Source organism: Tamandua tetradactyla, chromosome 20, assembly GCF_023851605.1.
Source record: "Tamandua tetradactyla isolate mTamTet1 chromosome 20, mTamTet1.pri, whole genome shotgun sequence".
NCBI classification, from domain to species: Eukaryota; Metazoa; Chordata; class Mammalia; order Pilosa; family Myrmecophagidae; genus Tamandua; species Tamandua tetradactyla.
In genome coordinates, this window is record NC_135346.1 from 29,895,901 (window position 1) to 30,182,766 (window position 286,866).

Consider the following 286,866-nt stretch of genomic DNA (forward strand, 5'->3'; position numbering starts at 1 on the left):
ATACAAGCAAAACCACTGTGAGACATTAGGGCTAGTTTACCCCCCACTCCTATTGAAAAACTCCCTAATAAACTGTTGAAATATGTTTCAAATACATTGACACTTTGGCTTGTCTAAAAATTTTTTTTTTATTCTGATGAAATATACATAACAAAAATCATTTTAAACTCTTCACGTGTCCAATTCTGTGACATAAACTAACTTGACATTGTCTAATTTTCACCATTATCCTTTTCCAAAAACATTTTCTTCGTCCTAAACAGAAACTTATACTCAGTAAGCACCAATTTCCCATTTGCCCTTCCCCCAACCTCTGGCAACCTCTATTCTGCTGTTTATGAATTTTCTTTTTCTAAATATTCCATATAAGAGAGATCATACGGTATTTGTCCTTATGTGTCTGGCTTTTTTCATTCAACCATGATGTCTTCAAGTTCCTCCATGTCATAGAACATATCAGAACTTCATTCCTTTTTATGGCTTGATAATATTCCATCGTACATTGCTCTAGTTTGCTAACTGCCAGAATGCAATATACGAGAAATACAATGGCTTTTAAGAAGAGGAATTTATTAAGTTGCAAATTTACAGTTCTAAGGCCGTGAAATTGTCCAAATTAAAGCAAGTCTATAGAAATATTCAATCTAAAGCATTCAGGGAAAGATGCCTTGGTTCAAGAAGGCCGATAATATTTGGGGTTTCTCTCTCAACTGGAAAGGCACATGGAGAACATGGCATCATCTGCTAGCTTTCTTTCCAGGCATCTTGTTTCATAAAGCTCCCCTGGGGACATTTTCCTTCATCTCCAAAAAGCTCTCTGGTTGTGTGGGATTTCATGGTTCTCGTGGCTTTGTCAATTTCTCACTCTTTCCAAAGTGTTTCTTCTTTTAAAGGACTCCAGTAAACTAATCAAGCCCCACCTGCAATGGGTGGGGTCACATCTCCCTCTAATCAAAGATTAATACCCACAATTGGGCATGTCACATCTCCCTGGAGATAATCTAATCAAGTTTCCAACAGTGCTCAATAAGGACTAAAAGAAATGGCTGCCTCTACAAGATGCATTAGGATTAAAACAGGGCTTTTCTAGGGTACATAATCCTTTCAAACAGGCACATATGTATATATCAAATTTGGTTTATCCATTCCTCTGTTAATGGACACTTGGCTATTGTAAATAATGCTGCTATAAGCACTGGTATACAAATATATGTTTGAGTGCTGTTCTTAGCTCTTTGGGTTATATACCTAAAGTGGAATTGCCAGGTCATATGGTTATTCAATGATTAATATTTGAGGAAACAAACTATTTTCCACAGTGCTATATTATCTTGGGGTCATGAACCACATCAATATATTTCACATATATTGGTGTATGTATAAGGTAAAAACATTGTATGTGTCCTAAAAGGTGTTCTTTCCCCAGTTTTAAAAGAGTAGCCACCTACCCTTACTTCAATATTCCAGTTTCTGGTGCCCTGAGACACCCTCACAGGGGACCAAGCTAGAGGTAAGTACATCTGGTCCCTTTCTGCCACATGACACTGTGTGTCCTAGGGCAGTTAGCTCAGCCTCTCTGATCCACTTGTCTACAGACTGGAGGGCTTAGACCTGCGTGATTCTACACAAGCTCTAACTGGAGTTAGATAGACAAGTATCATGTGTCTTCTCAGTCTTGTTTGTCTACACTCAAAAGTCATACTTCTGGGCAGGCCACGGTGGCTCAGCAGAGTTGTTGCCTCCCATGCCGGCAACCCGGGTTCAATTCCTGGTGCCTGCCCATGCGACAAAAAAAAAGGTCATGCTTCTGTGCTCATGAATTAGGTCTGAACCTTCTGAAAGGTGACAGGGTAAGTAGAGGAAGATAAAGAATCCCACCCTATGGAATCAACCACGAACTCTCACCCTACCACCGCAAGATTCAGAATATAGGTTACTATAATAAACACCTATAAGTGTAAGTTACAAAAAAATACTTTGGGCAGGAGTTAGGTGACCATACAAACCTGGACCGGTGGGGTTGAGTCATGACGCCACACACCTGCTCTTCCGCACATGGGGAAGTATTTCAGGTTGGGGATTCCTACACTTCCACCCTGAGGGTTGTGTGAGGTTAGAAAAGACACAAAGGTCGTTCTGGCCACAGATACTTATTGAGCATTTTGTGCCAGGCACTGTACTAGATATTGGGGTTCCACCTGCGAACCCTCCTGACATCGAGTCTTTCACGGAGCTAAGGGGGGAGAGACGCTAAACAGGTAACAAACGAACGTGTGATAAAGGAGCATAAAAAGAGAAAAGTGGGGAGGTGAGGACCTAAGATAACAGGCTGGGGGAACCTCTAATGTCTCATCCACCAGTCCGGACACCACTTTCTGCAGGTAGGAAAGAAGAGAAGGCAGTGGCGGGAGTGACCTGCTCTTGGCAGCAGGGCTGGCAGAGGAAACCGTCTTCCTGCAAAACCAGTCCTCTCTCCACAGCCCCTCCTGATTATGACTTTACTTCCCTGTCATTATCTAGCCTTTCGTCACCAGCACCGAAGGGGTTAGAGCAGGCTCTCCAGCACCCCTGGTGGGGTCCGTCCTTGTCCCCATCACACTCTAGGGGCCGGAGCCCAGCGGGCAGCCGGGTGGGGCGGGGCCTCCGGGCGCGCCGGCGCGTCCAGCAGGTGGCAGCCGCGAGCGGCCGCGCCCCCCGCGCTGCCAGCCCTGGAGTCCGCATCATGGATGGCGAGCTCTCCTATTTCGCCCTGCTCGCCTTGGAATTCGAGAACCCAGACGAGGACCAGGATTGATGAACCGGTCGCAGGGGCCCGGGCAGGGGCCTCTGGCTCCCGACGCTGGCCGAGAGGTGAGTCCCGGGGCGGGTCGCTGCGCCCGAGGCCGGGCGGGGACGCGCTGCCCCCGCCCTGCCTCCCTGCGGTCCACACCCCCTTTGGGCTCCGGAGCGGAGTGACTGCGATAGTCCGGGGCGCGCAGCAGCAGGCGCGGCCGGCCCCGCTTCTGGCCGGAATTCGGGTCCCCAGGAGCCGGACGACCAGGACGTCCGTGTCCTCCCCGCCTCCTCCTGCTTCCTGCTCTCACCTGCGCCTTATTAATCGACTCGCCTTCAAGGCCAGCGGCTCCAGCCTGGACTGAGAGGGGACGGCGGCGGGAAAGAGAGCACCTGAGGATGCAGAGCTGACGGTGACTTGTCTTTTCGCCCTCAGGTGATGTGTGAGGTGCCAAGAACAGATTTTAAAGGCAGTGGGAGCCTCCGTATTGAATGAAAGACCCAGAGCAGAGGCATCACCATGAACACGAGCAGTAAGTGGATGCCTCCTATCCTTTGCCATGGGAACAGGGGTGGGGGCGGGAGGTGCAGGAGCCTGCGTCGGGGCTGCCTGGGAGGCAGGCAGGAAGCCCGGCATCTGCGTGGACACATGGCCCCCAGACTCCCTTTTGGTGTGTTTTGTCGTTTGCTATAAGAGAAACATCGGTTGAGTTTTTCGTGATAATTTTGCTAATATTTTATGGGCAGTGCCAGTTGCCTCTGCCAGGAAGGCTGCTGTCTCCTCCCAGCAATGCCTGGGAAGGCCTAGGGAGCAATAGTGCTGGCCATTGTCTGACTGTGGGGGGCTCTAAGGAGACCTCCCTACGCACCTCTGGACACCAGGGAGGGCCCTGCTTGCTAAGCTGGAGAGAACACCAAGGCCCTTCAACCAGTTGGCGGGTGTGGGCAGACTGTGGGATGGGAAAGAGCAGTTTGATAAACAAACCATCACGAAGCCACCTTTGGGTCTGGAGATTGTGAAATATTCAGCTCCAGTGAACTCCCAGCCCTGTGGGCCTGGAGTGTTTTCTTCACACACCTATGACTGACTACTCAGCCCTGCTGGCAAATGAGAGAGAAGCGACAAGCCTTTTAGCCAAGGGCTTTAACTTGTCAGAGGCAACTACTGCTTTGCAGAGCCCAGATCAGACGCTAGAGTTGAACCTCAGCTGCTAAAAAAGACATCAGAAATGCAAGGAAGACACTGTTTCTCTATAATATTGTCCCTCTGACCATAGGCACCAGACGGTGGCCTGGACAGTGCCCTGGGAGGGAGATCTGGGTTCAAGCCCCCTCCCCCACTCGCTTGTCAGCTTAGCTTGTGGGGGTCATTCCAGCATCGAGTGGGGGGTGCTGAACGAGAGGACCGCTATAAACATTCACTGCTCTGGGTCTGATCTTTGCCCCCAGTTCCCCCTGTGGATCTCAGATTGCTCCCCTATGAAATGAGAGTGGTTGAATTAGACATATTGGGGGAGGGGCGCCTTAAATATAAGAATCTGCAAGTTTCTTTTTAAAAAGCTGGAGATGAGCATCACGCCCAGGAAAATCAGTACCTTAGGAGGCTCTGTGCATACAACCCATGATTTCCTCACCCTCCCCTCCATTCCAAGGCTAATGGCATAGACAGGAGGAAAATAAATCAAAAGCCACTGACATGGGAATGAAATGTATTTATTTACTATGTATCTGTGTGACTCATCTCTCTGATGTCTCCTTTTGTGTAGTACATTTCTGTGCTAAGCAAGTGAGTGGGGCTGGACTCCTTCTTCCTCTTACAGCCAAAAAGAATTTGCCTATTGAGTTTGACAGTCTGGAATAGTGTTTTGTCTTCAAACCAGGCTCAGGAAAAGAGCAAAATTCTCTAGAACCTATCACCTAGTGGGCCACATTTTTATAACTGCCTACCTTCAGACAAATAAAGATGTACATTGCCTGTCACATCTTACTGTCTCTAAGAAAAAGTGTATTTAGGGGAGTCCTTTCTCACTAAAACAGCAGAAGAGAAAGATGGCTCATCTATTTTTCAGGGAACTAAGAAATAAGGTTAATAGACAACTGACTTGGCCTTTTTCTCTCTTTCTGGAATCCTTAGGAACTCTTTTGCTATTAGTAACACTGGATATTCTTGGAAGAAAGAAAGAGCGTTCTTACTTTTTTTTTTTTAAGAAATGGTAACCAATAGAGCTGAGCACTGCAGGAGACAAGGGCTAGAAAAAATGCCATTCCAGCCTCGCATCCTTTTTCTGAGTAGGCAGAGTGTGTTTATTTTCTAGAAGTAGTGGAGAATAAACAGAGCAGAATGGAATGGGTGGCCCTGGGAGACCCTGAGCTCCCCATTAGTGGAGGTCACACTCAAGAGTTCACTGGGGGGAACAAGTGGGGGATCCTCCAGGGCAGGGCTCTGGGGCTGGACACAATAATGAGCAAGGCTCCTCCCAGCCTTAAGGAGAGAATAGAAACCAGACTTCCCACAAGTGAAGGGGTGACCGGGCCATAAGGTCATAGGGACAGGGCGTGGGCAGGTGGTGCTCGGGGTGACCTGAGCCAGACCACATTGCCCTCTTCCTCGACTTAATCCTCATGCCTGAATTTGTGCAAATCCTTACTTAGATATCGTTGTTGTTGCTGAATGTCCCTATATTAAATATTCACTCTCCACCAGCGCCTGTGTTAAAACTTCACTTGCGTGATCTCATTGAACTCTCACACCCAACCTGTGGCATGGGAATTATTAGTCCTATTTTCTAAGAGAACAGTTTGTAGCTAATGGTCAGTAGCTTGCCCAGGGTCATGCAATTCACTCTTAAATTAGCAAAGTTACTTGGACATGTAGCATATTTCATGGTGCATGCAGTTCCTGATATCTTAATCTGGAGAAGAGGATCAGAGGGCTGTAATGTTGGGGTGGTGTATTAGAGTGGAGATAGGTTGGACTTTGGATTCAGACAGTCTGGGGTTCTGGTCCCCTTTAATTCACTGATTAACTGGGCAGCTTTCACCATGGTTGTGCCATCTGCAGAAGGTGAGCGATGGCCTCAGCCCAGAGTGGAGACAAAATGTAACATTCGGTGTAGCAATGTTGTAGCCACTGCCTTCTGTTGACTTTTGGAACTTTGGCCTCTTGAACATCTCCCCATGTGTAAATCTCCCCATTGTAAATCACAAAGAATACCTCACCGGTGTGGTTTTGAGGATTAAATGAGATAATATATGAAAATGCCTTAAAAACATTTATAATTTACTTTTATTAATTACATTTATAAATTACTTTTATTAATAAAAAGCATGTTTCTTAGATGTCCAAGACGGGAGAATGGTCAGTCAGTGACTCGCCAAGTATGAATTTTAGTTTCATCAGAATCCTTTTCTCTGAAATTTAGCTGAGAATCAGCACACCAAAATGAAACAACATGTGAGAATGAAGTAATTTGGGAGGGAATGGGGTCTCTCTCATCACACACTCATTCATGCGATCATGGATTAAAGCCCCTCTTCCACTGGACAGCAGACTCCATGAGAGCTGTGGTGTGCAGCCCCAAGAAGGACACATTCTGGAATGTTCCTTTATTCTAGTGTGCACCTTGACCTTTTACCTGAACCCACACAGCAAGGATGGGGGTGTATCCAGACTTCAGCCTCTCACACAGTCCCCAGAGCTGCAGGGCACCCCCAACCTAATATGCATATGTTTAGGCAGTAATAAATCTTTGGTTATTCTCTGTCCTTGTCTCCAGTTCCTATGATGACCCAATGAGTTCCCAGGCCATTAAGTCCAGAGCCAGAGGAGACTGAGATGACCCCAGTGAACCAGAATCAATTCTGTGTCCCATACAGAACCAGGTTCTTCACTTGGGTCAGAACCCCCAGGAGTTCCAAGCATCCTCGAGGCTCATGTATGAATGTACTGTTCTGCCTCATTCCGTAGGCTTCCTCCTGCCTTCTAGCCCTTTCCTTGGTCTTCGTTATGGATTCGCATGCTAACAAATTACTTTTTTGAAGTAGACTTTGTTTTGTAAAAGGGAAGATTGAGGAGTCACATAACCCCCCAAAAGCATACTGGGGCAGTAAGATCTGGGCTGTGGGGTATGGATTCCTGAGTTCAAGTTCAAGATATATCATGTACTTTCTCTGTGATCTTAGATAGGATAGATAACTTCTCTGAGCCTGAATTTTATCATGTATAAAATATGAGCAGTAATGCCAATGTGAAGAGTTGCTCTTAGGATTAAGTGAAAAACCTGGGAAACTGCCTGGCATTATAAAAGGGTCTCAGTGAATGGCCTTGAATCTGTAGTTGAGTTGGCCATTCAATAGAGCAAAGTTCTGGAATGATGTCTTAAGAGCCAAACCCATTGATTAAAAATTAGCCTGTTTTGCTAGTATTGCCACCAGCACTGGGTTTTATACATAGGAGAGCCTCAGCTTTCAGGAAGCCTTCGGGAAGATTGTTTACTTGGTATTGAATATATGGCACTGGTTGAAAAGGGCAAGACAGGAAGTGAAGGTTCCAGGAAGAGATAATTGCCCTAGTTCAGAAAAGGTATGAGGGCCAGGTGGTTGTAAGAATAGAAATAAGGGAAAATATACAAGATCCTTTATCTGCATGGCCTAGCACCTGATTGCTTATAGGGCAAAGAAGAAGGGGAGGATTCTATCAGTTAGGGTGCTGGCAGGGAACAGATGAGCAATTTGAGGGGAGTTGTACAGCAGAAGGGAGAGTGCAGAGAAAAAAGGATAAACAAGGGTGGCCCAGTACCAGGAAGCCAGTAAAACATGGCCCCACTACCCAACCCCATCTCTCCTGCCCTCAAAGCCTAAATGGGGCTAAAGAAGGAACCCAGACATCCAGAGGGCTGTGGGGTGAGGGTTGCCTGACAGACCCTGTGGCCCCTGGCTCCACGGAGGCAGTCAACCCATGGCAATACCCCATATAAGGAACCAGGGCAAATAAATATCCTGACTTCCCTCTCCTGCATCCCTCTGATCTCCTCTGCCTAACTCCTCATTGGCCAAATCCTAACAAAACTAGAGGGCAAGTGAGGCGATTGATTGGGCCCATAGTGGTCAGTCTTCAAGGGCACAGTACAGGGTAGAGAAGGCAGCAGAGTAGATCCGGAGGGGCAACCATTGAAGAAATCCAGCACAAGGAGCAAGATGACCTTCCTCTGCTAATCCCATAGCCCACTCATGAACTTTAAGAGTTCTTAAGGAAAGGATCCGTTACAAACATAAACACTGTACAATTCCATCTAAAGAAATTTAAATTTGCAAGACAGAAAAAACCGAGGAGATTATTTTCTTAACAAGGAGAGATTTTTTTTTTAAGCAGTGCTTCCCAACTGAAAGAAGCAGTTGTTGACAAATGATTACTTGAGGCTAAGGGGTTGGGGGGTCGGGGGAAGGCGGTTGGTGGAATAATATAAGGAAAATTTTTTAAACCATCTGAAATGAATATAACACATCTCTCGAATCACGATGTGATTTCAAGAGCACTTGTGTTGCATAAAGGAAATGATATCGATTCTGGGTTCCAACTTCCCTATCTGGCAAAAGCTTTAAATTTAATCTTTCTGAGATAGTATCTGTTGGGATAAGTGGTCAACAACTGGCTAATACCCAACATTAGGCAGGTACCATTGTAAAAGTACAGAAATCAACCACAGACATGCTTGAGCATTTGGTTTTGGAGGCTATTTTGCTATGTAAATTGTTCGCATCTCATTCTTAAGGGCACAAACTGAAGCAAGATTGATGGGATTCAAATCCCAGCCCTGCCTTTTACTAGCTGTGTGTCCTTGGATAAGTCACTTACCATCTCTGTACCTCAGTTCTTCATCTCTAATGATAATCACATGAAGATAATAGTACCTCTCGTAAAGTCGTTATGAAGGATAGGTAAGATAATAGCTGTTACTTAAATTGCTTAAAACAGTACTTGGCACATAGCAAGTGTTTATAAAATGAATAAACATAGTGTTTGTAAAGAAATGATGCCACAAGGAGTAAACTTCCTTGTAGTTTGGTTTCTCTGAATATCAGCCATTGCCCGTGACTAACATAGGATGTTGATAGTTGATTACTAAACCCAAGTCTCACAAAGGTTATCTATCTCATCTTGATGCTTAAACCCTAACTTTGCCATCCTTAACCAGCAGAGGTATAACTCTTCCTGAGATGCTAAAGGAAAGGGTTCACATGTAAATAGACCCCAGATGTGAGGGCCGCAGGTGACAATGTGTGTCTGTGTTCAGAAAACACTCCCCACCCTGCTTTCGGATCATTTCACACAACTGTAACATTTCAGTAGTGTTATCAGAATTTAGCACCGTGGTATTGGTTTTCAGTCCGCGTAGATTCTAGGAATGCCCAGCATGAGAAATAAGTATGGGTTTATTTATTTGTTAAAATATTTGACTGAATGCCAGCTCTGCACTAGGCATGATGCTGGGGGCACAGCAGTAAGCATAACAGATATGATGATCCCGGCCTTCCTAGATGCTATAAGTGGGCAAAATTGGCCAGCTGTAGCCAGGATAATAGGACATGCTTTATTTACTCTACTGTGGGTTTTCAATGAATTTGCAATATTTACCAAAATTGGGAAATCTAGCCTATCTTTAAAAACAAAAACTGGGAGTTCTTGCACTACTGACCCTATTTTCCCCATATGGGATTGCCTGTTTTGGACGGGGCATGTGCTCATCTAGAGTTTGCCATGGTTTCCACCTCTCCCTATTCAATTACGCCAAGACAGCCTAATATTTTCACATGACCTTGCCATTGTAGGCATTTGTGTTTTTAAACCCAGTCTGGTAGATGATCCACATAGCATCAAACACGGGGAAGTGTATCCTCACAGAGATGTGGGAACTGCAGCTACCTGGTAATTATTATGGGAGAAAGTCCTGTTTGGTGTTAGCAATTGATTAACACATGCTTTGAAAATCCTATTGAAGTGAAACCCTGCTACATGTCCTTGTTTCACCCACAAACCCATTCCCAGAAGGGTGATATCATATCCTGTTGGATACAGTTGGGCAAACAGCAGGGCAAACAATGTCCCACCCCCAGTTCCTGGAGGTCACAGTCTTGTTTCCAGGAGAACGCAGCAGTAGGAAGTGGGCCACGGACCAAAGCAGGACAGTCTGGATAACTGATCCCACCTCTGGGGACCTTTTCCAGCCCAAAGAAGGCACCTGGGGTGTCTGCACTGTTCCAGAACTTGTTCTGGCACATAGGACGTGCCTGGTCCAGATGGGGACATCTTGTCCCTATCAGGAAGGTCAGTTTAGATATCCACCCAGGAGTGGATTGCAGAAAGACCACCCCATAAGGCTACTCAAGACTTTTCCTCTGTCGTTACCGCATTCTCCGTCTTGAGAAAGAATGGTGACAAAGACAAATTATTTTCTTTCGTTGAGAGTCGATTTTTCCTCTTTCCTCTGAAAAAAACCAAAGTGTAGCAAATAATTCATACAAAGCAAAGCCTGGCGCATAGTAGGTACTCAAAATATGTTTGGTAAATTGATTCATTAATGAAAAGCCCTCTCTTTTTATTTACTATAAAGATGTCTCTATTAAGCTCTAGATTCATCTTCCTCACCATTCACAGGAGATCCCTACCTGGATATTCCCAAGGCACTTTAAATTCAACGTAATTCTAAGTGTCTTCTCTTAAAAAAACAAAACTGCTTCTACTCTCATGATCCCGGTTGATTGGCAGCTCCTCTGTCTTCCCAGGCATGCAAGTCAGTAATGAGAAAGCTGACTCCTTTGACATTTCCCTTTCCGTCTTTCTCAATACGTCACCACTGCAAGTTATCTCTGCCCCCCGATTGAGGCGTAAACTTCCCCTCCTCAATTGTCATCACTTCCCGATGTCTGTGACCACCAGAAGAATCAGACCAGGGGATGCCAGCCCTGCCAGCTACTGGAGACAAGGTTAGGGCAGGAGGTTAGTTGATCATAAGTTCAGGAGGAGACACCTGAGCTACAGTGATTTCAGGTTGCATGGGCAGGAGGCAGTGGTGATGCCACCCTGAAGATCCCTGATAGGCTGTGTCAGAATCATTGTGTCCAGGAAGGACAGTGATGAACTGAGACCTGCTCAGGGAAGAGTGACCAGAGTGGTGGAAGGACTTGAGACATGATGGAAAGAAGACATTGAAGGAGCAATAGAAAGACACCCGAGTTAGCTCCACACGTTAGTTATGTGTCTGCTCTGAGAGTACGGGTGGCCCCTTGACCATTTTATATGATGCTTTTGGGCTGTGCCCTGCTCCCCAGAAGTCTCCACGCCTCTTTTCTAAGACATGGGTAAGTGTAGGCTCCCCTTCACCGCTCCCGTTGCCGTGACATCACCGCTTGCGTGCCTGTACAACAGCCCCGCCCCGCCTCCTGGCAGAATTCCCCTCTACTGCCTGTATCATTTCCAAAGCCACTTCCTCACATCTGCTTAATTTTTTTGCAAGGCATGGGTCTTTCTCCAGAGGTTGTTATCTCTTGTCCTCACCAGCACCAGCAGAGCCAATGAAACGACTGCCTTACAAGAGTCTAATGACACAGTTGATCTATTTTAAGCACCTGAAACACACTCTACCGAGTGCCAGTCTTCCTGCTGCAAGCGGCTCTCAGCATGCAGGGGCAGCCCGAGGTCTGCTGCTCCTTTTGGAGATCTGCAGAAACAGCCCAGGGATCTGGACTCTGCCCATCCTAGGAAGGTCCAAGGCAATTGTAAAATTAGATATTTTCACAGTCGCTAAGCCAGCATATCTGAGAGGCAGCATGAATTGCTGTGGAAGAATTGACAGTGATGCCAGGATTATGTGGTGCAGGAACCTCAGGTGACCATAAATCCCCCTTTGCAAAGGCAGAGGCAGAGCCTGGGTGCATGACGCATAGGAAGTCGGGATCTAGGAAGCACCATCTAAAGAACAAAGAGAAGCCTCACCTCCATTGGAGATTCCTTAGCCTCAGACCCATTTTTCCTCTTTCTCCTAACTAAGAGATATTATTTTCCAACTATAGCCTACATAAATACAAATGTTTAAATATTTTATATAATCCTTGCAACAATCCTACAGGGGCCTTCCCTGAATTTTGTATCCAAGAAAGGTTCCCCCTTTGTATTAGATTTCACCATCCTTCTTAGAACTTCCCACAATTGGCAATTATTTTAAACATTAGCATGTTTACTTTGTTTCTCTCTCTCACCCCGACCCCCCTCCCTTTTAAGCAGTTTTATTCGCACACCATACAATCCATCCTAAGTGTACAACAGTGGCTTCTGGTATAATCACATTATTATGCATTCACCATCACAATCATTATGAGAACAGTTCCATTTCTTCTGGGAAAAAAAAAATCCCATACCCCGCCCTTATATTCCCCTGTTATTGACATGTATAGCTTTGGTATAGTGCCTTCATTACTATTCATAAAAGAATATTACAATATCGCTGTTAACTATAGACCTTAGTGTGCATTAATTGTGTTTTTCCCATATACTGCCCCATTACTAACTCCATGTAATAGTGACCTACATTTGTTCTAGTTTGTGTGAAAACTTTCTTATATTTATAAAACTAGCCACCATCAATGCCCACTCTAGGTTTCGCCAAGTTACACGGTCCCAGTTTTATCCTCTACCTTTTCTTCTGGTAACATACATAACCCTAGTCTTCCTCTTTCAACAATGCTCACACTCGCAGCTAGGAGAAAAAATGAAAAATCATGAAACTGTAACCCATACCACACTTTATCTGTTCTATAGTTACTTATTAAAATGTACTTGGAAATTTATTGCTTTTTTTGTATATATGTTATATTTCACAATAACAAAGTCCAAAAAAAGCAGTACACTCATCTTTGTTAATTACACTCACAATGTTGTATTACCATCACACAGTATAGTGTTATCCATTTCTGAAGCTTCACAACCAACCTTATTAAGCATTTTGTACTCAAGCATCAATTGCCCAATCTCTGCCCTCTTTATATCTCCTGATAACCTATGCTCTCAAATCTAACTCTCAGAGTTTGCTCATTATAGTTAATTTGTATTAATGAGACCATACGATATTTGCCCTTTTGTTTCTTTCTGGCTTATTTCACTCAACCCAGTGTCCTCAAGGTTCATTCAAATCGTTGCATACATCACAACTTTATTCTTTCCTGCAGCTGCACAGTATTCTGTTGTATGTATACACCACACTTGGCCCATCCACTCATCAGTCAGTGGACACTTGGGTCACCTCCATCCCTTGGGCAGTTGTGAATAATGCCACCACAAATATCTATGTGTAATATCTATTCGTGTCCCAGCTTTCAGTTCTTCCAAGTATGTACCTAGTAATGGGACTGCCGGATCATATGGTGATTTTATACCTAGCTTCCTAAGGAACTGCAAACCGCCCTCCAGAGCACCTGTGCCATTCTACATCCCCACCAACAGTGAATAAGTATACCTCTTTCTCCACATCTTCTCCAGCATTTGTAGTTTTCTGCTTATTTTTCTAAAACCAGTTTTATTTACACACCAAATAGCCATCCTAAGTGTATAATCAGTGGCTCCTGGTATACATGGTTATGCATTCACCGCCACAATCAATATGAGAACATTCTCATTTCTTCTGGGGAAAAAATCCTACACTGCTCTCTTGTATCCTCTTTTTATTGACATTTACCTCTGTCTCACCCCCTTTTAATTGCAAACCACATGATCACTGTTTTGTTCACTGTTGAGTCCTCCAAGCTCATGGTGTTGAGTGGTGACAGCTTTTAATAGTTAACATTTGTTGAGCGTTTTCTATATACAGTCTCTTTGCTTGCATGACCCATTTAAGCCTCACAAAGCCCTATAAGGTAGATACTGTTATCGTCATTTTACAAAGGAAGGAATTGAGGCACAGAAAAGAGTTAATTGCCTAAGATCTCAAATTTAATAAATGATGAAACCTTGAATAAATGTACAAATGAACAATTTTAATGGGTGTTTTAATTTCCTAGCTGCTAAAAACAAATACCATACAGTAGGTTGACTTAAACAATTGGAATTTAATGGCTCATGATCTCTTGAGACTAGGAGAATTCCAAAATCGAGGTCCAAAATCAGAAAATCAGTGCTTTTTGCAGAAGACTTGGCATTCTGGGGCTGGCTGCTGGTGGTCTTGGTTTTTCCATCACATGGCAATGCACATGGCGGCCTCTCCTGGCTTCTTTCTCTGCCTGATTTTCACTCAGGCTATATAGGCTCCAGTAATTCACATTAAAACCCAACCTGATTTCACTGGGCCTTGCTTTAACTGAAGTAACGCCTTGGAGAGATCCTTTTTACAATGGGTCCACACCCACCCAGAGTATAGACCAAGGCCATGTCCAAATTAGGGTGCACCATTCAATCCACCACGACAGGGTACATTTAAATATCCCTCTTTTACATAAAAGGAAAATAAAGTTCAAATATAGAGTCATCTTCCAAGGTGGTGCTGGTATTTGAACCATGTCAAGCTGACTCTACTGCCTCCCTTCATTTCTGCCTGCTACCTCCTTTTCACCACCTTTCCCCTAAGTTACTGTGATGGATATCACATGGGAAGGTATGGATTGGCATGGCTAGCCATGGAATCTCCCTTTGGACGTCCCAACCATATTCACCCATTCACTCAGGCAATAAAGCAAATCCCCACTCTGTGCATGTGCCAGGCGCTGTGGGATCAATGAGGCACAGAGCCTCCAATTGTGGGTTGCCCCCAATGTTACCAAGGGATAGCCATGAGCTCATGTGACTGCAAATAGGGGAGACTGCTTGGGCATGTTGAGAGGAAAGGCAGAGGTGGAAGGGAAGCTCCTTGGGAAGGCTTGAGGAAGATAGCATCCACCCAAAACCTTGAGGGGTAAATAAACTTGGTAGGTGGGGTAGAATGAAAGAAAGGAGCATTCCAGATGGATTTATTCATTCTCTTCTTTCAGTCAAGCATTCTGCAGTACTCCCCGTGCAGTGCCTGAGTCCTGGCTAGGAGCCATGTGGAGGGCAAAATACAAAGAAGCAAAGCATTTTGGAAAATGTCAGGAAGTCCCTTTGGTCTATATCTGTGTCTATGCATATGAGTAAGAGTAGGGAGGCAGTAAGGCAGTACAGCCAGGGGGTTGGTGGTGATCAGATCTTGAAGAGTCTGAAATGCCAGGCTGAAGAGTATTTCTTACAGTCTATGGCTAGTGAAGAGCCAGGAGAGGTTTTGAGCCAAGCAGTGACCTGACTATAGCTGTGCATTATTTAGGAAGATTTCCCTGGCAACACATACCCATGGATCAGAGCCTGCGGTGAAAGGCAGGCTATCCGCAGTGGTCCAGGTGTGAGAGGGTGAGAGGGGAAGGTGAGGGGATATGAAGAGGATGTGCCGGCCGTGGGTCTGCAGCACCGCTGTCTGTCAGATGGGCCTGTTACTTGATTCTGTGTGAACTGATACTTTGAAAACTAGGTTACTGACCAAATCAAGAAGCCTGGTATATTTGATAAGAACTTTGAGCTATGGAATTAGACTGCCTGGGTTCAAATTCCAACTCAGCCACTTAGTAGCTGTGAATTTCTTTACTCACCCACCCACCAGGCTTCAGTTTCCTTTCAAGATGGGAATGATAAGTGAACCATGAGTAAGAGAAAGGATGTAAGATTCTGAGCACAGTGTTATCGGAAAGGAGATGTATTCATTCCACTGAGGTTGCTAAACTGAGGAGATAGACGAGGGTTTGAGGAGACTTCGGGCCATTCTTGTCCAATTTGTAGGAAGAAGCTGTTGAAAGCTAGAGAAAGCCAGAGCTCCAATCATACGTTACAGCCCCTGATTCTAGCCGTACCTGAAACCTGAGCTACTCCCTCCTCAAGACTCCCAGGTATAAGAATGACCTCAACCTAGTTTGAGTTGGATTTCTGTAAATTACCACAACTGAAAATGTTCTAACTAAGGCACTTTTTCTTACTGTTATTCCCATTTAACAGTACTTCTTATGGTTACTCTTATTTATCAAAATTCTAGTCATCTTTGGGTTAAAATACTCTTCCATTCAAGCTAACTCTTATTCACAACTCAAGTGATTTTTATTTCCTCTTCTGAAGTCCCTTTTGGTTACAGGTCATGCTATAGTCAACATGGTTTATTCATTTGCATTTCTTAGTACCTCTTTTAGATTATAAACTCCTCGAGGACAAGAGCTATATCTCAGTAGTGTATAGTGCATTTATTTCTTACCTATGAGCCACAGTCCATGGGGAATCCCTGGAAGTATTGCTGGGGCTTACAAATCCATGTGTCACCAAGGTTTGTTGCATTATGTTCTGTCCAATGCATGTGTTTGAGAGAGGCAAAAAGCTACCATAAAAAATACTTAAATGTAATACCACTATGGAGAGCTTAACTATTTTTTACTTTAACAAGTAGTCCTCAAATGCTCTGGATGGTGATTACATGGGTTTACACATACATAAAATTTTTTGTGCTACATGCTTAATATTTGTGTACTTTACTCTGTGAAAGTTATGCCCCAAGGAAAAGTAAAATTTTACATTCAATAAAAATAAAAGAGTGCTCATGCTTGATAAACCTGGCCATCACTGGTACAATTACAAGATCCCTACCTCATCGGTACACAGAGATTAATTCAGTATTGATCATAGGCCTCAATAAACTAAAAACTAAAAACTGTAACGCTTCTAGAAGAAAGTGTAGAAGAATGCCTTGTGACCTGGAAGTAGATAAAGATTTCTTAGGGCAAAAAAAGCAATAAAAATGGGCCGTAAAAAAGATGCCCAACATCATAATCATCAAGGAAATACAAATTAAAACCACCTCCTCAGACCCACCAAAATAGCTAAAATTTCTCATACATTGCTGGTGGGAATGTAGAATGGTGCAACAACTTTGAAAAGCCATTTGATAGTTTCTTAAAATTAAATATACACCTTCTCTGTGATTCTGAAATTCCATTCCTAGATACTTACCCATGTGAGATGAAAGCATATATTCACAGAAGACTTATGCAAGTATGTTCTTAGCAGCTTAATTTGTAATATCCCAAAGCTGCAAACAACCCAAATGTTCATCTAAAGGTGAACAAATGAACAAAGTGTGCTACATTCACACAATGAGGTACTAATCAGCAATAAAGAGCAGTGAATTATTGATACATGCCACGATAGAGATGAATCTCAAAATCATTATGCTGAGTAAAAGAAGCCAAATACAAAAGAGCACACACTCTCTGAGTCCATTTATTTGAAGCTCAAGAGCAGGCGAAACTAAACTATGTGGACAGAAATCATAACAGGGTTGCCCATGCTTGGGAGGAGGGGTGATGACTGATTGCAGAAGTTTGCAGCAAATTGTCTGGGGTGATGAAATATGTACCCTATCTTGATTGGGAAGTCAGGTTTATTTATTTGCCAAAATCATTATACTGTACACTTACGATCAGTATATTTCATTGTCTGTAAATTGTAGATATATTGAAAGAAAAACGCTTAATTTTTCTCAGCTTGGAAACAGAAGAACATACTCTGAATCTCAGCTCTCTTAACTCTATGACCTCTAAGGCTAGTGTGGTCATCAGTTCAGGGTCCATCCCATCGCCCTTGCCTATCTCAAAGGGTTATTTCGATTATATGAGCACCTGTGAAAGTACTTGGTAAACTTTAAGCACTGTGCATTGCAAGCACCTCATTTGCACCTAATTGTGTGCAGGTCTTTCCCTGGCCCTGAGGTGCCAGCTGCCCTGGCCGCCTTGAATCCACCATGAGCTTTCAAACCTCAGGGGCCTTGCACGTGCTGTTCCCCCACCTGGGTTGTCCTGCCGCTGTTTGGGCTCCCTCTCAGCCTTCCAGCGCAGCTTTGTGTTTTAGGTTCAGATTGCCGGTCCCCACTCCTTATTCATTTACTATATTCCACTTGTGACACTTTGTAACTATCTGCTTATTTGTTTATTTACTTACTGTCTTTCTACCTCACTAAACTGTAAACTGTCAAAGGATAGTAACATCACTGTTTTATTCACCAGTGTTTCCCTAGTGTTTAGCATATAGAAATCATCCAGTAAATAGTGCCGAATAAACAACTGTGTCAACTAACATGGGCTTTAGCGCTGGACTTTGTAATCTGCATGGGCTGCATGGGGACTTTGTGCTTGGAGCCGGATCTTCTCTGGGTCCTGATGGGTGCCAGACGAGTGACCTCTTCTGGGATGACACTAGCGTCACGGTAGTGTGCTCGGTTAAGAAAAGCTTTTTGTTTCGAGGGACTCCAAGAAACCTTAGGACAGCTTGTCCTTAGAAAGACTGGGACACTTTCTATCTGTGACTATGCTTTCTGGTCCCTCTGTTGGGCTGTAACCTGTAGGTTCCACCTGTATCTCCAGGCTGAGAAGAATATGAAGCACAAACACTCATTGTCTACCACCCAGGAGCTGTCGTCCATCTCCAGGGCCCCCACTTACCCCACCTCTACCACAGAGCCATGAGTGGAATGAATGCTTTTGGTCAGGCCCACCTTCTCATCCGGCACAATTCCGACCTCTGGGCCAGTCAGATGCCTCTTAGCCCTAATTCCATCCCTCTCTCTCCCCCTAAAGATCCACCGTCTTCCGTCTTGGGTTTTCTGGATCTGAATGGCATCGCCATCACCGAGACCATTTTTCTCCTTTTGCCAAAGGCCAACTGCAAGACCAGGGCAACTGGGCACTGCCCAGTAGCTAATCTGCCTGCCATAGTTCTCTGTTTTACAGCTGGAATGCATTTGCTGACCAGGATCATTTCAGCTTCTGTGACATCAATCAGTGTTGTGGGGAAATACTCCTTAGCTAGTGGCAAAGTCCACATGAGGGTACTAAAGTAGAGAATGCCCCAGTGAAAATCCAAGGGGCTTTGAAATAGGTGAAAAGTCCAACCTTTGCCCATCACCTATTCCTTCACAGTCAAAATTCTGTTGTTTCACTTGAAATCCGTATCCACAAATAATGTCAATAAGCCTTCTATGTGAGTGGAATGTAAGGCTCCTCTGTCTCATCTGTGACTCTGTCTGTGCCAATGAGTTTGGGCCGCTGGCCCACATGTTAATTATTGTACCAGGATTCCTGGAGTTGACTGGGGACAGAATGCCTCTTTGGCTAAAAGAGAGGTATTCTGGTAGGAATTTTTGTTTTTTTTGAGGCATTAATCTAGCTTAAACAGGCTGATTGAGTGTAAAAGCTTGTGGGCCTCAGTAATGCTTGCTCTTCCTATCTTTGTCTGAACTCCATACTGAACAAGGGCTGGGAAACAAATGCAGTGAATCTTTTGGAGTTTCTTGAGCTTAATATTGGCAATAATCATTTTTTGCAGCCATTAGTGCCAGGAAATGGCATTGATTTTCTGTACGTGTACACACGTGCACAAAAGAAAGCTCACTTAACTAGGAGTCCAAAGGCTTGTGTTAGAGTCTGGGTACATCTGTTCACTGCCCTAAGCCTCAGTTTGCTCATCTGTAAAATAGGCAGAGTGATCCTTGCCTCCCCTGCCTCATACATTTGGTGACAATCAAATGAGAAGTGAATGAGAAAGTCTTTGGTATGCTATCAGGGGCTCTTCCAAGCTAGAGTGATCCTCTGTTTTGCTAGTTATTAAGCAGATGCTTTCTTCTGTTTGCTATTCTTTGAGAGACAAGCCAGCAAGATTTTGATTGTTTTTTTATTACTTTTGGTTGTTGGCTGAGTTTCTTCCAATCATTAAAATTTAATACAACTCTGTATGGACTGAGCACAAGGCAAACCCAGCTTTCTCTGGGTTATAAGTAAATAGGGCAAGGTAAAAAGAGTGTCGATTGTGGGTACTGTGTCTTTGTGTACAAAATCCTGATTTCAAATGTTTCATCCCCCATTGTTAGGCCAGGCATCTGACCATGTGTTTTAATATCCCTTTCAGAAAGCATGGTCTCTATAATTCAATGTTGATAAAAAGAAACACAGGGCAGTGGCCATAGGATAGAGAGTTTGCTTCTCTTTATATCTAGGAGGGTAGTGAGAAATCCAAACCAAAAAGAAAGAACCTTTTCATCATGCCTGTCAGAGCAGATGGCTCATTTTGGCCAACTTGCCCAGAATTTCACCCTTCAGCTCCCTTTACAAGTCCTGAATGAGTGGTGTCCATCACCAGAATTTGTCCATGGCTGGACTGAGAAGAACATCCTGTGTACCTCTCTTCTTACTCTCCCCTCGTTCAATGTGCTCTACAGTTTTCATCTGCTCCTTAGCACCCATGGATATCTAACCTGACAAAGGCAGTGGGGCGTGAGCAGTCAGGATTTCCTTCTGTTGAAAGCCATCTGCGTTGAAATGCGTCTTCTGGCAGGTGTAGCACATTGGAACATGGAGGTTCCTCTGAATCTCCCTGCCTCAAGAGGCAGCAGGATGTCATTGTGGGAAAGAGAAATGGTCAGCATGGCTGTCATCTCCTTCCAGAAGGGAGCAGATCTGAACTGGAGGCCTGGAGGAAGCTACCTGCTACAAGGCCTTGTAGACCAGGGCAAGGATCCCAAGATAAAGGGATCTGGGATAAAGCTTTATCCCAAGATAAAGGAAGCCCTTGAATTATGTTAAATGCAGCTGGGAACAGAGGAAGTTGGGGTTAAGCATCATCAAATTTGCATTTTGAAACCATCACTCTGGCTACTGTGTGGAGAATGAGTGGGGAAGAGGCAGCCAGTTAGGATTCTGTTGTGATTTTCCAGGCAGGAGATGATGGGGCCTGGCTTACAAGGCTGGGGACCCTTCTACACCAGGGCCAGTGCCATAGTTTTCATGTCCTTTATACTATTTAAAATGGCAATTTATTTCAAATTTTCTCTGCTATACTCTGTTTCCTTTATGCTACTCTAGGGAAAAGTGGCCTTTCCCCAGGTATGCTTTACTCACTTTTCCAGACGAGAAGTTGGTCCTTTTGATTTCCAACATACTCTTCTCTTGAACTCCCATAAAAAGTGTTTAGGTGACTTTTAGGATTCCTATTATTTGTCATTGTCTACCCCCACTTTCATCACCACTCCCTCCCCACACACTCATATTCCCAGTAACCACATTATATATAGTAAAAAATGCGTAATCGTGTGATGGGTTTCAGTTGCGTTTTGGTCTTCTACCAAGATGGGGAACTTGGTCGTGCTGTGATTTCTAACACAATGTGGTTTAGCCACAAAAATTTCCTGCTCTGGTTACTGGTGACTTTTTGGAAACAAGTCTGTTGCATTTGCCTTCTTTGTGGCTCAAGAAATACCTGTTGTAGGAAATAGCTGTCAGGCTCATCCTGATCAACAGCTTAACTCTTCATCTCATCCCAAGGGTATGTTAAAATGTTTGTTGTGTACCCACAAGGATACTCCAGAATGTATGAATATGAGTGGCATCGCTTCTCGAGAAATTTGCAATCTGATAGAGAAATAAAACAAACACAGGTACAAACACTCTAAGTCAGTGATTCTCCAGCTGTGGTCCCTGGACCAGCAGCATTAGCATCACCTGGGAACTTATTAGAAATGAAAATTCTCAGCCCCTACCTTAACCTACTGAACCAGAAACTCTCACGGGTGGGACCTAACAATCTGTGCTTTACCAAGACGCCCTGTGATTCTGAGGCATGCTCAAATTTGAGAGCCAATGCTTAGTCATAAGTACATGCCATGAGGTTTTAAAAAAAAGAGAGTTTATATTTGGAGAGCGTTGAGGGGAGAATCAGGAAATATTTCTAGAAGCATGTTGCATATGAGATGGGCCTTGAGGAGTGGGTAGAACCTTGATATTTATATGTAGATGATCGTATTTACTACAGTTGCCATCTGCATGTTTATATATTTCTTTTACAAAAGTAATTAGCAGCCTGGACTCTAACTCTAAAGATCTGCTAGCTGTCCCTTCCTTGCATTTTAACTGGCTCACTAAAAATTGAGGCTTCCACCAACATATGCTCAGTCACAGAAGTGGTAATTTTGATGGGAGGCATTTTGTTGGAGTATGCGTTCCATTCCAAACATAGCTGCTAAACAGAGCTTGAGTCGAAAGCAGAAATCCTACTTCTCTATCCTTGAGACAAAACCAGAGTAAAACGTCCTTGAGTCTCATGGTGGGAAGGGGCCTTAAAGATCGTCTAGTCTAACAGCCCAACCAAATTTTAATCCCCTCCTTTAGACTTTATATTAGTAAATGCTAAAGGGTAGACTACCCTCTACATCAGTTAAACTTAGGTTGCAGGTAACCAAAAGCCAGTTCACACTGACTCCGATTAAACAGGAATCTGTTGTTGCCTCCTGTACGTTTGGAGTCAAGGAAAGGTCCCTCTGGAGTAGCTGTTCCCTCGAGATCTTCTCTGCTGGTTCCTAACGGACTCCAGTCATGTCCACCACACCTCCTGCTATTGTACTTTCTCCCTATTCAGTGTGTCTGGTTAACCTTCTGCCTTTACTTCCCATCTTCATCTATTCTACTCAGTCCACCCTGCTAACTTCACGTCTTGCTTCTGGTGCAGTGGCATCCTGCAGTCATAGAATGAACACTGGATTAGAAGTCCTGGGTCCCACTTCTGGCTCTGCTACTAAATAGCAAAAATATAAGATAAGATGTCCAGACATTTTGAAAATCAATAAGTTCTCGATATAAGGTGTTACTTCTCTCAGACCCTTAGAATCAAAGCAGACTGGCAAAGGCACTGAAGTTCACCTTAACCTAGGTGATCTGGATGGCAAAATGACCCATAGGTATTTGAGAGGGGGACACATAGTATTCTTTTTGATTTTTATTATTTTAACATGTGAGCCAAGATATAAAATCTGGGAGATTTAACATAAAAATCCAGATTTCTGATTTCACTGAGCCCATCCCCCTACATGGCTGGAATCAGCTAATAGCGGCTATTCCTGGGAGATGGGGCCACACTCCTTGGCCACAGTCCCCCACTCCCTTTGCTGTCCCCATACCAAGATATTTATTTGCATGACCTGTGTGCCCCTATTAGCAGTGAGTTTGTGCTCCCCGATTTAATACAATCACTCATCTGATTCCCAAAACCCTCTACTCTCTCTGAGCCTAAGCAATCATGCAGGCTTGGCTAGGAAATATCCACATTTTGGAAGCTCACTACCTAGAGAGGCAACCCATTTCATCTTTGGGCAGCTCTGACCACTGAGAAAGCTTTCCCTGTCTTGTTCATCCTCTTCAGCATCCCCAAAAGGGTAAGTGACTTGCCCCAAGTCTTCTGGTGTATTCATGGGTTAGAAGCTAAAGGTCTCAGAATGACTCACCTAACTAGCATTTTCTTTTAACTCTACCCAATGGACATATGTCCATTCCTACTTTCCTTCTCCACTCACTAACACCCAGTCTGATTTAGGGATGGAGAGAGGATGTCTAAAAAAATTATCCATATCCATTTGACTAAAATATTTGCCTTTACTGAAATACTAAAGAACAAGGGTTGACAATTTTTTTTTCTGTAAAGGACCAGATAGTAAATATTTTAAGCTTTGCATGTCATGGAGGTCTCTGTTGCAACTTACAACTCTGTTAGTGTAGTGCAAAAGCAGGCATCGACAACATGTAAATAAATGGGTAAATATGTGTTCCAGTAATACTTTATTTACAAAGACAGGCAGTGAACCAGATTTGATCTCCAAACCACAATTTGTCAACCTTTGCTATGGAATCATGCAGTAGACCAGCAGGAGGGATGTGTGTCTATGCTGGGTGTCTTGATGCTATCTGTCTTTCAAACGCCCGCTCAGATGAGACTTTCTCAAGTAGTCTGTCCTAATTCCTCTAGAGGAAGTTATCTCTATGACATCAGGATTCCTATGATACAGCTGTAAGTCCCTGAGACACTTTCAGGAGACTGAAAACTCAATACCATTTTTGTAAAACTACTAATAAGTTATTTGCCTTTTCATTCTAATTCTTTCATGAGTGTGGAGTTTTCCAGATGCCTGATGATGTTATCACTCTGATGGCTAATAGAATATGTGCTTGGGCATTCTTGTACTTTAAAAGGTTCTCCGTTTTTATTTAAATATGGTAAATATTAGTAGATATAATAATCTAAACAAAGATTCTTTGGGGTTCCCAGTAATATTTAAGTGTGCAGAGGAATCCTGAGGCCAAAATGTGTCAGAACTACTACCATTGACATATTCTGACTATGCTTTTCTTATGGTGCAAAACACTTCTCATCTTGTAGTATAGCCCCTGTAAGAATGTAATTTTCTTATAGGCAGGAGCTATGCTGATCTTTGTGTTTCCCACAATGTCTTGTACATAGTAGTTTCACTTATTTAACGTAGTTATTGTAAACCTATTATGTGCCACGTATTGTGTTTGGCATTAGAACTAGAGAGGTGAGCTCAGTAAATATTGCCCCTGCCTTCAAGGAGCTTTAAGTCTAATAGGGTAAAAAGAGACTAGACCAATAACCACAAATAATTATGTAAGTGCATACTGAAAAGTTCAATGCAGGAAGGGTTCCCAGGGCTATGAGAACCAATAGCAATAGGGTTTGTACTGCTCAGGGAGTCAGTGAAGGGCTTTAACCTGAGAGATGTAGACAGTCCATCTAGAGCAGGATTTCTCAGCCTCATTACTATTGATATCTTAGACTAGATGGTTCTTTACTGGGAGTGAGGAGAGCTGTCCTGTGCATTGTAGGAGGTTTAGCAGCATCCCTGACCTCTGTCCACTAGATGCCAGAGGCACACACACACACACACACACATTACAGTAATGACAACTAAAAATGTGTCTAGATATTATCAGCAACCCCTGGTGCGAAGGAGTGGGGGAGAGTGCCCCTAGTTGAGAACGAATGATCTAGGAAGGCTGTTGTGGCAGACCAGGTGAGAGGTGTGTGTGTGGCTCGGACAGGGCTGGTGGACTTCCATAGAGAGAAGAGACTGAATGGCAGAGCTGTATATGGGATTTTGTCTATAAAACTTGGTAATGATAGACTATGAGGGTGGGAATGAGAGAACCAAGGCTGGCTAAAGAGTTCAGTCTTGATGGCCTGATTTTGGTTTGGAGAAGTGACACCATCCCAGAGACTTCAAGCTACAAGCATCAGCATATACTGTAGAGTGAAGAAAAGCCTCTTCACCGTTCTCTCTGCCACAAATACAGCCATCTGTGTTGTTCATCTATGGAAGATGGCTCTAAAAACAGGCCAGTATTTCCTAAAAGACATGACAACTTTAGAAAAGAAAAAATCATCTGCCAGGGCTGAATGAATTCAATGTGTGCTTAATCTAGTCTATTAAGATATTATTTCAATGTCAATTGATTTTTTAAAACATTTCTGAAGGGTAGTGAACACATTGGAGAAAATATGCCCCATAATACTCAGAATTTTGGCACATTATCTTATGATGGCACTCTTGATACATCTTAGTATCAAGATTTCTAAAATTCATATCTCAATCCCCAAGATTGTGTGTATCTTCTAGTCATTAATCTAAGGATTTTCAGCTGTTCATGAGCAGAAGACTGTCCAGGGGAGCTTGTTTAAAAATGTAAAGTCTGAAGCGGTGGGTCTGGTATAGGGCCCAGGAATCTGCATTTTAACAACCCAAACCCTTGGCACCCCAAACTGAGGTGATTCTGAAGTAGGTAGTTAGTTGACCACTTTGAGAAACACTCAAGTAATGAAAAGTGCCTTGAAGGAATTTGTTTCAGTTTCACTCCATCACTGAGTTCTGCGGACTGACCGCTCGTCTCACCCCTACTCTGCTTGGATGACTTTGTTCATCTTCAGAGTTGCTCCAAGAAGCTTTCCCTGACTGCTTAGCTGCTCCCATAGCAGAGCACCCTTGATCCCATAGAGTGCTTGCAGGGACAAGTGGCAGGCCCAAACTAAAAGTGGCTTAAATGTTCTAGATATATTTTACATCTCAGAAAATACAGAAAAGGCCAGTTCCAGGGTAGCTACAGACAGAGGCTCAGCGTGATCATCAAGCCCCCAGATTGTTTCTATCTTGGATGGGCTCCCCTCTGAGCTGCAGTTCCACATCACATGTCATCACCAACCTCCCGAAGCAGAGAAAAGCGAAGGAAATGTCCCCTGCACTCCTCCGGTCTCCTTGGTTAGGAGTGTTCACACGTCTTTGCCTAAATCAATCAGTTAATGACCAATTGAGATTACTAGGATCAGTGTTCAACCGTCAAGATTCCATCTCCAAGTTTGGGAAGGGTCACAACTTTTCCTGAAAGATTTGACTGCTCAGGGGAGGGAAACAGAAATGGGTTCCCCCAGGAAGGAGAAGTTCTGTTGGCAGAAGAAAGAAGGAAGGCTGTTGGGGAGGCAAGTATATCTGCCCTAATTCCCTTCTTCCTCTCTCATGACTCTTTTCCTGCCATTTTTCCCTCTGGAATTTGAGCCATAGGAGGGCAGGGACTCTATCACCTTGTTCCTCGTTGTATCCTCAGCATCCCCCATGGAGTCCAGCAGGAAGTGGCCCTGAAATATTTGTTTAACTTAAATTGATAGATTATGATTTAGAGGAAAAACTGATTATTTAGGGATGTAAATTAATTAGATACAAATGACAAAACCCCAACTCAGACGACTCATTAAAAAAACAAATAAAGTGGGGAGTATATAATGTATTTGGCTTGTATAATTGGAAAGTTCAGAAGGAGGGCAGTGACTTCAGATACATAGTCTCAAGTGATCCATTCAAGGATGGGTTCAACCTTTCTATCCTCTCTAATAGGCTTTCTTATCATGGTGAGAAAGGTGGCACTAGAAGCCCAGACAACCACCTTTTGCTTAGCAACCCATGTGGCTCCTCCAAGAGCTCCTGTAGGAAAACCCCAGAAAGGACCAGGTCATTTGCCTGCCATGACATGGAAAGTTGGATTAGGGTATCTGGCTGGCTGGGCTGCTTGCCCACCCTGTGCTAGGACAGGGTTAGCCCCACCCAAACCACATGGAATGGATTCCCCGCAGAAAGAAAGATTCTGTTGCCAAAAGAAGCAGGGAGTAGTGCTGAGCAGGCAAAACAACAGATGTCCTCTACATTTATGGATGAAAAAAAGCTGCTTGCAGGGCATTCTGCATGGGCCAAACAATAACTGAGAACTACTCACTGATCCTCACAGAGAATAAACGTTTTCCACTACTCACTTTGAAACCTTGAATGATGCTTTGTTTCCTAAAGATAAAAAAGCAATTTTTGTCCAGTGAATTTTGGGAGGATCTTTGCTTTTATCAATTCCTTTATCTCCAAGGGAAATGTATTCTTTATCTTTTGATCTTTTTCTTGGTTAATTTACCATGCCTTAAGACTTTTTGTCCCCTATTACAGATACCAAAGACCTTACTAAAAAATATAGAAATGTCATCTTTCCATGGTGTCTTCCCCAATGTTTCTCCCTCCTTTCCTTCCCAACTAGAAATAGTTCATGAAAATCTTTTTATTCCACATCTTGACCTCTTGATTCATTTACCTAGTTCTACCTTAGTTTGTAGCTATTTGTAGATATATTTGGATTGTTCTTCATTTGACAAGTACGAACTGAGTTCCTCCTGGGATCAAGCACTGGGTTTAGCATGGAGATACAAAAAAAAAAAAAAAAAAAAAAAACAATCTCCCCTCCCCATCCTGGGCTATCCTTTGGGGCAGGGTATGTGTTTATTTTATCGTTACATATCCACAATGTTTGGTTTCATTGATTGTTGTTGTTGTCATCACCATTGTTGTTGTTTTAGCAGCTTTTTAAGCATTTGCAAAATACCAAGCAATGTGGTAGGAACTTTACATATGTTACTTCTGATCCTTTCCGAAACCCTAAGAGGTAAATACTGTTATCCCCAGTTTACAGATAGGGAAACTGAGGCTCAGTGACACGATGCAGCTTGCACAATTCCTAGTGCATGGGAGACAGAGCCTGTGTTTGAACCCAGATCTGACAGATCCCATAGCCTAGTCTCTCTCCAGCTCATAGAAACTGCTCCAAAAATGCCCAAAAAGGTAATAAAATTTTGCATCTGTGTTTCTGTGAAGGCTGAGGTTCTGTTCCACCAGCACTCTGTCTGAGCAGAATGTGGATTTGAGTTGCAGTTCTAGGAATGAGGAGAAATTTGTAAGGACCCAGTCCTCCTCCTGACTCCTCCTGGGACCACTGGCAGGTAGCTTCAAGGCTTCGTCACTTTGTCTCTGGCCCAAGTTCCACTATCCCAGATACGTTTCTTTGAAGACATTTAGCCTCAGTTTCTTCATTGACAAAACTGTGAGGCCTGGTGCAGACCAGCACTGCCCAATAAACTTTCCATAATGATGGAAGCATTGTACTTCTACTCTGTCCATGTAGCTGTGGAGAACTTGAAATGTAGCTAGTGTAACTGAGAAACTGAATTTTTAATTTTATTTCATTCAAATTTACATAGCCACACGTGGCTAGTACCATACTGGACAACACAAACCTGGAATAAACTTTAGCATTCTTTTGACCTCTGATCTTATACGTACCTAACAGCAATGTCTTTTAAATTGTATTGCAACCCATTCAGGTATCCTGAAATCAATTTAGCGGGTCTCAGACAGCATTTGTTTTTAATGAAGTGGAGTGAAATAGAAAAGAAAATATTAGTGTAAGCATGCGTACTAAGAATAAGTTTTGCTTAGTGAAGCTTTCATGGATATATGCACTGGGTCATCACATGAAATCAGTTTCTTCCAGCCGCGTGTGGTCAGTGGAGGTTTGGAAGCCACTACCTGCCCCTAAGTAACATCACCAAGTCCTTGAGAGTGACATGCTTCTATAACTCTCCCCTGTCAAGCCTGGGGCTCTGCAAGACCTCCTTTCTGCATGGGGTGTTCTGTTCCTCCAGACCCTACAGGCATGTGGGGAGCGAGTGACTTCTCTCAGGATGGTAATTTAAAATGACTTCGTAGTCATCTGTCTGTCCAGATGCAGAGATGCCAAACTGGTGGCCCACAGGCAGGATCCAACCCACAGACGAGCCCTTTTGACCCTTGAAGTGCTTTTGCATGACAGTAATCTACCAGCGCTGAGTAGCTTCTTGCCACTTTTAGATGGGCATGTCTCTTGAGTTGGGTCCCCATAGACCGATTTTTTTCATTTATACTACTTCCCTGGCCCCTGAAAGCATTGTGTTTTGCAACCCCTGTTTAATATGTGTAGAATACTAAATCTGAATGGAAACTGAGAGCTCACAGAATGCAACCCTTTTACTTTATAGATGGGAAAACAGCAGCCCAGGCACAAAAGCAACCTGCCCGAGGGCTCAGAAAAGGTTCCTGGCAGAGCAAGGACCAGAAGAGCTAACTGTCCCTCAAGGAAGAGCCAGATGTTGTCACAAATAGTAATAGGACAGGGGAGAAAGAAAAGGAAGGAGGGAGAGAGGAACAAGGAGCAGGGAATAGTGAAAAAGCCGTGCTCACAGCCCTGGGGCAGGGAGGGCCTGATGGCAGGTCAGATTTCCATAGTGGGACCTTCTTATGCCCCTTGAGTGTCTCGGGAGCCAGCACTGCGGAGGCCCTGGAGGGGATTCCTGTAGAATTTTGAGCAATGGGACAGGAGCTTTAGACACTAAAGAGAGGGCCTCTGGGAGACCTCTGCCCTCTGAGAATTGAGGCTTCTGGATGGCTCTGGGAATTCCCTGACTTGGCGTGGCCTAGGCCTCACCTGCAGGTGAAGCATTCCTGCTCTGGACCCACGGGACTTTGCCTATGTTACCTGCTGATCCAGGTGTGCCCAGCATGGTGGGGGGAGCTCCCTGGCGGGGATAGTGGGCCCTGTGCTCCTCTCTCTCATCCGGAAAGGCCAGGTGTGGAGTGTGGATGAGTTCCAGGCAGGAGGTGCTCTGGGAGCCCCTGGGGAGGTTGGGGTCACCGTGGGTGGCACCCCACACACCTGCTCACAGCAGCTCTGTTTTCATCTCTCTGGCCTGTAGGCTGGATCACAGCTCTAATGTCTTCAGGCACCTCATGGTGCAGGAGAGAAGCTGGCCAGGGGTAAGGCAGAAGGAAGCGGTGGGATTCATGGCGATCTGGAGGGATTTAAAAACAAGCACCAGGCTGCCCATTTAAAGCATGTCTGGAGCTACCTCCAGTGCAACCCCTAGTCTTGGGGATCTCCCCAAATGACTCCCAGATCATTGCATGTTTGCATTCCATGTATGCTGTGCAAAAGAATCAGTGCAGCCTTGAGGCTGGTTCATCATTTCATTTCAAGAAAGGGATCATAGCTTAAACCGAATCGTTTGGGAACCTCTTGACCACATGTTTTCTCTGTCCTCTCCACTCTGGCACTGACAATCTATGAGGCAAGAGGAGCCCGGCTGACAGCTGATTTTCCTTGGATTTCCCCACAATATTTCAGAGCCTGGTGGTCTGCCAGAGTCTCAGGAAGCAAACATTGTAAAAGTATTAAAACCTCTGGCCAACAGGCCAAGGGACTGAGTCACTCATAACACAAAGACAATTGCTGGCTTCCTGAATTTCCTCTATTTCCAACATGGTTTCCAGGGCCCCAGACGAAACCCAAATAGTGTTGTTCAGATAAGTTGCAGAGATGCTAGAAAGAGTGCCACGGGTCCCCCGTGCATGGCCACTGCAGTCTCCCTGTTGAGGGTGCTTGGGTAGGACCCAAATTGCAGATAAGCCCTGAACAGGAGACAGGTCCCTGCTCTTCCCTCAGGATACTCTGGGCAGAAGGAGTCCCTGTGAGAATGCCCCACGGGAGAGGGGAGAAAGTAGAGAAAGGCACCTCTCCCAGATCCACTGATGCCTGTCTGAATCCTAGCTTTAATGCCTGCATGCGGTGTAACTGGAAGCAAATTAATGAAACCTCTCTGTGCCTCAGATTGCCCCTATAAAATGAGGACCCTAACAGTATCTTTCTCAGAATGGTGTTGTGAGAATTAAGTGAGATGGTACATACGAAGCTTTTAGTACGATGCCTGACATGTAATAATTGCTCAATTAATGTTAGCTATTTTTACAGATTCATCAGTGTCCCTGCCTAGGGGATTTATAAAGGCAACGAGGGAGGGAGGTGGCAGTGACTGAAGAAGCCCACTTCCAAGTGGGAAAAATGCTCAGACCTAGGCATTTTTCCCTTTTCCATCAAATCTTCTCTCCTATCCCTAAGCTATTCTATTACAACTTGGTATATCATATTCTTAAAACCCCATGACCAAGTGTGGCAAGATGATATTCTTGATTTTATTAATGGTGTTTCCCCCAGCTCTTCCTTCTCCGGCACCCTTGCACCCTCCCTCCATTCAGGCAGCAAGGCCTCGGGGCCTGAAAGCAGAGACAAAAGGGGTTGCTTCCTGGCTTTCGAATTTCAAAAGCCTGTAGCCTAAGAAAAACAGGAAAGAATCATTACAAAGTTAAATATTCTGGAGAAAATATAAAATGAGAGGGAGCAGAAAGGACTCCTTTACCCTCAGCTAACAAAAGTGATTCCTGAGCTCAGGGGTGAGGAGGAGAATTTCAGGGAAAGAAATGAGAACACTGACCTATGTGAGTGCTGTGAAAGGGTGCCCTGTGCTCGGGCCTCAGGGCTGAGCTGTGGACACAGCCAGAGTGTAGAGCAAAAGGGAGGAGGGGAATGAGGGGTAGAGACTGGCAGACTGACTGGAACTTAGCTTCTGCTTATCGTAAATTAGGAACTGAGTTGAGTTTAGGAAAGGAACTTCGTTTCCCGTATCCCCCATTTTGTAGACTGCAGTTTGGGCTTCCTCACCGCTGAGTCTCTCTTGTGGCCAAGAGCCTCTTTAGGTCTAACCCAGATCCTCCCCACTCGAGCTGTAGTAGCGTGGCAGCTGGCTCTCAGGCAAGGGGATGCTGTCCTGACACATGTACTGACAGCACATTTCTGAAGAAAGCAGAACTGTGTTGCCAGCTACATGCCAGGAACACGCAACATGCTGATGAGCCTGGCAGAGAGAGGCTATGGAAAAGTTTCTGTTACAGCAGTGGTTTGATGATATCCTCTTGGGGTGACAGGCTGTGTTACTGACCTGCTGACATGGGAAGCTGTGGCCAGGCCAGGGCCATCTGTTGAGGGACTTGGGGGTTCCCAGAGGCCTCTCCCTCTGCCCTGCCGTAGCTGCCAGCACCTGCAGAGCTTGCCTCTCCCGGGGACCTTGCATGCACACCTGTCAGACGTCATCTGCCCATGCCAGGGCAGCTGCTCAGTGCTGACATCGCCTGCCTGCAAGCAGAGCTGCTTCATCGTCTGCCGTAGACGCTGCTGTTCACTCTATACCTGGCAATCTTTGTGTTTAACATCTTTTTAAATATATATTTCCAATCGTCTTGGTAATGGATGATTATCACTCCCTCCCTGGAGGTAGCCCTGTTGGCACTTTTGCATGCTGGGCAGGGTAGCCTTGTGGTGAGAGCACAACCTCTGGTGTCAGAGTTAGATCCTGCCTCTGCCATTTACAAACTGTGTGACCTTGTGCGGGTGACCTCAGCTCTCCAGGCCCGTTTCCTCACCTGTAAAGCAGGGATTATTATGGTATCTCTTCTTGAGTTATGATAACTCAGATTACAGATATAAAATGCTGACCACAGTTCCCTGAATTGGGGTAACCATTCTATAATATTATCTATTTTCCTTCCAGACCTTTTCTTATGCATTTATCCCTCCTATTTTTTCAAGCATGGCTAAGTTCCAAACCTTCTCCTATGCTTCTATATCTTGGAACACTCACTCCCTTCCCCCCACCCCCAATCCCAGCCCAACTGCTCTAACACCAAACTTTGGTATGGCCTCCAGCTTCATGATAACAACCTTTTAGCAATTCCCTTCCCACCTTTCCAGCCTCTGAGTCTCTGTACCACCAAAGCCCACCCTCTAGGTTTGCCCTCACTTCTGTCTTGTTACCCTAGAACAGACACCATCATGTGCTGAAACAAGTGTAATTTGTTGTGTAAGTTTGGGATGAATCCCTTTTCCTCTCAGCTTTCTCATCTATTAAGTGAAACCACTAGACCAGATTCATTCATTCTTTTATTCATTCAAGTACTTCTTGAGCACATATTATATGCCCAGCACTTAGAGGGCAGTGGTTTAAAAGACACAGCCTCTTGTGACAATCCAGTCCCTTTCTGTTGAGCAGTCTGATTCCAGGTGTCATATAATGAGCATAGATGTAATTACACAATCAATGACTTGTGCATCACCCTGAGCGGTTATCAGCAGCAGCTCTCACAGTCTCCCTATCTGAGTTTTCAGAAAACAAATCACTCACTTATTCTAACTAAGCCCACACAACAAACACAGTAAATCATCCCCCTGGAAACAGCAGATGTGCCCAAAATACACCGCCCCAGGATAACATAGATCATAGCCTCTCCTTCCCACAACAGGAAACACCCAATTCACACATTCCTCTGCAGGATATCTCAGAAGCATGTCAGCCACCTACCTCTGCAGCCCACAGAACCCATAAACAAAGAGATCTCTGCAGAGAGGGAAGAAAAAAGAGGTTGCTTGAGGCAGCGACAGGTCTGAAGCCAAGGTTTTTCTATTGTGTTGTGTTTTGTCTTCTCGACAGTTAGCGGGGAGAGTAAACCTTTGAGTAAAGGTAGACTTGCCCAAGTGGGTTTGAGAAATGTTTGAGCCAAGCGCAATAGCAAGCTTTTAGGGGTGATTTCGAAAGAATTCCTGCATTTGGTTGGAGATGGGGACACGTGGCTTCCGAGAACATTTAATATTAATTATTACTTATGTTTTTTGAGCCCAAGTTATGTGCCAAGCAATGTACTTTTATATAATTTAAGTAATTTAGTAGTCACAATGACCTGAGTTATTCCTACTCTAGAGATGGGGAAATTGAGGCCTGGGGGGTTGTACAACTTCTTCGAGATCACATAAGGAGCAAGTAGCTTCCCTGGAATCCAAACCCAAGCCAGCTGACTCCAGAGTTCTTGCTCACCTGCTGTGCCACGTGGGTCTCACCCCTTCCGAGGTAGGGATCCCGTGACACTGTGATCCTCGGGCAGGAAGCAGGATCAGTGCCTCATTCAATTCCAAAGCCAAACCAAAGTTCCTATTGTGAGCTGCCATGTTCTCTCACATGCAGACCCCCTGTAATCTTTCCGTTTCTGTCCTCTGCCTGGGAAATGCCTGCCTCCACCGTGATCCTCCACATTTAGTGAATGCCTGTGAACACACTCGGAGTACTTTGTCTCTAATGAAGCCATGAGGAAACTGAAGTGTGAGCTGCGTTAGCTGGAGAGGGTGGAATGAGTGTGTGTGCCAGATTTCCTGGTCCCTGGGCTATTGCGAGCTTCTTGCTAAACCAGTTGACTCTCTGCTTGATGTTTCACCTTTCAACCAGAAGCTCCATGTTTTTATTACACTTACAGCCAATTAGTCACAGCTGTTATGTTATCTCTAAGTCAGTTATGTCACTCTTTTAATTATACCCCGGCAAAGTATAGGTGCTCCTACCATTTAAAGACTATTTTAAAGACTACTATATTAGAACATGGGAGCGTCTTTTATCTACAAGATCAAATGACCCTCAAGAGAGGAGAAAAAACTGTGCAGGTCCCACATCAGTAAAGAGACCATAACATAGGTCACGTTGTTTATGAGAGGAACCAGGCCATGAGCTGCTTTTAAAAGAGGCGAATAAATCTGATAACATAAAATACAGTCCAGTTTAATGGCAGGAGCAGTTAATGGAGAGAGCAATGTTGAAGGACAGAAAGAAACACAGACGCAGGCATCCAAAGGATCGTTTTTAAATTGGGGGGAATCTTATAAATCATTTTGTTCAGTCTGCTCAGTGAGGATGGACTTGAGGCCAGAAACATTAGCTCACTTGCCCAAGATTATAAAACTTGGTGACATCAGAGAGGGAATTGGAACCCGGGTTTCCCCAGTGCTCTCAGAAAGAAACACACAGACCAAGGGCAGAGTGAGGGAAGACACGCCAGGGGAAAGCACTGGAGGCTGAACTAGTTTCATGCTCTGTTCAACTCACAGTAAGTTGGTCACCCTTCCCTTCCAATATGTTGTAAGCAAGAAATGAGGATTTAAGGGATGGTTTTGATTACTGAGTCGTTATATAGATATTCTTTTTTGTTTTCTGGTATGCTGGAGTAGACAGAGGGGAATACCTGAAATCTCTAAACTGTAATCCAGCTGTCTTGATCTCTGATAATGATGGTATAGCCTTTATCTTCTGCCCCTGTGATTGTAAAAACCTTGTGATTCACCTTCATTTGTACCCAGTTATCCAGTTTTTCAACTTTGGAGTCTTTCTTCACTAAAGACAGCCCCTAATGTTTATTAATGAAGGGTCTTCCGTCAGCCTAGAACTAACCCACCCCAAGTCCAAAGTAATCTTGATAACCGAGACTGGAGCTAACCAGAGTGGGCCCGCCTGACCTGGGCAGTAGCTTAGACTTTAACCTTCAAGTCACCGATACCTCATTCCTCCAAGTTCTTACATTCGTTCTGTGACTAAGCAGGTAATCAGTCGGCGCATGCTCAATAATTAAATCACCTCTAATTACGTCATCTGGGGCCACTGCGCTCATTATCCTAAATCCTGCCCATCTTTTTCTCTAATAAAACTATCAGAATTACTATAGTTCAAGGAGACAGATTTTGGGCCGATAGTCCATCTGTTCTCCTACTACATGCCTAGTAGTAAACTCTTTCTCTCTTTGAAACCTTGGTGTCTCAGGAATTGGTCATTGAGTGCATCAGGCAAAAGAACCCATGGCCTTTGTCCGGTAACATTGTTTTGCTCCAATGATTTTAAACTATCTTTGTAGGATTTGGAAAGAGCCGCTTGCAAATTTTCTTATAGAACTCTGTGAAGATTTGATATGCCTTTCAGACCCTTTATTTTTAATGTCAAAGCAATTGGCCAGCTTATTTTCTGTCTCTCAAAATTATAATGACAGCCATTGTCAACAGATTTTCTTGCTTTTATTCTTGGAGAGATTAGGTTGTTCAGGGTTGCAGTACCTGAAAAAATTAATTTTTAAAAATCTTTTGTTTCTGTATCAAATTAAGGATGGGTGAATGGGTGTGTAATTGACTCCTGATTCAAATGATTTTTTTAAATACAAAACTTTCAGGAATAAAGAGAATAATTTGAGCCTGAAGTGGAATTCCTGAACCAGTTTGTACATGTTATTTTTATATGACTAGGTATCAACCCGGTTTAATTTATTTTTCCTCAGTCACTGTCTGGTGTCCCATTTTTGAAACTGTAAGTCTGCACTATCCAACTTGCTAACCACTAGCCATATTTGGCTATTTAAATTTAAATTAATATTCATCAACATTAAAAATTCAGTTCCTTAGTCACACTGGCCACATTTCAAGTGTCTGATAGCCACACATGTCTCATGACTAATATGTTGGACAGCACAGACATGGAACTTTTCCATCTTCTCAAAAAGTTCTATTGGCCAATGCTGCTTAAGGTCTAGCAACCTGAATCTCACTCAGGGCTCCCTTGTATTGCCCTCAGAGTTCCTGTTGACTGTTTGGATTAGGAAAAGTTTTACTGTGGCTGAAAGTTTGAATCTTGCTCCACTACTGTCCTTTTGTAATCATGGCTTATGTCTGGAAGACCTCATGCCCAGAATGTGTGTATTTCTGCTTATGGAACTACTTACAAACACCACACATATGTGGGGCTCCAGCCATACTCAGCTTCACCAGTACAGCATCCTCATCTTGAAGGGAGGCAGCAGAGTCAGGGCCTGGGAGCTTTATCATCACTTCTGCTCCAGAAAGCCTATTTTTCAATTCATTTCCTCATTTTGATCTTATGCCTTTGTATCTGGATGGTTCAAAGACTAGATTTTGACTGAGGAACGTGCTCACAAATTCATGTCCTCAGAACAATCAAATCAGGGGGAAAATTAAACTGATCTTGGAATTTGATTCTTGAGGAGAAAGGCAGGTTTAATTAGGAAAGGTCGATAAACATTTGTGCAGTAATTCTGGAGGAACTCGCGGGTCTTTTCGAGAGCTCTCACCATTGGTGGCACTGATTATACTATCCATTCTTATTTTATTTTCAGACTTAGCTTTTGTCTCCCTTGGAAGTGGTAGATCACCCACCGTTCGTTTAAACAGGGTCTAATCTTTTTTCTAAAAAATTGGGAGGAGGGGGGACATTGAGTAGAAATCAGAAAAAGAAGAGGAGACAGGCCTAAAGAGAATGTCTGTGGACCATTCTGCAGGATGGAGAAGAATTGCTCTGAGCTGTGGGGATGATGTGATGATGGTCATGATACCAGTGAACATTTCTGAGAATTTAATGCACTTTTGGAAATGCTTTATTTGTATTTTCTCATTGATTCAGTTAATTAATGATTTATTAACTAGCTAACTCAATTTTTATCTTAAATTTAAGACAGAAAAAAAAAAAAGAATTGAATAAGGGCATGAATTCCACAAGAAAAAGGTTATGAAAAGGATATTATTTTCCCACCCAAGGCAGCAAAGTTTTCAGGAGCTGCAGTTTCAGGGCTAAGCACCCCACTCTTTGCCCTACAGAGCACTTGTGATTCAGGATGCCTGTGAGCAGGAGAGAATTGGAAGGCCTGCTTTCCTGTTCCTTATCTTTAAAAGGAATAGGATGAAATCACTTATGGAGATCATAAACCTCTTTGAGAATCTGAAGAAAGCTATAGGCTAATGCACATCTATACCAAATTGTGTATTTCATTAGAGAGAATTATCAGATCCCAATTTATAAGTCAGGATAGTCTACATTATGCTGCAGTGACAATAAACCTTAGAGGTTTATGACACCAAAGTTTTTTTCTGGCTTGTGTTACATGTTCATCTTGAGTTGGCTAGGAGCTGTGCTCTAGTTTTTCTCACTCAGAGAGATCCAGGCTGATAGATCCTGCACCCCGTCCGGGACGTCACTGGTTGCTGGGGTGGGGGGGGGGGGAGGGGTAAGGCAATATGGCGAATCCCATGTTGGTTCTTAGGACTTCCTATTGGAAATGACACACACAGTTTCCATTCACATGTCATTGTCAAGCAAGTCACCATGTGGAAACTTTCATGGGACTGGAAGAAAATATTTGAATTTCAGTGAGTAGACAAAACTACCACCAAACTAGGTTAAGAACCCCTGAACTAGTTGACTTCTAATTTCCTTTGCAGTTCAAAATTTCTGTGAGTCCAACATAAAATATGCTTATTCAGAGTTTAGCCAATAAGTCTACATGCACAAATTATAGATATAAATTTCCTTCCAACGAGGTGATTATCTCTATATCTAGGACAAGAGTGAGCCGTCTCCTAACAGGTTTGGAGCAGAAATTTTTGGACGCTTGCTTTAACTCTGAATGAGATTTAAGGAATTGAATACTTTTTTTTACCCTAGAGCCACTCTGGTCTGCCTACAAGACAGAAGATTTGGTTCTTCTCTTCAACATTTATCTCAACAGTTTATCCACGATATTGGACCAGGCAGTTGCTAATATCCCTTCCAGCCCTCTTGTGACTACTCTTTTCTAGATCTCTTTTTCCTGGGATATACTTTGCTCAGTAATTCTAAAATCCAGTCATCTGGCATTTGGTAATAGTAGGAACCTTCCTAGAAAACCAAGTCTATTGCTAGTCTTTTCCATACTTTCTGCTTTTTTCTTCCAGTTAAGATTATGCTAATATCCTGTGGCAGTTTTTTTTAAGTCTCAGGGTCTTCTGGATGGTAATCTCTTTGTTTTCTCTCTACAGTTCCTTATCAGCAGAATCCTTATAATCCCAGGGGCAGCGCCAATGTCATCCAGTGCTACAGATGTGGAGACACATGCAAAGGGGAAGTGGTTCGCGTCCACAACAACCACTTCCACATCAGATGCTTCACCTGTCAAGGTAAGAGGCCCAATTTGCAAGTCACCTTCCTTAATTCCTGTCCTGGCTCTCACCGCAGTACTTGCCTCGGGGGCTGGAAGAACAGACACAGGCAGTTGAGATAGCTACCAAGGTGTACAGAGACCTTCTTTGAGCCCCTTTTATTAGAATCCTCCTTTAAACAGTATGAAGTGAAGAGCGAGGTTAGAGTGAGGGAAAGAAGGAAGCTTTGGGATAAGTGGGGGTGGCAGCGGGGAAGGGAAGCGTGGTAATCTCAGAGCGGTAGATTTGGACCCAGAGGGAAAAAAAAAACAATCCGAGAAGCCTCCAGGCTTATGCCTGTAAATCAATTTGAGAGTAAATGTAAGCTGTCTTGACTAAAATTCAGCATGGTTGTAAGGTGAGAGAGGAATTGAAGAAAACATTCATAACTGATAAAGGCATCTCTAAAAAAGTATATCTAATGGTTATTTTAATAGATGAAATGTCTATTAAAAGCATTCCTTTTAAGATCAGGAACAAGGTGAGGATGTTCACTCATGACCTCGGTTCACCATTGGCATGGTCTGGAATGAAAGAAATCTGTCATTTTTTTTAGATGATATGATTGTCTGCAGAGAAAACGCAAAAGAATCCGCATATAATTTAACAAATTAATAAGAGAATTAGTTCAGCTAGTACTCAGAAAAGAAAAAAAATCACTGGTTACTTTTAGGTGATGCTAATGATCTAATTATTCTGAAACAATTGAATTTAGCTAAAAAATCAAACATTTAACCTGCCTCTCTTGTACAAACTGTGCTTAAATGTAACCAAAGAGTTGATGAGGGAAAGTTTCTATCTAAAGAAACATTCCACCTAATAAATAAAGAATGGTAGAGCTAGAATGTCTTTATTTTGCAACCCTTAATGATAAATGGGCTATGTCTCTCCCGAATCCCCACCATCATGGAGGTATATAACACTATCAGTGAAGTAGTATTGCCAGAAATTCAGACCTGAATCTCAATTCAGACCTCTAGATATAACTACGAGTTTACGGGAAGCGCAGAAGAGAAGGGAGCATGTTAACAGACACCATGGAGATGCAATCAGCAAAATCAAGAAGGTCAGAAATTTTAGAGGACAAATAGCCCAGTTTCTTCCATAAATAAATTGCAAAGAGAAAAGTAAAAGGGAGTGAGAACTCAGACATTAAAAGAGACCTAAGGGTCGCATCAACCACATTCAATGTATAGACCTTGATAGAGCCTCATTCAAACAAACCAATCACTGATGAAGCAGGGTGGGGGGTGGAGGGTAAGATGGGATAATTGGGGAAATGTGAACACACCAACTAGAAAATACTTTAATAGGCATTCTGTTAATGCTTTTTAGGTTATTGTGGTTAGTTTTGTGGGAGTTTATATTTGTTAATATTTTAGAAATACCAAGATCCAAAACAATTAATGATAGAGTTTGTCAAAATTACCAGAACAGAATAAACATAGAAAAGGAAATTATGTGTCTTATATACCATTAGCAATCAGTTAGAAATTGGAATTTAAACTAATGAAAAAAATTTCAATTTAGGAATAAATCTTATAAAGTTGTATAGGCCCTTATGATAAAAATAAGAAAACTTTAGTGAAAGACAATTAAAAGAGACCTAAATAAATGGAAAGACATATTATATTCTTTGATAGGAGGAAGAATATCAAGAGATGACAGTTCATCCCTAACTGAATTATAGAATCATGGCAATTCTAATGAATTCCATAAGGTTTTCTGTAAAAATTAAGAAATCAACTAAATTTTGTATGCTTCACAAAGGGTCAGGAATAATCAAAGCATTCCTAAAGGACAACACAGCAGGGTCCGGTCATATCTGATAGTGGCATATTATGACTTGCTGTTAAAATAGTGTGGGCTCGGCTTAAGGGTAAATAAACAGCCCAATGGAACTAAATATAGGGCCAGAAACAAGCCCTCACATATGTGGAAATTTGATTTTTTTATGGCTAGATAAGGAAGATTGGACTGCTTAATAAATAGTGCTGAGATAAGTCAGTTCAGGGCAGATCAATGGGTTAGCTATGAAAGGAAACACATAAAACTTTAGAAGACAGTATTGGAAATATCTTGTCAAGATATCAGGGCAGAGAAGAATTTTCTAAACATGACACAGAAAGTTCAAATCATAAAGGAAAAGGTTGATAAATCCAACTACATAAAAACTGAGAACTAAAGTTCATCCAAAAATACCACAAAGGGAGTGAAAAGACAAGCCCTCAAATTGGGAAAAGATATTTGTAATGACAAATAACAGAAAAAGGATTAATTTCCAGATATATAAAGAATTTCTCCAAACTAAAAGAAAATGAGCAAAAGACATCAGCAGACATTTTATAAAAGAGGAAATACAAATGGTCCACAAGCATATAAAAAGATTCTGAACTTCATTAATAATCAGGGAAATGAGATTTAAAACTACAGTAAGACAGCATTTCACACTCACCATGTTGACAAAATATTTCAGATGTTCTGGGTATTGCTGATCACTGGGGACTGCTGGTAGAAATATAAATGGGAAAAACCCTGGAAAACAGGGAGTTATCTCCTCACATGCAAGAATATTCTCCATAATATTTTCATGAAAGCAAAAAGATGCAGGCAGCTCAAACGTCCTTCAACAGTGCACTAAACTGATTGTGATGTATTCAGACAGTGGAATACTGCATAGCAATGAAAATAAATGAACCACAGTTACATGCATCAACATGGATGAATCTCAAAATCTTAATACTAAGAAAATGAATCAAGCACTAAAGAATAATTCCATCAAAATAATGCTCAAAAACTAAATAATGTCTTGAATCAGATATATGCCTAGGTGGTAAAACCACAAAGAAAAGCATGAGAATGGGTAACACACAGTTGAGGATAGTGTGGGAATAGGGTGTCCTTGGGGAGCAGGCGTCTAAGATGCTGGTGTTTTATTTCGTAAGTGGTGTGGTAGGCACATCGGAGTGTATTGTATTGGCCCATGGGAGTGTATTGTATTCTTCTTCTTAAATTGTTCATATATATTTTATATACTTTTCTGTATGTACAATATATTTTACAACTAAAATGCTTTAGATAATGAATAATTAACCCTCAGGGGCTCGTCTAACTCTGATTTTGAAGTTTCATTAAGTTCAGTCTCACCTAAAAAGTTTAAAATCAACAGAATGACAGAATCCTGGACTCTCAGATCTGGATGTGTTCTCAGTTACCACCAAGCTCCCTTATTTTGCAAATGAGGCCACTGGACCCCAGAGAGGTGAAGTAATTTTTCCGAAGTCACACAGCACCAGAGTGGCATAATAGCATAGGGACAAATGACCAGTGGTCCATAAAGCAGTACATTCTGCACTGAAATGTGCTATGGCCGTATGCAAAACCTCTTAGACATTATTTTGACAATGTCTGTTCATTTTGGATTTTCGCAAAGCAGTTCTCACTTTTCATATTCTGTCCCATTGTCAAACCATATGCTCTGCTTTTTGATTCTAGAATAATGACTACCCCAGGTGTATAAATTGCATGTCTCTTCCATACCGCAAACCCTCCCCACGGTCTTTCCTGTTATTTGTGCATCTGGCTCTGCTCAGCCCCCAATGCATCTTTTATGCTGGTCAACCTTGCTTTCAATCCTCTTGTTCTCCTCTGTACATCCAGGAACCCCCCTGAGATCCTTATCAGCCTTTACCTCCGTGTCCGTCCTTTCTACCAAAAACTTCCTCCTACAGCCCGTTGAGGGAAATGGAGGAACTGATTGTTCCAAGTTTTCTTATGACCTCCCGATTTTCTCCACTGGGAAAGATGGCTCTGGAGGTGGAATTGGCAGGGGAAACAAAGAAGAGAAAAGAAGGGAAAAAACAGGAGCTATTTCCAAGGAGGTCATAGGCCCTGACCCAACTAATTCCACAGCTGTAAAGTCAATTGATTCGCCACCTGCACACCCCAGAACAGCGTGTACTCTGGCCTTGCCCACCCTTGAGACCAGGCATTGTTTGATGTGATGAATTTTCATGATGCCTAATGAAGGATGACACCTTCCTCAAACCCCACCTACCCCCCTCCATTCCATGAATCCTCCTTCTCCCCCAGGGTGGCCTTACAGGGCCTCCAGCTCTACCTCACACTAGACAGTTCTTTTTTTCTTCTTTGTGAAAAATAACATGTACCAAAACAACAGTAAATTTCAAAGCACATTGCAACAATTAGTTGTAGAACAGATTTCAGAATTTAGGATGGGTTACAGTTCCACAATTTTAGGTTTTTATTACTAGCTGCTCCAAGACACTGGAGATTAAAAGAAATATCAATATAATGCTTCAGCAGTCATACTCATTTGTTAAATTCTATCTTCTCTGTAGAACTCCACCATTTCCTTTGATCTTTCTCCCACTCTAGGAGTGTTTGAGCCATGCCCATTCTAACTTTTTCATGTTGAAAGGGCCTGTCGATAATATGGGCTAAGGGAATGGAACTACGTGATGTTCTGGAGAGGCAGGCCCCTATGGGATTCAGGATTTATCTGGCCTAGGAACCCATCTGGAGAATGTAGGTTTCTGGAAAGCAATCCTAGCACATGGAACCTTTGTAGAATCTTTGTAAAGCCCTAGGTTTTCATTAGGTTTGGCAGGAATGGTTTTGGTTGGGGTTTGGCAAACCATGATAAATAGCAAGGTCTAGTTGAAGCTTGCATAACAGTAGCCTCCAGAGTAGCCTCTCAAATCTATTTGAACTCTCTCAGCCACTGATACCTTATTTGTTACAATTCTTTTCCCCCTTTTGGTCAGAATGGCACTGTCAATCCCACAGTGCCAGGGCCAGTCTCAATCCCACGTTGCCCCTAGAAGTCATCACACTGGGTTTTAAATGTTCAGGCACATGGTAAGCCCCAAAGGATGCTTTCTTTCTCACTCATAAGATGTCAATTCTAAAAGAAAAGCTCAGGTTGTTTCTAGTGCAGCGTCTTCGTTTCACATATAAGTAATGAAAGACCCCAAAGAAGTGAGGTCAGAGATCATTGTCACCTGAGAGACAGAGGCAGTGATGAACCAAGAGCCCAGGGAGTCTGACTCCCAGACACTGTGGCCCCCGCTGTCCTGCACTATTTCCCATCAGGCTTTGACCTCTGGAGCCACCCTCCTCCTCACCCAGCCTGGCCCTTTAATCCTGCCTCTGGCCTGCAAAGGAAAACAAGGTACTTGCTAAATATCTTTGGCATTCATCCGTAAGTCCCTTCTATTTTAAACCAGACTACTTTTCCAAAGCAACTTTCCCTGTTAAAGGTGAGGTGAAGTGGTCTACACAGGGGTAATATCAGCCCGGCACAGGTTCACTCCTCAGAATTGCAAGCTTGGAAACTCCATCACTTTGATTCCCGCTCCCCCCCATTGATACCCTTGAGAATGCTGACTTCTGCTAACCAAGTCCTCAGGAAACCCATGTATAAAACCAGGGTGCCTGTTTATTAATGTACCCAGCAAAATCCACATCTCTATTGGACTAGTTCACGTTGGTCCGACCAACACCTTCTCTCCCAGAGGCAATCCACGTGGAAGGTCAAACTATCCCACAGCTGCTTGGTGATTACAGACTCAGAACAAGGGGAACTGGTCATAATGACGTAAATGGATTCTCCAGCTCCTTCCCTTTGATTGCTGACCACCCTCTTCCTGGCTGACCCATCCTTGCTGTAACATTACCCGCACCCTAGCCCTACCACCACGCAAATATAACTTGCAGCCTCCTCTCTCTGTCCTTTAGCTCTTTCAGTTCCTTCAAAGCTCAACTCAGATGCACTTCCTCCAAGAAGCCTCCCATAATCCCTCCCTCTGACAGTGCTCTCTCCTTGCACACTCGCAGCACTTGCTGCCTGCACTACCCCTGCACGCTGTAGCCCATTATGTGTGGTGCTTTTCTATATGTATTTCTCTTCAAATTCATTGTTAGCTCCTTGGAGGTCAGGGGTTGTGCTTTATCTATCTTGGTGGGAACAGGCCTACCCTTTATGGTATGCTGAGGGCAGAGTGTGAACTTTAAATCTTCCATCCCATTGCCATCCTTAGTTGTCTATAGTTTGGGATTTGAAGGTTGTGCTCCCCACACTTCTCTGCACCCAACAGAGAGTTATGCACATAGGAAGTGCTGAGGAAACTCTCTACTGAATGATTCTTTTATCATATTTATGATAATACCAGCTATATATCATTGCATGAGCCATGCGGCCTTAAACTTTTCATCCGTGACTGAGAGGATTGAACATCATCGGAGGTTCTTGGGTGTAGCAGAGTGGATTAAAATGTAGATGCCTGGGCTCTACCCCCAGAGATGCCCCCAGGCAGCTACATCTTTACAAGTTCCCAGATGCATTTGATGTGCATACTTAGGGGACTGCTCCCCCAAAGGCCAGTGAAGTCTGATGTGCTCTGGCCACTCATGATACAATCGGATACCAGCCTTGCCCCCCACAGGCCTTCGTGCTTGCAGGCCCTTCCTGGACTCAACCTGCCCTTGCCTCCTTGTTTCCCCAAGTGTGTGGCTGTGGCCTGGCCCAGTCGGGCTTCTTCTTCAAGAACCAAGAGTACATCTGCACCCAGGACTACCAGCAGCTCTATGGCACGCGCTGCGACAGCTGCCGGGATTTCATCACAGGCGAAGTCATCTCCGCCCTGGGCCGCACCTACCACCCCAAGTGCTTTGTGTGCAGCCTTTGCAGGTGAGCTGGAGGGGGGTAGCACCAGGGTCCCTCTATGGGGAGGGGAAAGACTTGACCTCTTCCCAGGTAGTTCTGGGGTCATAGGGCTTTATGTCGGACACTGGGATTCCTAGAGTCTCAAGGATGAAAGGATCTGACCATGGCCAGATTTCAAACCTTTTAACAGCTGTATCTTTTTTTTTCTTCAAATGTGAGCTAATGTAGAACACCAGTTTGTCCCATGACGAAAGCAAGGTAAGGCTCCAAGCCCCACACTCAGCCTCCCATTTCCTATTGAGAGGCCCCCAGAAGCCCTGGTCTCTCGAAATTCAGATTAGAGACTGCAAATCTGGCCCAGCCTTCTGCATCCTCACCCACACGCAGCACAGGGATGCCTGTGTATGGTCTTCCTGCATCACCCTGAGGCCACTCTTGCTGGCAGGTGACCTTACCAAGTCATCCCTGCTTTATAAGCCTCAGCTTCCTCGTCGGTTAAATGGGGCTCAAAGCCATTCTACTCTCTTTGGGTTTTCATGAAAATAAATGGGATGTATGCAAAGACCTTAGCTCAGTGACTGGTAATAAATGTGTCTGCTTTTATTATTCTTTTTGTTATCATTACCAATAATTGCCTAGCCTCTGTCAGGATAACTCCTGGGATGGAGACCTCACAGCCACCAGCCCCCTCAGACATCCCATTCACTTGTTAATTTAGAAAACCATACACTGAGGGTCCTCTGTACACCAGGCACTATGTGAAAGAGATGGAAAAATGAAGTAAACCTCAGCCTTGCCTACAAGTATGTTAAATTTAATGGACAGCTCTGATAAAGTCATGAGTAAAGCATGGAGATTAGAGTATATACGCATTTTTAATGCTTTTTTTAATTGTATAATATAACATTTCTACAAAGCAAAGAAAGAAAAAAGCAATAGTTTTCAAAGCACTCTTTAACAAGTAGTTTCAGGACAAATTCCAGAGTTTGTCATGGGCTACCACGCCATCAGCTCAGATTTTTCCTTCTAGCTGCTCCAGAACATAGGAGACTAGGAGAAATAAATGTTTTGTTATCATCACAATTGACTATTTTTTTCTTTTTTGGGAAAAACAACATATATATAAAAAGGCAATACATTTCAAGGCACAGCACAACAATTAATTATAGAATAGATTTTAGAGTTTGGTGTGGCTTACAATTCCACAATTTTAGGTTTTTACTTCGAGCTGCTCTAAGAGAGTATATATGTATTTTTAATGGGGAAAGGAATTTATGGATTAATTATTCTCCCCTATGAGATAACCACCTGGTTGCCAGTTGAGAGTAACTAACCAGAGCATCTGAATGAGACTGTGATGACACCATGTGCAAGAAAATATAATCGCCCAGTGGAATTCATTTATTCATCCACTTTTAAAATGTACCACACCAACGCAAGGTAATAATAATAGTGTGGTATATGGGAATCCTACATTTTATGCACGATTGTTCTGTAAACCCACAACTTCTCTAATAAGGAAAAAAAAGAAGAAGAAACCCTGGATGCAGGACCCTGGAATCCCAGACCCGTATGTTAGCACAGTTAGGGGCTCCAGTGGCGTAAAATGAAGTAGTGTCAAGCTCCAGGGAGATGAGGTGACTCACCAAGGTCACACCATGTCTTTTTACCGTGGGTTAGTGTCTGGGCCCCCAAGAGAGCATGGCTCCCCTGACTCCTACCCCAGCGCTAATGTCACAAGGATCCCAAATGGCATGAGCAAGAGCTGCTGAATGATGGGGCAACAGAGCTTAGTGTACAGCTTATTGTTTTGTTGGGGGGGGGGGGTATTAGCTTGAGTCCCCTGTGCACAAATGCGGAAGAGGAGATGAAGAGTTTGATTTGAGGAATTAGGGGCTTCTTTCTGGGAAGGAGGATTTTGAGAAATCCTAAATGGTAAAAGGAAGAAATATTGGGAAATATGCAATTTGAGGGAGTTTTCCTTGACATAAGGGGATGGTCAAATAAGTATGAAAAAGTCCTTTCATACAGAAGGACTCTTCATTTTACAGATAGGAAAACCTAATCTCAGATATGTGATATTTTGCCCAGTGTTAAAATCATGTAAATGACCCAACAGGCCCTCCAGGTCCAACCTCCTGGCTCCTAATCCCTAGTGGATTGATCGGCCTTGTGCTTTGACCAGCACATGAATTTACCTGCTGCTCTAGGAGCAAGCTGTGAAGGTTACCAAAGTGCTCTGAGCCCATGTACAGAATCCCTCAGAAGAGGAGATGTTGAGTTTCTCCCTCTTCTGTCTTCCCTCTTGCAGGAAGCCTTTCCCCATTGGAGACAAGGTGACCTTCAGTGGCAAAGAGTGTGTGTGTCAAACGTGCTCCCAGTCTATGACCAGCAGTAAGCCCATCAAGATCCGTGGACCAAGCCGTGAGTCCTCCCCACTGGGCACCCCCATACTGGCATTGTTAACTGCTCCTGCAGGGAGCCAGGGAGGTTCCCACCCTGGAGGACCCCTGAAGCATATGGCGTAGACTCAGAGAGCCAGTCTCCCTAAGCACAGATGCAGGGGAAGCGAGCTGCTGACTCTGAGGAATGACCTGAGCCAAATAGCAGCCAGATGGGTGGGACTTTTCAGAATGAAGCTGGCTCCTGATCTCATCTTACCCCCTGATCCAGGTCCCCAGGGGCACCTCCACAGAGCTGATCAAGTGTTTAACCACCAGGGGTTCTCAGTGTTTGCAAAAGCCACTGAAAAAGAATTTGCAGACATATCTTACAAAAGGGAAAGTAGGAGGAGCTGTGGGAGCAAACCACACGAATCATGCTACAAGGATCAAAGCACAGGATCATCCTTCTTAGAGTTTGTTCCAAGGGCCTTTCCATCAGCTTTAGTGGGGAACTTAGAAAAAGGCAGGCTTCTAGGTCCATCTTAAACCAGTAGGGGTAGAAATCTGCATTTTTAATAAGCTTCCTGGGTGATTCGGTCTCCTAAGATTGAAAGCCACTGACTAGGGATGAGGGGACCTACACCAGGCCACGATAAATGCTACATTTTAATACCACATCCCAGATGTAGGGAGAAACTGAGGATTAAGAGTAACCCTCAGAACAGCCATTCTAATTTGCGAAATGTCCATTCCACTCAAGTGTATCTCAAAGACATATTTAAACCACTGTTCCTAGGTGCCCTTCTCAGGCCTTTGGCTGCAAATGTCCACACACAGAGACTGGCTCCTGGGTCTCCATAAACCATGCTGGGCCTCAGTGTACTCTCATGTCATATGACACTCTTGTTGGGCTTGTCTGCAGAATCAATGAAAACCCATTAGCCTCCTATGCTGCACCGCTCAGTGGGGAGGGGGAGCACTGCCGGGAAGGGGAGCCTGTCAGCCATGGTAGCAGAGTCAGCATGCTGGGGCCGCATTCCGCCATAGGAGTAAAGCCGAGAACCCCGAGTCAGCAGGGATAGGCTCCCAGGGGCTCCATTAGAGTCCATCCAGCCTTGGTGGGCTATGGAGAAAGACAGTGAGAAGGCTCCCTCCCTCACCCTTCCATTCAATCAAATCAGAGGTGCTCTTAGAATCTGCAGAGCCTTCCTAGAGTGTCCTTGGTAATGCTCAAGATAGTTGGCTGCTTTGAGCAGATTTCCATCTCAAGGTGGCTGAGCACACACACTGTTATCCTTCATAACTCCTTGAAAACATCATCCAGAATGACAGAAAGGCTGAGATGCTGGGATGCTGGACCATGGCCCTGTGGCTGATGCTGCTGAGTAGCCCAGAGACCAGCAGGGCCATGTATGAGGCAGTAGAGAGAGGCAAACTGGGGGGCTGGAGACTGCCAACTTATTGCATGATGCATGAAGCCTTCCTGAGACTCAGTTTACCCAACTGTAAAAGAATGTCTCCCCCTTATCCTCCAGGTAGGGGTATCATGGTAAGCAAATGTGTTGGTATGCAGAATCAAGCTAACATGGGTTGTAGTGTATAAAACGCTCTGTGAATAGAAAGTGGCAGGTGATATTGACTTCAAGATTTAGTATAGGAAGCTCACCAAAGAAGGATTGAGGATATGATCCTGTATCCATTTTTATTTCTCTCAGCTTATGTTACTTGATTGTATGCATTGAGTGTCTCTGACAGGTGGGAGATTTCCTCACATGAGTCTGAGAGTCATGTGTTAGCATAGCTCCAAGGAGAGGATCCTAAATATCTCTACCATAGTTTTGTATATTAAGAGGTAGAAGAAGGTGAGGAAAAGTGGAGAAACTGAGTAAAAAAGGAGCAAATGAACATTTTCCAAGAGGAATGTGCAGCATTGTGGCTCATCTTATTACTCACAAATAAAGACATCAGTGTGCAAGGCTGAAATGTTTTCTCCCCAAAGATGGTCACTGTTTATGCAGCAAATGTAAGGTAGCCTCCTGACTAGAGGAGATGTTGAAAGGTCTACTGAGTTCCCAAGGATTAGAGAGACCCAAAACCAGACACCAGAGATTGCTAAGAATGTAACATCGAAAAGAATAAAAAAAAAAACAAAAAAAATGGACTTGGTGTTTTAAGCTACATGACAGTGATATTCCATCTCTGGAGGGTGAACAAAGATATTCTGGAAAAGCAGGATTGGTATCTACTCAATGGGAGCCAAGAAGAATACCCAGAACTGTCTACAGCAGGAAGGATAAATGTTTCCTCCTGTCCCTCACTGAGAAGAATCAGCAGCAGTAGCATCACCATCACTGCTTCCCACACACACCATTACCACCACTAACACTGTCACCACCACCATCGCTGCTTCCCCCACCACCACCATCACACCACCATCACCACCACCACCACCGTCACCACCACCATCGCTGCTTCCCCCGCCACCACCACCATCACTGCTTCCCCCGCCACCGCCATCACACCACCATCATCACCACCACCACCGTCACCACCATCACCACCGCCACCACCACCACCACCATCACCACCACCACTACCACCATCGCTTCTTCCCCCGCCACCGCCATCACACCACCACCACACCACCATCACCACCACCACCATTGCCACCACCACTACCACCATCACTTCTTCCCCCGCCACCGCCATCACACCACCATCACCACCGCCACCGCCACTACCACCACCACCATCACCACCACCACTACCACCATTGCTTCTTCCCCCGCTACTGCCACCACACCACCACCACCACCACCATTGCCATCGCCACCGCCACCATCACCACCACCACCGCCGCCGTCACCACCATCACTGCTTCCCCGCCACTGCCACCGCACCACCATCACCACCACCACCATTGCCATTGCCGCCGCCACCACCATCACCACCACCACCACCACCGCCGTCACCATCACCACCACCATCACTGCTTCCCCACCACACCACCACCACCACACCACTACCATATCATCACCACCACCACCACATCATCACCACTTCCCCCACCACTGTCGCCATTGCTAACATTGACTGGCTGTTACTATTGCCAGACACTGCATAAATATTCTAAACATGATATTTCATTTAATCATTATAACAGTTCTAGAGGGGAGGTTACTCTTATCTGTCTTCTATAGAAGAGGAAACAGGCCCAAAGAGCATAAATGCCTTGCCAGAATCACACAAATAAGCATTAGATCTTAGATTTGAGCCCAGGCAGTCTGGAACCTGTTCCCTAGATGCCCTACACCAGACACATGACTTGCTAATTGGGAGGGGTCCTATCTTCCTGGATGCCTTGCCTAAAACAAGGTGGAGAGCTTGCCATACCTTATAAAACCTACCAGTTTCTACTCATTTTTGCTGATCTGAGTGGAATGAATAACACAGACAAGGAAAACTAAAAATGCCTGTTTGGAGTCTTTAAGACCTCAGTATTAGACAGAGGGATTGGGAAGGAACAGGTGGTGGTGTCATACTTTCTGCCAACTAAAGGTTGTAATTATGGCATGCAAAGGAACATATGAGGAATGGACAGCTGACTATGCAGAGACCAATTCAAGGCAGGGTGAGCCCTGGGATGAGGTATCTGAGGTTCCATTGCTGGTGAAGAAAAAAAGGAAGAAGAAGCAAAACGTCCTGACAATTACAAAACAAGCACAATGGAGGACCACTAACATAACATGAAAAGGAAAACCATGAGAAGAAGGTGCTCCAGAATTCTCAGGAGGAATCAGCAGAACTTCCCAATAGCAGTAGTTTCACTTCTAGCCTCAGAACAGAGATCGGACAGTGCACAGGTGGTGGGATAAAAACACAAGAATGTGAAATAATCATAACAAACTCTTATTGGGTACATACCTACCAAGCACTATGGTAAGCACTTACAGCCCTAATTTCAAATTAATCTTCACACCAACATTGTAAGGAAGACACTAATGACTGTCCCCGTGGCATAGATGAGAAAGGGAGGGAGCTGAGGCTCTCACTTCCATGGCCTGACCTCAGTCCAGCCCCCAACTACCATACTAGGCTATCTCCTGGATTCTACAACAAGATGCTAAATTTATCTCAGATGTATCATTGGCACTTAGAGGGCTGGGACTCATTATTGGAATATGGCCACAAAAGGGTACAGCTTATTCAAATAAATTTTATTGAAGGGGAGGAAAATTGTGTTGTTGGCCAATCACATGTCTGACTCCATGGAGCCCACAGGGGAATCTGATCAGTTGATGACCACAGAAGCAAGAAAAAGTGAAATCTAAGGAATGAAGGAGAAGAAAGAAACTATAGTTCTCTTTAAATATTTGAAAGAGCTGTCATGTGAGAAAAGAGGGTAGATTATTCTTGGTTGTATAAAAATAGGGGGAAGTAGCAAGGTGTCAGACCTCAGCTCCCTATGAAGAAGACATTCATAACAGTCACACCTGCCTAAAGGCAGAGTGGATATTCTCAGGAGGGGGAAAGCTGCCCACCGCTGGAGGAGATTAGCAGAGGATGGGTGCCCGCCTGTCCATTCCTGTGTTGGGTGAGAGGGTTTGCTCAAATGCTCTGTGAACTCTGAGCACCTATGGAATTATTAAACCTGCTAGCAAGGCCCACAGCGATGCATGTTCTGTATTTGTGGCCTAGAAAGCCCTTGGGTTCTTACACTGAGCTTGAGCAAGTCACAGCAGACACTTGCCTTTGTATAAAAGGGGGGTGCACTACACCACTAGGAGGTGGGTACCACTGCTGTCCTCATTTCACACATGAGGAAACAAAATCAGAGAGAAAGTAAATGAGTTCCCAAGGTCGCAGAGTTCCTGCTTTGTTCAGCTCCACAGGCCCTGGCACAGAGAGGGTGAAGGCAGGACCCAGGGACCCCAGTGCCCAGGCTCTTAGTCATACATCGCTCACTGCTCCAAGCCCCCCACCCCAGCTGCAGTCTCCTGACCCTCTTTGCTGTTCCATTTCTTCCCATCCTAATCCACAGTCCTCACCTGGCCCACCCTTCCCGGACCACCTCTCAAATGCCACTTCCTCCAGGAAGCTCTTCCTGATGCCTGGAGCTGGGCTTTTTATCACTTTTGTTTCTCAGCTTTTTATTACACTGACACCTACCTTCTACTGCTAGAGTTCCTGAGGTCACAATGCATGGTCCTGAATCACCTCTGCTTCCCTCACCACCCTGAGCACAGGCTGCACCTAGTAACCAAAGAAATTAGAACAGTAAATACTTATAAAAGTAAATGAAGGGAAAGCAAACAACCAAAAAATGGGTGGGGTGGGGGAGGCAGCCAGACCTATCTAAACTATTCCATTCTGAAGCCCATACTTATTAGGAGTGAAGAGTAAGTTATCCTAGGAGAAAGAAGAAAGAGAAATAAATAGATTCCAAATCTCTTTATTCTCCCAGCTCTCAACTGAAGGCCTGGGGCTTGAAGCATTTTGCAACCAGAGAGCTCTTCCTGCACCCAGCTTATGCCAAGGGCTGTTAGAGAGGCAGGGTAACATTGGAGCTGACTCGCAGCAACACTTCATCAGGGGCCCAGACCCTCCGCACAGCCTGCTGGACATACCACCCTCCCCAGACATGAGGATACATCCATCTTCTCTCCCGGGCCTGGCTCCCAGCTGGATGGAAGGCTGTCTGGCCAGATTCTCCCAACTTTTTATGCAGTTTCGTTTCTCCTCACTGCTCTGAAGTATGTGTCCATCCTGTGGCGCCGTGGGGAGGTTTGTCCTCTGGTGAACTTTGCCCAGTAACTCCTTCCTCCTCCACAGCGGGCCATCCGGTCAGCCAGGCCTGAATTCCCAGCATCTCCCAAGTACCTTGGACACTGGCTCCACTTCCTGCCCCTCCCCCCACACACACATTGAGCAACAAGCCGCCCCGTCCTGTCGGCCTCGTTCCAGGGTGACGGTGTCGGAGAGTGGAGGCACCTTTCAGTTTGGGACACTCTCAACAGCCTCTTTAATCCTTGCCACTTGGGAAGGTGAATGTTTGGTGTATGAGCACACTGGGGCTAGGGTGGGCCCGGTGAGTTCCATTCTGTGCCAGGGCACCGAGAGGCTCATTCGTTCGTACTCATTCTGCAAATATGCATCGAGTCATTACCACGCACCAAGTACCTTACTAGGTAAGGGAATAGATTTGCCATGCATGTGAATCAGCTGGAGATTTAAAATTCACTGACTCCAGTGCAGAGCAATTTGAACCCTCATACACATTGATTCGGGGAATGTGAAATGGTACAGCTGCTGTGGGAACAGTTTGGCAGTTCCTCAAAAATGTCAACATAGAATTACCATATGACCCAGTGAGTCCACTTCTGGGTATAGACCCAAAAGGATTGGACAGGGACACAAACAGATACTTACACACCAGTGTTCAGAGCACCATTATTCGCAATAACACAAAGATGGAAGCAGCCAAGTAGCCATCAATAGATGAGTAGATAAACAAAATGTGCATATACATACAAAGGACTAATATTCAGCTGTAAAAAGGAATGAAGTTCTGACACACACTACAACTACAACATGGATGAATCTTGAAGACATCATGCTGTGTGAATTATGCCAGACACAGAAGGACACAAACAATAAAATTCCGTTTATATGAAATCTCTATAATAATCAAATTCATAGAGACAAAAATTAGATTAGAGGTTACCAGGGGCTCAGGGCACAAGAAATGGGGAGTTACTGCTTAATGGGTTTTAATTGCTGTTTGGTACAATGAAAAAGTCTTGGTAGTAGATGGCGGTGATAGCAAAACACTGTAGATGTAATTAATGCCTCTGAATTATATACTTAAAAATGGTTAATATGGCAAGTTTTATATATATATATGTTACCACAATAAATTTTTTTTAATTCAGTATATCCAGGGTGGGTTCTGCAGCTCTGCACATCTGCAAGCTCCCAGGTGAGGCCCGTGGTACCCAACCCAAGCAGTTTGAGGATGGGTCAGGGCCAGTGCAAGGTGGAGCTGCTTTGGGTGGACAGTGGTCAGGATGACAAGTGGGGAGCTTTTCACAGCAACACTGGAGGGTCTTTTTCTCCTTTACACTGAGAGTCTTCGTCAAGAGGCCAAGGTCTGCAGTAGCCCCGTCTCTCTCCTGGCAGAGCCACTGGGAAGGTGCCAGTGCCAGGGTGGGAGCGGAGGGGGAAGGCTAGTGTTCAGGGAGGCGTGTCCTTCATGTGGCCGTGGAACGATGGCCAATGGTCAAAAGGGCCCAGGATGGTCTGCTCAGCGGTCTCCTCTTATCTTTACAGATTGTGCTGGGTGCAAGGAGGAGATCAAGCACGGCCAGTCGCTCCTGGCACTGGACAAACAGTGGCATGTCAGCTGCTTCAAATGCCAGACCTGCAGCGTCATCCTCACAGGGGAATACATCAGCAAGTGGGTCTCCGCCCCGCCCCCCACCCTCCCTGCCCCGACTCCCAGGCCTCTGCAGGCTATAGGGTCAGTGCTGTTGGCCCTTGCCTGCACCTCCAGCTTTATCTCCTTTCATTTTCTGTTTGGCCACAAAACGGCATTTTTCCCACAGCGCAGCCCTTCCCGGCTGGCTCCTCTGTCTGAATGTTCTCCTCATCCTTCACATGCTGCTCCTTCTCTTCCTTCCAGTCTGGGTTTCCATGCCGTCCCCTCAGAGAGGACCCGAAGGCACCTCTCACTGCCTCCAAGCCCCCCATTACTGGCCCTGGGAGTGCCTGTTTCCATCTACAGCTTGCACCATGTGGAATCATGTATTATTCCATATTCACTTTAATAATGACACTAATACTAGCCATCATTTACTGAGCTTTTAGTATGTGCCAGAAATTTACTAACTGCTTTGTATACATTCTTACAGCCAACCCACACAGCTACTCCATGAGGTGTTTAGCCCCATTTTAAAGCTGTGAAGACTGAGGCTTGGGAGAGGAAGGGAAAGTAACAAGCCCCAGTGATTGTGTTTAATGGCTGTCTCTGCAAGGGCAAGAACTTTCATTTACTCCCTGCTGTATCCCTGCCCTTGGCACATGCCTGTCCCGCAGTCAATAACAGAGTTGTTGAATGAATGTAATTGAGAATTGAGAAGAAAAGGGCTCATAAAGTTATCAGAAGAGAGCCCTTCCCCACCCGCACAGAGATCTGCGAGCTGCAGCTCTGGACAAGTCCCCTCACTGGCTCTAGTGACCACATTCATGTGCTCGAATACCTAAAATAAGTTATTGTCATGGACCCTCATAGCTTCGACCCTTTATGACGCAGACACTTCCCAGGTACCAGTCCCTGGTCTGATGCTAAGATATAGCAAACATGTAAATGTGCATCATGCCTTATTTCTTCTGTCAAGAAACTCAGTCTCATAAGAGAGATAAGCCATATACATAAAAGAATTGCAACACAGGGAGATATGTGATAGGGAGCTCAAGAGACATTTTATTCTTTAATACTTTTTCAAGCATGATGGGAAAACCCAGCTCAAACTCATTTAAAAGCAAAAATGGGACTATAATGACTTATAGAAAAAGGGACGGCCAGAGGCACAGGGGCTTCAGGTGTTTCTGAATCCAGGGGCTTACCGATGCCGACCACACTTCAAAAATCTCTCCCTCTCCCCCTGTCTCTCCCTCTCCCCCTGTCTCTCCCTCTCCCTCTGTCTCTCCCTCTTCTTCCCTGTCTCTCTGTCTACCTCCGTCTCTGTCACTCCTTTTGTTAGGTTCACTCCCAGGCAGCTCCTCTCCCAGTGGTAGGGAAGATGATCACCAGCAGCTCTAAGCTTTCCATTCTATCAGTTCAGCAAGCCTAGCAGAGAGAGAGGCCTTTTTCCCAAAAGTGCCAGCAGAAGTCCCACAGCTGCCTCTGATTTGGCACATGCCCAATTCCTGACCACTCAGTGGCCAGGAAGATCTGAACTCGAGAGCAGCCCGTTGTGAACCACAGTAACTGCAGACGGGAGAGTGGTTTCCCCAAGGAAAATCAGGTGAAATACTGTTATAGGCAGGTGACCAGACAGATATGAGTGAAGGGCTGTGAATATTAAGAGAAGGGAGGGATCACTTCTAACTTGCAGGAAGTAGAATCTAGACTCTGAGAGCTTCATGGAAAGTGGTGGCATTCGAACCGGACCTTGAAAACAAGGGTAAGATTTGAAAATGCAAAGAAGGAATGCTTCTAGGTGAAATACTCAGCTTGGACAAAGGCAAGGACACTGGCAAATGTTGAACACATCCATCCTGTTTGCTGGAGCTCAGGTGTGTGCACAAGTGAAGCAGGGCTGAGGCTACGGAGGTGAGCTGAGGTCAGATCACGGAGCATGTTGAATGTCAAGATAGCGGAAGTTGTCATTCCCCTCTGAGCCTGCCAAGTAAGGAGTGCCCTTAGTGAATCCCCAGCCAAGATTTTGTTGAGTCTGTGAGCCTAGGTCAGAATTCTCATGGGAAGAATTTGCTCAGAGATTCTTTCAAGGAGGTTCGGCCCAGATTGCCCACCACACCTTGGGTCTCTGGACCCCAAGTCTGGACATATGGTTGACTCTCAGAATCAGAGCCCACCTGCCTTCTGGGGCTGAGACCCCCAACTTACCCTCCGCCTGCCTCTCCCCTTTTCCTTTTGATATGTGGGAGTCTGGTGTAGGCTGTCCCAGATCTCTCTCTGCCCTGGACAGTCAGAGTGGGATCCAGCAGCAAGGACCCGGGCAGCGGAAGAACCTGCAGGGAAGCAGCAGAGGGAGAAAAGAGAGACAGGGAAACCTGAGGGAAGGTGGAGTAAAACAGGGGGATGATGCAGGCATCTCTCTCCTCATCCTTCAGCCAGCAGCGTGGCAGGTGCTAAAGGCACTGGAGTCAGACACCCAACTGGGTAGCCCCATCTGCTTGACCTGGGCAAGGGATTCTACTTCTCTGAGTCTCAGTTTCCTCATTTGCAAAAGTGGAGATAATAAGATGTCCTACGCTGTAGGATTGCATAAAGGCTAAGAGATCTTTGCTTCACATTTTAGTAACTTCTAAATGTTTTGTCACCTGCTTCCTTCCAATTTTCCCAAGACCTCCCCAACCCATGGGTCCAAATGAGCTTGTGTTGGCATTTACACTCAAATTTTGCTGAGTCCTTACCACCTCCTGACACATGACTTCATCCCCCTACAAAGGTGACCCTCCCACACCCACAAATTGAGAACCTGGGGTGGGGCAGGCCGAGGGATAGAGGGAGAAGATTGTCTCCTGGGCAAGCCTCACTTCCAAATCTTTGTCAGCATCAGTCCCCACTGCAGCTTCTCCTCCAGGAACCCCCTGCCCTGCTGCCCAGGAGGGGTACTCAGCAATCCCCATAGGCAAAAACCTCAAGATGGAAAGTGGGCGAGGCTGGGCTCCCCGATTTTCCCAGCTCCGTCCACGTTGGCCCCAGAGCTGAGCACCAGTGCTCCTCCTCGAAGACCCCTCGGCAAGGGGTCTAGCTGCCATTGCCTGAGGACTCAGTACAGGACAGGCATTGTGCTAAACCCTGTGGTATCCTGGACCCATCTTCTTCAGTCCTCACAACCACAGGGGTGTGAAATCAGACCGCCTGGATGGAATCCCAGCTCTGAGACTTCCTAAACTTTGTGTCCTGGGGCAAGTTACTCAGTAGCTCTAAGCTTGGGCTTTCTTATCTCTCCAGGGGAAATAATAGTAGTTCCAACCTCATAGGGCTGCCACAGGATTAAATGAAATTATATAAAAGACAAGCAAAGAACCAGCACACAGTATGTCATAAATATTAGCAGCTGTTAGTAGTGGCGATAGCGTGAGAATAATTATGAACGACAACCCTGTCTCTCTGTGAGAAGTTATAAGCTCTGATGAAAATGGCACACGTAAGAGGTGGTCAGGGGAGGCTTTCTATTTTCTGATGATGAGAAAATGGTTCTCTCACTACAGGCAAAAAATTTGATCAAAGACGGAACCCGTATGGATGCACAAAAAAATTAACCACATTGATTAGCTCCTGGAAGGCAGGGACTGGCAGGAGGATGAAGGCATTCCCCCTTTGTGCCTTTGGAATACAGTGCATATGCAAGTATTATCTCTTCTAGGTAAAATACAACTCGGAGAGTTAAAAAGAGCCTTTTGGGGTAAGAGGAAGAGAATGGTATGAGAACTTGAGAGGGATAAAGAGGAGAGTTGAGAAGAGAGCCCTGCTGCCAGCACTCTGGACAATGTATGCTTGGGGAGCTTGTTAAGATGAGAATTGGGAATCCCAGGAATTCCTGGATCCTGTAGGTCTGAGGTATGTCTGGGGAGTCTGCATTTTTAATGAGCTCCCCAAGTGCTTCTAATCTCGGCTCAGTCACCTCTGGCTGCAGGTCCTGGAACCACCACATGACACCTCATTGACTCCCGTAACTCCTTCTTCCTGTGTGTGTTTCCTTGTGTAGGGACGGTGTTCCATACTGCGAAGCCGACTACCACTCCCAGTTTGGCATTAAGTGCGAGACTTGTGACCGGTACATCAGCGGCAGGGTCTTAGAGGTGAGTGGTAAATAACTACAAACGTGCTTGGGCAGAATGGCCTGCCACCCTGGAAAAGGTCATTGATGAGAAAGGAAAGTCACCCCGTACCCCCTCTTCCATAACCTCCGCCTTGCCTTGCTTCCTCTACTCCAGTGTGGCTTGTTGCATGACCTTGAGCAGGTGACCTTGCCTTTCCAGCCACCCCCAAAATAAGAAAGTGGGCAAAACTATTCCCAGTGCAAAAAATGCTGTGCTAGGATAATCAATTGCTTCTTTGGATCTGGACTCAGATTTATGATTTTCTCCCCGGCCCTGCCTGAGAATGGAAGCCATTTTTATTTTTTAAGCATTTTGTTATGTGCTCATTTAGGAGCCAGCTTGTCTAGCAGCTTGCTCCCTAAGTCCTTCCTTGGCTGGTCTGTCACCATGGCAACAGCTCGCCTCAGCCTGCGGATGCACAGCTCACCCTGCCAGTGAAAGACAACCTGCAGCACCCTTGCTGAGACCCTGCCTGAGGCCCCTGCTCCCAGCCTTCCTGGCCTGCTTTCTCACACCCTGTGGTCCTAGGAAGCCATCTTCCTACACTGTGGGACCTCCCATCTGGAAGAATTGGAAACATGAGAGAGTTTAGTGGGAAGAAAAGATAATAGCCTCAGCCTAGGAACAATTGGGTTCTAATATTAGTCTAGTGCTAACTCACACCCACTTTGGGGTGAGTATCTCTGCCTCTCTAGGCCTTGGTTTTCTCATCTGACAGTGGCTGAGGACGGCAGACAGGGTCAGCTATTACAGGCAGTGTCACTGATTCTGCCAAATCTGGCCTCTTGGAAGTGGTTACCTGGAATGCTGTGTTGAAAAGAATTCTGCAGTCATATTTGGGCTTGACACAAGAGAGAGTAACAGTCGGGAAAGGACTCCCTGAGGAGATGGCATTGCTGCTGAAGCCTGAGGACAAGGAGGAAGCCATCGTGTGACCGACTGAGGCAGGAATGGGCTATAACCCTTCAGGGGACAAAGAAAAAGGCTTATGTGGCTGAATTATACAAACCGGGATGCAAGGAACAGGGAAAAGAGGCAGGTGGAGTGTATCATAAAGGGCATTTCATATAGGACTTCGTAGACCAAGTATATTGTGTTTAGGAGGGTTGGGTTTTATATTGAGTGCAGTGGAATAGCCATCAGAGAGTTGTAAACCCAAGAGCATCATGGTAAGATTATATGTATGTTTTAAAAAGATCACTCCAACTGCTGTGTAGAGAACTGACTTAGGGAGCCAGAGAGAAAAGGATAAACAAATGGATGGCGTAGATAAAGTATTAAGTATATCCAGGGAGCAGTAAGGAGTGTGAGATAAAGGATGCGGCATAAAACAGGAGCTCAGGAAAGGTTGTTGGACCCAGGTTTCTGAGGCATGAATACCAGGGTGAGGTGTCTGCTTAATTCACTGGGAATGGGGAGTTGTGGAGGCACTGAGGAGAGTGATCTGATTAGAGCTACACCTGACAGAGTACACTGGGATGAGGTATAAAGGCTAAATTTGAAGGGAAAAAACTGAAAGGAAGAGGTCAGCGAGGAGGCCACTGCATGACCCAGACAGGAAGGACTCAAGACGTAAAGTAGCAGTGGAAAGGCCAACATTAGGGAAGTAGAATTCCTACAGCTTTGCAATGGTGGGGCACCTTGTAGATGTGGGGATTGAAGAAGAGGCCAAAAGTTGCATCCAAGAGGTCAAAAATTGTATCCTATCATCAAGCCTGGAAGATAGGAATTCTCCTGTTGCTGTCCCCAGAACTGGAGATGGCAGGAAAAGAAGCTGCTTTGGGCAATAACATGATGTCCCTTTGGGACAAGTTGGAATTAAAATTCTTAGATGATTTCAAGAAGACAGTTGGAAATGTAGACCAGAACTCAGGAACAACTCCAGCCAGGAGAGGCCAATTTCACCAACACTAGGATTCAAGTGAAGTCAGCACCATGGGAGCTATTAGGATTTCCAAAGTCTAGGGGGGCCGAAGCCAGTCTTGGAGAGTGACTGCTCCCAGGTGGCAGAAGTAGAGGAGCAGTCAGGGACAGAGGAGAAGAGCTAGGGGTCAGCGAAAGGACAGAGTTTTTGAAAAGGTGGTGAGGTCTGTAGGAGTAGGTGAAATTCTGCAGAGCCGTTAAGGACTGTGCAAGCTGAGAAACGCTGTTGGGTATGAGGACAGGTCACCTTTAAGAGGATAGTTTGTTAGGTCTTTGCAGGATTGTGGTGGAGAGGCATCCAGATTGTAGTGGGATAAAGAGTGGCAGGATGGGAGAACATAAAAGCAGACTTTTCTTTTGAGAAGGAAAACCCTTCAATTGCATACAGAACTACAGACAGGAAGTAACTCCGGCATTTCCAAGCTGCTTTGAAATTATGTCCACAGTGGCTGCCTTTTCCCCACATGTTACTGTTGCTTAGATTTGTGGTAACCTGTTCCTCTTGGGCAGCTGTTGTGACTGCGTTTCGATTGATTCCATCTGTATAAAGCTCCATTAGCATCTTGGACTTATTGATTTTTTTTTTCCTTAGAGCTGGAAGAGACTTTTAGCGACCAACTAGTTCAACTTTTTCATTCTACAGATGAGAAAAGTGAGCCCTAAGGCATGTGGTGTCCCCAAGGTCACACACAGTAGCTCTTTCCTGTGCCCCACACTGATGCCCACAGCCCTCAGCCCTCAGGGGTCTTTTGGGGTCGCTGATATCATGAGAAAACATGGGCTGGAGTGAAACAGACTTGGATTCAAATTGTACCATTTCTAACCATGAAACCTTAAGCAAGTTACTTTTCTAAATCTTAGAGGCTTTTTCTGTCAATGGAGAATAATGGATGTGTTAGGACTTTGGGGCTGCAAATGTAGAAACTCTACGCAGAATGATTTTACCCAAAAAGGAAATTAATCAGTTCCATAATAAAAAGCCCAAGAGTAGTTCTGGCTTCAGGCATAACTGGATCCAGTGCTCAAACAACATTATTTGGGAGCTCTGGCCATCTTAGCTCCATCTTCTTCTATGCTGGCTTCATTTTCGGGCAGGCTGTCTTTTGTGATGGGGAGCCAACACCAGTCACTCTAGGCTACACCCTGTGTACCAGCATCCCCAAGGGAAAGAGAATTTCTCTTTTCTAAAAGCTCAGCAAGCCCCCTGGGACTGATGCTCACTGAACAACCTCAGGCTTGCCCCTGAACCGATAGGCGTGACCTTAGAGTTGAAATACATGCTTGTTGCTGGGGTCAGCCCAACTTTAGCCAAATGGACAGATCTGTGGAGGGGTAATTCCACCAAGGGAAAGTTTGGTGCTGTTTGGAAGAAGGGGGAAAGGATGATGGCAGGGCAAAAACAAGTAGTTGTTTGGTTTTATTTTTCAGCAGTTTCATTGAGGTACCTTCACATACCATAAAATCCACCCAGTGAATAATCAGTGGTTCACGGTACCCCAAGTAGTTGTCTGTACCACCCATGGCCAGGGCTGCTGAGATGGGTACACAGCCTCTCCTGGCTGGCGTGGGGTGGTGACTGTGATATTTAGGAAGAAGCTTCTTTTGCCAAGGCACTGTTGCCACCCTGGAACACAGGTCTATAATTGAAATGATAAAAAGACACAAAGTAGGAAGAGGCTACTAATTAAACCGATTATGCTTGTCACGGTACAAGAGAATCAGTCCCACGATATCCCAGCTTGGGAAAATAGCAGGTTTCTTCCAAAGTTTGAACATAGTTTTCTTTGATGATGACAAGAACATTTTCTCATTGGTAAGAGCCATGAAAATAACCAAGAATGAGGAAAATGAACTTAGGAGGGTTTTTTTTCCCTTTTGTAAAAATATGCTGATTTTTCAGAATAGATCAAGTATCTCCAGAATGGGGAAGCCCATTTCTAATCTCACCCCCTTCCCTTTAAAAATATGTTTGAAACTGGGCCATTTTATTTTGCAATTATAATCTTTGAACTAGATGGGATACATTTGCATCATGCCAAACGATAACTTGGGGGGGGTCCTTTAACAGCCCCCCCAATTTCCATCCATTGTCCCCAAGCAGCCCCCTCCCCCCACCAAAGAAAAACTATCTGCCCTGACAGGTAAAATACACCTTCAAAACAAGCCCACTGCCCTACCTTCCAGCCCTTTGGCTGCACCACGCCCTCCCGTGGACATTCCAGAGTCACCCTCTTGGCTGACATTTTAGTGTCAGAACTTACCAAAGCAGAGGATTGTCAGCATGCAAATGAGAGCTGAGCCTAGTGGCTGGCCTTCAGAGGTCATGGCTCCTGTTCCCAGAATGACGTCAAGGCAAAGCCTTCTCTGATGCTGCGCCCTCACCCAACCCCTATAAAAAGATTTGCAGTGGGAGAACATTTCCATGATTAGTTTAAATAATGGTGGGGAAGGCAAGTGGGAATAGGGAAGGGGATTTACCAAAGCTGGACTGGGGTGAGGTGGGGGCAAGAGCAGGAGGCTCCAAAGTACAACAGTGAAGTGCTGGCCTGGGGGCCAGAGGCCCCCCAACCCCTCCTGGTTTTGCCTCTGACCAGTTACTTGACTACTGAGTCCTAAAAAATCTGTCCTTCACGTGCCACTCTCACAAGTTTTACCATGTTTGTGAACCTTACATACTCGTTCTTACCAAGTGCTTTAAATTGTCATTAAGTTGGTTCATTTATATGTGAGAAAACTTATTATGACATGATGGGAAAACTAATATCATTTGCCATTTTACAGGTGACCAAAAAATAAATATTATTCATGGTGATGGCAGCACAACATTGCGAACATAATTAGCAGCACTGAAATACACATCTGAGTGTGGTTAAAAGGGGAAATGTTAGATACTATGTATGGTAATAATATATAATGTCTAATGATAATTCTAATATATTAGAATGTAATTTTTTAAAAGTCCATGGAACACATTGAACCTTAAGTTAAACCATGGAGTATAGTTAATAGTACAATTATGAAAATGTGCTTTCATCAATTGTAACAAATAATCTACATCAATGCAAGGTGTTAATACCAGAGTGGTGTGTGGGAATCTAGTATTTTATGCATGATTATTCTGTAAACCTACAGCTTCAACAGATAGGTAGGTAGGTAGGTAGGTAGATAGATAGGTAGATAGATAGATAGATAGATAGATAGATAGATAGATAGATAGATAGATAGATAGATAGATAGATAGATAGATAGATAGATAGATAATCATTCTAGCTAGATTCTGTGGATAGATAATCATTCTAGCTAGATTCTGTGGCTTGTGGAAGCTCCAAACTTCATGCCTGTTCTCATTCTTAAAAAGGTTGGCTGGTAAATTTGGAATAGATGTTAAAGACACACTGATACACACTTGCACTTGCTCCTTCTAAAATCAGAAGAATTGAAAGAAGATTGAAAAGGGATAATTTTTTCATGCATCCGATATTGTTTAATATCAGCTCATTGTACCATTTAAAATCATCTCTTGTACCACTAGAAGTATGTGTCCCGCACTTGGGAAATGCTAGGATATCCCAAAAACAAGACTGTTTACTCATCTGAATATGAGGAGGTGGGACCGAAAGTCTCTGAAGGGTGCTTCCCACTCTAACTCCTTGGGGTTCATAAGCAGGCCGCCTCGCTGTCATTCCCCAGCTCCTGGGTTTGGAGCCTGTCAGGGTAGAAGTGCAGGTGTCCAAGGAAACCCACTGAAGTGCTGTCAGGGACCCACAGTGTGGAATCACCAAGCTACCTGGTGGACTGTGGACTTTCGGATGCTTCTGACCCCTCTGGGTAGCCTCTCAACAGAACATAAGAACATAGAGATGCCAACAACACTGAAATACCAAGGAAATTTTCAAATCTAGCCTGCCCCACTGGGCAGCAGCCCCAGCTCTGACCTCCTTCTTCACCCTTTTGTTTCCACAGGCAGGAGGGAAGCACTACCACCCAACCTGTGCAAGATGTGTGCGCTGCCACCAGATGTTCACAGAAGGGGAGGAGATGTACCTCACAGGTATGCATATCTGACCTATCTGCTCATAACTGGAAAGAAGATATAACCTCCTTCCATTTCAGAGTTATCTTTTGTTTTTGGCTTGTCCTCAAAATCGCAATTAATTCACTTCTCTCTGGGTGGCTCTGGAAAGTTGCTGGAGTGGCTAATACAAAATGACATGTGATCTGCCTCCCGTCCCTGGACACCACCCACCGGCTGCTGGGCTGGCTTGTTTCCCTGACAGTCTTGTGGGCAGACTCCCCTGGCTCTGCCTGGGATGGGAGGTTGAGCCACACAAGGATGAGTGGTCAGAGAACCTCAGAGGGATGCCACTTCCCCACCGTCTCTCCCACCCCTGCTCCCCATGTCTCAGAACATCATGCCAGGTCTTTTCAGGGATCCTCAGGATATATAAATAGAATTGGAAGGATACAAAGAGTCCCAAAGAAGCAAACCTGGGCTGCTTTCCTTCCACTACAGGGAAACAGACCTCTTGCCCCAGAAGTGTTGCAACAGGGCAAGCCTAATTATCCTCCAGGCTCTGCCCAGCCCATTATCCCAGGAAATCATGGTGGTCTTGGCACTGCCCTGTGCAGAGGTCTTCAGGGCCCCTCCCTGCCCACCAGCTTAGGTCCAAACATTTCAGCCTCACATTGGAGATCCTCCTACTGACATCTCAAACTACCTTTCTAGCCTTGAACATATTGAAGACTTAAGCCACCAAAGCCAACTTTCAATCATTTATTCATCTATTCAGCAACTATCTCTTGAGCACCTACTATGTGGAGGCTCTGGGCCAGGGATTTATGGTGAGCTCCATGTACAGTCCTGCCCACATTGGCCTGCTGTCCAGTGGGGGAAGATGGATGTTCAATAATTTGCAAGTAAATTGCAACCATGAAAAGTTTTATGAAGCATGGAGCTGTGAGAGTACAAAATGGGGTGGGGGGGTGGAGTGGGGTAATCAAGAATGCTACCTGAGGGAGGGCCAGGAGCTGGACTTCAAAAGATGAGTGGGCTTTAACTGGGCAAAGAGAGGAGGACTAGAATGTGCTAGGCTGAGGAAATAGAAGCTGTGGAGGCACTGAGGTAGGCGAGGAAATGACATGGCTGGGGTGCGACAGAGGTGAGAGATGAGGCTGGAGGCAGGAAGGAGCGGGCCAGGCAGGGTCTCATGGCAGGTTGGGGTTCAGGCCTTCAAGTGAATTCACAGCCTTTTCTGACTCCAACTGTTGCTGTTCACTTGCATACGTCTTGGAACACTCCTTTGGAAATCCTACCATTCTCCACCCGGTTCATCCACTACCCACCTTCAAAAACCCTCTATTCCCCAGCCCCACTCATGACTTAATGCACTGCCCGCTCCCTGATTCCCACAGCCCTTTGTCTGTACCTGGTCCTCCCAGCTGGTATTAGAAACGTTGGTCCTGCCCCAGTGCTTCAGCTCTTACACTGGCCCCACGCAGACTCATTCTCCAAGCGATATCATTGGCTGAATCGCTATGATTGGCAATGTTCAAATAGCCTTTTCGGGGAGGACAAGGGGCTCTTTCTCGAGGTTTCCCCAGAAGGCCAGGGGGCAGTTACAGGGAGTGTGGCTTCCTAGCAAACTCATCTTAACCACAAACGCCTACAGCCATGAGTTCCATCAAGATGTAATGAGTCCCTATTGCTAGAGCAGGGTTTCTCAGCCTCAGCGCTTGGGGTATTTTGACCCAGATAATTCTGTGGTAGGGGTCAGGGAGGGACACTGTCCTGTGCATTGTAGGATGTTATCATTCTCTCTGGCCACTCCCCACTAACATGCCAATAACATCGCCCCTCCCATTGTGACAACCAAAAATGTCTCCAGATGTTGACAGATGTCCCCTGGGGACAAAATCATCCTGGTTGAGAATGGCTTACCTAGAGCTATTCGACAGAAACTTGTACCATCTACTAGGAGTGTGGTAGGAGGGATTCTTCCTATGTTGGATTGGACTAGGTGACCATTTCTAAGATGCTGCGGTTCTGTGACTACAGATGTCAGAGGTGGAAGGCTCCAAGAAGACACTCTGACCTGTAGGATAACAACTGTCATTGCACAGATGGGAAAACAGAGGCCCAAAGAGAGAGGAAGAGATTTTCTTGAGAACCGGAGTGTGCAGGAACAGAATGGGGCTTGGCCTTCTCTCTCCCACTCCCGGCCTTTCTCCCCCTTAGCCTCCTGGTACCCAGTCCCCCTCCCCATGACCTGTAATCCCTCAGTGCCTGGGTCCCCAGGAGACTCCTGCTCCAGGGCCCTGTATATGCTGGGAGGCCCACCTGAGTCTCAGCAAACTGCATGGCGACTTCATGAAACCGAACCACTATGGAAATCTGGACTTCAGGCTTAGTTTGAAAATTTATCACATAAAATTTGTCTCCCTTTTCCCTGGTGAAACTATCTCTGATTCCGAAACTGCCCTCATGTTCACATCCCTGCCTGTGCAGCATAGAATAACCAACATCTTTACCTTCCTGCCTGAATTCTCATCCTAATCTGACCCCATTTGGTGCTTTGGCCCAGACTGGGATAGAATCCTAGTTCGACTGCTTACTAATTTTCTGACCGTGAATTTTCTGACCCTTAACTCTCTGAACCTTGGTAACCTAGTCTGTAAAACAGGCTAATAACAGGCCCTGTAATATATAGGTGTAGTAAATTCCTGACCCATGGTAAGCTCTCAGTTCATTTAGTCAATGAGTATCTGTTGAGCCTCTGTGTGCCTGGTGTTGTACTAGCAATTGGATATGTAACAGCAGGCAAGCAGAAGGTTCCTGCCCTCATGGAGCTTGCATCCTGACATATTATCTTCTAAACCCTGCTTCCGACCAGATCCTACTCAGATGCCCAAAGAGTTAAGCAGTAAAGTAAAGCAAACAGACTTTGTGATCACCCAAGAGAATACACCATCAAGCGTAAGGCAGAAAAGCCTATAGGAGTGGGAGATATTCTTGGTGATGAAGAAGGGCTTGTCACCCTCCTCATTAATTATCCCCATCCCTATCCTCCTGGCTTCTGGGAGAGTGGGAGTAATTGCAGAGTACTTAAGGACCTGCCTTGAGAGATGCTGAGTGACTCTTGAGTGAGGGGGACCAGGCTATCTGACGCTTGGGTTGTGCTGACTCGGGTTGTGGGTGTCCTAGGATTGGCAGCCACTAGGAATTCTGCTACTGCAGAGAACTGGGACTGTGATTGCCTCGGACATCCTTTCCAGGCGAAGGCACCAAAACTCTCAATGGCAGCACCTAAAAATGGCAAGAAAACCCTCCTCCCAGGAAAAACTGGAATGGAGAAAGCCAGGTCTCCTAGGTTTAAGTGTTGGCTCTTCCTCTAATGGGCTGTGACCTGGGGAAATGACTTCCTACTCTGGGTCCCTTCCTTTCCCTGTAAAGTGTGAATAATAATACTATCTTTCATTCATTAATTCAGATTGAGGTCATGCTGTATGCCAAGCACTTTATTATGAGCTGAGCAGAGATGAACGCGGCATGCTCCCCTGCCCTGGTGGAGTGAGAAGGAGACTAATGTTAATCAAATGGGCATGCACGCCGTCAGTGACAAGCTGCGATAGGTGCTGTGAAGGGAAAGCTCAGGAACCATGGGAGTGTGTGTCGAGGCCCCTGATCCAGTCTGGGAGGCCAGGGAAGGTGTTCCTGAAGAAGGAATTTTTCAAGCCAAGATCTTGAAAATGAGTAGGATATGAGAGGGTGAAGGAGAAAGAGAAAACTGTGGAGGCAGAGAAAATACCAGACACAAAGGCCCATGGTGGGAAGAAGAATTGTATGATGGAGAAACTGAGGCAGGCCCCCATAGCTAGAGCATGTAGAATGAGTGCACACCTAAGGTTCCCAGGTGTAGTAAGAAAGGAATGAAAGTAATGTGATGAGTACCCCAGGAAGCCACCTGTACCAGAGAGTACTAGAAAGCCTGCGAAGCTTAGAACCCCAGTCTTACCAGCTCGGTAGCTAGGCAGCATAGTGCTGGCAAATGGTCCTTCAGAGATGCTTTTGGTCAGTTAGTTTGTGTTTTAATTGCTGTGTGATGGCTTTCTGGTGGCTCTAATTGGAAGAAGTCTGGCATCTGTCTGGATGAGAACTGCTGGGGGCCCCAGGAGACAAAAGCAAGTTTTCCTTTCTTTGTTTTAAATTCTGTGTGCATTCAGTCTTTTAACTGTTTTGTAAAGATGCCACATCTCTAATCTGTTTGTTGCCCAAACGTTTCATTTAGGCTTCACAAGGAAATCAGGTCACTGACTTTGTGCAGCAAAATAGTAGTCAAATTTCTGCAAGGTCAGGACAGAGCTTAGACTGACATCACAAGGGTTACAGTTGCTGGACCTGGTTTTTCTAAACCCAGAATGTGGTTAGATAGATTAGATAGATTTTGCTCTTGTTCTTAATGTACCTGTACCCAGGAAAAGGAAGAGGAAATGTTCTCTTTCTCTCCTTCTGTCTACACCAAATAATCCCTTACTCCAAGGACCTAAGGCAAAGAACATTTTTAAATCGGTCTCTCTTATCATTTGTATATTTAACTAAAGCCTCCAGACAGGGAATCATTGATGAAATTCTGGGACAAACCCTCCTCAGCTAAGGAAAGCATTGTAACAAACTGTAGGTCCTGCCAAGAATAAGAATAAGATGCCATCAGCTGGTATTTGTTGAACACTTATTATGTGCCAAGCACTGTACTAAGACTTTTATATGCAATAACCCATTTTATCCTCATGACAGGTCCTGTGGGCAGAAAACTATTAATAGCCCCATTTTAGAGAACAAAAAAGAAAGTTGAGAGAGGTTACGTCCTTTGACCGAGGTTAGCTAGCCTGTCTTGCTGGAGCTTGTTAAGGCAGTTTTCTTATGTCTATTACCAGAATTCTTAACCTGCAGCTCCTTGTAGCCCTTCTGAATTCTATGACTCTCCTGATATTGTTTGCCAAATTTTGCATGTGCTGTGCTTCTCTAAGGAGAGGGTCCATAGCTTTCATCAGATTTTCAGAAGTGTCCATGATCCAAGATAAAGTGAAGAGCCTTACATGGTGATAATGCAATTCAGAAATGGAGCCTTAAAAGGCTGCTTTAATAATTATACCAACCCTTCTCTTGTCCACCGAATCTATTTTGGATCACTTTTTTTTTTTTTAGATCAGATGATCTTTCTGCCACAGCTGGAGATGCCATTGATATTTAGCTAAAGCCTCATTTTCTTCTGACAAGTACCTCATAAGAGGAGCACTGAGCTAATAGATGTTCAGGAGAGGTGCTTCCCGTCATTAGGGGTTGCTGAGTGGCAGCCCTCAGTGATAATCTACGCAGCTCATCAAACCACACTTTAAAAGGCACTGAAGTAGTATTGCCTGCTATAATTTAGTGGTTTAGCATTATTATTTTAAATTGTATCTCTCTACTGACAGCTTACGTTGGAGGAGTTTATGCTTCAAAACTGTAAATCTCATGTTTCCCCAATTCTGCTACATAATTTTAGATTCTTCAAACATATCCTGTTACTGTGCTAAATTGGTATTTCCTGAAGTCTGACTCTACTATGCATATTTCATTTTAAATAGAGTATATTTTAATTTTTGATGAGTTGCGCTTTTTTTAGAGCTTTAGGGTTACCAGATATCTTGAAACATATAGAAAATATTGTATTATAGCAGACTAAGGTTTGTATTTCCAATGTCTGTTTCCAGCTCGTTCCTCTTAGGTCACCTCAAATCCAAGATGATATGGCATTTTCTCTCCAGTTATGTGTCACATCTCAGTCATCCTGCAATCTGCCCATGTTGGTCCAAATTAGCACCAGAGTAGCAGTTTCCCTGGTTGCTTCCTCTATTTTCTCAGAAACAAAATTGCCTGCCAGGCAAGTCAAGAACTTGTCAGATCCTCAGGTTTTTGCTCAATGAAATGTTGTATTAATCTGGACGTTTTAGGTGTCAGAAACCAACTCAAACTACATTAAGCAAAAGGGGGAATTGATCAGCTACCAGAACTCAGAATCATCTAGAAGCAACACAGACAGATTGAAGGGGCCACAGGTGTCAGCAGTTCCCCTGTTTCTTCTTGTTTGGTTCCATGCGATCCCGCCCAGATTGGCTGTCTCCACATGGTAAGAAGGATGGCATGGCCAGCCCTCCCAGCATCTGTACAGAGGCAGCGTCCCCTGCTAGAGTCTGCAGAGGAGAACTGGGGAGCCTCAGTCAAGCCTGGCTTTGGTCACGTGACCACACCCAGGCGAAAGTAGCAGATGGCCTCAGACAGGGGCGCAAGACACCCAAGCCTCCTAAACCCCACTTCCCCTGGGCTGTCATGAGAATTAAGTGAGATCATGAATGCAAGGACTTAGCACAGAGCCTGGTCCTGCTGCTGCCAGTCTGTCCTTATTTTAAACACTCAGGATAGGAATGTGGCTTCATCATGGGAGAGGAGGGAAATCGTTAACATTGTATATGAAACTCTCTACAATAAAAAATACTTTTCAACTTTGTCAAAAAAAAAAAAAAAAAAACACTCAGTAATGTGGCTATGGCCATTCCCCACAATGCAGTAAACTCAGTGAATGCAATTAGTGACACTTCTATTATCTTTATCGTTACTAACAACACTTCGCATAGGGCCCTCTACACGTGCCCAATAAATGTTATTTATCATTTTTTTAATATTATTTTTATAAAGAGTGTAGCATAAGGCCTGTTGTAGTTTGCAAGCTGCCAGAATGTGATATACCAGAAATGGAATGGCTTTTTAAAGGGAGGATTTATTAAGTTGTTAGTTTACAGTTCTAAGGCCGTGAAAATGTCCAAATGAAAGCAAGGCTGTAGACATGTCCAAGTTAAGGCATCCAGGGAAAGATACCTTGGTTCAAGAAAGCCAGTGACGTTCAAGGTTTCTCTCAGCTGGAAGGGCACGTGGGAAGTGTGCTAGCTTTCTCTCCAGGCTTCTTGTTTCATGAAGCATTCCCAGGGGGTCATTTTCCTTCTTCTCCAAAGGTCTCTGGCTATGTAGGCTCTGTAGCTTTTTCCAAAACCGTTCCCTCTTAAAAGGCTCCAGTAAACAACCCCACCTTGAATGGGTGGAGACACATCTCCATGAAAACCATCTAATCAAAACTTACTGCCCACAAATGGGTATGTCACATCTCCATCGATAATCAAAAAGCTCCCACCCAGCAATACTGAATGAGGATTAAAAGACATGGTTTTGCTGGGGTGCACTGCAGATTCAGACCAGCACAAGACCTGACACAGACACCACTCTATAAATCATAGTGATAATAATGACAGAAAGAATAAGAATGCTGACTGCCTGGCACATACTAAGCACTCAATGAATTTTAACTACTGCCTGATTATCAGCAATTAGGCAGTGTCAGTGAGCAACTGGGCCCCTCAGTATTGCTGTTGCCCTTTCCTCATCCTGCCCAGTACTCTCCATGGCACCTGGCTTTGGGGTAACCCAGCACTTTCCTCCCTCGCCCTCCTTATTAAGCTTCCAGCCCACTGCATCATGCCAGCTCCGGGAAAACTGGTCTTCCCTACTTCTGCCAAGGCGCCCTTGTCCCTGGCCCAATCCCAGCCTCCCGCGGGGCACACTGGCCACCAGGCTGGGCTTCTGTCAGTGACTCCACCTGACGGCCAGCCCTTTATGCGCTACCTCCCCCGCACTCCGAGGAGAGGGGGAATAAATGCCACCCACCCTCCCCAGTCTCTCCACTCCTCCTTCCCCCTTGGCTAACAGGTTAAGTTTAGGAGGGAAGGGGAGCTCATAGTAATGAGGGCAAAGACAAATCACACTTAACATAGTGCTTCTTTAAGGATACCGTTCTATGTGCTGTACCTATAGCAACTCATCAATCCTCACCACAAACTTAGGAAGCAGGTGCTGTTAGCACCCCCATTTTACAGATGGGGGAGCCAGGCACAGAGGTATAATGACTTGCAGGAGGCAGTGCAGCTGGGAAGAGATAGCCAGGATTCAAACCCCTGAAGGGGGTCACGATGCGTAATGCATCAAGAGGGACTGATACGTGTCAAAGGCGTATTAATGCCCCAGATAATAATAATAAAGATATTACTTTCGTGATTACACGGCAGATTCAGCAGCCGTGATCCCGCTCACTCTTCTCCCTCCTGCTGAGTTGAAACCCTCAGTAACAAATGAAGAGCAGAAGGGATCCACCTGCTGGGGGGAGTGGGGCCGGGGATTTCGAGGGCACAGTTCCAAGGTCCCAGCAAGGCTGTGTCACAAAGGTAATGCTGCATAAAGGCAGAACTCCAAGAAACCTCATCCTGCCATGGTCAGGAGAAACCAGGAGAAGAAATCTTCTGTAACAGAATGCCGCAGTGAGGCCTGTGTATAAATACCGTGCTGACCGAACAAAACCTTTGGGCGGACCACTTCCAGTCTTTGTGACCCATGGATGGGTGTGCTGGAAGGTAATGACATCAACTCTAGCTTTGGCATTAAAATCTCCACTAATGCGGGAAAAAAAAAAAAAAAAAAAGCCTGGCAAATTGAATTTCAAGGTCCAGCAGAGAGGTGGTTGGGTTTTCCAAACATTAAGTAAGCCCAAAATGTTACAGGTGTGGGTGTGCTGTAACTAATCACAGATAAGATTGCTGACTCGGCTGAGGATTGAAAACAGCCTCAATACCTGCCTGAAGGACAGTTTTGGAGATTTAGATCGCTCAGTCAGCTGGTACAGAAATAGCTAATCCTTCACTTCCATAACCTTTACCCTGGGTTTTAACTGCAGAACCTGGAATTGCAGGTGACAATCTCAAAGGACAAGAGAGTGTGACTTGTGGAACCAAGATTTTTAACGATCAAAAATTGTTGAATTCTTACAAGACGTTAAAAGAGCTTGGTCTTGTAAAATTGGTTTCCTTTTCCCATGACGTTCTAAGAGAACAAATTTGTAGTTATCTGGCATTTAGCCCAGCTGTTCTTGAGTTGAGAGCCAGAAATCACCAAGGAGTTTTTAAAATCAAAATCCTGAGCCCCACCTCTAAGGAGTTTGCTTCAGTGGCTCAGCCTGCGACCCAGGAATCTGCATTTCATCAGGCTCCAACACAGGTGACCCACAGGTCACACTTGGACAAACCCCAGTCTAATGAATATTATGATGTACACTAAAATTGTAGCTATCAAATCAGAGCCTCCAAAATTGTAATACCTGTCCAAATCTCTGAGTCCAGTTTAGAGAATCCAAATGGCTTAACATGAAATGTCATGTTTCTTTTGTTTATTCATTCAATGAGTATTTATTAAGAAGCTACCCTTTAGCAGATACTCTGCCAGTGCCTACAGATATATCTGTAGGCAGGACAGGCACAGCCCTTCTTCTCGTGGAACTTAATTCTAGTTTGAATCATTGGATCGGGGCAATGGTTATTTTTGTCTATACAAAGAAGACTGTTAAGGTGGAAATGTAGACTCTCTAAGAGTTGTGAGGGGTAGTCAGTGTCCTTTAGTGTAACTACCATATGATACATCTCCTATACAATATGCCTCCAGTGTGTACCTCAAAACTTCCAGGGGTAAGGCCCTCATTATCAGTGAATGAGACCATTCAATCCTCAGACATTAAATTTTCCTTCCATGAAGCTTCTATTCCTTAGTCCTGGTTCTACTTTTCAAGACATGCAGAAAAAGTTATTCTCTTCCCACAAAACAGTCATTAAAATATTCAAAAATATTTTTCACCATGCTGCTAAGTCTTCTCTTCTTCCTGTCTTGTGGTCCAGTGCTGAGTCCCCTCCCCATCCTGGCCATCATTCTCTGGGTGTATTTCACCTTGTATCTTTTTTAAAGCACAAAGGTGGGATCCAACCATTCATTCACTTCATTATTAAACATACTTGCACCAGGCACTGTTCTAGGCTCTACGATAAAGACAAGAGCAGAGAATAATCACCTTCTCCACTCTGGATGTTGTGTTTCTGTTAATGTCACATTTTTTAGCTGTCAACCCATGGCATAAGCTCAGCAGACCATAATTTCTTAGGGGGTCTTCACAAACAAACGACCTTTCCTTACCTTTGTTTATATGAGTTCATTGCCAACAAATTCATTTTTGGCTGTTTTGTTTAGATGATATTTTACCAATGCCAAATCTGATTTTTTTCCATTTCTAATTATAGTTTCGTTTTCTCTTTTTATCCCCCCGTCCCCATTTATTATGTAAGCGTGCTTTCGTGTATACAGAATGCTAAAAACCAATGGCCCTTTGTGGTTCAGCTTTAGTTCAGAGCTGATGTCACGGAGTCTAAAGCAAGCAAGTCTACCTAGTCTGACCCCTTGACTTTACTGATCATTTCCCCCCACAAGGACTTTTGCCAGCCCTTTAACTTCCCTGAGCCTCTTTCACATAATCTCATGCCCTTCTTAGACCTCTCTGTCTGTCTGGCCCATTCCTCCAGTGGCCTGTAGCATGTGTTTCCTGCCAGAGCCACGGTGGTAAACAATTCCTGGTCGATTTAGAGGTAACTCAGAGAGGAACCGGAAATGCGCTCTGTAGTAACTCCCGAAAGCCCAGATCTGGACCCACCATTTGGTAGTGGACATGCCCTATGATTGCTGGATGAGTTGCAGACCCAGAGTCCCTCTACTGGGTCCTGAGAGCTGTTGCACTTCACAGTACGTGGAATCAAGCACGTTTTGAGTAAGTAGGAACAACCAAGAAAATTAGCAACCAAAACCAATGATCCCTAATCAACAAATGACAAAATTGGCCCTAGATTTAGAATTCCAGAGATTAAGAATCATCTCCAAATCATCCAAATCCCACCTCGTTGCTATTCTGATGAAGAAACTGGGAACCAAAGGGATGCTGAGTTAGGGGCGAAGCAAGGACAAGAGCCCAGCTCTCCTTTCTTCAGCCCCCTCCTCTCTCTGGGTCTAGTAATTGCTCAGCCTGACACCATCCCCTGTGTCTCTGAGCCAGTATTCCAGTCCTGGGGGTTCCAAGCAACAAATCATAATAGAAAGAATATCCTGCAAACAAAGTCAGACAAACAAATGCCATCTGGGTGCTCAGGCATCTAGCCATTTGCTGGCTTCTTTCCTTTTAGGGCTGGTTACAAGAGGAATGGCACCAGAGGGATAATATGTTCCTATTTTTTCTTCTAATCCAGAACACCTGTCCCTGCTTTGGGGAATGTGTAATATTTGGGGCTTCTTCTCAATATGTGAGCAACCACCTGTTGTTCATGCCTTTCCAAATTTGCCTCTCAGGTCTGGGGCTGGCCAGCTGGACCCCCACCCACTATGCAGTCTGGGCATTAGCAATAGACTAAATTTGAAGAGTCTAGAGTCTCTTAGGAATTAGCAGGTCAAGATAATGCTCTCCAGAATATACACCATGACACCTCATCCCCTTAAATGTGATAACTTTGGTAGACTGTCATAAGCTTTTGAAGAAAAAGGAAGGCTGGAGTTCACCACAGTCTTTCATTTTCTTTCACCCCCACTGCCATCCATTCATTCAACCAACAGCCATTGACCACCTGCTGTGTCACTCACTGCCAATCATCCACTCTTCTGTTCACCCCACAAACATGTACGGAGCCTCCACTAAGTGCAAAGTCCCATGCTAGATGCTGTGGGAGATACTGCAGTAAGGAAAGCTCAGTTCCTGCCTGGAAGGAGCAACTAATTTAGTTAGGGTGGTAAATGCACAAGCTACTGTAATTTAAGACCATACATACTGAGAGAGAAACAGAGAACTATGGATCACAGAGGAGGAGAGAGAAGTCACTCCCAGCTGGCAGGTAAGAAAGTTTGCAAGAAGATGTGATGTGGGATCTGGACTTTGAGGAATGGGTAGGATTTGGACAGGCAGAAAGAGTGTGTTTATTAAAAACTAAGGGATCCTGATGCCTGCCCGTGCAAAAAAAAAAACTGGGCGGGGGGGGGGTTGTGCAATGGTGGCTCAGTGGCAGAGTTCTCACCTGCCATGCCAAAGACCTGGGTTCAATTCCTGGAGACTGCTCATGCAAAAAAAAAAACTGAGGGAGGGTAGCTCAGGGTCCCAGCAGAGAGGTGGGAAACCCCAGGTGACATCCCACTGATATGGAAGGCATCTGTGCTGCTGAATGAGTAAATTGAGATGGGGGAAGGAAGACAAAATGCTAGTACATTTGGAAGTATCTGAGCCTTTGATGTTTTCCTGGCCCCTCAGGTTCTGAGGTTTGGCACCCCATCTGCAAACAGGCAGCCCGAGCAGAGAAGAAGTTAAAGGTAAGCAAGCTAGTAGTGACCCCACCCCAGCACCCCTTTATACCATGGGTTGGGGGCGGGTGGCACTATGCTTTGGTACATAAGTCACAGTTTAGGAAATTCTGTTATATAGCCCCACTAAGAACTCTTTAAATTATGGGATGAGAGATCTGGAAGGAAATTTAGCCCTTTCATTTTACAGGTTAGATACTAAGATCACTAGTGGCCTTTGACTCCCAGTCAGTTGACTTTTTGACCACACGATGTTGCCACTGTGTTAGATGCACTGAGTGATATCGGGTTCTGTTAAGGGAACTATTAATCCACCATTGCCATTATCCAGAGAGATTTTTGAAGTTTACTACTTAGAGTGATAGGAATTTGCAGTGAATATGCTATAAAGAGTCAGTATGTAGTGCAATTCCATAAGGTTTAAATTCCTTTTTTAAAAACATTTTTTATTGTGAAATATATTTACAAAGAAGCAATGAATTTGAAAGTACATTGTAACAAGTAGTTTTAGAACAGATTTTCAGAGTTTATTGTGGTTTACGCTTCCACCATTTTAGGTTTTTCCTTCTAAACACTCCAAGGCATTGGAGAATAAAAGATATATCGATTTAATGATTCAGTGGTCATACTCATTTGTTAAATCCTATCTTCTCTGTTATAACTTCTGCTTCTCCTTTGATCCTTCTCCCAGTCTTTATGGGTATTTGGCCTATGCCTTTTCTAACCCTTTCATGTTGGAAAGAGCTTTCAATGATGTGGAATAGGAGGATGGAACTAGTTGATGTTCTTAGAGAAGCTGACCCCTCTGGGTTTCAGGACTTATCTGGCCTAGGAACCCATCTGGAGGTTGTATGTTTCTGGAAATTAATTGTAGTACATGAATCTTTTGTAGAATCTCAGAGCCCTTAGTGTTCTTTAGGGTTGACAGGAATGGTTTTGGTTGGACTTTGACAAACCATGGTAAATAGCCATATCTAGTTTAAGCTTACATAAGAGTAGGCTCCACAATAGTCTCTCTATTCTATTTGAACTCTCTCAGGCGCTGACACCTTATTTTGTTACATTTCTTTCCCCCCTTTTGGTCAAGAAGGCATTGTCGATCCCATGGTACCAGGACCAGGCTCATCTTTGGGAGTCATGTCCCACGTTGCCAGGGAGACTTTCACTCCTGGATGTCATGTCCCACATAGAGGAGAGGGTAATGATTTCATTTGCAGAGTTGGACTTAGAGAAAGAGAGAGAGGCCACATCTGAGCAACAAAAGAGGTTCTCTGGAAGAACTCTTATGCATACCTATAGGCAGGCTTAGCTCTTCTGCCATATAAATAAGCTTCATAAGAGTAAGCCTCAAGATCAAGTGCTTCACCTGTTGACTAGGGAGTTCCAAATGTTTGAAACAGTATCAGGAGGTTCCCAGATGGTAAAGTGTAATAGTTCCGTATTTTTTCTCCCATCCCTTAAGGAACTTTACCAATACTTTTTAATTATCTGTTCAACATACTCTGGGATGTATTTGGGTGTTACATTGAGCTACGCAGAATTACAAGCCCTCTTTCCCATTCTGGGCTCCATATGTTTGGGTTGTTTAAATTATCTATCCAGACATATTGAGTTAGAATATATACTACAGAAAATTAGGTTTTGGACAAAATAAACCTCTCTTCCTCTGGTCTCATAGGGTAGGTGAAGTTCTAAAATACAGACAATGTCCTCCCTACCCCTATATTCTTATTTACGTTAGTCCCACTCTGATTGGCTTCGTTCTTATCTCTAATTGAAGCCTGATCCCTTTTTCAGTTTCTTTAACAGTGGTTAGATGTGGCAGTGCTGACTTTCAGACCTGCAGAACTCCTACGTTGAGTCTTAGGTGTAGCACAGGTACCCACAGTTCCAAGGAAAAAGCATCTCAAAATCTAGAAATAACAATTACAGCTCTGAACTAAATGTGACTGCCAGGACAGCTTACAGTCTAGGCCCCAATTGTCTTATAAATATTTTCTAAAAGAGACCATACAATATTCTTTTGTTTCTGGCTTATTTTGTATCAGATAATGTCCACCAGGTTCATTCACCTCGTTGCAGGCATCACGACTTTATTCCTTTCTGTTACATACGTATTCCACCATATGTAAAACACTACAGTTCACCATTCTACTTCTCAATGTATCCTTCAGCCACCCACATTCACTGGTCATCATGTATAATGTCCAAAGTCAACAATCCATGTCTCACGTTATCCTTACTTATTGTACAATCAACACTCTCGGTTTTAGACAATTCTCATTACTCCCAAGAGAAAAGCAATAGAGAAACACACCCTCACCAAATAGAAAATCCAAACCTCCACTTAACTATCTATCTATCTATCTATCTTGTCCTCCCCCGACCCCCACCAATTATTTATCCCTGGTATTGCTATGGTCCTATTGATGTCTTCCTGTTAAACAGAGAACATAGCATGCAATTGTAGTTTTTCCCCCATACCCCTCTATTATTTACTCTTTATACGAGATTCATACGTTTGAAGTAGTTCATGCAAGAACTTATTTATTTATATTTGTAGTGTTAATCAGTGGGATACATGGTTCTACACAATCCTTTCAATCATGTTTACCTTCAATATGATAATATTACTTATAGACCCACTAGTGAACTCCCTTTACTTCTATCCATTCCCACATTTATGTTCAACCTCATTAGCTAACCATTCACCCATCTCTAGCTTCTGTGTATCTCTAGGTCCCTTATGTTCTGTATTATAGGTCTCTGAGTTTACCTTTACCAAGGTCATAAAAGTGAAAACATATAATGTCTATCCTTTTGTATCGGCTTATTTCACTCAGCATTATGTCCTCAAAGTTCATCCATGTTGTCATTTGTCTCAAAACCTCATTTTGTCTTACTGCTGTATAATATTCCATCATATGTATACACCACATCTTGTTTATCCACTCATCTGTTGATGAACATTTGTATTGTTTCCATCTTTTGGCAATTGTGAATAATGCTGCTGTAAACATCAGTGTGCAAATGTCTGCTTGTATCACTGTTTTCAGCTCTTCTGGGTATATACCGAGTAGTGGTATTGCCGGATCATAGGACAACTCAATATTTAGTTTTCAGAGGAACTGCCAGACCATCTTCCATTGTAGGTGTACCATTATACGTTCCCACCAGCAGTGCATAACTGTCCCAATTTTCCACATCCTCTCCAACATTTGTAGTTTCCTGTTTGTTTAATAGCAGCCATTCTTATAGGTGTAAGATGTTATCTCAGTGTAGTCTTGATCTGCATTTCCCTTACAGCTAATGAAAATGAGCAGCTCATCATGTGCTTTTTAGCCATCTGTACTTGCTCTTTGGAAAATGTCTATTCATATCGTTAGCCCATTTTATAGTTGGTCTGTTTGTTCTTTTATTATGGAGTTGGATGATTTCTTTATGTATGCAGGATATCAAACCTTTATCTGATATCTGATTTCAAAATATTTTTTCCCATTGAGTTAGCAGCCTCTTCAACATTTTTTTTTTTTTGCATGGGCAGGCTCCAGGAGTCAAACCTGGGTCTGCAGCATGGCAGGCAAGAAATCTGCCTGCTGAGCCACCATGGCCCACCCTGACACCTCTTCAACTTTTTGACAAAGTCTTTTGAGGCACAGATGCATTTGATTTTGAGGAGTTTCCATTTATCTATTTTTTTTCTTTCATTGCTTATGCTTTGGGTGTAAAGTTTAGGAAGCTACCTCCTATTACTCGGTCTTGAAAATGTTTCCCTACATTTTCTTATAGAAGCTTTATGGTGCTAGTTCTTATATTTAGGTCTTTGATCCACTTTGAGTTCATTTTTGTATAGTGTGTAAGGTCAGGTTCCTCTTTCATTCTTTTGGCTATTGATATCCAGTTCTCCCATGTCCATTTATTGAAAAGACTATTCTGTCCCAGTTCAGTGGATTTGGGGACTTTGTCAAAGATCAGTTAGTTGACCACAGATTCGGTGATCTATTTCTGTACTCTTGATTTGGTTCCATTGGTCAATGCTTCTATCTTTGTGCCAGTACCATGCTCTTTAGACCACTGTGGCTTTATAGTAAGCTTTGAAATCGGCTTTGAAAACATTAATCCTCCACCTCATTCTTCTATTTTAGGGTATTTTTAGCTATTCGAGGTCTCTTTCCCATCCAAATGAATTTGATTACTACCTTTTCCAGGTCTTCAAAGTAGGTTGTTAGAATCTTGATTAGTATTGCTTTCAATCTGTTGATCAGTTTGGATAGAATTTTCATCTTAACTACATTTAATCTTCTGTCCATGAGCATGGAATGTCTTTCCACCTATTTAAATTTTCTTTGATTTCTTTTAGCAATTTTATGTATTTTTCTGTGTACAGGTGCTTTACATCTCTGGTTAAGTTTATTCCTAGATATTTGATTCTTTTAGTGGCTATTTTGAATGGAATTTTTTCCTTAATTGTCTCCCCAGCTAGGTCATTGCTTGTGTATAGAAATATTACCGATTTTTGCACATTAATCTTGTATCCTGCCTCTTTGTTAAATTTTTTATTTGCTCAAAAAGCTTTGTCATAGATTTCTCAGGATTTTCCAAGTATGCTATCATGTCATCTGCAAATAATGAAAGTGTTACTTCTTCCTTTCCAGTTTGGATGTCTTTTATTTCTTTTTCCTGCCTGATTGCTCTAGCTAAAACTTCTGGTACGATGTTGAATAATAGCGGTGACAGAGGGCATCTTTGTCTCATTCTTGAACTTCGGGGGAAGGCTGTCAGTCTCTCACTGTTGGGTACGATGCTGACTGTGGGTTTTTCATATATCCTGTATCATAATGAGGAAGTTTCCTTTTGAAGTGGTTTTACCAGAGAAAGATGCTGAATTTTGTCAAATGCTTTTTCAGCATCAATTGAAATGATCATGTGATTTTCCCTTTCAATTTGTTAATGTGCTGTTTTACATTGATTTTCTTGTGTTGAACTTCCTGGTATAAACCCCACTTGGTCATGATGTATAATTCTTTTAAGGTGTCATTAGATTTTATTTGCTGGTATTTTGTTGAGAATTTTTGCATATGTGTTCATTAGGGAGATTGGCCTGTAGTTTTCCTTTCTTATAGCATCTTTACCCTATTTTGGTGTAACAGTGATGTTAGCTTCATAAAATGAGTTAGGTAGTTCATTTTTCCTCAATTTTTTGGAAGAGTTTGCACAGGATTGATGTTAGTTCTTTTTGAAATGTTTGATAAAATTCCCCTGTGAAGCCATCCAATCCTGGGCTTTTCTCTGTAGGAAGATCTTTAATGACTAACTAAATCTCTTTACTGACTGGTTTGTTAAGATCTTCTCTTTCTTCTGGAGTCAGTCTAGGTGATTTGTGTGTTACTAGGAATTTTTCCATTTCAGCTAAGTTGCCTAGTTTGTTGGCATATAGTTGTTCATTAAATTACCTTTTTTTTTTCCTTCCTTTGGCCTCAAAGAGTAGGTGCCATTCTAAAATTCATTAAATTACTTTTACATGTTGAATAAACAACAGCTGAGGAATGAGTACTAACCAATTTTTTTCATTTAAAGTAAATATATTATTGACTGGATAACCCAAAATGGGAAGTTTGGTGAGTAATTTCATATTTAAATGATCAACTGCAAAAAATATAGAAAAAAATCCAATCCTGTGCATTTTGGATTTCATTCTCATTCAGGCAATGATTAAAAAGGCAGAAAATATAGGGAAGTAAGGAGGTAGCCAGAGAGCAGTTGAATAGTATTGTTGGTGTTTCCTGAAGAGAGAATCGCATCCTGTACCCCTGTCTCCTTCTCACCACCAAATCCCGCACCCAGGTCCTCATGCCTTCTGCCTCTGTCTCTCCCCACAGCATAGGCGGACGTCTGAGACTTCCATCTCACCCCCTGGATCCAGCATTGGGTCGCCCAACAGAGTCATCTGCGTATGTATCACTTTCCTGCCACCAAAGGGCCTTTCTTATCTCCACACCTAATAGCTAGAGAGTTTCTCAGGATGAGGGAGTAGCCAAAGGCAGCTGGAAAGATGCAACTGATCTTTCCTGTGTGGCTGTCTTGTACCAGGCTCTGTACTGAGTCCTGAGGCTACCAGGACTGATGAGGACCCTGCCCTCGGAGCACATGGTGTAGTAAACCCAGACTTACAGGATAATTTGAGAGTTCAAATTATGTACTTTCAAGAAAGCAAGTACAATGAGAACAAGACCCCTGGAATTCTGAAGCCAGTACGAGATGCCTCCTTCCGCATTACTTAACTGAGACAGGGCAAGACAAAAATATGGATGAGGGCAGGCAATGGTGGTTCAGTGGCAGAGTTCTTGCCTGCCATGCCAGAGACCCAGGTTCGATTCCTGAAGCCTGCCCATGCAAAAAAAAAAAACATTTTTTTTTTAAATATGTGGGATGAGAAGAAAGTAGGTATTGGGTGGAATATTGATATGGAGTTAAAGGTGTGAAGGATAAAGAGGCAGGAAAAAGGAGGAATGTGGAAGCACAGCTGTAAACACTTTGCAAACATAAAGAAGGGCTTTCGAATTGTGTGAGTAGTCCAGATATAGAGTAGACCAGTTAACTGGATCATGAGTACCCACCTCCAGAGGCAGTCAGACAAAGAAAGACTCGTCATTTGCCAGGGATGTGGCAGAAGGGACAAGAGTTTAATTAGATGACCTCAGAGGTTCCTAGGAATATATAGTTCATTTATTCATTCATCTATTTAACAAATACAAGCTGAGCATCTACTCTGAGCAAAGTGGAAATGGTTCTGAACCACACAGACGGGATCCCTGTCCTCAGAATTACATGAGTAATCAAGTGCAGTTATGGTTAAGTGCTAGAAAGAAAAAGTACAGGGAGGGTGCACTGCAAAATTATAACACAGGAACCAGACAGCCCCTGACCGATTAGGAGAGGGCCTCTCCAAGGAAGAAACACTTCAACTCAACCCTGAGGAATAAAGAGATTAGGGGAGGCCAAGCCAGGAAAAACCGAAAGGCGGGGAGGGCTACAGACAGTAAATCAACTTAAATCTAATTGACCCTGGACAGCTCCAGCCTTCCAGTAGTTGAAGGAGCCAAAAAGATCAAAAGTGTAGGGAAAATGGTCTATTGCAGGAAGCCCATTCCAAATAAGAAGCTATAGATACAGACCCCAAACCAGCCGGGCCTGGGTGGGCCCTGACCACTGCTGCTAGATCATTACCTTACTGCAAATCCACATCCCGTTTCAGCTTTGACCCCTGCATCATGCCCACAGATGGCACTGTTTCCTGTTCTTTCTTCCTCTGTTCAAAGGAGGAAAAGACATAAGAGCTGTCATTAACTCCAACCTCAGGACGGGTCAATACTGTCATGGAGCAGCCACAAAAGACTAGCTACTTTGATCACAGGATGCACTAATTGAAGATTCTTGTCTAGAACAAGAGAGATGATAATCATCCTAGTACCATGAGCAGGGCCAGCCGCAGCACTATTATTGAGTCTGGTTTCGGAGCCTGCCCTGTGAGAAGGTTATTGACAAGCACAAGCATGTAGAGTCACCAGGCTATGAGAACTCAGGGAGCTGCTAGGGTCTAATACCATCCATCGCTAGCCGGAAAACCCCCCCGCCCCCCGTGCTGCTGAGGAGCCTTGTTAACCTTCATGGAATAAGGAAGTCCCTGATGGCATTCCCCCAAGTCCCAGAGAGCGCTCCCTGGAGTTACCCCTGCGAGAAACAGCTCCACTACAAATGAGCAACGGCAATTGGGAACACCTGCCCTTGTGCCCTCCAGCTCGGAGCATAGCCATCGAGTCCACCTGTCCAAGCATTGGCATGTGCCTCACCTCCCACACTTTCTTACTGTCCCCTCTTATGGTCCCTCGCTTGCAGCTGCTCCAGGTGTGACCACACTGACCGGGTGAGGGGTCAGGGTTTGAGCCAGACTGTCCCAGACATGGCCTCCACATTTGGTGAAAAATCCATCCAACCATCTGGTAACATGCGATAACAGGCCAAAAGATAGAAAAATGGTTTTGTTTTTAGAGAAACTGAGATATGGTATTAAAATGAAGTTATCAGAGAACTTGGGGGGGTAAGAAAACTTTCAAACTTGACTCCGCATCCCCCTGATTGCTAGAATCATCTTATGGTGGTTTGACTTCTACCAGCCCCATGTGTTTTCTTCCTTCCTTCCAGATTAATTATATTGGGATACCTCTGTTTAGTCTCTCAGACTCATTTATATATAGCTCTTTAAACATGGCTATGGGAAGAAATACAGATTTCGTATTTTTGAGATTTGGGGTAAAATATCAAGAAGAATATGGATAGAGATTGGGGTTTGTTAGATGCCACGAGCTCACAAGGTCAGGTTCTAATATTCCAGAACAAAAGGTAGAAGTCACTATTAGGATTCTCCTGATAGTGTTCCCTTTACCAGCACACTCTAAAATTTAAGTGAGTATCTGTCCCCAGCAGCCTCGGACAGAAATCAGATGTGGACTTAGAGGAGGGTTTCATGAAGGGACCATTTACAGAGATGTGAGCAGCCGCAAAGACAGTGAGATCCAGGGAGGACAGCAGCAGGAAGCTGTTACCACCCCCTAGGCCTAAAGGAACAAGGGAAAGCAGCAGTGTTACCAGGGTTGGCAAGAGCTGGAGCTGTGGAAAAGCAGCCCCTGGGCAGATGCTGTGGCGCGGGAGAAGCATAGCCACTTCCAGGCCCACGGACAGCAGGGAGGGAGCAGCGTGAACAAACACACTCACATCTGTCTCTGCCCACCCTCCGTGCCTGCTGGTACCTCCCCTTCTGCAAACCCAACTGAATGTCAGAGCGCCAAAGAGCCTGATGAAACAGGCCAGGGAGGCCTCAGGAAGGCAAGGAAAGATGAGGCTGGATATGGGGAAAAGAAATGGCACAGTGCCCAAGAGCAGTGGGTTGGGATGGGGACACAATAGGGGGAGGGCCTTGGAAGTTATGAAGATATTGATGCTTATAGGATATTTATAAAGTTACTCTCTCTAAGGCAGTCTTGGCCCTGAGACTTTACCTGGCCTTGGAAAATATCGTGAGGACAATACAATTTCCTCTGATTCTCTATCTAGTGGTCTCTGTCTTAACTTATCTCCCTCTGGACCCTGCAAGCCATAGTCATTACAGGGGGGACAGGTCCTGATTGACCATAGGCAAATGCCAGGTCCTGGAAAACATGAACATGAAAGGACACATCTTAAGGGTTCGTGAGACATGGGATCTCATGTGCAAGAGGAAGCTAGCTCTTATTGCATACTGTTCTGGGAATCTTGAACTCAGGCAAAGTCAAGACTTAGTTCGAGGCTCGTTTCAGCTCAGTGTAAAGAGCCCTGCGTGCAGTCTTCTAACGGTGTAAGACAGTAAACTCCCAAGCTGGGAGAGGCCAGTGGAGAGGGAAGGCTCTCAGGTTAGACTGCCTGAGTTGAAATTCTGGTGCTGCCACTTGGGTGTGTGACCTGGAGCAAGTTAACTGATTCTCTGAATCTATGTTTGCTTACGTAAAAACCAGGGTAATATCAGTACCTATTGTTAGTTATGAGTCATGTGGATTAACTGAGCTCATCTGTACAAGGGACTTAGGCCAGAGCCTGGTTCATAATAAGCACTCACCAAAAGTTAGTTAGTGTTTCCTATCGTGATTATTTCTGTCTTTCCTATCTTTATCATCTTCTTCAAGGATGCTATGAAATGTCCTCACTGTGTGATAGAAGGCAATTCAGCATCCTGGCTGTGTGGTTTAGATTGCATTCAAAATAAGTGGTGCAACTTGAGAAACCTTTTGAGCCTCAGTTGCCTCATCTGGAAAATAGAAATAATATTGCCACTTACCTCAGAGAGGTGTTGACAGTCAAAGGAGATCATTTTTATAAAGCCCAGTGCCCAGCACATAGTACATGCTCAGTAAACGTTAGCCCTGTTGGACTGGATGGCATCTAAGACCTTTCTTACTTTAACATTCTATGGTTCTTTGATCCTAATGTTTTGGTTTTAGAGATGTTCCTTTTTCCCACATCTTGCTTTTGTTTCCTCCTTTCCTTTCCTTCATCTCTCTTCTTCTTTCCTCTCTATCTCCCTCTTCCCCAGGCTAAAGTGGATAATGAGATCCTTAATTACAAAGACCTGGCAGCTCTCCCCAAGGTTAAGTCCATCTACGAGGTGCAACGCCCCGACCTCATTTCCTACGAGTCTCATTCCAGATACACGTCCGACGAGATGCTGGAGAGATGTGGCTATGGAGAGGTATCGAGTCTTGCCCCTCTCTCTGGGGCTGTTGGAGGAAAGGAGGTCCCGATGGGATCTGTAGCCCAGTCCACCACAGATAATCTAGGCTCCACAGTATTGGTCTCCAGACACTTTTAAATTGGAATTTGTAGTCAACATTTTAAAATCAAGAGATTTCATCCAAAGACGTGGCTTCTGGCTTTTCTTGAAAATTCAGAGCTAGCAACGCTGCATCAGTATTTCCCCCATCTGGGGATGGATAGCAGCAGCTTCTATGGACAGGATATGGGAACTCTAGTTCTCCCCACCTGTACCAATCCCCACTGACTCCCAACATTGATGCTGAGAGCCCATGACCATTTATCACTTGAGCTGTTTTTCTTAAAGAGAAATTTTTATACTTAGCCTATGACTCTCATTTACATCCCTTGCTGGGATTATGGGCACTAAGATTTATAATCCCTGGTTAGGCATCTGTTCTGGCTTTTGTACCTGGCCTTCAGGACCTGTGCTCCAAGCAAGAGATACTTTCCATAAACAGTCAGCATCAGACAACTTTTGAATAATTAAATGGTTACTAGACAAAAGAAGGTATCTCTGGAGAAGGCAGGGTGGCCTTTATACTGGATGACCCTCCCAGGGGCTCTAACCCATCACAGGCCTCTTAAGCCAGGACAATTTGAAACAGAAGGAGCCCTGGCCAGGTAAGGAAGAGGCCTAGCTCTACCACTAGTTAGCTCTGTGACCTTGGGCGAATCTCCTTCCTCCCTAAAGAGATTGAGGTCCCATTTGGTTTGGGAAGTAGCCACCCTGCCACATGTAAGTGAAAGGGTGTTGTATGAAGCTGTATAGGCCCATTGCTGAGTTCCTTCTTGGTTCTGGCCCCAGAAATGAACCAAGAAAGAGAGACCAAGTATTTGGTAGAAGCTGAGTTTCCTGAAGCCAGAGGTAGCAAACAGATTCATATGGCACAGCCAGTCACCAGCTTTGTTTTATTGCACCGCAAAGTACCTTTTAAAAATGTATGTTAGTTGCCAACTTTTAAACACTGGGAGATTTCACACAAGAATCTGCATTTCTTCTCTTGGGAAATAAAGGTTCTGTGTTAACACCAGGCAGGAGTTCCAATCTGGCAGCACTCTGCCAGCGCTGAGCATCAGCTGCCCCTTTGATGGGACATTCGTGCTCCAGCTTGCCACATTGCCCACCCACTCACCTCCCTCAGTGACAGCACCAGCCTGGCCCTTGCATGGCCCCTGACTTTGGGTCCTCTTCTCAGACCATGGAGGGGCATGAGCTGGTAGAGAGATAGGAAAGGGTTATGAAAATATCTGAGCTTACAGTGAAGAAGCCGAGGTCCAAGTCAAGACTAGGCCACTACCTCCCAGAGAGGGCCCAGCCATGCACTTCCCTCTCTGAGCCTTCGTTTCCTACTGGCAGTTCTGGAATTCTGAGCAGCACTGTTATCTGGAGAGGGATGCTGAGACCTGGGGCAGCTGCAGGGCCTCTCTTTGCTGAACTGTATAATGAGCTTCTGTCCCTTCCTTTCGCCCCCTTCTCTTCCCTTTTGCTCCCTCCATGGATGCCTTCCATCTCCTCGCTTCTCAGTCGCTGGGAACGTTATCTCCTTACTCCCAGGTAATTAGGTTGGTTTGGGGAGCTCTTTTATATAATAATGCCCCTCTGTGTTGCCTGGAGGACCCCTGATTTCCCCCCTTCCCAGTCCCCCAAGGGGCCTGAGCACTTGCCCAAGGTGCTTTCCCCACTGCAGACAGACTGAGACTTAGGAACATGACCTGGAGGAGGTGGCAGGGGCACATCGGGTGGAAATGGCTGGGGGGAGATCCTCGGGAGCTCTTTCTGTTCAGAGACGGCCTCCCTGCTGCCCCTGTGAGCTCTGGCCACAATTCCAGGGACTGACCCATGGGTCTGTGAGTGATGGATGAAGACCCTAAAAATGCTCTGCTGCCCTCCTCGGGCTGAGCGTGCAACTCAGACATGGGAATCTCTGTATTCACCATGTCTCAACCCCCAGAGCGCCTGACCCCACGCCGCTCCCACTGCTCCCACCGCCTGCCTTACTCACAGCCTCACTTCTCCCCGCAGGACATCTACGAGAACCTGGACCTCCGGCAGAGACGGGCCTCCAGCCCGGGGTACATCGACTCCCCAACCTACAGCCGGCAGGGCCTGTCCCCCACCTTCTCCCGTTCACCTCACCACTACTACCGCTCTGGTGAGGAAGGGGACACCCCAAGGGGAGAGGAAGAGCCCAGGGAAGCAGTGGCTTGGTGCCCTGGGCCGCCTACCCGAGACCTCTGTCACGGAATGACCTTGTCACCCCAGTGACTGGCTGAGTCCCTCCAAATGCACCCCTGGCAGGGGAAGGGCCAGGGTATGAGGGGCTGAGAGGTGGCATGAACGTGGGTGGGAGGCTGCTGTGCAAAGGGGGTAATGGGCAGCTCAGCCAGGTCCGGCTGGAACAAGACTCCTCCATCCTCATACATGACCTGCCCCATCCAGAGGGTAGAACCAAGAGGCCAGAAACAGGGCTGGGGCCTGATCTTCACCCCCCAGGACCCAGCCCGACCCCCACCCACTCAAGTGGCTGGTGGAAAGGAGCAATTAAGGGATGGGCCTGGGTGGGGAGGGGTGGGGAGCCAGGAGGAATGGAGACTTCCTGCAGCTTGGTGGAGTTGATTCTAACTTCGGGGTCAAGCAAGGATGCGGGGTCGAGCCTGTTTCTCAGGCATGGTGCATGAGAGCACACGCTTCTCCCCACGCGGGCCCTAAGCACGCTGGGACGTGCCAGCCCCCTCCTACCATTGTGCTGTCATCGCCTCACTGCTTCCTTACCGCCACCACGTTAATGCCTGTTTTCTCTATGCCTCTGTGCTCTCGGGGACCACTGCCTGCGTGCTCCAGGGCCCGAGAGTGGCCGGAGCTCTCCATACCATAGCCAGTTAGATGTGAGGTCCTCCACTCCAACCTCTTACCAGGCTCCCAGGCACTTTCACATCCCAGGTAGGCACCGCCAGCAGAATTCCCAGCATGGGTTGCATGCTCCTTGGGGTCACTGGGTACCAGAGTCGCCTACTTGATGCTGCCCCAGACGAAAGAAAAGCCAGTTCCTGGAGACTCTCCCTAATGGGTCACTGGCACTAACCACCCCCCTCCAGCCCCAGCACACCCACAGGCTTCCGTTTACCCACTTGACAGAATTGCAAGGGACTGAACTGGGTCTTCAGTATATCAGCCCAAGGAAGAGAAAACTACAGGAAGCTAGTGAGAAGTTCCTCGAATGTCCAGGGGCCCTGATGGGATGTAGAAGTAACACTTGATGTTCAAGGCCATGGGCTTTTGCATCAAAATCCTTGGGACTGAATATCAATTCTGATACTTACAAACTGTGTAATCTCAGACTGGTTACTTAGATTCTCTGAGCCTCTGTTGTTCTGTCTGTACAGCCAGGCTGGGCCTTGAGGTTGCAGCTGTGCTCAAACCAGCCCAGTTCCTGCTTTCATAGCATTTATGTCCTAATGGGGGAAAGAAGCAATATTTGAGTTTACAAATAAGTTAAAGGATAATTCCAGGTAATGAGAGGTGCTATAAACATAATACAGCAAGGCAGCGTGAGAGCGTCTGGGGTGTGGGAGGCCGTGTTAGTGTCAGGAGGGGCTTCTTGGAGGAGGTGACATGGAAGCCAGAAGATGAGAAGGAGCCAGCCTCATGAAGATCACAGGGAAAAGCAGAGGGAACAGCAAGTACAAAGGCCCTGGAACACTGCAACTGGCAGCGGGCCCGTGTGGCTGGAGGTAGTAAGCCTGAGTAGCAGTGATAGGAGATAAGAGGAAGACAGGAGCTAGATGACCTGGGGTGTGATTTGGACAAGGTCACAGCCTGAGTTTCAGCCAAACCAGGCCTAGACCCCACTTTCCTAGCTCTGAGCTCAGTTTTTCACTCCCCACTTACATTTCCTACGGAGCTTGTCCTGCTGTACCATAAACACTCTCTCAACTGCCCTAGAAGGGTTCCATCCTGTCTGTCTTTGCCGGAGAGGGAGGGAGAGGATGCTGAAACTTGGCTGCAGCCTCCTGGGGACTCTCCCTGGAATGAAGCATGCCTGCTGGGCGGAGGCAGCGGACACGTTCCCTGCACGGGGCTCTGCTGAGCGCACACAACCACCAGTGCCTGCATGCCACCATCCAAACCCCTGGGCCCTTCCTTGGCACCGTCTGAATCCATCCATTCCTCTCCCCTTCTCTTACTTGGAACCTGTTGGGATGGGGTTGGAAGTTCAGCTTTGGAAGAGGAAGTCCACCAGGGAAAAGACGGTGGACCCTTAGGAAAAGTTGCTGACCTTCGCTGTCTTCTGAGATCAACTGACCAACGACTGTCTCCTTTTTCTCCTTGTCTCTCTCCTCCCCTCTGTCCCTTCCTGGTCTGTCTGGCAGCTGGAGAAAGTAACATCTACCGGAAGCCCCCCATCTACAAACGGCATGGTACGGTTGGAGGCAGATAGGGCTCGTCCCGACAAGGGGAAGGGAGAGATTAAAGGAACCGGATGGCTCGGCACAGGTCACCAGGAAGGGACAGCGCAAACTGCAGCTCAGTCCTTCCTTGTTGGCCGCCCCTCAGTCACTCAGGGTGACATTGGGGAGGAACGTGGTGTCATGTCAAAGGAGCAAAGAAGGCCCCTTGCCCCCTAAATCCTGTCCTGCCTCTCCCCAACCCCCTCACCTGCAGTCTGGTGTTCTAAATACAAGGGTCAGAGCAGTCCTTGCAAAATGGGCATACCTGCCTGAATACTCAAATTTGTTGTTCGTTAGAATCCCCTGGGAGCCATACAGATTCCTAGGCCCCGCCCCAGCCTTACTGAATCAAAACCTGGTGATTCCGATGCCCAGCCAGCTTGGGAGCCTCTGCGTGAAGCTGGTCTCAGCCTCCTAGGAGCGGATGGATGCTTGGGGAGAGAGTGCAGTTGAGAAAGGAGCAGGTGTCACCGAGGGTACCCTCAGATCATCCAGTCAGTATTTCTTAGAGAGTGGGCTATGGAGCACTTCCACCTCAGAGACTTAGTAAGAAGGTAGAAGCTCCATCCCCTCCCTGGCCCCAGTCTTAATTAGAAATACTGAGGCAGTGGCCCAAGAATCCATATTGTAACCAGCCACATCTTCGATTCTCACCTGCACTGGGTGTGAGGACCCCCAAGGCAGTCCCCACTGAGGCCTCCTGCTCATTCTTCCAAAGCCCACTTACTGAGGCTCCATCAACTAAGTGCCTCCTTTCATTTGAGGTTGCAGAGGAGCAGCTGCCTCCCTGCTTCACTCTCACTTGCTTAAACATCTAATTGGGATAACCAAGAGGGGAGCACAGAGTCAGAGGAGCAAGGAGATGTGCAGAGCCAGCTCTGTGTCGGGACCTGAATAAGCAGGTGGAGGGGGCAATGGAAGGATAAAGAGCGGCTCTGGGAGCTTAAGGCTCTGCAGTTGACACACGCAGCCCTGGTGGGTGGGAGTAGGGGTGGGAGGCTGGGCTAGGGGTGGAGGGTGAGGCTATGAGCTCACGCACAGTGGCTGTGGAGGACACGTCACATGCCCCCAGGTGGCCACAGCAAGGCTCCAGCCTCAACAGAGGCAGTTTGTATATCCAGAAAAGGCATCCAGGTCCCAAGCTTCTCAGGACTGTGTGGGATATTCCAAGCGGATGCTGAGGGGCAGTACCAAAGGAGACTTGGGAGGAGTCTGGGAAGGCTGTGCATTTGTGTATAAAAGATTATATAAAAGGATCAAATGCCAGTGGCTGGGAATGGAAGGGGATGCCCAAGATCCATGACAAAGAGGAGAATATGCAAGCTTTGGAAGCACATGCTTCTGGGCGAGGCTGCACAGCCTGGGGTGCCCATCCCAGGACACTCTGCTGCTCTGGCTCCCTAGAGCATAGAGCTTGTCCCTGTAAATTCTCTCCTGGGAAATGGTAGTAGGGCTGTGCTCACGTCTCTAGGCCCTCTCTTTGCCTTGTCTGTCCAGTCTTTGGGCTGCTCTAATGTTATGGTCCCATAAGCGTTTGCACCTGTCATGAGTTTGATCATCAGCCCCGTATCATAGACTTCCTCTGGAAGCTGGACGCTAGATGGCTCATGAGCCTGCAAGTCAATTCTGACACTTCACAGATGAGAAAACTGAGGCAGAGGGGGGTAGGATTTGTTCAGTGTTAGGAATGGGAGTAACACTGTCTCAGTGTCCCTGCTCAGTGTCCTTCCTTCAGAACACTGATTCGCCCCCAAACCAGGATGTGGTGTTTCAGTGTAAGAAGCCTGATCTGACTCAGCATGCACAGTGGCCCTACCTGGCGATTACCCCACCCCACACTCCTGAGTTGTGATTTGAAGCCACAGGGCAGGCTTCTGGCAGGTTAGGAAGGTAAGGACAGAAGCCTCACCTGGAGTCTGTCTGGTCCTACTGCATGGTACCATGCCTTAGAGTTGCCCCAGCAGCAGACCCAGGCGTCCGCTGAATGTGATAGAATGAGGCCAAAGCTGGCATCTGGTCCACTTCTCGTGCTAACTTGCTGTGTGGTCTTCAGCAAGAGCCTTCTCTGCTCTGGAGTGCAGATTCCCAACTGTAAAATGATGGTTTGGCTCCAGCACCTTTCCAGCTCTGACAATCCCATTTCCCAGACCCTCCTATCTTGTGCCCCCTGACCTTGATGTGGCCTCATGTCTCTGGGCTGGGGCCTGGCAGAGGCAGGGGAGAGCATGTATAGACCCAGCCAGGATGCTCTACCTTCCTGAGGTAGTCTTCTTGGATCCTTTGCAGGTGATTTGTCTACAACAACCAAGAGCAAAACAAGTGAGGACATCAGCCAGGCATCCAAGTATAGTCCAGCCTACTCACCAGATCCCTACTATGCTGCGGAATCTGACTACTGGACCTACCATGGGTCCCCCAAAGGTAATGTGTCTCACAAGGAGCCAGAACCCCACACCTGTGCCAGGTATACCGGGAGTCAGGACAGAGTATCACACGCTCCTTCACATGATCACTCATGTACTCATTCAACAAACATACACTTAGGGCCAGCAGTGGGACCAAGGAATACACTGGGGAGCAAAAGAGACCAATCCCTTCCCTTGTAGAGGAGACATAGGTTCCAACAGTGAGAGAGAGGTGATATACAGGAGGTAGGAGAGCTGGTGGTAGGGGCAAGTTCTCCAGCCTAGGGATGACAAAAGCTCCTCAGATGCAGCAGCTGCCGCAGGAAGGGTGAAGAGGAGATAAGCCAGCAAAGAGAGTGTGGAAACATGTACTAAGACCTAAAATGGGAGGATGGGCTACATCGGAGGGAAGGAAAGGCTGTCAGCTTGGCTAGAGATCAGCGAGGGAATAAGCAGGTGGGGAAAAAGGGGTCAAATCCAGTGGGGCTTCATGAGTCGAAGCAACGATTTGGGTCTTTATCCTAAACAGTAGGAAGCCTGTGAAAGTGTAACACAATCAGATTTGTGCTTTTGAGAGAGCACTTTGGCTGTGGAGTAGATAATGGTTAGGAGGATGGCAAAGAGAGGATAAGGGACACAGAAGGCTCTTGCAGGCATCCTGCCAAAGGGCTTGGTGGCTCCCCAGGGCATCACCCCGCCTGCTCAGACAAATATGGGAAGGGGGTTCTGTCCAGAGCCACTCTGATTCAGCACATACCTGCACTAATTGAATGTCCATTTAGACAAAGCTTCATGGAAGCACAGAGATGATTCCTTCTTTACCCTCAAAGAGGTTTCCATTTATAAAAGGCGGTAAGACACAAACTCAACTATAATCCAAGGTGGACATGATCAGTACTCACGAGAGAAGAGCTCAGAGCTGTGATGGCAGAAGATACCACTCTCCACTAGGAGAGTTAGCAAACAAACAACTCTGAGTGAACTAAACCAACACAGGAATTTTCTGGCTCAAGTAACTGAAAGATTTGGAAGTATATTGACTTGAGGCACAGCTGGATCCAGGGGGTGAAAGGACATCATCAGGGCTTGGATAGATTTCCTTTGGGGTGGCTCCACTCTCAGGCAAGCTCTGTCCTCATCATGGAAAGATCCAGACTTACGTCCTACCCTTGGCACAAAGGAACTTCTTTACCCTACCAGTTGCAGGAAAGGTCCAACATTGTGAATAATTGTTCTGTTCAGGCTGCACAACCCCGACTGAGAATGAGAAGGGAGGCTGGACCACTCAGTACAAGGATGTCCACTGGGGAAGGACAGGACACCAGAGTGCACCTGGGAAGGGTCACAGCTACAGAACGACAGAGCCCAGAGGAAAGTCCAGCCTGTCCATTTTAAAGCGCCAGGCATGCCCTGGTCTCTGCCACCCCCTCTGCCCTCTCCCCAGGGTAGGCTGAGTCGGGGACAGGTGCTGAAGCTGATCTTACCTGTCTCTTGGCAGTGCCCCGAGCCCGAAGGTTCTCCTCGGGAGGAGAGGAGGAGGATTTTGACCGCAGCATGCACAAGGTGAGCAGGTCACATCCCTGAGTCAGATGCTTGGGGGGCATCTTTTAAGAATTTTTTTCATTTACAACTAGCAGAAACCAAATCCAAACTGGCTTAAGAAAAAAAAGAAATGTGTAGCTTTGCATGAGTAAAACCTCAAAGGATAGGGCGGTGCAATGGTGGCTCAGTGGCAGAATTCTTGCCTGCCATGCCAGAGACCCGGGTTTGAGTCCTGGAGCCTGCCCATGCAGAAAAAAAAAAAGAGCCAAAGGATAAGATTAGCTTCAGGTTTGGCAAGAATCAGCTACTCAACAACAACAACAAATGCCATCGACATTGTCTCTCTGTCCTGTGCTGGCTTTTCTGTGCATCGGCTCCATGCTCAGTCACATTCTTCTCATGTATTGACAAGATGGGTACCAGCCATCCTCACACATTGCTGATAGGAATGTAAAACGATTTGATCTCTGTGAATAAAGGTTTGGTAGTGCCCCAAAAAGTTAAGCATGGAATTACCATATGCGTCAGCAATTCTGCTCTAAGGTGTATATGCAAAAGAACTGAAAACTGGTACTCAAATAAATACTTACACACACATGTTCATAGCAGCACTATTTACGATAACCAAAAAGGTGGAAACAACCCAAGTGTCCATAAACACATCAATGAATGGATAAACAAGATATGGTCTATCCATCCCATGGAATATTATTCATTGATAAAAAGGAATGAAGTTCTGATACATGAGACGACGTAGATGAATTTCAGAAACATTAGGCTGAGTGAAAGAAGCCAGACACTAAAGATCACATGTTGTATAATCCCATCTATATGAAATATGGAGAACCCAGACAGGTAAATCCATAGAGAGAGTATGCAGCCTGGTGGTTGCCAGGTCTGGAGGGGAAGGGGGTAGGGAGAGCAACTGCTTCATACATACAGAGTTTCCTTTTGGAGTGATGAAAATATTTCGGGACTAGATAACGATGTTGGTTTTACAACATTGTGAATGTACTAAATGCCATGGAATCATTTGCTTTAAACTGGTTAATTTCATGTTATATGAATTCCATCTCAAATTTTTTTAAGTTTAATTAAAAAAAAAAAAAAGAAAGAAAAAGATGTGTGCCAGCAACTCCCACAGGAGTCCTGAGGTAGACTCCCTTTGATCCAGCTAGAGCCCTCTGCCCATCCTGGAACCCCTCACTGTGACCAGAACAGTGTGCTTCAGTCATTTCCAGGCCCACTTTGTGCACCCACTGCCACTGCCCAATGCAGACCACAAGGACTATGTAGGGAAAAGAAGTGAAATCCCAAAGGAAGAAAGATGCTCTAAGAAGGGAGGAGGGGTGCTGGGAAAGCAGGAGGGACATATGTTCACTATAGAGGGTCACATGGCTCAGCCATCCCCAAGCCTGTTCCAACTCAGTGTTCTTTGCTTCCCTCTAACTTCATCTTTCTCTTCCTTACTACCCCCCGACCCCCTTCGCAGCTCCAGAGCGGAATTGGGCGACTGATTCTGAAGGAGGAGATGAAGGCCCGTTCCAGCTCCTATGCAGACCCCTGGACCCCACCCCGGAGCTCTACCAGCAGTCGCGAGGCCTTGCACACAGCCGGCTATGATATGTCCCTCAATGGCTGTAAGCACTGCCCTGGAGGTTGACGGGGTCGGCGCACTCACCTCCCCATGCCACCAAGGAATCTGAACCCCCATGGCCCCTCCCACTTGATCTGAAAAGAGCCGTGACCCCAGGACTGACAGTTTCAGCACATTCACTTTGAGTCAGGCATTTTGTGAATTGCAATCCATGCATCGTCGCGCTCCTTCCTCACCGCACACCTGGGCAGTGGTGCCATAATCATCCCCACATTTTCCAGACGGGAACTAAGGCACAAAGGGATGTGGGACTTTGCCCAACATCACTCATCTTAAGTGGTGGAGCTTTCCACCCAGGTCAATCTGATTCTACAACCTGTTATTCCCTCACGAAGGGAAGGGAAGAGAAGGCAGGGGAAGGGAAGGAGAGGAAAGAGAAGGGGAGAGTTACTGAGAACCTTCCAGTGCAAGGCAGTGTTCTTGATGCTAAGGTTATTGCCCTCATGGGGGCTGACATTCTAGAGCAGAGTTGATATACTATGGCCTACAAGCCATCTGGTCTACCACCTGCTTTTGATTCTACTTTCATTTATGTATTGTCTGTGGCTGCTTTTATGATACAATGGCAGAGTTGACTGGTTACATCAGAGACTGTCTGGCCTGGCCTAAAATATTTACTGTCAGGCCCTTTCCAGAAAAATTTTGCCAGCCCCTTTTCTGAAGGACACTACAGACTATAAATATGTTTTTAAAAAGTAAACAAACAAAATAATTTCAGAACAAATGCTGCCAACTCTGGGAAGCCTTCTCTGGTTCTCAGAAGAACTCATAGCATATGTTGCCCTGTTCCTTGTGTCATAGCCTAAAGTAATAAAAGTAAAAAGTGCTGTCCATAGGAACCGTAAAGAGAGAGGACCTGGCCCCAAACTTCTCCCTTTGTGCTAACAAACGAACAAGGAGAGCCTAGCCTGAAGGTTAGCCCCAGTCCCTCCCATTTTTCTCCACCTCTGGTGTCCCGCCTGGGATTCTCAGCGGTCTCTAGAACACAGACATTAGGTCTTGGTGAGAGTCTATATGGGATACCAAATAGCAATCACTACTGCTAATCAACTGAATGACTCAAAGATACAAGGAGCTGCCTCCTGGGGTAGTGAACCTCCCATCACTGGAGGTATACCAGGAGAGGCTTGTTGCTAGGAAAGGGTTCAAACACCTTGTCCTAAACATCTCACAATTTTAAGGGCCTCCATTTTCCTACATGCATACATGCTCTGTCTGCCTCCCCTCATTCTTACCCTTGTGGAATTCAGTCCCACCAGGTAATTTCATCTCAGATCATTTCTTGGGAAAAGAATAACTGTCATGGGTTTTTGTTTGTTTGCTTTAACAAAAGTAATACATGTTCATTGTAGAAGGTTTAGCAAGTTAGATAATAGTAAAAGAGGGAGAGGGAGAGAGAGGGAGAAGAAGGGAGAGAGAGGCAGAGAGATGGAGAGAAGAGAGATAATAAAAAATGATAAAAATTTGTAGCCTGCCACCCAGTGACCACTCATGGTTGGTTGATCCCTGTGATCAGCGTTCAATTGTTTAAATTAAGGACTTGACCCAATGAACATGGAGTTGCAAATAATCTGCCCAGACCTGTTTTAGAAACAGAGAACCCCAAGTGCTGTGAAGACCATTCCCAAGAAGATCACAGAGGAGAGGTCAAGAAGCAGGAGCTTTTGGCCTCTTGTTCAGTGCCCCACTCAGCCTGCGCTTGCAGTGGGGTGGAGGTGACAGGGCTACTGGATGACTTGAAAATCCTTAAGCAGTGGAGAAGGCAGGGTATCAAGACAGCAAACCCACAAAGGCCTTCTGAGAGGGCTGTGGCTTGTCAGATAGAGGAAGGCCATCCACAGATAACAAAGATACCATGTATTACCCACCTGTGTGTCAGCTATTTGTAGATATGCCATCACTGTTGGTTCTCATAAAGACTACCAGTGTAGAAAGATTATTATCACCCACTTTATAGATGACAGAACTAAGCTTAGGCCATTTTCCCAAGGTAAGAAAGCCAATGAGTGAGCCAAGATCGAACCCAAGTCAGAGTGACTCCAAGACCATGAGAATTTCCCTCTTCAATATACTGCACTTTGACTTTTGGTGAGGTTGATGGCAGTGGTGGTGGTGATGACAAAGCCAGTATTATGTTTTGTAAGGCATTGTCTTACTCTTTTAGGTCATATATTCCTTATAATAACCCAATAAGGGAGTCACTATCACTCCCCTTTTTACAGATGCAGAAACCAAAGTGTTGTTAAGTGTCTTATGTAAAGTAAGATGTCTACTAAGTGACAGAGCAAAGGAACCCATGGGCCTGTTTCCCTGTGTGTCCGGTGAGGGGCACTGTTTTCAGTCCCTCGCTCTGGACTCTGTATTATACTAGTGCTTCTCAAAACTCACCTCTACTCAGTGGCATGCATGCAACAAATATCCAAGAACCTTTGTTATGCACCTTGTGCTGCACCAGGGGCCGTGCCAGATGCTCTGGGAGGAGGGCAGGGTGCAGGTGCAACAATTGGAAACTGGCAAGAAAAGAGATCCTGATGGAGCCCTCCACTCCCTGCCCCCCCAACAGTTGGGGCCCAGGTACAGGAGCCACCTGTCATCCACCTTGTCTGTCTGTCTCCAGAAACACTGATCTCTGGCTTTTCTCTGTTGCAGCCCCTCGGTCCCACTACTTGGCTGACAGTGGTATGTTCTGCCCATCCTGTCTTCAACCCCATGATGTCCAGTAAGGGCCAGAGTTGAGGCCAACTGCAGTTCCCTCATAGCTGTTACGACCAGACAACATGGATGTCCAGCTCAGTCCTCATTTCAAATTGTCCATCCTATTATGTTTGTCAGGTTGTGGGCCCCAGTTCTTGGTTCTGGAACCAGAATTGCCCTGCCCAGTAGGTCCCAGGGAGAGACAGAGAGGGCCCCTTTACCCATTTGAGAGCCCTCCTGCCTAAATTCTGAGCTTAACTCCAATTCCAGAACCTTTGCCCAGAGCCACCCTGTGGCCAGGACACAGGGGTCCATGATAGGAGAACAGGTGTGTGCAAGTGAAGGCCAGAAGAGTATGTGAGTGGGGACCTTGGGTGGGTTTAAAATCCTGAAGGGGTGAGTGCCCCTAAGACAGTCAAGATGCAAGTCTGGAGAACGGGCAGAGGTGCTGGTGGTCTCTGACCATCAACCTTTGCCAGTGGAGCGGGGAATAATCCTGGCCATTTGTAGCCAGGTGACCTCAGGGAGAGGGACCCTTGGCATGGGGCTCCTGGTAATTGCTCTGGCTCCTTCTTTCCAGATCCCCTCATCTCCAAATCAGCCTCCCTGCCTGCCTACAGAAGAAACGGGCTGCACAGGGTAAGAGAGGCCCATGCTGACATCACTCCCCCCAGATGGTAGCAATTCCAGTATTAGCTCATTATTCTGGTGTTTGAAGATAATTGTGGATCAACTAAAAGAATCCAGTGGCAATGACTTCTCCTCTCTCTCAATCCCTATGTTGAGATGTGGCCTCCATCGATGGGGCCAGGGAACAGCAACTAATACTTACTGAGAAATTACTACGTGCCAGATTTTGGTTTAAACACTTCATGTGCATTAACTTATTTAATGTCACAACCCCGAGAGGCAGTTGTTATTATTAACCCTATTTGTGGGTGAAGAAATAGAAGAACAGAGTGGTGAGGCGACTTGCCCAAACTGTCACACCCAGTAAGTGGTAGAGTCAGGATTTGAACCCAGGCCAACTGGCTCCACAGCCTTTAACATCTGCTGACTCTGTTCCACTCACCTTTAACATCACTTACGGTCTTCTGAGCTCTTCAACAGCCTGTGACTTACAGCCTTGCTGGAAGCAGTGAGTTATTCTACTGGCTGAAAGGGATGAAAACGTGTTAGCAAGCAGAGTGGCTGTGCTACTGGGCAAGTGAGCAAGGGAAAGGGTAGGGGCATTAAAATAGATGTTTAATTACTCGGCACCTACTATATGCAAGGTACAGTTCCAGGTGCTGGAGATACTGCAGTGAATGAAGTCACTGCTCCCATGAAGCTTCTAAGTTTAGTTGAGGAAACAGACAACAACAAGTAAACATGTAACCTGATGTCAGGTGGTCATAAGTGCAAGGATGGAAAACAAAGCAAGGGGATAAGGTTGGATGTCAGAGAGGGCCTGAACGAGGTGAGGACCTCGTCACAGAAAGACCTGCAAGAGCGATCTGGATAGAGGGAAGTGCAGAGTCAAATCTCCGGGTAGGGAGGGCACTGGGGGCCTGAGCTGGTATGCCTGGCATGGAACGAGGCAGGGAAAGAGCAGTAGGAGATGAAGCCAGGGAGGGCATCGTCAGGGCCTTGCACCCCAGGTGAGGACTTTGGGGGTTCTTGAGGAGGTAAGCCATGTGATCCAACTGGGGTTTTTAATGGGATGTCTCTGGTGGAGAAGAGACCTGTTAGGAGACTATTTCAAGGTAGAGGACATAAGAGGAATCAGTGCTCTACTGAAAAGCAATGGCTTCAATACACCACTGCCTCAGCACACTCAGAGTCGAGGCATTCGTTCTTCAACAGGTATTTATTGAAAGCCTGTTACATATGCCAGGTGCTGTTCTAGGGGTTGGGATGTATCAGTGACCAAAACAGACAAAGATCCTTGCCCCTTGAAGTTTATATTCTGGTAAGGGAAAACAGAAAGTAATAAATAAATAAGTAAATAAAATGATATCAAGTGTTAGAAGGCAATGAGGGCTTTGAAAAAACTAAAATATTGAGCTCTGTAAGGGGGTTGTCCAGGGAGGGGGCACACAGGGAGGTGGCAACTTGCAGCTTAAATAGGGTGACCAGTGCAGGTATCATAGAAAAAGTGGCATTTGAACATTGAAAGGAAGCATGAGATGAAGTATACCAAATTAAGAAATATTTATGGAGTGCTGCTCTGTACCTAGCACCCTGCTAGGAGCTGAGGATATGACAGTGACTTAAATCACCCAGCTTGAGACTGAGGCTTCTGTGCAGGGCCCACATCCGTCCATCCCAGGCCTGTTTTCTGGAGGTGGGTGAATACTTCAGGGAGGCAGCGGTGAGCTTCTCTTAAGGCAGCCCCCACCCTGTCTCCCCTGCAGACCCCGAGCGCAGACCTCTTCCACTATGACAGCATGAATGCGGTCAACTGGGGCATGCGAGGTGAGTGTGGCCCCATCACAGCCCCTCCTGGGCTTTGCAGGGACTTCAGGATGTCCTCCCAGTCACTGCCCCTTGACCTTCCATGTGACAGATGCTGTCCCCATGGCAGGCTCTGTGCACACCCCGAGTTCCCACTGCCTTTCATATCCCATTCCCTCCATTTCCCCTCTCCTTCCCTCATCCTCTCACGTCCCTGCCTGGGCCATCTGTTCCATCTGAGTTCCCAGGGCCTTCACAGAGTGCAGACTAGGGTTTCCTACGAGCCCTGGGTGAAGAGAAACACTCAGCACAAAATGCATGTTGTTCTCTGTAAAATTTGCATGAGCATCTTGCTCTCTGCCAGCTCCTACAAACAGGTTCCAACAGGAGAAACCTGTCTTTAAGCAGGTGCAGAGACCCTGGAGGAGTCCACCTGGAAGAGGGTCTCATCTGTGTCTTCACCACCTTGGATTCTTATTTCTCTTCTAAATGTCTCAAAAAAAAGTCATTTTCTAAATGACTTTAGAAAAAGTCATTACTTTTTCTAAAACCCATATCTCCAGATCAGCCCTAACTCCAGACATCATCGTATCCACCGCCAGCCTGATTTTATTCTGGGGTGCATTAAGCAAGGGCAGAGTCCCTGGCAGGATATGTGAGAGAAGGGGAGGGATGGAGGCTAGACATGAGAGACTAAAACAAAGGTGAGTGGAGTGATGAAAGCGAAGACTGATGATTTTCCATTTTGTGTGTGTGTGTGTGTGTGTGTGTGTGTGTGTGTGTGTCTTTTCTCTCTACAGAGTACAAGGTAAAGGGCATACGTAGACCCTGGGAGTCTCCGGGACCCTGGGAGCAGCTGCATTGGGAACCAGCAGGAGGCTGATGGTGCTGTCTATGAAGGGAAGGGAACATAGATAAATAATCCCGAGACTCATTTCAAGACTAAACCCTTCCCTTTCCTCCTTGGTCCACTTACCTTGAATCCTGCCCTTGTTCTCTTGCCTCCTGAAATCACAGTTCTTCTGGGTTCAAAGAATCTGGAGGCCAATAATCACCTAAGGGTAGACATTTACATTCTGAACACCTCATTCCTGCTCATGGCGAACCCCCCGAGGCTTATCCCTAGCAGTGTGAGGGGAATTTCACTTTTTGGGAGGAGGTGCCCGGAGGCTGTAGGCAACCCCTCGGCCAGCAGCCCCAGCCATTCCTCCAGACTTTAATCTCTGGCCAAGTCTGGATAAAGAAGGGAGCCCAGACACAAAATGTGACTGAAACGACATGCCCACCACCCTCACCCAAGCTAGAAACACCCCCTCCTTTCTCCTTAGATCTACCCTTATGAGCTGCTGCTGGTGACCACAAGAGGGAGAAACCGATTGCCCAAAGATGTGGACCGTACCCGTTTAGAGGTGAGTGTAGAAAAATGAGCAGGCATTTTTGAGTTTGAAGGGATTTCAAAGGTTCCCTGGCCTAACCCAGCTTAAGGCATGGGAGGTAGGATGAGGGAATAACTGGATTTAAGGTCACAATGCTTGGTGTAAAAGTAGGGATTGAACCGAGGTTTCCTTCACCCAGGACTATTCCGTGTTATTCTATGCTGCCTCCTTTCCGATTCAGTTAGCATCTGTGAGCCATAGCTATAGTGTGTATCCCCCAGGGCTGATGCTACTGCAGATAGAGGAGGAGAGTTAGATTTGGTCCCTGCCCTCAAGGGCTCTGAAGTCTAGTTAAAATTTAAAAATTCTCTGGTTTTATGCTGCACTGTACAGAAACGTAATGCTTGTAGCAGAGTAGGATGGGGAGACAGCAGTATATAGAAGATAATAGCATAAGACTCGAGTCAGACTCCCTTGATTTAAACCCTGCCTCTGCCATCACTGGGCACAGCTTTGGCCAAGTGGCAATCTCTCTGCAGCTCCATTTTCCCCTCTGTAATGTGAGGGTGATTGTAGGCCTCCCTTACAGGTTTCCCAAGAGAATTAAATGAGACAGTATACGTGAAGTGTTAGCAGAATCTGATACATAGTAAGTGCTCAATAAAAGTTAGATTTCCAGTATTTAGAGAAGACCCCTGAGGCCCGGAGTGGCTGCCAGGCTGCCAGGAAGAAGGATTTGGCTCTTGAAGGTGAGCCGGGCTTGAGTGGATGGAGAAGCAGGAGAGCAGCACGGTCAGGGCAACGGCATAAGTGAGGGCCCAGAGGTAGGCCTGAGCGAGGTGTTGGGACATTTGAGCAACCCAGACCACTTCCTGGTCACCTCTGTTCCATGAGCACACACTGCCCTCTGCACCCGGTGCCTCTCCCCAACTCTCCATCTTCCAGGATTGCCTTTCCCACATCTTCAGCTCCTCAGTTCTCTCTAGTGATCCTGACAGCCCAAAGCCTCCCTGACCCCTTCCCCAGCATGGGTCGCTTGCCTCTTCCTCCAGCTTCCCACAGCCCTGTGCCCAGGGTAGGGATCAAGCACCTTTACTCTCCATTTTATCAGATCATCGAGTTGTCCGTTTGCTCCCCACACCCTGAGCTTCTTAAGGGTAAGGATCATCTGTCATCTACCACAGGACCAAGATTGAGAGATGTCAGGACATGTCAGTGGAATTGAATGCGGGCCTCTCAAAGAGGAGGCACCGTGCTCCTTGGGAAGGGCACATTAACCACTCTTGACATGACTGCTGAGGAATTCGTCCAGGCTTCTGCGAGTCCTTCCAGCACTAGCATGCTGGCTTAGCAACCCAACAAAGCAGATGATTCCCCCTGCATTTATAGCAAGTGCCTCCTTTCACCAGCTAACAGCGTGTCTGCTGGTGCTGAAGGGAACAGCTCCCACGGCCGCCCTGCTGTGAAGGATGCTAATGTTCAAGAACCTGATTGGTCCTTCATGCTCTTCCTCCAGGACACCCGAAGCTCAGGCCAGGGAGGCTCCACCTACCCTGAGTGTCAGGATCACCCAAGAAGCCTTTTAAAATACCAGTACAGTCTCCCACCCTAGACCAATCAAATCATAATCTGGGCAAGTCGCCCACACATTGGTATTTTATTAAAGCTCCCCAGGTGATTCTAATAGGTAGCCAGAGCTGAGGCCACTAGGCTAGAGCCCCTGCCCAACTCCCTGCCCTAGCTCAGTGGAGACTGAGGAAGACACTGACCCTGTTCTCAAGGAACTCGGAGTATAAACATGCATTCATCCAACAAATCTTTATTGAGAGCCTATTAAATATGCCAGGAAGTAATCTAGATACTTGGAATACATCAGTGAACAAAACAAAGACCACTACCCTCTGGCGTGCATTCTTGCATGCAGTGGCAGACACTAAACACAAATAATAAATAAGTGATACAATATGCTTTAAGGTAACAAGTGCTAAGGAGAAAGAGAGCAAAGTGAGGGGGCTATGAGTTATTTGCAGTTTTATGTAGGGTGGTCAGAATAGGGTTTTACTGAAAAGGTGACATTTGGGCAAAGATTTGAGGTAGGAGAGGAATAAGCAGGGCTTACATATGGAGGAACGGCATTCAGGGCAGAGGGAGTGGCCAGGGCCAAGGCTCTGATGCTTGAGGACCAGAGGAGGTGAGCTCCAGGAGAAGGGAGGATAAGGTCAGGGAGACCAGATGAAACCAGATCATGCTAAGCACTCAGCACATAAGGAAAGCATTGTGGTGTGAGAGTGCCCAGAGGTCGAATGCTCTCTGAGTGCTGGTCGCCATGTGGAGTATCTGACCTGTGCTATCTCGCTCACCCTCCGGGTGTCCATGAGGTAGGCACCAGGGTTCTCCCAGGTTCCAGAAGAGGAAAATTAGGCCCGTGAGGTTGGGTAGCCTTTCAGGGTCACATGCCCAGGTCTGCCTGGCTCTAAAACCCAGCTGGTTAGCCTCCATGCCATCAAGTCTGTGGTAAGTGTCAAATGGACTGGACTGGCATTAGGTGCTCTGAGAAGTTGGGAGAGAAGGAAAACGCAAGCTGGCCCTTACAGGAGGGGGAGAACAGAAGGCTTAGTGTCCAGTGTGTCCAGCTTGGGGATGCTTTGCTTGAGCCTGAGCCTCCCATTTCCTTACGTCGAGCCCTGCAAAAAAGGCTTTTGAACACAAAAGAAAACCAGCTAAAGAATCTGTTGTAAATACCACCTCCCCCAACAACAAAAAAAGAATGAGCAAGACTAAATTATAGTTTCCCTCAGTCTTTACTATGGAAGAGGCAGAGACTAGAACTCCCTCATATCCAAATTATTTTTCATCACTCACTTGAGTGAAAGTAAAACAAATATGGACAAGTTGATAACACAAAAAAAAGAGGAGGGACACCATCTGGACTGGCGGAGACTTAAAAGGTCTGACAACCAAAAGGGATGTGTGAATGCTCTTTGGATCCTTATACAAATAAACTACCTATAAAAAAATATATTTTTGAGACTATTAGGGAAAATTTTATTATGGCTAGGTATTAAGTGATGCCAAGGGAGTATTGTGCATTTCTCTTAGGTGGGCTCATGGCTTTGTGGTTATGTGAGAAAATATTTAGTATTTTTGAGATGCATGTGGAAGTACAGGGATGACTTGGCACAATGTCTAGGGCTTGCTTTAAAATACTTCAGCAAAGAGAACAGGAAAGAACTAGATAGATGAAGCAAATGTGGTAAGCTCTTGGTAATTACTGAATCTGTGCAGTGACCTTGGATATGCATTGTACTATTTGCTATACCTTTGTGGATTTTTACATTTTTTCATAACAGAAAGCCTTTTAAAATGGTATGGACCAAGAGGAGCAGTGAGAGCACACTGTATTTGAAATCAGAGGGGTTGCGTTTCAATCTCAACTCTGCTACCTACCCACTTTGCTTCCTTCCCTCTCTTCCTTCATCTTGGGCAAGGAAGTCATTTTAGTGCTCTCAGTTTTGTTTTTCTCATCTTCAAATTGAATAAAAATAATTGCTAGTTTTCAGAATAGTTGGAAGGATTAAAAGAAAAAGCAGGGCAAAAGTCCATTGCCTCATACAACACAAGGCAAGGAATTGTTGGTTCTATTAAACACCATTAGTATTGAGAAATTGACTCACAGTCACTAGAAACCAATGATGTCTATCAAAAGCATCAAAGTTACCTTTGCTTAAGGTTGTGGAAATGTGGCCAGAACGTTAGTGCACAAACACAGCGCGCCAGGGTACTGGCCCCCCATTGTGGCTGTCTGCATCATACTCAGTGGTTCTCCTTCCATGCCGATTAGCTAATAAATGACTGTCGGCCGGGCAGCTCAGTGAACCCAGTAAGTTTGCAGGCAGGATATATGCCATAAATTTCTCTTTTGAAACTTAATTTCAATTTTTCGTTTAGGAAAATTTCAAGCCTGCAGAAAAGTTGCAGGAATAATACAATAAACATCCATCTTCCCTTCCCCTAAATGCACCAGTTATTAACATTCTGTTACATTTTGCATGGCACATATTTCTGACTCTAAAATCTTTTGACAAGGTATCATCACACTTTCAAGGATGCTTAAAAGAGAAAGAGGAAAGAAGGGCAGGAGGGAGAGAAGAAAGGATGGGGGCACCCTGCTATGGAAGGCAGAATGATGTTTGATCATATGCCATACCTGTTTCTATATTATAAGAAAGTGATAAAAGGACATTTCAGTAAGCAGAGAAATATGGTCAGGAATTTTTCATTGATTGGCCTATGAACAGCCTTCCAGACCATTTGTAAAAATATTAATAAGAGGAAATATACCCTAAAAGTTTGAAAGTGCCTCCTTTTCCTCCCAAAGGGGAGTGGGGTGCCACTAATCCAAACACAGTTCCGGGTGCAGAATGCATGCAGCAGGGATGCAGATAGGAGAGATGGCCCAGGATTCACCGGGGAGAGCTTAGGCAAAGCATGGGCCCACCTTTGAGTCGTGGGCAGGGGAGGCCTCTCCAGCCAGAGCCGCTACAGAGGCCACAGGGAAACACACCGATGTCCACTCAACAAATATTTACTGCATGCCTTTGCTGGGTGAGACAGTGTGCCAGGCACGGCAGCCTGTGGGAAGGTGCAGTGACCGGCCCCCGCCTGCACCTCACAGCCTCTGTCCCCTCCCACCTCCTTTCAGCGCCACCTGTCCCAGGAAGAGTTCTACCAGGTCTTTGGCATGACCATCTCTGAGTTTGACCGGCTGGCCCTCTGGAAGAGGAACGAACTGAAGAAGCAAGCCCGGCTGTTCTAGGCAGGGGCTCTATAAATATATATGCATTTATATAAAGATATATGTAAAATCTCTATACTGAAGCTCGGTATAACCCTCTCTTACATAATGGGACGCACTGCCTGCCATGACACTTGCTTTTCTGTCCTGTCAGGCAAGCCCATGTCATTGAGATATTTTTATGCTCCTTACTTTCTCTTTTCTAAGTGCTGTGGGATATGGGAAGGGATTTGGGGGGACTTCCGTCCTTTTACTGGGGATCTTTTTTATATGCAACATCTGTCCTAACTCGAGTGTCCCTAGGCCCAACTCTCTTTCCTGAAGAAGGTGCCTGAAGAAATCTCTTTTCTCTCTGCTTCTCGGCCCTTGTCCCAAGTTTCCAGGGCTAATGTTCCCACAATTTATTGGCCCCAGAGGGGCCTTCCCGTGGGAGGACCCACAGGATCTCCCACAGTCACTGAGCACCTTTGAGAGCCTTCAGATTTTCCATCACCCCCAGGGAGGAGTTCCGTGCTCTCTGGGGGCGATGCGGTGCACAGAGTTAGGAGTCTGGGCCTCCAGTCTGCTCATCACACCAGTAAACAGAAGTGGGTAGGGCCGTGGCCTCTCCTCCTCCTTCTGCCCTTGACTCTAGCCTCTCCTTTGTCCAAATTTGGGACTAACAGTAGGAAGAGAAAAAAGGCTCCTCCATTCCCTCCACCACTTCTGACTGGCCCCTTTTCCTGCCCCCTCCTTGGGGACCAGGAAGAAAGGAGAGGGAACTGGGAGTGGGAGATGCAGCAGAGCACCTTTGGGGTTGGAGCTGCAGAGTCCTTTGGGACCCTCCTCCCTCCCTCCCTCCCTGCTCCCAGCACTTCCTGACCCTCCCCCCTTCTGAGGAGAGGCCAGTTACTGCAGCCTGGATTCTTCAGCCTTACTACAATCTACGTGCCTGACAACTCAACACACAGGGCCACTGTTCCCATCATAGCTCCAACTGAACACCCAGAGGGACACCCTCCAGCCATCCTCTAGAAGTGCTATGGACCACGTCACAAAGAAAGGCTCTTAGTCTGTGCCTGCTGCTCCTCGGGCTGGCAGGGCAGCCGACCAGTCCCCTGGCAGTCCCCTGCCTCTGCAAAGCCAGCTGTGTTCCGTGGGGGGGAGCTTACAAACCCGCTGCTTATGAAATTCCAAAATGAAGCATTGGCCAGCGCCATTCACAATCCTCCGGGATGTCCCTGCCTTCCTATCTCCTTGCTTTCTGGAACAGCAGTGTGAGGTTTAACTTTCTCTTCTCCCTCTCCCAAACCTTTGGCCCTGAGTTAGTGATGTTTGGTGGGGGCCATTGTTTTATGGAGATGCCTTGAATCAGACCATTTTGAGGTCATGGAGGAAGGATGAAGATGTGAAAATGACAAGTAATAATGACTGTCCATAGGCTGGTCATGTGACATGGAAACTGTAAAACTGAGTTCAACAAACCCTCACTGAGCACCTGCAGATGCTGAGTGCTGAATGGGGGAGGGGGTCCAGGTCCTACTAATAGTGGGTATAATAAGGCAAGTAAGGCATCTACCCAAACATAATGGATGTGGGACCGAAAGTGATAGAAGAGGACTGAGAATGGGTGTGACATAACTTGAGATGGCAGATGCAGATGGTGCAGGCCAGGGAACGCTTTCTGGAAGAGATTGCATTTGGGCAAAAATCAAGAAGGTTATGTAAACTGAAAAGAGACTAAGTTGAAATGGTGATAGGACGAGGGGCCATATGCTCTCATTTAAAATGTCAACCCTCCCTGCAACTTCTCTTTTGGACCAGTGTTTTACAACTTCCCTGACCGTTCAGAAATGTCCCCAGCCAGACGCAATCATTGAAACTGCCTCATCATCACTGGTTAAAAACTTGGCAAGATCGAAGGGCTTTTGTTGTTGTTGGATATTTTTGTTTCCCATAAAAGCACATAATTTCAACCCAGACCTGTGTCCTTCTGTTGTTTTCTAATGTGAGTGGAAATGAATGAAGTGGGGAGAGGCTGGACCGTGTCCAAATTTCCAAAATCAAAGAGCCTAGAGAGCAGCCTCTCCCTTGGCCTCAGTTTCTCTTTCTGTAAAATTAAAAAGTTTGACGCAGTCAGCATTGCTCAGGTTGCTTCCTGCAGAGGGCGCTGTGCCACAAGATACGAGTGGTGGTTTCAACAATAAAAAAGGTGCTGCGGTCAAATAATAGGAACAATGAAGATAATAAAAATAATGGTTCCTCATTATTGGGCACCAACTGCCTACCAAGTTCTAAGCTAAGAACATTACACACATTATCTCATTTAAACCTTTATAACAGCCAAGAGGGAGATTGTACTATGATCTCCATCCTTCTAGAGGAGGAAACAGCTTTGAAGACGATACATAACTGCCAGTGGTAGAACCAAGAGTCCACTTGTATCAGTCAGGACACTTTCAGCTGCTGTGACTCCAGCCATCATATCCTCATACTACCACATCAAAAAAAAAAAACAGGAGAGAAAGTTTCCTTTTGTGCATCTTTTAATCAGAAAAACTGGCCTAGAAGCCCTCAGCAGACTTCTCCTCAGGTCCCACTGGCCAGAACTAAGGGAAAATATGCCCATACCCTTGCTGCAAAGGAGGCTGGAGGCTAGGTGTTGGCATTTTCAACCTCGGTGGTTTCAACTGCCCTGCCCACAAGGAAGAAGAAATTCTGGGCAGAAAAGGAACAGCCACTGTGTAGTTGAATCACAGTGTCTCTGCTGTAGCCACTGTGCTGTAAAAGAGCATATTATGTCTCTTCTCTTAAAGTTCACAATGTATGTTACCTGAAGTCTGAGAAGTCCTGCAGTAACAAGCTAAATTGACTTAATCTCTGTTTAAGAAATAATGGTTCTTACTGTATTTCATCTACTCTAAGATGCATACTTTTCTCACATTTTTTGACATCTCTGAAAAAGAAGCGTGGCTTAAAATTAAAGGTAGCTCCTTTCTTGACCTCTCATTCTATGATAACCAATTCTAATTGTCATCACTAGCACAGCTCCTCCAGCCAGGTGGTTCAAAATGTACAAAAGAATATACAAGTTTGTCCCTTCCTTCCCTGCACACACACTATCCAGCTGTCATCTGCTTATTGAGCATCTGCTGCCAGGCAGGAGCATGACATTACAACAGTGTGTAAGGCAGGTGTGCTTTCTCCTCATGGAGTGCCGGTCTAAAGGAGAAAACTGGTTAAGAGATGACATGTGAAGATAACTGCTACAGAGACCACAAATGGAGAACTATGAGAGAGGAACCGGAAGGAACTTACTTCATATACTTACTGAAGGATGGGACTAAGGTGCCCAAGGGAAAAGTAGGGTAGGAGTATTCTAGGTTCAGGAAACAGCATGTGCAAAGGCACTGGGGTGGGTGAGAGTTTAGTTTGAAGAACCAAAAATGTCAGTGAGAATGGAGTGGAATGAACAAAGGGGAGCATGAGATTAGAAGAGGTGTGAAGGCAGGCAAGGGGCACAGCGTGCAGAGGGCCTAGAAGGACCTTTCTCATTCATTCAGGCTTTGTGGAGACTCCTGGCTTGTACTGCAGCTGTTCGTGTACTGGCCACGGGGAATTGTCTAAGCCTTGCCACTCAAATCATGGTTCCCAGTCAGTTGCATCAGCATCACTTTGGTGCTTGTTAAAAATGCAGAGCCCCAGTTCTGATCCTCACCCCAGTCTACTCATTTAGCATCCGTATTTTAGTAAGGCCCCAATGATTTGCACACAGTAAAGTTTGAGAAGTGCTGCTCTAAACCATCTTCCTTTTGATGGACAGGCCCGCATCATTTCGTCAGACTTTCTGAAGTTCTAGAAAGGGGCCTTTTTCCCACGCACGCGGGAGCCCTCGGTAACCCCCTCTGGAGGCTGGATGGCGACCTCACATTGTAAATCAGAATGTGAGCTTTGAGCGCTACCGACATCACAGGGGGTTAGAGCTTAAAGCCAATACTGATACCAGACAAAGGTAGTAGAATCTCTGCCCGATGCACTCAAATGACCAACTCCTAAGACACCAGGGTTTCACAGAGAAAGACACAGGGTTTCACCAGGGTTTCTGATCGGCACGTAGCAGATCAGATGGCCTATTGCCCAAAATCTGTCTCCCTGAACTATAGTAGTTCTGATAATTTTATAGTATCAAAAGATGGGCAAGTTTTAGTATAATGAGCATGAAGGCCCCAGAAGATGTAATTCGGGGTGATTTAATTATTGAACATGTGCAGACTGATGACATGCATAGTCACAGAACATATATAAGAAAATGGCAGCCTTAATATGATGATGGGCATGGTTTTTAGTATTATAATGAGGTCTCGGTTACTTATGGGTTAACGTCTGAGCTACGGCACATGTCAGACAGGCCTACTTTGGTTAGATTCAGCTTCAATTATTAAGATGATTTTTGACTTGGGGAGGGTTAGCTGTGGGCTGACTCCAGGCCCTTTGTTAATAAACTTCAGGAGCTGTCTTTAGCTATCCCAAAACTCCAAAGTCGAAAAGCCAGATAAAATGGGTACAAATGAGGGGCAGTCAGGTCTTTACAATCACAAGGGCGCAAGATAAAGGCTAGACAGTCATGATCAGAGATTGCAGCTCAAAGATTTCAGGTATTTCCCTCTGTCTACTCTAATATAGTAAAAAGAGTATCTGTATAATAATTCAGCAATCATAATCATCCCCTAAGTCCTAACTTCTCAATTAAAATACAATAATTGCATTCTGCAGTCACAGAGACTTGCCCACTGAGCATGTGAGCAGGTCAGGACACAGCGCCCGCCCAGCTGCTCCTGGCACCCTCGTCCTCACCAGGTGCCCGCCGTGGAAATAGGGATGGGTGCGGCTTGGCCATAGTTGGCCACGGGACAGACTCAATGGAGGGGCCGAGGGGCTTATTTATACTCAGCACTGTCAGCAAAATTCAAGCAGGAAAAAAACCTGCTAAAATCAAAGGCAACGAACTTCACAGAATTATGCCAACTCCCGTAAGGGCCCACGTTGAATTAGATTTTAAATGCATATTCCACATCAAACCTCCAGTTGCTAAAAATCTTCACCCCACACACTGATAAACATCTGCTTCCATACACCGCTGGGAGCTGCGGCCATGCCATCCACCAGCCACGGAGTGAGACTGAATCAATGAAACCCAGAGGTGTGAAGGGGAGAGCTGGTCTCTCACGACCACCCAAGAGCCTTCCTGCCTGGTTCCTCAACTCCTCAGTCTTCCCCTGGCCTGGTCCAGTGATTGGCGCAGGGACAAAGACAGGAGAAACCAAAGGCCCTCAGTCACCATCTATGCTCGTCCCGGGGGCACAGGAGAGCTAAGTGTGCAGATAAGGCAAGAGAAGGAGTCATGTGATGCCTGTGCCCCAAACCAGAGGGTTCCTTCATTATGAGAAAGTTAATCCTATCCCAGTGTTTCTCACCTCATTCAAACACCTTCACAATAGTTGTCAAATTATTTATTTACTTAATAAGAGTTACACGCTAATTTTCTTGCAATTGACTCACACCTAAAGTTTCTACATATTTTCAGCAATATCTGTCAAATTTGAGGTTCAGAACACTGGCTGTGTTTTTTTTTTAATACAAATAATAATAAATTCGGGTGGGCCACGGTGGCTCAGCAGGCAGAGTTCTTGCCTGCCGTGCCGTAGACTCGGGTTCAATTCCCGGTGCCTGCCCATGCAAATAAATACATAAATAAATTCCTAACTCTTCAAATAAGTTTATCTGTGCCGTAGCTAAACTCATCTTGCATTTTTGACATTGGTCTGGATTCCACACTTTGAGAAACACTGTACTGGTGCTCGGATTGGGCTGGGAGAAGGCAGCTCGTATTCCCTCACTTTCCTCACAAGGACTGGTGTCTGGGAGGCCATGGGGAAAACGAGGTGAAGTTGCTGCAGAGAGCAAACCTCACCAGCTACTCACCGCTGTGCAGTACTTGCCCCTGAGCACAGCCCACCTCAGAGGCCCAGCCCCTTGGAGCCCACCAGCTGGGTCCTCACGGTGTCCTGGTGCCCCAGGATCTTGCTAAGTTCTCAGTGGACAGAATCCCTCATTTCCTCTGCTGCTCTGGGTTGTGAAGCCTTTGTCATCATGTCTGCTGCCCAGAGAAACACAGGGACAACTGAACATTGCACAGCCAGGCAGCTTCTCTCCGTGCAGATCTCGGCCTCATTTACTAGACATGAGAAGGCAGACTTGGAAAATGAGAGTAACAGCACGGACCCCTTAGGGTGGTGAGGACTGAGTGGCAAGCTCAGGTACAGCGCCTGGGCTGCAGGGAGGTCCACTTTTAACTGCTCAGCATCACCCTCGTTCTCAAGTCCCGAGGTTTACCCGGGCTGCCACTGCCCCCGGTGGGCTGCTGCTGGAACTGCAAGGAGAGAGGCAGCCCTTTCTCACCTGGAACGTCCGGCTGTAAGGGCGTAGGGGCCTGGAGCGGCACAGCCCTCTTTGCCACCGTATCAGGAGACCACCTGTAGTGGAAGACTACATAAAGGAAGGCAGAGCAAGGAAATGGAGAAGTCTCAGCTGCTCTGTTCATATTCCTGGATCCGGACATGCCTGTAAAGCCAGCTTCACCCCTTGGCTTCCCAGTTACCATCTGAGCAAATAAATGCCCTTTATTGTTTAAGCCAGCTTAGCTGTAAATCTGTCATTTACCACCAAAGGTAAGTGTGGTGTACTGTGACAAGTACACTAGCTCACAGAGGGTGATTCACGTTGACAGCGGCGCCTCCCGTGCAGCCTTTGCTGTCTGTGTGAGAGTGAATAGTTTCAATCTTGCAGGATTTGCCCCCAAGTGAGGCGCGTCGGGAATCATCAGGGAACTGAGGGAAGACATATGAAGGGGTAAAAATTTGCTCAGCACGTCACTGAAAGGGGCTTGTAGAGCCCGGACCCAAGAGCCCGATTCTTCCCGAAGCCCTCTTGTGGATAAAGTATTCTTTGTCGCACACAAGCGTGGCCGCCTTGCTAACACGGCCTTGCTCACCCAGGTCAGGAGAGATCCTCAGTCTGTCCCATGCAATTTGTCATTCCGCTAAAGTAAAAGTCTACTTAATGTTGAAAATACACGCATACACAATTCCAGTCCTCGGCGCACTCTGTGGGTTGCAGGCTGGAAGGCCGTTAGACACATTTCCCGTGGTCGGATTTCCAGAAACCTCCCTGCAGAGGGCAGCCTGGCTGTGGCCCTGCCCTCCATACCCCTTCATTGCCATAAGCATCTGACAATCTCTTCAGAGGAAACCCAGGTGGAGTGCAGTAGTGACTCACACTTGTAACTATGAGCCAGGAACTATGCTAAGTGCTTTACATTTGTGATCTCATTTAAAACTCCTGGTACTCCATTTATTCTTATTTTGCAGGTGAGGACATTGAGTCCTTGATAAGTAATTCATTCAAGGTTTCACAGCTGTATGTGGCAGGGCGGAACTTGAACTTAAAAACGTCTGACCCTGGAGCCACTGCACGTTACCTACCAAAATAGAGTGCCACCTGGCAACTGGGAATGTCCCTATGTGCCAGGCTCAGCACCAAGCATTCTACATCATACACAGTCACACCTAAGCATTGCCATGGGAGGGAGATAGTGTTAACCCCAATTTTCAGATGAGGAACCTGAGGTTCAGAGAAGGTAAAATCATCCCCTTGGCTGCAAAGTGGCGGGGCTTGTCTGCCAGGGTCTACCTGCTCCCGAAGTCTTGCTCTTCATCAACATGTGACCCAAACTGAAAAGAGTGACTGCCATAGGGGAGGGGTGTGGTTCAGCTGACAGCAAGTCCAGAACCCTGGGCACCACTCCCGGCTCTGGCTCTAACAGGTGCTGTGATCTCAGGCAAGACTTCTTCCCCTCTCTTGGCCTCAGCTTCCCCATCTGACAACTGAAGGGACCAGACTGGCTAATCTCTAAGGCTTCTCTCAGCTCTAAAGTTTTTCCAGTTCCAGGTTTATGAAACCTGATTTGGATCCCTGAAAACTGGCATCAGCCTGCAACCTAGAGACGTCTACCCTGGGGCGTTAGGGGCAGGCATCTGCGGTGGGTGGAGGTGCCCAGTGGGACAGATGCTCCAGAAGTCTTCACTGGGCCACAGTTTCCCTTAAGGCTTCACATGAGCGAGCTGCATGCCAGATTAGTCTCGCAGAGTGTTTAGATCGGTTCTTGCAATGTTTTAAAACAATTGGAATTAGTTGCCAACATTTTAAAATCAAGATATTTTGCACTGAAACCTGCATTTCTCAGTTCTCTTGAAAATTCTGAAGATCTGGCCACACCAGGCCCACTTCCCCACAGGCCACAACTGGCCCAGGCTGGGGACTACTGGCCCACAAGACTACTTTGCCACAGTCCCCATGATTCCAATGGCCTTTGTCACACACAACCTTCCCTGCTTGGCCCTGTGGCAGCTTCAGTTCATAAGCCTTCCGAAAGGAGTCTGAGCTCAGTGTCCCTTTCCAGGGGAAGGACAAGAAGGGAGGGGGCAGGGCTTCATGCAGCTTCGGGACATGAAAACAAAAGCTCCTTTTCCACCAGATACAAGTGCACTGAGCTCTACTGACCCGGGAAGCTGAACACTTTGGCCGGGAGAAGGTAGAAGCCCTGTGCCTTGGAGCAGAAACCTGAAAGTTCTCAGGAAGGAGGGATTTTCTCCATCCATAAAACTCTTGCTCTTTATCACCTCAGCTGCTGCTCAGATCTCTATCTGCTTTGGGGGGCCCAGAGTGGACCAGCGGGCATGTGTCATTTCCCTGGGTAGGGGCTATAATGGTGACATTGTGCCGAGGGGAACAAGAGAGGTTTTCATCCAGTGGCCGGCACCGGGCAGAGACTCGAGCAAGGGACTCTGGGGCTCACCCACCACAAAGAAGCATAGGAGATGGAGCCTTGAGCCAAGGAAGCAGCCCTGTGGGCTGGGCTGCATGTCCCCGGCAGCACGCAGAGCAGCTGAGAGGTACAAAGGCAGGTCCTGGGCTGGGCTGTATGTCCACAGCAGTACGCAGTGGAGCTGAGAGGCACAAGAGCAGGTCCCACAGAGCTCCTCCAAGCAATCACTTTGCCCTCTGCAAGTACATAAGCAAATACAACCTCCAGAGGATAATGGGATCCCCAGGCTACATGCATTCATAGAATCTGAGAATAGTAAGCTTCAGTGGGCCTTGAGTGTTTATTTGCTGATTCATTCAACAAATACTCACTGTCCCTTGTTAGGTGCCAGGTGTTGTGCTAGGCTAGCAGCGAATAAGACACACACGCCCTCACAGAGCTTGTAATTTAGAGGGTCCAAGGAGTGGTAAGAGAGAAGCAAATAGCAAACTGTACCTTAAGACCCACTGGAATAACTGAGTTCTTGAATGCACTGGCAGTCAGTTCAAGAACTCAGATATGGATGCCCAACTTTGATTTTTTTATCTTCCTACTCTTCTTGGACTCTCCTGAGATCCCTGCTCCGACGAATGGTGAGTTGAGGCTCAGTGAAAAGGGGGATCCCGAATGCCATAACAAGGAGTTTGGACTTTACTGTGAGGGCAAAAGGAGCCATCGAATATCGTTAAGGGGGGAAGTGGTGTGATCTGGTTGGGATGGGGGAGTGAGGGCTCTGGTGACCAGTGGAGGCAGATCCTGGAGGCAAGTTAGGAGGCAGGCATATGTTTTTATCACTCGGACAGAAGACCTTGCACCTCCAATTTTTTTCTTTCTGTTCCCAGGGTTTCCCAGTTCCACCAGATGAGTTAAGAATGACACTAAGGAGTAGCAGTATAAGTAAGACTGGAAGCAGGAGGGAGTCAAAAGGCTTCTTCCTGGTATTGTTCACTGGGACTGAATGTGCTACCTTTTTGCAGAACTGGAGCTCCCTACACAGGAGTCCTTAGGCAGGCGCCAAGCAAAGCTGGAAAATTCAGACCTGATCACAAAAGCAAGAAGGAAAGGGAAGATCTGAGGCAGGGCCCAAAGATCCCTGCCAGGGAGTTGAATAGAACAGAGAAAAGGAAAGGGGAGGAGAAAACCCAGCACCAACCACTTCCATTCCCATCTTGGTCCCCTACTCTCCATCAGACACCCCACATTCCAGCCCAACCAAACAGTTTTGGAGACACATCCTTCAATAATCTGTCTTTATGTCTTTGCTCCCACTGTTTTCTCTGCCTGGAAAGTTCTCTCCTTATTATATTTTCAGACTCATTTGCCTCTTCATGCAAAAAGCCCCCATGATCAGCAAGAACTTCTTGCTTTGTCTTTCATGAACTCCAAAAACTTTTGTCGTGGCTTGCCACGGCTGCTGTGATAAATTCCACACAATGGGTTGGCTGAAAGAACAGGAATTTATCGTCTCGTGCTTTTGGAGGACAGACATCCAACATCAAGATGTTGGCAGGGTTTGATTTCTCCTGGAATCTGTAGTGTTCATCAGTCATCTGTCACATCTCTGAAGATCTTTCTCTGATTCCTGCTGACTTCTGATTCCTACTGAGTGTGTCCAAGTTTCCTTTGCTTATAAGGACTCCAGTCATATGGATTAAAGCCCACCTGATTCCATTTGGCCTCATCTAAACAACCTCTTCAAAGATCCTATTCAGAAATGAGTCTGTACCTTAACTAATAATGACATCTTCAAAGGTTCTATTTGCAAATGGACTCACACCTATAAGAACACGGATTAAGACTTGAACATATTATTATGATTTAATCTCCAACACACCTTCTGTCTCCTCTGGTACTTTCACAGAATTATGTACTTTAAAATAATTTTGTACATTTCTAAATCCTCTCCTAGACTGTATATTCGGTGAGGCTGAGCATTAGCTCTATTTAGTGTTCATTTCCTCAATAGGACTTGGCACAGAGTGTAATAAATATTGCTTCACTTCAGAAATCTGGAGGTGGTTTTTATGGTTTTCCTTCATTAAAAGAACATAGCAGAAAATGTTCTAAGAAATGATGAATATGCAACTAAGAGATGATATTGTGAATTACTGATGATCTATGTTAATATTTTATTTCATTTGTTAAATTTTTTAATTAATAAATAAATTTTTTAAAAAAGGAACATAGCAGAAACAAATATATATCATTATTCCTTATCCAAAGCCCACAAATAGTTCTTTATGTGGGGCCTCCTCCACTATCACCTTCCGTTGTCCTGACAGCAACTAAGCTGTACTTAGTCAGCTTAGTCAACATTGCCACCTCGTGGACATCATGGGTAATTATCTAAACCAGAATCATGCCTTCCCAGCAACTTCTTTTGTTAACTGTGCACAGATTTTGCTCTTCCCTTTCTTCTATCATACCCAGGCCACAACTCAGTTTATTCCACCCATAAATTATTCCATGGATACATATAAATTCTCCTTTGCCCTTTTGACTTTTCTGTTCCAGTTCCCTGCATAAGCCTCCAAAGTCCTTGAAAGTTTCTAAAAGTTATTTTTAAAATCTCTACAAAAACCTTCATCTGCTTTTGCAATGGTAACATTCTATGTTTTTTTAAATTTCAAATGAAATATTATGTTTCTAAAAGTATTAGTGGGCTAGCCTGGGAGCATTACTGCAATTTATAGCCTTGCTTCAAACTGTTTCACAGTTCAAGCAATGTACTTTTAGAACTTAATCCACTTGTAAACTGTTGATGGTCTGTTGTAGAATTTAAATTGACCTTTTCAAATTGGAAAAGTGGGCAGGAGCAGAGGAACTAGGAAAATAATAATGGCTCACATTTTTATAGCTATTTTATGGTTTATAAAGTGGGTTTGTATCATCACTTCATTTGCTCTCCCAGCAGCCCTGTGAGGTCAGTATAAGGTTTCTCAAAACACAGATGAGCAAAACAAGCCTCATAGACTGAAAGTTATATACTTTGGAAATTGTAGAGCAAGAGCTAATACATAAGATTTCAGGCTCAAGATCTCATGGCTTTTTCTACTTCGCAATATTTCCTCTGAATGCTCACACACATGCAGCATAAACACTAAACAAACTACTGATACAATTTTGCGAAAACAGCGTTGATTTCTACTTGCTGTAAAAACAATGAAAAAATATTCCCCGCCCAGGAAAAGTGTGGGATACTCTTTCTCAGGCCCTCTGTGCCTTTGCACAAGGTGTTCCCAGTGCCGGAATGTTCTAAGTAAGGAGTGGCTAGTCAAAACTCAAAACCATGGCCCGGCCCATCGTGGGGGCAGAGAGTATGAGAGGACAGTTGGGTGTGGACTTCACTTGTGAAGGGTCTTAAATTTGGACATTTGAATGGTCTACAAATGAGTTAGACCTAACTGGAGGTGCACTAATAGGATGAAAGTTGTTGACATTCTTTATATATCTTTAAATTTGAATTCCATAAATGAACCACCCCACACATAGCAATATCTTTCCTAGAGAAGAGTGTACTTATATTGAATCTGCACCTGCTAAAAATGCTCATTTCCACACTTTCTTTCATTCTGTTTTGGCATTTCTTTGTGTTTTAATACAAATATTGGAAATCTCCCAGGCCATTCCCCACCTGTTAGCAATTGCCTCTCTGTTTCCCTTGTTCCCATGTGGTTTTCTTCCTGAAGATCTTAGTTTATTATCATCATCATTTCACTCCTCGTTCACATCGTTATTGACACTTGCACCACCATAATGCTTGGTCCACTGTCTGGCACCAGAGTTGCTCAGGAAAGGTCTGTCGACTGGAGAAGATAAAGCCAAAGCCAGGAAATGGGTGGAAGTTGCAGGGAAGGCGGTTTTGATTCCATTAGGGAAAAACACGTTCCAACAGTCTCCACTATCCGAAAAACGGAGGGGGGTGGGGGGCCTGGGAAGCGAGGTAGTGAGCCCCCCAGCACCAGCGGAGTGCAAGTAAAACTGAGCCCCGCTTTGCTCGCGGCTGCGCGAGACCCACGGGCACTGGAGCCAATGCGTAAGAAGGGGGACGCGGGTCCTCCGGCCCCCAGCGACAGGGTGCGGAGGGGGTGTGGAAGGCGGGCGTGGCGCGGGCGTGTGCGGGCCCTGGGACCCCGGCCGGCGGCGCAGGGGGTGAGGCGCGCGCCTGGTCTATTCCGGGAGCGGCGCGGAGGGGCCGGCGCGGGCGGGGCGGGGGCGCCTGGCGAGCATCCTGTCTGGGGGAGGGGACGCGCGGGCCGCGCCGGCCTCGGGGCCGGGACTGGAGAGCGCAGCGCGCCCGCCGCCGCCAGCCCCGCGGGAGCCACCCGGCCCTGCGGCTCGGCGCGCCCTAGTGATCCGGGCCGCCGCCATGGACCGAGGCCGCGGTAAGAGGAGCCCCTGCGCCCGCACTTGTTGCTGCGCGGGGCGGGGAAGGGGGCACCCGGCAGCCTCGCGGCCCGGGAGGCGAAGGAGGGAGCGCCGTGGGCGGTGGGCCAGGGCCTGGGGAGCGCGCAGAGGGGGCGGGGGGGGCCCGGGGCGGCTGGACAGGTGCCTCCTGCTGCGGGGGTCTGGGGGCTGCGTGCGTGCTCAACAGTCATGTCCCGGGGCTCAGTCGCTCCTTGTGTGCAAAATTAGTTTTCACGCGCTCGGATACCTAACTTCATAAACACCCCACACGCACAGGATTCCTGGGGAGCGCCTCTCTCCCCGTTCCCCTCAGAGCGCGTAAAATTAGGTTTACAGATTACACTCTCATAACTTGCCGAGCACCCGCCGTGCCCCTGGCCAGGTGGGAGACCAAAGACAGGTGAAAGGCCCCAGGAGACCACGTCTGCAGCCGCCTGGAGAAGAGCCCGCCGCTAAAACACTTAGGACGGTGGCGACTTTAGCCCTCGGGTTCAGAGAAGGACGTGAGGCCACCGCCGAAGGCTAGGAGAAGGGGTTCCCTGAAGGTGTGTGGTGACCTGAGGGCCAGCTGTGGTGGAGACAGTGTGACCTTGGCCAGGTCGTTTATTCTCTCTGGGAAAACAACAGAGCTGGGCTAGATGGTCTCCCAGACCTCTGCCTGCTCCAACTCTTTACCACTGGATGAGTGTTTTTGATAGAAGTTTCACAGAAATGCTGGGGACTTGGAGCCAGTGAAAGTTGAGATTGACATGAGCAGATAGGACGGAGCAACTTAAGTAAAGGTGTTGAAATTGTGGTGGCCGTGTGCCTGTCTTGTAAAGAAGTAGGCTGCAAATGAGAAAGAAGTAGCCGGCACTGAAAGTGTCTGATGACACTTTTTGTGACTTTAGATAGTTTCAAGCACTGAGCTAGCAATTTTGTGGACAACTCAAGGATAAGGACTGTGTCATTATCAAAGGTATTATCGTTGTTGTTATCATAACTAATAGAAAATCCCTCCCCCTCCTCACAATAATCTTACATCCCTTCCCCTATCTACCTGTTTGCTGTGTCCCCTAAGGCCCACAGGGGGAAAAGGAGTGACCAGGAGTATGGGTGCAATTAAAGGGGTCCTACAGACAGGGTTGGGTACATGAGAAGGCGCCTTGACTAGCCTCCCCTTCACTCCTGCCACAGGTAAAGCCAGGCTTAAACAGCTCAGAGGGCCAGAGGGGATGGCTTTCAGTTCAAGGCTACGGAGACAACCTAGCCACCCACTCCATGGCCACCACAAAATTCTGCACACACCTACCTCCTTTAAGGGCTGAGAAGGGCAAACAGGGAAGGGAGAGAGCTTCCGTTTGGCCCTTCCAGGACTGAGTCTGTTGACTGCCTCCTGGGCAAGCTTGCAGAGTGTACACACTCATCCACCAGTGAGGAAGAACAGAAAGATGGAAGAGGTGCCTCTAGTGTCCCTACCACATCGAACATCTAAAGCAGAGAGCCTCACCCCCAGTCCTCTTCCCCTCCACAAATTGTCAGATACCCCCTGTCCAGGACAAAAGCCCTATCTAAGCCTACCCAGAATCGTGAAAAACAGACCATGTCCTTCTTAAACACGTCAAGGGTGACAGCAATTCATTTGGCTTTAAATGTTTAATACAGTGCATCCACGTCAGAAGGCCACCTCCAGAGCGATCTTCCTAAGAGGCTGGACTTCCAGGAATCCATTGGAAGGCAGGGAATCTGCCGTGATCACTCTGCTGACACAATGCCTGGCACATAGTAGGAGCTCACTAACAGTAGCTTAATTAGTTAATTAGTAGTATGCAACACACTTTATAGTGCACAAGGTGATAAATAGTAATAGATAAAAAAAAGAATACTACTAAAACCTCATGTCTTTGTAACTTGTAAAAGCCTTCCCAGAATGCAAGTGAAGCAATCCTCTAGCCACAGCACACAAAACCAGGACTCTGCCTGTATAGAGCCTCAGTTTCCTGCCATGATAAATAATTGTAAACACCTTATGAATTAAGGCAATTATGAATATATTATGCAACAGCTGTACTCATTTTTTAAAACAAGACATCTGTACTCATTTGTAAAAAAAAAAATAAGACTTCATGACATGAGACTTCAGAAATCATTCCAAGGACCTGTCTCATTGTGCCCATGTCCCCAGATGGCTGTGCATTCTCTTCTGTTGTCAGGGAAGCACAAGTCATATTTCAACTTCATATCAACCATGTGGGGTTTGCAGTTTCTTTAAATTTTAATAATCAGGAAACCCCCAAAATTGGAAGTGCCCCCAAGTCATTTCCCACAATGCCCAGAATACTGGGGAGGAAACCATGCTTCAGTAATAACCATCACACACCAGGCACCATGCTCACCTTTTTGCACAACTTCTATCATATCATGATGCCCTGTGGGGCTGGGCTGTGAGCAGGCACAGTCATTAATTCACACCTCATAGGAAGGCAGCCTCAGCAGGGCTAGGTCCCCAGCCTAACTTGCACAGTTACTCACCATGTGAGAGGCAGAACAGAGCTTTGAACCCAGCTCTGTTGCAACCAAATCCAAGCTTTAAGCTTTCTGCTGAACTGCTTCCACGGTGGCAGGTGACCTGCCCAACCCCGGAGCACAACTATGCCCCCAAGTCTTCCTCCTTTAGGCTTGGGGTACCTCCATCACATCTCACCTGCACTGTTCAGATGTTCACCTATGATTACAGCATAAAAACTCTGCATCAACCGACTTAAGAATGGAAACCAACCTGGGAAGTAGAATTTCTCTTCTAACAGGATCTGAGCCTCCTCAATTAGTAAAGCAGGGTTGATATGACATGGTCATAAACTTAGAAACCATTTATATTACAATAAAATTCCTTCAAAAGGGATTTCCCAATTCATGAATATCATATAGATAGAATCAGCCATTGACGAAGGTAACACACAGGTAAACACAATGACAATAGGCGCCACCTTCTCCCAAGACAAGTTAATTAAAATATGAGCAATGAAAATACCTATTTTTGGAGGGTGTTGTAAATATTAAATGAGGTATGCATCAAAAATACTTCAAACAATGCCCAACGCATGGGATGCACTCAGCATATGTTGAGTATTGTAGTAATTATAATCTTCTTATCAAAATCAATATAATAAAAATGCTTTATAGAACTTCATTTGCCCTTCCACAAGCTGGTGCGACTCTGATGACACTTTTGAGACCTTAGTTTGCTTCAAGCACCGAGATAGACAACTTTGTGGACAACTCAAGGACAGGGACCATGTCATAATCTTGGGATCCCAGACCTCCTGCATGGTGCTTACCTCTTGGAAATCCATTTCTGACCTTCGATAGCTAGACCACTATCAGACTGACATGTTTGAGTGACTGATAAAATTCTAATACATATGCTGATCTATCCACTTCCATTGTTTTTTCATGCCTGATGACGGTGCTTTTGTCATCACTGTTTTGCTGTTATGAGCTCTTTGGACTTCTTGAAAGTCTTCAGTATGAATTTTCTCTCATGTTTTTAATATACCATCTTAATGTCAAAAGCTATGTCTCAACTCCCTAACTCATAGGAAGTGATTCATTTCCCCAACATGCCTTTCCTTTCCACTTTCCAGCTCGTCCTTGTCAGGCAGAAATCAACTCAAGTGGGAGATAACTGTTGGGCAAATTGAGAAGTAATCCAATGTTCTTTTCACTGAATGATGGAAGAACCCATTCTGACTGTATCTTGCCTCATTGGACCAACCTGGAGATCTGTAGTAGAAAGTCTGCGTCTTTCCCACAACTTCCAGCAGCTAGGCAGCCTGTAGTAACTCCAAAGATGAGCTCAGAGGGCTCCTCTTCTCCTCCTCTAGTGTATCGTCACCCAACTTCCATCCCAGGGCCACAGGTTCCCATGCAGATATACATCATCCCCATCACCTAGCTCCACTCCCATCCTCCTCCTATCTGTTATAGTCCTTGAGAAAGGAACACCAACCCATTGCCTTATTCCAATCGTCTGTTCCATCCAAACATGCCCAGGAGGGCATCACCATCAGCCCTGGAACACAGTGACGCTGAATAGTTCAGAAAAAATGGGCAAACCTGGATTTGAATTTTTACTGCAACTTTCTAGCTGTATGAGCTTGGGCAAATTACTTAATGCCTTTAACCTTAGTTTTCTCATTTGGAGTGTCACGAAAATTTAGCAAGGTTGTACATGTAGGCGGGCACCTGGGAAGCATTCAATAGATGGTTGACATTGTATTTCTCAGATTTATTCACTTGTGTTTTTTCTTCTAATCACACTCTGCAGTGGGTGTGTGTAGTCATCTGGGACCACAGGGCTTGATCCTACCCTCCTACCGTAGAGGCTTCTGCTGGCCCTGGGCACTACTTCCATTTCTTTGCCCCACCCCACTTAAAATGATGTTTGGCTTCTCCCGTTTTAATCAGGTTTTTTTCTGCCTCTCCCTCAAATATCAGTTTCAACCCCCTTTCCGCATGAGTGAGCATCCTGCCAAGTAAAAGTTCCTCTCTCCCCACCCTCTGCCAAGAGCCTATCATTACTCCATTCTGATGTTTGGTCCAGAAAAACAGCCCCGTTTTTTGGATGCCATCAGCTACTCATACATTTCTTACTTTTTAAAAAACTTACAACTGAACAAAAAGGTGAACCGTCTGTAACATGCACGCGCACATGCGCGCGCACACACACACACACACACATACACACACACACACACACACATACACACACACACACACACACACACACCAGCTACCCCTAAGCATTTTCCCCCTGCCTTTCCTGGCCAGATTGTCTCAAATAGATGGTCAGCAGTCCTGGCCTCCTTTTCCTCCCCCCACCCCCACTTCCTTCACCCCCTACAGTCTCACGTCCAGTCACCCCCTCGCTGAAAGCCCACTTGTCAGGATCACAGATGGCTTCCATTTTGTTAAATCCCTTGGCGTCTTCCAAGTCCCCTCTCCTAATACTCTGTAGTTCTGTTGACCCTCCACTCCATTCAGAATGTATTTTATTTTGCAGAGATGGAAAAGACACGAATTTTGGAGGCCTATGCATCTAGGTTAAATAACCACCTTCCCATCCCTCAAAGAAGCCTTTTCTGCCTCCCTGCACCCCCATCCCTCTGGGGTTCTCCTGCCCTAAGATGCCCAACTAAGTTCTCGTTCTCGCAGTCTGGAAAACAGGAAGAATGATACCCAAAACGGGGGGAACTGAAAGGCAGTGATATTTTCCATACACTCAGGACAGTCCCTGGCCAGTAGTAGATGTTTACCAATTGTTATTTCCCATCTCCCCCCCTTGGCTCACTTGCTCTGTTTTCTATGATGACCCTTGCCCCTCTCTCCCCTTATCCCCTCATCACCTCAACCCTTTCGCTACACTCACGCCTGTGGAAACCAAGCCTCTACCAGCCCCTCTGTGAGGGTGAAAAATGTTTGTATTCAGCCACATGTTGGTCTCCATTCCTTCATTGCCTCCTGCCTGTGGTACATTTCCATTCAGAGATCAACTCAGCCTCTGAGTGACCCAGTTTTGAACTCATCTTATTCACTACCAAATCAGATGACCCTTCCTGTTTCTCTTTTTCTGTTAACAGCCCAGCCAAGTGAGGAGCTGTTGAAGGAAATGGGGGTGTTTCTGAACAAGACTATATTTGAGGGGGGGGACATGGTATCAGTTCTCAAATTAGCTGTCCTGTAACAGAGGCCCTAGAAATACTCTCCAAAAGGCTGTCCAAGAGGTTAGACAGAGTCAAATCTGGGCTCGATCTAGGAGAAGCATTCAAATGAGAAAAAAAAAACCCACAAAACTGTCCGATAATAGAATAAAAATTGCCCAGGGGCCTAATGTTTTAGAGCCTGAATGGGCACAGATACCTGAATGGGCACAGATCAGGGAAGCTGTCGAATGACTCATGTGTTGACCATGTTAATATGTAGTTTAAGGACAACTGTCATCTCCTAATATTGAAGAGGTTTCAATAGGCATAACCTTTTGACAAGCTTTATAGAACAGGACATCTAAACACTCGAGATCTTTGAATACTTCAACCTAAAGCATTCCTTTTTTATTTAAACTTATATCAGCTTTCTATAAGATGTTAACTATCTATGCTTAAGGATGAAATTCGGAGAGAAGGGGACTTGTGGCAGTTATGGACAGTTATTTTAAAATGTACTCTGATCATGCTTGAGACCTCTGGTTCCACATGACTCTTAAGATACAAACTTAAGAATTGGCCACTTTCAGCTCCAGGATTCTCCATTTCAGTAATTTAGGGACAGAAATTTAGACTTTATCTTTAGCTTTCCTTAACCTTCATTCCTTATAACTCAATCAAACCCGAAATCCTGTTAACTACTTTTGAAGAATGCCTCTTTGGATGGCTGCTTCTCCTGCATCCTGTCGCCTCCTTTGGGAGCTCCCTATTTCTACCCCCTGCCCCCGCCCCTGCCTTCCTCAGCCTGCCTTCAGGGCCACTCCTGTTCTGTCTAAAGCAGTGATTCCCAAGTCAAGGTGGGTTCAGAAGCATCCCCTGTGGAGCCTGCTGAAAATACACCTCCAGAAATCTGATCAGTGGCTCTGAGTGAGATTTGAAATATGTATTTTTTCCAAAGTTCCCCGGTGGTTCTGGTGTGGTTTCAGAGGTCACAACCACTGTTCTAATATACAGCTTTCATCATAACCTTTTCCCTGTTCAGGCACCTTCTGGTGTCCCCTATTGCCTACCCTAGCACTGCCTCTCACACTTTTCAACTAAGGTACCACTATTGGCAGAGGCAGAGGAGAAATAACCTGGAACCTAGGGTCTGGGTCTGTTACCCAAAATGACCTTCTAAAAGCTTGAAATATCTCACTTATCTTTTAAAAACCATGCAAATTTTTATTCCAGTCCATAACATATCTGTGTCTGTTTTGACATAGAAATACTCTCACTCAACCCCCGCCCCTGAACAGTCTGCATGAAAGGGACCTCCAAGGAGGCACAGTGCTCATCTCAAGGCTTCTCCTTCCCCACCTGCCCGTCATGGACTCCCAGGGAATGTGAACTCCAGCATGAGAATCGCAGACCTTCAGTAAATGTCCCACATCACAATGTCAGTGTGGAAATGGATCTTTCTGGGCATGGAAGCAGAACTGCCACATCCTAGCTCTGGCTTAGCCATTTGCTTCTGCAATATGAGAACATACATGTTTTTCCTGCAGATTTTATTGAGATATATACATATACCAGCTATTTCGTCCGAAGTATACAATCAATGTCTCATAGTATCATCACCTAGTGAGAACATACATTTTTATAGGCTTTTCAACTTTCAGCAGCTTCACCTTCACCAGCTGTGTCCATTTCAGCTCAGTGTCAGGGATGACGGCCATCGCAAGGTGCCTCATGCAGAGACAGGCGCCCCCAGGCCATCACACATAGTCTCACTTCGTGGCCATTCATTGGGGTCGCCATAGACAAGAAAGAGCCCACGTAATAGGGGTCATCAGATGGGAAATTGACCGCTAAAGTCTTTCCTCGGGGAACACTTCCAGCCCTGAGATTCTCATCTGTAGCTTTCTCAACTTTGGCAACAGCGCAGTGAAATGGAAACAGAGACCTACTCCCCACTAGACAGATGCAAAAACTGAGGCTCAAAAAGATCTGCTCTCCACCCTCCCCGAGAGGCACCAGCTTAGTTAGCATTACCTCCCAGAGAACATTGCCCTGCCCCGTCCCGCCTTCCATCTCCACCTGACTGTGGGTCCCCACTGTCCTCCTCAGTCTAGGCTCTTAGAACAGTGCGTCACACTCATTTAAATGTCTCTTCTGTGTATAAGTCAGTCCTGAGGTCTTTTTCATTGTGTTCCCAGTGCCTGACACATAGCAGATGCTTGGTAGAAATAGTCAAACTCTACTTTTCCTGAGCACTCGCCACAAGTCAGGCAGTTTTCACATATTGAGTCATTCTATTCTCTTAGCCGTGGAATAGGTCTATCATTAGCCCCATTGTACAGATGGGAAACGGAGGCTTAGCAAGTTCAATGCATTTTCCCAGCCCCGCTCACCTCCAAACCTGAGTGCTTTGCCATCGCTCTGAACCCCAACTCCACTGAATGTTGAAGGGCCAGCGCCAGGTCAGTTACATGAAAGAGTTGCCAGATAAGCCACAAGGACTTACTAGGTAAAGATTTCAAGGAGGGGCAAGTTTGCTGATGAGAAGAAGGGAAGGGAAAAGAGATCTGAGCAATTCCAGAGGCCACTGTCTATCCATGAGCAGGTGGAGCCAGGCAGCTGGTGTGAGGTTTTGTTTCTTACCCTTCACACTTCTCCCACGGCAGCACTCAACGCTTCTGGGGTTTAGAAGTCAGAAATTCTCATGCTCCAGGAATTAACAAAGAAGCTGCCCCTGAGGGCCCCGGAGGGCCCAGGTAGGGCTTGTCCTCCATCTAAATTTTCACTCGGGGAATCCCAGCCACACCCCAGGTGGGGGCGGAGGGCAGCACCAGGCAGAGCCTGATCCTTCTCCCTGGCACAGCTGTCGGGCTTGGCAAGGGCAGAATGTGGCACCACATTGCAGGCATTCCAGCCCTGGGGAATGCACTGACAGCAGGTCCCACAGGAGGCAAGCCCGGGGGCTTTTTATAGCCCTCGAAGAACCTAGAGGAAAACTGATCTCCTGAGAGAGAAGAGGGAGGGGCCCATGTGTAGTCCCCAGATGTCCCCAATTCAAACCTGGGGCAAAAGTCACTGCTTAGGGAAGGTTGTGTGGTATGGGAGAAGTATTCTCACTGACTAGGAGTCCGGAGATGAGGGTCCCAACCCCCTGCCTTGAAGCACCTTCTTGGGCTTCAATTATTTCACCTGTCAGGTCGCAATATTATAGCATAGGAATTGGCGAAGCTCAGCCCATGGGTTTCTATCCGGTCCACTGCCTATTTTTATAAATAAAGTTTTATTGGAGCACAGTCATGCCCATCCATTATGTGTTATGGATGGCTGCTTTCTCACTACCAGGAGAGAGTTGAGCAGTCATAACCATATAGCCTCACAAAGCCTAAAATATTTACTACCTGGTCCTTTACAGAAGAAGTTTGCTGACCCATGGATAGAGAGATTGGGAGCGTCTGCCGGGAGCGATGTGGTGAGAAGGATTCTGAGGTTGTGCCCAGACTAAGGAGTGAAGTGCTGTCCTTCACCCACGTAGAAGCCGTGTTGGACAGATCCAGACCCCAGGGCATCATTTACCAGTGCTTTGCAAACTGCTTTTAGCCTCAGAATCATTTTTGCAAACAAAATCTTAAGCCAGGAGCTGCTCTAACTGAATTGGGAAGGGGAAGGCTGAGTGCAGCCCCCTCCATCCCACCTACTCCTTAGGCCTGATGACACAGACCCCAGAGCCGTCATCAGAAAAAGATTTGCAAGACACTTGTCTTATTCTATGCCCCTTATTTTACAAATGGGGAAACTGAGGCACAGGGGGGCAGCATCTTACTCAAGGTCACATGACAGACTTCCAGTCTGTTCCATGGACCCAGTAATGTGGTCACACAGTACTGGCAAAGCATAGGCATAGTCCTACCAGGGAAAACCCCTGGCTTTGTGGGGCCTTTGGGCTGCCTGTGGCCAATGGGTGGCCGTGACATCCCCTCGCTGACCAGCGGCCACAGTGTCAGAGCTGGGACTGGCCAGCTCTGCTGAGACCCACCCATGCTACACAGTCAAGGCCTAGGGGCCTATTATCCTAAGAGCCAAAGAAGAAAATGGAAATTGAATTGAGACTCTATTTTTGTAAAAACCATTGCGACTAAGGCACGTTTTTTTTCAAATCAGGACAGCTTATCAACGATAAATTAATTTACTCATTTCTTCCTCTGTTTATTTTGAAGGCTGTTATTAAATAGACAAAACATCTTCAAATCAGTGACATCTTAGAAGGCAGAAATTATGATAATTTATTAAATCTTTCTTTTGAAGATGAACTCAGATTTATTCATTTAAAGAATAAATATTTATTCTTCCTGCTTGTTCTTGTTGAAGGATTTGCTGAGAGCAGGTTCTGCTGATAGAAACCAAAGGGGATTATTTTAGCTCCACTTGAGCGGAGAAGAAAACTGATCTCGCAGGAGTGTGCAAGGAAGCCAGAAAGGCAGATGGCTTTTCCTCACATCCAGCCAGCAGGCCGGTGTAGCTCTGAGGGATTGCAGAGGGGAGCTCAGGGCCCTCGTGCACAGGAATGTCCTGTGGCAGGGAGAGTAGGACTTAGTCTACTAAGTAATGACATGAGATCTTATCTGTTCAGAGGCAGGCGAGGCTGGGAAAATGAGGAGCTGGTAAGAAGAAAGGTATGGGAGGGTGCTTAGGACGCACAGCGGTCAGTGTGCCTACAGCTCAGAGGAGAAGAGGGTAAAGGGAGCCTCCTTGTCCTTCTAAAACACTGCGTCCTTATTCCCCAGGTCCCTAACGGGAGGTGCCCCAGGCCCTTAGAGGCTGTGTTACTTGCGATTTGTAACTAATAATAGAAGCAGGAGAATGCAGAAACTGCACTGTGGTGTCAGATTTCCCAGGCTTGAATCTGGCTCAGCTCCTTCCATTTAACCCTCCGAATCTCAGTTACTTCAACTAAAAATGGAGATAACAATCGTATCTACCTCTGTGGAATAATTGGATTCGTTGGGGGAGGGGGAACATTCAGCACATCGGAAGCATTCAATTAAACAAAAAAAGCTAATGCTTACAATGCAGGTTCACAAAAGATTGCCTTTCTTCATACATTAGAGAGGAATCCAAGTTCTCTCTGGAACACTCTCCATCTCCTACTTGCTTGGGAGAGATGAAATTACAGGGAAATTGGACATAAACTGCAGAAATGCATGCAGCATGCGGAGCCCTGGCGTCATCTGTGTCACAAAAGAAGACTGGCGTCTGGGGCCCTGGGAGCTACTGAGGAGTTGTGAGCAGGAGAGATTATGATAAGTGCTGCAGTTTGGGGAAAGTATTCAGGCCAGCAGTGAGCTTCTGTCAGAGTGGAAAGGGAGAGATTGGAACAAAGTGACCAGTTAGGGGCTGCAGCAAATAGTTCAGGTGTTAGGTTAACTCACCTTGATGTTGAAGTCAAGGACAGGGAAATGAAGAAGTGTAAGCCCTGTCCATTTTCAAATAAGAGTTAATTGTGTAGAAGTGTCAGTCTGATGGGGCAGCACAGGAGCCAGTTGTCTAGGGCTCTTCAAAACTTCATTTCCAAGCCCCCAGTTATAGTATTCTTGGCTCCCCAGTCCCCAGCCCTGGGGGCAGGAATCACCCCAGGAGCCCTCCAGTCCCTGTCTGGGGATGGCTGGTAGATTCCTGGGCCTGACCCAGAGCCAATCCAGGCTAGCACTGGGAAGCCTTTGCAGGCAAAGGGGAAGAGGGAGGATCTCCCCACTGGGCGAGCAGTCAGGGCGGCCATTCTAATCCTGCCTCTTTGGGTTCCCACCGAGAATACCTGCTCTAGCCCCTGGGTGATGCTCAATCCCCTGTGAACAACATTAGTGATAACGACAGGCCCACAACAGGACTGATGTGTGCCTGGCCCAATGCCTCACATTCTTTATACATGCCTCCTTTCTCCTCCCCACCACCACCCTTCTTATCCCTTCTTATCCCTTCTTATCCCTTTTCTCTTCTTATCTGCTCTTCTTATCTCTCTTTCAAAAATGGGGAAACTGAGGCTCAGTGGGGTGGCACCACCTGCCTGGGATTGCTGGCTGGGGGGGCAAAGTGCAGGTTTGAGTCTGGGTGTTTCTGAACCCGACCACCCAGTGTCTCAACACCCCCCCACCCTGCACCGACTCATCCCCAGCCTTCCTGCCAAGGGGCTGTCCCACCAGGCACAACTCTTCTTAGAAGGGACATCTCCCTCCCTTCTTAGTTCAGGTTGCTGGAGAGGTCTTCTGAATAGTGAACCAAATACTGTGTCCTCAGAGCTGCCCCCCAGTGGCTCAGGTCTGCCCGTCAGGGCAACTCCACACCCACCCCCAGAAGCCCTTCTGTTCTTGGAGATACTTGTCACAGGACTTACGGACCCTCTGTGGTCCCTCCCCTGATGCCCCTACCTGTTTGGTTCTCAGTGTGGCGCCTGAACCCAGGCTTTGGCCATGGTACCTCTGTTGTCTCGCTGTCCAGCTTAACAGTGGGCAGTGGCTGAGAGGCCAGGACCAGTCAAGCCCTGGCACCTGTGGCCTCTGGCAAGTTCCCTAGCAAGTTTTCTAGGCTTCATTTTCCTGCCAGTAAAACTGAGATGAGAAGAGTTCCTACGACACAGCATTCTTATAGAGATTAAATGAGCACAGGGTGTTAGACCCAGAGAATATCCCCACAATGGAATATTAAACAACATTCAAAACAAATGAGCACAGCAATGGGCAACAATATAAATGACTCTTAGCAGTATAATATTTAAAAAGTCACGGGAGATTCCCTATAGCATGATGCTTTTTAATAAAGTTTAAAACGACAGGACTTCTTTTTAAATGTCTTTTCAGGAGTACAGAAAGTTGCAATAAAACTATATACAGGGAAAGCAAGGGCATGACAAACACAGCATTCAGGATGACGGTTAGTTTGGGCAGGGAAGGCAGGAGTATGTATCATCTAGTTACATGTAAGGATCCCGGCTTTTGCTTTCAATAGTGGATTCATGGGTGCTTATCACATAATCAAAAATAACTGATTATATAAATAACTAAATAAAAGTGGGGCATGCCTTTATCTGAGATTCTACAAAGATTCCAGGGACTAAAGTAGCTTTCCAGAAACCTACAACCTCCAGATGGGTTCCTAGGCCAGATAAGTCCTGAAACCCAGAGAGACCAACCTCTCCAGAACATCAGCTAGTTCCATCCCCCATCCCATTATTATCGACAGCTTTTTCCACCATGAAAAAGTTAGAATAAGTATAGCCCAAATACCGCTAAAGATTGGGAGAAGTATCCAAAGGTGATGGTGGCGTTATAGCAGAGAAGATAGGATTTAACAAGTGAGTATGACTGCTGAATCATCATATTGATATTTCTCTTAGTCTCCAGTGTCTTCGAGTAGCTAGAAGGAAAAATCTAAAATTGTGGAACTGTAGCGCATACCAAACTCTGAGATCTGTTCCATAACTAATTATTGTGGTATCCTTTGAAATTTATTGCTTTTTTGTATATATGTTATTTTTCACAATTAAAAAAAAATAGCAGGATATGTTGACCAACAACAAAAACAAAAGTGGGGCATGCATGAACCCATGATAAGAGAATTTCATGAAGCAAGGATTAGGGCTAATCCAGCTTTGTTCACCTGAGGTCTTATTTTTATTTTTAATATTTTTATTGAGAAATCACATACACACTGCCCATACATGGTGTATAATTAACGGCTCATGATATCATCACATAGTTGTGCATTCATCGCCATGATCGTTTTTAGAACAATTGCATCTCTCCAGAAAAAGAGATAAAAAGAAAAACTCATACACCCTATATCCCTTACCCCTCCCTCTCATTGACCACTAGTAATTACATCTAAGAAGTCCTATTTTTCAAGAAGGAAAAATGTTAGGCACAGTACCCCACACAAGTGGTCAATAAATGCTGGCTGTCATTCTTTGATACCTTTATTATTACCTGCATATCCAGACGTCTCAAGCCAGAAGCCTCTACCATCTGCCCAGGCCTGTTAATGAGATGGGTCTCCTAAGCACCGATTTATTAGAAGCCCCAGCCCCAGCCCCCTCTAGCCATTGGCCAGTTTGTCCACCCTAGGAAAGGGCTCACCATCCTGATCAATGACCGTCAGTGGAAAAGGGTCACAGGGAGCTCACTGCTGGTTCCAGTAAGCTTTGGGAGAGGAAATTCCTGAAGGAGAAGGCCAAAAAGTACTATAATGCAGGAATTGAAAGATTAGCCTCTGGAGTTGGTTCTAGATTCGAATCTTAGTTCTGCTGGCTGCATGCCTTTAGACAAATGGCTGTGCATCTCTAAGCCTCACTTGGTTTGTGTGTAAAATATGGGACAAAAACAGTACCTACCTCACAGGCTCATTATGAGAATTAAATGAGGTAATCCGTGCAAACATCTGCAATATAACTTTAGAGATCAAAAATAACTAGCTGCTTTTACCATCAGGTATCCCAGCTCATTCCCCTGGGCTGCTTCTCCTTCTCCAAGCCTGTGAGGAAGGAGAGGCTGCAGGCTGTCACCAACGGAAGCAGCTGCCATCTTTTGTGTGGAGTTAAGCATGTGTGGGTGACAGTTTTCCACTTCCTCCTGGAACCATTTCCTTTGTGAGCTAAACAAGGAGAAATCTGCAGACAAAGGAACAATTCTGGGAGAGCCCAGTCCCATGGCCAAAAGCCATTTCCTCGGAAGTCGGTGGTGGCCTGTCCCCAGCCCCTCCTGTGATGTAGAACAGGCCGTGGTGGTCTGCATAAGGCTCCCGGGGAGGAAGCTGCAGGCTCCCCTGAATGGCCTAGAACTGGGAAACAAGGTCTCCTGAAGCCAGGGCCTCTGCTGACAGGTGAGAGCTGGGCAGAGCTGCTACCTCAAGCCGGTCACCCTGGCCTGACTCCGGAAGACAATCACCCAGAAACAACCCCATGACTCGCTACCCCAGTGGCTCCCAACCTCCCTGCACCTTGCCTCCCCGTCTTCCTAAATAACAGCAAGTCTTGGAATTGTATGAGTCTTGTCATCCCTAGTGATAGGCCCTTTAGTTTACAAACCTTTCCAAGCCAATTCCCCATTTTCTCCTCCCACAAACCTATCAGCGGGTATTCTAAACCCCTTCTTACAGAAGAGGAAAATGATGTCCAGAGGGATTAAATCACTTCCTACAAATTACTTATTAGCAAGTGGGAGGAGTCAGAAACCAAAGCAAGTCCTCTGATACCAAATCCCCAATTCTTCCCCCTGCGCCTTACCACTTCTCATCCTCATGAGTGTTTCTGTGTTTCTGTCCTGTGGAGTCAAACTTGTACTATTCTCTTCGGCATAAAAGGATATTCAGTTTCCTGCAATAGCTGTAATTAAAACACATAAAAGCCTTCCAAGGTGACCTCCCTACCCCTTGCCCTCCCTCACACACATGGGCTATATTTAACTCCTAGAAAATAGAAAACATGAAGGCATTTGGTTTTGCAGCTGGGTTTTCTTTATGCTTCTTTTTAATTCTTTTCCAGCCCACATGAACTGTAGTCTTCCCTGTACACTCTGGTGGCACAGGAAGTGTTTGTCTTAGCGATAAACAGTGCTCGTTCAACCAGGGCTGTGTCCTCCGACGTTCTGCCCACTGTTTGGCCTTCACTTGGCCTGGAGAGAGAAGTGCTTGTGAATGCAGAGGAAGGAAGTGAGACAGCGCCTGACCCCAGATGGGTAGATAGGCAGAAACCCGTAAGAGACTGTAGGTAGAGGAAGGAGAGATTCCTAAATCCACAAAGCATGGGGGCAGTTCCACCAGCCTCTCCCCAGGAGCTGGTGACCCCTCTGCAGGAGTTAACCCAGAGATGATGGACACAGGCAAAAGCAGCATCCTGCAGGAGCGCTGGGGGTACCTCTTCCAGTGAGCTCCCCATTCTCCAGGGCTTGGTCCCCACACCTGGGAAGCCGAGCCAGCCGACCTTGCTCAAAGAATTAACCCCTGTAGGTAATACAGCTAAAGCTTTTAAAAGAGAGGATGGCTTATCGCAGTAATAGAAGAATTGTATAAATAGCTAACATGTATTGAGTATTTTCTATGTGCCAGATACTATTTTAAGCACTTTCACGTGCATTAGCCCCTCACTCCCACTGGTGAGGTGGATGAGCTCAGATGATACTGATGATGTAGGTGAGGCATAGGGTGTGTATGTAAGTGTCCCAAAGGGACACAGCTAGGCAGTAGGCAAACAGGACTTGAACTCAAGTAGTTTGGGTTGCTTAATATGTTAGTTATCATTATCATTATTTTCCAATTTATATGTTGTGATTAAAATTCACCAATTACAAAGTGTTTATCACTAAATCAGTTGGCAGCCGTCTTTGCGTGTGGGCTGCAAGCTCAGCAAAATGGTATGTTGGGGGTTTAGCCAAGTGAGAAGTTAGGATTCTGCTTCTTTTTGTTCCCAAGGCTTTTTGTTGCCTCTTCCCACCCCAGCCCCTGCCTTTTTTTTAAAGCCCCTATGATGGCACATATAGTGTTTTGTTTTTTGTTTTGTTTTGTTTTGCATGGGCAGGCACCAGGAACCAAACTTGGGTCTCCAGCATGGCAGGCGAGAACTCTGCCTGCTGAGCCACCGTGGCCCAGCACATATAGTTTTAAATCACATAGACTAGTTGGTACACTTTATCAGCTCTTTAAAAAACGTTTGATTTAATAATTCTTTCATTCAACAAATACAGAGCCCTTACACCGCATCAGGCACTAGTAGAGGCTGGTGGCATTCATGCCTTCATAGAACTCAGGCTCAAATCAGGGAGACAAACATTAGTCAATGCAATACATAAATAAATATAAAATTATGCCATGAGAAGTGCTACAACTTGATGCTTTCATAGCATTAAATAGGGAAATGCATGTGGTAGAGCAGACACGGAAGGTTTCCCTAAAGAAGTCGTGATTTAGTTAGGGCTGAAGGAAGGCATTACTGATCGGGCTATGGGACCAGCATGTGCAAAGGCCCTGGGTTAGGAGGCTAAGGGCAGTCTGGAGGGTATTCACTCTAGAAGAGCTGCAGAGTTGGAAGACCGCAGGAAAGGTTTCTCTTCTTTCCTTCCCCCATCCAAACATTTGGATGGCATCTGCTAAATATACGGGTTTCTTTTCCAGAGTGCTTTGCCTCCCCACCACTAGAATCGGTCATAGCCCATTAATGTACTACCTTGCTAAAACACGGTATTCAGAAAGTCATCTCTAAAATCATGACAAAAAATGTTTTAAGTAATGCACTAGTTCATTCTCCTGAACAACAAGAGCCTTTATGAGATGGAAATTAGTTTATTTTGCTGTTTGGAAATACGAATGGGAATTTGAGTAAAACAAAAGAAAAAATAGGTCTTTTTATGAAACCACATTCTGATAACTAATTCTGTTCTTCATTTTTCAAATCATGATGGTTGCACTTTCTCTGACTTTGAAAACAAAGGATGTTATCTTTGTCCTCTCTGTAAAGAAACTTGTCAGTGACGTGAGGAAAAAAGAAATCGCATCTCCTCCTACCGCTTTGCATTTAATGAGGCTGTAACTTGCAAGCTGTTTCCAACCATTTCTCTTAAATTCCAGAAAGCAGTTTCCAGCCAATTCTCTCAAATCCCAGAGTCTAACGGGTACCCAGATATCAGATCCCGTGTCAGGGAACTCAGCACTGGGCCCAACCCAGCAGGTGCTAATACAAGTTTCATTATTCCTGTGTTTTGCTGAAGTTTAGTCATTCGCTTCTCTTTTGTCATGGAAATTAGACCCTGTTTCCTACCAGAGCTCTAAATAAATCCAACTTTCCCTACACTGGAGCCCCCACTGCCTTTGATAAACGCCTTTTACTTGAAGGTTTCATTTGGGCTGCTTCAGGGAATTGGGCCTGGGATAATGTCCTGGGAGCAAATGGCAATGCTTTTTGCCTGTGGCTTACTTTCTGCTGTATAACATCTTATTTTGAGTTCAATTACATGGGAAGGTTGGAGGGGTAGAGAAAAATTGATCTTAGTTGGGTATTTACCAGAAACAACAAGCGCTTAGCAGTCTAATTTTAGATATATTTTAAATGGGTTTCTCATTTTGTTTGGCAAATTCTTTTGCATCCCAGAGAATAATTATACCCCATTGTGGGTGCCTGGGCCTGCCTGTCCCACTTAGTGGAAGATTGAAGCCTTATAAGCAGTGATTAGTCCTTTTCTTCCTGTTTTGTTTTGGTTTTTTCCTTCATTGGAATTCACAGTACCTCCCTAAGGCTCAACTAAGCCAAACAAGATCAATGAAATTTATCCGTGGTTCTAAAAGTAAACTTTAGATGTAAAAAGACAGCCCTGGGGCCTCAGTCTGCCTCACAAAGCAGACATGACTTGGACCAGGGGCAAAGATGGGCTTCTGAGAAGTGGGAGGAACAGTTCATGAAGCTCTTTCCTGACTGAGGGCGCCAGGGACAGGGCTCCTGGTCGCTCTCCTGCCCCTCCCCCTGGAAAATTTAGACTCCTAGGGTCAGTCTCAGGCTCCCCTCACCTCGCACTGAGGGTCCTCAGGCTGGGAGCCCCTGAGCCAAGGAACTCTGTCACCACTTCCTGTCATGACCACTCGAGCCTCACAGTCAGGGCCAGAGCCACAGATAGTCCATGTGGGGAACTTGTGGAGTCCCACGATGTCTTCTTGTCCCCAAATACCTCCTGTGCCTACCACCACACCTACAACCCTGCTGGAGGCCAGGTTACTAAGGGAGCACTCTGCTCCATCAGCATTAATAAAGGGAGCACTCAGCTCCATCAACATTAATAACAGGAGCACTCAGCTCCATCAGCGTTAACAAAGGGAGCACTCAGCGCTATCAGCACCACTTCATTTCATCTTCACCATCAGCGTGTGAAAGGGTACTGTTATCCACCACCGCTGCTACCAGCGCCTTTGCAGATGAAGTACTGGAAGCTCAGGAAAGTTAAGAAATTTCCTAGGGACCCTGAGGTGGAAAATGGCGTTGCTGGGAGGGGAGCCCAGATTGCCGACAGCCTTGCTCTCAGCCACTCCTCTCGACTCATCTTCTTCAGCATCAAGCTCCATGTAATTTGGTGTGAATTTAACATTACTTTTTTTCCCCCAGCAATTGGTTGTGTGGTTTTAGATCACTCAAATAACCACTTAAACCCTCAGCTTCTACTTCTTTAAAATGAGAGGGTAGTCAAGGCCATCAAAATATCTTGTTCCTTGATTAAGTATTTGCTGGGCATCTACTATGTGCTGATTGAGACCCAGACCCTGTCCCCAGGAGCTTATTATCGTAACTATAGCAAATCTGCCTCTAATTACTATCTGATTCAATACTTGGAGTCCAACTAGTTCTGGGAATATTAGGAATGAGCAACAACAACATAGTAATAATTGTTGACTTGGTGAGTGCTTGCTCCAGGCACGGGACTGTGCTCCATGCTCCGGGAGCATAACCTCACCTAGTGCTCCTGGCCCGTGAGGCTAGGGTCTAGTTATTCCCATCTTACAGATGAAAAAGCCAGGCCCCAGCGTTTTCAAAGGTGCCCGTTGTCATACAGCTAGAAGTGATCGCACAAGAATCCCAGACACACGATGTGACTCCAAAGCCCTAAACCCTGTCCTGCATGTGGCGCCAGATTCCCTGCTCCTGCCGTTGACAAACTTCTGTGGGATCTCTTATTCCCAACTTGACTCTCAGTTTTTTCAGAAGATATCTAATCATGATTTTTTAAGGACGCTTTCCCCCATTCCTTATATTGGTAGACATCCTCTGTAGTGTGTGATTTCTGGTGCAGTGTTTTTCAAAGCTTGAGCCATGTACTGCCTGCAGCAGAACCATCATTAATACTTCTCAAAGTGCCAGTTCCCGAACCCCAGGACACAGCTGCTGAGTTAGACTCTGCATTCAGGAGGTTCGGGAATCTGTATTTCTAACAGCCCTCCTTAGAGAGTCTTAGTGCTACTAAAGTTTGTGGCTTCTGTCCTGAAGGTTTTAGGAGCCCTGGCAGAGTCATTTGTCACATGCATTCTATTCATGACTTCTCTGCAAATTAAATTATCTCATGGCTTAAATCCACATGGTTTGAATTCTCTAGCATTAAGTAAAAAAAGAAGTTGACATCGACGACGTCTCTGTAATGTATTGCAAGCTAGCTCCTCAGGATGCGTTCTGGATTACTTTGGAGGCACTGAGTGCTGGCTGAAGGGTTTCTTGTATCCATGATATATGGAAGATCCACTCAGCAATAAGATCAGCGCTGTTAAATCAGGGATGTACTTTGGATTGTTCATGCTTCTTCGACGGGGTCTTCACAGTTGGGTCTCAGAGTCAGATGGGTCAAGTTGGGGAGAGACCCCCTGAGCAGGTGAGGGGACCCCAGGTCAGCCCCACCCCCCACCCCATTGAAGTCAGGATTTTCAGTGGGAGGGCTTGGAGAGGAGCTGAGCACCCACAGCTACCACCTACTCCCCACCCCTGCCTGAGATTTAGGCACAGGGGTTACAGCCCCAGCTATGGAGTCAGGCCTGGAATTCAAGGCCTCGCCTCACGCTTACTGGTTGGGTGACTTCAGTTCTCTGAGCCTCCCTTTCCTCCTTTGTGGGGCAACACTTGGACTAAAGGAACTAATGCACATCAGCTGCCCAGCACAGGGTGACTGCTCAGCCCTAGGGAAAGGCTCTTGTATGTTCACTGCAAGCTCCATCAATTCAGAGTGCAGCCACCTCATTCGTGCTTTCTTTGCCAACTGAACTTTGAAAACACTTTGTGAATCTCCCTCTGCCATCTGCTCTGCCACTTCCTTCCAGAGTGCAGAAACCAGGACCGGGAGCCCGCCACTCTCCATCTGCCTCTCCCAGATTCACTCAGTTCCCTCCTTCTCCTTTGGTCTGTTTAGACTTTTGTGATAACATCTGTTAAATGAAAACCACTTAGAAGTCAAGGTCCCATGTTGGAATCCCATCAAGGACCAGGGATGGAGGGTGGAAATGATGTTATAAAGCTTGGGTACTGAAGCTCATGTTTTTGATACAGAAAACTCGCTCAGAACCTTATTGTTCTTACTTTAGAACGGTAACAAACCTTAAATTAGAAGCAGTATGGCATGTAGAAGCAGGAATGCTGACACAGACACACACAGGCACCTGCTGATAGGAAAAGGAAGAAATCGTTGGAAATATGGAAAAAAAAAACACGAGAGAGAAGGGGGTGATGGAGAGAGTGGGAGTGAGAAAGAGAGAGAGAGATGAGAAGACAGAAAGGAAGGAAAGAGGCAAGATTTCAGAAATCTAAAAAGTTTAGCAACCTGGGTTTGTTCATTGTAGGGCAGCAGTTATCAAAGTGTGTTCGGGGGCCCCTGGGGGCCTCAGGATGCTTTCAAGGAGTCCAGAAGGTCAAAACTACATTTATATAACACCAAGATCTTATTGGCCTTTTTCATTCTCATTCTCTCAAAGTGTACGGTGGGATTTTTCAGAGGTGACATGTGGTGATGTGGTTACTGTGAAGGCAAGTGTGATGTGTGCTTGTATGGTCTTATGTTTTAAAATCTCTGTTTTAATTGTTAATACAGCAAATACTGATAGATATAACCCCCATGAAATTTACTGGGGTTTTAGAAATGTAAAGGTCCACCAGTGTATGGCAGGTAGCCCTGACATTCCTTCACGGGAGAGGGTGGCGTCACGGATTTTCATACTTGTCGTGGCTGCAGGCTACAAGAAAACTGCCGCTGTGCTACTCTTCGGTGCTTCCTTGTAGCATTTACCATGGCTTTCCTTGTGAATAATTGCCTGTGTATGTGAGCAAGAGAGAAGAGAGAAAAAAAAATCCTCCATGACCATATCTTATTCATTTTCTAATCCCCCTGAGAGGCTAGCCTGGCATATCATTAGTGTGCAGTAAATATTTTGGAATTGCGCTGATATTCAGTGTCTCTGATGAGAGTACCAGGAAAGTTTGTGATTCCATTTTAAAAGATTTCCTTCAAAACAACTAAAATTTGGCTTACATGATTTTCAATGAGCCCTGACTCCAAAGAGGGAACCCTTTCCCCTCAGGACCCCTGTGGATGTGGGACGGCAGGAGGCAGCAGGGCCTCCAGGCACCGTTCGCCTGGGCAGCGCCCTTGGAGTTGTGCGACCCACGCAGACCCTGGCATCCAACCTGGCTGTGCCTCCCTCGAGCTGTGTGACCGTCCACAGGGCCGCCTCCCTGGGCCATGGGGATCACACGAGAAACCCGCACGGAGAGCTCCTCCCTCACTACCTGGAGGGAGCACAGTACCAGCTCACTGTAGCCTGCAGCTCATTCTCAGCACGTTTGGAGTGATGATGGAATGGCACGGAGATTGCAGCATCACCTGTTCCCAAATGGCCCTCTCTCTATATATAAGATCGCTATTAAAATAATGCCTCAGGGTGGTCCTCTGATCATCCCGCGCCTCACCAAACACGTGTGGAGGCCCCACACTGAGCAGCCCCCAAGAGCTGCTAAGGGAGCCCACACTTTCTGGGCCCCCACAGCCTGCTGAGGGACACAGACCCCCACAGATCAGCATGACAACGACCTAATGACAGCCAGCTTGTGGTAAGCAGTTAGCATGTGCTGGGCCATGGCACTTTCCATGTAATCCTTTGAGGCAAGTACTGTTATACCCACTGGGCAAATGAAGAAACCAAGTCACGGAGAACTTAAGTGGCTTGCAGGAGGACCCACAGCCAGCGCATGATGGAGCCTGCATTTAAACCCGGGAAGTCTGGCTCCAGGGCCGGTTCTCTTATGCCCGATGTGATGACCCCTCTTACGTGCCTGTCCCTGGAGCGACATGTCAGAGTCTCGCCGATTCCTCGGCAGGACCAGGGTGGGGAGAAGCACATGGAAGTGGGAGTCAGGAGACTGGAGCTGTCGTCCTGGCTCTTCAGCTTGCTCCTGCACAACTTCAAGCGAGTCACTTAACATCTCCCAGCCTTAGTTTCCTTATCTAAAAAATGGGAGTGATCATGGGACCTACCCCAAAACTTGTTGAAGGAATCAAATAAAATACCACGAGGCAATAGAGCACTGTGGTTAAAAGAGTGGCTTGAGAAAAAATAGTTCAGGCTCTGCTAGCTGAGAGGTCCTGGAGAAGTTAGCTAACCTCCCTGAGGTTAATTCCATCCATCCTCCGTAAAATGGAGATAATAAAATGTTTGATATATGATTTAATCAAGATAGTCAGTGTAAAAGGCCTTAGCACAGCTCATAATAATTGTTCAGCATATTTTATTATTATGCGCAAGTGACCAGTGAGTTGCAAAGCAGACAATACTGCTACTGTAGTGAAGCTGGTCTTCCACTCTAAGGCAAACCAAGTCCCAAATTACTGTTCAGGAAGGGAGACCTCAATGACATCATGGTCTTGGCACGCTCTGGTCTTTAAGGATTCTTGTTCTGGAGGATATCGCAACTCAGTTTGGTCACGGACCAGAGGCAGCAGCTGGAAGCGTGTAAGAAATGCAGAATCTCAGGTCCCACCCCAGACCTCCTAAATCAGAATCTGCATTTTGACACAGTCTCCAGGTAATTCCTACGTTCCTTCACACACTCAAGTTTGAAAAGCATGGATGTAGCAAGCAAAGAAAGAGTGGCACAGTAGTTTTGAGCCTGGGATGGGAAGGGTTAGTGTTTGGTTTGGCTCCAGCCAAGGCACCGGAAACAGAAGGTTCCAGAGATTGAAGCATATAAACTGATGGGACAGGAAGACTCCCTTCCTGCCTGTGTCCTGGATGGCCGGGGGTCTGGCTTGGGACCCGCACTGAGCCCCGGGCTGCAGTGAGGACGGACCCCTGGGCCGGCCATGCAGAGGATAGGCTGGGACAAAGAGAGGGAGGTCTGAGCACCTCTTCTCCGGGCTACGTGGGCTCAGAGTTGCCAGGACGAATCCAGGGAGGCTCAATCCTCTGGCCAAGGCCACATGAGGTCTGAGGCAGCATGGGGAGGTCTGGAGGAGCGCCACAGGGTTCACTGAGCAGGGTACTCCCAGGGGGAGGCTGGGTCACCAGCACAGCGACAGCTGTGCAAGGGCCTCTGAGGTCTCCCTCGTGTGCTGGCCCCACCCTCCGGACCCTGCTGTCCTGTCCTTTGGTGGGTGGGACAGGGGCCAGGACTCCCATACTCAGAGCCTGACCTCGCTCCGTTGGCCTTCTTCCCTAGTGCTGGAGCGGCTGCTCCCAGAGCTCACCGGGCTGCTCAGCCTCCTGGACCGCGAGTATCTCAGTGATACCACCCTGGAGAAGAAGATGGCCGTGGCCTCCATCCTGCAGAGCCTACAGCCCCTGCCAGGTCAGCCACCAGCACTCTGCCCAGGATGCGGGACAGCGGGGCCTCCCTAGACCCTCCTCAAGAGCCTTCAGTGATTCCCCAGGGCCTGTCCACAGGAGGAACTACACGAGGCGTGGCGCCAACACTGCATGCCCTGGCCCCACCCACCTCATCCACTCGGCCCCTTCTTCACCTCAGCAGCCCTGATGGGGCCTTTCGTGCACCCCCGTGTGTAACCCTCTACACCTTCACAGGCGCACTGCACACGAACCACGCACACTCACATACAGGCAGCACGTGACACTCACATACAGGCAGCACGTGACACTGCATTTTGACACAGTCTCCAGGTAATTCCTACGTTCCTTCACACACTCATGTTTGAAAAGCATGGATGTAGCAAGCAAAGAAAGAGTGGCACAATAGTTTTGAGCCAGCACACACACATAACAGGTACGCAAACTGACACACACCACGCAAACTGACACACACCACATCGTCTCACGTAACAAACGTGTGTATGCATGACACACCCTCATACCCCCAGGCCACGGTGCAGCTGGCCCCCATCTTGACTCGTGCCCCTCCCCCCGCTTCCCCACTCCCTCCCTGCCGGTCTCTGCCAGCGGCAGGGCCTCCCTCACCCCCCCCTCACCCCCACCCCCCCCCTCACCCCCACCCCCCCACCCCCCCACCCCCCCGCTTCAATGTCTCTAAATCTCAAGGGGGTCAGGTAAGTGAGAACCTTCCACAAACGCTGATAAGCTGGCCACATGCCCTGCGGTGCCCGAGGGCCTGGGAGGTGGTGGAAGTCACACTGGGCGACTCTCTGGGCCTCGCTCTTCCCAGTCACAGGATGGGGCCGATGTCACCCACTGCCGTCACAGGACGGTTGGAAGGATGAGAGGGGCAGTGGTTGTCCCCTGGCTGTCCCCACAGCAGCCCCTAAGTCAGGTCTACATGCTGGGCCTCCGGGCATCGTTGCATTTGAAGAGATAAATCCTCTAACAGTTTTTAAATGGGAGAGAAAAGTTGAGCACCGTTGACATCCTTGAGCGGTGCGCGTCTGCACGCCGGGTGCCGCGGCCCTCCTGGGAAGGCGCCCACGTGCGCGGGGCTGACCTGGCGCTGCAGGTGGGCAGCAGCGCCCCCGCCTCACCTCTGCGGCCCTCCCACAGCGCAGGAAGTCTCCTACCTGTATGTGAACACAGCGGACCTCCACTCTGGCCCCAGCTTCGTGGAGTCCCTCTTTGAAGAATTTGGTGAGTGACTGTCTTTGTTTTCCAGCTGCTAAAACAAATACCACAGAATGGGTTGCCTTAAAGAACTGGAATTTATTGCTCAAATGCTCCAGAGACTGGAGAGAAGGGAGGGGTGAAAGAGGAGGTGGCAGGAGGTGCGGGTTCGAGGCCTGTTCTCCTGCCGGCCCTCCCGGCCGCGGGAGCCAACACCTGGAACGCTGGTGCTGAGCCGTGCGGGGCCTCAGCAGAAATGAGAGCCGAGAGCAGAGATGGGTGGCAGCAGGTGCCGGGGACCTGGGAGCAGGCGTGCTGGGGGCGGGCAGGGCATTCGCGATGCCTGCCCATCCCGAAGGACGGCAGGGATCCCACACAGGGAGAAAGCTGTGGGTCAGCGTGAGAGTGTTACGGACTGACAGGTTTAGGGATGACACTGAACCTTTATAGCACTGCCCTTGAAAATCTGCAGAGCACCCTAACACATGTGAGCTTATCTGATCCTCTCAGTTACCCTGGGAGATAGGCAAGGCAGGGATTGTTGCAGCCAGTTTGCTGATGAGGGAAGAATCTTAGAGCAGTTATCAAGGAGGTGGAGGGGCCTGTCCTCACAGGCAGGCCCCCAGACCCCCAATTCTGCCCCCAGACCCCTAATCCCGCCCCCTTCCTGCTCCACCATGCTCATCCTTGGCTTTCCCTGTCTAATGAATGGCCTGACCCTGACCTCTGCAGACTGTGACCTGAGTGACCTTCGGGACATGCCGGAGGAGGATGGGGAGCCCAGCAAAGGAGCCAGCCCTGAGCCAGCCAAGAGCCCACCTCCGAGAAACGTAAGTCCCGGCCTGGGTTCCCACACCCTCAGTTCTGTCCCTGCACAGGAGGGGAAAGAAGCTCTCCATTCTACACCGGGAAACCCCTGGCTGGGCAGGACCCTGTTCCCTCTTCTGGACGGGGGCCAGAAGCAGAAACAGCACCGTGTGAACAGTTTAGTAGCCCAGGACCTGAGCTGTGCCTGTGCTGAGCAGGGAGAATGTCGTGAACTGACCTGTCCCCTCAGGCCCAAAGAACATCACCACCCCGACTTCTGATGGCAGTAATGCAGATGGGGCAATGGAAAGCTCGTGCCAGGAGTTAGATGGCCTCCGCTCTCCCCCAACTCTGCTGGGTGCCTTGGGCAAATGACTTCACCTTTCTGGTCCTGAGGTTTTCAACTTTAAATTTAGGTATAACCCATATCTAGGCTTCCCAAATTTAGGGCAAGGATCCTATAATCCCAACAAGCATTGTCTATAGACTGAATAATTCACTATCATCATCGTCATTACAATGGTACCAAGTTACTCAGTGCTTTACATACTCACAGCCATTGAATGAAGTTGGCACTATTGTCCCCATTTTACAGATCAGGAAACTGAGACTCAGAGCGGGTAAGTGATATGCCTTATGACCCACAACTAGTAAATGACAGAACTTAACTGGAGAACCTGGTTTGCCCTGGCTCCAAAGTCTAAGCTCTCTAGTTCAGCAATATTGCCATACAGTCTCACTAATCATGTTTCACCTACTTTCCTACTGTTCCCCAAATGTATGTAAACATTGTTATGATTTATAGAAGGCACATGTGTTTGAAAGGATTGCAGAATTCAGAGTAGCTTTTGGCAAGTCTGCGTATGCCCGATAAAAAAGCATCACACCTACCTACCGTGTGGCAGTCCACAAAACTAAAGCCAAAAATTTTAAACATTATAGGGAGCCTTGGTGCTGTAAAAAAAAAGGGGTAAGAAGTGCAGGACCCAATAGACTTTCAAGTTTTCCAGCTCTGCCGTTGTTCAGTGACTCTATTAGAAGCCAGGGCTACACATTCAGGTGCACTCTGCCTTCTAGCAGCTGCTGCTTCCCTCGCTCCTTCCCCCGCTTCCCTCTGCTCCGCTCTCCGGGCCCCTGGGTTTCACCCACCTCCTTTGCTCTTCTTCAGGCTACTGACCCGCCCCCACCGCTCCCCAGTAAACCCCCGCCTGAGGACTACTATGAGGAGGCCCTGCCCCTGGGACCCGGCAAGTCCCCCGAGTATATCAGCTCCCACAGTAAGTTCGGATCCCCTCGGGGGGCTGGGAGGTGCAGGAGGATCCCCTGTGTTCCCTGGACTAGAGCTCCACGCCGGGCACCTGCTGCGGCCAGGCCACCGCACCCCAAGGAGGAGGTGTCCGGAGCGCCCAGCCTCTGCAGTGGTGGCCTGTCAGGGCCAGTGGGTGTGGCCGGGGAGGTCAGTGGGACCCACTTCCCTTTTCTGGACCTCTATTCCCCTACCCTTAAAATCAGAAAGAGATGTCAGGATATAGGAAAAAGACAAGCACTGCCACGCTGTTCCTAAAATTCAAACTGTTACAGCCTGAGTGCCTAGTTAAATAAGTGCCTGGGTAAATAATTTAAGGTTCAGCAGAATCACACACACAGATGAGATTATATAAAATCAGTGCACGCAATAAAAAAGCCCATGGTCTAAATCAGAGGTCTTCAGAGTACAGGCATACCAGGGCTAAGATGGTATAGGCAGAAATATTAGAAACCTTATTTATATTTAGTTTAACACATCTTTTTTAAAATTCTATGTTTGTGAGTATCTTGTAGTATTTATATTCTAATAGTAACATTCTTGTAAATAATTTATAGAAACAGAATATAGTATATACATAAATAAATACACATATATGCATATGTTTGTATTTTTACTGATTGGTGGGCATAATAAATTAGTTTAGAGGGCACTGGTATAAATTACCTTTGAAAACCTCTTAAATAGACCATAAAGTACAGTCCTTGGTTTTGACTCATCTTCTGTTTTCTCCAGCACTGCAATGGGTGGCTGCTCCTTTGAGCATCAGATGAAGTCGCTGGCTTGGGTTTAGGGACCCAGTATTACAGACAAGAAATATTTTGGGGTGATAAACACATGTAGTTGAATGTGTATAAGATAATGTCTGTGTGACATTATCATTTAGCAGCACACTGGAATACTCTTCAACCTCCTAAAAATAAATAAATAAAATAGGTCTGTCTATGCCAATCAGAAATTAATTCCAAGATACATTCAATGAAAAAATCATGCACTGAATAGTGCATATAGATTGATTCCACTGGCTGTTGTTGTTGTTTTAAATAGGGTATACCTCCCACACACACATTCATTTTAACAATTTTTCTGGGATATGCAAGAAATTATTAACAGGATTTTCCTGTGGGAAATGAATATCAATCTAGGTGAAGGGGACATATTTTTTCTTTCATACCCTTATGTACTGCTTGAATTTTTTACCATGGGCTTTTATTACGTTTATGATTAATAAACTAATTAAAACAAAGTGAAATTATGGCTTGGACTAGGTGATTCAAGGCCCACTGCAGTTTTGACAGTCTTGGATTCTGTGTCATTGTAAGCGGCTGCTTGGATAAGAAAAGAGCAACTTCACTCTACTTTGTCCACTTGAGTACAGGGGAGGAAGGAGGCGATGCTGCTATTGAACCCCAAATCCTAGTGCAAGCTCCCCCAGCAGGACAAGGCTGCCCCACCTACCCACAGAGCTCTCCCACCTCTCCAGGAAGCTGCCTTCTGGGAGTGCAGTGATCCTGGGGCAGGAGGAAAGGGAGGACCTCAGGAAGGGCCAGGGGCCTTGTCCAGGGAGAGCGTCAGGCACGACAGGGAGTGTCCTCCCTCTCACGTGCAGTGTCCAGTCCCGCAGGGGTGGGAGCACATTGCTCCTGTGGCCCTTTCCTCATTCTCCATTCCATCTGCTCCTCCCCCACCCCCACCCCTCTGATCTCGACCCCCCACCCGCCCACCTTGCCGGTATCACCAGCATCTAAGGCCTCAGAGTGGCTGCCAGGAAAGGCAGGTCTGAGCCTCACTGGAGAGATTAAACTGGGTACCCCGGTTGCTAGGACTTTAAGTGCCGCCATCCTCAGGAAACAGATGGACAGGAGGGGCCCAGAGCCCGGAGCAGCACTTAGAACAGGGCAATGGGACAGCCTGCTAATTTAGACATCGGAAGACTTCCAGGAAGAGAGGATGTGCACGGTACTGGAAGTTGGCCACCTCATTTCTCATCTGGGCTCTGTCACTAGCAAACCATTTGTGGCCTCAGTTTCCTCATCTGTAAAATGGGGCTGATACACCCTGAATTGTCCGAACCAAAGGAGACAAATAATGATAGCTGCCATTTGTCTAGCACAGCTGTGTGCCAGGCAAGCGTTATGTCACTTAATCTAGGGTGGGAACTGTGTCCTTCTCGCTTTACAGGTGAAGGATCTAAAATGCAGAAAAACTTTGTTTTCTTTCTGAGGTCACTCAATAAATGATGGAGATAGGATTTGAACCCAAAGTGGTGTCCAGAGACCACATGGACCAGAATAACCTTATTTGTTTTATTTTGTCTTGTTTTAATTCCAACCCCCCGGAGCTCAATGTATTTTCTATTTTATGTATGTTTGGAAATTCCCTATTAAATGATTTAGTTTTTTTTTTTTAATGCAGATTCCTCAACCCAGCCCACACCAGTGTATTAGGATCTCTAAGAATGCAACCTAGAGATCTGCATTCTTCATCAACCCACAGGTTATAAATGAGGCACAGTAAAGCTCAAGATGCCCCACTTTTGCCTGTCCTATACTACCTCCCAGTCATGAATGGGACTATATTGTGAAAATTCATTGTAGGTAGTGGTTGCATTTACTATGATGTAATCCAGTTCTTCCAAGCAGAAGGCTTGAGGTAGAAGATGAGACAGAGACAGAGCAGGGAAGGAGGATGGTCTGAGCCCAGGCAGCTGGTAAACCACTCCCCACAGCACAGAGATCAAAGCTGTGACAAAGACCAACCCACCATCTCTGGAGTCACTGAGGAAGGGCTGACCACTCTCAGCCTGGGATGGTCAGAAGGATGGGTCTTGAAGGAGCTGGGTCTTGAAGGATGAGTAGGAGTTCTCTGGTAGCAGATAAGAGGGGACAGGTAAAGCATGAATACAGGCCTAGAGGTTTGACAGGGCCCAGCAGAGCGATTCCTGGTGACAGGAGCTTAGAGGGCATGTGGAGCTAGAGCAGATGAGTCACAGAGGGCGGAGGCCCTCACCCTGAGCAGGGAGCTGCCCCCTCTCCTCCCACTCTCTCCTCCCTGAGGGGGCTGTATGTCCAGGACCCTCCCAGCCCTGGCCCCAGGAGTCTTCCGCATTTCTCCCATGTGGGCTCTTTCTGCCAACGCACAGATGGCTGCAGCCTAGCCCCCTCGATTGTGGACGCCTACTATGAGGATGCAGACAGAAGCTACCCCGTGACCAGGATGAATGGGGAGCTGAAGAACTCCTGTAAGTACCGGGCATTGGAACAGGTTCCACCCTCACAAAGAGCAGGCCTTGCCCCCACTCTTGGTATGCACATGCCACCACCCCCTCACCCAAGCCGGGGGCACCACAGAGGACCACAAACCCTTGCTCTGGATGATCCCAGGTTCCGTGTAAAGAGCACTGGACTGAGAGTCGGGTGTCCCAGATCTAGCCCTTCCCTGGCTCTTGGTAACTCATCTTAGGTGAGTCATTTATTCCCTTTGAGCCTTCTTTATCGCTTTGAGTTTCCTTTTCTATGAACTGGATGTTGGCCAGGTTGCTGTGAGAATCCACTGATGACAATGGATGTGAAGATAATGGGTGATAATTTGCCATATCAACAGCAGATGTTTCTTGAGCAGTTACTGAGTGCCAGACCCTGCTAAACACTCCGCATACAATTCTCACTTTGATAGCCCCATAAAGTAGGTTCAGGATTTTTATTATGATTTTTACTGATGAGGAAACTGAAGCTGCGGGAGGTAAAGTCCCCGAGATCACAGAGCAAGTGGTAAATCTATAAAACACAGCCAGGGGGTTACACCAACATCCACCTCTTCCTGGCCCCAGACAGAGGTGCCTGCGGGGTGGAAAGAAGGTGTTTCCCTGTGCGTGGTACAAGCGGCCTGTCCTTTCCTGTGGCTCCTCCAGACAATGACTCTGATGCAATGAGCAGCTCCTATGAGTCCTACGATGAGGAGGAAGAGGAAGGGAAGGGACAGCAGCCCACGCACCAGTGGCCCTCGGAGGAGGCCTCCATGCACCTGGTGAAAGACTGCAGGATATGCGCCTTCCTGCTGCGGAAAAAGCGCTTCGGGCAGTGGGCCAAGCAGCTGACGGTCATCAAAGAGGACCAGCTCCTGGTGAGTGGGGAGCGGGCTGGGCCTGGCAGCTTCACGCGGACTTGCACACATGTGTGTCTGCTCAAGTGGGTAAGTGTCCACCTTGGGTAAATCTGGGCCTGCTTTCTGCACAGAGGCCCAAAGCCCTCTGCCTCTGAGGTCTGGGCACTCTCACTCAAGCAAAATTTCTCAAAACAGACTTGAAGACTTGATAAAGGCTTTACTGCATTTTTGTTTTGCCAAAAAGAAGTTTGTTTGTTTTTTGATTACTGCTAAAGCTGCCAGAATCCAATATACCAAAAATGGATTGGCTATTTCAATGGTAATTTATTGTATTACAAATTTACAGTTCTAAAATCATGGAAATGTCCAAATTAAGGCATCAATAAGATGCCTTCACGGAAAAAAAGCTGATGGCATCCGGGGCTTCTCTGTCACATGGGAAGGCACAGGGCGACGTCTGCTGGCCCTTCTCTCCTACGTGGGTTTCATAATGGCTCTCTCAGCTCCTGTGGGTCCTTCTGGCTTCCTCTGGAGCATTTTCTTTTCTCACTTAGCTTCTCTCGGCTCTTTCTCATAAAGGACTCCAGGAGAAGATTAAAACCTACCTTAAATTGGATGGGTCACATCTCCATGGAAACAATCTAAGTAAAAGGTCCAACCCACGATAAGTCTGCACCCACCGCACTGGATTAGAAGAAATGGCTTTCTGGGGTACTTAACAGTTTCAAGTCAGTTAAGTTTGAACAACAATTCAAACAATTAGATAATTTTTATTGTCTATCATCATGCAAGTAAATCTGCTTATTTATAAAACCATTAGAAAACAAATTGAAAAACAATGTAATCCCACTGACCAAGAGATAACCACTATTAAATCTCAGTGTACATATTTTCACTCTTGTTTTTATACATCTTTTATAAATTTGATCCCTTAAAGCAATTATTTTTATATAGCTTGCTTTTTAAGTTTTTTGTTTAATCCACCATCTCTTATCACAATCATTTCCTATAAAAGAAAATGCACCTTTAATTCTAAAATGGGAGGATGGACATAATTTTAGAAAAAAAATAATCCTTCCCCAAATAAACTGTTAACAAGCCTTGCTAGAGCAATGTAAAAAGTTCATCACAGGCCAACAGCAGTCCCAAGGATCCCTGTGTCTTCTGTTCCTTGACTTTTGCCGTGGCTGGGATCTCTAGCACCATGCAGAATGAAGTGGTGAGAGCAGGCATCCATATCTCTGCAGAGCCCAGAGAGAAAGTTTCAATGTTTCACCATTAAGGCTGATGCTTGCTATGGGCTGTTTGTAGAAATTCTGTTGCCACACTGAGGACATTACCCTCTATTCCAAGTTTGCTAAGGGTTTATATCACCAATCGGTGTTGCATTTTATACTTTTTTTTATATTTTTTCTGCCTCTATTGAAATTAGGTGATTTTTCTCCTTTCTTCTGTTAATATGGCCTATTATATGGTTGACTTTTTTTAATTGGGATATATTCACACATCATATAGTCCATCTAAAGTACACAACAAATGGCTCACACTATCATCATATAGTTGCATTCATCACCACAATAACTTAAGAACATTTTTATTACTCCAATAAAAAAAAGAAAACCCAAAACAACACATACCTCTTATCTGCCCCCTCATTATTTTTTTTTTCTTTATTACTCATCTACTGGCTAAAGGGAGTATCAGTCACAATCACACAGTCACATGATAAAAGCTATATAGTTGGAGTGCAAGGATAGTTCAGTGGTAGAGTTCTTGCCTGCCATGTGGGAGACCTGGGCTCGATTCCCAGTCCATACCCTTCCCAAAAAACAAACAGACAAGCAAAAATTCAGCAAATGGTGCTGCAATAACAGGATACTCACATGGAAAAATAATGAAATATGACCCCCACCAAAAAAGCTACATAGTTTTATAATCTTTATCAAAAGTCAAGGCTACTGGAATACAGTTCAGCAATTTCAGTTATTTCTTTCTAGTTATTCTAATACACTAAGAACTAAAAAGAAATATCTATATAATGAGCCAGTAGTCATAATCATTTGTTAAATCCTATTTTCTCACTTACACCTCCTCCTTCTCAATTGATTATTCTCTCACTCTTCATGGATATCTGGACAATGACTATTTTAACATCTTCATGCTGGATAGGGGTGTTGACCTCTATGGGATAGAGGAGTGAAACTGGTTGATGTATATATGGTTGATTTTTGTATGTTAAATCACCCTTGCATTCCTGGAATAAACCCTACTTGGTCTTGACATATTATGCTCTCTATATGTCTGGACTTTATTTGCTAATACTTTGTGTAGAAGTTTCTACATCTATGTTATAAGAGAGATTAGCCTGTACTTTTCTTTTTTTGTAAATGCCACTGTCAGGTTTTTGTATCAAGATCATGCTGGCCTCATAATAAGTATTGGGAAGTGAGAAATATTACTGATCCCCAAGCCTAATGCTCCATCTCTGCTAGAATTCTCTCTCCCACATCCCTGCCATGTAGTCAGTCCCTTAACAGTGGGAGCGCTCCTCCCGAACCAGCTAGTTCCTTCTCTGGTTCTTTAGGCAGGAATCATCTTCTTAGTATGGTGCTAAAATCTGCCTCTTCCTAAATAGGTAGTTATGCCTGAGGACTTTGACACCTAATGATTGCCCAGAGAAGCTCCCCTTCCAGGCCTCCCTTCTCTGGGTTAGTGGCCCCAACCCTTCAGCTGTTCCTCACGCAGTGCCCACGGTTGGGCTGGCTGGGGTTGGCAGACTTGCCCCCACCAGCCTCTGGGTGTGGGGAACTCCCTCCTCCACCTTCCCTGGCTTTCCCCCTACCCCTACCCCCAAGAGATCCTGACCCCTTCTCTCTCGCCCAGTGTTACAAAAGCTCCAAGGACCGACAGCCGTATTTGAGGCTGGCCCTGGACGTCTGCAGCGTTGTCTACGTGCCCAAGGACAGCCGGCACAAGAGGCACGAGCTGCGCTTCTCCCAGGGAGGTGCTGAGGCCCTGGTGCTGGCACTGCAGAGCCGGGAGCAGGCCGAGGAGTGGCTGAAGGTATGCTGCCGTGCCCGCTCCTGCCCTCCCCCGCTTCCTCCCTTCCCCAGGCCCAGCCCTCAGTGGGACTGCCTCCTGTCCCTGGAAGAACCAGTTCTAACTCAGAGGAGAGGGGTCAGTGCCTGAGCCCAAGTGCCCTGCATATGGAAGTGGGCTTCAGGTACCTCCGAGAGGCAGACCTCATGCTTGGGGCATATGCTCCTTCTAGTGACTTGTGTCCCCTGATAACTGTATGGTGGGCCTGCCCAGCCAGACCTTGCACACCTTCTGTAGTAGGGATCCTGCAATTTAACTAAGGAAGCTGATTCTATCGTTAGCCAGGCTAAACATTTTTTTTTTAGAGAACTAATTATCAACATTTGTTGTTTTAATTTAGATGCAGATATTTACCAACATCTGGCACTCAAAACTAATCCTTAAAAAAAACAAGAAAAATTCTCCCCCGCAGTAGGTACAATATGCATCCTTATAACTTGCACCTGTGGTCCAATTTTCTTTTACCTTTGCAGGTACACAGGACAATTAAGAGTTATCACATGTGAGCACTGACCTTGTGCAATGCACTGTGCTAAGTGCTTTATACATATAACCTCATTTACCTTTCCCCAGGGGACTGTTTTTCCCATTTTACAGATGAGGAGACCAAGACATAGAGAACTTATGAGACTTGCCCAATGTCACATAACAAAGCAATTGGAGTCAGGACTGGTAACCAGCAAACAAGTCTACTCCAAAGACCAGGGACTGCACTGCCACCGGCTCCAGAACTCTGAAGGCCAGGTGGCATAGTGATGACAAGGGAGGATGCTGGTGGCACACAGACTTGACTACAAGTCCCAGGCCTAATGGCACATACCGGCTGTGTGATCTTCTACAAATGACCTAGCTTCTCTGTGCCTCAGTTTCCTCATCTGTAAAACGGTTCTCATAAGGATTATAGGGAGCACTTTACATGGTGCCTGAGGGCAGCAAGTGTTCAATAATTATCAGTGACTTCTGTAATGACAGTGGTGACCCACCCCCCAATCCCTTTCCTCTGATCTTCCTGCTCCAACAATGAAACAAAACACCTCCTTCCCTCCCCTTCCTCCCTTCCTTCCTGTGATAACCAGCTCTCCCATGGCAGTGTTTAGTGTTTCTCATTACTGCCTTTGTCTCAGGAGGGGAAGGAAGGGAGAGAAAACCTGCCAGCTGGGAGAGACTCTACCCTCAGGGTGGGGGTGGGAGGTAAGGCCTCCTCTCCCCTTGGGTCAGAGGAAAGAGCCCTTCTCCAGGGGTTAAGACACTTACCTTGACATCCCAGTCCTGGAAGACAATTAGCTCAGAGGTTAAAAGTAGGCAACTGCAGGGCCTGTATTTGATTCCTGGCTCTGCTACCACCTAACAGGTAGCTTTGCCTCCTTGAGCCTCTCCATCCTTATCTGTACATGGGGGTAACAGCCTTTACAAGGCTGCGGTGGGGATAACATGGGATGACCCATGTAAAGCCAGCTGCTAGGTGAGCAATAAATGGTGGCTGTTTTTGTTTGTTTGTTTGTTTGTTTGTTTTTAGTAGGCACTGGGAATCGAACCCGGGTCCTCTGGCATGGCGGGCAAGCGTTCTTGTCTGCTGAGCCACTGTGGCCCACCCAGGTGGCTGTTTTTAATCTCGTCATCTGGATGCTTATTGCTGTGTGGCCATATAACCCTGAGTTGCCCCACGAGGCTGGTGTAAAGGTCCAAGAAGGTCACAGAAGCAAGACCCTCACCCTGTACAGGGCTTTACGGCTCCCATCACCCTTCACATCCACTTCAGTGGTCCTCAGACAAAGCAAGGAGGTCAGCAGAGAACCAGAACCATTTCCCTGTTACAGATGTGGAAACTGAGGCCCAAAGCAGAAAAGTGGTTTTCCCAAGTCCACACAACTAAATTAGCAAAGGACGCAAGTCTAGAAACCAAGTCTCTTGACTTCCAGGCCTATTTTCTCAATCCAATGGACAGATATAGGAGAAAACCTTTTCAGAGCATGACATGCCCTACATGTAGCAAGTGGTTGTGTCAACTCTTCTCTTCTCCCCAGTGACCAATCCCTCCTGCTGGGTGGCCCTGACCACACAGCCCCATTCGTCCTTCTTCCTTCCACAACATCCCCACTTGCTGCTGCGTGTCCTCCCACAGGTCATCCGAGAGGTGAGCAAGCCTGCAGGTGTCGCCGAGGGGGTGGAGGTCCCCAGATCCCCCGTCCTGCTGTACAAGCTGGACCTGGAGAAGGTACATCTGTCTCGTCTGGGTTAGGTAGTGGAAGCCCAGCATATGCTCTGTTCCCAAGGAGTTTGCAGTCCCGGGGTGATATCAGACACCCAGCGGCAGCTGTCCCATAACGTGTGGGTGTCCTAACTGAGAGCCAGTGCCCAGCACAGAGAAGGTGCTCTGTGGAATCAATAAAACGCAAGAATGAATGAATGCCCGTGTCCAAGCTGCAGCAGGAGCCAGAGGAGGGAATGGCATACCCTACCAAGACAGGAGGAGGTCATGTTTGAACTGAGTCACGAAAAATAAGTTGAACTCTGTCCACCAGAAAACATGCTTGCTAGGAACATGAGAGAAGCATTCGTTTTAGTTATTTAGTCAGATATGTGCTGGTGCCTACACTTTGTCAGATGCTTTGGGTAATAAAGGGCATTACAGTCTCAGGGGAGTCTAAAGACTTGCACAGGTGGGCACTTATAGAATATGACTATGTGCCAGGCATATGTTTTACCAGCGTTGACTAGTTTCATTTGTACAACTCTTTAAGATAGGTGCATATTCCAATGAGGAAGGTGAGACACAGAGAGGTTAGGGGATTTACCCAAAGGTACACAGCTAATAAGAATCAGAGCTAGGACATAAGCACAGACCATCTGGCTCATCACTTTGCCAAACTGCCCTTAAGTGAACATCGTGAGCCCCCACCGGAAAAGAATTTAGTGCCAGGCACTATGCCAGGCCCTTGGGGGCAATCCCAAGCAAAAGCAGATACAGTCCCTGCCCTCACAGTACATACAACCATGGGGACTCGGGCATGAGTCACTTGATCACACTGATATACAAATGCCAAGCTGGGTAAGTGCCCAGAGGGAAAACTCCTGTCTCAGTGGTCAGGGAAGGCTCCCCCAAGGAAGGGACATTTCAGATGAGTTAGCAAGGCAGGGAAGGGAAAAGGCCCTGGAGCAGGAAGAAGCATGGCACTGAAGGCCAGGGCAGCTGGAGAAGGGGGGGCATGTCAGCCCTGCTGGAGGGCTTCTGACCAGCATTAGTGAGGGGCGGGGAGCTCCCACTGGCTGGAGGGCTGGGGGATATAGGGAAGATGGGACCAGTGCTGAGCCTTAAAGAATGAATGGGATTTCCCTGGGGCAGATGTGGCCCAAGGAAAAGAAGGGCAGAAGCCAAGCAGGGGGTAGAGTGAGCCTATAAAGGGGTACTTCTGAGCACGCCCTCATATGTGGGTTGTCTGCATCCCTCTCCAGAGGCTGTCCCAAGAGAAGCAGACCTCAGACTCTGACAGCCTTGTGGACAATTCCACCCTTGGCCGCCGGGAGGCCTGTGAACACGGTAGGAACCTCTAGGGGCCAGGATGGGGCCCTGCCCAGGGGCACACAGAGCAGGCCCAGACCATCTGGACACCTGGGTAAGGTGATCTGACCTGTCCATACCTGGAGCTGCGGGCCAGGCCCTGTGTAGGGACGCTGAGGTGGACGGGAACTCCCTTATCCTGATCCATCTCCATGGCAATAGGCAAAGGAAAGAAAAGCAGCCTGGCAGAGCTGAAGGGCTCCGTGAGCAGGGCTGCTGGCCGCAAGATCACCCGCATCATCAGTTTCTCCAAAAAGAAGCCACAGGCCGATGACCTGCAGACGCCCCCCACGGAGGAGGCAGTTCCCTGCTGTGGTGGGTATGGGGCATGGGGAGGAGGGGAATTCCAGGAGATCCTCCAGGCCTTACCCTGGGGGTGACCCTCTCACCCCCAAGACCAGCGGAGAGAATCCCAGCCTACCTAGTACCTAAACCCACTCTGTCAGCTCTCCATGCACCCTGATGCTTCTCCTGCATGAGCCCTGGTGCTCAGCAGGAGGAGAAGCCAGGTGATTCTGTAATTCTCTGGCCCCATGAACCTAAGTTCAAATCACTGCCCATCCCTGGGCCTTAGTTTCTTCCACTCTAACAGGGGAAGAATGTCCTATTCCCAGCCTCTAACATGCCAGGTGTGTAGGTTACAACTAATAAGGAAAATTCTTGGATAAAAAATTTAAGCACTTTCCATTATAAACGCATTTCACATGAGTTAAAAATGACTAAGAAGGTGGTGTGATGGTGGCTCAGTGGCAGAATTCTCACCTGCCGTGCCGGAGACCCGGATTTGATTCCCGGTGCCTGCCCATGTTAAAAAAAAAAATGGCTAAGAAAGGAAGAACAACTTTGATCATGTAAATACAGTGACCCATATACTGGAATCCAGTAGAAAATCATGTATTTTAGATGTGCAGTGATAGTCTGCCAACCCTGAAAAAAATATTATTTAAAAAAAGCACATGGCCAAAAAGAAATACATTGCTAGTTGTAAAATATTGCTTCAAAGCACAGTATGGAAAAAATCAATATCAATCTAAAACTTAGAGAATTCTAAACTTTACAGTCATCACCTGTGTTGCCTTTACCTTGGCTGTTTTTATAATTCTTTATCTTTGTGGGATGTTGTCTTCCCACAGGAGGCCACTAGGTGTCAGCGCCATCCGTTGGTTGCCTTCCGCCGTTCAGTAGTCATGTGGGAGGGCAGGGGAGGAAAGGCGGGAGGGAGCCTTGTGCCTTTAATATATCAAATATAATAATACCTGCCGTTTTCATCAAGCTTGGCAAGGTGCAAAGGCTGTGCAGCGATGTACAAAGGCGCTTATCAGGCCCAGTTCACAGACAGGAAACCACATTGGGAGAGACGAGATGCCTGGGGTCACATGCCCCACGAGAGTGATAAGGGGCCCAGAACATCCTCTCTCCAGCTGGAGCCCGAGGGTGACCCTAGGCGCCTTGTCCCCGGAGCATACACCCACGCACCCCAACCTGCGGCCCCCCACCCGAGATTTCCCCAGGGCCGGGATCTCAGGGGTCACCCGGCTGGTCTCCCCTCCAGGCTATCTGAACGTGCTGGTGAGCCAGGGCTGGAAGGAACGCTGGTGCCGCCTCAAGTGCAACACTCTGTATTTCCACAAGGACCGCACGGACCTGCGGACCCACGTCAACGCCATCGCCCTCCGCGGCTGTGAGGTGGCTCCGGGCTTTGGGCCCAGACACCCGTTTGCCTTCAGGATCCTGCGCAATCGGCAGGAGGTCGCCATCCTGGAGGTGAGGGTTCAGACTCCAGGGGGTGCCTGGTGAGGGGAAGCCAAGAGGAGCCCCCACCCCACCTCCACCCCGATACTCTTTTCTGTTTGTCTTGGAGTTGGGGGTGGGGGGCCCGTATCTTGCTTCTGACACTACAGGGATTGAGGAAAGCAAGCAAGCCCCACAGTTGTCACATGACTCATATAGGATGCCCAGATAAAACAGAAGACCCAGTTAAAATTTAAATTTCAGACAAAGAAAAAGATTTTAATGTAAGATGCAGTATTTGGGATATACTTATACTAAAAAGTTTTCGTTGTTTATCTGAAATTGAAATTTAACAGGACATTCTGTATTTTTATTTGCTAAATCTGACAACCTTAGACTTAAGGTTTGTTCAGTCTACCTTATCTTAGAATCTCAAATCTGAAAGGCATCTAGTCCAGTCTAATCCCCTATCTGATTCTGGAATCCCCATTGAAGTTTCCCACTGGTGGTCATTCACCTCACATAAACCACTGCCTTTCAAGGGAGACTGCCCATGCCATGGAGCAACTCACATTTTTAGAGAGATTTGCTTCATACTAAGTTCAAAATTTTAAGCTCCACCAAGACAGTAACATGCCTGTTTCTGCATACCATTGTTTTTCTAGAACCTAGCATGGCATCTGGCATATACTAAGTGCTCAGTAAATGTTTGCTGAACAAACAGCCAAATGAAAATGTGATTTTCTTTTCATTCATTCATCGTCATTCCTTCCCTTTGGCACTAACTCTCCTCTCTGAGGTCCTATAGAATACACTAAATCTCTCTTGTACATGTCAACCTTTCAGTTATTTAGAATTAAGAATGTTAAAACAGGAGGAAAACTTAAATAATGACCCCTGTTCTAGTTTGCTAGCTGCCAGAATGCAATATACCGGAAATGGAATGGCTTTTAAAAAGGGGAATTTAATAATTGTTAGTTTACAGTTCTAAGGCCGAGAAAATGTCCCAATTAAAACAAGTCTATAGAAATGTCCAATCTAAGGCATCCAGGGAAAGATACCTTGATTCAAGAAGGCTGATGAGGTTCAGGGTTTCTCTCCTAAGTGGAAAGGCACTCATCTCCAGGGAGATGATCTAATTACAGTTTCAAACATACAGTACTGAATAGGGATTAGAAGAAATGGCTGCCTTTACAAAATGGGATTAGGATTAAAACCTGGTTTTTCTAGGGTACATACCTCCTTTCAAACCGGCACAACCCGCCACATTACAGATAATGAGACTGAGGCAAGTAGAATAGAGTGCTTTGTCCAAGTCTCACAGAGCGCCACTGGCAGTCCTAAAACAAAAACCAGTCCTCTTAATCTTGTTCTCTTTGCCCAACACCCACTACTTCCTTCAGTTCTTAAATTTCAAGAAATATTGCCTCTGTAACTCACTTTTATTTTCAGTAGGTTGAGGTGGGTCTCTTATTTCCCTTAACTTTACTTTCTAGCAAAAAATGTGCTTCCTTTATTCAAATTCAGCCTTTGTGTGCTAAGTTGATTTTATAATAATGCTCTTTAAATGAGAATTAGCATAAGGATGTGTTTAGTTGACCAATAACTTTTTGGATATTGCCCTATACATGTACTATAGATATTAAGTAATTATAAAACAGTTTAAAGATTGTGATTGGGTTGTAAGAGAAATAGCCTCCTATAATAAAAGGTGAACTAAAAAAGTTCAGGGAACACCTAAATGTTGTTTGCACATCTAAATAATTAGGAAGTCTCTGAGGATGCAGAGCAAGGGCACGTATCTTAGAGAGATGGTCGGGGAGGGAGGAGGTGGCATGAGCAGTGAGGGAAGGAACTACATTGATCCTCAGATGCACGGTCTAGTCTTCTTTCTTCATGTTCTCATCTTATTCCTCTTTGATCCCTAAGAATTGGGTCCATCATAGGTACTTAAAAGTATGTGTGGGTTGACTGAAGTGAGCAGGTTGTCAGAGGCCCTGACATCCTGAAGTGAAACCTCTGTGCCTCCTCTCCTAGGCAAGCTGCTCAGAGGACATGGGCCGCTGGCTTGGACTGCTGCTGGTGGAAATGGGCTCCAGAGTCACCCCTGAGGCACTGCACTATGACTATGTGGATGTGGAGACCTTAACCAGCATCGTCAGTGCTGGTCGAAACTCCTTCCTGTAAGAGTCTACACCCCGCAGGCCCACAGCTGCCCAGGACCTTTGCCTTCTCTGCTCCCACTCAGAGGCTCGAGGTCAAGCTTTGGGCCCTGGCAGGAAGGAGGGAAAAGCTGAGGAAGTCTCTGCTTCCTTGGGAAGCCAGAATGGGTGTCTTCCACTTCTAGCAAAGAGGAGTAAGCCAAGGTGGAGGAGGTATAGTGTTGTGGATGGAACAAGCAAGAGTGAAGAAGTTCTTAAGTAGTGGCCTTGCCTCTGCCCTTGAGCTGTTGGGACCCCCGGTTCTCACCCGCTTGAGCATCCGGGCAGGCATGTGGCTGGTACGTGGAGTCTGGCATTAGAAGAGTTGGATCTGAATCTTAGCAATATCACTACCAGCTGTGGCAGCTTGGGCTGGTGGCTTGCCATTTTGGATCCTCTGTTTTCTTACTTATAAAATGGTGGTGATGAGTTATCTGGTATTACTAATCTTCATACTTCCATTAAGACCTACTGCCAAAATCAAATGAAGGAGTGGACAGGAAGATACTTTAAGATGCAAAGTGTCATCATCATCATCATCACCATTGTACCTTTTATTTTCTAGATATGCACGTTCCTGCCAGAATCAGTGGCCTGAGCCCCGTGTCTATGATGATGTTCCTTATGAAAAGATGCAGGTACTGTCCCTTGGGGCCGCCCAGGAATGTCTCAAAGGGCACCTATTAGCTGTCCCTCCTTCTCCCACTCTCTGCTCCTTTTTTCCTTTGTCTCAGAGAGATTACTTTCACTTAACCAGCAGTTAGAAGGGATGCCCCTTCTTATCACAGATCATGGCCCGGGAATCCCTGGTACAGGAGGAACGTGCCCCAGGTTAGGAGGAAGAAAGGGCTCTAAGTTGCGAAGCATTACAGAAATGTGAAGCATCATGCCCAGGTTAAACTTGGGCCTTCTACCTCTGTTTACTGCTCTGTGAACTGAGGCTGCTGATTCAGTGCAGCCAAGGGGAAAGGCAACTGGGTGGCCAGCCTTCACCTGGACACATCCACAGTCTGAGCTTCAGCTCCCAGGACAGAGCCTCTGTCTTACTCATTAAACCTAGGAGATGGCAGTTTGTTAATTTGCAGTGAGGCCTGTGTAGTCATTACATAGCACAGCCTATGTCTTCCAACCCTGCTGCAGTATGGAAAAGGTATGTTCTGCTCAGTCACTGGTGGGTGGGTCAGACCAAAGAACCAGGGGGGAGAGAGGGACTCAAACTGCCAGATAAACCAGATGGATCTGCAGGCTGGGACTTAGGTGCTAGAGAGTTCTGGATAACACTCTGAGCTCTCAGATCTAGGGCTCGGCTTTTCTAGACACTTCTCTGGTCATCCTTCTGTTTACATGTTTTTTCTTCAGACTCAGATAAACCAGTGGATGCAACTCAAGATTTTTCTCAATGCAGAATTTAGTAGCAAAAACAGATTATTGCTTAAGAACATAGACTTTGGAGTCAGACCCAGGGCTGCGTCTGAGTTATCCTGGGCTTCAGCTCTCTGGGCCTCACTTCCTGACTCCATTTGTACATGATAAAAACCTATCTTGCAGGATTGTTGCAGAATTAAATGAAATGCTTTATGTAAGGAACTTAGCTCAGTAACTAGCACATTGGAAGGCCTCACACAGAGTAGTAAAGAGTTGTTGTTATCAATATCATTATTATATTACGTTGTTATATTCCATGACTTCCTAAGCTTTGACTGGAATTTAAGCATTCTTAATACTCTTGATGCACAAGTGTCCATTAAGTTATATCACTTCTACCATGGCCAACCTCAACCATAGCTTTTTTTTTTCAGGGAAGGCACTATATTAGTAATTCAGAAAATTTTAAGGGTATTTCCAAAAAATGTGAGGACAGTAAATCAATGATAAACTAAGTATGGGTATTCAGTTTTTGAGACTTCCTGATTTTCCTTTCAGCAGGTACTCCAGTTTAGGATTGCCTTCTGCTGCCCCCACAGAAAGGTCTGGACATCAAATGATGAACTGCTAGTGAAAGTGGTTTGTAAACTTTGGACCTGTGCTGAATGCTGCACAGGTCCAAAGATGTCAAGGCCCAAAACTCACAGGCTCCACAGCACTCATCTAACCAGCAAGAAGCAGAACACACCCTCTGCACTGATGAGTCTGAGGCTCCCTGTACTTACCCTCTTTCTCCATCTCCTGCCCCAGGATGAGGAGCCCGAGCGTCTGCCAGGGACCCAGGTGAAGCGCCACGCCTCCTCCTGCAGTGAGAAGTCCCATCGAGTGGATCCTCAGGTCAAAGTCAAGCGTCATGCCTCCAGTGAGTTCTGTGTAGGCCTTCCCTGCTGAGAGGGAGGAAGGGGAGGAAATGGTCTGTAGCAGGAGGTCTCAAAATAAGATCCCCCCAGGGGTCAGGCAGGTAATAACTGAGTGAGGTGAGGTGTAAGAAAATACCCTGCCACAAGAAAAGCAACAGCACAGGCACAGCGATAAAGTGCAGCCAGCATTGCAGGAGGCGGAAACACTCAACTTGCTCAGCTGTAACTGATGATTGCCACCCAGCAGAGCAAGCCCGCTGGTGCAAACTTGCCAGTTATTCAAAAGAGGCCAGATATCAGACTTCATATGAAATCTACTTATTTTTTAACATTAGTAAGTAACTAAAATGTTTCTTTTAACACCAGGTAAGGCCAAAAATATATGCACAGTCAGTCCTCATTTTTTCACGCATTCTTATTTGCAAATTTGCCTACTCACAAAAAGTTTGTATTTGCAAACTCCAAATCAATATTCACAGTGCTTTTACAGTCATTTCCTAGACATGCACAGAGCAATGAAAAATTTGAGTCACCCAACACACAGCTGAGGTCAAACAGAGCAACACTCTACCTTCTTGCTTCAGCTTTTACACTGTAAACTAGTACCTCTTTTGCAGTATATTTAGCACTGTGTTTTCTGCATTTTTCTGCTTTTTCTTGGTGATTTTGCTGTTTAAAATGGTCCTCAAGTATAGTGCTGAAGTGCTGTCTAGTATTCCTAAGCACAAGAAAACTGTGATATGCCTTACAGAGAAAATAAATGTGTTAGATAAGCCTCATTCAGGCATGACTTATAGTTGTAGTGCTCTTGGTCATGAGTTCCATGTTGATAATCAACTATATATATCAACTATATATAAAGGTGGCTTTAAACAGAAAAATGCATAAAACAAGCATATATGTTGGTTAGTTCATGAAAATGTGACCAGAGGTTGCAGGAACCAACCCTGTATTTCCCCTAGGTATAGTGGTTCAGTGTTCACTAATTCAGTGTTCCTGGTGACTTTTCAGTACATCACTACTGTGAATAAAAAAAACTGACTATATCTAAAGTTTGCCTACAAGCTGTGTCTGTTCTAAAAGCTAAGGGTTTTTGGTTTCTGGTTGGAGGCAATAAGTAGATAACTGAACTCCTCCAGCTATCTCCAAGGCAGCTGCCATGACAGCACAGCTCACCTCTGTGTCCCAGCTGTGGCTTTGCCTGGCACCACATGCATGCAGGTGAATTCCCTGATTGCCACACTGCACATTGATGACTAAATGTGCCATTAAGCATGTGCCAGACACTCTAAGTTTTATTTGATTTACAACAACAAATCTCAACTCCTGTGTGATTTATCTTAAGGATAGCATGTTCCAAGAGTATTTCCTGCATTACTGCACATTTCTTCTGCCTGCACCTGAACAAAGTCAACTTCTCTTCTTAACTTTTTGAAGATTCATTTTTGAAAATGCTTTTCTTTATTATAGCACCATTTCAGTAGCACAGATATTCTATTCTGGGGGTCAGAAGACCTGTATTCTATTATTTAGTTGATCACTAATTTGCTACATAACTTTGTAAAAGTCTCTTCACCTCTATGGGTCTGAGTTTCTCCTGTGAACATTTAAAGGCTTGTAGTGTAACATCCCTTACCTAGAAATATAGGGCCTTATGGTATGCCCATATTAAAATGAAATAATCATGTAAGATTACCAAAATCACAAAATGTAAAATAAAAAAAAAAAGACAACCAAAAACATAACCTTTCTTCAAAACAAATCTATGGAAACACAGTTTATAAATAAGATAAAAGTGGAACTGCTCTGACTGGAGTGGGGAGACACACTTGGCTCTCCCTTTCCCTATACAGTTGGGGTCCTTGAAGGGCAGTTAAAAACCACAGTGGAAATACTGATCTAATCCAACAATGTTGTTTTACAGATGAAGAAACTAAAGAATATAAAAGGGAAGTGTCTTCTACAAGATCACTGTATTAGTTATCTATGATACATAACAAATTACCCCAGAATTTAGCAGCTCCCAACAATAAGCATTTATGATATCACACAGTTTCTGTGGGTCAGGAATCTGAGAGTGGCTTAGTTAGATACTTCTGACTCAGGGTCTCTCATGAGGTTGCAGTCATGATGTCAGCCAGTGCTTCTGGCATCTGAAAACTTGATGGGCTGGAGAATCCACTTCCAAGGCAGTCCACTCATTGCCTGGCAAATATGTGGTTATTGGAAGGATGCCTTACTTCCTTGTCATGTGGGTCACTCATGGGGCTATCTGTCCTTCTTGGCATGACAGCTGACTTTCCCCAGAGTGAGAGATCCAAGAGGGTGCATCAAGACAGAAGCTACAAAATGTCCTTTGTGATCTAGCTTTGGAAGTCACACTCTGTCATTTCTGCAATATCCTAGTGGTTATCAGGTCATCCTTATTTAGTGTGGGAGGGGACTATAAAAAGGCATGAATAACCTGAAGAATCATGAGGACCAAGAGGATTACTGGGAGAAATGGTAGTGTGAGGATTTCCATGGACCCATTCCCCAATGAAACAACCCTAACTTTTAGAAATTATTAAAACAAATAATCATTTAAAATCTCTAGAAATTGTCCTAAAGGTATATAGCAAATGAAGAAAATTTTTTCTAGGAAACTTACTAAATCTTGATCAGAACAGCAAGAGGCTGTGGCATTTGAGCCATACCTGCTGCTTCCCTCCACCCCTTTCCCCAGCTCAGATTCTTCACTCCAGGCAAGTGTGGCCATGAAGACAGGACTCCCTCTCTTCCCAGCTCCATACAATGGCTGTGGTGTCTCCTTGGGAGGGGCAGACTGGCAGTATTTGTCATCACCCCCAGCTCTATGTTACAAAGGCTAAATCTGAGCGAGTGGGACCCAGAGATAAGGAGCTCCCTTCCACAAACCAGACTCAATTTGTAGGGCAGAGGCTCTACCCCAAGTGTGGCAGGCCAAGAATTCTTGGGCCCCAATCACTCATAGGGTAGAAATTCTATTCTGGAAAAGGTAAACCAAGAACTTCAGAAGTTACTGTCCCCACCCAGCACTCAGCTCATAAAATGAGGATGTCATTCCAAAAGAATCAGGTCACTGTTCCTGCCCCCAGATCCAGAAAAGTGACTCAGAGATTTTGCTCAGGAGGAGAGCCAGGCTATAAGAACAGAGATCCAGAGCTCTTGCCCAAAGGAAATGACTTTAGTTGGAAAAGAGCATAAGAAAGTTCAATCCAAAGGATGCTCTCAAAAACAATGAAGATTTGCTGGAATGCAAATAAGAGAAGCCTGGTAGTTCCATGACGGCAATAAACTAAACCAAAGGCTAGATACTTTATCAGAGAGATTCAGTGAAAGATAGTTAAGAAGAATCCTCAGGTTAGAAGAATCCTCAAGGACAAGCTTCAAAAACTAACCTGCAAAGGGACAAAAATTAATTGGATCAGAATGTGGAACAATTTATGTTGAGGGCATTATTGAAAACAATAGAGCTATCAGTCAACAATTAGTGGCGGCTTAGAGCTAGGTTTGATACCAACAGAGGCAGCTAAAAAAGTAAACAGGGAGAAAAGTAAAGAGAACCCTGAAAAAAAAACAAAACATCATCATCTGAGTGTCACAATGCACATTTGAATGAGGTTGTACACATATGCCCTCTGAAGAACAACATCAGAAGCTTTGCACTGTGGGAAAATAGATTTCACTAAAATCCATACAAGTCACTAAATAAACAGATGAGCAAATAGCAACCCCAAGGGAGGCTCACTACCCAGAGATGCTACCATATATTATCTAAAATGTCCAGTTTCAACAACAAAAAAACTATTAGACTTGCAAAGAAACAGGAAAATGTGACCCATACAGAAGGGAAAAAAAAGCAGGCAACAGAAACTGCAAACTGCCTGTGAGAAGGTCCATATGTGAACTTTAAGAAAGACTTCAAAGGAGTCACTGCAATATAAACATAGTCCTGAAAGGACTAAAGGAAATCATGCTTAAAGATAAGGAGGACAGTAAGATGAAAATGTCTTATCAATGGAGAATATCATTAAATAGATAGAAATTGTTTCTTTCAAAAGAAACAAATGGACATCCTGGAGTTGAAAAGTATAATAACTGAAATTAAAAATTCACTGAAGGAGCTGAACAATATATTTGAATTGGCAAAAGAAAGAATCAGTGAACTCGAAGATAGATCAGTAGAGATTATGCAATCAAAAAAACTAAGATTCTTGGAGCCTGTCCATGAAAAAAATATATATAAGAAAAAAGAATTTTAAAAAATGAACCTTAGGGAGGTGGGGCAAGATGGTGGCATACTGAGATGTGAAATATAGTTCATCCTCCAGAGCAGCTAGTAAATAGCCAGGAAAGTACAGAACAACTGCTGGGGGAACATCAGTGACCGGACACACAGAATACACCAGTTTGGACCAGGTGGAATGGCTGAGACCCCACACAGAACTGTAATTTCCTCAAGCCATGGAGGCCAGTGTCCTTCTCCCATGGGCATGGCAGGCTGGTTCCTTGAGGTGAAAGGAAGCTTTGCAAGCTCCAGTTGTGGAATTAATTTTAAAATTCTGACTACTGTAAACAGGCCCCTAGCAGGGATAAACCAGGCATAAGCTCTAAAAGAACTAGGAGTTTTTGCCCCAGGGGAGAGGGGCTGATGGGGAAAAAAAATCAGAGGCTTTTTTAGTTGGAGGACACAAAATACTGGGAAAGGGCTGTAGCCCCAAGAAAAAGGAGTACATAGAGCCTGGAGATACATAGAACACACACCAACTCAAGCTCTTTATTGGCAAATCTGAGGAGGAGTCCAGCTCTGAAAAGGCTTTTTTGCTTTTTTTTAATTCTTCAACAGCTCCTTAGATAGAACTGTAAGCACTCGTAGGCTCCAGCACTGCTCCAGGCAAGGGCAAAACTAAAGCAGTCTGAAAGATAAAGTAACTAGTCAGGTGAAAGGGGTTAATTCCCTAAAGGACATTTTTCCCCAAGAAAAGGGGGGTGGGGCCCAGCTCAAGTGGTAGCCCTCCTTCAAGGAATTCCAGCCCAAGGAACTAGAAAACAGAAGCAATCAAAGCCCTCCTACTACTGCAGCCTCATTCTCAACCACACTCCTGTCAGGGAGCGTTTGCTGAAATTAAAGGCACTGTATCACTTTATGTTGGTGGGAAGCTGTGGACAGAGAAGCACCACATGCTGGGCAAGATAGGAAAAGCACAGACTCTAGAGGCTTTATAGAAAACTCTGAAAGACCTTGTGGGTCTCACCCTCAGGGAAAACTGATGCTGGTTACTCTCTCCTCCTGAGAAGTGGCCCTGTCTGGTCTTGGAAAATCTAACTGGGGTCAATGATATCTGAGGAGATTTTTTAAAAAAGGCTCTACATGGGCAGAGCAAGAAACAGAAAAACAAGAACTGAAAAATTCTGATCAGTAAAACAGAACCTATGCTAGTGGTCTAGAATAAGTTGAACTAAATATCGAAGAACAGCTAGAGAACAAAAAAGCCCAGCAAGAAAACTCTAGGTAAAAGAGTGGAAATAACCTCCAGAATAAATTAAGGAAATCAAATGCCTAGATACCAGCAGAAAATAATGAGTTGCACTATCAAAACTGAAGATATGGCCCAGTCAAAGGAACAAACCAACACTTCAAATGAGATACAGAAATTGAAACAACTAATTCAGGATGTTCAAATACACATGCAAAATCTCATCAAAAAACAAATCAATGAACTGAGGAAGGATATTAAGAAGACATTGGGTAAACATAAAGAAGAACTTAAAAGTTTGAAAAAAACTGCAGAACTTATGGGAATGAAAGGCACAATAGAAGAGATGAAGACAGCAGTGGAAACCTACAACAACAGATTTGAAGAGAGAGAAGAAAAGATTAGTGAACTAGAGGACTGGACATATGAAATCCAGCATGCAAAAGAAAATATAGAGAAAAGAATGGGAAATACAAGTAAGGTCTCAGGGAATTGAATGACAACACGAGGCACACAAATATACATGTTGTGAGTGTCCAAGTAGGAGAAGAGAAGGGAAAAGGGACAGAAAGACTAATTGAGGAAATAATTATTGAAAATTTCCCATCTCTTATGAAAGACATAAAACTACAGATCTAAGAAGTACAGCATACCTCAAATAGCATAGATCCAAATAGACATACTCCAAGATACTTATAAGCCAAATTGTCAAATGTCAAAGACAAAGAGAATTTTGAAAGCAGTAAGAGAAAAGCAATACATCACATACAAGGGAAGCTCTATAGGACTATGTGTGGATTTCTCAGCAGAAACCATGAGGTGAGAAAGCAGTGGTTTGACATATTAAAGATTCTGAAAGACAAAAACTGCCAACCAAGAATTCTATACCCAGCAACACTCTCCTTCAAAACCAAGGGGGCGATTAAAATATTATCAGACAAACAGTCACTGAGAGAATTTGTGACTAAGAGACCAACTTTACAAGAAATACTAAAGGGAGCACTACAGGCAGATAGGAAAATACAGGACAAAGAGGTCTGGAGAACAGTGTAGAAATAAAGACTATCAGTAAAAGTAAAAGAGAAAAAAAATAGATATGACATATAAAATCCAAAAGACAAAATGGTAGAAGAAAGTACTGCCTTTAAAGTACTAACATAAAATGTTATTGGAGGGTGGTGCAATGGTGGCTCACTGGCAGAATTCTCGCCTGCCATTCCAGAGATCCAGGTTCAATTCCCAGTAACTGTCCATGAAAAAACAATGTTAATGGATTAAACTCCCAATCGAAAGATGTAGACTGGCAGAATGGATTAAAAAACAGGACCCATCTATATGCTGTCTACAGAAGACTCACTTTAGATCCAAGGACAAAAATAGGTTGAGAGTGAAAGGTATGGAAAAGCTATTTCATGCAAACAACAACCAGGAAAAAAAGCAGGAATAGCTGTACTAATATCTGACAAATTAGATTTCACATGTAAAACAATTAAAAGAGACAAAGAAGGATGTTATGTATTAATAACAGGAACAATTCAACAAGAAGACATAAAAGCATAAATATTTATGTACTGAGCCATAGTGCTCCAAAATACATGAGGCAAACACTGACAACACTGAAGGGAGAAGTAGACACCTCTATGATAATATTGGAGATTTCAATTCCCCATTCTCATCAATGGATAGAACATCTAGACATAGGATCAATAAGGAAACAGAGATTTTGAATAATATGATAAATGAACTAGACTTGACATTTACAGACCATTACACTCCACAACAAAGGATACACATTTTTCTCAAGTGCTCTTAGATCATTCTGACCATAAATGCTGGATCAGAAATCAAGTCTCAATAAATTTTAAAAGTTTGAAATCACACAAAACCCTTTCTCAGAACATAATAGAATGAAGTTGGCAATCAATAACTGGCAGAGGGCCAGAAAATTCACAAACATATGGAGGCTAAACAGTACACTCTTAAACAACCAGCGGGTCAAGGAAAAAATTACAAGAGAAATCAGTTAATATCTCAAAGCAAATGAAAATGAAAACATGACATATCAAGGTTTATGGGATGCAGCAAACGCAGTGCTGAGAGGAAATTTTATTGCCTTAAATGCCTACTTTTAAAAAAAATAAAGAGCAAAAATCGAGGGATTAACTGTTCACTTGAAAGAACTAGAGAAAGAACAGCAACCAGTAACCCCAAAGCAAACAAAAGCAAAGAAATAACAAAGATTCGAACAGAAATAAATGAAATTGAGAATATGAAAACAATGGAGAAAATCAACAAAACCAGAAGTTGATTCTTTGAGAAAATCAGTACAATCAATGAACCCCTAGCCAGGCTGACAAAAGAGAGAGAGAGAGAGGATGCAAATAACAAAATCAGCAATGGAAGAGGAGACATAACCACTGACCCCACAGAAGTAAAAGACATAATGAAGGACCAATCACAAAGAGAAAATAATATCCAAAAGGTTTTGTAATCATCAAGAAGCTCCCAAAAGAAAAGTCCACAACCAGATGGTTTCACATGTGAATTCTACCAAGCATTCAAGAAAGAATTAGTACCTATCCTGCTCAAAAGCTTCAAAAAAATTCATAGAATGAGCTACCTAACTCATCTATGAAGCCAACATCATCCTAATAACAAAGCCAGACAAAGATACTACAAGAAAAGAAAATTACAAACCAATCTTTTTAATGAATATAGATGCAAAATCCTCAACAAAATGCTTGCATATCGAATTCAGCAGCACATTAAAATAATTATATACCATGACCAAGTGGGATTAATCCCAGGTATGCAAGGCTGGTTCAACACAAGAAAATCAATTAATGTAGTACACCATATCAAGCTACAGTGGTCAACACAGCATGGTATTAGCATAAAGATAGATATACTGACCAATAAAATCAAATTGAGTGTTCAGAAATAGATCCTCTCATCTATGGACAATTGATCTTTCATGAGGTGGTCAAGCCAACCCACCTGGGACAGAGCAGCCTCTTCAATAAATGGTATTTGGAAAACTGAGTATACATATGCAGAAGAATGAAAAAGGATCCATATCTCACACCCTATACAAAAATTAACTCAGAATGGATCAAAGACCTAAACATTAGACCTAAGACCATAAAACTGTTAGAAGAAAATGTAGGAAAATATCTTATAAATCTTATAATAGGAAGCAGTTTCCTAGACCTTACACCCAAAGCACAAGCATTGAAGAAAGAAACAAATAAAAGGCAACTCCTCAAAATTAAACACTTTTGTGCATCAAAGAACTTTATCAAGAAAGTAAAAAGACAGCCTACACAATGGGAGACAATATTTGGAAACAATATATCAGATAAAGGTCTGGTATCCAGAAGATATAAAGAAATTGTTCAACTCAACAACAAAAAGACAGACAACCCAATTACAAAATGCGCAAAAGACTAGAACAGACACTTCTCAGAAGAGGAAATACAAATGGCCAAAAGGCACATGAAAAGATGCTCAAATTCCCTGGCTATTAGGGAAATGCAAATCAAAACCACAATGAGATATATTCTCACACCCACCAGAAAGGCCTTTATCAATAAAACAGAAAACGACAAGTGCTGGAGAGGATGTGGAGAAAGAGGCACACTTATCCACTGTTGGTGGGAATGTCAAATGGTACAACTGCTGTGGAAGGCAGTTTGGCGGGTCCTCAGGAAGCTAAGTATTGAATTGTCATATGACCCGGCAATACCATTGCTATGTAGCTACTCAGAGGACATGAGGGCACAGACACAAACAGACATTTGCACACCAATGTTTATGCAGCATTATTTACAATTTTGAAGAGAAGGAAACAGACAAAATGTCCATTAACAGATGAGTGGCTAAACAAGCTGTGGTATATACATATGATGGAATATTATGCAGCTGTAAGACAGAATAAAGTTATGAAGCATGTAACAACATGGATGGACCTTAAGGACATTATGCTGAGTGATATTAGCCAGAAAAGGACAAAGACTGTATGGTCTCACTGATATGAGCTGAATAAACTATTATTAGTGAATAAACTTGGAGAATTTCATTGGTAACAGAGACCATCAGGAGATAGAAATAGGGTAAGATATTGGGTAATTGGAACTGAAGGGATACAGATTGTGCAACAGGACTGAATGTAGAAACTCAGAAATGGACAGCACAATACTATCTACCTGTAATACAATTATGTTAAAACACTGAATGAAGCTGAATGTGAGAATGATAGAGGGAGGAGGGCTGGGGGCACAAATGAAATCAGAAAGAAAGATAAATGATAAAGACTGAGATGGTATAATCTAGGAATGCCTAGAGTGTATAATGATAGTGACTAAATGTACAAATTTAAAAAATGTTTTTGCGTGAGGAGGAACAAAGGAATGTCATTATTGTAGGGTTCTGAAAATAGATGGTAATTAATATTTTAAAATTTTAACTTATGTGTGAGACTAAAGCAAAAAATGTTTATTCGGTAAAAAATTTTATTTTGACTAGTGCATTTCCTAATATAACTTGTGTAGAGAGCTTAATTGAACACCATAAGTACATGAAACCTTGAGTAGGACATGAAATTTTGTTGGTTTGTCCAGAGTGTGATGCCCTGATAAATCCCAAAGTGATTTGAACAGTGAATAAAAAAGTATTTGCCAAGTCCCCTTCAGGGAATGGTGAGTAAGGGGGAAAATTCAACTTCCCAGGTTGAATTCTTGATATTCTCACAAGCAGTGCAGACAACCAAAGCAATAAACTGAGCCCCCAATCTTGGGGTCTGTTCATATGAAACTTAACCCCACAAAGGATAGGTCAAGCCTACTTAAAATTAAGCCTAAGAGTCACCTCCAAGAGAACCTCTTTTGTTGCTCAGATGTGGCCTCTCTCTCCAGCCAACACAACACCCTCCCCCTGTCTACGTGGGACATGACTCCCAGGGGTGTGGACCTTCCTGGCAACGTGGGACAGAAATCCTAGAATGAGCTGAGACTCAGCATCAAGGGATTGAGAAAAATCCTAGAATGTGCTGAGACTCAGCATCAAGGGATTGAGAAAACCTTCTCAACCAAAAGGAGGAAGAGTGAAATGAAACAAAATAAAGTGTCAATGGCTGAGAGATTTCAAACAGAGTGGAGAGGTTATCCTGGAGGTTATTCTTACGCATTAAATAGATATCGCCTGTTAGTCAAGCTGTAATGGAGAGGCTGGAGGGAACTGCCTGAAACTGTAGAGCTGTGTTCCAGTAGCCATGTTTCTTGAAGATGATTGTATAATGATACAGCATTCACAATGTGACTGTGTGATTTTGAAAACCTTGTGTCTGATGCTCCTTTTATCTACCTTATTAACAGACAAGTAAAACATGGAATAAAAATAAATAATAGGGGGAACAAATGCTAAAATAAATTTAGTTTAAATGCTGGTGATCATTGGGGGGGAGTGGGGGGTATGATATGTATGAATTTTTTTCTGTTTTCTTTTTATTTCTTTTTCTGAATAGATGCAAATGTTCCAAGAAATTATCATGATGATGAATATGCAACTATGTGATATTGTGAATTCCTGATTATATATGTAGAACAGATTGATCAAAAGTTAGAATGTTTGCATTTGCTTGGTGTTTTTTGGTAATTAAAAAAATTTAAAAATTAATTTAAAAAAAGAATGTTTGCATTTGTTTATTGGTATTTTTAAAAAAATAAAGTAAAAAAAAAAAAGAGCCATAGAGAAATGTGGGACAGCATTAAGCACACCATCATATGTGTAATGGCATTAATGGAAGTAGACAAGAGAGAGAATGAAGCAGAAAAATTATTCAAAGGAATAATGGCTGAAAATGGTCCCAAAATTTATTGGCTACCATTAACCTACATATCCAGGAAGTTCAATGAACTCCAAATGGGATAAGTACAAAGAAATTCACAAATACATTTTCTGAAGCCAAAGACAGGCAAAAAATCTTGAAAGCAGCAGAGAAAAATGATTCGTGTCTTACAAAGAAACTCTAATAAGATAAATGGCTGCCTTCTCATTAGAAACAATGGAGACCAGAAGACAGTGGAATAAAATATTCAAAACACTGATAACCTGAAAAAAACTGTCAACCAAGACAGCAAGTGACCCCAGACAGTAGTTCAAATCCACATGAAAAAATAAAGAGCACTAGCAAAAGTAATTATGCAACTATAAAAGACAATATAGAGCACTGTGACAGTGGCTCAGCAGGTAGAATGTCATGCCATGCCAGAGACCTGGGTTTGATTCCCGGCGCCTGCCCATACAAAAAAATAAAAGACAATATAAATGTATATTTCTTCACCTTTCTTCTCCTACAGATTTTAAAAAGCAATTGTATAAAACTGTAAATATATATTTGTATTTTGTTGGGCATATAATCTATAGACATGATACAGCCAATTCTTATTATTTATAGTAGTTAGGTTCTATAAAGTCACCATGTTCAGTGAATACTGAACTATAGCTCCTGGGGAAATACAGGTGTTAGGCTCCTATAAGTCTCTGATCACAACCAATGAATACCTAACTTTGTTTAATGTGGTTCTGTTTAAATATTAGTGATAAAATATTGCATAAGGACCCTTTTTGAATGGGACCTTATGTAAGTAGTCTACCCTCTGAGCCTCAGTTTCCTTAACAAAAAAATAGACCTAATGATAGTAAGTTGTTATAGGATTAGATGAGAATGCATGTAAATGGCTTAGCATTTAGTGCCTGGCATCTAGTAAACACTCAGTAGATCCTTGCCGAAATTATTTGTTGTTATTGTCTACCATAATGTACAATAGACTACTAGCTCTGTCCCTCCCTCTACCCCTCCCCAGTAATAAAATGAGCAATGCCTGATGTTAGCCCAAAGGGCTAGATTCTCTATGAATCTGAATTATATGTAACTATCTTTCTGTCTTATATAAAACTAAGAATTGACTAGAAAACATGACTTTTTAAAGCCAAGGTATGTTACATATCACAAAATTTGTTTTATATTATCATTATTAAGTAACATTTACTAAGCACTTAACTGTATTTTGCCAGGTACTATATTAAGTAAGCCCTTTTCATCAGTACAATCCTACGTGGTAAATTTTATCAGTATCCACATTTATAAACAAGGAAACTAAGGCCTAGGAAAAAAGGCACAAAAGCACTACCTTTAGCTTTTCCCTGATGTGACCAATAAAGGGCAAAAGAGAGTGCAAACCTCTGTCTGTAACCAAGCCCTTACTTCCTAGTCGCCATGCTTTGCTTCCTCCCTCTAGTTATTTCCTTAGGAGGTTCACAGTGCTATAGATCTAAATATTCCCATTTTATAGATGGAGATGTGATAGCAAGAGACACCAACACCACCCAAGTACCCTTCCCAGAGGCATAACTGAGGGCCTTTCTTCCCCACATCTCTGCAGGTGCCAATCAATACAAGTACGGTAAGAATCGAGCTGAGGAGGATGCCCGGAGGTACCTGATAGAAAAAGAGAAGCTGGAGAAAGAGAAAGACACCATCCGGACAGAACTGATGGCGCTGCGACAGGAGAAGAGGGAACTAAAGGAAGCCATACGGAGCAGCCCAGGTACCTACATGGGTGCGGTCCTAGGGGCCTATGGGCAGCTCAGCCTTGGCAAGGGAGAGTCTCTTGCACAGTCACCTAGTTTCTTACCGAGAAGACCTGAGCTTCTCTCTCTTTTCCTCTGCCTCCTCTTCATCATCATTACAATGCCTACTGATTAAAGGAAATGTCATCAATTTAATAACTGCTTTTCAGTAAGGGGATAAAAAGACATCACAATAATATATACATTTAATGTCATCAGATAAAAAACAGAAAATATGCTTTAGAATCAGGAGATAAAAGATAACATTTTGAACTTCGCAGTCATTCATTCACAGGTGTTTATGGAGCACCGATGTGCTGGGGAAGGATAGATTGCTGCCCCTCTGTAATCTCACACTTTCCTGTGATCCTATTCTGAAATCCAAGGTGATAACCTTATCAAGCCCTGTCTGCTCTGGGCTCTTCCAGACCCCATTTTCTCTTATTTCCTTTGAGTTCTCTCTTTAACTGCAATTCAGCACTCTTTCAGCATGAGGATTTTTACACATCTATAAGAAGTTCCCTCCTTATAGAATTTCCAGGATCACATACCCTGTGAGAATCTGGTGGATCCTTTGACAATTCACAGTGTTGCGAACTATCACAGGAGACTCTGTGCCCCTGGAGCCCATCTGTATAACTGCCTAAGAATCCATGAGCCTCAGATTGAGAACTTCAGGTTTAAAGGATCTGTGTTTGGTTTCGATATAAAGAATTTTCTAGGAGTCATAACCAGAGTATGGAGCAAGCTGACCATCCCTCTTACCCTGCTCAACTTTTTCTTTTTATCACTTTGTAGCATACTAAGTCATTTGTTTATTATATTTATTATTTTTATTTATTGTTTGTCTCACATACACATGCATACACACATTCGATTATAAACTCTATAAGGGCAAGGGTCTTTACCTGTTTTGTTCGCCAGAACACTGCCTAGTACATATTAGGCAGTTAATATTTATTGAATGAATGATTGAATACAAAGAATTCACCATCACTGGAAAACCCTCCAGTACAGCCTCCCTCAGGGCAAACAATGGGATTGATTCATTTTTTAAACCCATCAACATGGCACTTGATACAAGAAAGGTACTAAAACAAGTTTGTTGGATTAAAACAAATAAGCAGCAAAATTCTAGAAGGAACCCCTGGTCTGTGTAAAGCATCATGTTATGACTCTTAATTACAAGTAACAGAAACCAAAATCAAGTTGGCTTAGAAATGCAAAGAAGAAAAATGTAACTGAAAAATCAGATATAACAAGACCCAGGAACTTATATCATGTCATGGGAAGTTTATTTCTGTACTGTTGTTTCTTCTTGCCTTTATGCTGGTTTCTTTCTTCTCCTATGTGGTGACAGAATGGCTGCATAGCTCCAGCCCTCACCCAATCCTCTCAGCCACCCCAGCAGAGAAAGCTTCTCTTTCCAATGGCCCAACAAAAGCCTCAGGATTCACTTTGATTAGACCAACTTTTAACCCTAAACTAGTCACTGTGACCAGAAGATGAAATTTGATTATTGGCAAAGTCTAAATTATGTGCCAACCCCTTGACCTAGATGTGAGTCATTCCCACCCAAACTGGAATAAGAGTGACTAGGTAGCTTCCCAGTGGAAAACCAGGGTAGTGTTTCTAGAAAATGGGGAAATGGATACTGTGCAGGTAACAAATAAACCCTCAACATGGAGTTAGACTCTCAGGCCTGAAGTCTGTCTCTTAACCAAGACTGAGGGACTGGAAAGGCCTTCCAGGAGGGGTAAAAAGGGCCTGAGGCCCTGCCAGACTCCTTGACTCTTCAGGCCAGGCATATCTGCTTCTCCGTGGTGTTTCCAGAAACAGGAGCAAAGTTAAAGGTTCTGGAGGAAGCTGTCGCTACCCTGGAAGCTCAGTGTCGGGCAAAAGAGGAGCACCGAATCGACCTGGAGCTACGGCTTGTGGCTGTGAAGGAACGCTTGCAGCAGTCGCTGGCGGGGGGCCCAGCTCTGGGGCTCTCTGTGACCAGCAAGAGTGGGGTGAGTCTACCTCTTTCTATGCCGGGGCCGGGGCGGAGCGGGTTGCGGGTCAGCTACTCCTTAATCGCCTCCCACAACAGCTTTTATTCATGATAATTTTTGGAGGGTGGAGTTATGTTCATTTACAGATGAGAAAACTGAGGTCCAAAGAAGTGAGAAGACATGCCACAGTTGACACAGCTAGCAGGCAGACTCTTGAGCAAGTTCTGTTGATTCTCTAGCCTATGTTCTCTCCACAAGCAATAACACTATTTGACTTTTTATCCTGAAGATGATCTCAGAAGTGGCTTCAAGTTATCAATTATAATAGCTATAATATGTTGAATAGGAATAACAAACTTGTACTGACCATTCACCATAAGCTAGTACAGCATTTCATCTCACACTGTCTTCACAGCAGTCCTATAAAGTGGTTCTGTGTGTATCAACCCCATTTGACAAACAAGGAAACTTGAGATTTGGAGATGTTAAATGACTCACTCAGGTCACTCAGTTAAGTAGGAGACAGGATTCCAAGTCTAGAAAGTCTGACTCCAGAACCCTGCTTTTAGCCACCATGGTTCATGCCCTCTCCTGGGATTCTGTGTACCAGGCCCCATAATCAGGGCTTGGCATCCTTCACTCTAACTCACATATTAACCCAGCAATGTAGAAACTCTCAGCTTGAATAGGATTTCCTTAAAGAAGACTTCCCTGACCTCAATCTAAAATAGGGTTTCTTAACCTGAATACTTTAGGCATTTTGTTTGTGGGGGACTATCCCACTTGTTGGACCTTTAGCAGTATCTGTAGCCTCTACCCATTAGATGTCAGTAGCATCCCACACTCTCAGTTATGACAACCAAAAATATCTCCAGACATTATCAAATGTCCCCTGGAAGAGCAAATCACCCCCAGTTGACAACCCCCCAGTTAGCAACAGCTCTATTATTCTTCTTCATTTCAGTTAACCACAATTTCTCTAATACATATGTATTTGTGTCTTTACTTGTCTAATGTCTATCTCCCCAACTAGGCTGTATTTTGATGAAGAATTGGGCTCTGTTTTACCACTACATCCCTAGCCCTTTAAAGAATCTGAAAAATAGTAGGCATGCAATTAATATTTGTCAAATGAATAAACACTATCCCTGCTTTTGGACAAGGAAATGAAACAGAGACAAAAATAACAGGTTTGACTAGTATCAGTTGTCATTGGGAACTGTATTATTATTGTTGTCCAATGTCACCCTGCCAGGTCAAACCACACCCGGTGACTCTGAAGCCAACACCGTTTCTTATGCCAACACTTCCACTCCAAGGAGCATTTCCTACCTCATTTTACAAATGAGAACATGAGGGCCAGGGACAAAGCAACTTCGCAGGCCACAGAGGGTTGGTGGAGAACCAGGGGCGGGATTCTCTCATCCCAGCAGAGTCCTCCACCTAATATTCCCATTCCAGAGTACTCTTCTTTCCACATTTGATCCTTTTGACATCCTTTACAGCTAAAAAGTAGTCTTCTCTAAATTTCCCACAGCCTCAGCTATTAAGATATCATACTTAAGGAACTACATATCCAATAAAGTACTAAGCAATTGTCTGGAAAATTTAAGAGATAAAGACAGTGTAGAAAATGAGAAGGAAAACAGCACAGAGGTTAACAGAGGTGGCTGTGGGGCTTGAATCTTAGGTTTCTCGATTACCAGCTGTGTGGCCTTGAGCACATGACTTGACTTCTCTAGGCTTCAATTTCCTCATCTGTAAAAAGGATGACTAATAATAGTACCTACTTCATAGACTTGGCAATATTAATTGAGCTATTCTATGCAAAGCCTCAATGAAGGTTGAGTAATTTCAGATGTCATTATCTTTATTCCAAGACCTTGAAATATCATCATCCCCTCACCCTTTCATTTTAAAGCATTGTGACTTTCATTTAAAAAAAAAATGCCCTCTTTTGTTTGAGGGTTGATTGGGTATAGACAGCCAACACTAGATGTTACCTATGTAACTGTTTCTTGCCATTAACAGGAAACTGCAAATAAACCCCAAAACAATGCTCCAGAGCAACCTCTCCCTGTCAACTGTGTTTCTGAGCTGAGGAAGAGGAGCCCATCCATAGTAACCTCCAACCAAGGAAGGGTGCTACAGAAAGCCAAGGTACAGCAATAGCTCACCTAATCAAAATTCAGATATCTGGCAGCCTCTTTTATATGGAACCTCACCAAGAACTAAAAACGCAGCTATTGAGAACAACAGAGAATTGCCCAAACATCCATGCATTCAAATTCATGAACTTTGCCCAAAAGGAAAGACCCTAAAATCTCGTTTAGAACCTATTTACTCATTTTTTTTTCATTGTAGCAACATATATATAGAACATACAATTTTCCATTGTAATCATTTTAAAATTTTCAATTCAGTGGCATAAATTACTTTTACAATGTTGTGCTACCATCACCAACTTCCGTTACAAAAAGTTTTTCATCAGCCAGCACAGGAATTCTGTACCCTGTAAGCAGTAACTCCTCATTATCCTTCTGTTTACTCTTTATGAACAATACTTTTAACAGCTCGTTTCTGAGTTTACAATATGTTTTGAGCCCCAAAATGCCCCATTTTATAGGTGAGGAAACTGAGGCTCAGGTGTAAAGGGACTTGCCCAAGGCTATGCAGGATGGTATTCAGAGAGCTGAGAAGCAAACCTCTCTTCTAGTCCTAAGCCCAGGGCACAGTCATCATTACAGATCTACAGTCCCTTCTCTGAAACTCTTGGGGCCAACTTTTTGGATTTTAGAAAGGTAATGTGGTACATATACTGTATATGATAAAACATCCCAACGAGTTCTCAAGCAGTACCCTCTTAGCAAACATGTAAAGTATTTCTACAGCAAGACATGGGAATAGTCATACCACACGGGATAACGATTATAAACAACCTCACATTAGTTCAAATCAGGTTTGTGCCAGAACTTAGGAGAAACAATTTTGGTTTCAGAGCCTTCTGGATTTCAGAAAGGTAGATAAGGGGGTATAGACCCAAAATAAAAATGCCTGGTGTAACAGAGTTTCTCAGTAATCCTTTGCTGAAGTTGACATTGAGACCAGTCTAGCAGCAGCACAGAGTGTCTGAAAAATTGGTGGGAGTGAGACTAGAAAGACAGTTTGATATAGGAGGACCTAAATATCAGGCTAAGAAAAGAAACCAGTGAGTTTTCAAAGAATAATCTCTTTTTTAAAATAAAACATAAAATTCAGCTTTATTAGGTTAAAACAAAGTGTGTGGGGGCAGACATCCTGTTTGAAATTATGGACAATTTCATTCATTTATTCAAGAAATACATATTGAACATCTGCTAAATTCCAGGCACTTTGCTAAACACTTTGAATATATTTTGCCACTTAATCTTTACAGCAGTGGAGTAAAGAGGCATTATAAGCCCATTTCACACGGAGAGAGACTGAAGTTCAACTGGTAGAACAGAGCAGTGAGCAAGCCAGACAAAGTCCTGGCTCTCGGGGAGCTCCCATCCTAATGAAGGGAGAAAGGTAATACATAAGCACCCAACTAATATATAAGATAATTTCAGAAAATGACACATACTACAAAGAAGAGATAACAATAATGAATGACTGAGAGCAGGGTTATAGCAATAGACAGGTTAGGGAAAGCCTTTCTAACAAGAGACATGAATGTCAAGAAACACAAACCATAAAAAAATTGGAGGCAAAAGCATTCCAGTGTAAAGAAATGCAAAGGCTCTCAAAAGTGCCTGACAGACAGAACGGGAAGCCAGAGTGTCTGGAGCATAGTGAGTAGAAAAGTGAATGGAACAAGTTGGGGCCCAGTGAGTGAGAGAGAGAGAGGAATGAGTTGGAGAGTGAAGAGGTAAGCAGGGCCTGATCATTTAGTTCATGACTTGGAATTGCATGTTAGATTACATTTAAAGGACAGCTGTTCATTACTTTCATGTCAACATTGCTTTAGGAATGCTTGCCAATCTGTCTGGGATCACACCAGCCTCAAGTGGTTTAAAATTCAGGGCTCTTTGCAGGACACTGCATCTAGGCTGCACTGAATCCTCAAGTTGGTATTGTTGACTTTTAGAGCCAAAGAAGGAAAAGGCTTTATTCTTTCCATCAGTCAGTCAGTCACTCAAGAAATATTTCTTATCTACTGTGTGTAAAGCCTTGTTCTAGGTTCTTATTACATAGCAGAGAACAAAACAGCCACTCCATGAACTCATGGAGCTTATCTTCTAATTGGGAAGACAAGACTGCAAATAAATACAAAATAAAGACTATACTGTCAGAGGGCAATAAGAACTTTGAAGAAAAATAAAGCAGGGTAAGGGGAGAGTGGGTGAGGAGTAGAGGCACTGTTTTTATTACTGTAACAAGAAAGACCTTTCTAAGGAAGTTACAGATATGCAGAGACCTGAATACTGAGAGGGTGTGAGTCTTGTGGGTATACGAGGGAAGGATAGTCCAGGGAGAGAGAAGAGCAAGTGCCAAATCCATAAGGTGGGAAAGAGCTTGGCATGTTCAAGGAACACCAAGAAGATCTGAGTGATTTTTGCAGAAAAAGCAAAAGGGTGAGCATTAAAAGATGAGATCAGACACATAAACAGCCAGAGGGCCATATCATCTAGACCAGATGTTTTCTGTAAGGGACCAGATAGTAAATATTTTAACCTTTATGGACCATGTGGTCTCTTTCACAGCCATTTAATTCTGCCATCATGGCACAAAAACAGCTATGAATAATATGTAAATAATGAACATGGCTGTGTCCCAGAAAAATTTTATTCATGGACACTGAAATTTGAATTTTGTATCATTTTCACATCACAAAATATCGTTCTTCTTTTAATTTTTTCCAAACATTTAAAAATGTAAAAATATTTCTTAGCTGATAGATCATAATAGGCAGTAGGCCAGATTTGGCCTGTGGGCTGTAGTATGCCCATCTTTCACCTAAAACCTTATAGGCCATTGGAGGAACTTTGGATTTTGCTGTAACATAATGGAAAGTAACTGGAAAGTTTTGAGGAAGGGGTTATTGGATATAAATTATATTTTAAAAAGACCATTCAGGCTATATTGAGAATGACTGAAGGGACAAGAGAGACCAGTTAGAAGGCTACTATAGTAATCTAGATGAGAAATAAAAAGGGTTTATTTATGGAGGTGACAAGAAATGGCTAGTTTTGGAAATAGAGTCAAAGGATTTGCTGAAGATGTGTACAATGAGGTAAAGAAAGGAATCAAGAGTGACGCTGAGGCCATCATTCTGAACAACTGCAGGTGAATGAAGTCTAGAAGAAGAGCAAGTTGGGAGTGGAGGATCCTCCTACTAAGAATTTTCCACCCATCACCCTGGTTCACACCATCACCTCCAGGGCTGGCTGGTAACCTCCTGCACTGTTTAAAAGCCATTTACCATTGGCCACAACTTCAGTATCCCTCTAGGTTAAACTTGTAGGCAGCCCCGGAGTGCCTGCCCACACCCTTCCTTACCAAACTGTTTTGGTTTCCCTTTCATAAGCCTCCAATCTCATCCCAAGTTCCTATGAAATAGCACTGGAGCCAAATGCAGTCCCCACTGCCCTACCCTCTTGGAGCTTCAGTTTCCTTATCTGAGGAATAAAAACTGTGTGATCCCTGAGCCCCCTTCTAGATGAGGACCAGAGTGGAGAAGTGACTTAACCAAGGTTACAAAAAGAAAGTGTGGAAAGTACCTACAGCTCTCTAACCTGGCCCGTGGAGGTCTTTATATAATTAAGTGCAGTGAAAACATTTTTTCATGTTTTTACAAGTCATACTTAATAGTCAACAAAACCAATCTGACTTGTCTTTCTGTACTTCAGGAATGGGAAATGAAGAAGACCTAAAAAAGAGGATGAAAATTTCATCTCCAAGGAAATGTCAACTTGTTCATCTAAAGCAGAAATGCTTTCTTCCACCAGGAGACATCAGGAAAAGACTGGAAGTAGCCCTCCATTCTCCGGGGAACCCAAAAGACCAACCATTACAGTCTGCATGATTTGGGGGGATATATGGGGTGGGAAGAGGGAAATGGAGGACATCCTTATGACTTTTTAGAGGGTGGAAAATGGGGTTGGGGAAGACAGTGTTGTGCACAGTTGCAAAGGTTTTGTTAGATGTCTTTGCCTTCCTTTCTAAAGGACAAATGAAAGCACCTGTGACTAAGCCATTCCACCCATACATCACATTCCCCTTCCTTTGGCAGAGAAAGGTAATGCTAAAGCATCGGTGCTGCAGTGTAAAGAGATAAGATGGTCATCTGATCACACTTTTGCCAATTAGATTCATGTTGTACATAACTGACAACTTGTGGGTAAGACAAATAGGCTTAAAATTCAATAGAATTCTCCCTACCTGTTTAAAGGTGAACAAAAGCCAAAGAAAACATCCAAATTCTACAGTCATTCTTCATCATTCCTCATAACCAGAGTGCAGTTATTGGAATCTTCCAAATATTAGTGATTTCTAAGTGTGCCGCAGGCTAGGATAGGTTGAGGAAGTGACATATTTTAAGCTTTCAGTGACACTGGCAGGAGCATGAATTTCTAAAGTCCACAGGCTATTGCAGGCATCATAAGGTGGGGGTCATTTGCTGTCAGTGAAGCCCTTTAACCTTTTTTTATATGATGTTCAGCCTCTTGGGGCTGTGGTTAGAAATCCATGTGACTCTTTAGGTCTTTATTGTGATTGAGTCTTCTTCTTGTACTTGGAAGCCCACCAGTCTGCCCTTCCATATCTGCTACAAAGTAAAATTAGCAGGGGAAACCAAAAGGGTAGTGGCTCATTTCTGCCACATGGGTTTTAAGCCCTTTATAAATACTTGATACTTTTATAAGGGACAGCAAGGATCTCAAGTTCTGGGCAGTCTTGTGTACTGTGCCACTCACTACTGGCTTAATACTGTATGCACTTTATGGGTCTTTAACACATTTCCCTCCAATAAAGGTAAAATCATTTAACTAAAAACACAGATGTTAAATAGTGAAGGGGAGAGAAGGGAAGTCCCAGGCTAACCTCTGGACGCTTTGCTAGAAGCTTTACATACTTTACCCCACCTTAAAAAGGTTTTAAATACTTTACCCGACCCATACATTTCCACCCTCTGAAGTAACTGGAAACTAAAGTAGGGAAGATATCCTAACCAAATCATCCAACTGGTCAGTGGTTGTTTTAGTTTGCTAATGCTGCTGGAATGCAATGTACCAAAAATGGGTCAGCTTTTATAAAGCTAACAAGTTTACAGGTTTACAGATCTAAGGCCATAAAAATGTCCAAACTAAGGCATCCAGAAAAAGATATCTTGACTCAAGAAAGAGTGATGGCATCTGGAACACCTCTGTCAGCTGGGAAGGCACGTGGCTAGTGTCTGCTGTTTTTTGGCTTCTGATTTCAAACAGCTTCCCCAAGGGCATTTTCCTTCTGCATCTCCAAACCTCTTTCTGTGTTGGCTCTGAGCTTTTTCAAAATGGTTCCCTCATAAAGGACTCCAGTAAGCAGATTAAGAACCAATTTGAATGGGTGGAGACACATCTCCATGGAAACAATTTAATTGAAAAGATCCTACCCAAACAATAAGTCTGTCCCCACAAGATTGGACTAGGAAAAATAACATGGCTTTTCTGGGGTATATAATAGCCTCAAACCAGCACAGTGACAAAGTCTGTATCCAAATGAGGTTGGGTTTGAACTCTACCTCTGTCATAGCTGGATGACCTTGGAAAAGTCCTTTGACATCTGAATCTGGCTTTCCTTATCTGTGAAAACAGAATTAACAATTGTACCTTCCTCCAAAGACTTGGGGGGATTCAATGAGAAATGTGAGAAACAACTGTACAGGTGATACTGGCTATTATCATTGACTAGACAAGAACTGTCTGATTCAGATGCCTATGTTCTCTCCCCTAAAGACATGACTTTCACATGGTAATTACAACTACCAAGAACTAAAAGGCAGTCAGTCCAAAGTCTACTAATTTTCATACAGATTCCACCTGATATCTTCAATGACAAAGGAATCCATATACTCTGGATTGTCAGTGTTCCTTTTTAAAATGTGGATCCTAGAATGGCACCCAGCAATCCAACTATGTCTTCAGTGTATGTCACATTCTTCCTCAGGCAGTTGTCTAGATATGTGTCTTTTTCCACCAATAGATTTTTTAAAAATGTTTTTATTGAGAAATCTTCATACACATTCCATACATGGTGTACAATCAGTGGCTCAGAGTATCATCACATAGTTGTGTATTCATCACCATGATCATTTTTTGAACATCTCCAGAAAAAGAAATAAAAGCAAAAACTCATACATACCGTACCCCTTACCCTTTGACCACTGGTATTTCCATCTACCCAATTTATTTTACCCTTTGTCCCCCCATAATTTATTTATTTTATCCATATCTTTTTACTCATCCATCCATACCCTGGATAAGAGGAGCATTAAACACAAGGTTTTCATAATCACACAGTCACATTGTAAAAGTTGTATCTTTATACATTCATCTTTAAGAATCAAGGCTGTAGAACAGAGCTCAACAGTTTCAGGTAGTTGCCTCCAGTCTCCATCAATAAATATTGGACTCCTTGAGAGAGTTCAATAATTAACATTTGACTAGATACTTAATAATTAAAATTTGCTAAGTGTTCATCATGTGTCAAGCACCATGCTAGCCAGAGCCAGCTTCATAGGCCTTTGCAGTCATCCAGAGCTTCACGCTTAGAAGGTCCCTGTGTTTGATTATGCTTTGCTATTACCCTCTTAATAATTTCTGATTAAAGGACTCTGCATTTTCATTTTGCATAGGGCCATGTAAAATATATAGCTGATCCTGGTGCTAACAATCCCTTTCCAGGCATTATCCCTTTATTCTTCATTAAAACCCTGTGAGATACATTCTATGATTAGCCCATTTTTCACAGTCCAGGAAATGAAAGCTCAGAAAAGTGAGCTAACTTCCCAAGTTTGCAGTTAGAAAGTGGTAGAGTCAACACTTAAATACAAGAGTTGGACTCTAAGAGGCTTTACTCTTAATTCCAAAACTCTATTCCATCCATGTATTTCCCCTCCCCTTACCACTCCAATATCAAGAAGCACATTAGAACTTAAGAAATAAGAAGAATGAATACATGTATGCAGTACAGTTAAGTTTGGCAGCTAAGGCAAATGTAAGCAAAATGGCTAGAGCATGGATGCCTCTCTTGCTTGTGAAAATGCCTTGTTTAGTTGTGTTTTTTCAAAGTACAGGCTCACAAGTCTGAGAAGGGCTTGAAACCCCATCCTTTCCAACACTGTCAAGTGAACTGTCAGAATTCTGGTGTTATTGGATCCTCAGTGGGGTACCTAGAGCAGGCTCACCAATCTGTTTGAGCTTCAATTTCCTCATATGTAAAAGGGGATTAAAATCCCTCTTAAATCATACGGCTCTTCTGAAAGTGCCAAAAGGAAACAAGGTATTAGTTATAAGACATTTGAGCTAGACCTTGGATGGAATATAAAGATGCAAGACTAGTTCTATCCTCATAGAACTCAAAGGCAAGCAGAATAGATTGTGACCCAAATAACTACTGTACAAGGAAACCATGCTATGGTGAAGAATCAGAGGCTGAAATCACCGACTTTCTATTCTTTGAAAGAAAAAATGGTTTTCAATCTTGTTCTAGTTTGCTAGCCACCAGAATGTGATATACCAGAAACAACGGATTTTTAAAACGGGAATTTATTAAGTTACAAGTTTATAGTTCTAAAGTTGTGAAAATGTCCAAATTAAAGCAAGGCTAGAAAAATATCCAATCTAAGACATCCAGGGAAAGATACTTTCAGTATTTCTGTCTCAACTGGAAAGGCACATGATGAACATGGAGGTGTCTGCTAGTTTTCTGTCCCAGCTTCTTGTTTCATGAAGTTCCCCAGGGGGCATTTTCCTTCTTCATCTCCAAAAGTCTCTGGCTGCATGGGCTCTCATGGTTCTCCTCACTTTAAAATGGGACTCGCCAAAATGTTTCCTCTTTTAAAGGATTCCAGTAAACTAAGCAAGACCCACCTGGAATGGGCAGAGTCACAAGTCCATGGAAGCCATCTAATCAAGTTACCCACAACTGGGTGGATCACATCTCCATGGGAACAATCAAAAAGCTCCCAGCCAGCAATATTGAATGAGGATTAAAGGACATGGCTTTTCTGGGGGCCACAAATTCAAGCCAACACAAACCTTAAGCCTGCAACTGCAAGTTTCCTGGAACCCAATCAGCAGTCAGATTCCAAATCCTCTCAGCTTTCCATCCTTAATCTAAAATTCATCCACTTCTTCCCATCTCCACTGATACCACCCTACTTCATGAATTCATTCAATAGATATTGAGGACCTACTATGTGCTCATGAAATGTGTATTAGATGCCAGAAATCACAGCTGTGAAGACAGACACTCTCATGAAGCTCACACTATAGCTGGGGGTAAAAAAACAAAATAGTAAGAGAAAACAAAAAGTGTGCTGGGCACAGCTACTTTGGACAGGGTGGTTAAACAGAGGTTTCTGTCATGGCGACCCCAGGACAAAATACAGCACTCTTCTGCCTCAGTTATTGCAATAATTTCTGTCTCCCGCTTCTCTTCTGACATTCTGCTATGTCCTCACGGCAGCTAAAGTGACCTTTAAACATGTAAAGGGTTTATCGCAGGCCCCACTGCAATTAGAGTAAGGTTTACTTCATTTAATAAAAAATTTGAACACTTACTACATTAGAGCACTGTTCATCAGGACTGAACAGACAAAAAAATCTGCATTAATGGAACCTAACGTTCTGAGAAGGTACAAGACACTACACATCATCTTTAAATATAAAGTAAAAAAAGTGATGAGATGGGGGAAGTCGAAAGGCATAGTTTCAGGCTGCGAATTTTTTAATCCCTCACGTGGTTGCCCCCGCCCCTTCCTACACTACTGTCCTTTACTGAATGAGTAGATGAAGAGAGGATGATTTGTAGATGCTGTTTCTCCCCATCTGAACCATTTTCCTCCTCTCTTCACCTACTCATTCTTCAGCTCTCAGTTCAAATTTCACTTTCTTTCAGAAAACTCACCAGATTCAGCCATGTTTGTATTCTCGGCTTTCAAAACCATACCTCTCAACTTTAATCACGTCATACCTTTACCTGACATCGTGTTGCATTTATTTATTGTTTATAACTTCATATAAACTCCATGAGGGACAACAGTAACCCGCTTACTCGTGACAGTACCTCCAACGCCGAGCACAAGGCCACGGTCCTCTTAACAGGCTTCACACTCTCAGACCGCAGAGCGGAAGTATCGCTACTCAACCGGAAGCCGGAGTAGGGAAACGCCCGCGAGGGCTGCCGGGAGGCGTGGTTTTTCAAGCAGGCGCGTTCCCTCACTTGGCGCAAGTGCGCGTGCGCTGCCTCCGTCAGCCAAGGTCGGGAACATGGCTGCTCGGTCCTTATGGGCGGCCCGGCTCCGGGTGCAGAGCCTTCTGGATTCGACTGCCGCGTTCTATGGCAGGTAAGCGAGCAGGTCGGGGATCAGGGACATGAGGACAGTGCGGTCCGACGAGCTGACGAGGTGTATATGGGCTAGAGAATGAGGGTTATATCTTAGCACAGACGAAAGAATCCATCAAGTCCCTCGGCTGCTGGGACCGGCTGCTCACCGTCCCATTTTGCAGAGAGGGAAACTGAGGTCATGACTCAGTCGCAGGGCGAGGAAGTTGGGAAAATCTGAGGTCATATCCCCAGAGGTGAGAAGTCTCTTCACCCTCAAGCATCGATTGAATTAGGTAGGGATGTTTCTCTCTCTCCCGGCCCCTTCTCCTCTGTAGTGTCTGCGGGTAAATTTGGGTTCTGTTCCTTGACTCCCTCTATGCCGTGGTCAGTCTCTTCCCCTTACCCACACAGCACTTTGTCGTTGAAAGGAGGGCGTCGGGACTTGGTCTCTCCAAATGGTATTTCTACCTGCTTTCGGGAATCTATGAAGTTCCTCTTGCTGCCTTTATCTTCGGCAGCATTAGCTTTTACTGATAGCTTACCAAGCCGATTGCTGAACCAAAAGTAGTTCTTTTATTATTCGAAGTTGAATAATTGAAGAAACAGGTTTAGAAAAGTTGAGTACCTTTTCCAAACAAACACTCGGAAAGTGGTAGAGACCGGGTTGGAAACCAGTCTGAGCTCTAGAATCGGTGCTTTTGATTAGTAAGTGTTGTTAATTATTGTCAGGTGCTATTTCTTCCGGGTAAAGAGATTGAAAGTGGTTGTGTCAGATGGGGTCGAACCTCGGAAATGTAAATTAAGCTCCAGGGGTGCGGGAAATCCCCAGCACCTGCTTGAGAGATTGCATTCATGATGTAGATCTGTTGCGTTTATTTTGTTTTGTTTTAATCAACAGTTAAATGGGTGTGGGTTTTTTTGGTTAAGTACTTTTAGTAGCTGGTGTTTTAGAGAAGTGACCAGAAGAGAAGTGGTTCCTTCTGAAAAAATCCCCCCTTCAGGCATAAGTTCAGTTCCATAGGCCAAGGAATTCCCATCTCTTAAATAATTTTCACTTTAAACTGCCCCTGAGTATATCTTGATCTGCTTTCAATTTGATAAATGTTGTTTCTGGTGTGTAGGGGGAAGGAGGTATTTCATCCTGTATAATTTGCCCTGGATCTATGATGATCATATATTTGGAACAATATGTAAACTGACACCAAATCATAGTATTTAAATTCAGGACTGGCTGGAAAATCTGGGAGATGAAAATTACTTCACCCACACCTTTTTATATTGGCTGTTCCCTCTGCCCAGAATGTTCTTCCTTTTCTTAAAGCAAACTCCTCCTTTACCCTCTTTTTTTTTTGTCGTCGTCTTCTTTTGCATGGGCAGGCACCAGCAAACGAACCTGGCTTCCTTACCCTCTTTAAAAATTCTTTACTCAGGTATTGCCTCCATGACCACTCTCCAATATATGCCAATTCGTGCAAACTGTTTTATAGAGCTTTTGTACTCACAATTGTTTTACTTTATTATTTTACTTTGAATCAAATTATGAGAATCCAGGAGGTATAATGGAAACTTCCTTAAACTAGGTTAGCACTGCTGCAGTCCAGAATCTGCCATAAACTAGCCCCTACAAATATCTTATTGACTTGATTTTTATATATAGGTGAATTTCCAATTCATAATATCTTTCTCAACACATATTCTCTTCCCTAAAAGCTTTTTCGTTTGCAATCAAAAAAACTTTCTAGGCCTAACTCCAATTTGATTAATCACTTTCCTGGGATTCATTTTCCCCACCTGTAAAATGAGAGGCTTTGTTTTTTTAGAATTTCTACTTGGTGTCCTCTTGGCTGATTTTTTATGTACCCACTTCTAGCTATTTCTACTGCCTGGTGCTCAGTATCCTAGTTCAACAGGATACTAGCTATGTCCTCTTATGCAACTCATTTAGTCTATCTAAGCCTCAGTTTTCCATCTGTAAAATGAGGATGATAGTATCTATTTCAGATATTGAGAGATGAAAGGTCTGAGTCAGGTAAAATCCTACCGAGTATCTGGCACTTACTAAGCACTTCACAAGAATTCATATTGTTAATGCCTCTTGAAGTGAATGAAAGCATTTCTCTAGTGATTCAATCTGAGCAACATTCTGGTCTCTAAACCTTGTTGTACCTTTGGCTTTTTATGATGCATTTTCTCACTATGTGCCACCTCCCCACACACACGCACTCTAGGGAATGGCTGTGTCCTTTTAGCACTGCCACCCAGAGGACCGCTGGTGAGGACTGCAGCTCTGAGGACCCTCCTGATGAGCTTGGGCCATCTCTGGCTGAACGAGCCTTACGGCTAAAAGCTGTTAAACTGGAGAAGGAAGTCCAGGATTTAACAGTGAGTAGTCGATTTTATATTTTCTGTTCTTCACATCCTTTTTTTTTAATGTAGTTTTATTGAGATACACTCACACACCATACAAACCATCCAAAGTATCACATCCCTTTTTTTTGGTTTAAATATCCAAGTAAAATTTTTTATGTTTTTAAAATTTAATTTCTCTAATTGACTTCTTTCCTTAAACTTTTTTTTAATCAGAGCAGTTGTAGGTTTACACAAAAATCATGCAGAGAGTACGGTTCCTATATACCCCTCTCACACACACACACACAAATACGGTTTTCCTATTATTAACATTTTGCTTGCGTATGGTATTTTTGTTGCAGTTGATGAAAAAAGTATTATAATAACTGTAGTCTATCATTTGCACTCTGTTGTACAGTTCTTGGATTTTATTTGCTTTGTTTTTGGCTTTTTTCTGGCTTAAACTTTTTATTTTGAAATAATTTCAAATTTACAGAACAGTTGCAAAAATAGTACAAAACCCTTACATAGAGCTCTACTCTAGTTGACTCTTTACCCCCTCACCTCACCTCCATTCTCTTGCTAGGTATGCTAAGCAAAATGATCTGTAGAAGTTTAAAAAAAAAATCACTGGCTATGTATAGCCTCTAGATAATATAGCCAGAGTATAATTCTTTGAATTCTGACACTTTGACAACTTTACAGCAGATACAGTGCCTGGCATATAGTTGAAAATAAATATTTGTTGAGTGAATGAGGTGATTATTGAGTATACTATATTCTGCTGATCAGACTACATCTAACATAGTATGCACACTCCTGGGTTGACAGTCACACTTTGAGAGAAACAGAATAATTCCAAAGCAAAATCACCCAGCATGGTAAGAAGATTAGAAAGTGTGTTTTAGAACAATTGAAGGAAACAGAGAAACGTGAAAGAGAAAAAGTCTAAGACAGTCTAAAATTACTGCCTTCCAATAGCTGGTACTTTTAAAACTTCCTGTCAGTTGTCCTGAAATTCATCTCAGTGAAACAAAGTTGAACAGTGACAGTGTTTGCTGAATGTGAAAAAGAAAGCTAGTTCTCAGAAGAATAGCACCCTATTTCAAAGATTTAAAACTAGCCAGCTAAATGGCTACCTAGCTGGAATGTTGATGAATAGGTTCCTACCTGAGCTGGGGATTTGGAATAGCTAAAACCCAACTCTTGGGTTTTTATATATATGTAAACATATTAACACGACTGAAATTTGTAAAGTGAGCAAAAACATTATTTTCTGCCAATAAGAAGCATTTGTTTTCTTATTATTCTTTGCATTTCATGTTCAGGTGAGATGCCAGAGAGCTGTCGCAGATTCTGAAAACATAAGGAGGCGAACCCAAAGATGTGTAGAAGATGCCAAGATATTTGGTGAGAGATTTATTCCCTGTAAAATTTAAATACCTTTTAAGTTAAGGACATTTATTAGCAGTTCTTCACATGGAGCATAGTCCTTCTCTGATCCCTACCCTACCCGTCTACAATTCCGTAGGCTTTCAGTGCTACTTACTGGGAATAGTGTCAAGTGAACCATTCAACCATAGCTAAGGTATTGCTAAAATATTTTTATTTTTACCAAACCTTAATACAGTTTATTTTCCAAGCATTTATAGTTATGATAGTTGACATTCTAGTGCTTATACAAAGAATTCTGTTTGACTCATTAGTGAGTGAGTGAATCATTAAGATATTCAGAGAAGAATCCAAATAACTGACACATAGGCAGTCAGGAATACTGAGATTAATTTGCTTAATAGAAGCAAAATTGGTCTGTATCCATAGGGCAATTAATAACTGCATCTCCACCAGACAATTTTCACTACTATCAAAAAGAATCATTTACATTACCATCTGTATACTACAATTTACCCAGTTAGAACATAGTTCAAAGACAAAGCCTCCCCTAGAACCAAAGAACCCTTAAGTCTGTGCTAGAACCACATGTATTTTTTCATTAAAAGTAATCTTTTTCGGGTGGTGCGACATTGGCTCAGTGGTAGAATTCTCACCTGCCATCCCGTAGACCCAGGTTCAATTCCCCTCGCCACCCATGCAGGGGGAAAAAGTAATCTTTTTGGTCTCAAATTTTTCCCTACATACATCACATATTGTTCCAAACGTGCTCATGTAAAAGTGTTGGTTGAGTTGGGTAACATAGATTCTGAGATAAAATCTGAGCAAATCTCTAATTGCCTGCTGTATTCACAATTTAATTTTATCTAGCTCAATCCTCACCTTTTACAAGTGAGCTGATAGTTACTGGATGACAGATGTAGACCTGGATACATTGTCTCCTGACCCCTAATCTTCTTTCCTTATATATTATACCACTTCTTGTTCTCTGGCTTTATCTATTTATGCGTAGAATTTCCTTCTTTCCCACCTGTCCAGTCCTGCTTTGTAGCTCATGCTTTTCACTCAGTGCTGTATAGCTCATGTTTTCAGGTTTCCTTTATCACCTAAATTGTAACTCCCAACCTGTATTCCGGATCTTTTATTTCCAGCTCTCTATGGCAGGAGTCTGCAAACTACAGCCTAAAGGCAAAGCCTGCTGCCAATTTTTGTACTGCCCATAAGCTGAGAATAGGTTGTATATTTTTTAAATGTTAGGGAAAAAAATCAAAATAATAATAATTCATGACACATGAAAATCATATAACGTTTAAATTTCATTGTCGATGAATAAAGTTTTAACTTTTGTCAAAAAAAATGTGGTAGATTATTTTCTCTTTCATTACATGGGTACCTACATAAGATCCTTAACTTTGCCTCTTGGTCTACAAAACCTAAAATATTTACTATACGGCCCTTAACTGAAAAAGTTAAGGAATCTCTGTAGCAAAAAGACCAACTATGATAGGGAAAGACTTTCTGTTATGTTGCCTACTGAGGCAAATTCTTCAAGTGAAGCAGTGAGAGGGGGTAAGGGTAGGTGAGTTTATCAGCTTTGAGTTAGGAACAGGTTTACATTCATTTTCTCAAGGATTATAAGATTCTTAGAAACAAATACATTAACCAGTCTCAAAAGAATCTGATAGATTATCCAAAGAATAAAATATGTCTGACAGGATATGCAATGTGAATCATTTACTAAGGTCATTTCCTCCTGGTGGCCAGAAATGCTTAGAAAATTGACGATTGCTTAGTGAGTGTGCAAGTAGGACAAAAGTGGAATGTTTTTTCAGGGATATAGCCAAACATATAGCATGATGACTCTTATCCTCTTTCTATGAATAGCTTTGTCTCAGTACCCTCTTTCACTTAAACAGGTCACAATGACCCTTTTTCCTCTAAGAATTTATGCAGATATCAACCATCTATTACAGTCAGAGATAGAACTTCTGAAACAGGTGAACCTAAGACTTCTATTTACTGAAACTCATGCAACGTTTCTGATTTGACTAAAGGTCAGGTACTGTGTTTATGCACATTTCAAAAGTTTACAGCTTTCAAAAACTAATTATTAGATTATTACCTTCCTTTGATTAGACTTGAGAATGCCTCTCATATTCTGATAGGTCTTTATCATTTTTTATGCTAGGGTGTAGTTCCAACTTATTAGCATACTTTTCAGGCCTTTGGCTACTCTTCTCTATTCTCTTTTAATAGCCAGTAGCATTTTATGATTGCCATCCCTAATGGGAGGTGGAAGTTATCTTGTGGAACTTCACATCCACTGTATACTGATCTTCTGGCCTCATCTCTCGCTATTCCTCAACTCACTTCAAAAATTTCATTCCTCTTTAGCCTGGCTCTTTAAGTGGCATCAGTTTTCCAGGTTCCTAGCTAAGTAGACCCATGTGTCTTCTTTACTTTATGCCCTAAATAGTTCAGACCCCAACCATGATCCCCTGGAAATGTCTCCTGGTTTCATTCTTTCCTCTCTATTGCTGCCTCTCCTGCACAAGACCAGGCCCTCACTATCTCATGCCTAGATTACTTCAGTTGGATCTCCTGTTTTCTATGGATTTCTTCCCTTCCTAGCCTGTCATACTACCTTAACACCCCAAATCCATTATGAGTGCTGGTGGATTAACTCAAATCATGTTCCAGTTGTTTTATTCAAGGAGCTTTAATGGGATCTCTGCCATCCAGAAGTTAAAAGTAGAATCCCATCTTTGTCAGAATCTTTTCCTTTCATTCAGGCTCTAAGTTTGGGAAATCTCTTCTGGATCACCATTTTCATTGTTTTACCTGCAGATAAATCTTCTTACCTCTGAGTACAGTTAAGGTGGCTGCATGTTTCAGCACACGTCCCTGTTCCTGGATTAAAGCCTGATGAACAAAGTCCTTTACCCTTACCCACCCAACTGAAGCTCTGGTGTTAGGCCATCAGACTTGCCTGCAGTGATGACATTCCTTATGTCATTTCTGTAAGAAACATCAAGTCTCAAATTGGGAATAATGGAATTTCTCAGCAACTGGGTTTATTTTTATCTTGTAGCAGTTCAGTAAGTGTCTGGTTTTTCTATAGGAATCCAGAATTTCTGTAAGGACTTGGTGGAGGTGGCAGACATTTTGGAGAAGACTACAGAGTGCATTTCTGGAGAAAGAGAGCCTGGGGAGCAGAAGCTTACTTTGGAGAAGGTCTTCCAAGGGTTGTCACTTTTGGAAGCAAAGCTGAAAAGCGTGTTTGCCAAGCATGGCCTGGAGAAGATGACACCCATTGGTGACAAATATGACCCCCATGAACATGAACTCATCTGTCATGTGCCAGCTGGTGTTGGGGTGCAGCCTGGCACTGTTGCATTAGTAAGGCAAGATGGCTACAAACTTCATGGCCGCACCATTAGACTTGCCCAGGTGGAAGTGGCAGTGGAGTCACAGAGAAGATTGTGAATGAGCCATCAGGGACTGAGTGTTTTCCAAGAGTGCAGTCATACCTGTGTTTCCTTTATTTATTAAACTAGGTTTGTATTGTACATGAGCTACTTCATGTGATCTGTTTTGGATTTAGTCATATTGGCTTTATTTCTAAGCTGTTCTATTGATTTAATGTGACCTATTTGGTCTCATCAGAATTCTTGCCATTGGGCATTTGAACAATGTGACAAGTGTTCCTATGTTTAACAAAATTATTTTTAAATTGGTGCTCTGATGACTCTCAATCCAAGATCTTTTTAAAAGGTAGAAATAAGTATATGTTTATTTTCAACGAATTCTTCCAATTTAGCTGATAAAAAGATGTGAAGGGTGAGTAGGCAGAGTTAAACAGAGTGTGAGTAAATATTGCTGGCTTCTAGGAGCTGGTATTTTGTGGAAATTTAAGGAGATGGTAGGGATGGTTCAACATGTGGGTATATAGATGATAAAGTTTTATAGTAGTGTACATGTAGATCATTTGGATTATTTTCCTTTTACCCTTCTTTCCTCCTTGTAGTACTGACAGGCAGGTGTCATTATCCTGCTCATTGTGAGTCATTGTTCCATACCCACTTCCTTCCCATTTGCAAGGGCCAAAGGCCCAGGTAAGACTTGGGAAGGCAGGGGAGCCTCAAGATATCAAGAGAAGTCCAAGCACTTTTCAAGCAAGGCTGGCCAAGAAACTTTTGTGTTTTCCTCTAAATATTTTTTTCTCCCTCCCAAGGTATATAATCACTTCAGGGGAACTGAGGCAGTACTAATTGCTAATGACCCAAGTATGTATGTAGTTACTCTACGTACAGCTTCTCAGCATCAACCGAAAATCTTCTGCCCTTCTGTCAAATTTGCCTTATCCTAGCTCTTAGATTATGGGGAAGGGTAATCAGGACAAAAATGCCAGGTTTCTATGCTTTCTCCTGATTCTTCAGTTTTGCTATAGTTGGTGTTAATACACAAATTAGTGAAGAAATGATTTATCTGTCAAAGTTTAGAAAGGAGGTTAACTATGGATATTTTAATGTGAGTTAGAAGAGTAATTTTCATCTCATTTTCATTGAAGACTTGAATAAGGAACAACTAGATATTCAATTATTTAAGCTTTGACAGTTCTTTAATGAACATGCAAATATATAAACAGCAGACAGATGTTATCTCTTAGATGTAAGTAGTTCTAAAACACTATACACATATCGATGATTAATTTAAAGCCATCCCCCCACAGCCTCTACCATCACCACCAGATATAGATCCTTTAAAAAATAGGTAAAAACATGCTTTTAAAATGTAAGCAAAAGATTCGTAAGATTTTAAAACCCAGACTCTCTTTGCATTCCACTGAGTGCATACTATTAATTTGGTGAGCAAATTTCACCGTATGAAGTTGTCTTCCTGCTTTCATTCCTATGAGATTGGCAGATGGTAACAACAAGAAAATGAGCTAATTATGCAGGTTTGTTCTTGGATTACTAGCTGTTATTACCTTTGGATTGTAATTACTCAAAACTTCAGGTAAGGAATGTTCTGATTATCTAAAGCATTTTCTAATATTCCTTTCTTTCCATCTGATTTTGCATGTAGATTGTGAATAATTTTAGATTCTTTTATTCATCAATTCATTTTGCAGACTTAAAAGTGTAAATTTAGAAGATGGAGCTGTAACAGTATGAATCTCAAGATGATGAGTTTCAGGGAGGAAAGAGATTGGGCTTGGTAAGCATAGACTTGAATCCAAATCTGAACTCAGTCACCTCTGTGTGGGCACTAATCATTTCACCTTTCTGAGCCTGTTTGCTTACCTGTAAAATGGTTATATCCTTTCACAGTAGTGGTGTAAGAAGTAAATGAAATATATAATTGCCTACTATAGTAGGCGCTCATATTTTTTGTTTGTTTTTTTGCAAGGGCAGACACCGGGAACCGAACCCCTCATATTTTTTATTGTGCTTTATTTTTTATACATTGTTTTTCCTGTTTTTATAGGAAAACAGGATACTGTCTAAAGTCTAGGGAGATGGCAAGATTGGTTAAGTGAGGACTAATTACAAAAAACCTAGGCAATTACAGCGACTTGTTTTTCTGGTGTGTGTTTGTTTCTTAAACCGTAACACAGAAATCCACATTTTCAGACTGAAGGCGCAAAACAATTGTTGTCAGTGGTCTTAACTATTTTCATCTTAATGTAAAGGGAAGAGGCATTGTTGCATGCAGATTATATGTAAGGAAGCTTTGGCTTGCTTGAAGAAGAGATCTTATGTTTTAGTACTTAAATTCTATAAACCTTTTACCAATGTTTCCTCAGTGCCATAAAGAAATTGATCAGTTTGGCATAAGTCTTTATGCTCTTTTTCCTGACAAATGATTTCAGTGAAGAAAAGTTCTTAAACACTAAAACAAAATTGGGGAAACTAAGGGTGAAATGTAATATTCAGAAACTACTTTAATAAAAGCTGAATTGAATTAACTGTGATTCGAGTGTTTAGATTTAGAGTGCATTGCCTGTTTGATTCTTATTTTACATTGGCTTGTTCTGGTTTTTTCATTGACTCTTGACCTATCTTGACATTTTACCACAGCCCAGTAACATGGGTGCAGTATAGGCTTTCCAGACCCTGCCTCAGTATTAAGAGTTTGCCTGTTTTTCTATCTCCTTGACTGGCCTTTCTGATGTCTTTGTATTAGATCAAGGCCACTGCTTCTTCCTTCCTCTCTTGTATTGCCACTTTCTGTGTTTGTATCTTCTAGTTGTCTTTGCTGTTGAAGCCACACAGCTCTGGGAGTTCTTGGGGGAATCGAGGTCTCAACCACAGGCTGGCACTGTAAGTGTTTTTGTTTTTGTTTTTGTTTTTATTAAAGAAAAAAAAAGAAATTAACCCAACATTTAAAAATCATTCCATTCTACATATGCAATCAATAATTCTTAACATCATCACATAGGTGCATGATCATCATTTCTTAGTACATTTGCATCAATTTAGGAAAAGAACTAGCAAAACAACAGAAAAAGATATAGAATGTTAATATAGAGAAAAAAATAAAAATAATAATAGTAAAAAAAAGGAAAAAGAAAAAGACAAACAAACAAACAGACAAAAAAAAAACCCATAGCTCAGATGCAGCTTCATTCAGTGTTTTAACATGATTACTTTACAATTAGGTATTATTGTGCTGTCCATTTTTTGAGTTTTTGTATCTAGTCCTGTTGCACAGTCTGTATCCCTTCAGCTCCAATTACCCATTATCTTACCCTGTTTCTAACTCCTGCTGGACTCTGTTACCAGTGACATATTCCAAGTTTATTCTCGAATGTCGGTTCACATCAGTGGGACCATACCGTATTTGTCCTTTAGTTTTTGGCTAGACTCACTCAGCATAATGTTCTCTAGGTCCATCCATGTTATTACATGCTTCATAAGTTTATTTTGTCTTAAAGCTGCATAATATTCCATCGTATGTATATACCACAGTTTGTTTAGCCACTCGTCTGTTGATGGACATTTTGGCTGTTTCCATCTCTTTGCAATTGTAAATAACACTGCTATAAACATTGGTGTGCAAATGTCCTGTAAGTGTTTTTGACCCAGTCTCAGGAAAGAATTCAAGGACTAGTCAGTGTGTACAGTCAAATAGTTTAGTAAGCTGAATGCCAAAGAACCCCGGGAGTTCTCTGCTGGAAACCAGTAAGCCCCGGGAATTCTCTGCTGGATACCCGAGAGCCACGAGAATTCTGAGAAGTCTAGACCCCGACCAGGGGCTGATGCTGTAAAGGTTCTTGTCTCTGCCGCAAGAGAGAATTGAGGCTAGTCAGAGTTTACAACTTAAAACTTTCAATGTGTAGCAAAAGTTCATGCTTGAAGGGGGTGATCATGGGCATTTTCCATAGGAGGAAGAGCAGTCTGAGGTCAGGATCCTTGTAATGTAAGGACTTGGAGAGGTCCTTCTCCCTCTGGCTATGCTAATAAGGGATTGATCAGCTGCACTTTTTCTTTGGTTTTCAGATGCCAATCTGAGTGAGGGCTGGGTATGTATAACAAAAGGAACTTTTTGTTATGTGGTTAGGGTCACTTCGCCCTCTTCTTCCCTATCTAACCTGTCTCAGTGTGATTGCTGCACTTGTACTGCTGGACTCCTGACCATCCTGCCAATCTGATTGTTGGCTTACAGCCTGGTTCTAACCTTCAGCTTCCTCATGTTCTCCCCAACTTCCCACTGCTTGGGAATTTCGCTGTTTGAATTCTCCTTAGCTGGCTTCCATATTCCCAGCCTTCTCAATGAATGGCCCTTTTTGGAACCACCATTTCCTACAGTTACTCTTTGCCTTTTCAAGATTCTTCCAGTCATGTTTGCACTTCCTTGTTTCCCATATTCCTATTGCTAGTTTGTCCATCAAGTCCATACTCAGAATCACTGTGGCAGAATTAAAACATGGCCCCAATATTCTTTGATATTTCTCATAATGAGAGGTAGGGTCTATGTCCACTGTCTTTGAATGTGGGCTTTGTGATTGCTTGACCAACAGAATGCAGTGGAAATGACTCTACCTGTTTCTGGGCCCAAACCTTAAACTGGTGGACTCCATTTCCTGTCCTGAGAGGCTCTTGGAACCTAGCCACCATGCCAAGAGGAAGCTAAAGCAGCCTGTGAAGAGGAACTGAGAGCCTGGCCCGTAGCCCTGGCTGAGCTTTAGCTGACAGCACCATCTTACCAGCCATCTAAGTGAGTCAACTTGAAAGTGCATCCTCCAGGCCACAGTGTAGTAGCCCCAGTTGACATAACATGGAGCAGAGATGTGCTGATTCCACGAAGCCCTGCCAAAGGGCACATTTTCGTGCAAAATAAATTGTTATTTTCAGTCACTAAGTTTTGGGCTGTTTTTTTTTTTCTGCAACAATGGGTAACTGATATAGTCACCCTGCTTCACTCAGCCTTGCTGACTGCTTTGCCACTCTACCACCAGAATTGTGCCTCCTTGCTTTTCCATTTATCAGCTTTTTTGAACAGTTCCCACAACTGGTGTGTTCACACCTTCCATTTTCAGTGGGCTGCTAGGGTTAGAAGAACATCCTAACAAGAAAGTAGAACTCGAGATTCAAGAGTGACCAAGAACCCATAAAATTACAAGCAGAGTCAATCAATTTTGAAGTAAATGTGATTTCCCCCACAAAAAACTACAAGAATCAGATAAAATACATAAGAGGATTTACACGTGTTTAATGGTAGTTTGTTTAAAAACTTTGCAAATAAGAATATCATGGGTCTTTGGAAATAAAAGTTTGGCATTCTGCCGCAAACATTGCCAAAAAAGTAAAAACCCTCTTATATGAATACACAAAGCAGTTGGTTTAGAACCGCAGCTATAAACTTTATTCTTTGAATCCCATTAGTTTCTTCTCTTAGCCATAATCTGATTGGATAAATTTTTTGGATAAGGGTTTTTCCTTATTTACTCTGCAACTCATCCCTAACTTTGTTTTCTGCCAAAGGGAAGCTGTCCTGCACAGCCAGCATGGTAAAGTGGTCACACTGAACTGCTCTTATTTTCTTAGAGGATGGAAATGGGAACTTATCCCTTCTCTTACCATTTCTCCCCTCTGAGAACAGAGTGGATGAAACCCTTCTCTTTTGCTTTTTAATAAGCAGAAGGTAGAGATATAAACTATATATGGAAACTGCAAACACAACAGCAATCTCAGAAGGATTTTCACTGTTTCAGCATCTGAACAGAAACCCCAGCTGCACGCTTGTCAGCAATTTCTAGCACTGGGAGACATTGCAAAGCTGTTTCACATTCCTTATTTCACGTGATCATCACAACCACCTACCAAGGTAGCGCTGAGATTGTTTTAGAAAAGAAATTGTGTGACGCCGAAAAGGTACATTACAGAGCTAGTCTCGAAGAGGTTGGACTTGAACTGAGGTCTTCATAGCTTCAGCTCTTTTTCTATCAATTTCGCCGCGGCTGGGTCTGGTCCTGAAGCTGAGAATCCCAGGCGCGCACACCTGCACCGGAGCCGGGATGAGCCAGCGAATGAGGAACCCGCATCCAGGAGGCGGGACCGGGGAGAGATGTAGCTAATGGGGGCCTCGTGCTGGAAAGAAACTGCTACTCGTCCAATGAGAGGCTGCGACCTGCGAGGCTGGAAGGCGGGACGGCCAGTGGGGCGCCGGGGCGGGGTGGTGAGCTGAGCGCCGACCCGCCAACACCGGATCCCCGGCGTGCTTTCCCTGTCGCCGCCCGCCATGGCCCGCGCCGCCCCGCTCTTCGCTCCACTGGCCGTGCTCCTCGTGGCCGCCGCTTCAGGCGGAGACGCCCCGCCCGGCAAAATCGGTGCGGGAAGGACCGGATGGGGTGCTGAGCTGGGGGCTGGGTGGGGGGAGGGAAGGGCTGCTGGGCGAGGGAGGGGTGCTGGGGAGGGGCTGGATGGAGAAGAGGGGAGGGGCTGGGGCTGGGCGGGAAGGCGACCGCAGTAGGAAAGGTGCTGATGGGGGCGGTGATATGGGGATGTGAAGAGGACTGCCTGGTACGGAAACAGGCTTGAGGCAGGGGACTGGCCGACCCCTGACCTTACGAACGTCCAGGGCCACTTATTGGGCTTCTGTTGGGGCCCTGGCTCTTTACGGGGCTCCTCGATAACAAGAGGAAAGGGTCTGGGCGATGTCATTCACAGAGGTTTACTGAAGACTGTCTTTGTAGCCAGGTATACGGTTCCGTAGTCCCTGCCTGCAGGGGAGACATCACAATATTGGGAAGTTAGTGTTTAGCTGACAAAGGAAGTTAACACAGAGGAAGGTCACTTCCTACACTGCCCGCGCCCACTCCCACCCCGGGGCTGAGGGTTGGGGGGAGGGGAAGAGACCGAAACCTGGAGACAAGTAGGAAACGAGTCCTAGCCCAAACAGAGCCTGTTAACAAATGCTGCTATACTTGCTTTATCACATATTCATCTCTCATCCTTCTACCCATCTTCTACTTTGAAGGATTTCAAAGTCAATTGCAAACATCAGGATACCACTAAATACCTCATAGTATAGATCATTGACTAGAGTTACTTATTTGTTTGTTTCCTTTTGTCTTCCTTTTAACAATTATCGATTTAACTTCTGATGACTCATGAAGATGTCAAAGTCCCTCTCATAAAATTCCCATCAGCGATGCTGGGCTTCTGGTCTGGGGGCACAGAGTCCCTACTCCATTGAGCTGCCCTCCATGCACCCCAATAGGCAGGAGCACAGAGTCCCTACTCCATTGAGCTGCCCTCCATGCACCCCAATAGGCAGGAGTGCCTGGGATGTCCCATGAAAGTACCATGGAGTTGTTGGCACCGGTGCAGTATACTCAAGACTTCTTGACTTACAGAACCTCAGACCAGTCCAAAAAGGCTTAAAACAGACAAATGGAGCAGAAATCAGTTTGGGACTGAGATTTTAGGTTTTTCAGAGGAAAGAATGCTGAACTAGATGACCAGAGGATGCTTCATGGGGGTGGACTTTGAACCAGGTTTTGGAGGATAAGAAAGAGTTAATGATGACCTGTCCTTCGCTTGGGAACAAGCAACTGGGAGGTCACTTCCCACTGACCGCTGGGCAAAGGGCGTGGCCTCCTCCCAGCAGCACTGTAGCTGGCAATGCAGAGTTGCTGCCTACCTCGCTCCAGCTGATCCTGCCCACCTCAGCCCAAAGGTCATCCAGGGCATGACACTGGCAAGGCCAAGCAGCCCCTTAACTTTCCTGATTTTCCTCACTCTTGATGACAGCCGCTGTCCACCCTTGGAGGTTTGGACTCTTGCCACAATGAGAATGAGTAGTGTCCTCTTAGGATGGCTTGAGGCCTCTGCTCCTGCAGGATCAAGTCAGAACACACTGGCTTCTGGGACATTTAACCCACCCATAATTAGACACCTTCCCCCTGTTCTCTTGTTTTCTCTGTAGAGAATGTTTCCTCTCATTTGCAAAAGCCATATTGTCCTCCAGGCTCCTGGCCAAAGGTTATTCCCCACCCACCCCCACCGAGAAGCCCTTTGTCCCCATGCCCCCTTCGGCAGAATTCATTGCTTCCTCTTCAGGATTCTCCAGAACCCTGTTGTACTTCTCAGAGAAGGGCTGCATCTCTGCCCACTCCCTTCCTGGACCCCTGGGGAACAGAAGCCCTGCTTGGTTCATCTTTGTGCTGAGCACATTGTCCTGCAGGCCAGTTAGTGGGTGTTGAATGAGCTGGTTCACAACGAGGTGGTGTCTTCCCTGTGGCCCTTGGGCAGCTTCCGGGTCTTGTAACAGCAGTTTTTCTGGGGAAAAAATGGGTAATTTGGAACTCTATTAGCAAATGGGGAAGGGTGTGTGTATCTGAACAAATTTAAGGGCATTCTTAAAAGAGGCTATAAATACTGAGAAACAAAGAAGTGGTTTATTCTTTCAACATGCAAAAAATACTGAGCTCTACTTTCTGCCAGCATCTAAGGATGCAGCAGTGAATGACAGCCAGACCCTGCTGTCAGTTCTGGGAGGGCTAGGCTTAAACAGAGCATTTGAGTATAGTGTTACAGGGGCGAGGCTGGGGTAAGGGGAGTGTGCTACGGAAATGCACAAGTGGAACACCAGACTCCTTTCTGGTGGGTTCAGGCAGGCCACGATAAGAATGACATAAGGGCTATAAAAGACAGCCAGGGTAAGGATGGCAGAGAAAGGCTTCCAGACTGCAGGAGCGGCTCATGCAAAGGCCCAAGGGTCAGAGAGAACCTAGGCCTGTGCTCCACAGCAAAAGTGGGGTCAGAGGAGAGGTTGGGTATTGGGAGGGGAGGGCCAGGAGTAGAATAAGCAGCAGAGGCCAGATCACAAAGAGCCTCATCTGTTCTGAGGTTTGCTTGGCACTCCTTGACTGGGAGCTAATAGTTTCTGGGGTCCAGTAAGAACAAATCACTCCCGACTTACATCTTTTTGGATAGGGTTGCTAGACTGACAGATAAGAGGCAAGCTGTGTCTGGGATACACGGTGGACGAGAACTGTGGAAGGGCCGGTAGTGCAGCCCCGTAGCTTCATGGCTTCATGGCCTACGTCCTTAACAGTGCTACGTATCTGCCTGGACAGTGAGTCCTAGTAGCACCTCAGAGCTCTGTACAGTGAAATGTTTTAATCATTATCTTGGATGAGAATACCATTAGCATAAGAACCAAGTTTGCAAGTAACAGGAAGGTTGGAGGTATATTAAAGACAGTGGGTGATAGGAGCCATGAGAGACCCCAACAGGCAGAAACGTCAGAACAAGAGCCCAGACTGGAATGGGCTGTCTGAAGGTAGAGAGCCACCCATCACAGGATGGATTCCAGCCTCGGCAAGGGTATATGTAGAAATGATTTCAGTGTCAGGCGATAGTAGACCAGGGGTTGGCAAACTTTTTCTTTGAAGAGCCAGAGTCTCTCCTGTCTATTCCCTTCTGCCTAGCGCAAAGCAGCCAGACATGATATATAAAGGAAAGGGTGTGGCTGTGTTTCAGTAAAACTTTATTTATAAAAATAGGCATCTGGCTGGACCCTCAGGCTGTACTTTGGCAACCCCTGGATTAAGGAGTGGTTTCCAAATACCTCCGCCAAACAATAGTGGTGGGTAAGAGACTTAACCAATTCGTAGTGAAATAAGAATAGATGCAATGTAGTGAGTTTTTTTATAAAACTGAAGTTATATTCTTTAAACAATCATCCTGAGTTTTGAGAGTCCTTCCTGCTCTTTTGCTGCTGAAGTATCTTTAACCATAGGTGGCAGGGCTTTTTTTTGTTTTGTTTTGTTTTGTTTTGGGGGGGGGGGTGCTCTGCCCTCTGTTAATAGCCTCACTGAAAACTCAGTTTCCTTTTTGAAATGTTAGGAGTCCAGGAAATGCAAATGTCTGGGAACCACCAGCCCAGGAGGCTGCTCAGGTGTGCCCTGCAGCCTCTCACTCCTCTGCTTTCTCTCTCCTTCCCTGCCTTCCCGGGCCTGCTGACAGCGGTGGTGGGGGCTGGAATCGGGGGCTCTGCCGTGGCCCATTTCCTCCAGCAGCACTTTGGGCCCCGGGTGCAGATCGACGTGTATGAGAAGGGGACTGTGGGCGGCCGCCTGGCCACCATCTCCGTCAACAAGCAGCACTACGAGAGTGGGGCCGCCTCCTTCCACTCCCTGAGCCTACACATGCAGGGCTTCGTCAAGCTGCTGGGTAAGTGCTCAGTTCTGGGGCTCCGGCTCCAGCCCCCTGATGTGGCAGCAGCCCATAGGCCATTCCCAGGCCAGCCAGATGGTCAAGGCTGGAAAGTCATACGACCCAATCTCTACTTTCCAGATGGAGGACCTGAGACCAGAGAGGGGAAGGTACTTGCCTGAAGTTACTCAGTGAGTTAGTCGCAGAACCAGGATTAGAACTCAGGTTTGATTTCCAGGCCAGTTTCTTTCCCTTTCAATGTATTGCCTCCTAATAATCATAATCCTAATAACTCCCATGCTCTGCATGCCTGTCAGGGACCTGGCCCCCTTCTAGGTAGTAAATCATCATTCCTCTCATCCCTGCAAGATGGGTGCTGTTATATCTTCCTCAGGCAGCTCAAACTCAGATATTTTATAGACCTTGACCAAGGCCATGCTGCCAATCAGGGCTGAGAGAGGCTGGGCTTTGAGCCCAACAGCATCTCTCAAAACCACAAATACATATACCATTTATCCCAGAAATTTCATTTCTCAGAAGTGATCCTACAGAAGTTTTTGCAGATGTGCAAAGTGGCATACCTACAGGCTGTTTATAGCAGCACTGTTTGTAGTAGCCTGCCTGCTCAACCACTGGGAACTGGGGTCAAATGCATTATGGTACATCCACTCAGCAGGCCGTCCAGCGGCCAGAATGAGGAAGCCCACTATGTGCAGATATAGAACCGTCTCCAAGGGACAGTAGATTGTTAAGATGCAGAGCACCTTATACAGCTTGTATATAGGTTGTGGGGGTAGGGAGAGAAATAAATTACAGCTATATACATGTTTACAGGTATGCATACAGAATATCTCTGGAAGGATGCTCAGGGGATATGCTTATTTGTTGCCTCTGGGTAGGAGAACTTTGGGGCTCAGGGACAGAAATGGGAGGGAAAGAAACAGCAAAAGGTCATATGCTCTCTTGGGGTTAACAACACCTGTTCTGCCTCTGCACAAGCTGTTAAAGGTGAAGGGAGAGAGCATAAGTCCAGTGCCCTGCACGCTGTGGAGTGCTGGACAGCTACAAGGAATGGTGATGATTTCCATTTTAGTCTTGGGGCCCCGAGTTGCATCTCAGAGCAAACCCCATCTGTTGTCAGCCCTCGCACATTCTGAATTTCCCCACCTCGTGGCTGAGTGAATCACTGTCGAACAAAAATGTAAAATGATATATTATTTTAATTTTCCTTTCTTCACTGACTAGCAAGGCCAAACAAATGTTTTCCCAGTACATTTGCTGACTATTTATAAACAAGCAAGGCAAACAATTCAACTGTAAACTCTACCGTTTGCCTTTCCTTTGCTGAGACCAATCCATGTGTCCCTGAGAAAAGCCCTGAATGGACACTTGAGGCTCTGCGGGGTTGCACCCCGGGGCCTCTGCAGGGAGCTGAGGGTGGCGCCGTGTCCCCTCAGGGCTGCGGCCCCGGCGCGAGGTGGTGGGCAGGAGTGCCATCTTTGGCGGGGAGCACTTCGTGCTGGAGGAGACCGACTGGTACCTGCTGAACCTGTTCCGCCTGTGGTGGCAGTACGGCATCAGCTTCCTGAGGCTGCAGATGTGGGTGGAGGAGGTCATGGAGAAGTTCATGAGGTGAGGCTGCCGGGTGCTATGGGGAAGAAGTTCCTGGGCAGGGAGAGGAAAAGAGGTGGAGAAGGAACCAATGCAGCTGTAGTTTGTCAAAAGATTCACAGCGAGCCCCTAGCGTGAGGAATGCATGTATTTGATGCAGGGCTTGGCTTTCGAGCATTGTAGCTCCAGCGCACTCTTTGCCCCTGCTCAACTAATAGAAGCATAGATGCCTGCTCAGTTGCCTGCAGGGGCATTAGTAAGTGAGGTGGCCGGGTGGAGAAGAACAAGTGGCAGTGGGGAGAGGGGTAACCCGAAGGGCAGGGCCCCACCTGAAAGGGGGCAGCCAGCACTCCACTCCGGCCACCTGTGGCCTTGGGAGAAGACCACCCTTGTGTGGCTAGATCTCCCCCTTTTTCAATGTATGCAACCAGTTCATCATGTAAGCCAAACAGAACACATCCAGAAGCCACATGCAGCGTGGGCCACCAGTTTACAAACTCTGCTGAACCCCAGGTTTTCCATCCAGAGCAAAGACCTTTTTTCAAAACTTCTTTACTCCTTGGGTCCCAGACCCCACCCCCCCACCCCCGCCCCCTGCCCATTGCCTCCTAATATGGAGGATTGGGGTCTGTTCTCAGTCTATCTACCCACTCGCTCAGCAGGCTGCTCACTCCAACTCTTTCCTGAAAGGACCCCCTGGAGGTTCTCCTTACTTCCTAGCCCTCACTGCAGCGGCTGTGTCTCAGGCCCCTTATTTCCTTAAGTGCCGGGCACTTAAGCATGGCGCCAGTCCTCCTCCCCGGGTTTCTGGCACACCTACACTTTCTTCCCACTTCTATGGCTGTGCTTTTTATAGCTTTTCTTCCTTGCATTCTCCAGACTTGACCCTTTTTTCCTCTTTCTCCCTTGTCAATTTTATCCAAACCTATGCTTAATTCTCCTTTTGTGGGAGGCGATTTCTACCTGTCAAGCCTTAGTTTCCCCTTAAGTTCCAGACCCACATTTTTAACTGTCTGCTGGGCATCTCCATCTGGGTTGATCACACAGACTCAACATGTTTACAAAGCAGCTCCAGAATAGGCAACATTGCAAGGGCCAGCCAGTCCAGAAGTCCATCGGCAGATGGTTCCAGGGGAAATGCAAGTCCCTGAGATTAGGTGAGTTGTGTAGGGCAAGACGTGCACTCAGGGAGTGAGTGGAAGCCCTATTCTGGGCCAGAAGGGACAGGCTGAGCTAGCAGAGAGGGTGACAATATTGGCCTGAGGCTGCTGCCTTCAGGTCCCACATGGCCCTAGAAGCCAGGACAGAGCTGAAGCTGTTGGAGAAGGGGATATGCCAGCAGAGCGGACCGCAGCCCACTGTGTAATGGCCCTAGCTGGGTGAGAGAAGAGCCGTGACCTTAGGCGGGGCGGGGCTTGGAGAAGGGAAGTAATTGTCCTTCATCAGAGCCAGGAGAAGTAATTGACCTACTCCGAGCATTTGCCCTTCCCTCTGCGCTGTCCCTCTAAGTGAGGTGGGCCTACCACAGACAGAAAACTGGGCAAGGGGACCATGACCGGGCTTCTCTCGCCCTGCCACATGGGGAGGAGGTGGCAGGTCTCTGGGGGGTCCCCAGGTACAGCGGCCCAGCCGTGCGTGGTTGGCCGTAAGGCCCTTATGCCGGGGCCCCACCCCTGTGTGCCTCCCAGGATCTATAAGTACCAGGCCCATGGCTACGCCTTCTCGGGTGTGGAGGCGCTGCTCTCCTCCCTGGGGGAGGCCGCCTTCATCAACATGACCCAGCGCTCCGTGGCCGAGTCCCTGCTCCAGGTGGGCGTCACGCAGCGCTTCATCGACGACGTTGTCTCCGCCGTCCTGCGGGCCAGCTACGGCCAGTCAGCAGCGATGCCCGCCTTCGCCGGTGAGCCTCCAGCCTCAGCCTGCCCTTCCCCGGCCCGTGCTGCCCAGGGTGGGCCGGGGTCCTAGTGCTCACCTCATGCTTATCCAGCCCGTTCCAGCCACCTTAGCACTTGGTTGCCCCAACTTCATTTCATTCCAGCATCCGTCCTCCAAAGTAGGCAGGAGATGGTGTTCTCTCCGCTTCGCCAGCCTCGGGTCACAGGTCCATCCAATGTGTTTCCACTGCTCCTGATTGTCTGATAATCTATGATTTGTGTGTAAATGTTAGGATTTATGTGGTGCTTTGCTGTCCACTCTTTTGTTCCAAGAACTATCCCTTTGTAGCCTCTGGGCTCCTGGGGATACATCCATTGGAGCGCCTCATCACCCCAGCTCATTACTGGGGCTAGTGGGCATGTGCACGACCCCTCATCCTCCAGCACAGGCCACCCAGAGGGGTCACCACCAAATCTGCCTGGGGGAGTTGGGGCATGTCTTCCCCAAGGGGTGGCAACTGCTCTGGGCCTTGAAAGATGCAGTAGGATTTTGCCAGGCCAAAGAGCTGCATGGGCACTTGTTGGCCTCTGGCCTCAGCTTCCTTAGTTGGTTCCTTGTCTGCTTCCGGCGTCATGATATTGGAGGGCCCAGGTCCAGGCCTTGGTCCTCTTCGTTTCTCAACCACTGACACTTCCTTGGTGATTTCACCCAGTCTCAAGACTTTAAATTCCACCTGTATAACAACGATTCCCAAAGGCGTGCCTCCAGCCCTTAGCTCTCTCCAGAACTGCAGCCTCGTGTCCCAGCTGCCACCCCTATGTCTCTGCTGGGAAGGCTAATGGGCCTCTCAGACTCAGTCCAAATGTGAGCCCTGACCTGTTCCCTCAAGCCTGCCCCTTCCAGAGTCTTCCCCAGCTCGGCTGATAGCTCCTTTCAGTAGCTCCAGCCAAAACCTTGATTCATTTCTTTCTCTTGTACCCTACACATGGTAAGAGTAAGGAAGTTCTGTCTACTTCACCTTCAGCATACAGCCATAATCTACCTGCTTCCCACCACTGCTACTCTGTGGTCTGAGCCACCAGCCCCTCACCTGGAGTCCTGTGGGTCACCTACCATGTCTCCCTGCTTCTCTCCACCCGGCACCATCATACTGTCCCCTACCGGCCTTTCTCAGCACATCTGCTGATGCTCCTTTTAAAACAAAAAACAGATCATGTCCTGCTTCCATGCAGAACTTTGGAATGGCTCCCATGTAAAGCCCAAAGTTTCTTCCATGGATTGTATAATTCTAGTACCCAGTCACCTCTCTTCCTTGATCACGGCAGTCCAGCCACTGTGGCTGGTTCATACCTTAGGGCTTTTGCACCTACCCTTCCCTCTGCCAGGAACATCCTTCCCCAGGCATAGTCATAAGTTCCTGCTCCTCCTTCACGTCTGCTCACATGTTGCCTCTTCATTGAGGCTCCCCTAGTCACCTGGTTTACGTTGCACCCTCCCCTTCCTCCTGCTCTCGGCAATCCCAGCTCCCCTGCCCTGCTCCGTTTTTTTCCCATAGCAGGTGTTCTGGTTTGCTAGCTGCTGGAATGCAAAATACCAGAAACGGAATGGCTTTTAACAAAGGGAATTTAGAAATGCCCAATCACAGGCATTCAGGAAAAGATACCTTGGTTCAAGACGGCCAATGAAGTTCAGGGTTTCTCTCTCATCTGGAAGGGCACATGGCGAACACAGCGTCATCTGCTAGCATCTTCTCCTGGCTTCCTGTTTCATAAAGCTCCCCGGGTGGCATTTTCCTTATTCATCTCCAAAGGTCACTGGCTGGTGGACTCTACTTCTTGTGGCTATGTCATTCTGCTCTCTCTGAATCTCTTTCTCCAAAATGTTTCCTCTTTTGCAGGACTCCAGTAAACCAATCAAGACCCACTCAAATGGGTAGAGACATGTGATCCCCTAATCCAGTTTAACAACCATTTCTGACTAAATCACATCAACCAGGGAGATGATCTGATTACAGTTTCAAATATACAGTATTGAATAGGAATTATTCTACCTTTATGAAATGGGATTTATATTAAAACATGGCTTTTCTTAGGGGGCAAACTTCCTTTCAAACCAGCACAGCAGGTATCATCTAACAAACTCGTTATGTTTCGCCACCGTGACCACTGGAATGTAAGCTTCACAAACATGTATCCCAAACACTTAGAACAGTGCCTGACCATGGTAGTAGTAAATGAATGAAAAGGTTTGTATGAACAGGTTATCTCCCACGTGCCCAGGATGTTATTTTCCTGGCTCTTGGCACAGCTGGCTCCTTCCCAGCCTTCAGTCCTGCTTCTGTTCCCTCAGCAGGCTTTCCTGTTCACTCTTCCAGTGTTTTTTGTGTATTCTTTATAGCATTTTTAGTAACAGCTTTATTGAAATATAATTCACATACTTTACAAGTCGCCAGTTTAAAGTATACAGTCAGATAGTTTTAAGTGTATTTCAACAGAATTGTACAATCAACTTTAGAATATTTTCATCACCCCGAAAAGAAACCTCATGTCCATTAGCCACCATTCCTTTCCCCCATCTCCCCAGCCCTCCAGCCCTAAACAACCGTTAATCTACCTTCTGTTTCTATGGATTTGCCTCTTCCGAACATTTCCTATGAATGAAATCGTATAATATGGGGCCTGTTGTGCCTGGCTCCTTCCCTTTAGCATAATGTGTTCACCTCATAGCATTTTGAATTTTGCTGTACTTATTTGGATGTTTGTTGACCCTCGGTCCGTGGTTGGAAACAGTCTTGCCCTGGGAGGGAGGCCCAGGTGGAACCACTGCCCCATGGTTCTGGGAACCCACTGACCACCCTTCCCCCACGGCCCAGGAGCCATGTCGCTGGCCGGAGCCCAAGGCAGCCTGTGGTCTGTGGAAGGAGGCAACAAGCTGGTTTGTTCTGGTTTGCTGAAGCTCACCAAGGCCAACGTGATCCACGCCACTGTGACCTCTGTGACCCTGCATGGTACAGGTGAGTGGACAGAGCAGGAGGCGTGGCCCCTCCGCTCCTAGATGGTCAACACTTCTACTTCCTCTATTCCTAAACCCTGGTGTGAGATCTCTTGGGGAATATTAAAAGATAAAGGGAAGCCCCGGCATGACTGAGTGACACCAGAGGGCACTGTTGTCCCAATTTAAATGTCAGAACCAGAAAACAGGCTTGCATTCATCCAGCCCTGTCCACGTTACCATTGGGAACTTTGAGCCACAGCCTCAGCCAACCTCCCCCAGGTGGTCAGCGACATAACCAGAGCAAGAACCTGGGTCTCCTGGCTCCCGGTCCAGTGCACACCTGCAGCTGTGCTAGCACCGAAAGCCTGGGACCCACCATCTAGACAGTCCAGCTGCACCCTTTACACCAGGGTCTTGTGCCCTCAGTGGTGGGTCCCAGACAGGAGATCAGCAGGTAGAAGCCAAGACGTGAATTGGCCTTTGTGGTCTCTTCTCTCTTGTTCCAGAAGGAAAAGCCCTGTACCAGGTGGGATATGAGAATGAGGTGGGCAGCGGCTCCGACTTCTACGACATAGTGGTCATCGCCACCCCCCTGCAGCTGGACAACAGTAGCAGTAACATCACCTTTGAAGGCTTCAGTCCACCTATTGATGACGTCCAGGGCTCCTTCCAGACCACCGTCGTCTCTTTGGTCCATGGCTACCTCAACTCCTCCTACTTTGGTTTCCCCGACCCTAAGCTTTTCCCCTTTGCCAACATCCTTACCACAGATTTCCCCAACTTCTTCTGTGCTCTGGACAACATCTGTCCCGTCAACGTCTCGGCCAACTTCCGGCGGAAGCAGCCCCAGGAGGCCGCCGTTTGGCGAGTGCAATCCCCCAAGCCCCTCTTTCGGACCCAGCTGAAGACCCTGTTCCGTTCCTATTACTCAGTCCAGACAGCCGAGTGGCAGGCCCACCCACTGTACGGCTCCCGCACCACCCTCCCACGGTTTGCACTCCACGACCAGCTCTTCTACCTCAATGCCCTGGAGTGGGCAGCCAGCTCCGTGGAGGTCATGGCCGTGGCTGCCAAGAACGTGGCCCTGCTGGCCTACAACCGCTGGTACCAGGACCTAGATAAGATCGACCAGAAGGATTTGATGCACAAGGTGAAAACGGAACTGTGAGGGCCCCAGGGAGAGCTCAGGGATACCTGTCCTCCACTGAAGGCGGTTCAGCCCCCCAGTAGCCCGAGACTATCATGAAACACACTCACACTGGCCACCCCCAGCCTCTCTTTCTGACCCCCCCCCATGTGTCCAGCGCCTTCTCCCCCCTGTGTGGGGCCAGGTGGCCCGCTGTCTTTCTGTCCATCTTAAGGATGTGTGCAGTGGTTACTTATTTTTTAAAAAAGGAACAATAAAGAGAGAAAGAAAATTCAAGCCAAGTGTGCTCATTTTATTTATTAAAAAAGAAATAACAGTCCTCTTTCTCCGCCGGCGTTCCCGCCGCCATCTAGCCCTCCTCTTCCTCTTTCTCCGCCGGCGGCGCTCCCACCACCATCTAGCCCTCCTCTTCCCCCTTCTCCAGCGGCGCTCCCGCCGCCATCCAGCCCTCCTCTTCCTCTTTCTCCGCCGGCATTCCCGCCGCCATCTAGCCCTCCTCTTCCCCCTTCTCCGCCGGCGCTCCCGCCGCCATCTAGCCCTCCTCTTCCTCTTTCTCTGCCGGCGGCGTTCCCGCCGCCATCTAGCCCTCCTCTTCCCCCTTCTCCACTGGCGCTCCCGCCACCATCTAGCCCTCTTCCTCTTTCTCCGCCGGCGGCGCTCCCGCCGCCATCTTATCCTTCCCTTTCTCCTCCTACTCCGGCGGCTCTCCAACCACCACCGTGCCCTCTTCCACCTTCACTGGCTCCTCCACCACCGTCCTCGACAGCCTTGCCATCCTCACCTTTCCTCCCCCAGAACAGCTACTAGGGGAGTAGAAACGATACAGAACAGCTCCCAGAGCCACGACAGAGATCAAAAAGACAGCGTACCCCATCCTGGAATGGCTGACTGGCTGGGAGAACCCACTCCGGTGAGATCGCTGAGGGGTGCGAGCTTCCCCAGGCTGGGCGGCAAGCTGCCGGAGTCCCTCCCCTCCTCCTTCCCGGGCCAGCTGGCAGAATTGGGCAGGCGGTCCCCTCAAGCCGCGGCAGCTGGCACCCCCACCACGCACGGCCCCCCGGACCAACTGAGAGGATTGGATCGGAAATCCCCAGGCCGCGGAGAACGGTGACTGGGGGGGTCCCTTCCAAACACGTGTCTCCCCAGTCCGGCTGGAAACGGTGCACTCTCCCAGGTTGCGGCGGCTGGCGCCAGCCCACCACGCTTGGCGCCCCAGGCCGACTAGGAAATTTGGACAGGCACTCTCCCAGGCTGCAGCGGCCGGTGACCCTCCCTCCGTTCGGACCCCCGGGCCGGCTGTCACTCTTCCAAGCCGCTTCGGCTGTCGAACCTCCCCCACGGCGAGAGTTTTCCAAAGTTAAAGGACCCACAGCACCTTTTACTGGTGGGACCCGCAGACAAACGTGTGCCACGAGCGCCACCTACTGGGCAGGATAAGAAAAACAGAACCCAGAGATTTCACAGAAAAATCTTTCAACCTGTTGGGTCCAACACCCAGGGAAATCTGACTAAATGCCCAGACGCCAGCAGAAGATAACGGATCACGCTCAGAAAATTGAAAATATGGCCCAGTCAAAGGAACAAACCAATAGTTCAAATGAGATACAGGAGCTGAGACAACTAATGCTGAATATACGAACAGAAATGGAAAACCTCTTCAAAAACGAAATCGATAAATTGAGGAAGGACATGAAGAAGATATGGGATGAACAAAAAGAAGAAATAGAAAAACTGAAAAATCACAGAGCTTATGGAAGTGAAGGATAAAGTGGAAAAGATGGAAAAAACAATGGATACCTACAATGATAGATTTAAAGAGACAGAAGATAGAATTAGTGAACTGGAGGATGGAACATCTGAATTCCAAAAAGAAACAGAAACTATAGGGAAAAGAATGGAAAAATTTGAACAGGGTATCAGGGACTCAAGAACAATATGAACCGCACAAATATACGTGTTGTGGGTGTCCCAGAAGGAGAAGAGAAGGGAAAAGGAGGAGAAAAACTAATGGAAGAAATTATCACTGAAAATTTCCCAACTCTTATGAAAGACCTAAAATTACAGATCCAAGAAGTGCAGCGCACCCCAAAGAGATTAGACCCAAATAGACGTTCTCTAAGACACTTACTAGTTAGAATGTCAGAGGTCAAAGAGAAAGAGAGGATCTTGAAAGCAGCAAGAGAAAAACAATCCATCACATACAAGGGAAACCCAATAAGACTATGTGTAGATTTCTCAGCAGAAACCATGGAAGCTAGAAGACAGTGGGAAAAACTGCCAACCAAGACTCCTATATCCAGCAAAATTGTCCTTCAAAAATGAGGGAGAAATTAAAACATTCTCAGACAAAAAGTCACTGAGAGAATTGGTGACCAAGAGACCAGCTCTGCAAGAAATACTAAAGGGAGCACTAGAGTCAGATACGAAAAGACAGAAGAGAGAGGTATGGAGAAGACTGTAGAAAGAAGGAAAGTCAGATATGATATATATAATACAAAAGGCAAAATGGTAGAGGAAAATGTTATCCAAACAGTAATAACACTAAATGTCAATGGACTGAATTCCCCAATCAAAAGACATAGATTGGCAGAATGGATTAAAAAACAGGATCCTTCTATATGCTGTCTACAGGAAACACATCTTAGACCCAAAGATAAACATAGGTTGAAAGTGAAAGGTTGGGAAAAGATATTTCATGCAAATAACAACCAGAAAAGAGCAGGAGTGGCTATACTAATATCCAACAAATTAGACTTCAAATGTAAAACAGTTAAAAGAGACAAAGAAGGACACTATCTACTAATAAAAGGAACAATTAAACAAGAAGACATAACAATCATAAATATTTACGCACCAAAGCAGAATGCCCCAAAACACGTGAGGAATACACTGCAAACACTGAAAAGGGAAATAGACACATATACCATAATAGTTGGAGACTTCAATTCACCACCCTCAACAATGGACAGAACATCTAGACAGAGGATCAATAAAGAAATAGAGAATCTGAATATTACTATAAATGAGCTAGACTTAACAGACATTTATAGGACATTACATCCCACAACAGCAGGATACACCTTTTTCTCAAGTGCTCATGGATCATTCTCAAAGATAGACCATATGCTGGATCACAAAGCAAGTCTTAACAAATTTAAAAAGATTGAAATCATACACAACACTTTCTCGGATCATAAAGGAATGAAGTTGGAAATCAATAATAGGCGGAGTGCCAGAAAATTAACAAATATGTGGAGGCTCAACAACACACTCTTAAACAACGAGTGGGTCAAAGAAGAAATTGCAAGAGAAATTAGTAAATACCTCGAGGAAAATGAAAATGAAAACACGACATATCAAAATTTATGGGACGCAGCAAAGGCAGTGCTAAGAGGGAAATTTATTGCCCTAAATGCCTATATCAGAAAAGAAGAAAAGGCAAAAATGCAGGAATTAACTGTTCAATTGGAAGAACTGGAGAAAGAACAGCAAACTAACCCCAAAGCAAGCAAAAGGAAAGAAATAACAAAGATTAGAGCAGAAATAAATGAAATTGAAAACATGAAAACAATAGAGAAAATCAATAAGGCCAGAAGTTGGTTCTATGAGAAAATCAATAAGATTGATGGGCCCTTAGCAAGACTGACAAAAAGAAGAAGAGAGAGGATGCAAATAAATAAGATCAGAAATGGAAGAGGAGACATAACTACTGACCTCGCAGAAATAAAGGAGGTAATAACAGGATACTATGAACAACTTTACGCTAATAAATACAACAATTTAGATGAAATGGACGGGTTCATGGAAAGACATGAACAACCAACTTTGACTCAAGAAGAAATAGATGACATCAACAAACCAATCACAAGTAAAAGTGGAGGGAAAACTACCGAATTCATTCTATGAAGCCAACATCACCCTCATACCAAAACCAGGCAAAGATATTACAAAAAAAGAAAACTACAGACCAATCTCTCTAATGAATATAGATGCAAAAATCCTCAATAAAATTCTAGCAAATCGTATCCAACAACACATTAAAAGAATTATACATCATGACCAAGTAGGACTCATCCCAGGTATGCAAGGATGGTTCAACATAAGAAAATCAATTAATGTAATACACCATATCAACAAATCAAAGCAGAAAAATCACATGATCATCTCAATTGATGCAGAGAAGGCATTTGAAAAGATTCAACATCCTTTCCTGTTGAAAACACTTCAAAAGATAAGAATACAAGGGAACTTCCTTAAAATGATAGAGGGAATATATGAAAAACCCACAGTTAATATCATCCTCAATGGGGAAAAATTGAAAACTTTCCCCCTAAGATCAGGAACAAGACAAGGATGTCCACTATCACCACTATTGTTCAACATTGTGTTGGAGGTTCTAGCCAGAGCAATTAGACAAGAAAAAGAAATACAAGGCATCAAAATTGGAAAGGAAGAAGTAAAACTATCACTGTTTGCAGACGATATGATACTATACGTCGAAAACCCGGAAAAATCCACAACAAAACTACTAGAGCTAATAAATGAGTACAGCAAAGTAGCAGGTTACAAGATCAACATTCAAAAATCTGTAGCATTTCTATACACTAGTAATGAACAAGCTGAGGGGGAAATCAAGAAACGAATCCCATTTACAATTGCAACTAAAAGAATAAAATACCTAGGAATAAATTTAACTAAAGAGACAAAAAGCCTATATAAAGAAAACTACAAAAAACTGTTAAAAGAAATCACAGAAGACCTAAATAGATGGAAGGGCATACCGTGTTCATGGGTTGGAAGACTAAATATAGTTAAGATGTCAATCCTACCTAAATTGATTTACAGATTCAATGCAATACCAATCAAAATCCCAACAACTTATTTTTCAGAAATAGAAAAACCAATAAGCAAATTTATCTGGAAGGGCAGGGTGCCCAGAATTGCTAAAAACATCTTGAGGCAAAAAAACGAAGCTAGAGGTCTCACGCTGCCTGACTTTAAGGCATATTATGAAGCCACAGTGGTCAAAACAGCATGGTATTGGCATAAAGATAGATATATCGACCAATGGAATCGAATAGAGTGCTCAGATATAGACCCTCTCATCTATGCCTTTGATAAGGCAGTCAAGCCAACTCACCTGGGACAGAACAGTCTCTTCAATAAATGGTGCCTAGAGAACTGGATATCCATATGCAAAAGAATGAAAGAAGACCCATATCTCACACCCTATACAAAAGTTAACTCAAAATGGATCAAAGATCTAAACATTAGGTCTAAGACCATAAAACAGTTAGAGGAAAATGTAGGGAGATATCTTATGAAACTTACAATTGGAGGCGGTTTTATGGACCTTAAACCTAAAGCAAGAGCACTGAAGAAGGAAATAAATAAATGGGAGCTCCTCAAAATTAAACACTTTTGTGCATCAAAGAACTTCATCAAGAAAGTAGAAAGACAGCCTACACAATGGGAGACAATATTTGGAAATGACATATCAGATAAAGGTCTAATATCCAGAATTTATAAAGAGATTGTTCAACTCAACAACAAAAAGACAGCCAACCCAATTACAAAATGGGAAAAAGACCTGAACAGACACCTACCAGAAGAGGAAATACAAATGGCCAAAAGGCACATGAAGAGATGCTCAATGTCCCTGGCCATTAGAGAAATGCAAATCAAAACCACAATGAGATATCATCTCACACCCACCAGAATGGCCATTATCAACAAAACAGAAAATGACAAGTGCTGGAGAGGATGAGGAGAAAGAGGCACACTTATCCGTTGGTGGGAATGTCAAATGGTGCAACCACTGTGGAAGGCAGTTTGGCGGTTCCTCAAAAAGCTGAATATAGAATTGCCATACGACCCAGCAATACCATTGCTGGGTATCTACTCAAAGGACTTAAGGGCAAAGACACAAACGGACATTTGCGCACCAATGTTTATAGCAGCATTATTTACAATTGCAAAGAGATGGAAACAGCCAAAATGGCCATCAACAGAAGAGTGGCTAAACAAACTGTGGTATATACATACGATGGAATATTATGCAGCTTTAAGACAAAATAAACTTATGAAGCATGTAATAACATGGATGGACCTAGAGAACATTATGCTGAGTGAGTCTAGCCAAAAACTAAAGGACAAATACGGTATGGTCCCACTGATGTGAACCGACATTCGAGAATAAACTTGGAATATGTCATTGGTAACAGAGTCCAGCAGGAGTTAGAAACAGGGTAAGATAATGGGTAATTGGAGCTGAAGGGATACAGACTGTGCAACAGGACTAGATACAAAAACTCAAAAATGGACAGCACAATAATACCTAATTGTAAAGTAATCATGTTAAAACACTGAATGAAGCTGCATCTGAGCTATAGTTTTTTTGTTTTGTTTTGTTTTTTTACTATTATTATTACTTTTATTTTTTTCTCTATATTAACATTCTGTATCTTTTTCTGTTGTGTTGCTAGTTCTTCTAAACCAATGCAAATGTGCTAAGAAACGATGATCATGCATCTATGTGATGATGTTAAGAATTACTGATTGCATATGTAGAATGGTGTGATTTCTAAATGTTGGGTTAATTTCTTTTTTTCCGTTAATTAATAAAAAAAATAAAATAAAATAAAAAAGAAATAACAGTTCATCTTCTCAAGCTGCTTCTGATTTGGTTTCCTGACAAGGAGACAGGGATGAATTGGGGAGGGAATGGAAAGCAGAGGCCTCTGAGTATAATTTCATCCCGATTTTTCACTTGTCTACTTCCAAAATGAATCGAAGAAACTACCATGAAACATTTACAACCTGATGGTTTCAAATAAGTAGAAGGAGTATTAGAAAACGTGAAGAAACGAGATCTGTTCACTGTGGGCTTGCCAGGGCGTGAGGCGCCTGGGTAAGAACTTGCACTCACTATCCCTGAGCCTCTCAACAACACCCCATGTGGAGGGAAGATGGCTGCAGGAGGGCCCAAGGAAGAGCTGGTTGCCCCAGCGGAGCCCTCAGTAGAATCTCTGGAGTGCCAAGAACCCTGGTCTCCCATGCAGAAATGGACACACACAAGGCCTTAGGTAGGGGAAATTCTTCCTTGGCAGGAAAACTCAGAGGAACTGGCCATGCTGTACCTTCTGCACGGGTGGAGGAGGAATGCAATGGAGCTGTCTTGCCAGAAAAAAAAGCTCCCGGATGGTAGAGGGCAGTTATATCTCACCCCCAGCAGACTAAGGAAGAGGTGTTGGGTTGGGGTTCTTCGGAGTTTAACTTGTTGGTTTATCCTCTGACCCTGGTTTGAAAGGGGAGGAGAACTAGGTTTGGCTCAGCTTTGTTTTCTGACAAACCTTTAAAGATGCGTTTTTTAAAAGGAACTAAAAGGCCTTTTCATTCTTTGGGGGCCTGTTTCTTTCTATAAATGGAAAGAATGGAAGAACTCAGCCTGGGACATCCAGCAGTTTGCCTCCAATAGTGGCCTGTGGACCGGCCATCACATCAAAATCTTCTAGAGACGTGGGGGGGGAGGAGGAAATAATATTGATAAAGATGCAGATTCTCAAGTCCCACCCAGACCTTGATAAATGAGGCCTGGGGGAAGAGCCTGGGTTCTAGGTGGAAACATTGCCAAATAACCATGATGCTGTAGCTTCTCTAAGAGGAATATACCCCCAAGGTCATCTGGGCTGACCTCCCTCTCTTTAGAGAAAGAGGAGTCAAAACCCAAAGCTAGGAAATAACTTGTCCAAGGTCTCCTGGCACATTCATAGAACAGAGCTCAAGTCTGGGGCATCTTAAAATTAATTGAATTAAGCACAGGGCAAAATATCCTTGCAATAAGTAGAGGCCCAAATGTATTCTCAGATCATTTGAACTATGCCGGAGTGATGGGTCTCTATGGTGATGAAAGAGATGGTGCCTTAAAGTGCAAGTAGCATGCATTTGTTTGCTGTTGTAGAAATTATGAGGCTGACACATCAATTAGAATGCTTTTGGTTGAAATAATAGAAAATCCAAATCAAACTGGCTTAAGCAATAAAGTCTTTATTGGTGGTCACGACTTAAAAGTTCAGACATAGGACTAGCATTGAGCACTGTCCGGTCTCCAGCTCCATTATTTCCCTCCTGGTCACAGATGGCTGCCAAGAGCTCCTGGGGTCAGAAGGTCTTCTCCCACAGCCACTGACCCTTAGTCCTGGGCTCTGGGCCACTTGGGCCACTGCTGAACTGACTCCTGTGGCCTAGTGAGTGCCACAGGGCAATTGGCTTAGCCCTTGGAAACTGACCAATCACATGACAAGGGGGGTAAGATTAGGCTGACTGGCTTAGAAGAATCAGGTCCCATCCCTGGAGCAGAAGTAGTCTCATCCAAATATATAAGGTCAGAGGGCTATAGAGGGTGTTGGGGAGAAAGCCGCAATGCCAACCATACACAGGCGAGAATATGCACCCCTAGTCCTCCCAAGTCCTGTGAAATCAGAATGTGTAATGAAGTCCTTTGATGGTCAATGTTTGGAATGAAGATGACATGGGCTCTGATGGTGTAATTGATGGTAACCACTCTACCCTTGGGTCCCTATGGAGGATATGTGCACAGAAGATGCAAACCAGGGCAGTTACACTTGATCCTCAGTTCTCAGTCAAGGCTTTGGCCCCATGCCCCCGCATGACTGCAGAGGACCTGGTTGCATCCTTCAGATGCCACCTTCACCCAGGTAGGCAGGTCCCAACAGCTCAGAACCAAAGCCAGCCAAAATGCCCATGCTGCCTGCTTCCCCAAGCCCAAACCTGACAGTTGGGTCTCATCACCTACCTGCTGCAAGGAAAGACCAGAAATTCCTGAGGGCCCCAGCAGGGAGCATGAGAATAAGCAAGAAGCTTTTGCCCCAGGGCTTAGGGCAGTCCACCCCAGCCTTCTCAGAACAGGACAGACACCTCCAAAGCCCCACAACCTCCTAGAAGAAGACAGAGCCTTTGCAGACAGAGAACCCTATAAATCTACAAGACAAAACAGGGAAAATACTACCCTCATCCTCCATGGCCCTGATTGCAGTATCAGACCTTTCAAACCCCTCACAGGGACTCGATCCCTAGAGCAGGTGACCCACGCAAAAAATTGCAGCATCCTTTCAGGGAAGAGGGACCATTGAGAGGGAGGGAGATAGAATAGAGGCAGATGAGAAGTGGTGGAAGTGAGAGGCATGCTTTGCTCCTGACCAACCTACGAGGAAGCCATCGAAGGAGGTAGGGACGATCTCAGGCTCCTGTGCATTCATTCGTTCAGCAGGCACTGCTCTTCTACTTTGTACTGGGCACTGTGGGGGTGCTGGGGCCTCAGTGCAGAATGAGACAGGTGGGGCCCCTACTCTCACGGACTAAGGAGTTTCTCACTAGGTAGTGGAAGACGTGAAACACAGACTTAGGATGCAGGAGGTTCCTGAGCTCCCTGCTGCTGTCTTTAAACCAGCCCAGGCTCACAAGGCCAACTTCAAACTTGCACAATGGCAAAACTGGAAAAGACCCTGGAGATCCCTGAATCCCTTCTGCTTGACCAACACATGAGGAAACCGAAGCCCACAAAGAGGAAAAGGCATCGTCCCTATAAAACTAGCTGGCATTTACCGAGCAGCTACTGTAGGTCCCATGCTTTGGTAGGGATGGGACGATCCCTTCCCACCAGGATGAGTTTCTCTTCTAATCCCTGAACCCGGGGCATCTGGGATCACCCAGGATTAGCAGCAAAACTCCTATAGCTCAATTCTTCCCACAACCCCACCCCACAGAAAAAGCCCCTACATGGTGCCTCCTGTGCGGCTGGAGTCTCGAGGCATGGCGGGCGGGCTGCGCGGGCCTCAGAAAGAAGCGGCTGCTAAAGGGATCGGCACGGGCTGGCACATGAAGCCTATTTTCCATGCGTCTGGAAACAGGCCGAAGCTTCCTGGGGTAATTTTAACCAGTATCCATCTAGAACAATACCAAAAAAGGTAAGTTACTTACCACCCAGACAGGCACATACCTAACTGTTGGCCCTTCGTGAATTAGACCCTTAAAACAGTCAGAGCTAAAGCTGCTCTCAGCACTGAACTGAGAGCAGCCACATGGAGGATTCCTGCACTGGGCTATTGGTCCTCTGATCAGAATTAATAAAGTGTTAGCTATTCTTACCCTCAGAAAATAGGCTGAGCCCCTCAGCTGTCTAGGGGGAAGAGGGTATTTTTAGACCCCAGAACAGCTGGTTTAGGATTTGCTGCAGTGGCTTGGAGGGCCAAGGAAGATTGAATTGCAAGGAGCTAATGGGCAGGAGGGCGGGTGGGTAGCATTCAGGGGTCAGGAGCCAGCATGGGCTTTGGAACAAGTCGATCCATATTACCTTTTTGGATAAGCAAATGGTCTTGATAGAAGCTCAAAGCACGGCCCTGAACTGGAAGCACTGGCATCTCCTGGGAACTTACTGAAAATGCAAATTCTCACTCCCTACCACAAATCCACTGAATCGGAAACTCAGGGGGAGGGGCACAGCAAAGTGTTTCAATTAGCCCTCCAGGTGATTTTGATGGTCACTAAGGTTTGAGAACCACTGTCATCAGCAAACCATCTACCCGGGTTCCTGCGGATAAAGTGGAGGAAAGAAGGTTCACATTGATGCTTCTCAACTCTTGAGAATCTGTTCAAAGCCAGGGATCCTTGGCATAGAAAGATACATATTTTCATGAAAATCTGGGGGCCTGGCTGGTCCACGTTAAAAATCCCTGCTCTGGGCGGGCCACGGTGTCTCAGCAGGTAAGAATGCTTGCCTGCCAAGCCCGAGGACCCGGGTTCGATTCCCGGTGCCTGCCCATGTTAAAAAAAAAAAAAAAAAAATCCCTGCTCTTTGGCAACCCAGAGACCCTTCTCTGGGTCTAAGTCTGATGATCTGCAGAGAGCCTCAAAGTTGAAACGGACCTTCTAAATCATCTACTCCCACCAGAGCAGGAATCTCCTCCCCAATATCCTGGAGAGACTCATCTGAAATCTACTTCCCTGGGGCCTCCTACCTCCACCCTGGTTTTAACTTTGGAGCCACAAGGAGCAAACCCAAGGTCTTGCTTTACTTAAGACAGCATTTACTTTTCACTGGGCTTGTTTGGCCCGGGGCGGAGAGGGGGTGCTCCAGATGCCCAGCCCTGGCCTTGGCCCTGGCCTTGGCCCTGGGTGGGCCTGGATGGGCCCCAGGCTGCCCCGGGCGAGTTCAGAAGATGCAGGTGCAGCCCACGGCGATGGTCTCCATGACGGCTCGCTGGCGGCAGGGTCCGGTGCGAGGTGGCGGCGGGCAGAGGCGGCGGCGCACGGGCACCTGGCTGAAGACAGGCACGCTCACCAGGCTGCGGTCCTCCTGCATGGTGAAGGGGTTCACGCAGCCCAGGCACAGGCACCGTGCCTCCGGCAGGTCCGCAGGGACGCGGCTAGGGTCATGGTTGATGCTGCAAGGAGGCGGCAGGGAACACAGGACAGAAGATGGTGACAAAAGAGCAAATCCGGCACCCGCTCCCCACGCCCATTCTCTCTATTGACTGAGGTTTTGATTCCCACAGCAAAACTGTGCGGTGCCGGAGAAAGGGCATAATCTACCCCGTGTTCCAGGTGAGAAAAGCGGAGATGGTGGAGGGCAAGTAACATGCCCCACAGGTATCTTGGTCCGAGGTCATCAAACTGTGGGATAACCAATAAGCACCCAGCGTCTTTTCCCACGGATGCCCGTCCCAATACTAGGTTGTGCTGTGATGATGACAAAGAAGCCTAAGGCCTCGCCCTGTGCATCCTCTTATTCATATTTTTGGGAAAAACTTTACCCTCAGGAAATAACATGTGATCACACTGATGCCTAATTCCCATCAGAAGAGGAGTCAGGAGACCTGGATTGTATTCTGACTTGATATTCAGCTGATAACTGGACAGACACCATGTGAGCCATTCTATCCGGGCATCAGGTATTCACTGAAGGGCAAAACAGGCCTGTTCTCTCCAGGTGTTCTCTCATGAAGTATAAGGAATTGCTTTGTGGTCTTTCCTTCTCTGTGCCTCAGTTTCCCCATCTGCTAAAGGTAGGGATGGGAGGTGGGGGCTTGAGTTGGACCTGTGGACCTACAACGTTAGCCCAGTCTGGAGCTGGTTAGAAAAGCAGAATTGCGACCCCACCCCAGAACTCCTGCATCTACATCTTTAGAGGCTCCCCAAGTGATTCGCCGGGCACAGTAAATTGTGAGAAGCCCGGCTCCAGAGGATCTTTCTGGGCCTTTCCAGAGGCCACATTCTAGAGCCACTAGCCACATGTGCCTGTTCATGAACTGAAATGAAGTGAAAATGAGTTCCTCATCACACCAGCCACGTTTCAAGTGCTCCATGGCCTTGTGCAGATAACATGGCTGCTGCTTGGACTGCCCATCACTGCAGAGTCCGACTGAACACTGTTCTCTGGGGCCTCAGGATGCAACCAGTGCACCTAAAATACTCTCTGGCCTGGGTCTGTGAGTGCGGACACTCCAGCGTCTGCCCATTCCTACATTATTCATTCATAGACACGTGGCCCCTTCCAGGTGCCAGGCATTGTGCTCAGGGAAGAGCTACTAGCAGGGTAGAACACCTCTCCTGTCATCTAGGGACAGAGGTCTTGATTCCCAAAACTGGCTGTGCTTCTGAATCGCATGGAGGTGTGTAAAATACCCCACCTCACCGCTGGACACTTTGATTGGATGGGAACTTGGATTTTAAAGCTCCTGAGGTGATTCTGTGGCAAGCATTAAGAAGGTCCCAGGCCAGTGTGAGAGACAGATATGAACATGGCACATGAACGTGCTCTAAGAGGGAGATGTCTACAAGGCACCCTGGGAGCTAGAGCAAGCAATGTTCAGGGAAGGTTTTGCAGACCCTTCAACTGCGACTTGGAGAACAATAATGGCAGGAACATCTCATTTAACAATGAGCCTATGAAGTGTGCGCTACCAACACCTCCATTTAAAGGGGAAGAAATGGAGGCTCAGAGAGGTTAAGTGACTTACCCAAGGCCACACAGCTGGGAAGAGGCAGAGCCAGGATTCAAACTCAGACCCTTGAACCTTTGAATCTGAGACCTTAACCGTTGCAATGACTGGGACTGTGGGCAAGGTGCCCACCCTCAAATAGCTTGCCCACTGCCACCCAGCCCGGCCTACCTGTAGCCCCAGGGTGACAGGCTCCTCTTGTTGGACAGCCACAGCTGCAGGTTGACCTCACACTTCCTCCTGGCTGGTTCAGAACTGTTCCTCAGCTGGGCCACCATCTCTCCAAGGTTCCTCTCATACTCCTCCATGCGGGCGTATGGCTTTGCCCGTGACACCAGGTCCAGTGGCACCTGGTGAGGCCCAGGGGCCAGGGTCCCAGGCCGTCCTTGCCCCTTCCTTTTGCCTTTGGGGTTCCTGGGCTGGCCCAGCCCCAGGAAGATGGAAATGGTGAGCAGGAATAGCTGGGGAGGAGGGAGAACACTATAGGTCAAAGAGAGAAAGGCCCGTTTCCCTCTGGGCCAAGATTCAGGGCCCAGGGAGCAAAAGGAAAGAGGAGAGACCTCTGTGCAGGCCGCCCTCCCCAGCCATACCCTTAGACCTGGCCTGCTCCCAAGGGCCCACACCACGTTGTATGAACACTCGCCATGCACCAGGCTGTGTGACTGACCTGGGGATATGGCAGTGACAGCTCCCTCTCCACCCCTCACATCCAAATCATCCCTGAGTCTATCTATTGCCCTTCCAAATATCCCTGTCCCTCCAAATCTTCCCACCTGTCCACTTCTCTATCTGCACCACATCCCTGGACACACAGCAGCCTCCTAGCTGGTCTCCCCAACCCCCCTCTGGCTCCTTACAATCAATTCTCCATACCACGGCCAACTGTTCAGAAGTAAAAACAAAAAAAAAAATGCAAACCTGATAATGTCATCCTCCTGCTTAACACCCTTCAATGGCTTCCCACTGCTCTTAGGGAAACAGCATCCCCACCCTGCCTCTCAGGCCGTGCAGTCTGAGCCCTGCTGAGCTCTCCCTCCTCGCCTGTCTCCCTCCTTCCTCTCACGCTGTGGGCTTCAGCCTCTGGCCTGCTCTCAATCTTTCCTGCCACAGGGCCTTTGCACAGGCCTCTGCCTGCAGAGTTCGGCCTCCTGTCCCCACCTGAATGCCTCCCCATCCCTCATGTCTCAGCCCTGATGTCATTTCCTTAGGCACACCTTTTGTGGACATTCTTGGGCTCTCATAATATGCACGCCTCTCTTACATGACTGCAGTCTCACAGTCTGTTTGTGTGATTATTCTATATGTCTGCCCCATCTTGGCCATAGACTCCCCGAGGGAAGGCACTGTGTCAGTTTCCAAAGACAATTTCCCCCATGCCAGGCACATAGGAATGCAGTAAACATTTGCTGAGTGGTTGGATGATGGTCACCAACCCTGTCCTGGAGCTGACGGTTTGGGGTGGAAAACAGGCAAGGCACTGAACAAGAAAGCAAACCCCTAACTCTCACTAGTGCCGAGGGCAGTACGGACCATGCAGGGGGGCAGTTAGGGGCTCCTAGGACCATCTGCTTGGCCTGGTGGCAGAAAGTGGCCTGGGAAAGCCTTTCTGAGGAAGAGACACGTCAGGTGAGATGAGGAGGGTAAGAAGGAGGCAGATGTGGCCAGAGAGAATTGGAGAGCCTTACAGGCAGGGGGAAGAGCTTTAAGTTGGTTAAGAGCTTTGGAAGAAAACAAGTGTGGCTGAAATATAGTAAGTGGGGGATGGTGGCATGAGATGAAGTTGGGGAGATAGGCAGGCCCCTGGGCCAAGGATTCCCTCTTGGATCCCATTTCGGGACCATCTGTTCCTCCACACCCCAGCCCTCTGTCTGCTCCACCCCTGGCCCACCCCTCACCCACCGGTGCCCACTCTCACCCACTGCCATCCTTTTTCTCCTTTCCAGCCCCAGATGTCAGGAAAGCCTCTAGTTCATATGGGAGAGGACTCGGGAGGCTTGGAAGAACCCAGACTCTTCTGGAAGCCAGGAGGAGAAGGGCCAGCACTGGACTAGGGTGGGATCAGAGCTGGCCAGGACTCAGTGACCCCTCTGCCAGCTTATCTCCTCACTAAGTCCAGCTCCGGACCTGCCGTGTAGCACCCCCCGTCAGCATCCCAGCCCGCCCACGTCTGGTTTGTCCAGGTTCTCCAGCCAGCCTTGGCCCTAGGAAACAAGTTTCAGCATCACCCTTCTGGGTGAGCCAATTCTGGCACAAAATCAGGGACAGAGATTCAAGTCACTGAATTCTTCCTTTGTGGTCCTAGATTCTGGTGCGGAAAAAAAAAAAATGTCTCTCTAACAATAGGCTTTCTCATCGGAGCTCCTCACATACCATTCTTAAGCTCTGCCTGTCCACTCAGAAAATCCCAGAATAGAGAAGTCAGAGCCCCCCTCCGCCACTTTGCAGATGAGAAACAGTAGGACTTGCCCAAGGTCACACTCAGATCTCAGGACCCAGGGCTCTTTGGAAAAACCCCAAAGCCTGAGCCGGCCAGAAGAGCCCCGGAAGCCTCCGGCCCGGCTGGCAGGGCTTTCATGTGGACGGGCTGGGTCCGGGACAGGAGCCCGAGCTCTGGCCATGGCTGCAGGCTCTGAGACCCGTCTGTTTCTTTCTAGTCCTAGGGGAGAGACAGAGGGAGAACTCGCCTCTGTAGATTCCAAGCCAAACAGAGGCAGCCGTTAATCAATACGTAAGAAATCACGAAACATGCAGGCCCCACCGAGGGGTGGGTGCAGGGTGGGGGGCGCCACGTACCAGGTTGTGCGGCCAGTCCATTCCGCCCAGCCAGGCCGAGGGCGCAGCTGCCGCCCGCCGGGAACCCCAGATGCCGCGGGCGAGAGAATGGCAGCGACAGGATGGAGTGAAGCAATTATAGCTCGACGGGGGGCTGCCGGGGGAGTGGGTGGGTGGGCTCGTCATCAGCTGGGAGCCTTCAGCCCCCAGCTGGCCAGGCCTGATGCAGCGGCAGGCAGCGAAGGGTGTGGGGTAGGCCAGGAGCCGGGCCGAGGTGCCCGGGGGCTGTTGACCGAGGGACAATGCCCTGTGTGTGTGGCAGGGGCTCTGGCGGGTGGCACCTCTGCCTGTGGCCTGCGGCCGGCTGGCCGGCCAGCACCCGCAGGGCCGACTGAGACAATCAGCTTCGTTTGCTTTTGGATGGCCAAGAGGTGAGGGCAGAGGAGGGCTGTCGGTTGGTCAGGATTGCAAATGTTCTCTGGGCAAGCCGGCCAGCGGCAGGACGCAAGCCCCATCTCCAGGGAAACAGCCTCAGGCCCTCCAGCCTCAGCTAGACTCAGATGGGTTCAAAGGCCCTTAGAGACCAGAGTTTCACCCCCTTTATTCACAGGCAGGGAAACTGAGGCCCAACCAAGGAAGGGATACGTCCAGGAATACACAGCGAGCTAGAAATGACACAGCTGGGATTTGTACCTGACTCCTGCCTGGGGCTCTCTCCACCACCCCATGCTGTTTTTCTTGGGATATTTTCTGCCCAGTTCCAGCCTGTGGCAAACATGTTTCTGAATCTGGGTGTCTCCCACGGGCCAAGCTACTGATCCATGAGAACTTTATGGCCAATTTTTCTGAACTTCCTGGAGTATGGAAGGGCTCTACTCCTCGGGTCTACTCCTGTATGGCTGCTTGTGACCATTCCCTCAGCCTCAGTTTCCTTCTCTATAAAATGGGCTCGTGCCCAGGAGCAGACAGCGACTTGGCCCATTTCTCCCTGAAGTCTTCTGAGCCTCAGTTCCCACATCTCTAGAATGGGAATAATCAGAGCATCCACCTCTTGGGGCTGTTATACGGAGTAAAGGATATAACCAGCACATGCTCAACAGCTAGCACGGTGCCTAGCACATAGCAAATGCTCAATAAACAGCTGTTCTCATTAGTGTTAGAACCGGAATGGTTCCCAGCTCCCCTCCCCAATCCCAGTAGGACTTTAGAGGCGTTAGGTGATCTCCAGTGACCTCCAGGTCCATGGGTCCTGGATTCACATGCTGAACTGACCGGCCCCTCCTCACGAGGCCTCTCACCTCAGAGGGAATGGACAGGGAGGACAGAGGATGGAAGGGAGTGAGGAAGAGGAGGGACGCCTGAGCAAAGAGCCAGGACTGCGCCGCCTCGCTGGGGGCCTCTCTTGGCCATTTACAGAAATCAACTAGGGAGGAAGAGCGCAGGGTGAGAGGCGCGCCTGAATGTCACAAGATTAATCTGTCCAGGGCAGGTTTCCACAACATAACTGAGAAGCTGGCTGGGGCGCACGCTCATCGGGAGATACCACCATATTTGGTCAAATCCTAGACGGGCTCTATTCTACCGTTGAACACTGCAGAGGGAGGGGGACTCTCAAAATATCTCTCCGGGCAACAAGGGCCCCCACCTTCACTGCCACTGTCCTTTGAACAAATGAAACAGCCAGCGCAAGGGGTCCAGGACGGGACACCACGTATCACCTCGTGCCGGCTTCCACTAACCCCTCTGCTCCCAGCAGGGCCCTGGCCCAGGAGATTCTGACTTAGCAGACCCAAAAATCTGACTTTTAACAAGAATTCAGTCTGCGAATTCACACAATATCTAGCCCCGCTCTCCCCCTTCCCCATTTTACCACGAGGAAATGAGGGCCAGGGAGCCAGAGCAGGCAGTAGGACTCTGTCTCCTAGTCCTTAATCCACTGTTTTCCTCCCAAGCTTTATACCGTCAGCTCTGGCCCAGGCTGGGCCCCCCTGCTTGGAGGGGACCCAGAAGGTGGGTCAGTGCTTCTGGAGGTCCCGGACCCCGCCCCCCGCCCCCCACCCCCCCCACACACACACACCCTGGAAACAGGGAGCTGAGGGCTTGCCAGGCAGGTGCTTTGGGGAGGCAGGCATAGGCCTGGAGACACCGCCGGGTTTCCCTTTCCTGGGCCATCTCAGTCTGGGCTTCTGGAAACTGCCGAGGGGTCATCCACACCTCAGGACATCACTGAGTGTGACCCCAGGAAGGTCCGACCCAGGGATCAGCACCAGGCCTGAGAGAGAGGCACAGGAACTTCACCTTCAGTGGCTCCCGGTCCACCAGTGAGGTTGGGAGCCTTGGGTCTCTTTGCACAGGAGGCCGTTGGTACATGTGGGTGGGTGGCTGTGCAGATGAGCTAGAGGGTGACGGACGGGCGGGTGGTCGTGCTCAGGGCTGCCAGGAACGGTGCTGTGCTCACCGCCAGGTGGCGCCACCAGAAAGCCAGACCTGTCTACAGACGGCAGCAAGCCTGGACCTGACTTCTCGGCCAGCCATCCAGTTTCCCAGGAATGCACCCTGGGGCTGAAAAGGAGGGCACAAAGCGACGCACAATGGAACAGCATGGGGGGCCAGGAGCGGTGTGGGAGGGGGGTGGGGAGGGTGGCTTCTGTCTACTGAGTGCTTCACTTCACTTTGAGCACCTACTCTGTGCTAGGCCTTAGGTGTCTGGACACCAAAATTGTCGGAAAGTGGTGATTAGTAATAGCAATAGCTGCTGCTTGGTAGGAACTTACTGGGTGCCGTACGCCAACTCAATCCTTCGCGGACGTCATTTCATCAAAGCATCCCATCAGCTCTGCCATGAGCTTCTAATGTTATCTCGAATTTATGGTTGGGAAAACTGAGGTTCAAGAGCGTATTCACTTGCTTAAAGTCACCAAGCATTTTGACTCCAAGTCTTTCTGATTCCCACATGTACTGTTCCCTTCAGGGGGTTACAGAGGACCACTGCAGCCGTGGGGGGCAGGGAGTGGTAAATGATCCCTGAGGAGGGTCTGTGTGTGCCTTGGCCTTGCCCTCACTGCCTCGAACAACCCAGACCTGCATGTCTGCTTAGAGTCCTCAGGGGGGATCTGAGGCCTGGACGGGGCTGTCACCTTGGGCATGTTGCAGTGGCTGTCTGTGCCTGGCCCCTGACACACAAAGCTAAGGAGAGCTCCCAGGCTGTGGGCTGGACACCCGGCAGCATTCCTGGCACATGGTAAGCAGCCGTTAAATATTTGGTGCATCGACTCAAGCCAGCTACAATATGGAGGGATAAAGCCAGGACAGAAAAAATGAGATCCTAGAGTGATGATTGCCTGGAAGCAGGAATACAGCCCAGTGGGTAAGTGGTTCAGGCTCTATAGGCTGACAGACCTCAGTTTCAATCCTGCCCCTGTCATTCATTGCTGTGTGTCCTTGGGAAATTTCCTTGACTTCTCTGAATCTTAATTTCTTCTGCAGAATGGAGAGAATAACTTGGCTCTCAATGAATTGTGGTGAGGATCAAATGAGATAATGCACATTAAAACACTTAACATAGGGCCTAGAAAATACTAACGGCCCAATTAACTGCAATCTTTAAAACAAGTTTTGAGTTGGGGTTTCAAGGATGCTTCTGGGTGTTCCTAGGTAGGAAGGGCCTTGTGAGGTGGGGACAAGGCTAGAACCAGCAAAAGAATGCAGGGGACTCTCTTCTTAATGGGCTTAGCCAGAGCCTCATCTGGGCAAGGCGAGTCTGAGGGGTTTGGTTTAGAGACTGGCCCACATCGGCCTGGTAAGTTCAGGGGAGGCTGCAGGAGGCTAGGAAGTGCCTTTGCTGCAAGACGGAGGGAGCTGTGGCCAAGAGGGCACATCCCCCACCGCAGGGCCTGGCCCCCCTCGGCGACGCCTGTGCCCCGCCTCCCCACCCTGCTGGGTAGGAGTCCTTCTCTCAGGCCCATATTTGCACAAATGCCTGCCTCACTCTTCACTCCGGAGCCGCAGCCAAGAGGCGCTATTTTAAGCTCCCCGGACGGGAACATCGTTGGTGGGAACAGACCCAGGCAGCAAGCTCCCCGCTCTCAAAAAAGGGCAAGGCCCGGGTGAGCGGGCGGCCCCTGGGACGTGCAGAGGGGCTGCCACATCGACATGACCCCTTGCCAGGCGCCAATGCCTCCGCCCCCACGGGGGCCAGGCGAGCAAACGCGAGTTGGGGCAGGGTTCCAAGGGGCAGCACTGTGCGCCCGTGATTGGGTGGGCCAGGCCTCCTCTCTGCCCAGCACCCTGATTTGAAAACACCGAGTTCTGTGTTTCTGGCTTGCAGACTGGCTCCATGAAAGCTGTGCCTGGTCTCCGTTGGCGCTCACCTCCCACAGGGAACCGCAGGTGGGGAGAGCTTGTTCAGACCCCACTTAGTAGGAACCCCCACGAAAGCATCTTTGCTGGATCCCTCCAGTATCCGAAGTCCATTCCCTTGTGAGGTGGCCCATTCCAATCTTGAAAGCTCTAGTTGTTAAAAACAAGAATCATGCTCTTTAATGATGCTAAAAACCCCTCCTGTGATGCAATTTGGTTCAGTGGGAGACTGCAGGCTTCAGAAAATGGTTGTTGGACCCTTGCTCTGCCTCCTTGTGTGTCTATACCTCATTCCTTAAACTCAATGAGCCTCGGTTTCCTCACAGAGTTGTTAAAACAGATTAATCATAAAAATCATGATTTACTTAGTACATCATTGGTGTTAATATTTGGCAAGCTTGGGTTGGGGTTGTTTTTATTGTAGCTTGGTTTGGTTTCACGTGTGCATGTGTCCATTGTATACTGTTTTTGTGGATATACGTACTATTTTTGCTTTCCAATTCCTGAAGAGCCGACGTAGGCTAACACTTAGAGGCACTGGCTATGAATCAGAGTGACCTGAATCCCAGCCGGCCTTGCAGCAGCTGGACCACCTTGGGCAAGTGGCCTAACCTCCGTGAGCCTGTACGTCCTCCCAAGAGGGGAGGATTTAATGAGATAATGAATGTAAATGCCTGGCACAGCGTGGGAGCGCAATGAATGTTCCTGCTATTATTTTATTGTACCCAGCGTTCTTTAGCGTTCTTTAGCTCTTTAGTGCTGCACAATCCGGTGACACAGAACAATGCTAGTCGGCTCAATTCTAGAACTTTCGAACTGCCAGAGAGTCCCAGTAATAGAATCAACTGCTGGGGTAAAGAGTGAGTTCCCCATCAGCAGAGGCCATAAGACTTGCTGGATGTGCCACGGAGGAGATTCAAAAAGAAGCTAATTCTTGCTGAGCTTTAATAGTCCCCTTTCAGCCTGGAAAGTTCGATCTTACTGCCAAGGCCTCAGGCCCCTGCATGGAGCTGTCCTGCTGCCTTGACTTGCCCAGATCTTTTGGGCTGGAAGGAGCCCAAAGGAGCCTGTGGGGAATGTGGAATAAACAGCCTGTCCCCAGGAAAGTTGGAGGCTCCGGGCCCCCCACCTCCACTCCCCACCCCCACCCTCCAACCCTGCATATCCTCCCCTCAGTCCCAGGGGATGTTTATACTCTCGTCAGAGTTTACAGGACGTCTGGATTTACAAGATCCAGAATTCTGACTTTTCCCTCCAAAGCTGTCAGCCCCTCCTCTTGCTGGGTGGGTCTGCATCTATTTCAAGGGCGGTGGGGAGGCCCCATCCTCCAACAGAGGTAGGAAGAGGGTACAGCTTGAGAAATGTTCTTTCCAGACCCCCAGTCCCCTACTCCCACCCCCCACCCCCACCCCCACCACATGGAGGAAGGAGCTTGGTCTGTGTTGGGTGTGAGAAGAAAAGCTTTGGTGTCTCCTGGCTGTTTCTGGGAGAAGAGCTCTGGGAGCTGCAGGGGGTGGGAGACAGGGGACTTCCTCTGCAGCTTGGATTCAAAGTGCTGCTCTCCTGACCATTAAGCCAAAAGCTGATGGTACTTATCCGAGTGTGCCTGAGATACTGGCTTCTGTTATCGGCTCAGACGGTGCCGCGTTTACTGTGGTGGCTTTTGGTGGGGGAGGTGTTTCCTACACGTGTGTTTGTTCTAATCACTTTAAAGAGCTGTCAGGTGGGAACTTCCTGAGGCCAGCAAGCCCTTCCCCTTCACAGACCTGCCACTCAGCACCTGGCTCGGGAGCCTGGGGCCACTGTGGCCCGGGAGTATCGCTGAGGGAACAGAGAAGTCCTGAGAGCTTCACATGCCCACCACCCAGGGCGCAGGCAGCAGTTCTGAAGACACCGTGAACTCCTCCTGTGTGGCCTCTGGCCCTTTAGACATCACCCTTTAGCAAGGAGCCTGGAAAGCCATGGCCAGGCCCTCTGCCCTCATCTCCCCTTCCTCCGGAAAACAGCCTCAGAAAATCAAATGCTGATTTTTTGCTAGAGAGAATCCCAATGCCAGTTTCCCTGCAGAAGTATTTCTCAGAGGTCTGAACCTGCCGGGAAACGACCTCAAGATCTGCCGCAGGTGATGGTTGAGTGCTCCTGCTTGGCCAGGATGCTCTGCGAGCAGGACCTTCCAGGTAGGAGAGTCCGGGCCATGCAAAGCCTGGAGACATGGTGAGGAGCATTCGTCTGCTTCACGTTAGAAGCCTACACTGAGCAGCTACTCTGCAAGGCACTGTCCTAGGCCCTGAGCCCATAGCAGGGAACAACTTTTTAAAAAATTCCTGATCTTATATTCTAATAGATGGTAGTGGGCATAGCAAGGCCAATATTTTAAGACAAGCCTGTGGCTCAGGGACACTTGCTGGGCACTTCTGCCCTCCGTCTCCTGTATCCTGCATCTGTGGGAACTCCCGAGGAGCCCCCAACCTTAGCCCCAGGGAGCATGTGGAGGAAGGTACGGTGTCTCCAGAATGTGAAATCTTGCCAACTTTCCATTGAAAGGTCAGTTCTCATAAATATTGTTTTTGTGGGGAAAGAGGAAGAAATGGCTAGTGTGGAATCTGACATTTCCAAAGTCTATTTCCCAGAAAAGAAGCGTTGGTGATGGTTGTCATGTTTGAAGGTAGCTTTAAGATTTCTGGCCTTGGGAGACAGATCTGGTCCAGCCCGAGGACCCAGGTAGCTGCTGCCAATATTTGCCTGGTGATAAGAAGGAGAACCCTTGCTTTTGTGTATAGCACTTTGCACTTTGCAAAGCGCTTTTACATCCGTGATTTTATTTGCTCCTTGCATCAGTTCAGCGTGAATATAAATCCCTGTTTTGCAAAAGAGGAAACTGAGGCCTAAGGAAGGGAAATAACTTGTCCATAGCTATAAGGTGAGGAAGGGAGGGGCAGAGCTTGGAATGAAAGACTGGGGTCTTGAGGTCATCACCCCACCTGAGGAATGTTAATGAGCATTGGAACTGGGCAGGGGGTGGAGGTGGGTGTCCATATCACAGTGTACACAGAGCCCCAAGAGACCATGCAAATTATTTCTGACGTGGCCCAGCTGTGCTTTCTGAACAAATCTACATTGGAGGGAAATGCATCTGGTGGGAGGACTTACTGCCAGCGGACAGGTTTTCTAAGCCATCTCTGGAGGGAATTCAGGGGTCAGGCTGACCTCCATCTCTATCTCTTCCAGTACTGTGCTATTGGAAAAAGCTGGGGTTGTTTGGTTCTTCAGTCTGGCTACCACATCGCTACGTGCATCACTTTTTTCTTCCATATTGGGATTCCCTTGCATTCTACCTCATTATGTCAACCACAAGCACTGTCAAATCATTTACACATCTTATTTTTTAGACCATTTCATACACTATCAAGTTCAAAGGGTCCTGAAGTGTCATTTTGCTAGCTTCTCCTCAATGATACTCCCATGAAATGCTCCTCAGTCTCTTATTAATCTCTCCTTGTTTTTAATGTCTGCCTCCTTGTTCCTTCTACCTACTTACTACCAGTCTGCTCTTTAAGACCATACAGAATAGGAATGCCCCCTCTGCCCTGTGACAAACAGTATCAGTCAGGATAGGCCAAGTTGTGCTGCAGCAACAAGCAACCCCCACGTGGTGGAGGATTAGCCTGGCAAAGGTATATTCTCACCTAGGCTATGTGTCCTGTGTGGATTGGGAGAGTGGGTTCTGCTCATTAGAATCACTCAGGGGCACAGACTGATGGAAACTTCATCATGACTCTCACTTCCACAAAGCATCAAAAGAGGATCAGAGGTCTAGAGACAGCAGATGTGCAGAGGTTAAGAAAGGCTTCTGGAATCTCTGTTCCTACCATATATTACATTTGAGCAAATTCTTTCCTCTTTTTAAATGTCAGTTTCTCATACTTAAAATAAGGAAAATGAAAAAGCAGTAACCTTAGAGGGTCACTGTGAGGTTAACTGAGAATATAGAATCTGATTTGTAGAAAGCACACAATAAATTTCAGCTATTATTTTGCTAACAAAATAATGGCTACCATCTCTAGGCAGAACAAGCTTGATTCTTTCCATTGTTCTTCAAGTCAACCAGTTTGAATTCCTTCAAAGAGTTAAGGAGTTATCTTCCCCCCCCCAACTCTTTTGTCATTTTCACATTATTTTTCATGTATTTTACCTTATGGGAGAGACCTGTTCAAACTGAATAGAGAAATGTCTATCTATGTGTCTTCCCAACTTCAGCTAGATTGACCCAGCTCAAAGTTAGTTCATTGCCAAACCCTTTGCAGAAGTCCAAAGATGGAGGTCAGATTTGGAAAACAGTCCTTGCTTGAGATAAAACTCGTGGAAAGAGGCACAGAAATCACACTGTGGAATGTCAGAGTTGGTAGGGACTTTTAGGACACACAGTCCCATTATCTCACCTTGTCTACAAAGGAGGAAACAGAAGTTCAGAGAGGGAGACAGACTGATACAATGTCACACAACAATTTGGAGTCAGAACTGGGTCCAGAACCCACTTCAATTCCCAATCTGGTGGCTTTTCACACAATACATAAGGGGACCACATCTCCCCCCCACCCCCAGCCATTGAGACAGGTGGCAGTAAGGACTCTCCTCAGAATCATAACTTGTCTTCATTTCACAGAGTAGTACTCCAGCAGAGTTGTAAAGTGAAGAATCTTATAAACATTACCTTATTAAGGCTTCTTGGAAACCTGAGGTCACAGCTCCTCTGGGTCATGGGACATGCATTGAGCATCCAGTGAACAAACAAAGGGTAATGTTACATTTTTTTCGTTTCGTTTAGGAAACCTGGCTTCTAATTATAGGATTTGTTTAACAGTCCTGGGTGGTTTATGAAGGCTTGGAGTCAGCCTCCCGTCTCGGTCTTGGGGACCGGCTGAGAAGTGTCAGGCACGGGGCGGGGCGGGGGGGGGATGGCAGAGAAGCAGAGACGGGCCTCAGCTGCAAAGGGAAAGGTGGACATCAAAGTCACCTAAAGCTGGGGCCCAGAAGGGCATGTTAAGTACCTTCCGTCTAATTCCACCAACCAGGTTAACCTAGCTGGAATCATCTCTAACTTTCCTCTTTTACCATAACCCTTTTAATACCTGAGCAGTGAATGCAAATTTGCTCTACAGCAAGCAGGTGGAACAGAGATCACATTCCCCTTATTGTCCATGCCAAATTAAATCTCCCTGCAAGAGGGGGTCATTTACGACAACCCGTCTGCTAGGGGTCAGCCTCTCTCTCCACAGCCAACACTGCAGTTAAGCTCATTACCTAGGAAGGCAGAGGATGGAGGCTCCAGGAGGAGAATGGGGTCATTATGAAAGAGAAAGACTCCCCGTCCTCACACGGCCAAAGCTGGGTGCTGGAATCCTGCCCAGCCATTCCCAAGCCAAGATGCTTAAGGTCCAGCCTGTCCGCCACACAGCCACATCCCCCCGCCCGCAGCCAGGGCTGCATCTGCAGGGTCAGCCCAGTCTCTGCCGTTCAAGGAAACAGCCCAAATCCTCGCCATGGCCCAAGCCTACCAAGTCTCACAACAGCCGCATTCCCGAGTTAGCATACAGGGCACACCCCATGCTCCAAGCCCCTGGGACAACCCAGCTCTGTACTTTCTTGAGGCTAGGCCAGTGGTTCCAAAGTGGGCTGCTGTTCAGGGCTTAGGAAAAATATTAGCAACTTGTGTTTATTTTTACCTTTATCTTTTGTGTTTGTTCTAGAGGAATATATTAGTAAAATAGTACTTGACAGCATTTATAAATAAATATTTATTTTTAAATTACTTAAGAATACATTTTATTGATTTAAATAAGCTTTTGTTTATTGATAGGGGGATTATGATCAAAAACGTTTAGGAACCCCTGGACCAGGATTTGGAACTCAAAGCCTCTTAACTCTAGGTGGGGCAAGGGGATTCCAGCCTCCAGGATTTAAAGTCCTGCTTGCTCTCCTGAGTTGGGAAAGGAAGAAGCTGCTCGTTCTTTCGGATTCCTTCCCATTCTGAACCACCTGGAGGTTTAGACGCAACCATTCAGCCAACGGCGGTAGAGTCGTGTTTCAAACCCTGACCCGCCTAGCTCTGAAGCTATGCCCGATCCCTTCCCCTGCAGTGGGCCCATTATCGATGTGTGCTCACCCCACCCCTGCCCCATCACCCCTGCCCCGCTCTCAGCCTTAACTGTGTGCTTTTGTCCTGAGTCAGCATGAATAACATTTACCGCAAGTGCCCGGGCCCTGTCGGGTTTGCTGCCGGGAAGCCAGCCGTGGGGAGGCAGGCAGGGGCAGTGCAGGGCCTCCACCTGGGCAGGACTCTCCTGACGGGCGCCCGGTGGCCCACCCTTCCCTGGGGTCCCACTAGTGTGCAAGGCCTGGGACTTTGCCCTCAAGGGAGAACTTTCTCTGCACATCACCTGCTGGAAATAGGAAGCTCTTGCGGGGCAGTGCTGGGGCACTGGGGGTGAGTCCCCCCCAGGAGGCTGCTCAGTAGACGGGGTTTCCCCAGTGCAAAGGGGGGGGGGGGCGCTCCCTCCTGTCCGCCTGCCTTAGGAATCCTTGGGGGATCCAGTGGGAATGTCAGGACAGAGTGGAAGGAAGGGGCTGTGTGGGCTGGGCAGGCACGCCATGGAGAGGCCACTGGGAACAGCTGGTCCAGGTGTGGAGAAGGGAGGCTCAGGTGCTCCTGGGGTGGGTCAGGGAAGAGCAGACCCCTGAGAGGTCTTGACCACGGCGGGGCAGGGGTGGGTCCAAGTTTTTTCCTGCACAAATCGGGAAATGGCTGTTGATAAACCAGCAGCAAGGAAGAAACTCTCACCCCCCATTCCCCATTAAACACCCAGAAATCACCTCACTGCAGGCCAGAGTAAAACCCCTCATTGCACAAAACGGGGAGAGCAAGGGACAGAGACTCAGATAGTCCTGGCCTGTCAGGACAGGGAAGAGCAGTTTCCAGCCTTAGAGGCACCGAGTCTCCCTCACTACAGATGTCGCCCAAGGGTCAGCTTCCTCTATATCCAAACCTCTTTCTTCTAAAATCCAGACAAAATGTGTTCAGCTCCCAACCCACACACTCGGGCAAGTCCAGGGAATTCCTTTCTTTCTCAAATTTGTTTAAGCCCCATTCCTGGGTTCAGGGCCCCAGGCGTAACAGACCGTTCACGGAATTGTTGCTGGAGGAAGCGCACCTGGGTGACAGATGCCCGCTCCATCACGGGACCCTGGGGACTTCTCAGTGGCTTTGCCCCCCCCTCGGACTCCAGGTTCTGGCAGGCCACCAGCCCTCGCCCTCCTCCAGGACTTCCTCCTTTCTCCCCACATCCTACCATCTTCCCCAAATTCTCGCCCCGCTTCCCTTTCTCCCAGGCTGCCTGAAAAAACTCCAAACTCTTGTTATCTTGGCCTCTCCTACCTTGCTGCAGGATTTTATCTAGAGGGGACTGCACCGATAGATGTCAATGTCACACATGTGTAAGACCTTTGACCTGACAGCCGCACCTCTGGAGCTCAGGGAGCAGCGCCCGTGTGGACATGGGGTGCCTGGCCAGGCTGGGCAGCACTGTCTACAGCCGCAAAGGATTGGCAGCAGCATCAGCACCCACCCCACGGGGCTGGCGGTGTGGACCCCGCGCGGAGCAGTGCCGAGGCACTGACAGAACCAAGCAGGCCCCCGAGTAAGAGACCCCACAGTAGCTGAGCCATATTATTAAGCAAAAGAAACAAGGAGCAGAACAGTGTGAATAGGATGCTCCCAAACATAAAAACAAAGCAAAACGTGTGTGTTCTAGTTTGCTAGCTGCTGGAATGCAACACACCAGAGACGGATTAGCTTCATTTCATTAGTTCATTTATTTCATTAGTTCTTCAGAGGAAAGGCAGCTAACTTTTATCTGAGGTTCTTTCTTACATGGGAAGGCTCAGGGTGGTCTCTGCTGGCCTTCTCTCCAGGCCTTTGGGTTCCAACAACTTTCCCCGGGGTGATTCCTTTCTGCATGTCCAAAGGCCTGGGCTGAACTGCAAGTGCTGAGATGAGGAATGCCGAGCTGCTTGGGCTGTGCTACGCTGTGCTTTCTCATTTAAGCACCAACCAATTAAGTCAAACGTCATTCATTGCAGCAGACATGCCTCCTAACCGACTGCAGATGTAATCAGCAACAGATGAGGTTCACGTACCATTGGCTCATGTCCACAGCAACAGAACTAGGTGCCTTCACCTGTCCAAGTTGACAACTGAATCTAACTGCCACAGTGTAAGTCATGTATGCACAGGTGAATTTCCTTGTATTTGCATAGACAGCTCTGAAAGAATACACCAGAAATTGGTAACAGGGACTTCCTTGGGGCTGGGGCTGGGAAGGCGCTTACTCTTTGCAGGACATCATTTTGTACTTTTAAAAAAAAATGTATATTTTTATTGAGAAATATCCAACACGTACAGTCCAACCATATTATGCAATCAATGGCTCACAATATCATCACATAGTTATGTATTCTTCACCATCATCATTTTTAAAACATTTGCATTACTCCAGAAAAAGAAAAAAAAAAAGAACTCATACATCCCATACCCCTTACCCTTCCTTCTCATTGACACAAGTATTTCAATCTACCCAATTTTTACCCTTTATCTCCCCCTATTATTTATTTATTTATTTGTTATCCTTTTTTTTATTCATCTGTCCGTACCCTGGGTAAAAGGAGAATCAAACACAAGGTTTTCACAATTACACAGTGTTCTGGATTGCTTGCTACCAGAATGTGGAATGTGATATACCAAAAACAGAACAGTTTTTAAAAAGGGAGACTTTATTAAGTTGCAAGTTTATACTTCTAAGGCCATGAAAATATCCAAATTAAAGCAAGTCTATAAAAATGTCCAAATTAAGGCACTAACAAGAGGTTACTTTCACTCAAGGAAAGCCGATGAAGTTCAGGGTTTCTCTCTCAATTGGAAAAACACATGGCAAACATGATGACATCTGCTAGCTTTCTCTCCAGGCTTCTTGTCTCATGAAGCTCCCCTGGAGGCGTATTCCTTCTTCATCTCCAAAGGTCTCTAGATGCATGGACCCTGTGACTCTCATGGCTCTAAAGATTTTTCCAAAATGTTTCCTCTTTTAAGGGATTCCAGGAAACTAATCAAGACCTATCTGGAATGGGTGGAGCCACAGCTCCCCCTAATCAAAGGTTAACACCCACAGTCGGGTGTGTCACATCTCCCTAGAGATAATTTAATCAAGTCTCCAACCTACAATACTGAACAGGGATTAGAAAAAACGGCTGCCTCCCCAAGATGATCAGGATTAAAACGTGTCTTTTCTAGTGCACATAATCCTCCCAAAAGGATTGTAAAAGCTACATAGTTGCAGCTCCAAGTTATAGCTTGAAGTTATATTCTTCAAGAATCAAGGCTACTGGAACACAGCTCAACAGTTTCAGGTTCTTCTCTCTAGCCAATACACCATAAACTAAAAAGGAATATCTGTATAATGCAAGAGAATTGCCTCCAAGATAACCTCCCGACTCTGTTTGAAATCTCTCAGCCACTGAGACTTTATTTTGTCTCAATTTCTCTCTTCCCTGTTTTGGTCAAGTAGGATTTCTCATTCCCAAAATGCTGGGTCCCAGCTCATCCCTGGGAGTCAGATCCCACTTTGCCAAGGAGATTTATACTCCTGGGAGTCATGTCCCATGTAGGGAAGAAGGCAGTAAGTTCCCCTGCCAAGTTGGCTTAGAGAGAGAGGCCACGTCTGAGCAGCAAAAGCGGCTCACCAGGGGTGTTTAGTTTGCAAGCTGCTGGAATGCGATGTACCAGAAACGGAACAGCTTTTAAAAGGGGGAATTTATTTCATTGCAAGTTTATAGTTCTAAGGCTGTGAAAATGTCTAAATTAAGGCACTAATAAGAGGTTACCTTCACTCAAGAAAAGCCAATGAAGTTCGGATTTTCTCTCTCAGCTGGCTAGCTTTCCCTCCTGGCTTCTTGTTTCCTGAAGCTCCCCCGGGGGCGTTTTCCTTCTTCAACTCCAAAGGTCTCTGGCTGTGTGGGCTCTGCTGGTTCTGGTGACTCTGGTTGCTCTTTCCAGAATGGTTCCCTCTTAAAGGGCTCCAGTAAGCTACCCTAACCTTGCATGAGCGGAGACACATCTCCATCTAATCAAACAAAAGTTACTACCTATAATTGGGTGGGTCACATCTCCATGGAAACAATCAGAAAGGTCCCACCCTCAATATTGAATGAAGATTAAAGGACCTGGCTTTTCTGGTGTACATAACAGATTCAAACCAGCAAAGGGGGTGACTCTTAGGCATAATTATCAGTAAGCTTAGCCTCTCTTTTGCAGGAATAAGCTTCACAGGGGCGAGCGCCAAGATTGAGGGCTCAGCCTATTGAATTGGTTGTCCCCACTGCTTGCAAGAGTATCAGGAATTCCCCAGATGGGGAAGTTGGATATTTCCTCCTCTCTCCCCAGTCCGCCAAGGGGACTTTGCAAGTACTGTTTTATCCTCTGCCCGGATTACTCTGGGATGTATCAGGGCATCACACTAACCTATTCAAACCCACAAAATCATTTTGTACCATTTTGATGGTGACAATGTACAGGTATTAGCTATTCTAACAATAAATCTATGTGTAAGTGGCTCCTTTCCATTTCCTCTCCTTCTCTTTTCTCTGGACTGGTTCCGGGAGCCTCACCTTTATGAACCAAGGAGATTGGCTAGAGGCGACTGACCCCCAAAGACTGAAGTAGCCATGCCAGTTTGCATGTACATGTGTTCACGTGTGTGATATTTTCCTTCTTCCTTTCCTCGGAAGCAAGCTGCTCAGCTCCTTTACTGTAAAAATGCAAAAACTGAGGCCCCCTCTGAGGAAATCCTTTACCCAATATGTGTACGCAGACGATATTCTCAGTGGCTCAAGCTCAGAGCAGTTCTGAATCCAGTTTTGCTCATCCTGTTCCCTTTGCTTCAAAGGCCCTTCCCTGCCATTTTCACTCTTCCAAATGCTTCAGTTCCAAGCCTAACGCACTGTTCTCAAGAAGCTTCCCAGCTCTCTCAATTGCGCATGCCCTGTGCATCCCTGCAGCACTGTGCAATTAGTAATGGGCTCTCACACCCTCCTCCTCCAACAGACAGCGGGAGCTCCCTGAGAGCAGGCCCTCAGGCTCCCTCCTCTCTGGAACTCCAGCCCTACTCCAGTGTAAAACCCAGAATAGGAGTATAATGTTTAATACCTCAATAAATAAATGAATAAATGCATGAATGCATTAATTCCTCTCTCTTCTGAAATCCTCTTGTGCTTCACCTTTCTCACATCTCTTACACTGTCTTTGTCGGGCACCGGGTCGTTAAGGAATCCACGCATGACAGCGAGACAAAGCAACGTGGATTTATTGAACACAGCGACGGAGTGAGCTCCAAAGCAAAGGAAAGAGACGGCTCTGGCTCCCACACTGAGGGCTAGGTTTTTAAAGGCAAAAAACCGAAATCGTGTGCCCAACCATGTGGGGTGATGTGGCTGTAGGCATCGCTGGGCATTATCAAGCTGCAGCAGGCTATGACCTCACGCTCATGGTTATCTGGTCTTGCTTCTGGTCTGGGGCATTGGCACGTCCATGCGCACCTATCTCTCTGACACATCAGGTCCTGTCGGGGAGGTCGCTGTGAGAGAGAAGCTGAGATGGTCACAGACTCCATTTTATATGTCAAGTTGCCCTACTGAGACCTGACGGTCTTTTTTTTTTTTTAATTGTGAAATATAACATATATACAAAAGAGCAATGGGTTTCCAAGTACATTTTAACAAGTAGTTATAGAGCAGACTTTAAAATTTGGTATGGGTTACAGTTCCATGATTTTTCATTTTTCCTTCTAGCTGCTCCAAGACACTGGAGACCAAAAGAAATATCAACATAATAACTCAGCAGTCACGCTCATCTGTTAAATCCTTTCTTCTCTGTTATACTCCTCCTTCTCTCTTTTTTCTTTTTCTGTTATAAATAACACATATACAAAAAGCAATAAATCTCAAAGTACATCACAAGACTTCATTGCAGAACAGATTTCGGAGTTTGGTATGGGTTACAAATCCACAATTTTAGGTTTTTATATCTTCTAACTGCTCTAAGATGCTGGAGACGAAAAGAAGTATCAGTATAATGATTCAGCACTCATACTCATTTGCTAAACCCTACCTTCTCTGTATAACTCCACCATCACCTTTGATCTTTCTCTCACTGTTTAGAGGTATTTGGGCTATGCCCATTCTAACTTTTTCACTGTTATGCAAGGATTCTTCAGGATCGGCAGGAATGGTTTTGGTTGGGGGTTGGCAGGTTATGATAGGTAGCAATGTCTAACTGAAGCTTGCGTAAGAGTGACCTCCAGAGGAGCCTCTCAACCCTATTTGAACTCTCTCAGCCACTGATACCTTATTTCTTACACTTCTTTTCCCCCTTTTGGTCAGGATGGCATAGTTGATCCCACAGTGCCAGGGCCAGGTTCATCCCTGGGAGTCATGTCCCACACCACCAGGGAGACGTTCACCCCTGGATGTCATGTCCCACGTAGGGGGGTCTTAGCACTGTCTCATAGTACAGTTATTTCTAGGCATATCTGTAGTGAACAACTTTCTTTCTCCCCCTCCTCCCCTCCCTCCTCCTCCTCCTCCTCCTCCTCCTTCTCCTCCTTATCTTTCTCCCTCTTTTCTTTTCTCTCTCTCTCCCCCTCTCCCTCTCTCTCTTTCTTTCCTCAAATTATTCTCAGAAAGGGACAGATTCCAGGGCAACACTGTTTGAGTCCCCGGACCCAGACGTGACTAAACCTGAATCTATCTATGGACTTTTCAGGCCAGGAGGCAATGCATTCCCTTTTGTTCTGAAGCCAGTAAAAGTTGAGCTTCCATTACTCTCCAAAAAAACAGAGTGGTAGAGAGCACAGTATATTAACTCTCACCCTTAATTGTATCAGAAATGGTCTATTTCCTGTGCAACCAAGGTGCTGTGCATGGCACTTTGCATGCCGTAGAGACTCATACATATTTGTTTGAGAAAAGGGAGCAGCAGCTACAGCCTCAGCCCTTAATGAGCTGGCAGTGGAGGGGGGCAGAGCCGTCCCTCTCACAGAGTTCTCCAGCGTCCCACCCGAGTTCTTCCAGGTAGGCAGATAGGAGCTACCCTGTTTGCAGGTGGAGAAATTTGAGTCCCAGTCGCACAGCAAGTCAGGAGTACATCTGGGTTCAGAACTTGGCCTGCTGGTTCAGTTCCCATCTAAATAATTCCCGTCTCCAAAGGAGAATATTGAGTTTGGATTGTGCCTGCACACAATACTCAGGAGACAAAAAAGGGAAAGTGGTGGTGGCAAGAAATTGGCAATGGCTAGGGGAGCACAAGTATCTTTTTAAAAAACCAAAATCAAAAACAAAAACAAAACAATCCCAGCATAGCAAGAAATAAAAAAGGAATTTGGGTGGAACAGCCTTGTGGAGAGAATTTACTAGTTACCAGCGGGTAATTTGGTGCAAGGTCCTCGAGCGTGATAATGGCTGTGAGCTTCACCGTGTTTGTTGAGTGAATCAGGGACGGCGGGACATTTTGTCTGGTAAATTGTGATTAGCCGTTTCTGTCACCCTAAGTGTTGATGATAGGGTGAAGGGTCCTGATTTCTGAGGACAGTGGTGTTTCTAGTACCCCAGGTTCCTGTGCTTGGTGTTGTGAATTGCCAGATGTAACATGACCAGGGATGGATGGCAGATTTGGTGGATTGGTCCTGCCTCCATTCTAGCCTACTTACAGAGCGTCTTTGCTGCTATCGAGGCTAGGAAGCTAAAATGACACTTCCTGGGCTTCCTGGGGTCCTAGATGAAGGCCATCTTCCTGCTTCTTTGTGGTCGCTGCTGACAAGCGCCACCTGTGAGTTTTCCCACAGAATGTCCCATCCCCATCACTACCTTTGCTGACATCCCAAGGCCCTTTAATGCAAAGCCTTTCCCATTTTCACACCGATTTTCACTGCGTTTCTGTGATGAAACGCAGAGATTTGGGGGGACTATGCTGTTTCAGCACTCTCTTCCCCTCTCCCCACTATTCTTTCCCGATGAGCAACACAAAAGGGTTTGTTAAATCATTCTCCCAGGACAATGGGACAAGTCACCCTCCCCTGCCATTCCCAGAAGTTCCACCCTCAGCATTCCATGGTGACTTTCTGTCCTCATCTGGTCTGTGCAGTAGACTATGGGAGGGAAAAACATAAATTCACCCTCCTTGCTACATTCACACGTACCCATGCACACAGACACATCATTTTACTTCAGTGGGATCATATCACATATCTTGTTCTGAATCATGCTCAATAATATGTTGTGTTCTGTGTGAGATCAAAGGAAGAGATGTTTATTTGGTACAAAATTTATATTTTTGATAGTGTATTATCTAATGTAACTTGTTTCATCAGTTTATTCGAGCACTGTAACTACATGGAATCTTGAATAGAGAGTGAGATCTTGTTGGTTTGTACAGGATAGTGTGATGCCCTGATATATCCCAGAGTAAATTGGGCTGAGAATAAAACAATATTAGCAAAATCTCCTTGGGGGACTGGGGAGAAAGGAGGAAGTATTTAACTTCCCCATCTGGGGAGTTCTTAATACTCTTCTTGCAAGCAGTGGGGACAACCAAATCAAAAGGCTGAGCCCTCGATGTTGGGACTCACCCCTGCAAAGGAAAAGCTAAGCCCACTTATAATTATGCCTAAGAGTCACTCCCAGAGAAGCTCTTTGGTTGCTCAGATGTAGCCTCTCTCTCTAAGTGAACTGGGAGGAGAACTCACTGCCCTTCCCCCTACATGGGACATGACTCCCAGGGGTGTAAATCTCCCTGGCAACGTGGGACCAAACTCCCAGGATTCACTGGGACCCAGCATCATGGGAATGAGAAAACCTTCTTGACCAAAAGAGGGCAGAGAGAAATGAGACAAAAGAAAGCTTCAGCAACTAACAGATTTCAAACAGAATTGAGAGGTTACCCTGGAGGTTATTCTCATGTCCTATGTAGATATCCCTTTTAAGTTTATGCTGTTTTGGAGAGGCTAGAGGGAAGCACCTGAAACTGTTGAACTGTGTTCTAGTAGCTTTGATTCTTGAAGACGATTGTATAACTATATAGCTTTTACAATAAGCTGTGGGTTTGTGAAAGCCTTGTGTCTGATGCGCCCTTTATCCAGGGTATGGACAAATGAGTACAAAAAAAAAGCAAGGGCAAAAAATTAAAAAATAATGGGGGGGTGGGATAAGGAGTAAAAAAAATGTTTGGGTAGATTACAATATGCAAATGAGAGGGAGGGGTAAGGGGTATGGGATGTATGAGTTTTTTCTTTTTTCTTTTTATTTATTTTTCTGGAGTGATGCAAATGTTCTAAAAATGATCGTAGTGATGAATACACAACTATACGATGATATTGTGAGCCACTGATTGTATACTTTGGATGGACTGTATGGTGCAGACATCTCAATAGAAATATTTGAAATAATAATCATATGTTGTGGACAGCTTTCCATGGCAGGATATTTTTGAGAAATTGGTTTTATCACAAGGCGAGTAATTATAAGCACTTCATCACTAATGATCTCAACTCCCAGAGTCAGACTTTTAATCAATGGATCAAAAGTTTATGCTCATCAAAGAAAGCACAAGGAGTTTAGTTTTTCATTCAGGAAGTTACAACACTTTCCAATTTGTAATTGTTTTCCAGCTGTTCTCCCCTGAGCTTTGCCTTTTGGGTAGGGCTGGTATAAAGTCATGGTAGACTTTGGGAGCAGGTTGGGAGTGAGACCATGAAGGGTGAGATTAAGTTCACAGGATCTCAGGGCTAGACGGAACTTGTCAAATTGTTGTCCAGTCTCTGCTTGCATTCCTCTGCTGACAGAGAGCTCATCACTTTACCAAGACAGCCAATCTCATCCTTGTGTGGTTCCACTGACTTAAAAAGTCTTCCTACACAGATCTATAATCCATCCTCCTGTATGCTCCAATTGGACCAATTCAACCTCCTCCTCTAACACCTGTCAGAGATGTGCAGGCAGCTCTCCCAGCTCCGTGAGTCCTCTGCTCCCCGGGCCTCTCACCACCCTGAATGGAGACCCTCTCCTCCTGAGTGCACACGCCCTTCGAGAACACAGAACTCACCCACTCACACTCTCACACCCTGCTCCTACCAAGAACCTCCCTCCGCCTCCTAAGGAGCCTTCCTAAGCCAGAATCTCATTAACCTATATCCCCTCAGAATGGATGGATTTCAAGGCTGCTTCTGGAAAGAAAAGCCATTTCACACAGTGGTACATAAATGTAAAGTACTCATAATTCCCAAGAGATGATATGGGCAGGAAACAGGAACAACTTCCAAAATGCTGAAGACAGATTTATGGAGACTGAGTTACAAATGACTGCCATCTAGTTAGCCTTCTGAGATATTTTGGTGCTGGAACTTTCTCCAGATGACCTAGGACCTGCCCCCAGGTCTCAAATCCCTATCCTGACCTCTGGTAATGGAATTTCTGCTAACAGAGCCTATTCGCTCACAGACCTGTCACCAAGAAGTTAGGATATAAGTGATGACTATGATTACTGAATTATTATATACATATTCCTTTTTATTTTCTTGATATAAGAGTAGGCAGAAGGAAATACTTGAAATCTTTGAATTGTAATCGAATTCAAAGCTGCCCTGATCTCTAATAATGTTTGTATCTTGTGCCCTTGTGATCATAAAAACCTTCTGATTAACCTTCACTTGTATCTATCTACCCAGTTTTTCGACCTGTGCTCACTAAAGACAGCCCCAAATGTTTATCGATGAAGGGTCCTGGGTCAGCCCAGGACGAACCCACCCCAAATCCAAACTTATCTTGATACTGAGACATGCATTCCGTGACTAAGCATGTAATCGATATGTGCATGCTCAATAATTAAATCACATCTAATCACATCATCTGGGGCCATTGTGCTCATTACCCTAAAACCTGACCATTTTTTAATGCTATAAAACTATCAGAATTACTGCAGTTCAGAGAGACAGATTTGGGGGCGATAGGCTATCTGTCTGCCCCCGCTTCATGCTTGGCAATACATTTTTTCTCTCTTTGAAACCGCAGAGTCTCAGGAATTGGTCATTTGAATGCATTGGACAAAAGAATCCACCACTTTGTCCAGTAACAGGTGTGGGTGACTCCAGCAGCTGTCCAGGCATCGTTCTTGGGTACCGAAATGGTGGGTGTCTCCACAGCTTGGCACTGTCTTGTTGAAAAAATGTGATTTTCAACTAATCACTAATGTGATTTGTACTATAGCCGAATGAGCAGAGGCATAACTTCACTTTCACAATCTCCAGAGTCGATTTCACATCATTTTGATGATCCTCTTGGACTTGCTTTATCTTCACTCCGGGACCTGTTGGCAGCCCTTTGGGTAGTAAGCTGAGACCCTGGGGTAGGGTCCCCGACCCTTGTCCCACCATCTCTTACTTGCAACCCGGGGTTGCGCTTAGGACTGGAATCCATCGTTCTGGTCCAGGAAGGAAGGGGATGACATTAATGGCGGGTCTGCTGTGTGTCAGGCCCGGGACGCACCTCCCTTATTAACACCCAGCACTCACAGAGCCAGCCCTGGGCTAAACTCTTCATAGGCCTTAGCCCACTTCATCCTCACAGCCGTCCTGAAGGAGAGCGCTGATACCTCTCCACGTGCTGGGGGAGGAAGGGGGAGCCCACAGGGGTTAGGAGCTTCCCTGAGCCCCCACCAGTAAGTAGAGAGTAGCAGAGGCAGAGTTCAAGCCAAGCCTGACTACAGAGGCCCTGCTGGAAACATGCCCCAGGACTCCGTGTGCCGCCCATATGACCCTCACCCCCCTTTTCTCAGAGAAGGAACCCGAGGCTCAGAGCAGCAGCTAAATAACTTTGCCCAGACTTCACAGCCAGTTAAGTGACAAAGGCAGAGCCAGGCACACGCAGTCTCCTTTTCTCAAAAGGAACGAGGCAGGGAGTGACGACAGGATTCTTTTATTCTCGTGTTAGACTGGGAGCCCGTTAAGTCAGGGTGGCACCCCCCTAAACACACGCACACACAGCACACCCCTGGGTGCCCAGGCCGCCCACAAGGGAGGCCTGAGGCCCGGTGTGCTGAGGACCCATGGCATCTGGCCTCGAGGGAGGAGAGAAATGGGGCCACTGTCCTGCTGGGGGTGGGCCTGGGGGGCTGTGGATGAGCCACGGCGAATGGAGACCGCTGGGGTCCAGGCAGCGGGCCGCGGAATGCAAGCGGAGCAGTGGTGGGCGGCCGGGGCTGGTGGCCCTGGGCTCGTCACTGGGAGCAGCCCTGCAGCTCGGGGCAGCCGCTCCTGCACTGGGTCATATGGCCCCTTCACACACTTGGCTTTTCTAACCATGCTCACCCTGGCACCATGGGCATCCCGAGGACACGGGCCCTACCCAGGGGAGTCGCAGTCTTGAGGCCAAGCTAGACAACAAGTAAGTAAACCGTAAAAACGTCAATGAAGGACAGACACTCAAGGCCTGTGAAGGAAACGCACGTGGTGGCCTGGGGATGGCCTCCTGGAGGTGACGTTTGAGCTGAGACCAGAAACAGGAGCAGGAGTAGCCACGGGAAGACCTGGGGAGAGAGTGTTTTTGGTGGAGAGCATTGCAAGTGCAAAGGTCCTGGGGCATGAAAAACACTAAGACTCTATCAGCCAATGAGGCCAAGGCACAATGTAAAGGGGGAGAATAATACAAGAGACGGGCATTTCTCAGCACTAAAACCACAGGGGAATGAGAGCCCCCGGCAGGGTGTCCAGGACCCTGTATCTGAGCCTCCTTTGCACAAGGATGGACTTGGCTTCCCAGGGCCTCTTCCTCCTGGAGAGGAGATTTATTTCCAGGTGGTCCTCGGCCTTCATTGCTCCCATCACACCCTGAACCCTAAGAGCCTACACTGGGGTCTCCCCGCTTGGGGTTCCCAGAAAATCTTAGGACTTCCACTCCTGTCCTGGGACACAGAGGCGGGGAGGGAGGAAGGGAATTCTCCCACACAGCTCTATCCCAAGGGTTTGCTCAAGTTCCCAGGCTGACAACTGGCAACCCTCAGAACTCCATTCCCCACCCCCTCCCCGACCTCCTCCTCCTCTCCCTGCCTCCCTCCCTCCCCCTCCCCCCTGCTCAGGCTTAATGACTTCCACATGGGCCTCTGGTGGCTGGAGCCAAGCCTCCCAGCATTGTCTGAAATCTCCAAATTTAGAAGAAATATGAAAATTGTCAACCACTCCTTCCTTAGGGGGTAAAAGCAACATTCGGCACCAGGGGCAGGTCAAGGCGAGGCGGTCACGTGGCAGGCACCCCGGCCAATGGGGGGCCCTGGGAGGCCTCTGCTCCCGCCTTGCCCCAGCACGGGACTCGCCTCTTCAGCTCATATAAGGTAAAAGGCAGAGGCGCCCCTGTGGTCAGGGAGCTGCGGGCAAGGGGCTGAGGGGAGGGGGCCCAGTGCCAGCCATTTAAAAATGCCCCCGTGGCTGTGAGAGGTGCCAGAGGCCGGGTCAAGTTAATTGAGAAACAGCAACACCCCCAACCATCCCCCAAATGGGCTGGACCCCAGCTCCGGCTGCGAGGAACCACACCTGGACCAGACTCCAGGAGAGGTAAGAGGCAGCCACAGACTTGGGCTCTGCGAAAGGGGACCTCCGGCATCCTCTCCAGGGGGATGCGACATCCCGGATTCCAGTCCTTGCTTCTCTCTCGCCCACTGGCTCTGCGCCTTTCACCTCTCGGGGTCTCTGTCTCCCCATCTGCCCAGGGGCTGGACTCAGGGACTGCCCAGTGTCCACCCAGCCTTGGCGTCCTCTGATTCTGTGGTGCCAAAGCTTCCCGGCCTCCTTGTTACTGTGGGTAGACTGGAGAGAGAGGGAAGGAGAGGAAGTGGACAGAGTTAATGTCATACCAGCCCAAGCCCTGCAGCTGTGCCTGAGTCTGGACCCATTTCCTGCTTCTCTTTAGACAGTGCTTCTTCCTCGTTCTATGAAGTCTTGATTTCACTGCTCCAAGAGTATGGGGCTCCAGGCAAGGAAAACCGCTTTGTAAATAATGGTTTCACGGAACAAAGCTAGGGCAGAAGGAAGGTAAACTCAGGGCTGGGGAGCAGATCGTGAGGACTGCGGCAGGCAGGCAGGAAGCTGGGAAGGCTGGAACGTCTGCTGGACACTGTAGAGAGGGCAGGACACCAGCTGGGGGCCTGCCTGACCTCGAGCAGGCCCCCTCTCTCTCTCTGGGCCACAGTTTGCCCATCTGTAAAATGAGGCAGTTGGATGAAATGCTCTCTGCAACGTGGCTCCTGAGCCCGACTTGAGTCTGAAGGTCCAGTGCCGAAAAGTTAACGCTGGAGGCCCCAGGAGCCTACCCTGCATCAGGCTTAGAGCCAGAGGAGATGCCCGAGGCCCCTGGGAGCTTCTGGAGGTTGAGCCCAAATTGTGGGAGAAGGGCTGGAGAGTCTCTGAATGCGGCTTGTCTGGAGGGAATGGTCAGCCCCCCCCAACCCAAGGTGTCAGGGTGCCTTGCCCCCACTGCAGCCTCTGGTGGGGAAGGGATTCTTCTGGATGGCTAGAGGTAGGAGGCTGACTTCTGGGAGCCAGGGGAATCCGAGGAAGGCTTCTGGCGGGTGGCATAGGAGGCAGAGACGTGGGACAGGAGCTCAAGGGCGTGCAGGCAGCATCCCAGCCCGCCTCCTCTGAACATGCTCCCGGACAGGCCTGGGGCCCAGAATGGAGCACAGCCCCGCGGCGCCTCCCTCTTCCCGTCACACCAGACCCGAAGCCGCAATAAAGAGGAGACTCTGGAATCCAAATGCCTGGGTCCATTTCTGACTTGGTCACTTCCCAGACCTTAGCTTCCTCCTCTTTTAAAAAGGGTGCCGCCTTGCTTCTGACCTCCCTGGATTGCCATGAGGAGTGCGGGCCACCTGCAAATAAAAGCAGCATAGAAAGAGCTGGCCTTTCCCTGTGGCTGGACCCCACACCCCTGTGGGGGCAAGATGACCGTAGTTATATCTGGAGAGAAGTAGAAATGAGACCTGGCCCGGGGGTGGCCAGAGTTGCTGAAGAGAGGAGGACACAGCCTGGAGAAGGCCGAGGTCAGAGGTTTCAAATGGTGGTTAAGGGATGCAGAAGAAGGATCATTTCAGACGTATGAAGAGCTAGGTGAGGTCTCCTTTCCTGCATTATAGGATGTTGTGTGGGCGCTGGGTTTCCCAAGTATGGTACTTGAGCCATTGCAGATTGACTACCGAAAGGGAATCTCTGTGTACAGCCCAGTCATCTGCACAACAGCTGCCCTAGGGTCATTCTCAGGCACAGAGCAGCCCGACCCAGGCTCCTGAAGCCACAGAGGGAAAGCACTGCTATGGGTCACACAATAACATGACGGCAGTGCCGGAGCAAAACCCAGGCCTCTCTCCCCCGCTGGGCTCCTTAAGGTGGTACAAATAGGGAGCATGACATTTGCAGACCACATATGATATTCCAGGCCCGAGGCTAAGGACTTTAGGTGAATTAATTCCTTTATCCCTCACAGCAGCCCTGTGAGGCAGGTACAATTATTATTCCCATTGAGCAGATAAGGAAACTGAGGCACAGAGAGTTTAAGTAGCTTGTTCACACAGCTAGTGAACTGTTAAGCCTGGATGTTGTGTGCCGGCTGCCCTGGCTGCATTCCCCTCCTGGGAATCTCCTGCTTCCTGCCCTGTCACCCTGCCCTGGCACTCCACTGCAGCCTCCAATGCACCTTGGGGAAAGGAATGGAATATGCATAGAAGGTTACCCGGGAGCCAGGTACTGGGCTGAATCTCTTGCCTTCTCATCTAATCCTTGTAGAAATCCCATGAGGCAGCAATCTGCATCACCTCCAACTTATAGAGAAGGAAACTACTGCAGGTGAAGAGCGACCCAAGGTCATACAACTAGAAAGTGGCAGAAGGGGCGTGAACCCCGTCTGCCCAACTCCGAAATGCATGCTCTTAGCCTGCCCACCGTGGCACTCGAGCGAGAGTTACTCGCTTTCTAGAGAAGGCTGAGGCTAAGTAGGTGAATGCATCAGAACCTGATCCAAAGTCCTTTCGTTGCAAGGCCACTGCTCTCCTTCAGCTCACCACTGCTTCAGAAAGGAACAGAGCTTGTCCTCGGAGCCTGTCAACCCTCTTCCAGCCCAATCAGTTCCCTGGAAGAGCTGAAATGTGTGGCCCTAAGGAATAGAAGGTCCCAGGCCACTGACCCCACGTGGCTGTGTCTCGGTTCCCCACGTGAGCCTTAAGGGGGCTGCAGGAGATGTCTCTGAGGTCCTTATGCTGGAATGGGCTGGTTTGGGGCCGGGCCCTGCCCCTTCCTGCAGTTTTTTAAATAAACAGTTACCAGGGCTCAGGGCTGCAGGGGCATGCAAAGAAACATGATGAGGGTAGTTTCTGCCTGCTGTTAGGAACATGTTGTATGTGTTTCCTGGTGCACGTGAGCCAGAGCTTCTCTGGGACTTATGGGTAGAGTGGGATTGCTGGGTCTCAGGGCCCATGCCTGTCCCTTTCTTAGGAGAGCTCCAAATTATTTTCCAAAGTGGTTAGGTGAACCCATTGCAGTCCCACCAGAAGGATATGAGTGCTCCCCCCTCTATTAGCAAGAATCACCCTGCAGGTGACCTCGGACTGGAGAGCTGCCCTGAACCACTTCTGGGCTGCGGAGAGCCGTGTGGGCAGTGCCCACTCCCATCCCAGGGCCTTCAACATTATCAGACCTCTTGACACATGTTACACATTCTATTTTGTATGCATCAGATGTACATAATAAAGAAAGTAAAGGAGGAAAATAGAAACATACATGCATATGTGGGTGCTGCCGGATGCCCTGCCCCCAATCACAGCTGTGCTTCACATGCGCAAAGCTGCAGGGCGCCCTAATCCTAGAACACAACGAAGGCCCTGGGATGGGAGTGGGCACTGCCCACACGGCCCTCCGCAGCCCAGAAGTGGTTCAGGGCAGCTCTCCAGTCCGAGGTCGCCTGCAGGGTGAGCTGCAGGCATTCAGGGGAAAGAACCCTGCCGGATGCCGCCTCCTAACAGCCTGTCTAGACAGGTCCCACAGGGCCTCGCCACACATTGCGAGAGCCGGGCAGAGGCCAACCCCCTCCCTGCTTGCAAAAGAGATTTGTTAGTGATGATGCTTCAGAGCCAGAAACCTTTCTCTGATTTAAATCGTGGCTTAATGTGACACACAATCACCCACTCTCATGGCCTATGGAAACCATGTCACTGAGGCCCTTTATGTATGGATGAGGAAACTGAGGCTGGCTCCATAGCGAAGGAGCTTTCCAATGTGGGGGAATCTCTGGGCTTAGGTGATGAGGGGACCAGGTGGGCATCAGAGTGCTGATAGAGTGGGGCTGAAGGTGCAGTCGGCTCTGGGTTCAGGTATCAAAAGGGAGCCAGGATACCTGCGTTTGAATTCCAGATCTGCCTCATTGCAACTGTATGACCCAGTGCAAATTCCCTACAGCCTCTGTGCCTCAGTTAGCTCAGCTGTGAAACAGAAATGGTGAGAGTACCTGTCTCATTGGGCTAATGAGTTGCGTGGATTAAATGAGTTACAGCTCATGATGCCTTTAAAACAGAGACTGGTAGACCGTAAGTACACAATAAAAAATAATTGCTAAAATGTGATTATTAAAGTCAGCTTCTTTAGAAGAGAAAGATGCCACACCAGGCTCCAACTTTCCTTTGGACTTATAGGAGAAAACTACCTTTATTCCTTGAAAAATAACAATGGCTACCAGTTGGGTCTTCCCAAGTGCCAGACCCTCTGACATGCACTCTCTGAGGTAAGTAACATTATTCCCTCTGGGAACCCAGAGGGTCAGAGAGGTTTGGCAGTTTGCCCAAACTCACACAGCATGTAAGTGGCCAAGCTGGAACTCAAACCGAGATCTGGCTGACTCTATAACCCATGTTCTTAGCCTCACTCTGTCACAGCCCAGTGAACCTGTTAGCATGAAGTAGTTATGACTCTGACCTGCCTATTGGACCAACCTTTGACATTTGGGGTGGGGGTCACTGGAAGCCTGAGCCTGCTTTCAGATTAGGCATTGTTAGGGTAGGGGCAGGGACCCCACCTCCGCCTCCAGGGCCTTTGGGCCAGTCAGTCCTGGGCTGCCCCTTGCCCCATCCAGCCCATCAAAGACTTGACAGTCTATTCCATCAAGGCTGGAGGAATCAGCCCACCCCAGTTCTTACTGTAAAAGACCCCTCCTCTGACCCAAACCATGCTCTCAGGGTGATGGAAAAAACACTGAATACTAAAGCTCCAAACTGGGAAACACCTACAAGCTTAATAGGGACACTGCCCAGTCTTCACATCCTCCTCTTCCTCCTTCAGGGAGACAGGAGTGAGGGTAAGGCATCCAAGGGCAGCTGCTGGCCTCTGGATAGCACCCCCAGTGGCCATGACACCACCCCCAGCAGGGCTGCCGGGCTTGGAGGCTGTGAGGGGCATCTGGTGAGCCTGCCCAGAACCTGACTGGTCCCTGATGCATGCTCCAACAGTACCACTGAGTCAGACCCTCTGCTGAGATGAACTGAACACTGGGGTAGAGGGGATGGGCTAAGACCCTGGCCCCAGTTTGGTAAGCAACACACTGTGTGAGCCTGGGTAGGTGGTACCGCCTCTTGGAGCCGTTCAGGCTGAGATGGTCCGTGCTTTGGGGCTGAAGGGGAGCAGGCAGCTCAGATGGCCCTGTGGTTGACAGTGGATGCCCACACTCCTAGAGGAGCTAGAACCTGTGGGTGAAGGGGGGTCTGATCAGGAAGGGGCGCATCTGTATAGACAGAGAGGAAGGGCCCTCCGGTGGGGAGCTCTGCATGCAAAGGTACAGAGGCAGGACTGGAAAGACATTTTTCAGGAGAACAGCAAACAAGCCCGCAGAGCAGGACCCAAAGGTTGGTCTAGGAGCTCGGCGAGGTGTGAGGCTGGTGACTTGGGGAACACCTGGACAACGAAGTGACTGGCACCTAGAGGCCCAAGCCCCAGAGGTTGGGAAAAGTCCCCCTTGGTATGTGTCTTTTCTTTAGCATGTTTGTCCCATTCCCCAAAACACCAACAGACCACTGAATTACATGCTGGAGAGTGGTTAAAGTGGGAAATTTTACATCAACTGTATGTTACCACAATAACAATTAAACCTCCCACAATAAAAAAGAGCAGATAGTAAAAATAAACAAGAAAACATCAGGCAAAGAGCCGCAGTGCAGGGGAAAGACCCAGGAATCTGGACATCAGGCAACTCTGAGACATCAGGCAGTGGGAAACAGACCTCAGGGTGTGGCAGTCACCATCTTCAAACCTCTGGAGAGCTTTCTGGGGAACAGAGCCTTGTTCTTTGCAGCCCCAGAGGACAGGGCAGATATCAGCAGAATATTAGGAAAGAGTCAGTTCAAAGAGGGACTTCGGAAGAAGTAGTGAGCTCTCCATCACTAGAGGCATGCGAGCCTAGCAGGGACACTGTAGAGAGTTCTAACTGCTTTGGGATAATCTTTATAGGGCTGAGCACCCCCCCCCCCCCTCCTGCTGCTTGAATGCCAGATTCCCAGCCAGGCTTGACATCAGTTCTGCCCTGACTTCAGGGGCCTCCTGGGACCTCTCCCCTCGCTCCCACTTCCTTTCATCCTACTGCTTCCTTCTGCCCTTCCCAAGGGATGCCATGCCTGACCAGAGACCTGGAGCCTGGTGGTGAGACTGACTTCCCCAGGGAACATCCATCCAATGGCCTTTGTCCAGTAGGAATGAGGCAGGGGTGGGGTGGGGAGCTGGAGGCCCTGGGAGCCCTGTTCTCATGCTCCAGAGAGTCTGCATGGAAATTCCAGGAGGGTCACAGGGAAACTTCCAATTTAGAACCCAGATGCTTTATTTTTCCCCCTTTTCTTTCCTGTTCCCTCCTTCCCCCAATAGTGGGCTGGGGGGGGGGGGACAGGGGCCATTGAAGGTTGGAAAAGGAAAGCAAGCATCCTCAGCCGACTAGCCACAGGAAGACACAGTGTAGAGAGACTGGGTGTGGGGGATGGATGAGAAGGTGGCCCCATGGGGCCTGGGGAGGTGAACAGACATGGGAGAAGATGGAGAAAAGGGAGAAGCTACAGGAGGAGCCAGGCCTGGTGGGGGTCCACCAGTGAGCAAGAACATTGACCAGGTTGATGAGAATTTCTAGACACTCAAGACCAGAGACACCTCGGCCCAGGTTCAAGTTGAGGTCAGAGTCAGCCCAGGATTTCCTGGAATAAAAACAAAAGGGCTTCAGGTTCAGGGCTTCCAGGAACCTTTTTGGCAAAGGACCCCACCTAGCACTGACCGTAAGGCTAACAAGCATTGCTATACACATCTTTTGCACCCTGGTGACCCTGGCTGATGCTTAATAAATATCCCTGGTGCTAAGCCATAAATGCAAAGCATTATAGCCTTTTAAGAGCTAAAAAGGAACTTAAAGAGCAGCAGGATTTATCTCCTCATGTAACAAATGCAAAAACCGATGCCCAACAATGGGAGAAACTTGCCCAAAATCACTCTGCCAGAGTGTGGACACCCTTGCATCCTTCTTTCCCTCTTTCCTGCCTTCTAGCCATAAGCAGCAAGAGAGAGGAGAGACAAATGCCCAGCCAGGACTTAATTCTGTTCTGAGAGGTAGTCAGAAGATGACTTTCTATCTTGACTCTGGCCCCTCTCATGACCAGAAGAGGTCTGCAAAGCCACTGGCTGCTGCTGACTGGAAGTCTCCTGCAGAGGAAAGAACCCAAGGCAGCTGGGGGGGGGGGGGGGGCATGGGGCCACCTTCAGACTTGTCAGTCTGCCCCAACATTCCATGTGACCTTGAGCATGACCTTGAGCTTGAGGTCCTCTCTGACCTCAGTGAGGGGATTGGCCCAGTCAGCTTGGACAGTTGGAGAATCCATCCACAATCTGTCTCTGACTCTCCGAATCTCCTGTGGTGCCTCTTCTCTCTGTCTTGGTCTGCTTAGCTTTTGTCTCCTCAGCTTGGGTGGAGATAGTGGCCCAGACACAGGGAGGAAACAGCAGCTTCTGGTTTCCATCTGGCTGGGAGCATCATCTTCTAAACCCAAGCTTAACCTTTCAGCCTTGGAAGTCCCAGAGAGGCAAAGAAGGGGGAAAGCCCTTAAGATCACCCCAGTGAGGGAATCTGAGGCCAAACAGGTTCATCAGATTAGTAAGGTCACACAGTAAGTCATGGGCAAATCTGGAAGTGGGTCTTGAGTCTCCTGACTCCCAGACCAGTGCCTTTCCACTGCTCACACTGCCCTCCAGAATAAGGAGCACATAAGCCATCCTTGTGTGGACCTGGGGACCAATTTACCCCAACACTCCAACCCCCACACAGAGAACCTACAGTCTCTTACCCTCTCTGGGACTCAACTTCCTCATCTGTAAAACAGGGAGTTGGAACAGACCAGATGTCTCTAGGAACACTTCCACCCCACCATCACGGATCCACCAGGACCCCGGAGCTTTCCAGGGGGTGACTCCTACCAACACCCACTTCAACCCTTTCCCCACAGAGGGTGTGGCTATCCATGCCAAGAAATCCCACCAGCTCACAGCCCCCAGGCAGCCGTGTCCCACCCAGACCCTGGGGCTGGGTTCCAAGCAGAACTACAGGCTGCAGCCCAGCTCTCCTCTCTGAGGAGCTGGATTTTTTCTTACCATAAAAGGGCAAGCATGCATCTCTCGGTCCCTGCTGCCAGCCCCCGCTAAAGTAGAGGCTGAGCTATTTTTAGAAAACTTGGAGGGTTTGCTCCTAAACTCAAGATGGAGTGTGTCTAAGCCTCCACCCCCAGTGCCCCTCCCCATCTCCTCGCCCACCTGGTCTCTCTCCTCTCTCTTTGTCATTCGCTCTCTCTTCCTTCCCTTTCTCTTCCACTCTCTGTCTTGCTCTCACTCTCATACCATTCATCTCCCCCATTTCCTCTCCCTCTCTTCCTGACTCTGATTTCTTTTCTCTCTTCCTTCCCCCTTCCATTCCCCTTCTCCCAAATCTTTTTATAATCAGCTTCCCTCCCTCTTTTCCTCCCTCATATCCGTTTTTAGTGGCTGGAGAAAGTAGCACATCTGCACCCCCTCTTCTTAAACACTATTTACAACACAAATTCCAAACATCCGCCATCTGGTTCTAAGAAAGGCCAAAAGATATTTGGAGAAGGAAGTCATGATTATTCCATCTTCAAAGCCAAAGGAACTGGAAGGTCTCCCTCTCTCCTGCCTTCCTCCAGGGGCCCTTTTGTTAAGATCTCACCAACTGTGGTCCCTCGGTGAGCAGAAGGGGTCAGGACATTTGCTAGAGTCCTGCTGGACCTCTATCTGGCTGCATCACTCGGCTTGCATTCCTTCTCCCTCATGCCTCAGTTTCCTCAACCAGACGGTGGATGTGAGGCTAAGGGGCCCCCAGCACTAATGCACTAAGACTTCCAGTCTTTGGTGCAGAAAATCCCACTGGGCCCAGGTCTCTAGGACCATCTTTGGGCTGAGCAATGAGGGGTGCAATGAGGGAAGAGGGGAATGTGGAGACAGCTGGAGGAGCTCCATTCTCATCATCGCATCTCCTCTCTCACTCCCTAGAGATGCATCCAGACCGTTTACCTTCCTTCACACTCACGAAAGTGGTATAGAGTGGGATCCAGCCATCCCCTTGTCTGAACTGAGAGGACCTTGAAGCCCAGCCCCCTCCCCACTAAATCATGCAAACGTGGGTCCTGAGGCCCACAGAGAGGAAGGCACTTGTCCAGGATCACACAGCATGTCAGTAGGAGCCCTGGTGCCCAGTCTACTGCTGGTCCCATCCAACATGCTCCAGAAGGAGAAACTAGAATTTGTATTATCCAGAAGGCATCCGCTCATCCCAGCAAAGCTGGGGGAATCCGGGAGGTTCCAGTTCTTTGCAAAGCAGACAGGTTGAGTAGGAGAATCAATTCCTTCATCACATTTGTTTGTTTTTAAACAAGCTCAGTAGGCAGGGGAGAAGTGGTGTGGGAAAGAGGCAGAACAACTCTTAATCAGGAGCCCCCTTGCTCGTAGTGGACAAGTCCTTGGCCCTGGTGTCATGCAGCCGGATCAGGGTCCAGATGGCCTCCATTTACACCAAAAATACTTACTCCATGCCCCCACTCCATGCAAACTACACACATCTGACAAAACGCTAGGGGATACTGACTCAGGTGGCCACTCTGTAAAGAATGGTGCCACGATAGTCCATAGTGAGAAGGGAGCCAGAGCCCATCACAATCCTGTCACTTATTAGCTATGTGACCTTGAGCAAGTGCTGCAGCCTTTAGAGCCTTAGTTTCCTCAGCTGTAAAATGGGAATGAGTGGTGCCTAACTCATAAGTGATTACGAGGATCAGATGAGAAAATCTATGTCAAATGAAGCACTTGGCAAGCATAGGGCCCAAGAAAGCAGCAATGGGTTAGCTGTTGCTATGATTACCCATGTCCCAGGAAGCCTGGTAGGTGGCAGCCAGTATCGTTGTCACTCCTTTCTCTAACTGGAAGGTCTGGGGTGATGGGGGAGTCCCAGGGATCTTGATCTACAACCCTGCAGGGACCTTAGTTCCTCCAGAGCCTCAGAGCCCCAAAAGCAGGGCTTGGGATTCGGGGCAAGGCAGGCTCTGGGCCCCTTTCCTTTCCATCTCCTCCCTGTTCGCTACATCTCTTGTTTCAGCCTCAAACCTCTTTCCCAGGGCTTGCTCAAAAGTCCCCAGCTGCGACCTTCCCTAGGGAGGAAATGGAGAGCGTGTGAGGCTGATGAACTCTGCTGGAGCATTCACAGGGAAAGGCGCCCTGGGAACTGAGGCCCAGTGCTGCCTCGTGGCCCAGGGGCCATGGAGAGGGGCCTCGCATGCTGCCTCCCTCCCCCTTCTCTAGATGTTTCTCTGGACCTTTGCCCTCATTCTTCTGGCTCCTGCTTTTCCTCCCCGTGGGCCCAGCTCCATGCTAATAATGAAACTTGCTATCACTTAGCATGGGCTTCCTGAATGCCAGGCTCTGCTTGCACTCGACATCTGCCTCATTGCAGTTTCACAGACAAGCCAGTGAGGTAGGAAGCTGAGGTTCGAGAGGCAAAGCGGGTGGTTCTAGAGGGCACAGCTAGTAAGTGCTAGAGGGCAAAGTCAAATGCAGTTTCACTCCAGGCACTGGCTCTTCTCTATTCTTTCCAAATGCACAGTGGAAGTTCTACAGCTCTAGGAGCACAAGAAGAGGCTGAGGAAGGGGAGCTGTGGGCAAATAAGTCCCTCCATAAAGAATCTGGCGTGCACTTGGGCTTATGTGCTCTCATGCAGCCCCAGACATCAGCCCTCTCCCCACCGCAGTGGCATCTGGCTCACAGATGTGGCTCCACCCCCAGCCCCTCGTGTTTCTTGGAAATGAGCAAGGCCAGGAGGGGATTTTTGCAATGACCATGACGATGGGTGCTTTGTTTTTTGGTCATCCAGCCAGCTGCTGCCCAAGCTCAGTTGACAGCTGGATTGAACATGAGGAGCCCGGGGTTCAAGTCCTGCCTCTGATGACGGTCAGTAGCAGATGACCCTGGCTGGGCAAACTCAGAGCCTCTTTGAACCTCAGAAGGAGGAGGAGAAATTTTCCCTATCTCTGGTAGTGGCTGCAAGTGTTCCTTGAATTGTGGGGGAACATTTTGCAGGATGAAAGCCTTGTGTGGCTGGGAGTGGTTACAGGTGGCCATGGGACTGACCCCTGGCCTTGGCCACCATCTACCTCCTTTCCTTTGCATGAGGCTGAGAATGGGGCCACTGGTCAGAGAATTTCCTTCCAGCCCAGCACTGTCCCTGGTGAGGCCAGGGTGAGCCAGGTGGGAGAACAGGTATTCCTGCTCTTAGAACTTGCCATGCCCAGAGAACCAGCAGGCAGAGCCAGGAGGAGGCTCTTTGAGTTCCGGAGAGTCTCAGTGGATTCAGTATAAGGTTCCCAAGTATCTAGCAGAGGCTCAAGTCCATCCTCAACACTTCAGAGCCTGGTAGCCCAGTTAGGACCCTGGAAGGCCAGCGTTCTGGCCTCATGGTGTCCCAACATCCTTCTGGCACCTGGTATCTTGTTCCCTAACCAGGCAAGGCCATAGGCTGGTGGGAGCTGGCCCTAAAACCTTGACATCAGAGAGCAAGCGCCCCACAGAGGGAGCCATCTGGGGGGCTGGAGGAGGGCAGGCAGCAGGTGACCCTTGAAATAGAACTATGAGAGCCTCCACCCCCACCCATCCCGCACCCCCACCCCACAGGAGAGGATCTTTGCAACGACGGTGACGATGGGAGCTCACAGGCAGCTCCCATAGTAACCTGGGCCAAATTTCCCCCACTCTCAGAATGACCTAGAAACCAGGTTTTAGAACCCCAAAAAGCAGAACAGAACTCAGTCAAAGAAGCTGATTGGTGGGAATGCAGGCAATTCAGGGTTTGTTGGTGTTTGGGTTGTAGGTAAAAAGGAGTAAATAGAAAAATGGAAAAATAAAAAATAGAAAAAAGTGAGTAGGACCAAAGAAGGGAAAACCCATCAGGATCCAAGAATCCACCTGACTCCCTCGAATTTGCGATGCAAAGCCTGTGTGATTTGGTGAGTGACTTAAAAGAAACTGCGAGAATAAGAGACATTTTCTCAGGAAGGGAGTAAACAGGGTGTTAAGAATTTGGACTCTAAGAAACAGATAGAGCAGGGCTGTGGACTTGGACGGGTCACCTAAACTGGCAAAGCCTAAAGACAACAGAACCAACTCGGAGGGATTTGGAAGGGTGGAAGGGTCAGACACGAGTCCTGGTTGGTAGCAGTTGTTTTGACCGTTCATCACATTATGCCCACATTTTCCCATTTTCAGAGGCACCTACTGTACACAGTACAGCCAGCATGGAGGGGTCCTGGTTCCATAAGACAGGTGGAGAAATTGAGGGTCAGTTGCAGAGGGGGGATTTTGGCACCAGAGTGCACAAGGATGGAAAAAGCAGAGGGAGGTTTGGAGGTGAACAGAGAGGAAGGGAGAAGGAGGCAGAGCTCCACCAGGGAGCTGATGCTCCGGGGACATGGGATGAGGCCCAGGCCTGTGTTACATAACATGGCACACCTGTTCAACTCAGCATGCCCCCCCCATGTGTGCAGACGTGCACCCCAGCACAGCACGCATACCCAGCCCTCACTCGCTTGCAAATGAGCCACAGAGACTGGGCCTAAACAAATTGGATTAGGAGGGCTGCAGGCGCCTTCTTTGCCCGGCTGTCCGGCCCCAACATTAAGCAGAGCTGCCAGCTGCCATCTCTCAGCCACGCTGACAGTCCGTCATCGGCCCCCCTCATGTCTCCCCTGGGGCCTCAGGATATGGCCTGGGGTCCGAGAGGAGGCCATGATGATGGATGGGGTGAGAGAGGTTCCAGGGCTGCTCAAGAGCACACAGGATGTTAGTGCTTGTGTGAGGCACATTTCTGAGCTGTTCCCAGCAACCCCCCAGCTCCCCTCCCACCCCCTCACCCCCGCCTTCCTGCAGCCTCTCCCACGGTCGCTGTTGCCGGCCTGGGACTGGGGCCCAGCCTGAGGCTCCAGCCAGAGTCCAGGCCCCAGCAGACCCAGCCCTCATCACTCAGACCCACAGCTGGGCTGGATGAGGAGTTATCAGCCTGGAAGACCTCGGTTTGGGGGTGAGACCCAGGCAGGCACTGTAGAGGAAAGAAGGGACTTGTTTATGTGAATAGAATGTGATGCTCGGGTCAGTGCTTTCTTGTCCATTGTTTCATTCAACCTTCGGAAGTGTCAGGGAGTTAGGGGAGCGTGCCCAGAGCACAGGTGTGACTCCTGAGGCTCATTCATTCAGGGCTTCCATGGCCACCGTCTCCTGAGCCCAGAGGCTGTTCCAGGCCCTGTGTGAGGTGTTGGGGAGCCTGAGATGAAAGACTGATAGCCCAGCCTCCCTGTGGCTTAGGGAAAAGTCTCCTTTGGGCTGGGTCATGGGGCGCTGGGGCCTCCCTGGTCTGTAAGTCCAGGGAAAAAGCCCTTTTCCATATGGCACGTGCGAACGGCAGAGTGTGGTCACCCAGGGCAACCTTAGCCATCAGCCTTCGGTCAGGCAGCCCCGAGTTCAAATCCTGCCTCACTCACTTCCTAGCTGGAAAGCATCAGTCAAATTACCTAGCCTCTCCAAGCATGTTTTCCGTTCTGGAAAATGGGGATGCAAAGTCCTGCCTCATGGGACTGTGAGGTGCATCTCTTATTTTATACCATCGTTGGCCAGAGGAGAAACCGAGGCCCAGAAAGGGAAAGGGCTTGCCTTGTGTCACAGCGTAAGTGGGGAGTTAAGCCGGGACCACGTGTACCCCTCCTCTCTGGGTATTACCCCTTCCCACCCTTTATCCCAATGTACCTAAAAGATGCTCCCCACCCCCACACAAGCAGCCCAGAGGGCAGACAGCTGAGCAGGTGATCACAGGGACCCTGCACCTCCATCCCTGCCTCTAGCCTCTGCGGCACCCTCTGAGTGGGGTGGAAGGTGGGGGAGAGAAGCCGTGGGCTCCCGGCCCAGAGCAGCCTGGCCATATAAGGGAAGGGGCCCAAGGAGGCCTCCTGGCTCAGGCCTGGCGAGAAAGCCCAGACAGCCACTGTTTATTTTCTCCTTTTCAGCCTCCCCTCCACCCGCGCCTCCTCGGAGCTTCCAGACACAAGACAGCGTTTCTCCCCAGCTCCGAGACATTTCCCAAAGACAGAAGGCGGGAAGGGGGATCCTCCAAGACACAGTGCCACCAACAACCAGCAGTGAGAGCCTTCAGGTAAGACCCCGAGACCGAGCACCTGGTCCACCTGCCCTCTAATGCAGAGCTGCAGGGAGGGCGAGGGACTGATGAGAAGTAGCCAAGCAAGTTGGCCATGGAGCCTGGGTTTCCTGATTGGGCCCCCAGGGAATGAAGGGGCCTCTTGTGGGGTAAGTATCCCCCTTCTCCGTGAGGCCCTCCCGCAGCTGCTGCCATCTGAAGGAGGCTAGGGGTCAGGGCCTGTACCATCTGGCTGCCCAGCAGGTGGGCGAGACTCAAGGGAAGAATTCCTGGGGCCAGAGAGCCGGGAGAAGCAACACCCTTCCTGCCCTTCTGCCCCTCCTCCTAGGCCCAGCTGTGTAACCTCCTCCTCCAGGAAGCCTTCCCAGCTCCTCCCAGGGATGGAAACCTCTTTGTCCACTCAGCCCTTAGCAGTCCTTTCTCGGGCTCACCCTTGCGCCACTTGGATCTGCCCCTTGTCACTATGTGATGCCGTTTCCTTCCCCTCAGCCTACTGTGCTCCTGTAGGGCACGGACCCTATCAGGTTCAGTTTCATCTCCCCCCAGCACCTATGCTGAGGCACCTGGTTCCTGAGTGTACCAGTAAAATGACTAGAACCCTTCCCAGACTCAAAGGACTGGTCCAGCATAGAGGTCAAAAAATGAGGGCCCTGGGGTTGACTGTTCTTGCTTACAGATCCCGGCTTAGTGCCCATCTCCATGCCTCCAGAAAATTCCCTTTCCTTGGAGCATCAGGGATGCACAGAGATTAGCATGGTAGAAACAGTAAATGACCATTCTTAATGTAGTCATCATCAATATGATTATTCTAGATACAAAGGAACAAAGCCAGGCGCCCTCTAACCAGGGCGAGAGGAGAGGGAAGCACGCTGCTCTGGTCAAAGGCCCTTGTCTCTGTAAAGGTTTCTCTTGGAACAGTGTGGGCCTGCCTCGGTCTACTCCCTGTTTCAAACCCCAGGGGAGACTCTATCTATGCTGCCATTTTCTTAGCCCAGTGGGGTGCGGTGGACTCCTGGATTCCAGCCCTGGCTTTGTGACGCTGAGACAGTCTCCGTCCCTTTCCGACGGCCCACATGGAGATAATAACCCTCGCCCTGCCAGCCTCACCAGCTCTTCTGAAGAGTAAATGGGATAGGGGCTGTCTACCAGACTTTAATCAATCAGATACCCTCTTTTTAAATTTTCCATCTGCGTACAATCATAGTATTTTAAAATTTAAAGTGAGTCATTGTATCATACTTAAACGTGAATTTTAGACAACTCCAAAAAATGGAGCTCTATATCACTGTCCCTAATTAGAAAACAAAGGTAAAAATAAATATAGTAAAAAGGAAACAATGGGGCAGTGCAACAGTGGCTCAGTGACAGAGTTCTCTCCTGCCATGCCGGAGACCGGGGTTCGATTCCTGGTGCCTGCCCATGCAAAAAAAAAAAAAAAAGGAGACAGTGTCATTATACTTCAGCCTTGCTTGGAAGGCTCTAGGCATGAGGCTGGAGGGAGACAAGCAGGAGGTAGAAAGGTGCCAGAGACAGGATAGCAGCAAACAAGACATTCTCCCCATCCTAAATAGAAGGATGAAAAGAAAATTCACAGCGACTAACTGCAGTCATTCTGTGTTCTAAAGCCACGAACTTCTCCAAACCGCCTGCCCCAAACGCTACACTTTGGGAAGCCAGAGGCTGTTTAGGTGAAAGGGCTCTGCAACAGTCACACGCCAAGGGAGTGAAAGGGATTATCCTTATTAGCTTGGTTCCTGGCAGCCAGTCATTGTTTTTTCAGGACAACCCTCCCCGGCTCCTCACTGAAATCTCCATTTCGGCAAGGCCGAGAGTCTTCTCTCCCGGCCCGAGGAGGCGCTGCCTGACAGCGGGGCGGGCGCTCTGTGAACCCCAAAGAGGTCCTGGTTTTGCAATTACTTCCCCCTAAAATGCAAGTTGCAAGGCCTTCTTATTAGAGAGGTTCCAAATAGGAGGAAGGGAGCTCTTTGGCTGGAAATACCTCCAGGAGGGCTGTCCCCCTCAGCAGACCCTCCGAACTGATGCACCCCGAGTGGCAGACCAGGAAAAGCCCTCTTCCCAGAATTTGGATTAGGGGCTGACTTCAGATTCCTGCTAGAGGCACAGGAGGTGCTTTTGCTTTTTAAGGGGGTATGTTTTGTCTTCCTGCTCTCTCCCAGCCCCTTAGGAGAGAGGCTGCCTGCCCCGCTCGGCGTTCCTGGGAGTCTGTGTCATCAGAGTCAAAACCACCCAGCTGACCGCCAAGCAAAGCAGGGTGTTCTGGGGGTGCCCCGAGATCTTGGCGGGGGGCAGGAGGAATGAAGGAGGGGCTTTGCCTCACTGCCCAGAGGTTCCCATCCAAGCCAGGTCCACATCTACCTCGCCACTCAGTCATCCACCAAATGGCCGCCCCTGGGCCATTCAGCATGTTCCAAGGCTGTACGATGTGGGTTCCGGCCTCAGAGAGCTGGGGATCTAGCCTGGTCGGACCCACATGCAAACAGCTCTGATGTTTGCGAGAATGAGAGTGCGGAGGACGGTGCAGTGGTCCGCCCACTTCTTCCTGGGCACCTGCCTGGGCCTGCTCGGGGTGGTGGGGGCAGCAGACTGGGTCCCCTCCGTCACAGAGTGATCCTGCAGTCCAGGAGCAGAGGTGCTCAGAAACAAAAACTGCCTGCCGTAGGTAGGGGATTTGAAAAGGCACCCAGGATGCACACAAGCATGGAACAGGATGTCCAGAGGTGTGAGGACGTCAGGAGGGCCCCCCTGAAGGAGTGCTGTTTGAGTAGAGGTAAACACGCAAAGAGGAGATAGGCAGGAGAGAGATTCCCAGGCAAAGGGCACAGCCGTGGAATGGCCCCGAGGTGCGTGGACACAGGGCTCACGGGAGGAGCAGGGAGCATGGCAGGGGAGGGGGCAGTGGCCCAAGAGGGAGAGGCCAGCTGGGCCAGACAGGACAGGGCCCCACAGCCTTTGGGGAGAGTTCCCGAATTTACTCAGAGGGTAATGGGCAGCTTTTGTGGGATTTTAAGCCGAGAGAACACATCTTACATGATTCCATTTATATGAGGCACCCAGCCCAGATGCACCTATGGAGACAGAATGTGGATGAATGGGTTGCCTAGGGCCGAGGGTGATGGGGGCACTGGAGGATGGTGGCTGAAGGGTATGGGGTTTCCTTTTGGGGGTGATGAAAATGTTCTAAAATTGATTGTGGTGATGTGTAGCACAACTTTGTGAATGTACTTAAATCCATTGGACTGTGCACTCTAAATGGATGAATTATATCGCAATAAAGTTGTTAAAAAGAAAAGGAATGCTAGGTCAAAGGCTTGGTCCCAGGTGGCTAAAATCGCCTGGCCAAGTGTGGGGAACCAGCCGGGAGTAGTTACAGCAGACCCGGGGTGCCAGCCGGAGGGCGGGACTAGGTCTCTGGAATGCCCTTCTCCCATCAGGGCGAGTCCCCGTGGCCTCCGGCAGCAAGCAGCACGGCGCCCTGTCTCCCAGCCTGAGGTGCAGTGCTGCATCTCTGGTCAGTTGGGAGTCTGAGATGAAGCACTGTAGCTCAGGAAGGGAGAAGTTATTCTGCGGGCCAGCAGCCTGGAAGCGGTAAGTGTGGGGCCGGAGGGCGGGGGGAGCTGCTAGGACAACAGGGTTTCCAGTCTCCATATTGCCAACCGCCTGCTGTGTTGGGGGAAGTTCCTGGACCCAAGTCCTACCAGCGTCACTCGGCTTTGTGATTCTGGGCAAGTCCTGACTCCTCTGTGCACCCCAGTTTGTCCATCTGTAAAATGAGATATTAAACCATTCGCGGTGGCCAGTTGCCAGCATTCTGCCTTTATTTTCTCTTTCTGAGCCCATGGCAGACACCTCTAATCAGTCAAGGCGCCGTTCTTGAAGCATTCAGATGCGGTTTCAGAGCCCTGCACAACATGGGGTGCTGGACAGCTACTGTCAGTTATTCCGAGTTCAAACCCATTTGCTGTTTGGGGATTGGACAATTCCTAGAAGTCCTTTTGACTCTAAAAACAAAAGTCCTGGGTTTTAAGTTGGGCTCTTCACTCTCTGAGCTCCTATCCTTGGCCCCTAGGCATCTCACAAATGTCTGGCCTCTCCCAGAGGCTTCAGAGAAGCAAGGAACAGCAGAGATAGACCCCTGGGCTAAGCACAATTTTACCTAATCTGTCAGCAAGGCTGGGAGGCGGGCAGTGTTAGTGGCTCATTTTGCGGATGAGAAAATTGAGGTACAATTACATGACTTGACTTGCCCAAGGTCACACTTTGCAGCGAGCTGGGGCTGTGCTCAGACCTGTCTGACATCAGATCCATGTTCTAGCCCACTTGGGAGCGTGGAAACAAAGTATGGGGGAGCAAAAGTCGTCATAAATCCAGCTGTAATCCTGTTCTTAGATCTTGGGTCACTTTTAGCAAAGACAGATGTTGACGCTTTCCATTCATTCTATACCTCTCCTCCCAGCCTCTGCCCCAAAGATGTTATCTATCGCACTTCATCTAACAGGTCCTGTTACTTTCCCATTTTATAAATGAGGAAAACCAAGGCTCAGAGGGGTTAACTTGACTGGCTGGAGGTCACCCGTGAGGAAGTTGCCAGACACCAGAAACGGGATCTGCCCACTGGGCTTAAGTTAATTCATCTCTCTGGCCTCCCAGGGCCCAGTCGTGGGGAGGTGGGAGGCCGGGAGAGCAGATGGTGTCAGGCCGACAACGCGGCCTTTGACTACAGGGTAAGGTGCTTTCCTGGGCGCTTGGAGTTCCCGTCAATGCACCTACTGGGTGCAGCGCGCCCGTCACCCCCCGCGGCGCCCCTGCCGGCCCCGCCGCTGGGGTAGACGCAGAAGAAACTCCAGCAGGTCCTTAGGGACACGGCAGGGCCTGGGCGCTGAAGGCCGCTCTCTTCCCACCGTGTCCTCACGGTCCAGTTTTCCCAGGAATCCCTTAGATGCTAAGATGGGGATTCCTGGAAATACTGTTCTTGAGGTCGCGGTTTAACAGCTGGATCCGCCCGCGTCCCGCGCAGAGCGGGGGCTGCTCCGCGGGCCCTGGAAGGCAAGTAGACGGCCCTGCCCTGGAGGTAAGAGGACCCCACGGACGGCTTCTAGACCCTCAAGTTGCTTTTTATCTCGTTTCCGCACATTCTGTAACACCCCTGTGAGGCTGGACGCGCGGACCTCGCCGCTGTGGTCCCCACGGGAAACGTGTCCCGCGTCCCTTCGGCTGAGCGCTGGGGGTGGGTGGGCGGGTCACCGTCCGGCCCGCGCAGCTCCCGCCCCTCCCCCACCCCATCCCCACCTCCACCCCCTCCTGCCGTGTCTTATGGGAGGGGCCGCGGCATCGATAAACCAATACATGCCCAGGAGCTTGTGTTAAAGCTTTATTGTCCGCCAGGCAAGCTGAAGCCGGAAGTCCGCTCAATTTGGAACGCAGCCGCGTAAAAATGGGAAGTTTTTCCAAGTAGAGAAGGACAAAAGCTCAGGTCGCCCTCTGGTGGCGGCGCCTGCCTCTGCCCAGTCCCTGTGCGCGCAGGAGACAGGCCTCGGGTACACCCGGCTTCCCACGCGTCCGCACACCCGCCCCCTGGGAGTCCCCTGCCCCCATCACTTTTGAGCCATGATAGCTTAAGCCCTGTCTGTCAGCGCTTTACCGGTGACGCCGCCATTCCTTACAGTTTACCTTCACTTCCATGGCCTGGTCTCATCCTCAAAGCGCCCTGAGTTCAGTGGGGCTGGGGAGGCTCAGAGAGTCAAGTGACCAGACAGAGGTCACCCAGTAGCAAAAGGCAGAGCCAGGATTGACTTCAAGTTCAGTGGCAATTTCTCAGCTGAAATAAAAAATAGAGAAAGATTCATTCTCTGACTGGACATAGGAAATGGTAACTGACTCAGGGCCACAAAACTTGCAGTGATCCAGGTGCAAAACTAGAACTTTTCCTTGTAGTTTTCATGGAAATCAATAGAGACGAGGTACTATAGTCCTAGAATCCGCATTTGGGGGGGTCTAACTTCCTATTCCCAGAGACCAGGTGGCTCCCACAGGTGGCCCAGGCTGTCTTCCTAAATGTCACTTTAAAGACGTTATGATTTATGAGATGCTTTTCCCCCTGCACAGACTGGAGCTGGCCTAGGCATAGAGAAATCTGACTTATTCATGATAATATTAATGACAGCCTCCACTCGCTGACTGTTTACAAGGGCTGAACACTTTCACAGGCATTGTCTCATTTAATAGATTCTACTGCTTACTACCCCATTTCACAGATGAAGCCAAGGTTCAGAGAAGTTAAGAAACTTACCAAAGTCACACAGCTTTTGAGTTGTGTGCCAGGATCAAATCAGGTCTGCTTTCATACCTTTAACCACCATCCTGCAGAGCCTGCCTGTGCCATATGCACACCACCCTCCCCATCCCCCCCACCCCCCATTTGGCCTGGTCTGGCTTATGGGGCTGTCTCTAAGCAGCTTCCTCTGGAAAAGAGGGAAAAAACAAGCCTTTAGTGAACCCCAAGTGGTCTGTCCTGTGCACTGTGATGATAATAAAGTGCTGGACTCTTGACTTGTGTCCTGTTTCTTCCTGGGAACGTGGCGGGGGCTTGGGAGGGAAGGGAGTGGGAGAAGTCAGGGAAAGAGCCTGGGTTCTCGGGTCTGGCTGAGGTTACCTCCATGTGCCTTCCCATCACCAGACGCTGCGGAGGCCGGCACAGACAGTGGTCAGGACCCACACCTGCGGGTTGGCGAGGCCCCAGGGAGTGGCCACGCCATGTCTGGGAACGCTCTGCTGTGGAGCGCTGGGGGAGGAATGGGGTCCCAGGGGGCTCCCTAAGGGCTGAAGAGCACTAGGACCCCACCACGCGGCAGCCCCTCTCCTTCAGTCCCAAAGGTGTGATTGACCAGGTCAGACAGGAAAGACAAAATCTGAAACGTGAGGCTGTTCATGGTGGACGCTGGACATCAGCCAGACTTTGCAGTAATACTGGACACTAGCTGTGCCATAGACATCAAGGACAAGCCATGTGGATGTTTGTCCCTGTTATCCCACCTTTGGCATCACCCTCCAAACTCCGCCACGTCTTGAGGGGGAAAACAAAAAGCCTGAAAACCAACTACTTATATGGTGATTCCCAGATGCAAAGGGCTTCCCATCTCTCCTCACTCTCCAGAACAAGCTGAGGGGCCTGCAGCGCCCGCACGTGGCTGCGGAGGGGCCGGAGGTTCAGTGAGAGCCACTGGGCTCCCGGGAGGCCCAGGGAGCATCAGGCCGAGCTGGCCCGAGGACTCCCCCCTTGCCCCTGAGTTTGGCCCCACTTGCTGACACACCAGTTCTTCTGCAGCTTTGAAACGATGCAGCAGACACCAGGGCCTTCTCGAAGCCATGGGGTTCTCCCTCCACAGCTCTGGGGTACGAAAGGTCAGTTAAGATGGGACTGCTGAGCTCCCGCAGACGGGTGACAGGCTGAGGTTTGAGATTCCCCGACTCTCGGGGTTGGGAGAGGGCAGGAATAACAGCAGATATCCCCCGAAAGGAGCAATCTCTGCATTGCCCTTGATGCAATTAGAGAGCATTTGCTGGGAGCCCACGTGTGCACGGCGCTGGGGACGCGGCGGTGAACAAGACCCCGGAGACCTACCGCGGGAGGGTACCCGCCACGGGAGAAGTTCAGGGTTCAGACCACTTCTGCACACAGGCCTGTAGGTGGTAGCAGTTCCAAACACAACCCTAAACACCACGCCAGGGACCCCTGTTCAGGGGTGAGAAGGAATGGCACCACCAGCGACAGGTACTCCAGGATGGAGCCTCAGGCCCTTTGGGCAGGGAGGGTCTCCATCTCCTTTTATGAGATGGCCTGGACTCGGTCCTTCCTGCAGGGGTGGCTGAGGAGCATGGCATGGACAGGGGAGAGAGGGTGCCCTCACTCACCCCAGGACCCGGCTGCTTCCTGACAGACGGGCCACAGTGCAGAGAAAGCCCCAGACACCACCTGGAACTTACAAGGGTGGCCTTGCTCGCCCTCTTGTGGCCAACCCTGGAAGGACAGGCTTCTTCCCTGCTTAAAAAGACTCGCCTCTTTATTGTTTATGTTGCATGGAGCTTTGCGCTTTGAAATGCACTTTCCATCCCATGACCTCATTTGATCCTGACTGTGAGATGCATATTATCATCACACCAATAGAAGGTAAGCAATACTTATTATTAAAATCATAATAATAGCACCTATGATTTTTTGTGCCCTTACTATGTGCCTGGTGCTGTGAATTTATTTTACATAATCTCATCCATGATATCTACCCGTGAGGAGATATTATGGTCTTTATAGTATGGGTGGAGAAACAGATTTTAGAGAGTTAGATGCTTACCCGCTGTCCCATGACAGATAAGTAGCTGAATCAGGAACTCACTCGCACACCAGCGTGGTAAGAGGAACGCCGGTTCTGACCCTCCAGCTCCTAGAATATCCTCCCCCCACCTCAGGCTGGGAAGAAGGCCCTGTAGGAGACTTTACCCACCAGGGTTGCCCCTCCACAGATCCCAAGATGCCGCGAGCCAACAGCCCCTCTGGAGGCACCTGTCAGTCCATACACTGTACTAAAGCTCATGATGTCCCAGTAGAGAGATATTTTTCCCCCTCTGTTTCAGGAAGAAAGGTTCCCCCAGGCTCCCTCATGGCTGCCTCTCTCAGAAGGGGACAGCAGGAAGGGCACCCTAAAATTTCTGCAGATCTGGTCCAATGACCCAGGTAAAGGAGGTGAAATGGGGCTCTAAAGTCCTGAAAAGAAAGGCTTGAAAGAGAAGCTGCCAACTAAGGAAGCCCGAGAAAGGTCAAGAGGAGACCAGTCTGGCCAGCAGGGGATTACACAGCCCCAATGATCCTGGGGGCAGTCTGGGCAACCTGAAATCATCGCTGCGAAAGGGCAGTGGCCAGAAGAAGAGCCCAGGACCATCCGTGCATTTTGGACCCAGACAGTCCCTCCTGGAGTCACAGGGACAGGCAAGGTGGCCTGCACCCCTGGCCCCCTGACAGGGAAGGGGTGTGGTCCAAACTTGCTCCTTTTACGGGGTAGGGGTGGCACTCAAGTGGCCCCTCTAAGGAGACCAGTTTTACATGGGAGGCTGTCCCCTCTGACCCAAACCTTCTGCCACCCCTGTATCCTGGAACTGTTTCCTTGTCCGTGTTGTCCACTCAGCCCGGAACAACTTCAGGCAGAGGGTTATGTGCATCTGCTCGCATATCTCCAGTGACAAGGACTTCACCACCTTGCCAGACAGCTGTTATGTCCTTGGTCAGCTTTGACTGTTAAGAATTCCTTCCTCTATTGGAGTGAAATCCCTGCCATTTCTTCCCCTCGTCCCTTTACTGTCCATGGAACTTGACTGCTTTCTCTGCAGAGGTTTCCAGACGGTGGCCCTGCCTTCCCTGTGGATCTCTTCTCCAGGCTGAGGAGGAGAGATCCCCCAGTGGACCTCAGAGACTGAGTTGACGTTTGCCCCTCTTGCTGTACAGTCAAGCCCCGATGTTCAGACCACTTCAAATCTTTTGGGACCGGACCCCTTTGAGAAGCTAATGAAAGCTCTGAAACAGCTGCATGCAAAATAATGCACGTGCACACAAAACGCTGCATAAAACTTTAGAGCGTCCATGGGCTCTGAGTAAAGAATTCTTTCTTCAATGTATATCACAGTTTCTAGAAAGTACTTCTCCTTTCATATTTATTTTTATATTCAACACACATTTACAGAGGGCCTACTGTGTACCAGACACTTTTGGATACTGGGGATTGAGGGGTGAGCAAAACAGACAAAATCCCTGCTCCAGGGGGCTTCCAGTCTAGTGGGGCGGGGGAAGTCAGACACAAAGAGGTCAAGGCATCGTCAAGGAGATCTTATTGTGATAAATCCAGTGGGGAAAATTAAACAGGGTGGTGTGATAAGAAGCGGCTGGACCAGTGGTGCTGTTTGAGGTGGAGAGATTCAGAGGACCTCTCAGGGGGGAGGTGACATCTGAGTAGAGGGCACGGAGCCTGAAGGGGTGGGGGTTGGGGACCCCAGGCGAGGGTGGGCACCAAGTCCCTGAGGCAGAGGAGCGTGGGATCTTCACGTGGGGACACCAGTGAGGCTGGAATCCAGGGTGCAGAGAGGGGCCTGGGGTGGCGGGAGGCGCGCCGAGGCCAGGCAGAGTGGGCCTGGGGGCCACGTGAGCAGTTTGGTCCTCGTCCAAGTGACACGCCAGACAGACATACATTTAGAAAGATCACTCTTAAACAGAGAGGGAAATCAAAGTGTGTTCTTCTTTCATAGTTTCTGGAATCTGCATAAAGAAACCTTGGAAACCTACAAAAGAACCTAATAAAAGTAATTACCTATGCGATGAGACTTCTCATTATGTACATTTCGTATTGCTTTGACATTTAACCGCACATACATGTTGCTGGTGACAGCTTCCTGTGGCTGCTGTAATAAACGACCACAAACTGGGTGACTTAAAACAACAGAAATGTGTTCTCTCACGGTCGCGGCAGCCAGACGTTCGAAATCCAGGTGTGGCAGGGCGCCCCTCGGCTCTGGGCGGGGCCTTCCCGGCCTCTCCTGGTGGCGGTGGCAGGCTGTGGCTCGTGGCTGCACCACTGGGCTCTGCCTCCCTGCCCTTTGCATCCCTGTCTCTGTTGGATCTCCCCTGTGTCTCTTGTCAGGACACCCATCATGGGATCTAGGACCTGCCTAGATTATCCAGAATGATCTCTCCATCTCAAAATCCTTAACTTACTTATGTCTGCAACGACCATTTTTCCAAATAAAGTTATATTCACAGGTTCAGGAAATTAGGATGTGGAACATATATTTAGGGGCCTCACCATTCAACCCATGACATTATCTTTTCAAAAAGAACTTTAAAACTTCAAAAATTTAAATAGGGCAGTTTTTAAACCTGTTCTCACCTGCCAGGCCGGAGACCCGGGTTCAATTCCCAGACCCTGCCCACGCCAAAAAATAAAATAAAATAAAACAAAAACAAAAGCAGTACCATGTCTGGCACATGGACTCAGGGCAGCCGGGATGGAGGGAGCAGAACTAAGGGTGGTGGACGGAGCTGGGACACGTGTCAGAAGACTTGATGACAGGGTGGGTGGGAGGGGAGAGAAAGGCAGAGCGCAGTGTCCCCCCACCCTTCCCGGGACTGGCTTGAGCAAATGGGCAGGTGCTAGTGCCTTCACCGAGGTGGGGAAGATTGGAGGGCGGGGTTGGAGGGAGGTGGGAAGTGGTGAGAGGTCCGTCTTGGACATGCCAAGGGAGAAGGCACGCTGTGGGGAGCTGGGTGTGCTGGCAGTGATGGGTGGAGACAGGGCCAAGCCTGCGATGGGCTGGAAGCCTCGGGTGTGGACTGCCCGGCAGGCGACAGAAGCTCCAGCACCTCCCGTCCGGAGGCGGCTGTGACTCAGCTTGTGAAAGCGAGGCTTCTCCCAGCCTATGCTTGCGCAAGCAATTCTTTGACTCTAAGTACAAGTCTTCTCACATTTCTGATGTAAATTTCAGGATCCCTATGACTAATCTTTTCCCCTAATTCTGCCCCCACACCAAATAGGACAGTATGCATAGTCCAATCCCATTTCTGTGCTATGAGAATGACTCACCTTGGGCTGGCCACAGGAGCTCGGTGACAGAGTTCTCGCCTGCCATGCCGGAGACCTGGATTTGATTCCCGGTGCCTGCCCATGTGAAAAAAAAAACAAAAAAAGACTCACCTTATGTGTGTGTGTGTGTAACAATCCTTAATCCTTATCGAAAAGGCATTACCCAAAGCACTGCATACTTCCCTCATTTAATCCTCCCCATCACCCCTATGACGTAAGCACTATCATTATTCCCATCTTACAGAGGAAGGAAATGAGGCTCAGAGAGGTTAAGCAAGCTGCCCACAGTCAACCAGCTGGTCATCGTGGGGACTGGGATTTGGCCCCAGCAGGCTCGGCCTTTGAGTCTATAATCATTACCTCCCCCAAGCCTGGCTTATGCACACTTGTGGACAAAATGCACATCAATTCAAGGAGGTCTCTACAAAGCTGTGAGAGTGGTCCCTTCCAGAGGGAAGGAGTAGGGGAGACACACTTTAGACAGTACTGCCTTGCTTTGAATTTTCCACACTAAGGATGCTTCTCTAATTTAAAAAACATACATAGATTTCTCAAAAGAAAAATCTGGAAGAACATGCACCAAAACAGCAGTTGTCGTCACAGTTGGGGAGTGTGAGCATCGGAAGCTGTCTCCCTCCTGTGCTATACACAACTCTGTGCCGTTTGAACTTTGTACAACGAGCATACACTTCATTTCCTTGACGCACTTTTTTTTCTGTTAGAGAAGTTGCAGGTTTACAGAAAAGTCATGCAGAAAATGCAGAGTTCCCATACACCCCCTCCCCATTTACAGCTTGCATTAGTGTGTTAGTTTTATTACGGTTGATGAAAGAATATTATTATAATTGTACTATTAACTATAAGGGTTCACTGTTTGCATTGTATAGGCCTATGTTTTTTTTTAAAAAAATTTATTCTAGGAACATATATACAACCTAAAATTTCACATTCAAATACATAATTTGGTACTGCTAATTAGATCCACACTGTTATGCTACCATCACCACCATCCCTGACCAAAACTTTTCTGTCACCCCAAATAGAAATTCTGTGCCAACTAAGCATTAACTTCTCATTCTCCAGCCCCACCCCGACCTCTGGTAACCTGTATTCTAGTTTCTGGCTCCATGAATTTGCTTATTCTAATTGTTTCATATCAGTGAGATCCATGTTGTCGCATGTATCAGAACATCATTCCTTTGAAATGGCTGAATAATATTCTGTTATGGGTATTTACCACAATTTGTTTATCCATTAATCAGTTGATAGACACTTGGAATGCATCCATCTTTTTGTAATTGTGAGTATAAACATTGGTGTAAAAGTTCATAGTGTTCGAGTCCCTGCTTTCAGTTCTTTTAGGTATATACTTAGGAGTGGGAATGCCTGAGTCACACGGTAATTCTATACTTAACTTTCTGATGAGCCACCAAACTGTCTTCCACAGCCATTTTACATTCCCACTAACAATGAATGAGTGTGCCTATTTCTCCACATCCTCTCCAACACCTGTAATTTTCTATTTTTTTAACAGTAGCTATTCTAGTGGGTGTGAAATGATACCTCATTGTGACTTTGAGCTGCATTTCCCTACTGGCTAATAATATTGAGCATCTTTTTATGTGCTTTGGGGCCATTCGTTTATCTTCTTTGGAGAGATGTCTATTCAGGTATTTCGCCCATTTTTTAAAAAAAGAAAGAATAAAGAGGAGAGTGGCTCACCAAATCTCCTGGGATCCCTGAGCAGCTGCGAACAGAGGCCCCACCTTTGTTCATGAGCTCATTCCCCACCTCCCCACCATCCCTTGTACACACCCTAACCAGAATAACCTGTGCCCCAGCCTGGGCAGTGTCTGTCCTGCCTCTCCCTCCTCCCAGCTTCTTGCCACTGTTGACCCTCCATTGGTGGTTTTGTCATTTACAGGATTCCCTCCCATGCCAGCTCCCATTTAATCCTCCCAGTGATGCTGGGTGGATGATCTCACCCCCATTGTACAGATGTCCAAGTTCAGCAAAGCTAAGCAACTTGCCCAAGGCCACAGAGCAAGTCTGTGATTGCACCTGGGCCCAAATTCCCAGGCTGGGCCTTTCCAATGCTGAGTCAGTTCAAGTGCATTTAGGAACTTGCCATGTGGAACCTAAACACAACTTGTTGGATTTTGTTTAGCCCCATAAAAGTACAGCTGTGCTCCTGCTCTCCCAGGAACCTGTCCCTGCAGGCTTCCTGGCACGCTCAGTCGTCGCCCTGAATTGAGACCTGCCAGAGCCCACCCTATACTGCCCTGGCCCTGGGGCTGAGCCTGAAATGAGAGCAGAATGGAAGGGCCTCTGGGCCGGGATGGAGGAGGATGGGAGAAAGAAAGAGACAAGAAGGAAGGGGCAGATGTCCAATGAACACAGAAGACAGGCGTGGACAAACCCACCAGTCTGCAGCCATGAAGAAGACACGAGCTGGGGCAGAATCCTGGATGAAACTTTCATCAAATCACTTAGTATCTCTGGGCCTCAGTTTGCCCACCTGAAAAATAGGTATTAGAGTAGCACCACCT

At 46.5% G+C, this 286,866-nt stretch overlaps 5 protein-coding genes and 4 long non-coding RNA genes across 17 annotated transcripts; 4 read left to right on the forward strand and 5 right to left on the reverse strand.

Moving 5' to 3' along the window:
• The first annotated feature begins 2,682 nt into the window (after positions 1-2,682).
• Positions 2,683-111,396, forward strand: ABLIM3 (actin binding LIM protein family member 3). Its single transcript, XM_077137368.1, has 24 exons — positions 2,683-2,850; positions 3,209-3,305; positions 38,578-38,715; positions 45,265-45,448; positions 47,736-47,848; positions 55,138-55,264; positions 59,268-59,361; positions 65,269-65,356; positions 77,544-77,602; positions 83,473-83,544; positions 87,717-87,872; positions 89,463-89,492; positions 89,961-90,090; positions 90,780-90,878; positions 92,309-92,356; positions 94,673-94,807; positions 96,290-96,354; positions 97,826-97,973; positions 100,640-100,669; positions 101,265-101,323; positions 103,081-103,141; positions 103,921-103,928; positions 104,449-104,529; positions 109,199-111,396. Exons 2-24 carry the CDS (start codon positions 3,293-3,295, stop codon positions 109,310-109,312), a joined length of 2,052 nt encoding a protein of 683 aa, XP_076993483.1. The 5' UTR covers positions 2,683-2,850; positions 3,209-3,292; the 3' UTR covers positions 109,313-111,396.
• On the reverse strand, positions 51,721-53,670 carry LOC143663961 (uncharacterized). The gene is made up of 3 exons (XR_013166248.1): positions 53,436-53,670; positions 52,978-53,061; positions 51,721-52,135 (listed from the first exon to the last, which is right to left on the reverse strand). It is a non-coding gene; the product is annotated as an uncharacterized LOC143663961 (long non-coding RNA).
• LOC143663962 (uncharacterized) lies at positions 90,472-95,365 on the reverse strand. Its single transcript, XR_013166249.1, has 3 exons — positions 94,559-95,365; positions 94,296-94,475; positions 90,472-91,390 (listed from the first exon to the last, which is right to left on the reverse strand). It is a non-coding gene; the product is annotated as an uncharacterized LOC143663962 (long non-coding RNA).
• Positions 100,562-116,152, reverse strand: LOC143663960 (uncharacterized). 2 transcript variants are annotated; one of them, XR_013166246.1, is made up of 3 exons: positions 115,730-116,152; positions 104,097-104,175; positions 100,562-101,839 (listed from the first exon to the last, which is right to left on the reverse strand). It is a non-coding gene; the product is annotated as an uncharacterized LOC143663960 (long non-coding RNA). The 2 variants fall into 2 exon arrangements; XR_013166247.1 differs by lacking the exon at positions 100,562-101,839 and adding an exon at positions 102,469-102,632.
• Positions 116,153-122,470: 6,318 nt separating this feature from the next.
• Positions 122,471-193,315, forward strand: AFAP1L1 (actin filament associated protein 1 like 1). Of its 2 annotated transcripts, XM_077137370.1 has the most exons (20): positions 122,497-122,578; positions 136,756-137,146; positions 146,487-146,615; positions 147,773-147,856; positions 148,562-148,659; positions 149,805-149,913; positions 153,085-153,183; positions 153,853-154,064; positions 156,930-157,109; positions 159,268-159,360; positions 160,599-160,683; positions 160,867-161,019; positions 162,257-162,468; positions 164,473-164,618; positions 165,202-165,274; positions 166,812-166,923; positions 179,862-180,026; positions 181,882-182,060; positions 184,074-184,202; positions 187,913-193,315. In XM_077137370.1, the coding sequence occupies exons 3-20, from the start codon at positions 146,573-146,575 to the stop codon at positions 187,934-187,936; spliced, it is 2,196 nt and encodes a 731-aa protein (XP_076993485.1). In that variant the 5' UTR covers positions 122,497-122,578; positions 136,756-137,146; positions 146,487-146,572; the 3' UTR covers positions 187,937-193,315. The 2 variants fall into 2 exon arrangements, with proteins under 2 accessions (XP_076993484.1, XP_076993485.1); XM_077137369.1 differs by lacking the exon at positions 136,756-137,146 and having other exon boundaries at positions 122,471-122,578.
• On the reverse strand, positions 145,358-193,379 carry LOC143663965 (uncharacterized). 3 transcript variants are annotated; one of them, XR_013166251.1, is made up of 5 exons: positions 193,332-193,379; positions 166,787-166,948; positions 163,675-163,775; positions 147,790-147,884; positions 145,358-145,770 (listed from the first exon to the last, which is right to left on the reverse strand). It is a non-coding gene; the product is annotated as an uncharacterized LOC143663965 (long non-coding RNA). The 3 variants fall into 3 exon arrangements; XR_013166253.1 differs by lacking the exon at positions 163,675-163,775 and having other exon boundaries at positions 147,790-147,881; XR_013166252.1 differs by lacking the exons at positions 145,358-145,770; positions 163,675-163,775 and having other exon boundaries at positions 147,750-147,884.
• Positions 193,380-193,480: 101 nt separating this feature from the next.
• On the forward strand, positions 193,481-205,688 carry GRPEL2 (GrpE like 2, mitochondrial). 4 transcript variants are annotated; one of them, XR_013166256.1, is made up of 7 exons: positions 193,481-193,611; positions 195,821-195,974; positions 197,270-197,351; positions 200,455-200,890; positions 202,468-202,553; positions 203,586-203,659; positions 204,839-204,861. XR_013166256.1 is itself a non-coding variant. In XM_077137373.1 (4 exons), exons 1-4 carry the CDS (start codon positions 193,535-193,537, stop codon positions 200,817-200,819), a joined length of 678 nt encoding a protein of 225 aa, XP_076993488.1. In that variant the 5' UTR covers positions 193,481-193,534; the 3' UTR covers positions 200,820-203,304. The 4 variants fall into 4 exon arrangements, 1 of the variants encoding a protein (XP_076993488.1); XR_013166255.1 differs by lacking the exon at positions 204,839-204,861 and adding an exon at positions 205,360-205,688 and having other exon boundaries at positions 200,455-202,553; XR_013166254.1 differs by having other exon boundaries at positions 200,455-202,553; positions 204,839-205,324.
• A 1,324-nt stretch (positions 205,689-207,012) lies between these two features.
• PCYOX1L (prenylcysteine oxidase 1 like) lies at positions 207,013-218,906 on the forward strand. 2 transcript variants are annotated; one of them, XM_077137372.1, is made up of 6 exons: positions 207,013-207,168; positions 210,815-211,021; positions 212,461-212,635; positions 214,303-214,514; positions 217,362-217,502; positions 217,990-218,906. In XM_077137372.1, the coding sequence occupies exons 1-6, from the start codon at positions 207,081-207,083 to the stop codon at positions 218,649-218,651; spliced, it is 1,485 nt and encodes a 494-aa protein (XP_076993487.1). In that variant the 5' UTR covers positions 207,013-207,080; the 3' UTR covers positions 218,652-218,906. The 2 variants fall into 2 exon arrangements, with proteins under 2 accessions (XP_076993487.1, XP_076993486.1); XM_077137371.1 differs by lacking the exon at positions 207,013-207,168 and having other exon boundaries at positions 209,160-211,021.
• A 10,852-nt stretch (positions 218,907-229,758) lies between these two features.
• Positions 229,759-234,463, reverse strand: IL17B (interleukin 17B). Its single transcript, XM_077138073.1, has 3 exons — positions 234,443-234,463; positions 231,821-232,110; positions 229,759-230,092 (listed from the first exon to the last, which is right to left on the reverse strand). The coding sequence occupies exons 1-3, from the start codon at positions 234,461-234,463 to the stop codon at positions 229,861-229,863; spliced, it is 543 nt and encodes a 180-aa protein (XP_076994188.1). The 3' UTR covers positions 229,759-229,860.
• Positions 234,464-286,866: the final 52,403 nt, after the last annotated feature.

Coding starts and splice junctions, on each gene's coding strand:
- ABLIM3 (XM_077137368.1), top strand. Junction 90,879..92,308: donor CAGGCACTTTCACATCCCAG/GTAGGCACCGCC, acceptor TCTGTCTGGCAG/CTGGAGAAAGTAACATCTAC. Junction 97,974..100,639: donor TGATATGTCCCTCAATGGCT/GTAAGCACTGCC, acceptor TCTCTGTTGCAG/CCCCTCGGTCCCACTACTTG.
- PCYOX1L (XM_077137371.1), top strand. CDS start 210,688: ATGTTAGGAGTCCAGGAAATGCAAATGTCTGGGAACCACCAGCCCAGG. Junction 214,515..217,361: donor AGCGATGCCCGCCTTCGCCG/GTGAGCCTCCAG, acceptor CCCACGGCCCAG/GAGCCATGTCGCTGGCCGGA. Junction 217,503..217,989: donor TGTGACCCTGCATGGTACAG/GTGAGTGGACAG, acceptor CTCTTGTTCCAG/AAGGAAAAGCCCTGTACCAG.
- GRPEL2 (XM_077137373.1), top strand. CDS start 193,535: ATGGCTGCTCGGTCCTTATGGGCGGCCCGGCTCCGGGTGCAGAGCCTT. Junction 193,612..195,820: donor ACTGCCGCGTTCTATGGCAG/GTAAGCGAGCAG, acceptor CACGCACTCTAG/GGAATGGCTGTGTCCTTTTA. Junction 197,352..200,454: donor AGAAGATGCCAAGATATTTG/GTGAGAGATTTA, acceptor GTTTTTCTATAG/GAATCCAGAATTTCTGTAAG.
- IL17B (XM_077138073.1), bottom strand. CDS start 234,463: ATGGACTGGCCGCACAACCTG. Junction 232,111..234,442: donor TGGACTGGCCGCACAACCTG/GTACGTGGCGCC, acceptor CCTCCTCCCCAG/CTATTCCTGCTCACCATTTC. Junction 230,093..231,820: donor CTGTCACCCTGGGGCTACAG/GTAGGCCGGGCT, acceptor GCCTCCTTGCAG/CATCAACCATGACCCTAGCC.
- AFAP1L1 (XM_077137369.1), top strand. Junction 148,660..149,804: donor AGAGCCCACCTCCGAGAAAC/GTAAGTCCCGGC, acceptor GCTCTTCTTCAG/GCTACTGACCCGCCCCCACC. Junction 182,061..184,073: donor CTGTGACCAGCAAGAGTGGG/GTGAGTCTACCT, acceptor TGCCATTAACAG/GAAACTGCAAATAAACCCCA.